This window comes from Tachypleus tridentatus, chromosome 1, assembly GCF_004210375.1.
Source record: "Tachypleus tridentatus isolate NWPU-2018 chromosome 1, ASM421037v1, whole genome shotgun sequence".
Lineage (NCBI taxonomy): Eukaryota > Metazoa > Arthropoda > Merostomata > Xiphosura > Limulidae > Tachypleus > Tachypleus tridentatus.
This window is the reverse complement of record NC_134825.1, coordinates 56,911,547-57,199,904: the sequence shown is the minus strand read 5'-3', so window position 1 is coordinate 57,199,904 and position 288,358 is coordinate 56,911,547. Positions and strand designations below refer to the sequence as shown.

At 33.4% G+C, this 288,358-nt stretch overlaps 3 protein-coding genes across 3 annotated transcripts; 2 read left to right on the top strand and 1 right to left on the bottom strand.

The window, feature by feature from the left end:
- The first annotated feature begins 15,942 nt into the window (after positions 1 to 15,942).
- LOC143249344 (thyrotropin-releasing hormone receptor-like) lies at positions 15,943 to 29,399 on the top strand. Its single transcript, XM_076499022.1, has 2 exons — positions 15,943 to 17,338; positions 25,351 to 29,399. The coding sequence occupies exons 1-2, from the start codon at positions 16,496 to 16,498 to the stop codon at positions 25,702 to 25,704; spliced, it is 1,197 nt and encodes a 398-aa protein (XP_076355137.1). The 5' UTR covers positions 15,943 to 16,495; the 3' UTR covers positions 25,705 to 29,399.
- A 62,440-nt stretch (positions 29,400 to 91,839) lies between these two features.
- LOC143249442 (thyrotropin-releasing hormone receptor-like) lies at positions 91,840 to 115,316 on the top strand. The gene is made up of 2 exons (XM_076499334.1): positions 91,840 to 93,039; positions 114,557 to 115,316. Exons 1-2 carry the CDS (start codon positions 92,185 to 92,187, stop codon positions 114,869 to 114,871), a joined length of 1,170 nt encoding a protein of 389 aa, XP_076355449.1. The 5' UTR covers positions 91,840 to 92,184; the 3' UTR covers positions 114,872 to 115,316.
- Positions 115,317 to 137,162: 21,846 nt separating this feature from the next.
- On the bottom strand, positions 137,163 to 243,104 carry LOC143249340 (uncharacterized). The gene is made up of 6 exons (XM_076499010.1): positions 242,987 to 243,104; positions 151,122 to 151,315; positions 150,219 to 150,339; positions 147,832 to 148,353; positions 140,430 to 140,561; positions 137,163 to 139,612 (listed from the first exon to the last, which is right to left on the bottom strand). Exons 1-6 carry the CDS (start codon positions 243,024 to 243,026, stop codon positions 138,573 to 138,575), a joined length of 2,049 nt encoding a protein of 682 aa, XP_076355125.1. The 5' UTR covers positions 243,027 to 243,104; the 3' UTR covers positions 137,163 to 138,572.
- Positions 243,105 to 288,358: the final 45,254 nt, after the last annotated feature.

Genomic DNA, 288,358 nt, shown 5'->3' with positions numbered 1-288,358 from the left:
CTATTCTGAAGTTATTCTTTTATTTAAAAATTCTTATGCTTATCAGACGACATCTTATTCTACTTTTCTCATATTTCACACCTTAACGAATTCATTAGATTATGTTAAGTTTAATTAATTATTTTATTATTTTCACCCATTCTCTTACACAGCCTTTTTGATATCATGTTTTTAATTAACGGCAGTTGTGCTTTATTTAAACATTTCACTAAATTAGTTTGGTTTGTTTTGAATTTCGCGCAAAGCTACTCGAGGGCTATCTGCGCTAGCCGTTCCTAATTTAGCAGCGTAAGACAAGATGGAAGGTAGCTAATCATCACTACCCACGGCCGACTCTTGGGCTACTCTTTTACCAACGAATTATATAAAAATATAATTAATAGTAACCAAAAGTCTTTAATAAAGTGATGAGGATGAAAGCTCATCAGTCAGTATGTACAAAGTGTGTAATTTGAACAAATTGAGAAATTAATAGTAATATGAAAATTATATTTGTTATTGTATTTTTAAAAAACAAAACGCACATTTTTTGCTACATTTCAGTCAGTCAAGTACCGACAATTATATTATTGGATTAAAGAATACACTGAAAATGTCTTTCTAAAGATGTTCGTGCATTCATTTAATATAATATTATATTCTCTTTTCGTATATTCCAGATTTCAAACCGAGTTCATTTTTAATAAAACAAGTGTCTAAATTGGCTATAAGAAGATAATTATAACAAAGATTTTATTGTGGTTTATACAAATAAACGGATCTTGTTCACATTTAGATGTAAATTCAATGCGTCAATGTCTTAAAATCCACACACGTGTAATAATTGAGACCAAGAAAAATATTTAATTCTCTAACATGGAAATGATGAAAAGAAATTTCGAAGGATCATCTGAAAAAAATTAATAAAACTATTTGTATAATAACATTCGGTTTCTGTGTGTTACGTAACTTCTTCTAAACCGTTGGTCGCACAGACTTCTAAATGGTACCTAACGGATCCTGCGATCCTGAGCCCTGGGATTTCTCAAAAACTATTTCTTCTAAATTGCTGGATTCGCCAATTTCTTTTTTTTTGTTTGTGGTTAAGCACAAAGCAACACAATGAACTATCTGTGCTCTGCCAACCATGGGTATTGAAACCCAATTTCTGGTGTTATAAGTCTGCAGACATGTACTACTTGGGGTCATCAACTTCTGAGTGGTACCAAACGAGTGATTTTACTCAGAGGTTTGCACAAAGATAAAAGTTTTAACCAAATCCCTTAGGGAACCTAGGTATTTTGCAAAAACAATTTTCGAGGATTACCCGAAAGCGGACTCCAAATTTGGAATTGATTTACATTAGATTACCTAAATAAGTAGGCCTACTAATTACCGTTTGCTACTTGGTTAAAGAAATTGAATACACATTATAGCACCATTGATAGTTAAGCTGAAAAGTTACAAATTAGTAGTTCAAACATTGAATTTATATTATGATAGCCGTGTAGATGTGGGCCTGTTGTACATAGGTTTGCTAATATTAGTGTAAAGTCTCTACACATTACATTGATGAACAGCTTTATATTGGTAAAACCTTTTCGTATAGCTATTAGAAAATGCTTTAGTCATAATGTTCAGTGGATAGGCTAATATTAAACGTTACAATCTCTGTGTACTAGTATTTGTTATCAATCTTACTATATATCTTTCAAACTATCGTCTCAAGATAAGAACAGAGAGAGAGGAAAACATTCACCTCACATCATTAAACTTCAACTTAAACTTCTTTACTATAAAATTTCAAATAATCAACTATGTAAGTTGTAAAGAAGTTTCAGTTAAAGTTTAATGATGTGAGAGGGCGGGATAAGAAATCACCTCACGTCATTAAACTTTAACTGAAACTTGTTTACTATAAAATTCCAAATAATCAACTATCTAAGTTGTGAAGGAGAATTATCCTCTTGAAAGAAACCTATGTCTGCAGCCAATGCATAGTTGATGGTATTTAGGATGTATTCTTTTCACGGTCTTGAAGACAAAGTAACGCTTCAACTTAACAAATAAACCACTCGTTTTTGTATATTCCCTTTTATATATATCACTGAAGACTGGCAGGGAAGAAAAGTTTGTCGGATAAGAACAGTTCCTATCCGTTCCGCTCGAGGTAACATTTCATTTGTTCTTTTTTTTCAGGCTTTTTGTTGGAAGAAGGAAAAGGAAAATACACGTAAAATTACCACACGTAACAGGAAATACTGTAAATACTTACTAAAGAGAAGCGTTAGCACACTTTCTCTTCCTTTGTAGGAGAATTTTGATACCACGTGGATCCATACAACAAAGTTTAATGGTGTTCCAAAAAAATAAAAAAACAACTGATATTAGTACATAAATTTACTATGACACACTAACTATTGTAAACTCTTTAAGCATAAATTGAAAGTGCTAAATTCAAATTCTAAATGAAATACAGAGGAAGAGGCTTAGTCAAGTCTAATCAAGTGTAACTTTTCATTTAACCTAAATCAAAGAACTCATAAAAAGCACTCAAATTTTGAAGTTATAAACTTGTTTTTTCTGTTATTCTAAACATTCCTAGTCAAAACTTTCCTGTAAAAAAATATAAACCACACAAACTAAGTTATTACATATCATCTGGTCTCTTATTTAACATCAACGATGATTAAAATGAGCATATAGAAAAACTGCTGAATTTTTGCATATAATCATAACACATTACATTGTACTTTCTAAAGTACAAAAAAGCTGTTGAAACATTTTCAATTTCTACATAGCAAAATCGTTTCATAAACTGTGTTAAAAATAAATCTTTTTAATATCAAATATTAGTTAAAGAATAAAAAGTGCATAGTGGTTTATAAATATAAATATTTGAATGCATTTTTTAGATTATTAAGTTTTATTAATTCTTTTATCTTGATAACTATATGATGCTTCGAAAACGTGCTAAACAGACAAAATTATAATACTTGGCAAGTCAAGAATTATTTTGTGTTTTAACTACCATTCAAAATGCTAATAAAAATCTCAGATTCATTGGTTTCATTCTATTACTAGACATAAAACGTGAATTGTTTGGGCTAGTTTAATGCTTATAAGAAAGTTATCAGTGAATTATTCACTCTAATCCTAAGTATTGATGTTTAATCTTAACCCTGCTGCGTTGTTTCAGAACAAATTATTTTTCTATACAAATAGCTTTCAGCCTTTTAATAAAAATACTTTGTCTTGAAAAGAATAGTTCAATATCAATTAGGACCCGGCATGGCCAGGTGGTTAAGGCACTCCACTTGTAATCCGAGGTTCGAATCCCCGTCGCTTTAAACATGATCTCTCTTTCAACCGTGGGGGCATTATAACGTGACGGGGTCAATCCCACTACTCGCTGGTTAAAAAGTAGCCCAAGAACTGGCGATGGGTGGTGATGATTAGCTACCTTCCCTCTAGTCTTACACTGCTAAAATAGGGACGGCTAGTGCAGATAACCCTCGTGTAACTTTGCGTGAAATTCAAAACAAACCGTTACGTGACCGATTTGTTTAGTTACGGTTTTGTTTTGCCGGTTTGGCGAAAGTGACATTTAACAGAAAAATCAGGGGCCAGATTAAATATCTTCGTGGGCAGAATCCGGGTTCTTTGGCAGCCAGTGAGCTGTCTCTGCCTTAGATAGTGATATTCTTTCGTAATATGACACAAATAATGTAAACGTATTTTTTTTTTTTTTTATCATATCACATTTATGGATTAGGTACGTTACATAATTCTATAGATCGTTTTATATCGCACACTGACTCTTGTCTTACACTGCTGCTCTTATGTGAAATAAATAAGCTAATTCATTTTAAGAGGTTATATTTGTAGCCAGTTCTGGCTACTTACAGTTAAGTTAAATTTTGCGACATAAGTTTCCTCTTATATCAACTGTCGACTTGAAATAGTTTTAACAGATGTTCAATCTTTCGAAATTGACAATTTATAAAATATATTTGTAAAACAATTGTATGCTAATGTAATATTAATACTTGATAAAACGTATAGGTGTTTTAATAAATTAGACTTTAACTTCTAAATAAACTCCTTTTTAGATTATATAAAATCTATGTTTTTCAGATTTACTAATTAAACACACAGAAAAAGTTCAAATTACAGAATTCTGCAAATTTAAACTTCATTAAAGTTGTCTTGGTTTTAATAAGGAATTTTCCCATAATTCAGCTATACATATTTAGAAAACAACGTTCATTTTTACTATCACGTAATCGGGAAGAAAAAATACACTCTAACTTAGATCAATTTATTATTTCGTTTACAACAATGAACATTTTTATTATTATGTTTGAGTTCTAGAAAGACCAATAAGACGCATGTTGCGATTGGTCTAGAGAAATCTATAGTTAGTGGTTGTCAACGTTTTAATAAAAAATGATTCACTTATATTAAAGTACATATGTCGTTTTGTAAAAAATCTGTACGTGAGGGAGAAAAATGGATATTGTTTTCGGATTTAACATACAGGAATTACTGTAGAACATGTGAACATTTTAAGACGATAAAACCCTCGTGAGACTGTGTTGTTTACTTCAGTTTGTTTACGTGAAACATTTTAAGTTTCTGCAAATTCAAAATCCAGATTACGGACATAATTAAAATAATTTCAATATGAAATGCAGACGCAATTTTTTCTTCTAATTGTTGGGTTATTTTGTTCTGTTCACAGTAATTACTAAGATATACATTTAAAATGTATATATTTTATAACTTATAAGCTATAACGGATTGAATCTATCGTGGTTCAGTTATAAATTCCATAACTAAAATTAAAAAAAAATCAGAGTTTGTTCGGTTTTTATCGCAAAGCTACTCAATAAGCTATCTAGTCTCTCGCCACTGTGGGTATCGAAACTTACTTTATTTTTAGCGTCATAAGTCTTCGGAAAAATTGATAAGCCATCTGGTGGTAGCTTTTATCTTTTCAGGGAAGAAGAGTTTCACATGCTGTGATTGTAGCTTCTAATAAAATTTACTGTAGGTTTATCAAAACGTCGAGCTTCTCTGTAGATTACAGTTTACACTAATTCCAATTATGGAATTTGATGAGCACGATAACTTGGGTAAATATTAGTTACTAATGAAATAGATTGTTTAAAGCACAAATTATACAATAGAAAAACGAAAATTTAATGCAAGAACCATGATTAAAGTAATAAGCCCAAGGTATAGAAGTTTACGTTACTAATGAATGTACACCTCGAAGGTCTTAGTAATTTATAACAGTTTAGTTGGTATTACAAATAATCCGAATGTGTTTGGTAATTGGAGAATGGTAATTAGCTCTGGCTATTAGACGGCGAAACTCTTGCTATTGTGAGCAATGTCTATCATTTGTGTGTTTGTATAGTAGTTTCTTCCTCCGGCTCATAATTTACATATTTTTTATTATTGGTTAATAAAGTCAAACTCTTGGATAATTAGAGTCCTTAATTATCCTTGTTTAATGAAGAAACATTATAATTAACTTTATACGTTTGTATGTAATGAAGTTATTAATATATACTGATTCATTAAACTTTTTTATAGTATATAAAGTTTCGTGTTTCCTTACAGTGAAAAATTATTAGTGAATTTCTACAAAATATCTTTTTCTATTTTAATAACGTATTTCAACAAAGTAGAGTTGTTGTTATTCATTATTTAACCCTACTCTCCGAGAAGTTAATCATGCCTCACTAACCATTTGCTATTGTAGTATACAAACTCGCATATGTTCTTTGGCATTAGAAATATTGTTTTTCCTAACTTCAAAATAACGCATTATCGCAGATCTTAGGTATTTGTAAACTTACTTTATAATTGTAAGGAAACTAAAATTACTGATGCAAGTAAATTTTGTTACTCTTACTCTTAGAAGAAATTGTTTTTATACCTAGTTTGTAAAATTGCTTATCAAATATCACTGACCTATAAAAGAAATTTAACATTCTATGAAATCATATATTATAAGTTCAAAACCGTGTTTGTTTTTAGAAATTCACTGCTGCTCTCGTGTATCGCCTTGTTAAATGAAGAATGATGAAGTAAATACCATTACCTACTTATAAAAAGTATATGATACGAAATAGTACTAATCTGTTTGTTTGTTTGTCTTTGAATTTCGTGCAAAGCTACACGAGAGCTATCTGTGCTAGCCGTCCCTAATTTAGCAGTGTAAGACTAGAGGGAAGGTAGCTAGTCATCACCACCCACTACCAACCCTAGGGTTACTCTTTATTAACAAATAGTGGGATTGACCGTCACATTACTACGCTCTCACGGCTGAAAGGGCGAACATATTTGGTATGACGAGGATTCAAACTCGCGACCCTCAAATTACGAGTCGATTATTATTATTATTATTATTTATATTTAAAGATACAACTGATAGAAGAATTACGAGAATTGACTGTTTGTAGTCGTTCAAAGTTGGTACTTTTTTATCCACTGTGTTCAAAACCTTACTTATACCAGTACTTTACATGATGTTACCTGAAAACTAATCAAAGCAAAGTACGGAATAGATTAAGAAATATCATATATCAAAGTCAAAATAGACATCACTGAACGAAATGGAAGCTCTTATGAGTGGAATTTAAAAATTGGTTGCGTTTCTTTTGTTACTCAGTGGATCATATAATATGCGTTGTGCATGTTACAGTGTTATGTGTAAAACATACTCAAGTAATAAAGCTACATGAAACTGTGTGAACCATGTTATTTTTTTTCTCTAATTGTTAATTTTAAGAATAAGTGAATGTGGCTGACGCTGTTGCCACAAGTACTCACCTTTACGCCTATGTGAAATCTTTGATATATGGTCACAGAATATAACTTGGTGTTTGGAGCTTAGAAGAGCTAAACAATTTGTTATTCTTATACGAGAAAACGGACTGCTTTTGACCAAGATGTCATATAAAAAGAGCACAGCTTCTTTGAGTCAAATTCTGTTTACTTGTAAACATTTAGCTCTCCAAAAAATAATAAAAAACAACCAAAAACAGAGAGGTTCATCAGAAAAGTAACTTCGCCAGACGTAACAGAGAAAAACCCTGAATGTAATGTTATATAGCTTTCAATTGTAGGTGTTTTTAACATGAAAAAACATGTTAGAAACGTTCTGTTTATTATTTATTCAGCAGGTAAAGCGAGTTTACAGTGATTTGGTCCCCCACTAGGAAAGCAGGAAGTCTTCGAATTTATGCTTTTAAAATCAGGGGTTCGATTATCTTCGGTGGACACAGCAGATAGCTTGACGTGGCGTTACTAAATAAATACACATACATACAATGATTTGAACACGCTAACAAAGTAATGTAATGATTGTAGGGATAAGATATAGTATTTTTATTATTTATGCCTTTAGTTGTTTATAACCATAGTCACCAACTTATGTTATTTACTCTTTTATTATAAGGGCTATCATTATAAAATATCATTATGTGTAATAAAAAGAATGATATTTTGTTGAAACTGAAAGGTTTTTCTTAACGAAACCAGTGTGTTCATGCAATCCTGATTTCAGACAGCTTGAGTTCGATATTAACATACATGTACTTCTCTTTAGTTTGAAACGTTACCAGAAATTTGAACTTAATATTTTTAGCTGTTCTTGGGTTTATTTTCTATTGGCTCACATGCATGTTCAGCAGTAAATATTAGGGCTATAAACGTTAAAAACCGAGTTTTGATACTCCTCGTGTGAAGAGCATAGCCATTGTGTAGCTCTGTGCTTAACAACAAATAAACGTAACTCTCAAGGTAGGAAATCGTCTATGGTCGAAGTGAACTTCTCAATTTATAGTTTTGAATACACCAATCTTTATACTAATAATTGGAAGAACCGTTGAGCTAGAATTAGAACTACTGATGCGCTGAGGTTCGGGTGATGCACTCGTCACGAGCTTCGAGTTTATTTTTTTCAGAGGAATCGGCAAGCATTTTATTAAAACGTGGACATGTTTAGTTTTACTATAACATTTTGCTCGACATAGCCGGGTGGTTAAGGCACTCGAATCGTAAAATGAGGGTCGCTGGTTTGAATCCCCGCCACACCAAACATGCTCGCCCTTCCAGCCGTGGGGGCGTTATAATGTTATGGTCTGTCCCACTATTCGTTGGTAAAAGAGTAATCCAATAGTTGGTGGTAATGACTAGCTGCCTTCCCTCTAATCTTACTCTGCTAAATTAGAGACGGCTAACGCAGATAGCCCTAGTGTAGTTTTGCACGAAATTCAAAACTAACCAAACTATATTTTATTTGATTTCGTTCTTTCCTTATATGTAAGTAAACTAAAGATGGCGCTGTGACAATCTGTTAGTTAAACGATTTTAACTTATTTCATTACTTTTATTTTTACTTTCTTTTTTTACACACAGTTCACTGACGTGATATATTTACTTTTTTACTTTTAATAGTTTCAGGTGTTAAGAATTAAATTATCTTTTTCCTTAATTTTCGTCTCACTTACTGTTACAAATACGTTTATTCTCGATTTTTTCATATATTACTATTTTCTTAAACCGTTTCAAGTACAGACTTTTGCGTATATGGTTTGTTCAAACATTCCACAGGTGGTTGAGATACTACAGGACCTTATGATTTTTTTACGGTTGGCCTAAATGTGATTTATTTTATTATTAAAGCAGTACTCACTCATCTATCTTCACACAAATATACATTCTTAGAAAGATACATAATTTAATTTGTTCAAGAAATATGTGCTACGAATTTGTTTTGATCTTATTCCGCCCCCTACATGAAGAAACCAGCATCTCATGAGCCTTATCGTGTTTAACAAGCAATGTTTACACTGTGTGTTTGTATTAACTTAAAATTTTCACAAGCGAAATATCATCTATACCAGAACATGTATATTGCGTGCTTTCTTAGGATTAGATATTAAGTCTCGTCCTTGCTATGAATGAAACATTTATTGTATGCAAGGTTGCGCCAATAAATGTATTTCACTTAGAAGATTATTAAAAGGACTATGAGCTACGTGTTTAAACGTGTGTATTGAAAATATCTAATCCCATCACATTAGTAAGTTTCATCCATTAATTACCACTTTGAGAAATCCAAGTAACATAACAGGAAAACAGGAACATTAACGAAGTATGCGTAGCAATATTAATATACCTGCAGAATAAGGCACTACCATTCGAGAAAATACATTAGACTGAAATTGACATCTAATCTGAACAATTAAATACAAACTCGATGCTTCACGATAGCTAATAATTCAGGAGGTTTCACTAAGAATATTCATTGACCAATCATTATTATTCATGTCACCAAGAAATGTTCATTTATTTTAGCTGTTATGCCAAATTCAACCATCTGAATATTTGTTATTACTGTATCTAAAACGTCAGACATATTGTTACGAACAGTTACGTGAGACAGTAATTATTGTTACTGAAATCAAAAGATTTGAAATTAAAACAGTAGAAAGGAATTATTACCCAAGGTGGACGGAAGTTAATTTTTTATCTCTCTGTGTGTGTTTTTGTGTTTGTCAGCAAGATTTGTCAAAAACGGCTAAGTTTGTTTGGGCGAAAGTTAGTATATATTTTAACTATAACCAAACTTAAAATCGACGAGATTTTGGAGGGTCAAGGATAAAAATTAAAATCATATTAAATTCACAATAAATCTCTGTTTACTAACATGAGGACTGATTTTTCACATTACTTATGCTCTATAATTCAGTCAAACATATTCATATTTTGACAAGGCCCGGCATGGCTACGTGGGTTAAGGCGTTAGACTGGTAATCCGAGGGTCGCGAATTCGAATTCCTCTCACATCAAACATGCTCGCTTTTTCAGCCGTGGGGGCGTTATAATGTTACCGTTAATCCCACTATTCGTTGGTAAAAGAGTAACCCAAGAGTTGGCGATGGGGGGTCATGACTAGCTGCCTTCCCTCTAGTCTTACACTGCAAAATTAGGAACGGCTGTGCGCGAAATTAAAAAACAAACAAACAAACATATTTTGATGAAACTTGGCGTACCTATCTGATACATTATTCCTCATTGTCCTGTTAAAAATGGTCCGTGTTCATTGATAACGATAGATATATTCGTATTTTTATGGAGCCGAAGCACATCAACGCTGCATGGCCAAGGTGTGCGCTCTATTGAGTGCCTTTCTTGTTTCTACTGTTTTAATTGTTTTTAGCACCTACACCTATGTTGAGTTAAAATACTGTCATTAGATTAATTAGAAATAAAAAAGTCACTACACTGAGCATCAGATACAAGAAACATTATTTAGTACGTTATATCTTAGGTTTGTCATTATAGAGAAAGAAGAAGATGTAACGATAATAACATTTTTCGTTCAGTGATATGATTTCTTAAAAGTTACGTTACTGGTAATGTAACATGAGTGAAATCATAGTGTAAAAATCATAATTATGTAGATGTGTTAAAAAATGAAAAAAGAGCAATATTTTATTTACAAAAACTTACCTTAAAGATAAACAGTCATGGTAAGTCATCCTAATTTTCACAAAAAATACATTTTATGTAGTTCTAGCTACATTTGTCCAAGGCATTATTTGGGATTTCTTTCGGGTATATAAGTCGGTCATTGTCATGGTTTAGTAAACTAAGCTACCAAATAATTCTAACTGTTAATTAGCTTTTGGTTTTCATAACTGGTAATTAGTAACTAGATTTAATCTTACATTTCGGCTGCTAATTTGATGCTATTTTCAGGAAGGATCTGAAAAATATTGTATTCTGTGACAGTGGTGTTCGAGATTCGAGCCTAGAACTCGGTAGAAAGACTGGCGTTTATTCATTTAGCAGAACTTGAGTCAACCACTCGAATGCTTTCAAGAGAGATATTGAAGTTTTGTCGACTTTTTGTAATAAATTCATTAAGTGTGCTCTTAATTAGGTAAATGTGAAAGGCTTATTTTATCTTCATTTCTTTTGTATGTTTGATCGTATTTTACTGTATAGTGATTTTGGTCTTAAAGATAGATGGGTGAATGAAGTTAAAACGATGTAACGAAGTCTTGTATGTTTATTATACTTCTGAATTCTAACTTTTGTTAGTCGTTTTGTTTCTCCAGTATATTGGAGTCAACATTCACACAGGATAATTTGGAAGGTTTTCTATGATTTTCTGGTGGTTTTGGTGAATAATAATGGAAGATTGTAGTGTTGCTACTCGCCAGTGTTCTGAGTTTATGCTGATTACATATATTTTATATGCATTCAAAAAGATATGTCGTACGTGGGAATATAGTAGTATTCTTAGCAATTCTTTTGCTTCTGAAGTGTTCAGGATATATCAAGGAGGTTTATAGTGATGCTCTGTTCTTCACACTATTGTCTTCTGTACCATAAATCTCGTTCTTACTGAGGCTTGGGAAGTTAAAATGGGTTGATTTTCAATCAGGGTATTTACGAAACTTATCAGTCAGATTTATTATATATCTTATGATATAATACTTCATAGTTATATATTTATTATATTTAAAAATATTATTTATTCAAATTTCAACATGTTATCCAAAACTTTTAAAACTATTACTAATAAAAGGCACACACAAAAAGAAACAAGACACTTTGTTAGTATGTTCTTATTCTTGTTGAGCATTCGTACTCAAAACAAAAAGTACAAATGCATTTCATAAACAATTTTAAAGCAGCGTACATACAGAGGATGCGCCTGATTGATTTCTTTTGTTTGCCGGTAATGGCATCTTTTAGACTGTAGTGTTCGAGTTGAACAGAAACGAGAAGAATCCCATTGATAGTGTAGGCTAATTCACACTAGACGGCTTTCGCAACGGTTCATTGATTTATGTGGGGTCGTAAAGTTGTGGTTTATTTTTAGCATCATTTCATCAATGTCGCCTAGTTACATCATTCTTTACAAGGATATTCTATCGAATAACTGGTAGAAACAGTAATTGCGTTTAGTTGGCCGGAAGGCAGTGTTTAATGACTGAAGATGGTTGACATTTCCGATAACGGTACAGTTTTGCAAGAGCTTAATGGATAATTAGAGAATGTAAAAATGCTCTTAGAAATAGCAATCAATACGGGAACTAGGTGTTGACAAATAATATGAATTACATGATTAAAATATAATCTCAAAAGTTTCTTTCATGAAAAGTACAAAACCTGCTGTAGATTAATGAAAATAAAAAAAAAACCAAATCAGAAATAAATCAAAATAAATTGAAACTTCCTCAAACTTACAGGTAAGATCAAAACCAGAATGTTATGATATTATCATGAAATAAAATTAAATTTAAATGAAACAAAAATAAAAACAAATAGATCACATCATTAAAAGAAAAATACTATTATCAATTCATAATTAAAATGAAATAATCTATTGCAGAAAAAAAAAAACTATTTTTCAGCAACATGGTTTCATCTGAGACTAATAAATTTTGAAAGAGTGAAATAGAATTAAACTACTTTATACAGGATGTCAGAGTTCTTCACTTTCGAGTAAATTTTCATAGAACAACACATTTGAGATGGGTAAACTTAAAAATTTGGTTTGAGATTACTAAGGCAGCAGAAATTCTAATCAGGTCTAAGTTATATTTTAATAACAATATTTGAATGCATTCCATACTTTATGACTTTTAGTTTTTCGAACTTTTAAATAGTAAAATAGTTTGTAAAATAGAAAGCATGTCCGTAAAAATGTCAATTTATAGGCAGAAGTATGTTCGTTTTATATATACATTTTTTAGTTTCTGCATATATAAGTGTGTGCGTGCATGTTAAATTACCATAGATTGTATTGCAAGAACAGAGCAGGAATAAAATGTGTCTTGTCAAATTGTGTTCTAAAGTAAGTGAATCAGTCTGTGTGGGATTTGACGAAAGAGAAACAATTATTTAAAACTCTGGTTACGACTGTGATATTCAACAGTGTAATGAATAGTTATTTGTATTTGGCTTGTTTCAATATATTTTTGAAAGGAGTGGATTGTGTGCTGTTTGTTTATTGCAAATATTTATCGTCTACATGTCATAGACACCGACTGAGATAATTTCGGCCTATCCATACATAAACTATCTGACCATTTTGTGAGAAATAAACGTGATTAATCACAAAACTATATATGTTTGCCTCTTTTCATAACATACAAAACCTTGCTACTTATACATGATTAAACGCTATGTAAATGAAACCATTCAATGAGGAAAACACGTTTTAAATTTGTACAGAGTTTTTAACAAGTGTAAAATACTTTTCTTATGTCCAATCAACTAGTTACGTGAAATTTGAGGAACATATATTTATCCAGCTTGTAGACATGACCATGAAACTGCTAAATTGTTTTCACTTGGTGCTGTTTGTGTGTTACTTAGAGTTAGTTTTTAATCAGGGAGAAGTAATCTTTCAAGACAGTAGGACTTTAAATCAGCTTCAATGTAGAAACATTTTTTCCCTACAAATCTGAGAAGACACTTCCCCAAAATATATTTCACTAATGGTTGTGTTACTATGAGAGATATACAGCTATTAATTTTTAAGAGGCGATCTCTCCTTCAACCAGAGGTATCTCAGTGGCAGGAATCAGATATAAATATCTAAGATTTACCCGATTTTAATGAAATGTATAAAGGTTGTTGTAGTATATAGTGAGGTATGACGATTGCAATTTCCAGTTTCCATATTGGACAAAAAAGACCATGTTATGACTGGTTACGTCATTACTGGAAATCGCATAACTAATAACGGTACTTATTGTTGTTTAACCGACGAGTCTGATATGCGACCTTCCTACTTTATCTGTCCTGCAGACCAGAGTTTGATAAATCTTCAGCAGAAAATTCCAAGTCTTGCTGACCGTTACTGTAGCTTTGCTACTCTTCGGTAGGTCATATTCAATCACCCTTATTCGCTCGATTTCTTGCATGTCCAAAGTTTCAAAATGCTCGACTTGCAGCTTATGCTGCTGTTATAAATAAGATTATGATGGACTTTTTGATATCCCTTGTTGAAGCAAATTAATTTATAATGCAGTTTCATGGAGCACAAAAAATACATATAGTTTTGATAAGTGCAGTAGTGTTGATAGTGTAGTAGCCTTCCGCTAGATCAGAAAATCAAGAATAAGGTTTCCAACCTCAACCAGACGATGTAGAAAAGGTCGCTTAACTTGATTTGTGAATCGAAAAAGAAATAATTAGCTCGTGCGTGTAAGACTGTCATTAGTAAGGTTGTGTGACCGCTCTAAAACTCTATATCTCTTTGACTACTCGGTTGAATACGTAATCGTCATATGGATTGTATCTTTAGATATTGCAAATTCCGAAATTTCTAACATTGTTCGCAACGCCTAAAATAAACAATTATCAGAAGTTCCCATTCTCAACACTGCCTTCTTTCTGGTTGATGACAGAGATATTTTAAGTTATAATATGACTGGTGTTTATATACATAGTTAGAAAATATTAAAAAAAGAGAGTTATTTTCATTTAATAAAACTGTAGCCACGTATTATTGTTACTAACAACAACAACAACCCACACAAACAATAAGATGTTAGCTATCAGATATTTTACTGTATTAGTAAGTATCTCAGGGGTTTACTGGAAGTATGCTCTTATAAGTATGAATAACTTGCTTTTATCATTTTATCTGTTAAAATGAAAAACAACGCTCAACTGAAAAGGTTAATATATATATATATATATTAATGAAAGATACCTGTACCTTGAGAGTTTAAAATAAGATAAAAAATGATATAATCATTTTGAAATTTATTATTGCATTTTCTGTAAATCATCAAAATGTTATATAATAAAAGGATGCACTTGTTTAGGTCTTTAAAAATTAAACAAGTAATGCTACAGAGCATAAAAAATTATATAATATAACTAAGGTCTCAGTGAAAACATAAAGTATTGCGTAATTTATTTGCCTGATAATTAAAAGAAGTACTTTGTTGGTATAATCGAAAAACTTTCTTGTTTCTAGATAAACAACTTATAATATCAATGGTTACAACGTTGCAATACAAGGTTAATTTGGTGAAACACTCTAACCATTCATATTACATTTTGTTTATTATATAATTGATATTACATGTAATTGCATTTAATGTGGCTGAAGTTTTTATTTCTTAATATTTTCAAATTTAAATTAGGTTTGAAGTTAAGTACAAAGCTTCACAAGGGGCTATTAGGATGTTGCCCACCATGGGTATCTAAACACGGTTTCTAGGGTTTTAAGTCAACCCTAAACATAACGCTGTACAAGTGGAGGCAATATTTTCAAATAACTGATTTAGACGGTTCTTCGGTGAGATCTTACTTAAACATTAGTCTTTAATATTAAACTTACTTAAACATTAGTCTTTAATATTAAACTTACTTAAACATTAGTCTTTAATATTAAACTTACTTAAACATTAGTCTTTAATATTAAACCGAGATAATTTTTCTGTTATATTAAATCTTGTGGTTTATTAACCACTATTAAAAGTGGTTAAGAGAGTCTGCGTTTTGAATTGAGTTATACATAGAATGGGAAATAAGTAAAACCAGTGTAATGGAAAAGAAAAAGATCTATGACTTTTTATTTTATTATTTAGTTAATTTGTGAAAACTTTGCAAAAATCACGAAAATTAAGATAGCAAAAAAAAAAAACAACATATCTTTTTTGCAATTATTCTGAATATCATAATGTTATGAAACGCCGGGTATTTATTCTGAACTTGAAACCTCGACTTTTATAAACGCTTTTCTGATTAATAAGTATTGTAGAGAAAACTTTTGTATTTTAGAATATAAGTTACTCGTAATACAATAATACATTAGGTTTAACGATCTATTGTTAGAAATATTGAGCCTTTTATACCACACATTTATTCACAAACTCATTTCTTGTTACAGAAATTTAAGTTCTTGAAGACCAACTTCAGTGTAGAAGAGCAAGAGACTTGCGACTGGTCTATCATATGAGAAAGAACCACTTACACGAATGTTCAAATGAACAGATGGTTTACGTCAGAGAGCTTTTATCCAATCAGTCTCACGAATATATGCGTTTCCGTGGTAACATGTACGTTAATGCGGATCAGACACTGAAAAGAAGTTGACTGTTTAGCCAACTATTCAGTGTTAACTTCACGCGAGAAGGGACTTGATATTAAGAATAATTCCTTTACATTCTATAACCCTGTAAATGATATATAACTTACTATTTTTCAGGATATCAGAACTATTAACTGAAAACACCATTTTAAATAGCTCAGATAAAGTTTATCATATAACAGATCAAGGTGATGAGATAAACCATCTTTAGCAAAACTTATCGGAACTTGTAAGAGTAATCCAAACATGAAACATCTTCGTTGAAAATACCCCTTTCAATAACATTCAAGATCACTCGTTTTTATATTTATGTAACTTATACCTCATTTTTTCCCTTTCGTGTAGCTTATCAAAAATATAAAAATGGCTTCAACATTTTCTCCAACAGTTTTTGAAAATGTTGCGTGTCAAACGACCAACAATACAAATAGTGTAAATAGCACTGTTCCAGATTGTAATTTAACAATAGATCCTTTGAACATGACCATAATGCTTCCAGAACCCTCATATTATCCAGTTTACTACCGAATTATTGGAACCACATTTCAAGGATTAATCTTTCTGATCGGCGTGCTTGGTAACATTATGGTGGTAATAGTTGTAACAAAAACACGAAGCATGCTTACCCCTACTAACTGTTACCTCGTCAGTTTGTCCTTAGCTGATCTAATGGTCCTCATGGCTTCTGTACCCAACGAGGTCTTATCTTACTACTTACTAGGAGACGAGTGGATCTGGGGTCGAGCTGGATGTATTATCTTTATATTTCTTCAGTATCTAGGGATCAATGCTTCATCCCTATCCATCACAGCTTTCACAGTGGAACGGTACATTGCCATATGTCATCCCATGAAGGCCCAGCTGGTTTGTACTGTTAACAGAGCCAAGAAGATCATTATCGGGGTTTGGTTGTTTGCTTGTCTCTACTGTTCCCCTTGGCTTTTCCTCACAAAGACTGTACCCATCTACTACAAAGGATACGAGAACATGGAGACCTGCACCTTTGCTTTATCTAGAGAACATTACCTGGGTTACTTCTTCGCTGATCTGGTGCTCTTCTACATTTTCCCTTTGCTATTGTCTTGTGTACTGTACGGGCTAATAGCAAGAATCCTTTTCACCAGTGAAATTCCCAGAAACGTAGCCAAAGGAAGCAGTCTTCCAAAAGATTCCAGAAAGAATAGCAATACGAGTGCCAGAGTTCAGGTAAATAATAAATTTATACACGATGGTATAGATAAAATATACTCGAGTAAAACCTCATTTATTATTAATTGCACAATGATTATGCATAGTCCAAGGAAAAAGTCTGTTATAGTTCCAATGGTATTGTGTAAGAGAAATCGTTGTTCTTCTACAAACAATTGACATGGCATGGTTAGTTGTTTATTATAAATCCGAAAAAGAAGAATAGAAATACATTCAGTAATTTCTAGAATATATATTTGTTGGACCATCATTACCTCATTTATGATTGCCAATTGGTTAAACGTACCAGTCCTAACATTTTTAAGCTTTTATGCCCAGTTTGAGTTTGTGTAACTTGAGGAGAAAAGGTTGACAATTAGATATAAGCTTTCTATGTCTTTTCTTTACATTAAACGAAGATGCAAGTTGTTAAATAAATAAGTTTTCACGTCTATTTGCATGAGGTAGTTTGTATGAGGTTGTAAAACACGATAAAATGATCACATCAACATATAATCAGATCTTATTTAATAATATATATATATCAATTTTCTAAGCCAATTCTACTAATAAAAATGTCCATTAGGGATGGGTTTACATGCACAGGTTTCGATCTACGGAGAGGACACAGCAGATATCTCAGTAAAACAAATGACCTATCGCTTCAAATGCAAGTTTAATTCATCAAAATACGTTTCAGCTTTGTAGTCATTTTTATACATCGGTATGTGTATGCGTGTTTTGTTATCATTAAATGTTAACAAGTAATAATAGATTTCGTGGATTTCAAATCATTAAAATGATTTACTGGATTGGTTTGGTTTGTTTTGAATTTCGCGCAAAGCTATTCAAGGGCTATTGGGTTACTCTTTTACAAAGAACAGTGGGACTGACCGTCACATTATAATGCCCCCACGGCTGAGAGGGCGAGCATGTTTGGTGACTTGGATTCGAATCCGCGACCCTCAGATTACGAGTCGATTGCCTTAACCACCTGGTCATGCCGGGTCTACTTACTGAAATGTGAAACGTTCTGGATAATTAACCTTATTTACATAAGATGTTTCATATACCAGTCCAGTTATTACTTGTTAAAGGTCTCCTTAGTATGTCACCTTTTTGTTATAATCGCAAATCAAACCGAAATAAACGAAATTTACTGTTAATTTTGATATGTTAATTTAGCGATAATTGCCACTCGTTCTCAGAAGCCGAATTCTGTCTCATGTTTAATTTTTTTTAGTTTTTAATTGTTGTCATAAATATAAGTAAATTTTAATACCAGATGAGATCCTTTCATACACATTTTCAAATTTCGAAGATTCAAATTTATTTTCTTAAGTGAATTCAGTCATCCATCTTGTTGTTTCTTACTGGCTTAACTGAAAAAAAATCTGTAAAGTTATAGTGCTAAAAATCAGATATCTACAGCCTTGGTGAGCATAGCATAAATAATCTTTTGTGTAGCTTTGTGCTTAACAACAAAGAAGGCCCAAAATGGCCAGGTGGTTAAGGCACTGAACTTGTAGTCCGAAGGTCGCGGGTTCGAATCACCATCAAACATGCCCTTTTAGCCGTGAGGTGTTATAATGTAACAGTCAATCCCACTATTTGTTGATAAAAGAGTATCCCAAGAGTTGGCAGGGGGTGGTGATGACTAGCTGCCTTCCCTCTAGTCTTACACTTCCTAAAAAAGAGACGGCTAGCGTGGATAGCCCTCGTGTTATTTTGCGCGAAATTCAAAAACAAATAAAATAATAATGCTAATTACCATGTTTAGAATAGGTGGTTGGGACGACGGTATAAAACAAAATATTTATTATCAATACCAGTATGTCTTCCATTGTGTTTGACAGTGTTTTAATGCTTATTTATCGTGGAATTGTTTCATACATTTTTTGTGTTAATAACTGGAAAGTTATTAAGTAAAGCTTTCAGTCCAAATCGAGCAGTTTTTGATACTTCGTTATATAATTAATGTGAAGTAAACTTGAACATTTTATTCATTATATATATTTACTATATTTTATTGTGCCTATTAAACGAGTAACTCTTGTTTTTACTGAACATTTGAAGTCCTTTAAACTAAGGACAAAAGCACTTCTGCATCAAACCCACTTAGAAATGGGTTTATGACTTTATCAAACCTCATAGTACTTTTAGCTCTATTTTGTTATACTTCTAATTGTTATATCAGTTTCTACGGCTATCAGTTTGATAGTATTTCATATAAACGTGTCATATACGAATTTTAAGCACACAGCAGAATATTGTAGTAAACAACTTTGGCTTGTACTTTTGTTTGTTTTTTAATTTCGTGCAAAGTTACACAAGGGCTATCTGCGCTAGCCGTCCCTAATTTAGCAGTGTAAGACTAGAGGGAAGGTAGCTAGTCATCACCACCCACCGCCAACTCTTAGGCTACTCTTTAACCAACGAATAGTGGGATTGACCGCCACATTATAACGCCACTATGGCTGAAAGGACGAGCATGTTTGGTGTGACGAGGATTCAAACCCGCGACCCATAGATTACGAGTCGAGTGCCTTAACCACATGATCGGCTTGTATATTTTATGAATTTCGTGTAAACTTTTTTCAGGTGATAGACTAGAGACAATTAGTCAACCTAAATTACTGCTGAAATTTAGGCTACTCTTCTCAGCCTAAATAACTGGATTTGACCGGTGTTATTTTAATGTACCAAGAACTCCAAAGTGGTAGTCGTATCTCTCTCGCTCGTTCTCTATCTCTCTCTCATTGTTTTTGTAATAACAGGATGCAAACTGCGGAATCTCAGATCTACTTTGTCATGTACGGGCTATTTTACTAAGAAACAGTAAATGTCGTGTTACTAATAAATATTAAATGTGCCGAGTGTGTTCTATAGTATAGCGTGCTTGGATTGCTAATCACAAGGGTTCTTGTTTGTGATTCGTTGCTGCAACAATGTGCTTCCCACATTTTGGATATGAGCGTGCTATAACAGTGGTGTATTAAATCTCATTGCTTGGTCACTGAGGAGCAGCTAAGAGTTGGAATCGGTGCTGTCGAGTAACTGACTTCCTGAGGAGCAGCTTAGAGTTGAAATCGGTGCTGTCGAGTAACTGACTTCCTGAGGAGCAGCTTAGAGTTGGAATCGGTGCTGTCGAATAACTGACTTCCTGAGGAGCAGCTTAGAGTTGGAATCGGTGCTGTCGAGTAACTGACTTCCTTCTAGTTTCAAAATTAGATACGGTTTGTAAAGATAATCCTTTCTGTAACTTTGTGAAACTAACATGAAACAAACAACTAATTTTTAACACATTAATAAGGTCAAATGTTTGCTATAAGTACTTATACATTGCATGATCAAATTTATCGGAACATTAAACACTTAATCACAATTTCTGTGCTTGGTATAGTTATGTAGGGTTTAGGTTAAATATATAAAGAAAAGTCTACGATACACACGGTAGTGGTACTCACAAGCTTATTGAAAAAAAAGGAGGGTAATTACATAATAACCACAAATTACCATAATGTCCTACCATACAAACTGAGTTAGTCACTGTTCTATGAAGAAACGTCATGGAAATATTAATTTTAGGGATCGTTCGTATATTTCCTGTGCGTTTTACATAATACACTGTTTCAATCAACCTCTCATTATATATGAAAAAGGACTAAAATGTATTTTACATAATAAGGACACAATGAAAACCCGTGTAGTTTTTTTTTTTTAATTTTGCGCAAAGCTACTCGACGGGCTATCTGCGCTAGCTATCCTTAATTTAGCAGTGTAAGACTAGAGGGAAGGCAGATAGTCATCACCACCCACCGCCAACTCTTGGGTTACTCTTTTATCAACGAATAGTGGGATTGACTGTCACATTATAACGCCCCCACGGCTGAAAGGGTGAGAATGTTTGGTGCGACCGGGATTCGAACCCGCAACCCAGATTACGAGTCGAACACCTTAACACACATGGCCATGCCGGGCCGCCCCGTGTAGTTATTTTCTTGCACACTGTATCACCTGATGTTAGAATAAGTGGCTGCCAGTCATTTATCTTCTTTAATAGTGACGTCGCTGAATCATGAATCAGAATCAACCACACAAAATATATGATTATCACGAGAATAATGCTTCTCATACCTTATTACAATAAAGCCGATAATAATATAAACCACATAGTTATGTGCTGGTTCAATATATTTTACACTGAAATAGTGAATAATGATATACCTGCACTAACGAAGAGACTTTTCATCAAGGGTCGCTTATTAGGTTGGAACATGAAAAGCCTTAGTTGAAACTCTGCTTAAATCATTTATTTATGAGACACCAAGTCTTGCATTATACAACGCATAAGCTGGCAAAGCAGGATTCTCTTTATACGTTATAGATCCAGCTATGATAATAAAGAAGGAAGAAGTAAAATTATTGCTATTTATATAGTGAAGCCATATCAAACACTCACAAACACATATGTATAAACAGCTCATGTTTCGCTAATCTTAAAATATTCACTATGATAATCGTGTGAAGATAATACAGAACGATGATTTCAACGTTAATAGAAGCTTATCTTTATACACGTATAAATAATTTGGTATGCAAATTTAACATAATCATCTAAGTAGAGAAGGACATTCAGAAAGCGCTAACTTGATTTTATCAAGATGAACTGTTTTTATAATTTTTTTCTATTTATTTTCAGAATCACTTATTCTCCATCTCTTTGTTTGTATTTTCGATTAATTAGAAATTATCATTCCTTCTATATGTGTTCAGTGTTCATAGCTCAGTAACTAATTAAACTTGTTTTAAGTCACTAAAGAATTTACAATGTTTTCATTGGTTAAATCAGAAAAAATTCTTAAACCTATTTGAAAATAAGTCACTATTAAACTATTGAAGCTCTCTAATTTATTTCGGTATTCTAGATTTTAAATTCCTACGAGAAATAAAGCAACAACCTATTGTAGGTACAGACATCCGAATCCCTGGTTTAGGTTCGATGGTAAGTATTGCACGTGTAATATTTTCCCATTTAAGCTCCAAAGAGTGGCTACTTAATGATGTCATATAGTGCAACGATTTTGTGTAAACATAAAGCATGTTAAGTAATTTTTGAACTAAACATGACATTTCACACGAACACAAATACTTCTATACCATCAGTACAACTATAAACATTCAAATTTATTAATTACGTGTGTACGAGTATAATTGTACCGGAAAACAAGTAGCAGGTCCCTTTTTTGTCAGTTAGAGTGCTTAGACTCTCTAGCTGGTTACTAGCTAGATTTTAATAGCTTCTATTAGGTTGGAACATGAAAAGCCTTAGTTGAAACTCTGCTTAAACCATTTATTTATGAGACACCAAGTCTTGCATTATACAACGCATAAGCTGGCAAAGCAGGGTTCTCTTTATACGTTATAGATCCAGCTATGATCTATTATAGATCATAATAATGACGTCGCTGAATCATGAATCAGAATCAACCACACAAAATATATGATCATCACAAGAATAATGCTTCTCATACCTTATTGCTGGATAATAAGGTATTTTATTACTTACAAGTATTCTTGTAAAAGTTAGCACAAAGCCAACCTTTGAATTAAACAAGAGGGAGTTATAAATAACCGCTGAACTCTAAATACTTCTAATTATGATTAGAGTAAATTAATCTATGAAACATTGAGTGTGATTAAGTATATAATTCCAAAGGGTTGGACCTTCTGAGTCAAAAACTGTAATTTGATCTCAAATTGGTCACGAGATGATGAAGCTATAACCTAAAAATTTGTACTTGAAAAACTAAACAAACTAAGAGCCTTTAGTGAGGCGCTATGTCATGGTTGAGAAAGGTAAGTTAGTATAATAGTCGTGAAATAATATATTATTTGTTATGACAGTACATAAAAACAACTACATGCTATAAAAATATGTATTTTAATTAAATAAAATATTTTTCTGAGAGTTTGTTTGTTTACCTGCGATTTAGCAGGTAAAGAGATCCTCTTTACCTCTCTTAAGAAAGGTAAGTTAGTATAATAGTCGTGAAATAATATATTATTTGTTATGACAGTACATAAGTACAACTGCCTTCCCAATTAATCACGGAAAGTGATATTATAGATTACTGTCTATATCTTATCCAATAATTATAACCTACAATAATTATTGTCCCAAATAATGGGAAGCTAATTAATAATTTTAATTACATTAAAATATTTGTAACCTACAAAGTTATATGTATATACTTATATAAAAGTATAAGCCATATAAATAAGCTTTATTTATACCAAATAAATCAGCTAGGATTGTTTGTTGTCTTGTTTCAGATTGCCTGAAACGGCACGGCATGGCCAGGTGGGTTAAGGCGTTCGACTCGTAATCCGAGGGTCGCGGGTTCGAATCCCGGTCACACCAAACATGCTCGCTATTTCAGTCGTGGGGGCGTTCTTATGTGACGGTCAATCCCACTATTTGTTGGTAAAAGAGTACCCCAAGAGTTGACGGTGGGTGATGATGACTAGCTGCCTTCCCTCTAGTCTTACACTGCTAAATTGGGAACGGCTAGCGCAGATAGCCCTTGAGTAGCTTTGCACAAAATTCAAAATCAAACAAATTGCCTGAAACAAAGTCACGCCATCCTTAATTTTTGTTTTGTATATATCTAAGCGTTTGTTTGTTTATTGATAAGCACATATTATACAACGAGTTATTTGTGATCTGTCCACTAGAAGTATCGAATCATAGTTTTGAGAGTTATAAGCCTTCAGACTTACTGCTGAGCCACAGGGAGACTTTGTTTAAAAAGAAAAACCACTGCTAATGGCGTCATAACACTTAGCTTAATCCATTCGTTCTGTTTTAAAATAAACTTGTATAATTAGCTATCATACTGTGCCCAACATAGGGATCATTCCTTGGATTTTAGAGTTATAAGGTTTCAAGCATATTGTAACACTTAAGCATATTTTTAGTCCTAGAAAAATATCATTGTTTTAGAAAACACTAGTATAAAGTTGGGCATCACGGTGCCATGGTTGTGTGGTTGATTGATTTAATCTATGCTCATCGATTTGACTTTGTCAATTCAAACCAAATGTTGTTGTTTTAGGCGCTATTGGTTATTACTGTTTCAATGCAAAAGCAAATAAATAATACGGTTTAGAATAATATAATTTTGAAAACATTACACACTTGTAAGCATATCGTTACTTTAATTTAGCAAATCCTCTTTAGTTTGTTCATGTTTTTGATAATCTTATCCTTAAAAGCCCAACGATCATAAAGGTAATAATTTTAATAATAATAATTTCTTTATTAAGTCTTCCCATTTCAAACATATAGTGTTTTGAATTACTGAACTTTAGAGGATTCTTTGTTCTATTCACTAGAGGAGCTGTAGCCAATCTTTAAATTAAACAAGAGGGAATTATAAATAACCGCTGCACTCTAAATACTTCTAATTATAATTAGAGTAAATTAATCTATGAAACATTGAGTGTGATTAAGTATATAATTCCAAAGGGTTGGACCTTCTGAGTCAAAAACTGTAATTTGATCTCAAATTGGTCACGAGATGATGAAGCTATAACCTAAAAATTTGTACTTGAAAAACTAAACAAACTAAGAGTCTTTAGTGAGCCGCTATGTCATGGTTAAGAAAGGTAAGTTAGTATAATAGTCGTGAAATAATATATTATTTGTTATGACAGTACATAAGTACAACTACATGCTATAAAAATATGTATTTTAATTAAATAAAATATTTTTTGAGAGTTTGTTTGTTTGTGGTTAAGCACAAAGCTACACAATGAGCTATCTGTGTTGTGTCCTTTACGAGTATCGAAACGCTGTTTTAGCAATATAAGCCTTCAGACTTGCCACTGTGCTATAGAGAGGGAAGGTTTTCTGAAAGTGAAATAATCTTTTAATCATTTGTGTGAGAAATAAGATATATTACTTTAAAACGTTATATCATGTATATTTTGTCAGTGAATGCTTATTTAACTATGTTCTACTTTAGGTAGTAAAAATGCTAGCTGTTGTTGTAGCTGTCTTCGCGACTCTGTGGTTACCTTATCGAACCCTCGTTGTCTACAATTCTTTTGCTAAAGAACGCTACATGGAACCCTGGTTCTTGATGTTCTGTAAGACGATGATTTTCATCAACAGCGCTATCAACCCGATTCTCTACAATGCCATGTCTGTCAAGTTTCGCCGAGCCTTCAAGAGGACCTTATCCTGTCGTCAGAAGCAGCACTGTCGTCGTGGGCCGTACTGTAGTGATGTAGAGACGACCCAATACCTCCCAAGTACCTTAAACACAGCAACAACAAGAGCAACATCTTGCAGGATAGAAAAACTACAACAGATTTAAGCCAGGGTTTACTATTCGAAAATATACATTTCTAGTAATATTATATCTACCCATCAATACCAACCATTACCTAATCACAACAGTAAGAAGAAACCCATTTTCCACTATAGCAAACTAAAATAAATTGAAAAAAAAAAACTTCTAATAAAACCATTATAATCAAATCTAACTAACAGTATTAAAAAATAAGAACAACGTTTAGCATGATACAAAACTACGGAGTGTAAGCCAAGATTAGCTGAAACAGAAGTGATATTCATAGTACGATTATCACTACATGGTATATCTAACCTACAACCTCAACAAGGACAGCGTTTATCATGGTACAAAACTGCAAAGTCTAAACTAAGTTTATGAGTATGAAAAGTGACATTGATAGTAGGATTATCATTACACAGTGTATCTAACCTACAATATCAACAAGGGCAGAGTTTATTGTGGTACCAAACCGTTCAAAACTAGGTTTAGTTGTTTCAAAATTTCTAGTAACTCAATTATTTATTCATTTCTCTCCAGCAGGATTTGATCTAGTAACTGACTGAACTACAAACGTGTGCTTTATCAGTTAAGCTTTAGTTATACCACTCATAAGGACTTTTTTAACTACTTAAACTACCACGTGATTTTTCTTTCACAAATAAAACCCATCTTTGGGTTTCAAATCAGGGTCGTAGAATAGTTCCACATTTGGTGTAAGTGTTTGTATGGTATGCCTAGTTAACGGCATCAACAAGGACAACGTTTAAATATGATACAAACTACAGAGTTTAAACTAAGATTAGCTGTATCAAAAAATATATTTATAGTAGAATTCTCACTAGGTGAGAGCATCAGAAACAGCTCTCAGCAGTATAAAAAGTAATAGAGTTTCAACAAAAACATTACAATAGTTGTAAATTTGTTTTCTGGTTAATTACCTGAAGAGAAATGAAAGCATTTTGCTAAAGGATAAAAAACAACAACATTAAAGTATAATAAATTCAAACCAAAGTTATATAGAACAAAATAGCTTTAAAATAGATTTTTTAAATTACGTAGTTCGTCAAAACAAGCTACAAGAAATCCAAATCAATGACACATTTTTGATGAAAACCACTGATCATAATCACCAAAGCACCAATGAAACATGTTTGTAAAAACTCTGCATGACCTGCAATGGTACAATAGAGAGACATTTCTACTAGCGATTACGTCATCCAATGGAAATATCATAGCAAACTAAACGGAAAGTGTTTGTTTTGAATTTCGCGCAAATCTACTCAAGGGCTATCTGCGCTAGCCGTCCCTAAGTTAGGGGTGTAACACTAGAGAGAAGGCAGCTAGTTGTCATTACCCACCGCAAACTCTTGGGGTACTATTTTACCAACAAATAGTAAGATTGAATATCACATTTTAACGCCTCTACGGCTGAAAGGTCAAGCATGTTTGGTGCGACGAAGATTCGAACCTGCGACCTTCAGATTACGAGTCGAACGCCTAAACCCTCCTGGCCATGTCGGGCCCAACGGAAAGTGCAGCTAGCGAAATGACAAAGCTATTTCAGTGTGTGTGTATATATATATATATAACACTTGAGAAACATTGGACATTAAGAATTATAATAATTTGAATCTTAAATAAAGAGAGACTACGTAAAATACTAGTACACCAACAGCATATCAATATTCTATATGTCCAGTGTAGAAATATAAGACTGGTGCAGTTATCTACTGAATATTTACATCAAGGTAAATCAAACACCAATACAGAGTCTGTGTTATCATGTTATTGGCCATCCAGAAGACGACAGGAAATTTGGAGAATGTGTGTGTTTTCTTATAACAAAGCCACATCGGGCTATCTGCTGAGCCCACGAAAGGAAATCGAACCCCTGATTTTGGCGTTGTAACTCCGTAGACTTACTGCTTTACTAGCGGGGGGCGTTTCGAGAATGACAAAACCGAAAAAGACTGCTCCAAGATACATGAAGAGTTAAATATAAATTTGAGAAATAGACCTCGTGTCTAATAAACATTTTGGATACACACATAAGATTGGAAGGTACGATACGGATCAGATAAAAGAAGATTTCGGCACAACACTAATATAGTTACCTCCGCTACTTCAAATTGGACGGAAGTTATGTTTTCATCGTTGTTTGTGTTTGTCAAAATGCTTTCTCAAGAAAGGCAGAATGGACTTGGACGAAAGCTAGTAAACATTTGGACTATTGCTCAACTTAAAATTGATTAGTTTTAAGAGGGTCAAGGTCAAAGCAAGGTTACAAAATTCCAAAATCCCTCTCTGTTAACACGGAGACCGATATTTTACACGATTTTTGTTCTATACCTCAATAAAGAACAACTGGATTTTAATAAAACGTGGTGGGCATATTTAGAATATTATTTCACATTGTCTTGGTAGAAATTGTCTATGTGCTTTTATAACAATATGGACACATTTTCGTATTTTTAAAGTCAAATATGATGAACATCACGGAGGTATGTGCTCTTGTTAGTAAAAGAGAAGGAATTGTAATCATAGTGTATGTATGTTCTACTTGAATTTTGGAAGTAAATATGTTTAGAATCTCGTGATTATGTGACAAATATTTACCTGTTAAAAATTGCTTTCTGTGTTTTTCAAACTAAGAACCTGTTGATCTGTCTTTAATCGAATGTATTGATAACCGTGGATAAGTATATAAAATTTATAATGCGTTTTATCTCCATTTGTAAGTGTTAATAAAATGACTAGTTTGTTCCGTGCACGTGCAAAACGTGTTATCAGAATTATCAGAAACCGTCACATCCTAATCCATATGTTGATTTTCAAGGAAATTATTATTGTTCCATCACTACCATAACATTTGTTATAGTTTTTACACGTGAGTTCAAATAAATTCAGCAATTACTGGGAAGCAAAATTACGCAGACATATAGCGAAAAGAGATACTTTCAGAAGTATGACTTAACTAATCGTAAAAGTGTCTTAAAACACATATATGTATTAACTACATACGTCAGGCTAAGCAACATAAAGTCTGTTGTTTGTTTTTCAAATGTCGAATTTATTCTAAAATTTATTTATGAAACTTATTCTGAAATAAGATCTATATAATAATTGTTTCTGCAATGTAACGTGAGAATAATACTGTATTTTAGGTTGCACTGAAGAAAAACTTTATTGTAAACCTAACACGGATAACCCTGTAAAAACATACGTTTAAGTGTTATCCACAAATCAATAATTCTCGCCCTAAAATGTCCATTAGACTTCGGTAAAATGGTCCATCACATAAACGAAAGAGTTCCACGACTACGAGCATTTAGACTCGGGAGATTTTTACAAAGAACTAACAGACAGCATGTCTATAATTAATTACAAGTTATGGATGATTAGTAAAACCTGGATATACGATATTGCATTTTTATGCCTAAAATGTATTCTTACGTCTTCACTCTAAGAGTGAATGGCAAGGTATTACAAAAATTCGATACACTTTCTTCAAGTTAGGTGTATCACAATAATAATAACTGGACCCAGTAGTTTAATTTTAACTAGCTCATAAGAAGGCGCTTATTAAGAATAGAAAGCAGATTAGCAGCTATTTCGCTAATGAACATTCCTCGTAGAAAGTGATGCCATTCGATATTTTTGCTTAGTAATATTAGTTGATTATTAAAAAAATATGCATTGTTATTGCCTAATAAAAATGTGGTTATTTTTCAAAAATATAATTAGCTAATACTGAGATAATTTAAGTAAGAATTTAAATATATTCCGTATAAACAATATATCTTACATTGAGTAATACTTCACACAAAGCTTGAAGACTGATGCGACAATGACACTTGATACGATTTAGGTTTCTACCGAAAATAAAGACAAATTTCGGTGAGATTTTAGAAACAGCTGTAAGAAAGTGAATTTTTATTTTTGATAAAATGCTCTCTGAAAACTGTCCTTCCATATTAACGGTCACGAGCCTGCCTGACCGAGTAATTTATCATCAAAACATGGCAAATGTTGCTATACATAAGAATGGCACCAGGACTATTGTAACCAACCTCTTAGAGCAACCAGATTCTCTTAATGTTAATACACGTTGTGCTGACTTCACACAACATCACAATAAATAGAAAAATTAGTTATTATATAAATTATGTAGTGTGTAAGTACTATTAGAGATAGAAAACATCATTTTTCCTTTCTAATCTAAAAGGTAAAATTATACATCCGAATTAAGCCTATATAGTCTTGCTGATTTTATTAGAATCATGGGATTTAAAGGGATTTTGTGTTTGCGGGTATAAGAAGGAGGGGTAAAACTAATAGTAGATATCCAACCCTTATAGGTTGCAGTTTATTTTTCGCCCCTTGTTTTATCATAAAACCTCGTAACTTTCTTCAGTAATTGAAAAATTTATAATTAACCTTGATTTTTAACATATAACTTTCAAATATCCAATAAGTTATACAATATTTTCTTATACAGAAAATGAACAAAAGTACATATAGTTATTTGGTTTTTTCGAATTTAAAGGAAGATCACTTGAGATTTGAGTCCTCTACTCTTCTGTAGCGAATCAATGTATTTACTTGTGTATGATTATAAAAAAAAATCAATACTAAATTTAGTTAATGCACAGAGTGTACTACAAGTGTCTTGTAGCATGTAACATAATTGTAACAAGCGGTTTTCTGCAAATTTCCTTAAAATATTTAGGGAGATTACTGATTGTTAGAAACAGTTTGATTCAGTAAGTAAGGACCAGAGCATACATCAAGTTAGTGCTTATTATAGCCTACAGGGACAAGTCATGATGTATTTTGAATCTATGTAAATGATATTTAGTGTGCTGATAAAAGAAAAATAAATAAACAAAAACAATTGAAGTCGTCGATTGTGTGACATTTTGTACTTTGTAAACTATGTTGTCATCCATTATCAGGATAAATTAATGTTACATGTTGTAAAAGCAGTCTATTATAGAACATATTTCGTTCATTGTTGACTGTAGTTTCAAATAGTGTAATGAATTTACTAAATAACTATTGTTTCTTTTGAAATTATTTTATAATATTTGGTATACAATCCACTAGACGGCTCTTTAAAACATACGATATATTAGTTTTCAAGATGATTATATGCAACATAAAAAACAAGTTTTTTTTTATTATGTAGGCAGTAGACGATTTCACGATCTTTCCTCAGATCTAGTGTCAAAATGATGAAGCTACAACTTTGTTAATAAAAAACTTTTATCTAATTGTCTGAGAAGTTTGTTTAACGTTTTCTTCCACATTTAAAATACTATCGTGTGATTCAGTTGCCTAAACGCCTAAAATCATTTCACAGGAGAAAGATAAAAAGATTTATTAAAAATTTTCAAATAAAATTACCATTTGTTATGATTAATTTTGTATAACGTAGTTGTGATATAAAGTTTATGGGATTCGGATTTTCTGTGCATAAGCTGTTTCTTACTTGACGCAAAATAACAGATTGAAATGAGATTTGGATTATGTATTTAAATAAAATCTAAACAATTAAATACAAATCTGTTCTCAGATTGTGATGTTTTTGCGATATGTTTCCTTACACTATAACTATTTATATTGGTATAACAGTTTAAAGTGAAACGTAATATCATGGCATTGCATTATGCACACAATTATACGTGTGGTGGTATTACAAGTAGCCCTAAAACATCAAACACAAATCCCCAATTTAAAGTGAAGTATAATTCATAAATACAGTAACATACAAGAATGACCCCAAATACTGCTCACTTAATTATTTCTAAAAACTCTGTAAGAACCCGCCATAGAATATTTCTTGTTTGAAATGCTAGATATTCTTGTTGTGATAATTGTTGAATTCGTTGAAAGTGAAACACGTTTAGCGCTATGTGAACATGTTCGTAGAGCTTGTAAAAAGAATCTGTGACAATATAATATCTAAAATCTTTGTGAAGAAAACTAAATGAGTATCATAGAAAATGCATAAACAAATATATATGAACAAAAAAAAAACATTTTTTATCCCTTTTTTAAATTCTGACCATCAAAAAAGGATAAAAAATGTTTGAACTTTACTTGTTTTTTATGAAGCATGCTGTACTAGATATAGGATATTCAATGACACACGAAACAAGATATGTAATTTTATTTTAAACTTGATATATATTTGAATTTTGAATCAATGATTCGTATCGAATACGTACTTCGCGCTAAAGCCTATACACACTACATGGCCAAAAGCATATGGACACCCCTTTTAATTAGTGGATTCAGCTATTTAAACCACACCCATTGCTAACAAGTGCATAAAATCAAGCATACAGCTATGTAATCTCCATAGACAAACATTGGCAGAAGAATGGGTGGTACTGAAGAGCTCGATGACTTTCAATGTGGCACTGTCATAGGATGCCACCTTTCCAACAAGTCAGTTCGTTAAATTTCTGCCCTGCTAGAGCTGTTCCACTCAATTTTAAGTGCTGCTATTGTGAAATAGAAACATTTAAAAGCAACAACATCTCAGCCACGAAGCGCTAGGCCAAACAAACTCACAAAACGGGACTGCCAAGTGCTGAGACGCGTAAAAGTTATCTGTCCACAGTTGCAACACTCACTACTGAGTTCCAAACTGTCTATGGAAGCAACGTCAACACAAAAAATGTTTTCGGGAGTTTCATGAAATGGGTTTCCATGGTTGAGCAGCCGCACACAAGCCTGAGACAACCACGTGCAATGCCAAGGGTCGGCTGGAGTGGTGTAAAGCATATCACCATTGGACTATGGAGCAGTGGAAACGCGTTCTCTGGAGTGAGGAATTACGCGTCACTATCTGGCAGTCTGACAGACGAATCTGGGTTTGGTGGATACTAGGAGAGCGCTACCTGCCTGCGTAGTGCCAATTGTAACGTTTTGTGGAAGAGGAATAATGGTATTGGGTTGTTTTACATGGTATTGACAAGGACGTTTAGTTTCAGTGAAGGGAAATCTTAATGCTACAGCATACAATGACATTCTAGAAGATTGTGTGCTTTGAACCTTGTGGCAACAGTTGGGGAAAGGCCCTTTTTTGTTTCAGCATTACAATGCTACCGTGCACAAAATGAGGTCCATAAAGAGATGGTTTGCCGATATAGGTGTGGAAGAACTTGACTGGCCTGCACAGACCTCTGACCTCAACCCCATCGAACACCTTTGGGATGAATTGGAACGACAACTGCAAGCCAGGCCCTCTCGCCCGACATCAGTGTTCGACATCACTTATGTTCTTGTGGCTGAACAGGAGTGAATCCCTGCAGCCATGTTACAAAATCTACTAAAAAGCCTTCCCAGAAGAGTGGAAGCTGTTATAGCAGTAAAGGGGGACCAACTCCATATTAATGCCCACGGTTTTGGAATGAGATGTTCAACAAGCACATATGGGTGTGATGGTCGGGTGCCCACATACTTTTGGCCAAGTAGAGTATCAAAAAATCTAACGAAAACATGGCGAACAGATAACTTATCATGAATATCCCCAACTAAATGTACGTTTTCTTCTAATCTTTGTATATTTAGATATACTTCACCCTCAAAATATTTTGCAACATTATTAAAAAATAAAATGTTCTCCCTGTGATTATAGAACATGTTTGTGTTAAAATTACTGAAAAATGTTAATTTTATATGTGAGATACGAATGTGTATTACAATATTATATTTGGTGAAAACGTACAGCAACTTTATAATAAAATCGCCCCCAGTGACTCAGCGGTATGTCTGCGGACTTACAACGCTAGAAACCGGGTTTCGATACCCGTGGTGAAAAGAGCACAGATACCCCATTGTGTTGCTTTGTGCTTAATTCAAAACAACAACAACAACAAACAACATATGATAAAAACCAACAAACAAAGAAATAAACTTAGACATTTAACTCTCTCCAGGTTACACTTCACACCATATGTGCTAATAGTGACATGGTAATTCTGCAGTTACCGTGTTTATAGATTAACACATTACAACATAGAATGTTTTTATAATAATACGTACGAATGGGCTATTTACGTGGCATTTAGTTATCTTCAGTAAAGATTTGAAAAAAAATATTTTAAAATTAAACTAATTAACAGCAATGAACTTCATTATAATAACCGACTAAAATAGTAGCCGAGTTTTGAATCGACTGGATATTTCTACATGTTGGAGATGAAGTCTGCTCTTATCACAGTTCCGGTTATTACACCACTTTTATAATTTGATATTCCTATATGCAATAGACACTCCTGTTGTGACCCTGAATTTAGTCTTTATACCACTTCTGTAACATGATATAATTAAATGTTATAAATAAAACCTGTACTCATCCTAGCTTCAGTATATATACCACTTTATAACTTTGTATTCCTACATGTCATGAATCAAACCTGCTTTCATCACAGTTCTCGTCTTTATAACACTTTTAATACTTGATATTCCTATTTAATGCTAGTAAAGACTGTTAGCACCTATATATATCTCATTTATGTTTTGCTTTTATTTGTAGTTTGTTTTAGTGCTTTTTTCGTTTGTTTAATTGATTATGAACAATCATCGGTATGATACATAAAAATATACAGTCATGTGAAAAAGTTAGGACACCCTTTGAAAGCTTGTGTATTTTTGTAACATTTTTGGATATGTAGATATTTAATATCAATTTTAACAATACTGAGACATTATAGGAATATAACTAAACAATTAAAACTGAAGAAAAGACTAAGATCTTCTGTAAATGTAATTCTACACAAATGCATATTCTACCTGAGGAAAAAGTTAGGACACCCCCAAATTTATTCCCACTTAAAATGGCTCATTTCACACACAGGTGTATCACATCAGATGTACATGATTAGAAGATCGTTATTCAGCATTTTGGATGAGACTTGCCTTATTTAAACCTCAGACATTTAGTTTGGTGTGCTCCTGACTGTTGAAGTGAGAGTGAGTACCATGGCGAAAGCAAAAGAGCTGTCTGAGGCCTACAGAAAGAAAATTGTAGCAGCTTATGAGTCTGGTAAGGGATTTAAAAGATCCCAAAGATTTTGAAATCAGCCATTCCACTGTCCGGAAAATAGTCAACAAGTGGAGGGCTTTCAAACAAATGCCAAAAAGCCCAGGTCTGGTAGTCCAAGCAAGTTTACCTCGAGAACAGACCACAAGATGCTAAAAGAGGTCTCCAAATACCCTAACATGTCATCACGGGACCCACAGCATGCTCTGGCTGCTGTTGATGTGAAAGTGCATGCCTCTACAATCAGAAAGAGACTGCACAAGTTTGACTTTCAAGGGAAGTGTGCGAGGAGGAAACCTTTGCTTTCTAAGAGAAACATCAAGGCCAGACTGAAGTTTGCCAGAGAGAATCTAGACAAAGACCAGGACTTCTGGAATAATGTTCTTTGGACAGATGAGTTCAAAATTGAATTATTTGAACACCAGAACAGAGAACATGTTTGGCGTAAACCAAATACAGCATTCCAGGAAAAGAACCTCATACCAACTGTGAAGCATGGAGGTGGAAGTGTCATGGTTTGGGGTTGCTTTGCTGCAGCAAAACTTGGACAGCTCACAATTATAGAATCTACCATGAATTCTACTGCGTATCAGAGGGTGTTTGAGGATCATGTGAGACCATCTGTACGAAAATTAAAGCTGAAGCGAAACCAGACCCTGCAACACGACAATGACCTCAAAGATACCAGTAAATCCATCAAGGACTGGCTGAAAACTAAGAAATAGCCGAATCAAAGCCCAGATCTTAATCCCATTGAGATGCTGTGGGGTGACTTGAAACGGGCTGTACTTGCAAGAAACCCCTTAAACATCTCACAGCTGAAAGAATTCTGCATTGAGGAGTGGGACAAACTTTCTTCAGACCGATGTCAGAGACTGGTAGATAGCTGCAAGAAGTGTCTCACTGCAGTTATTTCAGCCAAAGGGGGTAACACTAGCTATTAGGGGGTAGGGTGTCCAAACTTGTTTCCTCAGTTAGAATTTGCATTTTTGTATAATTACATTTACAGAAGATCTTAGTCTTTTCTTCAGTTTTAATTGTTTAGTTATATTCCTATAACGTCTCAGTATTGTTAAAATTGAGATTAAATACCTATATATCCAAAAATGTTACAAATATACACAGGCTTTTATAACATGGTCTGTGTTTCGTACTAACCTTACAAAATTATTTCTTAGAACATTCTATGAAATTACTACAGGCTTTCTAGGATTTGAGTAGATATTTTATAGAGCAGTTGGGCACTTTCGTATATGTATCTATATATGAATTATTTTATAAAACGGTTATAGAAAGTCAACTTTATAGAAATTATAAAAATGTGTTTAGAAAACATACGTAATTTTGCAGAATATTAAATAGTTTATAACGTTGTTGATTGATTGTTTGTAATTAACCACAAAGCTACACAATGGGCTATCTGTGCTTTGCTCGCCATGGGTATCAAAACCCTGTTTTGAGCGGTTTTGACCAGGAAGTTACACGTTGTTATAAGAAATATGCATAACATTTATTGTATAAGAGGTCTATTTCACCTAATATATATTTTACATTTTTTCTCTCTCTCTCTCTCTATATATATATATATATATATTCGTATACACTAAAATCAAGCCATATACACAGGATTTTCACTTTTCTGCATAAAAAGATATATACAAAATGTCCTGTCATAGTTCAAAGTGTTTTGGTAAATATAACAAAAGACTTTGTATATATCTTTCGCAAATTCAGTCCAGAAAAACTGAAAAATATATATTAAGAAAATTAAAACGTATATAAATAATTATAATACGTCTATAAAATACATATAATTTAAAATCACTGAAGCATACAAATGAAGAAGTTATATTTAAAGCAAATGTATACTGGGTGACAGTACAGTAATCCAATCATGCGTTCAACTGAAAAATCGTTTTCACCATTTAGACAGAACGAAGCGCTCTCCTGCGTTTTAATACTTTTTCAGTTGGCTCAACTTAAAATGTTAAAAGTCATCCCATTAATCAAAGACAAGTTGTCGAATCTTACTTTCCATAAAACTTTTCTTTCTATTTTCCTTTTTGTTACATCTTTAAATTTTTAAGACCTACGAGTTTTATAAAATTTGGCGAAGTTGTAAGAACTTTCAATATGTTTTTTACGAAACTTATATCACGTTTACAGTCAAATACTGGCTTATTGAGAAATATTATTCTGAACAGTTTTTTAATGTTCGTGAGCTATTAAATGTTCACAACTATTTATCCAGGCCCGGCATGGCCAAGTGTGTTAAGGCGTGCGACTCGTAATCTGAAGGTCGCGGGTTCGCATCCCCTTCGCGCCAAACATGCTCGCTCTTTCAGCCATGGGGGCGTTATAAAGTGAAGGTCAATCCCACTATTCGTTAGTAAAAGAATAGCCCAAGAGTTGGCGGTGGGTGGTGATGACTAGCTGCCTTTCCTTTAGTCTTACACTGCTAAATTAGGGATGGCTAGCACAGATAGCCCTCGCGTAGCTTTATGCGAAATTCAAAAAACAAACAAACTATTTATCCGTTTTACCTCTATTCTTAGTGAGTAAATATTACTTGTGGTGAAACTATATTATTAGCAAAAACTTATTTAACACCGATCTTTTCACAAATTTCAGGAATTTTGGAAAAATTTGTATGTGTAATGGGTGTGTATGTATGTAACGACAGCTCGTGTTTCAAACATATGCAATTAAAATTGTTTGTGAAGATACATGTTTGTCTTCAACAAATAAAAATGTTACCATTGGTGCTTAGTTAATAAGAAATGATTGAAACACAATAAATAATTTATACATTAATATTCTCTGAGACTAATTACTGGGAAGTAAACACAAAACATTTAAACCTGTTCACTGTAAATATATATACTATTATAATTAGAAGACACTGAGCTTTGTAACATCATTGTTAATGGTATTTTCACTTTATGTGATATCCAACAATATTTTACTGTGTTATCTTAACAATTATACATTTTTGTACATATTAAAACAATCGTGAGCTTAGCTCAGCGTGTTTGTTCTGTTACTCGTATGAGTTAATACAGCTGAGAATGAACGCCATTCAGAACCATAGGCACTGAAGAAACTAAAACTTTCACTAAAAACTTGTATATTAACTACTGGAATGTTTACTCTGATGTCATTCTTACCAGCTAATTGACATACCTGACAACTCTTTCACATATCCCTGTATCTCCAAACATACCCAGCCAGTAGTAGGTTTTAGCGATCCTCCCTCTTATCTAAGCTAGGTCTAAATTTTAAGCCTACATTGCATCATGTCCTAATTCTAACATTCTCTGTCTACGTTTCTTTGCGAGTATCATTTGATCCTTACGATCTGTTGCATCATTCCAGTTACATTTACATCTCAATACTCTGTCCCGTAAGTGATAATGATTTTGTCTTTAGTTACTTCCGGTTCCTTTACCACAGTTTTACTGTACCATTTATCTATACTCTCATCTTCTGCTTGCCTTTTAGTTGTTTGTTTATCAATCCAGTTTTTTTTTAAATTCTAACAGCAGTTAAAGTATTTTGCCATTATTTGTATAATTTACTTGACGACTTATTTCTTCAATAAATCCTCTAGACTTTTCCCAAACCTCATTTGTTATCTGGCTACGTTTCATTTCGAAATATGTCTTAGGAAGTCCTAAGTCGTTACCGTAATAATCTTTGCGAACCTCTCTCACAGTTCCACTATCTTCACTTAGCTCACGGGGAAAAAGCTCCCTAGTGGCGCAGCGGTATATCTGCGGACTCACAGCGCTAGAAACCGGATCTCGATACCCATGGTGGGCAGAGCACAGATAGCCCATTGTGTAATATTGTGCTTAATTCCAATCTAGGTTAGAAAAATAATTTATTGTGACTATCGCTTCAATTTAAAATTCAAGTAATTTTTTTTCAACTGCTGCTAAATTTTATATCCGTGTGACTGTGCTAATAATTAACATGAAACTGTTTGCTTAGTGATCATGCAAATAGTTAACCTCAATATACACTGCTGGCCAAAATCTTACGGTCAATGAACGTAAAAAAAAATATGAATTTTGCGTTGTTGGACTTAACCACTTATTTGAGTAGAGCTTCGAGAGATGAAAATAAGAAAGAGGAAAATAAAAATAAAAACTTTTTTACCATTTAATAGGAAAAATGTGAACACTATGAAATTAGCCTAAATACTAGATGCTCAAAAGTGTAAGACCATACCAAAAAAGAATTCCCAAACAGGGTAGGAAATGTCCAACAAGAGGTTTCAGTAGTGAGTTGCACGGCCGTCATTGCGAATAACTCCAAACATTCGCTTTGGCATGGTCGATATCAGCGTTTGCAGAAGGCTGGCTGGAATGTTATTCGAAGTGGTGAAGATGGCTTCACGAAGATCATGTACTGTTTGGAATTGACGTCTATTTCTATAGACGTCCCTTGCCATCCACCTTCAGACATTTTCAATGGGGTTAAGTTCGGGCGAACACGCTGAATGGTCCAAAAGGATCACGTTATTCGCCATGAAAAAGTCCTTTGTCCTGCTGGCATTGTGGATTGCAGCGTTGTCGTGCTGAAAGATCCAGTCATTTCGACACAAACGAGGGCCTTCAGTCAATAAGGATGCTCTCTCCAACATGCCAACGTAGCCAGCTGTTGTTTGACGCCATTGTATAACCTCGTTCCATGGAAGGAGAAAACACCTCAGATCATGATGGAACCTTTTCCACTGTGTTGTGCAGAAAATTTGTCCGGTGGGATATCCTTATCATGCCAGTAACGTTGGAAACCATCTGGACCATCCAAGTTAAATTTTTTTCTCATCAGAGAACGAAACTTTCGTCCACTTTTCTACGTCCATATTTGGTGCTTCTCAGCAAAGTTTAACTGAGCTGTTTCGTGGTGTGGAAGGAGGCGTGGCCTTTGAAGACGTTTACGGTTTTTAAAGCCTTTCTTTCTCAGTTGCCGTCTTATTTTTCTTGAGCTGCATTCTGAATCTATAAGAGCCTTAATTTGGTTCGACGATCGGCTGGTGTCTTGCCGGACAACACGTCGAATCCTTCTGCTCAACGCCGGCGAAATTTTTTTGGGCCGACCACTTGAAATTCTCGTTCCGTATTCCTCAGGGTCTTTCAAGAAATTTGCAACAGCAGTTTTACTACGTCCAATCTCACTAGCGATGGCACGTTGAGAGAGACCTTGCTTTTGCAGCTCGACATTTCTGCCACTTTCAAACTCTGTCAACTTTTTAGTCTTTGTCATTTTTTATCCAATGTAATGCAGGAGATGTCAGTGGGCGATGTTGACAACACTAATGCTTGAACACAAATGACTAAATTTCGTTACGTGTTTACCGATTAACGCTTCGTTTCAGTATGGCCTTAAAATTTTGACCAGCTGGTATTTAAGCTAATTTCATAGTGTTTACATTTTCCCTGTTAAATATTTAAAAGGTTTTTTATTTTATTTTCCCTTTTCTTATTTTCATCTTTCAAAGCTCAACTCAAATAAGTGGTTGAGTCTAACAACGCAAAATGCATATTTTTCTTCGTGTTTATTGGCCTTAAGATTTTGGCCAACAGTGTATATACACCTTGTGGTCACGCTAATAGCTAACATTGATATTATCACACTATAATCATGCTAATAACTAGCTTTAATTTGCTTTTTTCAGTATCAGACCCAACATGGCCAGGTGGTTAAACCACTCGTCTCGTAATTTGAGAGTCTCGAGTTCAAATACCCGTCACACCAAACATGCTCGATCTTAAACTGTGTGGGCGTTATATGTGACGGTCAATCCCACTATTCGTTGGTAAAAGAGTAGCCCAATAGTTGGGTGGTGATAACTAGTTGCCTTCTCTCTATTTTTGCACTGGTAAATTAGGGACGGCTAGCGCAGATAGCCTTCGTATAGCTTTGCACGAAATTCAAAAGAAACCAAATCCATATTAACCTGTCTTAACGGCCACCTTGTGAAGAGAATAGTTTAATATTTCTCTTACTATTTTACAGTTCATTAAAAACACCTCCTGCTTATTTTTCGTTATGCAGCAGGATCTTTAAGATGCAAATACGAAGCATAAAGTGACGTCAGCTAATTAGCTGACCGGTCTACTTTTGGCTAACGCTTGCCAATCAGCACGTGTGCCCATGTGTGTTAAAGGCACGAAAACAGTAATAATACACATGTATAATAATAAATGGATTTTTGAAGAATTAACATAAAGTAGTAAAAAAATAAAAAACTTCCTTCAAGTTTTGAGAGGCAAAATTTGTTGTTTTCAAGGAACGGTGTAAAACTGTTCTCAGCATCTTGTACTTTGAAACTCAGACTCAAATCTGTCCAATACGTGTGAAGTTTTAATAAGAGCAGTAAAGCGCAAAAATCGCTTAAAAAACTACTTCCAGTAGTTTTAAACTCAAATCGAATTTCATTGTTAGGCATATTTCTCTATTTTAAAATATTTCTATTGATTCTCTTACGTTGCAAATATGAAATACCTTGAGTTCTGCAATGGTTGATAAAAATTATTCTTGTGGTTTGTTGGGTAAACACGTAACGATAAAACCAATTTTTGACATTCTTCTGACAAAAGTAGCATTCATGTATTTTTATACGCTAAGCCAAAGATATTGATTTGGTTGACCAACACAAGTACGATTACAAGAACAAGCAAGAAATTGAATAAATATCCTCTTTGTAGCGGCCTCCTATCTTATCTTTCTGCTTATTAAATGTTTTCGAATGTTTATCCACTGGTTTATAGTCAGGTTTAATTTCATTATGTTTTAAAACAACATTTAGTTTCATTGATATTAAGCGGTAATCAGGTATTGTTAGACATGGATAATCTCATAATCTATCTGCAATTATTTGGTTTACTTTTTCACAATACTTCTTAATTTTGTAAAATATTTTATTAAATTCAGTTTAAATTCTTTGGAAACAGCAACATCTTCGAGAAGGTTCAATTCATTATAGTGCTGGTGAATTATTATATTTTAGGAATTTTCACAAAATATTTCCACTTCTTTAAATATCTTCTCTTAGTGGTTCAGAAGTAAGTCTAAGAACTCGCACCTCTAAGAACCAGGTTTCGATACTCATGGTGGGTACAGTATAGACCATTATGCAGCTTTGGGCTTACTTAACAACAAATATTTCTTAAATATTGAAACCCAGTTTTTAGCGTTATAGGTGTGCAAACACATCGTTTTGCCACTGTATGACAAATATGGATAGAATAAGTAACAATTGGCTGTAGTAGGGGTTTTCAAAGAGGTATAATAAGAAAATATATGTTCGTATTTAATTATTAATTCACCAATGGCAAGTTTCTTTTAATCGTTATATAATAATTAACGAATGACAAATGTTCAAAAATACATGTGCAAACGTCGTACACACACTGTAATATGTCCCGAGTAACGCAGCAATTTGTCTGTGGACTCACACCGCTAAAAGCCAGGTTTCGATACCCGTGGTTTGCAGAGCACAGAGAGCCCATTTTGTAGTTTTTTGTTTAATTCTAAAACAAACAAATAAACACTGTAATGTTGCAAGCACACAAGTAAAAAAACATTAAAATTTTCATAGTAGCTCTAAGGCGTAGAGTTAACATGCTCATCCATTTTATGTATGACAACAGGTGTGAAACAATCTCAAATAAAACGAAACTAGATTAATAGTATTTCACAAAGTGAGAAGACAGGTTTTCAGACACGTGTGTATTTTTTCCTTCTTACTTCAAAATAATCTTCCCCGTCAGTATTAATAGGTTTGTTAGACTACTATAATTTTTATATGCCTGTCCAAAACGAATACTATTTTTTCTTTCATTGTATGTCAGTTGAAAATATTTTAAGCAATATTTGATTGTAGGTTCAGAAAGAGAAAAAGGATTTCAAACGCTTTTGATGTCATTTAATCAATAATGTGTGTTCCATTATTATTAATTACTTCCTGCCAACGATTCACAAGCTTCTGACTGCCACTTCTATAAAATTCTTGTTGTTTGGAGGAAAAGAATATAGAGAGGGTAGTTTTTACATCTTCATGTATTACAAGCTAACTTCCATCAAGTTAGTTCTGGAAACTTCGGAACGATGATAATCAGATGGAACAAGGTCTAGAGAATAAGGAAGATGTGAAGCTTTACCCAGTCTAGCTCTTCAATCTTTGCAGATGTGATCCTTGCTATATGGGGCCGTGCATTATCCTGGTGTAACATAAAACCTTTACAATTGATCAAAGCGGGCCTCTTTTCTTTCAGTGCAACATTCAAGCACTATAACTGTTGACAATAGAAGTCTGATGTAATCGTTACATTGAGTGACAGCAACTCAAAGTGGATCACACCAAAAATATACCACCAAACACTTAACAAGACTTTCCTAGGGTAGAGGTTCATTTTTGGTTTTGCTTTAGCCAGTTTACCTGCATTGAGCCATTGTCTGCAGCGCCTAACATTTTTTATAAAATATCCATTTCTCATCTCCAGTTACAAACCTGTTTAAAGAAGGTGACTTGTGTTCCAACAGTGCAGAAAAGTGCAAATGTCCACTCTTGCTCTATGGTTGGCTTCTATCAAATCATGAGAGACTCATTTTCCAAGTTTTAACATATTTCCAAGCTGTTGAAGATGACGATGAACTGTTGAAAGGGTTGAATTAAGCTTCTGTGCTAGTTTTTAACTGTTGTAGCACAATCTTCATCAACTGCAGCCAGCAGCAAGTCATCATTAAACTCAACAGGATGACCCAAACATGGCGCAACACTTAGGCTGTAGTCACGTCTGAACTTCTAAAACCACCTTCGACATTTTGTTTTATTGAGAGACTCCACAACATAAACAACTTGAATGTTTCGTGTAGTTTCTGCTGCACTATTTATTGCCATTTTAAAACCCATAAAGCATTATATGCCTAATGTGCTCCTCATACACATCCATTTCCATAAAAATTGATTTGATTAATAATCGGAAAAATTGGAGTTAGGTTAGTTCTTTTTATTTGTCTGATCGTTTTTACACACGTCCTACTACATATTTAAGTCATTAAAGCCTTTCACAAAGCCTTTGTGTATTAAATTTTCGGACATTACTTATGGGATGACCTAACAGAATAAGTATTTTACAAACTCAAACTACATTAGCACGCTGGAGAGATTTCTAAAATAAGAAAATAGTAGTTACCATGTTAATACTCTTGTTGTTGGACACTTTAAACAATTGTATTCAAATTACTCTTTTTCTTATCATTTTACAGCAGTATACAAATCGTAAATATTATACAACATCATTATTCGATTTAACCTCCCTCTACTAAATTAAAGGCAAGTCTGAAAACTCACAAGGCAAAAAGAAAGTGGTTCTACCCTGTTAAATTAGGGATGGTTAGCGCAAATATTCCTTGTGTAGCTCAAAGGCTATCTGTACTAGCCGTCCATAATTAAGCAGTGTAAAACTAGAGAGAAGGTAACTAGTCATCACCACCCACCGCCAACTCTTGGGCTACTCTTTTATCAACGAATAGTGAGATTGATCGTTACTTTATAAGGCCTTCACGGCTGAAAGAGCGAGCATGTTTGGGGTAATGGGGATTCGAAACCGCGACCCTCAGATTACGAGTCGAGTGCCTTAACCATCTGGCCATGCCAGGACAACTGCTTTATTAAGAAACATGGCTGCATTACGTAAGTCGATATTTTGTGCAAGTATATTACCAATACTCCACCGACACTGGTGTATATATATATTTCCATGATATTGGTTAGTACAATAATTTCCAGTTGTCAATATTCTGATCACTTTGCTTATTTAAAATTACATTTAGGTATTCCTGGACATCACTAGCAATGTCTTTGTTCATTTTCGATTAATTGTCAAGATAAAGGAGTTATTTAAAAAAAAAACAACCAAGCTTTTATTTTTTATGTTAACTAGCAACTACCACAATCATTATACATTTGTTTTCAAAAAACAAGTTTTTATGACTCCGCAACAATGTTTTGCAGTCAGTAACTTTAACTAGAGCTACTTGAGAGCTGTCGGCGCTAGCCGTCCCTAATTTAGCAGTTTAAGACTAGAGGGAAGGCAACTTGTCATTACCACCCATCGCCAACTGTTAGGCTACTCTTTTACCAATGCATAGTGGGATTGACAGTCACATTATAACCTCACTCACGGCTGGGAGGGCGAGCATGTTTGGTGCGACAAGAATTCGAATCCGCGACCCTCGGATTACGAGTCGAACGCCTTAACACGCTTGGCCATGTCGGACCCTTTTCTAGAAATTGTAAATTCATTTGCCGTTTCTCCTTTCAAGTGCATGTGAGAGTCTGTTGCTGCATCATTCAACCATTTTCCAGATTTTAGGTAATCGAAGTTAAATTTGAAGATTTCACATCTCAAAGTAAGTTTTGTTTTTACATACGCTTCTAAAATACTTTCTGAACAAGGTCGAATTCTTGAAGAAATAGAAGATAAAGAGTCGGAAAATATCGTTTATGTTTTTAGATCGTGTTTTAAAGATGACACTGGTTTAGTATATAAGACTAGGAGGAGTTTTACAGACGAGACAGATTTCACACGAATTCGGTTAAAGTTTTCTTCTATACTTCAGTGATTTTTATTTCAGTTTATATTCTCGCTTAAACACACAGAATGAAATTTCATTTCTATTTACAAATAATATTTATATTTACCATTCTGAAAAAGTTTTTAACTTGAATAAAAATTATAGAAACTGGACCACAATAATTGCGTCTTTTTTTCACAACTTTCGAAATACATTTCAGGTAACGTATGAATAAAAATTGTGCAAATAACCTTACCTTGTAACTGAATTACCCAATTATAGTCAATAACAATTTTTGACTGTCGTTTCGTGATATTCCCATATCATTTCATCTAAAGGTATTCATGATTCACATGTCAATATGGTACAGAGTCCTATTTCTGTAATACTTTTTGTAAAAAGAAAAATTAATTCGTCAGTAGGAAAAACAAATGATAATGGAACTTTGTTAATGTTTCTAATCGTGTCAGTCTTATTGGCTAATCTTAATATGCACCCGAATTAAATATCTGAAAGCTTTTAAACTCAAAAGCTGCTTTGATTTCCATTTGATGGCTTATACAGAGAAGGTTCCATCCGCTATTAGGTTTGTTTTATCTAAGTTGGTTTGATGAGTTCTGGAATTAAGCGTAGTGTGTCATCAATAATAGATATCAAGACATAACAATGTTAGAATGTTATTATAAACTATTCTTTACCCAAAACTTTAAGGTATAAAAACAAATTACAGTGTTTAAAAATGCAATGAACCCAATACGAATGTCTGTTGTAATTGATTATAACTGCGTTTCACCAATAAATCGAGTTCACACCATAATATTTGTAATTGTGTTCATTATTATGTGTTTCTATTTCCGTTATCTAGAATTAGAGGCAAGAATGGTAAATACGAACACGGTATTATACCTTTATTTTGTGCATAGGGATATCTCTCAGGATGACCTATATGGACTACCTAGAGTAGCGCCATCTTTGAGGGATATTTAAAGAAAGCAACTAAATAAAGTAGTTTGTTCTATTTCTAAATAACACATAAGTGGCGGTGAAAATTAGGTACGTTGAGACCAATATATTGTAACTTTTACATATAAAACATTTACGTTGTCTGAAAAACTGTATATAACGTTAAAAAATACAGAAAAAAGTTACCGACGGATGTTAAAGTAAACACAATTTAGAAGCGAACATTAACCTAGGACCAACCAAAAACACCACTTTGTGCTCACATGAATATACTTGGAATGTGTTTGTTAAGTAATATAATTATATGATAAGTATGCACACAATTTACAAGTTGTTTACAATAATTAAAATATCTTCTGAAAATATGTTGTTTGTTAGACGTACAACACAAGTTGCAATGCATTATAATATTTCACTTACAGACTCTGTACAGTTTCATATAAAACAAGTTTAAAATAATAATTCAAGTTATATTGGTTTAGATTGAGCTTGGTTGCTACCATAGATGGCAGCACTTACAAAAGAATTTACAACCAATGTGATAAAACATTTTTAAACAATCGAAACTGTAATACAATTTACGAACAATTAAAATTATCCTGATATTATTATTACAATTGTTTTTAAATGTAGAATAGTAATATGTACATTTCACGAAATTTGTTTTAACATTACTCAGCTCATTTGGTTACTTGTTTCGAACTTTCAGTCAACAGTACCCACTGCCTTGTCTGACCGAATGAAAAAAATTGACCTTCACCCTTATAACCAACCCACGGCACGAAAGTTTGAGGCGCTATTTTTTTCAGCAACGGTACTGTCACATCCATAGTCACGTACGCTAAACACGGGGCCATGTTCAACCTGTGCCCGGCATGGCCAAGTGTGTTAAGGCGTGCGACTCGTAATCTGAGGGTCGCGGGTTCGCATCTCCGTCGCGCCAAAACATGCTCGTCCTTTCAGCCGTGGGAGCGTTATAATGTGACGTTCAATCCCACTATTCGTTGGTAAAAGAGTTGCCCAAGAGTTGACGGTGGGTGTTGATTACTACCTACCTTTCCTCTAATCTTACCCTGCTAAATTAGAGACGGCTAACGCAGATAGCCCTCGAGTAGCTTTGTGCGAAATTCAAAAACAAACAAACCATGTTCAACCTCTACTGTTTAAATAAAATCAAAATGTAATAAGGGTTGAAAGTTACTATATGGTGTTTATTCATTTTCATATTTTTGCCAAAGAGTACATTTATTTACCACTATTTTTATTTTGTCCCAACTCTACCATACAATACTAGCAAGGTCAACAGTCGCAACAGTATCCTCAACCAACTTTATTCAATAAGATCCTCACAATACAGTAAATTCATGAGACAATGGATTCAAGGTAGGAGAAAGGGACATAAACATATGCTGTAGAGGGATAGAAACTTAACACAGTATGAACTTCACGCTTGTTTGTGAGAAAACTGTTTTGGAGCTTACTAATTTGTGACCCTACAAGATTTCGCACAGCTAGTTTCTGCTTAGATACATTTATTGACAATGACATAAATGTTGCACATTTTAGAAAATAATACATGTTATTCAAAACAGCACATGCAACTCGATACGTGTATGAACTAGAAAGTTATTAATAATCACCCTTTTAATAATTACACAAGCAAACAATACCTCTAAGTTCAGAACTCTCTATTACACACATTGAAAGATTCCTTTTTCATTTTTGAACCCTTAACATAAAACAAAAACACCAAGATATGTTTATTTGGTCTTTGGGATTGTACTAAATACTTTTGAATAAAGTTTTATTTGATTGATGGAATATCAACAAGCTGTATGTAAAATACATGTTTCTGTAATATTTGACCTTTCCCCACCCTGAAATAAAGACAAAAGAGAAACATGGAGAGGGGACATAAACGGAAATCATATCCTGGCCTAAATATGTAGAATAAATGACTAACACAAAATTGTAAAATTTTGTAATTGTTGAAAAGTAGACAAACGAAACATGTGTGATTGTTGGTATTTATACTAAAACCGGTTCAGTTAAACTGTTTTGATAATGTCATATCATTAGTGAAAATTGTTTTCTGCGATCTTAAATTAAAATATGTTAAGTGTTTTTAGGTAATTGCTTGTTTTTTGAATTTCGAGCAAAGTTACAAGAGCGCTATCTGTACCAGCCATATTTAATTTAGCAGCGTAAGACTAGAGGGAAGGCGTCTAGTCATCACCACCCACCGCCAACTCTTGGGCTAAACTTTTTTTTCAACGAACGAATAGTGGGATTTACCGTCACATTATAACGGCTGGATGGGTGAGCATGTTTGGTTTGACGGGCATTCGAACCCGTGACCCTCAGATTACGACTTGAGCGATTTAACCACCTGGTCATGCCGGGCATTTAAGATAATACGGAACAAAGAACAATTTTAACTCGGTTGTAAATAAAAGTCGAATGTATGTTATTGCCATTCTCTTAATGTGTGAACATGTTTGAAAATAATTTTAATATTTGACCTGTAAATTTTTTATAATTTGTAATGCAAATTTTCTTTTTAACTTCTGAACTGAGTGTTGTTCAGTCCTTTTTTGGCGAGCTGTTGTTTTAAAGTTTGTGTCCAGTTACTGATTGAGGTGTTTAATATTGTAAAGAAAATTGATGGTGTTCAGGCATCATCGTTTATTTCTTTTTATACCAAAAAGCGAGAACAGTAGAAATAGCGGACAAAAATATAAATTTAGGTAATTTAAAAGTCATCGTCAACTGAGACAGTATTATATTTTTAACAGGATGGTTGACCTCTGAAATGGGTTGTCTCCGGATACTGTAAGAACAATAGATTTAAGTGAGTTTAAGTAAAAAGAGAGGTGATAACTATGTGAGCGATAAGGGCTAACTTTAAGATAAAAAAGTTTTTTATTTAGTTTACGGGATGGGTGAGCCGAGATAGATCAGTTGGTCCCTTGTCGTCCCTAAACATAAAATTATGTTATACTGATCTTTTCGTTAAAAGAAATTAGATCAAAACCAAACTGAGCTATTTACTCTATTAACCATGGGAAATCGGACCGCGGATACTAGATACAAAATGCAAAAATAATATTTAGAGCTATTCAAGGAGTTACTGGCAGATGGACACCAAAGTAGTTGTTTGATATTAAACATAAAGCTACAGAAAGGACGATCTGTGCTCTGCCATCATTGGTATCGAAACCTAGTTTACAGCAGTATAAGTCTGCAGATTTATACATTGATGGATATTGTGACATTGGTGGACGTTGAAAGTAGTTGATGTGGTTATTCAAAGATTAGTAAACTATGTAAACCTTATATATAAATCTAAATCAAAACACACAACTCAATTTCAACTATAAGTAAAAATTAAAATTAACATATATATATATATATATATACAGTGTTGTAAATAATTATAGAAACATACAGATGTATAGATACAGAAAGCAGAAGGAACGAGTAATAAAACTAAATGCTCAATTTATTATTAGAACAATAAATTATTGAAAACAATACAAGAGAAAATGAACAAGCTATATAACGCACTGGTGTTTTGACGTTGTTTTAAACATAGAGGACTTTGAAAGCTAAAAATCAGGTTTCGAAATCTGTCATGAGTATTGCTTATATTGTGTAGATTTTGTGTTTTAAATAACAAACAATTAAATATAAAAGTGTCCATTATTTTTATGTTACCATACGTTTATCAATGTATGATCATAAAATATTGTTCTAAATGTTTTTTAATGCTAAGTACTAACGACGATCGTATATAACTCAGTGATTATCATGGTTAGTAGCATATATAATCATTCACTTCCAATTATTGTTTTTATTATATCTTAATGCTGATCACTAATTAGATTTTATGTTATGTTTTGAACACTCACCTGTTATGTAACAGGTTTACTGTTGTACATTTATTTCAGTACCTACGCTTGTTTCCGTTTAGTTTCATTTTTTGCATGTGACGTATACGAGTATTCTTGACTGTGTATTGCGCAAGTCTCGCCTGCTCTCGAAATTTGTAGAAGTTTCTTGTGCCTGAGAATAAACATTGTACTAAGTGTGTATGTAATACTACTGATTGACAGTTTTGTTGTAAGCTAACTTAATAAATGTTCTAGAGACTCGTGTGATTGATGTATAAAAACAGACGCGTATAGAGACAATAGATTGTTATTATTGGACAGCTACAGTTAGCGTGCTATAGGCCTAGGAAACTATAATTGTGATTAACGCCTATTAATCGGGAAAGTACAGAATTTGACCAGGAACGTTCATAGATTTTGAACATTACAAACCGTTCAACTTCAGTGAATTACTTCGAACGTAATTGTTTCTACGAGGACATTAAATATTTTTCTCGGTTAGAAGCGAATATTTAAAGGTGTGAAGCCAAACCAAACTAACTAGCACAAAAAAGGTGTGACAATACTGACTCGGAATTAATTTGCTCGTCGTGGACCTGGATCGTCGGTAAAATATTCAGTTCTAAAACGGATATTTCATTTAAGTTTATATATAAACCGTCATTTTTAATAACTATTGGTCATAATCGTTATTGTAAATTGTATTGTTTTTTTACATTTATATATTAAAATATATTTGTGTTAAAAAAGGAAATTGTGTGTATGAATAATGTTGGCATATAACATAAATTTAACAATAACATTTAAAGAACCACCAAGTTCTAATTAAAATTCCGATTATTTGAAATAGTATTAAGTAACGTGCATAACATAGTAAATCGGCGAGTCATCCGAAATAAATTATAATACGTAACAGCTCTCATGATTCAGGTATATCATTTAGAAGGACTTCTCCTGTGTTGGTATTGTTTGGGATTTAAATGTTCTTGATAACTGTCTCCTACATTATCGTCCAGACTAGGTTAACGTAACTAATGTTTGTTTCAGAAGTTACAAACAATAATTCAATTAATTAAAATTTCACATGTTTGGATTAAGAGAAGCAAAAAGTAGTATTTAACCAACGAACTTTCTTTGTTTTCATAATTTCGATAGAAATCAGTAAAGTAAAGGAAAAACTTAATTTAAAATATAAGTCGAGTCTGTTTGTGTTTTTCTTATGGCAAAATTATATCGAGCTATCTGCTAAACACACCAGGGGAATCAAACTCCTGATGTTAGCGTTGTAAATCCGTAAACTTATCGCTGTACTAACGAGAAGGAGGCACCTAAGTCAAAATGAATAAAAAGGAAGTCTGAAACATAATAATATTTTTTTAAAATATATGTTATATTTACCATATAACTTTCACGTTATCTATATAATTAAAATAATAACATGTACGTGCGTGAGAAGCTTTTTAAACTTCATTCAACTACGTGAAAATGAAATTAAGATTAAGAAAGACGGAAGATGTCAACACTTGTGTGAGGCAGGAGTGGGTGTAAATAACACAATTCATTACAAAAGGGAAGGTATTTGGGGAATGAGTGAGTCGTCCCTCAGAACCCGATAGCAGACGGCAAATTTCTTGTGTTTAGGATTCTTGTGTGAATTTCTTCATTCATTTATTTATATACACTTCTAATACCGATACCATTACCCTATTGAGTTTTAACACTTGTAACCGATACCCAACTTTTGAAAGCATCGCTAAATCTGATGACTCACATAAGCTAACTAGGTCGGTTAATCATTTTTGAACACACTATTCAGTTGAAGGTCTTTTATACTAAAGGTGTTTGGTGGGTATCACTTGTAGTGGACTAGGTTTAACTCACAGCCATAGAAATACTCTGCGCATCATCAGACTCTTTCAGAACGCTTCGAACTTAATCTCTTGTGTGAAGAGTTAGGCAGACCACTTAACTCTTAATTACTTTCAATACACAAGTTTACACAGCTCACTTAACTGATTTAATCACTTTCAATATACAAGTTTAGGCAGGTCACCTAACTGTTTTAATTACTTTCAATACACAAGTTTAGGCAGGTCACTTAACTGTCTTAATTACTTTCAATACACAAGTTTAGGCATATCATTTAACTGTCTTAATTACTTTTAATACACAGGTTTAGACATGTCACTTTACTGTCTTAATTACTTTCAATACAAAGCATTATATTTACATTTCATAAACCATATGCACTGAAATATAAAACATCGCAACAGAGAAAATGTTTCTTACATGATGTATGAGTTTTCTTTTTTGAGAAGATTTGCGGTAAAATTGACTTAGATTTAACCTAGTAGTGATTGAGGCTCTTCTAACGGACATCAAATTCATTCAGAACTCTAGATACCTAACCTCTTAAGTGAATGATCCGGGCAGGTACTTAGCTGTTTTAAATGCTTTAAATACATAGCACCGCCTTTATATTTTGTGAACTTTGTTTATTCAAATACAAAATATAACTCCGCCACAGATGATCCGAAATCCGGTTGAGAAGGAAGGAAAGTTATCGTCAGGGCTTACAACCCAGTCTTAAAACTTTGTAAAAGGAATATAAAGAAAAATCACGTAGCATGTCATAGAGCTTGTGCGTCCCCTTTAGACGACGTTTATTTCTACATCATAACAGGGTTGAAAAGTTGGCAAGAAGTATCATTAGACCAGTGAAAGTTAATAAATTTAAGAGAAGGGAAACTAAGGATTATAACATGTAGCGTCGATATGATGGCTGTGAGAACCAGAGAACCAGTAGAGCTAGCAAAAAGAAGAGTAAAGGCTGCCTGTATTCAAGATAATAAATATAAAGAACAAAAGAGATATGTGCGTGCTCCAAGCTGCTCTGCTTCTGAGGATTAAAAATGGAGGATCAGAGTTGTAATTGTGTTAGATTAATTATAGGAATTTCGGATAGAGATATGTAATTGTGAGAGCAGCGCTGAATGCACATTTAAAGGTAAAAGTGGACGGATTTGAAAGGATACAAGAGTGATTAAAACAAAATGTAAATTTACTATATTCTAGTCTAAAGGAGAGACCAAAACAAAGTGTTAGAAGTAAAAGTGATATTAGTAGAGACACATCAACATAGAATACTAATAATATCAGTAGAGGCTGTGACACATCAACTTAGAATACTAATAATGAAGATAGAGAATAAAAGAAACTAGAAGGAAAAAACAAAGAAAAGCACAGAAAGGCAGTAAAATGAAAGATGCAGGAGGTCCAAAAGGCTGTTAGAAATGTAAAGAGCTACTGGAAAAAGCTGAAGGACTGCCTGCCTGAAGAGGCAGAAAATATTTACGATAAAGTAATAGGGCGAAGGCCTGAATGAAAGAAAGCACTGTGGTGAAGAGAAGACGTACAGGAAACATCTTAGGAAACGAAAGAAGCCTTCAAAGAATAGCAAATAAAGAGGGTCGACTATTAAAAAAATGTCGTACAAAAATAGAAATAAAATTGTAGACCTAGAGAACGGTAATAGCGACAAAGAATGATGCAACTAAAATTTAGTGTGATAAGGTGGAGACACATAAAGAGATTAGAAGATATACAGAATATCTAAGCAAAGAGAAGTGGTAAGGAGAGATATTGCATTGATAAAAAAAAATTAGGAACATAGGAGGGACCTTCTTCATGAACGAATAGGCAGTAAAATATAAATGGAAACTGTATTAAGAAACTACTTAACACCAAAAATGAGGTAGGAAAATTGGAGATAACATCACCTTTTGCAAGCCCATTATTGGACATCAGTAGAGTGAAAGTTAAGGAATCAATCAGAAAAATGAAGAGAGGTAAGGCTGGAGTGTATTAAATACTGTCATTGAGATGGCCAAGGCATTGATGATGAAGTTGAGTAGATATGAACCCTGTTAAAGAAGAGCTGAAGGGAAAAGCTGGTATCTGTATAATGAAGATAAAGCCCATAGACACCCATCTAAAACCAGAAAGAAGGTGCTCTTGAATGTGAAAGCTATAAAGAAGAAAGTGATGAAGCATCTTTGAAAGTGGAAGGAAAGGAACTGAAAACAGAGAAAAAGGGATGTCATAGACTTCAAAATGAAGATTAGAATTCAGCCTTGGAGAGGAACAATATACGCAATCTTTATTCCGCAACAGCTGCATGAGGAGTAACTTGAGGAAAACAACAAGTTACACCATGTATTTGTCAGTTTAGAGGAATCATATTATATGTGTCAATAAAATTAGATTGATGCTTGTGTAAGAGAGGAATGGAGTACCCGAAAAGCTCATTCGACTAGCAAGAGCCACTCACGAAGGAGCAACGACTATTATGAAGACAGCATATGGAAAAGTTGACAGGCCTGAAGTAAAGTTTGAACTGCACTAAGAGTTAACCGTTAGCTCAATGATCTTCGTCATTATCATCGAAGTCTTGAATAATGAATGCCAAAAATGACCCCTGTAGAAACGTTCATTCCCCGACGACAATTTTCTGACAGCTGAAGGAGTTACAAACACAGAAAGAAAAATATTGAAAGTATGTGTAAAAGAAAAAGATAAAGTTGTAGTGAGCAGAAGGAATAGGAAGAAGATGACAGATGTGAGCAGGAAGATGAATTAGCAGTTGGGGGACTTTAGGTACTTGAGAATCACAATCCAAAGTGAAGGACAGAGGAAGCAAGCTGTGACAGGTAAATACCAGGAATATTGGAAAAAATGGAAGGAAGTAGCCACAGTCATATGCAACAAAAGTTTACCAAGAGCACTAAAAATGAAAGATATAGAGACAGTGGTTAGACAGGTACTCCTTCACTGGACCTTGAAGTTGGAAAAGAAGGCTTATTGGTAAAGAGGGAACTGAAAATGCTGATATAGCTTTTGATAGTGTGGCTAAAAGAGAAGAGGACGAAGGTTGCAGGAGTCTCTGGAATCGAAGGACAAGTAAGAGAAGTGAGTCTAAGATGATTCGGTCACGTGATGAGAATAGATGAAGAACAAGTAATAAGGAGAGCATTAGAGCTGCCTCTGGCAGCAAGAGAAGACAAGGAAGGCCGATAAAGTGTTAGATAGATAGGATTCAAGAAGACATAAACAAGAAGATGGTTAGAGGAGGGCAACAGATGTGAAGATGACTCCTTCTAATGGGAAAAACCAAAAAAAATTTAAATATGAAATAACACAGTCAAAAATAAGTTGTACGCGTAACACTAATTTTCCCTAGTAATTCATTGAGGTAGAATGAAATGTGTTACCGATGCTTAAAATACATTGAATATCGTTACAATCACTTTCTAAGCTAAAATAATTAGAAGATTTCTCCACATTAGCGCTTTCTGGGAAAAATTTAGGGTTTATAGATAATTAAGCTATTAATTTTAAGCATGTTAATTTTATAAATAACTTTATCATTAATATTATTTATTTGCCATTAATAAGAGTCATTTATTTGCTTAATATTATTCGTAAATCTGCTCAAAACTAAACTCAGTGACTTGAATGCCTTAACGACAAAGAGAAATGGAAAAATATTGTAATAAATATATTTATGTTATGTAAAGGAAACAAAAACATCCCCGAGTCTTCTATGATCCCGACAGATACCTGAACGAAATCAAAAGTTAATTTTTATATTATAATATATTGATGATTTTATGTACTAAGAAACATTTAAGAATTCATTTGTTTGCTTATTGCAGGTGTAGCACTCGATTTTTAGCGTTATAAGTCTTCATGCTACGAAAAAGTTAGTGGGGAGAGAGGGTGGTAATTATGATACATATTAGTGCCTAAAACATTAGGAAAAAAAACAACTAATTACAAATACCAAGAATCATTAAACCTCCTTTTTCTCTACAAATTTTGATGTAAATCATTAATTAACCAGTTTCCAAAAACCAGAGAAAGTATTGTTTGTTTTCGAATTTCGCGCAAAGCTACACAAGGGATATCTGAGCTAGCCGAACATAACTTAACAGTGTAATATTAGAAGAAAGCCAGCTAGTCATCACCAAGCACCGTCAACTCTTGGGCTACTATTTTACCAATGAATAGTGGGATTGACCGTATCATTATAGTGCTTCCACGGCTGAAAGGGTGAGCATATTTTATGTAACAAGAACTCAAATCTGCGACGCTCAGATTACGGGTTGAGCGCCCTAACCACCTGACCATGCCAGGCCCTAATAATTGTTATCGTACTGAATTAAAACAAAATAACCTTTTACTAAAACCATTTACAAATAAAATATGATAATTTATTTAGAAATATTAGAGAAAACTAATGGCTCAATAGCAAATCTTTGATATTTTAACGTTAAAACCCTAATTTCGATTATCTCAGTGAGTAAAGCACCTATAGCTTTTTGTGTGGCTTTTTGCTTATTAATAAACAAATATAAAATATGGTAAAACATTTCAAGTGATCTAAGCCTCTGGAAGGAAAAATTATAATAAAAATAATGTTTTTCAAAATTCAACATGTCATTTTTTGTATTTTCATTAACATTGCATACCAATGCATTTTTAAAATTGAAGATGAAAGAATAAAACTGAGTTTTTTTATATGAATACTCACTTCTTTTAAAAGCATAGAGACAGATTACATTAATCACTCTGACATTAAAATGAACGAGATTTGGAAGTTACAATAGAATTATGAGGGGTAGAAAATGCGTACCAGTCAATCAAAAAACTCGAACATTTTCTGAAATCAGTGAATGTGTAGATGTATATCTGCCTTCAAGTGTTCCAGGAGTTATTAACTGTTTCGTATTTTGATTTCAGTCACGTTTGCTATTCTAAACTTCTAGTATAAGATAAGTTTGGTTTAGAAACGGTAATATAGTATCAACAGGTGTAAGAATTTTCTGAAATATATTTATAATAAAACAATTAAATAGCACATAGAATTTCCTTGTTTTCACATCAATAGCTGATCTGTTAGTGTTACTACTAGTTAGGCAATATCTCTTCGGTGGCCAGTACGCCATTTATAGGTACTAATTAGTATTGTAATTTATTTTGAGATTATAGTTACATTATCTTTATCTCGTTCTACCACTACTACTGATAATATTATAATTTACCGTCTTTCTGTTTCTTATTTATTTAGTATTCTGGAACTAATAACCACAAGTACTAGTAATTTGATTTAGAATGTTTCAAAACGCTTTATTTTAAAGTTTATGACAAACAGATGATTAGTTCAGTGACGTAGTCGATAGTTTCTTTTGAATTTAACGAATCGACAGTGATTTTGGTTTTAATAAGAATAGATAATTATAAAATCGTTTAAATGCGATGTTTTTGGCTGTTATTAAGCAAATGCTATGGAACGGGTTATCTTAGATAAAAAGTCTTTAACTCATTTACTTCTTTATTTACATGATAATTTATTTATCTACCTCTTACATAATACTTTTGTCCCACTGTCAGGAGTAAAAAAATATTGATTATTTTCGTTTATAACAACCCTTTTCATTACACATTACTGAAATAAGCCAACCTTTCAATCGGAGCCCAGTTGATCGTTCTGTTTACCACAAAAATGCTATATTTGTCATTTTGGCCTCAGGTTCCGGGCTCATCACAATATCTGAGGCTGTGGGCACATAGCTCATGCTATTTCCCGTACAAAATTGTATTTGTACCTTGAGTATGAAGTTTTCAGTTTTAACCATATAGCTGTGCATGAGGAACAGATTCGCAGAGGGAGAGATGTGTGTGTGTGTTTTCTTATAGCAAAGTCTTATTAGGCTATCTACTGAATCCACAGAGGGTAAACAAACCCCGAGAGAAACGTTTGTACTCATATGAATACATAGATTTATATTAGTCTGTTGATTAGAAATTTTCTCCGAAAGTGGGAGGGGGGGAGGAATCAGCGATAAGTTGATGAACTAGTAATGTTAAAATTTGGTATTCAGATTTTCACTGTAAACTTATTACAAATAGGTTTGGTTTGTTTCGAATTAAGCAAAAAGCTACGATATGGGCTATCTATACTCTGCCCACCACGGGTATCAAAACTCGGTTTTTAGCGGTGTATGTTCGCAGACATACTGCTGTGTCACTGGGGGGGGGGCTATTACAAATAGCCCATTCCGTAGCTTTGTATTAAGAAAACGACAATAACTAGAAATCGAACCTTTTCAATAGGTGTGTGTGTGTTTTTCTCATAGCAAAGCCACATCGAGCCCCTGATTTTAGCGTTGTAAATCCGCTTTTAACAGGTAATAAATGATTTTTTCTTCAAAATTGTGTTTAGTTTAAGAGTTGTGTGTTTGGAGTTTAAAACTAAAATTAATCTAAAGTTTTGCTTACAGGCAAGAAGAGTTATGAGTAACTTTACGAAAGGTTTCTAGAAATAAATGGCTTTCACAAATGTAAAAATAATTCAAAATATCCAAATTTACAAGAGGAACTGATTTTGCCAAATCAATCTTGCTATCAGAACCTACTTTCTACTAGACCTATCCGGATCTGAGATCGAAAACTACTTTTGTGTTTATAATCTAAAGGAAAAACGCTATAATTACTTTTAAGCCAGCATTCGTTTTATTGTGAATTTATATTTGATGCATTTATTCAAGCGCATTATTCCCTTCCAGACCCATCAAATGCAATAGCCTCAGTTAGGGATGAGGACGGTTCGGCATGGCCAGGTGGTTAAGACACTCGACTAGTAATTTGAAGGTCGCGGGTTCGAATCTCCCTCACATCAAACATGCTTGCCCTTTTAGCCGTGGGTGCGTTGTAATGTAACAGCCCATCCAACTATTCGTTAGTAAAAGAGTAGCCAAAGAGTTGGCGGTGGGTAATGATGACTAGCTCCCTTCCATCTAGTCTCATACTGCTAAATTAGGGAAGAGTAGTCCAGATAGCCCTTGTGTAGTTTTGCGCGAAATTCAAAAACAAAGAAACAGGGATGGGCAAATACCGGAGATCCAAAATCGAATACAAATATTTCATATTTTTACGAATACAAATATAGAAAATATCTTTGTTATTCGAAAACGATTACATAGAGATATACTCGTGATTGCTTTGCCAGATAATTTTCAAGAATGACAAAACAGCAAACGATAAGATTGAAATATTTTTGTAGAATTGTATGTTTTCTTTTTAGTAAAGCCACATCGGGCTATCCGCTGAGTCCACTTTGGGAAATCGAACCACTGTAAACCCGTAGACTTTCATGACGTTCATGAAGCACTGAAGTCAATTTAGTAGCCATCTAAAATTCTCTCAAGTGACTTGACAGACTTGATAACCATCGAATAAAATAAGTTTTAAGGTAGTTGGAGAGTACTAACCTGATTTAACCCTTTCGCTACAAATATCCTTTATGCGCACTTATTAAACTTCATTTTGTTCATATTATATCAATTAGTACAGCACAAAATTGTAGCTAATTATTCATATTTTAATAGTGTGTACGTTTTAATTTTTTTAGTTTTATAAAGCAATGTTTCAAATAATCCTGAATATCCCCTAGTATAAGAAATGTAAAATTATTCATATTTTAATAGTGTGTACGTTTTAATTTTTTTAGTTTTATAAAGCAATGTTTCAAATAATCCTGAATATCCCCTAGTATAAGAAATGTAAAATTATTCATATTTTAATAGTGTGTACGTTTTAATTTTTTTAGTTTTATAAAGCAATGTTTCAAATAATCCTGAATATTCCTTAGTATAAGAAATGTAACTTTTTTCTCTAGGTATTCCTTCTTCTCTAACTTACTTACCACCTCTTCAAAAAGTATGAAATGTAGTTTAAATTAATCATTATAATGCTGTCATCACTTCGGCAAAGCATACTTTTCATAGTCTTCAATTTTGTGAGGTTACAAAGCAAACAAATAGAAAAGCAGACCTCTCTCTAGACATATCAACCTTTCACACTCTTTATTTCAGGATTTCTCAATACGTATTTTTAAAGTTCAATACTATAGTATTTGAAATCAATAGGAATTCAATGATTTCATGTATTAAATGACTTACTGTATTACTTTATTTTACGAAATAAAAAGTGTTAATATCCCTTTCGATACAAGCTTCGATTTATTTCGAAGCTTGTAATAAAAAGACGTTAACGAGGTACGGATGTAACAATGGCTGTCCAAAAATTTGATGAGTACAGAAGTTAGCATTTACTCTTACAAAACACAAAATATTGAATAAGTCATTTAATGAATACGAACATTATGCCACTGAATTGGAATATGATTACAAATAACGTGCTGTTAAATTCGAATATGGATAATTTTATTTTTCCATCCCAAAGTATTGCCATGCATGTTCATATACGAATATACCACGTCTGACCTCAATAACTTTTACGTTGTTATCTTTCAAAATTCATAGAAATGCGGTTCCGCATGTTTCTCCTTTTTTCCTAAAAAATAAGCATTATGTATTGGAGTTCACAGTTGATTAACAAACGTTTGGTGAAACTTAGACACACATTTTAATTAGGATGAATCTTTTTTTGTGTACGCTGATTTAATGGCACAAAATAAATATATTGAGTTTACTTTTAGACTTGTATAAAACTATATTTATTTCTTTGACTTGAAAATTCTTTAGTAAAACCATTTATATAATTTCCAACTACAAAGTAAACATAACGTTAAAACATCTAAAAATCTGAAGCAAGATTGGTAGAATATATTCAAAGTGTAACAGTCTGTTTCAAACCAGAATCTGTCATAGATATGCTTTATTTTCCTTTGCTCGCCTTCACTGTAGATTGCGTATTGTTTAAAATCTTTATTTTTACAGATTGAGATGCCTAATCAATTAATATAGTACATACTAATATTTTAACAACAAAATATCACTGACATAGAACTATGCTATTGTTCAAAAAAAAGAAATGAAATACGTGTTATTCTAAAGTTGGTATTATTTGAAATATTTAAGCAGTTAAAAATATTTAAGTCTGTAAATATTTCAGCAAAGCATTACAAGTGTCATCAGATTCAAATATTGTAACAGTTTACCAGTAGCAACTAAATAGTTTACGTAGCTCTAACAGTAACAACGAGTAAATATGTTGCGTAGTACAAAAAACAATATCGAATCAATATCTCTGATAGATGTAGTAGGTCATACTATTTTGTAGATCCGTAACTTTATAGAATTAGAAATTGCGAAAGGTCTCTTGGCGTGCACCTCTGAGTGAAGCAATATATCCAAACGTCACACGACTCACAGATATATAATAACAGCATAAGTACTGCAGGCTCACACATGAAAGGTAGCATTAAGTACATATACAACGAGCTAAGGTTTGTTCATATTAGCTCAATTTTTATTCATTAAACTCTAAACATTGGAGTATATCGTTTTGTCACTCACAGCGTAGATTTCCCTCAGCGTGAACTGCTTACGTTTCAAAATTTGTAGATGACATTTCTATACTTAGAGTTTCTTAAAAATTCACTCTCTTGCTCCAAACAATTATAATATATTATAACACAGTTAATTGATAATTGTTTATATATTTTGTTTTAACTCAGAAAACACAAGCTCACAACTTCAGTCCAATCTGAGGTACAGCCTGTACAATTATAAGTTGAACTGGAGATCACATGTAATTAATATGTATGCAAAAAAAGGTTGAAGGCTTATAGCACTAAAAATCAGGTTTTAATACCCGCATTGGGTAGGTCACAGGTTGTGTAGTTTCGCGCTTAACGACAAACAAATAAACTGTGTTATCTGCCTTCGATGTCTTTTCATGTGACAGTGGATTAATTTAATTCTAACATTGGTACACTTAATGAAGTATTCATTGAACGAAGATTTCAGTAAACATTCATTTCTTTAAAATGCGTTTTTATATACAGCTTTGAGGCTCTTTAGTCAAACCAATTTTTCTTCTCAGCTCTACAGCTAATCTATCGCAAGCAGAGATATTTGCTTATATCTAGCTCATAAGCGTTTCCTCAAGTTTACAATTACGTACTGTATAACTATCAATAATAAACATCTGGGTTTCATATTAAGAATAATTTAATATAGAATACCGACTACTGATAAATGTATTTTTCCATGTGATAAACATTTGTCATAGTTAAAACTTCACTCTCTGAAAGCCCTTTGGAAAGGTAAGCTCTTTACTATGATTCTAGTAGGTTTTTCAATAAATTAAAAATCTCAGCATTTTACGTGTAAAGACAGTGAAGTCCAGAAGTAGCTACACAGTGGATTAATTGCAGCTAGTGTACAATTATATTGTTACTATTGGTCACCCCTGCAGTTTAAACTTATTATATCAAAGTACTTAAACTCTGTACGATATTTTAAACATTAGAAATAATACACAAGAAAGTATTTCTTTATCTGTGAACACTTTGCAGGTGGCTGGAAGAAGAACAAAACTTGAAACACCCGCGCAAAACATGAACATTCGTCAAGAGAACCGGAACTGTGCACGAGTCAACTGAACACTATGTACCAATAAAGCGGGATAATTTATACTAATCAAGTATCATAAAAACTCAAGTTATAAGATGTTTTTGTTATATATCATTTAAAGTTAATTAGAATTATACTGCACTGCTAATTTAAATTATCTTTTATTTGATCATGTTTAAATTTCTCTGCATGTAGGTCACACATACTAAAAGCTTTAGACAGGGAATGGATAAACATAAATACGTATTAGAAATAAAGTAAATAAGCATGTTTACTGATCTAAAAGGCTTGGTATGAACTGGCAGTTAGGAGCTCGACTTGTAATCTGTGGTTCATGGATTTGTATCCCCATCATCAAACATGCTTTCACTTTCAGCGGGGGGGGGGTATTGTGTTATGGTCAATCCCAATGTTCATTGGCGGTGGATGTTGTTGATTACTTGCATTCCTTCTAGTCTATAACTGGTAAATTAAAGATAGCTAACGTAAACAGTCCTCGCGTAGCTTTTCGCGAAATTCAAAACAAATAAACAAACAGAATTATGGCTGCGTGATAGATAAGTACAGCTTATTGAAAGTTTTCTATTTTCGTTGCATGCCTATTTAGCGTTCTACAGAAAAACTTCGTAAAAAAAAACTTATTATTACTAATATGAAATCTATGTTGAATAAATTTGCTTTCTCTTTATTTTATTCATTTGTACCATTCTTGAAATGTTATTAATTTTTATCAACTTATTCCTAACTACATAGTCGTTTTTAATATAGTTTTTAACTCTTTAATTAATAATTCTTTACTTTACCTTTTGGTAACGGTACAAGGCAAATTGCAATTATTATTTTTAACTTTAATTATATTTTATTAAGTCAAGTTTCAATTATTGTAATTTAGTTTTTGTTGACTTAATTGTAAAAATAATAATTTGGTTTAAATTGAGTTTAATGTTTATAGTTACAATTATTTTCTGTGCTATAGCCTGAGAGTTTCCATACTTACCCTTCCAATAAAACAGATTATTATAGTAATCACGAGTCCTTCTCTTTTTTATTTTTACCGTTATAAAAGTCTCTATGACCTTAACAACTTTCTTTCTTTCTATACAAGAATAAATGTTAGTATGTCTATGAAATAAAGCTGATTTATTGCATCTAACAGCTGAATTTTATTGGTTAACGTACCTTAAACAAAGTTCCTTAAATCACAGTTGTTTGTTTCTTTGTTGTTTTTTTAAACTTCGCGCAAAGCTATACGAGAGTTGCCTTCCTTCTAGTCTTAGACTGTTAAATTAGTTACGGCGAGCGCAGAGAGCCCAAGTGCAACTCTGCGCGAAATTCAAAAACAAACTGAAAAACTTAAAGATTCTAGATAAATCTGAAGAATATTCTTAGAAGTCCTTTTATACTTTCTGTTTGTAGATTAACCTTATTAACTCGCCTGAAACAACACTTTGTAGATAAAACAAAATTGTAATAGTTTAATAACCTTTTCAACCAGTTTGAAACAACAACTTATAGATTAAAAAATAGTCTAGTAACCTCCCAGAACTTAAAAAACACATTAATCTGTCCTATTCAATAAACATACATGATAATTGGGCCCGAGTTGGGGTTTCAAATCCAAGTCACACCAAACATGCTCGCCTTTTCAGCCGTGGGGGGGTTACAATATTGTGATCAATCCCACTCTTCGTTGGTAAAAGAGTAGCCCAAGAGTTGACGGTGAGTAATGATTACTAGCTGCCTTCCCTTTAGTCTTACACTGCTAAATTAGGGACGGCTAGCGCAGATAGCCCTCGTGTAGCTTTGCGCGTAATTCAAAACAAACCAAACCAAACGTGATAATTGAGTTGTTATGTTTCTATGTACAATCTGAATAATATTTTCCTTTTCAAATCCTGTATCATTAATATCTGTTGCTCTGTGAAAGTAATGAAAATATTAAAACAAACAAAGTTATGTGATTCCTTCCATTTGATATTAATTTAAATTTGATCAAAGTTCTTGCTTCGACGAGTATAGTGTTTATTTACAAACCAGTATATTACACATTGGTTGTTAAGTACAAAAAGCTATGCAATGAGCTGTCTGTGCTGTGTCCACGCAAATACTGAACCTTAAATTTAGCGTTGTAAATCTTCAGACCTACCGCTAAGCAACTGTGGGGCTTAATCAGTGGAGCAGGCCAAAACTAGTTATGTAACACCTTTTTAATATTGTTTCTCTCAGTTGGATAAAATCTCATTATAACAATTAGTTAATATTTATAACTAGAGAGTACATCTAGTTATGATAAAACCCACAAACAATTTTCGTCATTATTCTTCTGATATTTAGATCTATTGTTTCTATATGTTTAACATTATTGAGGAAAGGGTTGACTAACCGCACATATTTGTAATATTTTTACATGTTAATGTAATGAAATGTAGCTGTAGGTAACAGTAGTGGTCCTAATGATGATTTGTTCAAGTTCTATATGGAAGTAAAGTTTATTATTATGGTGTTAAAGCTACAACACATAATTACAGTCCAAGTCGCCATGACTGTTTATGTTAACAATAGATCGGTAATGTCGCTTGCATTAAAAAATGCTTCGTTGTAAGGCTGTCATGTCTAAAGTACACCACTTTGTTTTCTTTGGAGTTTACATACACCATCTACAGTGTATGAGAACAGCAGTTCTTTAGCGCTCATTTCAACAGTCAGATTGCACAAAAATCCGTAGGCGCTGCGTCCGGCGTCTTGTCCGGCATGAGCTCTCGTTTTGTTCTGTTACTACTTGAGGTACTGGACGGCAGAAATATCTCATGTAAACATGACTTGTATTGTTTTCTCCAGAGGGAACTCCTTCTTGTTTATGTTGTCTGGGACAAACTGATAGTCTTTGTGGCTTCTCAACTGTTATTCACCACGACTAACATTCGACTTGTTATAGGTCTCTCTGCATGGTCTTAGTACCACATGTTGTTCCATATTCCTTTATTTTTCAATGCCATTAAGTACCAGAAATATTTCCGATTTGAACATATCTTTAGGGTTTGGGTGTATAAGGTTTCTGCATCGAAAAGAAATGTTACATACTCTTCCCTGGGAGCTGATTTTTTTAATGTGCGACTCACACATCCTAACCATTTGACCATGAAGAGACAGAGTGTTAGTCATGTGAATACCCTCGTACTTGTTGCACATTAGCTACATCTCTATATCTTTCTCCTTTAAACATTCATATCTTAAGAAATAAACGCCATTATTATTGAAACACCATAGAAATTTCAACAATGGAAAATTGCAGGTCGACAATAACATATAACCATGATCATCAGCCTTAGCAACATAATCATTATTTTTTAACTACAACTTACAAAATTAAATACATAAAATGCTTCTTTATGGTTGCACAGATTTAATAATAATAAATTATTACGCATATTTTACGAACGAAATTGTAAGCGTTGTTAAAACGCTAAAAAAGCAAACCATACGAGAGCAATAAATATTTGAGATAATTAAAACGCCAGTCTTAAACTAATAAATAAAAATGATTTGCTAAAGATCGAAAATAAACGTTAGTTTATGTAAAGTTATTTAACAATGAAAGTAAAATAAAGAAGAAACGATAAAAAAAATTATACTCTGGTTGTTATTACGGTAAACTAACACAGTCATTTTTATTGTTGTTTTTATGTATGTTTCTATTAAACTAATTTATATACGTACGACCTTGTTAACTGTTTCACGCTTCTCAAGAAAACCGTGTAAAAACAGGTAAAACAAAAGAAATATAGAAAGTGAAATCAATAACAATGTTATCTATACCGATAACGCAAATAATACTTCTGAACTAATTTCTTTGCTCACAAACCTGTATTGTTAATAACGACTTAAAGGGTATAGTAGTTCGTAATGGATAGGTTATTTTCTAAGACTTAAAGAAATTATTAATAGGGATTTGATGCCATGTTGAACTAGTCAGAGCATTCGATAAATTGGTTATTTTTTGTTTACAGTGGTTCAAACATTTAGTGGTTTACGATACAATGTTCATTAAACATTAACTAATGCGATAGCGAATACCCGTTTTATTTGAATAACTTGAGAAACTAGGGCATATACTTGGAATATATATCAAATGAATAAACTTAAACAGAGAAAGTTTCAGGAAAGTAGTTATCAAATTAAAGTGACAGCATTTGCAAGTGCTATATGATGGCGTTTCGAGAATAAAGTTTCTAAGATATACATTAGAACGAAATTCAACAACTAAAATCAAATCAGCGATTGGTTAAATAACATAGTTACAATTGTTTACGACCAAACTCAAAATATTTTCGACGAATTTCCCACGAGAAATTCTACTGCAAAGTTTCTCATAGTGTCAAGTTTCAACTGTTTGCTCTTTTAAACCAACTCTGGATTAAAAAGATAACTGCCTAGTGTGATATTCTGTCTCCAAAGGCACATCCAATCAAATGACTGATCCAAGCCAGTTACTCGTTCCTGAAATCTGACAGAGCCAGTGCTTACAGCAAAGACGTTGACGTGTATTGGACCGAATTTCCAATGTAGGCCAATCTTCCGTAGATTGTGACTAAACTAGATGTCTACCTTATTGCACGTCTTTTTTTTTTTTTCCAAGTTAAGAAAACAGGCCTCCTGTAGGTAAAACCTTGTTCTGCCAAACCACTTAAAAATTTATATATGAGAGTCATCTTTAATGTGTTTTTTCTTTAATTTTACATTACGACTAAGAGACAATTTTGGGCTAAAACTGTGCACAGATAAACTATTTTATAATATATATTAAAACTGAAGATAAACTATTTTATATTATATATTAAAACTGAAGATAAGCTATTTTATGTTATATTAAGACTGAAGATAAACTATTTTATGTTATATTAAGACTGAAGATAAACTGTTTTATGTTATATTAAGACTAAAGATAAACTGTTTTATGTTATATTAAGACTAAAGATAAACTGTTTTATGTTATATTAAGACTAAAGATAAACTGTTTTATGTTATATTAAGACTGAAGATAAACTGTTTTATGTTATATTAAGACTAAAGATAAGCTGTTTTATGTTATATTAAGACTGAAGATAAACTGTTTTATGTTATATTAAGACTGAAGATAAACTGTTTTATGTTATATTAAGACTGAAGATAAACTGTTTTATGTTATATTAAGACTGAAGATAAACTATTTTGTTATATTAAGACTGAAGATAAACTGTTTTATGTTATATTAAGACTGAAGATAAACTGTTTTATGTTATATTAAAACTGAAGATAAACTGTTTTATGTTATATTAAGACTGAAGATAAACTGTTTTATGTTATATTAAGACTGAAGATAAACTGTTTTATGTTATATTAAGACTGAAGATAAACTATTTTTATGTGAAGTGTATACAGTTTTTGTGACTAAAACCTACCAGTTGTTGCTGATATTTAAGCAATTTTTTAATAAACACTTTTTACTATAGTAATTGTCCCCACTGATACAGCGGTAAGTCTTCAGATTTACAACGCTAAAATCAAAGGTGCAATTCTCCTCGATGGACTCAGCAGATAGCATGATGTGGCTTTGCTATTACACACACACACACTAGTAATTTATTATTAATAAGTCTCTTTCCCCGTTTGGCTCTCCTTGTTTTTAAATAGTGTCTTGACATCAAAGTTTCCTAAAAATCTTACTATTTTTCGAAATTAAAAGTAATTTCAGTTCCGCTGCCAACCTTGCATCAGTTTATGTAATACATATAAAGGCTTTTTGTTTTTATTTATAAATTACTACAATAAAGCTATTAATAGAAGCTTGAAGAAAAGGATCTCAATCTTCTGGTAGAAGATTCGTACGTTGTATGAGACACAGCAGATAAAGAAATGTGGCATTACTATAAAAACACAATAAACAGATTCTATTAAATGTAACTATTTCATAAAATATTTTATATATTAACAAATGAAAAGAAAGGATGTATTTTCTTGTGACGTTCGTGTTAGAAATTTAGTGTTTGTATATATATATATATATATATGCGTGTGTGTGTTAAAATAATAAAACATTCATTGTAGTATAAATGAATGAAAGCTACAATAAATTTTAACTTATATCTTTATCAATTTTGCCATATTAGATTTTTGCTCTTTGCCAAACAGATTTTTAGACATTAAAAAGAAAATCTTGATAGAATGTAAAAGCCGTGAATCTGGATAATTTTTTTCGCTACAAATTAGTATTGTAGTACATTTTGGGATATCTAGTAAAATAAAGGAATATTTTTATTAGAGACAGGACTCTGAAATGTTTTTCTCGTGTAGATTGTGAGATAGTTCTTCGACGTTATTCCAGTAATATTGATAAACACATACTTGTCCAGAATAAAAATAATATTCTAACTGTTGTCATCTTGTTTATTGGTTTTCGCACAGCTTTCTTTAGTTAGTTGTAGATTCAGAAATGCGAAGCGAGAAAAAGATATGTATGTAAACCTTTCGTCATTTTTCATGTTGCAAGTTATGACCGATGATGTTCTATATGACACTGGTTTACATTAGCCCATTTCTCTGATAAATTGCTTTTATAGTACAAATTATTTAATGATAGCCACTTCTACTGATAGAATTGATGTCTTAGTTATTTCTATAAGACTTTGATAAAAGAGAAAAATAACAAGTATCTTTCAATACTATAACGGTATTTTATTAGATTATCTGGAAAGCAAGCAAAATTTTCTTTTGTTACGGAATATACAAATATTCTTCTTTTTTTTCAAAGCCAACTCTTCTTAACAGAAGTCAACATCCTGAAGCATATTCAGACTTTTCACATAATGATAAAATGTAGTTCCGGTTCTTTCTCTATGTAATGTTTTGAAAGTTACACTCAAAGTAATATTATAAGTCGATCACAAAAATTTCAACCAAATCCTTGTATTTGAAACTATCTATTTCATATCAGCTAGAAATTGAACAACCTTCTTTATAATAAGTAACCTTAAAATATGTCCTTTCACATAAAGCTTGTATTTTCTTAGGAACAAGGCAATATACAATTATTTAAAATTAATTAAAACACTTTCTATTAATTATACTTGTCAAAATGCATTAGCATTAGGCCCAAAATATTTTTAACACTACATTCTTTATTTAGTCTCTTGGACTTTCTTCGAGGATAAGAGGAGTATATGTAACGCTATAACCTCACAACGTCTGCTCTCGTCACGTTCCGTCAACCAGAGTCCGTCAGATTAGTTAGAATGCAATAATCACATTAGTGACGAAACACTATTTATACAAGTAATTTGTTACAACAACAGTTGTTATGACCATTTAATAAAATCCACAACGTAAATAAATTAATATGTAGTATTATATACGAACCGTACTCTACATTAAAATATTTTTCTTGCACTTACAAGCTTTGATTTCTCTCACAGGCACCCAATGAGGGTCGAAAGCTTGGAAATATGTTACGCATTGTAATTTATCACGGAGAATTCTCCGATTTATTACATACGTTACGTATTACGATTTAAAATAATTGGAACTTAGAATTTGAATTTAGAAGTTAAATCAATGTCAATATGTATCAAATTTATTATTTGCCAACAAGATTAATACATACAACAATACAAATTACAATAATGTTTATTACAAATAGTTATTTAAAAATAATGCTGAATCTTCTATCTGGTTGGGAACTGAATCTTTTATTGACTGTTCATGGAGAGCGGATTAATTCTATGTTGATACATAGTTACACTTCTCTTGAAGGGAATGAAGCTAGCTTTTTCATACGTGATATTTTCTCGACGAATATATCTAATATCATCGTAGAAATACTAACGACCAAAGTTAAGTCTTTGAAGTTAAACGGTTGGTAATGTCAAAATCTATAAAATTCTTTGTCAAATATATCTAGTTTTCCGATTAATAAGTGTTTATCACAATTATGACTTTCTAGGTTTGTGATGTACTGTCTGTAGCAAACCAACAATATTAACCTGCATTCCTGCGTGTTACGATAGTTATCTTTTATACTCATCAGGCGATATTCTCGAAAATTCAGTTGGCCCAACAATACTGGTATTTACGTACATATATACATTATTAATTCTTACGCTGGAGAAGCTTCTACAAATTTAGATAACAAGCGGGATTATAATTAATAATATAAAATACATATGTTTCTAAATATATTTAACTGAAAGAAACATGCATGATGGTAGAAAAATACGTAATTTTAAGAAGTCTTGATAGAAATGAAATAAAATCCCTATAACGCAGAGAACAATGCATGCCTAATTCTATAAATTAAATTATATACGTCGCGAGACTTAAAACGCAATCACAAAAATTGTTGTTCCAAATAATAACTTATATAAATAGTTTTCTGCTATTCGTTTGTACGCAATTAAGCACAAAGCTACATAATGGTTTTATCTGTGCTCTGCCCACTCCGGGTATTAAAACTCGGTGTTTTGGGTGTGTAGGCGGGAGGCATAATTTTCGATCCAACTACTACTGCGTTTATTGTATCATAGCCGGCCTGAAGAGTTCTGTATTGAGCTAAATGCGTCGTCCACAATGGATATAGCTGGTGTAGTATTTTTGGTGTGCTACTAAACATTCTTTTTCTTCATGAAGAACCATTAAACAAAGAATCCAATATTTAAAGACATTATTGGCCTAACACTAATATCTTATGATGTCAAATATAATTTATTATAATCATGCTTTGCCAGCCTAGAAAAGACGTTTACATAATAATACCTGTTGTGAAAACTGTTCATATTTTACTGTATCGTTTGTAGAAACCATATGTTTCATATCAACACTGATTAAAGTACATATATTATACTATTCTTGTAATTCATCACAAAAAACAAGTGTAAGCTTTTCTTTTGTGGAAATATAATAGACAGTGCAAGCACATCAAGAGCTCTTAGTAAGATAAAAAATTGACTGTTTAAATATAAAAGATTATGAGAGGAAAAAACTATTGTACATCCGCTTATTCCAACTCATATTAAATGTAAAACTTTTTTGTTTCATGACCAGTTCCAACAGAAATAACACTACATAATATTGTAATATTTGATGAAACATATGTTAATATTACTATTTGAATTTACGCACCAGATACAAGATATAGCTGTTCAATATGACATTTTGAAAACGTTTCGTGTAAAATACACCAAATATCATCAGATATAGTGGAACTGAGGAGTAAAATAGTAGCTTCCTGTGACATTCGTACGGGTTGTCCTAGGGCAGAGATAAAGCAGGAAATGAGCAACAAACATGACAAGAAAATCAAAGGGAAAAAAACTTATAGAAATAAAGTTGCATGGACAAGCACGTGCAGAAGTAATATTGATGATCAAAGAAACATTTGAAGTACGTGGAAATGAAAAAAATGAAGTATAGAAATGGAGTTGTGGCGGCAATCAGATATAAAATAACATAAAAAAAGACTTGAGTAGGTTAATCGTGTAGATAAGTGTGTAGAACGTTTAAACATAGGAGAAAAGTTGAGTGGCCAATCAAGAATAAAATGGGAAATTTAAAACACAAATCCTGAAAGTGTATTGGTCAAAGGAACAAGTGTAAAAAGTATACTGAAATGAGAAGAAAGCATATAGATAAAAAAGAGTCGAAGGAGGGAAAGGGCATACATATATATTTGTTTTTATCTGAATGTTTTGTTTATCTGTATGTAAGTACAGTCGGAAAATTTTACATGTTGCTTGGTTTACACAAAGTAAAACGTCTAGATCCATGGTTGTAGAAAGATGAAGGATTGCTCATTCTTACAGTAATCTGTTTTTTTCAGTGCTATAGTGTTCTTGTTAAAGGGACATACCGCTAAGTCCACAATAATCAAAAACAAGTTTTTGTGTTTTATTAGCTTTTAATTATAGTATGCAATCACGTTAAAATTAAAGAAAAACATCTTTTATTGGTTATGTTTAAGATGGCCTTCTTTTAATACAATATTACAATCTTTTAAGCTTAAAAACATGACTGAATAGAGAAATATATCACTGATATCTGACATCACATTCGGTTAGTTTGAAGGTCTTAAGATCACTCATTTTCTTATTAGAATTTACCATAACACGACAAACTGTCCACAAGTAGTGACTGAAAAAATCCAACCAACCTGTACAATCTTCATAAACTTAGATAATTTTCTTTCGAAAACATATGATCTGAACTTCAGACTTAAATACTTTAGTGTGTCCCAAAGAAAACACTATTTCAAGCATGGAAATTTCATTTTACATAACACGTGATAAAATCTATCTTTACTCCTATGGCTGAGCATCTGACGCGAATGACAACAAATGTTTAATGAATATAAACATACATTTTTGTGCAATAAACAATACATTTTATTCTATTTTTCCTATTAGTTGATTTAAAATATTTGCAATCAAACCGGATATTTTTTACTAAGAAATAAATATTAATGGTTAAAATATCAAAAAGCAGAAAACGTAACAGGAAAACACTTACATTATATACCATATATTTCCAGTTGCTAATTTACTGTTTTAATTTTTCCGTTCATACGCTGTAATTTACGTAGTGCTTAAACATATTGTCTAAAACGTTAAAGAAATAATAATATCATTGTTTAAGATCGTTCTAAAATCTTGCGCTTCAACAGCTACCAAGATATGTGACTAAACATGTTTTCTTTCCTTATCGTAAAATGTTTAATTTATTTTTAAGGAAACTTTGACAGAGAAAACAGTGATAAAACTAACTTGAATCAAGTTGTTTATTCTGCTGTACAAAATTCAGTATACTGGGATAAATCATTTTTAAATTTATCCAGGTCATGGTGTTTTTTAAATATTGGTTGGAAAGCTAAATTTTCTCATCATTAATCATATCCACACGTCCTGCTTTGACCTTTATAAGAAGTGGATGGTATTCTTCCGTGCAACGAATTCAAGACTGGCCAGGTGTGACTTTATGGTTAGTGTACCGGACTGTTAATCTGAGGGTTTTAGTTCGAGTCCTGTTTCCGTCGCAAAATGTGCTCCGTACGTAGGAACCGCGAATAATCACATCACGTTGCTGAAATAACATGTTCTGCATTTTGAGGCTGTGGATAAGTTATAAACAAAATGATCAAGTCGTACTGTTCGATTAGAGTACACTAAGAATTAACGGTGAGTGTTGTTGACCAACTGCTAGTCTATGAGTTCAAAATTAACAACAGTTAGGGAAGCAAATAACCATTAAGAAAATTCCAAAAAGATTAGTTAGTAAGAAAACCAACACACTTAGTAAGTAAAGCAAAAGAACTTTTTATTCCGAAACACTTGAAAATCTGAGTGACTTTTGATCTCAGTCTTACCTATTTCTAAGTGAGGTATTGTATAGTATATTACTAATTGTAGTTTGATCTAATGAGCTGTACATGATTTTTAGTTATAGCTCTTGGAAACAAACAAACGGTGCTAACCGCTGTTTAAAGTTTTAAGAAAAATTACGAAAAACTGCGTCCCTAGTTTCAATACTTCTCTCATTTGGTGATATTTGTTCCCTTGTACAAACAAATAGAAAGTTCTCAACGCCGACTTAATGTCATCTAAAGAAGCAAGTTTTGTAGTAGTTGTCATAACAAAGGAGAGCGAGTCTGACATATTTTAAAAAGAGATTTATCAAACTCGTATAAATTCATCTTGTTAAAAAACAAAAAAACTTGTGTTGAATTTTTTTTTTAAATGCTTTCACTTTGTGAAAGAGATGGTGGCAAGAACTCTTCAGTCAGTATAATTAGGAGTGATTGTTAAAGTACTGTTTTAGTTGCTCAAGCACGAAAATTAAATTAGCTTCCAAGAAGCCACTTTAATGGTACTTAATGGAAGTCCAAAAGTTAAAGAAATGATGTATAACCTATAACGATAAAAATCAAGTAATAAGTTATATATATATATATATATATAAGTTAAAAAGTCTTATTAAATATTAATTCATTTTATTTTTAAGTATTTTGTGAGCCCCTTACTTGAATGGGAATATTACACTTTCTTTACGTGTTGGGATATAGTTTACCAGTGTACAATTGTGGAATATTATTCCAAAAGTCCATACAGATTTCGTAATATTCGTATCTTGATTTGAGCAAAACGGACTTGGTAGTAAGTTTTACATAGTCATTTTAGCGTCAAGACACCATTTCACTGCATTTTTTGTATGCTTACGACAAGTCTTGCTGAAACACAAATCGTGTCCGTCTTCCTAAGGAAATGGCATAATGAATCAGGCATACTGTGTGCCATTATTTTTGTGTATACAGTGGAAATTGTTAGCTGACAAGAATCCTCGAACATGTACTCCTTCATTGTTGATCTAGTACAATACCGTTCTTCTTTCTACCATATGTTGTACATTTGAGTATAACATCATTCTTCTCTCTACCACATGTTGTAAATTTGAGTATAACATCGTTCTTCTCTCTACCACATGTTGTAAATTTGAGTATAACATCGTTCTTCTCTCTACCACATGTTGTAAATTTGAGTATAACATCGTTCTTCTCTCTACTACATGTTGTAAATTTGAGTATAACATCGTTCTTTTCTCTACCACATGTTGTAAATTTGAGTATAACATCGTTCTTCTCTCTACTACATGTTGTAAATTTGAGTATAACATCGTTCTTTTCTCTACCACATGTTGTAAATTTGAGTATAACATCGTTCTTTTCTCTACCACATGTTGTAAATTTGAGTATAACATCGTTCTTCTCTCTACCACATGTTGTAAATTTGAGTATAACATCGTTCTTCTCTCTACTACCGATCAAACTTTTGTTGATCTTTGCTAAACATTTCAAAACTTGATTAATCTCTAAAGCTCATTTGTCTGGTATTTTTGTTCCATAATCTGTGGTCTGATGCTGTTAAAAACATACTTTTAGGACACATTAGAGTTTTATTAATACTTTTCTTTAACAACTGAAGTAAAACAGAAGAGCAAAACGAAAGAGACTAAACATGCTTTAATCAAACTAAACACCATTTGCTTTAACACACTTTTGCCAACGTGTAATGATGCTGTTTATGTTTCTGCTGTAAGAATAAGAGTTTCTATGGTCAGTAAACTCCCTGAAAGCTTCTTCTGCAACTGCCCGATTTCTAAAGAGTTTCTTGTTCAAAACTTTGCCAAAGTGCTTCAAAAAATGAAAATATGTAGAGAGAATAAGATGAATGAGGCAGAACCTCGATTTCCAATTTGTTCGAATTTTGGAGCGTCATCCTTGATAGGTCTTATAACGTCAATTTTGTCGATCTTCAATCAGCTCATGCGGAATCCACTTATCCACCTTCTTCGTCTTCCCAATTGCACTCAGGTGGTTGGAAATGCTTGATTTGCTTCTGCCTAGTTTTTCTGCAAGCTCACGCACTGCTGTGCGAGGGTCTGTCTCAAATACTTCCTTTAATGTATTTTCATCTGAGAATGACTTCCTTCCACGTTCTTCGTGGTCTTTAAGACTTTAGTCTCCACGTCAAAACCTGTACGTTCAGTAATAGATCCATGGCCTGGTTGATGTTCCGTGTAGTTTTGGTAGCTTTTCGTCCAAGTTTGAGGTCGTAGAGGAAAATCAAACGAAACTCCTCCTTGTCCATGTTGCCTTGGGGGTTATGAAACTTACTCTGAGTGGAGTTAAAACAGCAAACAAATACGACATCTTGTAAGTGACAAACGTTGGATTAAACCAACCAACGATAAGTTACTCAATAATCTAAATGTCATCGTGAGAATACCGACATTTATTTCTAAACAACCTATTACAATAAACCTATGAACAAAAAAACAAATACATTCCATCTTGTATAAGATACTATACAGAAAATTAACTATACTTTACTAAAACGTTCCTTGTTATTCATGATGTCGAGAAACCTACTTCAAGTAAAAATGTATTCTAAAGACGGCTGGTATGGCTATTAAAACTTTCATTAATATAAAGTACACTACAATATTTCGACTTTCTCAGGTCGTCTTCAGGTTAACAAAGATTATTGAACCATATTCTGAATTTAAAGTAACACAAAATACGGAAATAGAAATTACATGGATTTATCTTCGTATTGTTTTTATTTTTTCTGTTGTTAGATATTATTTCAAATGTATCGCACTTTAAACATTTTAGGCCAATTACATTTATGAAGATATATGAACATTAAATAAGAATTCTACTCACGTAATCTAGTTGATACTGCTGTATGGTGCGTATTAATTAAAGTGAATAATTTAATTATCTTCTGTAATATATAGATATGATATATATGTTTGTAGCAATGGTCAAATGTCTACGTCAACACCCAGTTTTCACTAAAATTTACCAGCGAAAACTATTATTTTGGTTTTGCATGCATTATCTGTTCTCAATATTATAATATTAGACACTCGAAGTTCGTTGTGATCAGAGCTAATTGCATAATCAATACTTAATAGATCCTCATTGAGCGTTAATCATACGATCACGCCTATCTGGTATAGATGCTATCAGATTGTGAGATAATTAGTGGATTTTTTATTCTGTTTTCCTTTTATTGTATATCAGAGTTGACAGAGATTAATTGTATTATTTTCTGTTTGCTTGTAACTAAGCACAAAAACTACATAATGGGCTATCTGTGCTCTACCCACTATTGGTATAGAAACTCGATTTCTAGCCTTGTAAATCCACATACATGCCACTGAGCATAAATCTTCAAATTACTCAGTAAATCGTCACTTAGTTTCTCATGTTACAGCTTTCATATCACCAGCACCTTCAAATACCTCAAATTCGATAGCGTAGCATGTTTTGCACAACTATTTACCTGATATACAAGCTAGAACCAACTAAACTTAGGGTATAGGGTATTGTATGACAAACAAGAATGTTGTGATACTAGTTTTTCCTCATAAAAATCATTAGAAATAACATGTCCCGCTTCAGTAACAGGTAAGCATCCCTATAACGTTGCATATCTTACCTTCATGTTGCAGCAGGTAAACATCAAAATAAGTTGAATATCTACCATAATTTTACAGCAGCTAAACGTCCTATTACCTACGCACATCTAACATTAAGTTTTACTAGTTTTCTTATTCAATCTTGATTTAACTTGTACTCACATATCTGCACAACGACTCTTCTACGTTTTCTAAACAGACAAATTGCTAAGCAATACGTAATATTTCACTCAGTTTTGGACAGTTTTGAATTGATCCGTTCAATACCTTGTTCATATATCTACTTAGCTCACAATGTATAAACAAAAACCTAATTTTAAAGTAGTGGTGGTTTATAGTTTTTCAAATAACTGCAAATCTATCTTGTAATGATACGGAATGACATCAACAGCCGTAGATAATTTATTAAATTCCATTAAAACTTTCTGACTGCGTTACATACATTAACCAATAAATTTTTGCCCACACATATGGGCCTATCTAGGTGGTTAAGGCACTCGACTCTTGATCCGAGAGTCGCGGGTTCGAATCCCCGTTACATCAAACATGCTCGCCCTTTCAACCGTGGGGGCGATATAGTGTGACAGTCAATCCCACTATTCGTTGATAAAAGAGTAGCCCAACAGTTGGCGGTGGGTGGTGATGATTAGCTGCCTTCCCTCTAGTTTTACACTGCAAAATTAAGGACGGCTAGCGCCGTTAGCCCTTTTGTAGTTTTGCGCGACATTCAAACCGGTACATATATAATATTTACACAGCGCTACAACTTCAAGTATTGATTCTTTCAATTGTAGTTCACATACAAGGAGAGAAACAAGAATCGGATATATTACTTTCTCTGAAGATGGTTTTAATTTTTATTTGTTCAGGAAACCAATTTATATTTCGTTAACGTTTTTACTACAATAATATTTCTGTGATGCCGTATAATATCACCATCTTGAAAGAAGTAAAAGATATCTAGGAATTAGGCCCGGCATGGCAAGGTGGGTTGAGGCGTTCGACTCGTAATCTGAGGGTCGCGGGTTCGAATCTCAGTCGCACCAAACATGCTCGCTCTTTCAGTCTTGTGGGCGTTATAATGTGACGGTTAATCCCACTATTCGTCGGTAATGAAGTAGCCCAAGAGTTGGCGGTGAGTGGTGATGACTAGCTGCCTTCTCTCTAGACTTACACTGCTAAACTAGGGACGGCTAGCGCAGATAACCCTCGAGTAGCTTTGCGCGAAATTAAAAAAAACAAACAAAATAACTTAAATGTCAAACTCAGAAATGTAATAAAGTGATTAAACCTAACAGAACACTTGATAAAGTGATTGAACCGAACAAAACACTTGATAAAATGATTAAACCGAATAGAACATATAATAAAGTGATTAAACCGAACAGAGCACTTAATAAAGTGATTAAACCGAACAGAACACTTAATAAAGTGATTAAGTCGAACAGAACACATAAAGTACCTTAATTTGTATGAAACATATTTTTTCTATAAATAAACATTTTATTTAATAACTTAAATCATTCTCTCTATATATATATATGTATTTATATGTATAAACACATAAATGTCCCTAATTTTGAGTTAAAAGAGTAAAAACAAGACAGCTAGTAAAGAGCACTATGAACCAATGACAAACCGATTCGACCAACTTATATCGATGTTATAAATTTATATAATTTCTGTTCGGTTTAATGTGTGCTAAAGACGACACATAAACGTCAAAATTTCTCCATCGTTTTCCTTTCGTCTAACATAATCTATGATTGAGTATCTTATGTGAATGGCGAAAACTGTTTAATGATTGAAAAACTTGCACTTTACAGCCAGTTAACACCAGATTTTATGTATGCTTTTCTGTTATTTGATTTAATGTTTTCGCAAGTGAAATAGGATATATTACTTTGGAACAGATACCCATGGTTCAAGAGTCACAAAGTAGGAAAACTAATAACCCAAAAGTAATTGCATCGTTTGCTGTATTTTATTCATTTCTAATTTATTGTTATATTCATTTCGTTCATATGCTATATCTTCTATACTTCTTAAACACGCTGTCTGAAAGATTAAAAATTAATAACAGTATCATTATTTGAAATCGTTTTAAAATCTTACGTTTCAGCAAATACACTGTCGATATGTGTGACTAAAGATGTCTTCTTGTATTATCGCAAAATATTTAACTTTTTCTTCTTAAGGAAACTTTGATAGAGAAAATAGTAAGTACAACAAATTGTACCTGTAGATATATCCTGACTTGTCATCTAAATTTATTCTGCACTGACCTTGAAAAGACGTGGATGGTGTTCAGACAGGCTACAGATCCATTTCTAAAATATTTGTAATGCTCACCTGATTAAGGACACTTTTTACAATTAACCAACTAGCATGACTGGTGGTCAGAATTTTAATTCCTCAACAGCTTGAAGTTCGGGAAAGATTTAGTGGTGTGCCCGGATTTGAACCGTGGAACTTTTAATACAAAGCCTATTATGCTAACTACTAGGCCTTTTCCAATTCCTAAAGAAGTGATAATGAAATGGTGAGAAAGTTTGTTGTTGTTTTGAATTAAGCACAAAGCTACACAATGGGCTATCTGTGATGATCCCACCCAGGAGAATCGAACCCCTGATTTTAGCGTTGTAAATCCGTAGACGGATCGCTATACTAGCGGTGAGACGGTGAGAAAGGAATCAGTGTGATTTTAACGTTATATGGAGAAAAGGTAATTCATGTGTCAAAACTATAAGGTACAAGACTAAAAATTAAAGATATATTTAGGTAAAGAAAATAGACGAGTTACGGCTACAAGCCTCAGAAGTTTTCTGAAGGATGCTGATTCCATTAATAATATCAAAGAATTAAGAAGGACATAAACTAAATGACAGTATTGAAAACATGACAGCACATCAAGAGAGATATTTGATAAATAAAATATTTTAGTTATATGTAATGGACGTGAAAGGTAAAAACAACAACAACACGAAATTGGAATTGTCAAGCTCAACGGTACCTCACACGCATGCAAGATAAATATCAGAGACTCATAGTGCTTCAGTACAGCCGTGTAACTAACCTGAACTAATCAGAGAAAGAAGAGCCTACCAGAAGCACTTACAACCACCAATACTTTATTCGTTCTTTGGGAGAGCAAGAGAAAGCGAAATTGATTGATGCTCTTATAACGCACCAACAGCTAAAAGTGCAGAACGCTTTCAGTGTTATCATATCTCAAGTTTTCAACTATCTGATCCACATTTCAAGCTAAATTTGCAACTGATTTAAATTACATCATATCAGAAAATTGGTGGCCATGCACCAATTCTTCACAACAAGCTGACTGAAACTTTACGTTTTCATATTAGTGTGACAGTTACTGTTTTCGTTAGTACTAGCTATTTTACATAAAAAAGTATTACGTGAAATAAGTTTTCTTTGAATATTTATTTAATAGTTTTGTAAACACCGTCTTTATCACTAGTACTCGCAAGAACACAGAGAAAAAAGACGTATTAGATTAATTAAAGAAAGTAGTTTAGGTGTTACTTAAAATTTAAACTGGTGATGCATTTGTTTAATTATTGTTAATAAGAATGATTCTCCCATGATAAAGCCCATTGCACCGCAGGTAATGGGCTTAATAATGATATATTATTGACTCTTTGACTGTGCAACTGTCGCAAAGATAACCCTATTGTTGGGGGTTTTGACACATCTCTTTCTGAGGAATGATATTTATATAGTAAAACAGCAAAGTTAGGCTAAGCCCAGGACATATCGATTTCAATGAAAACTATTTATAACACTGAATAATATTAAAAAGAAAAAAACATTTTAACACTCGTATGACGTTGTAAAAACCAATTGACCAATTGATTTCAATACAGACCACCATCACTATTAACAAAGTGCATTGGAATCCCAGCAACTTTTCACAAGATAGAAATGGTTGTTATTTTAAAACTATTTTGCACACGCAAGTCAGTGAATCATTTAAAAACAACCGATAAAAAGGTGTGGTATATAGCATGTATCAAAAATACATTTTGGCTTTGTTTGGCGTTATGTTACTGCCTACAGCTGATCGCTTTTAGAAAGAATATATAACATCACTTTCCAAGGCGAGATATTTACAGATTCAGATAATACACATGTGTTCATATGGGGTATTATAATTTCTACAATGGATAATTTCTTGCACTAAGCTTTCCAAAAATAAAGGAATATGGATCAACTTATGGCACCAGAAGCATCCAGCAAAGACTCGCAAAAATCCATTGGAAGAAACTTGTAAAAGATGAGAGTGCACGAAAACAAGGATAAACGACAAAGTGCGTCTGCATGACCCAGGCAGCAGTATGTAACATAATGAAGAACAAATTTACTTACATATACGAGACATCAGTTCCAACATTACATGTCTCAAGCAGCTGAAGAATGAAAAGGGTGTTCACGTAATTCTATATGAAGTCATAGGTCATATTTTCAGACGCAGCCTTATAACCTAGTGTGTGATCGGTCAAACTGTTGAAACGATCGACGGGAGTCTAGTTCTTGTACACTAGATTGATTATGGAAAGTAAGTAGGGAAAAAGTAGACGGCAAATCTTAACAGTTTTCCTCAGATCCTCCACCAAACCTCTACATCGACTTCTAAAAGTTCAAAGCAAAATTGCAGGCAAAACGTCCATTTAGTAACATTTGGAGTCTTGATAAATGTGCTCAAATTAAGTTGTGATTCAACTTTTTTATCATGACAACAGACAATTGATTTCAAAATACGACTGGACATTTGTAAACCCTTGGCTGATGAAACCATGAGATGATACAGTCAAAGATAAATTTAAAATGCTATTTATACGCCTCTAATCTTAAATACTTTATGGAAAAATGAATAAAATATAAAATAAAAACTTTCTGTGCAGAGTGATATCTATCGATATTATTAAGCCACCTGTGAAGGATTATTTAAACAATTTCTTATTAAACAAATAAGATTGGTATCACACTCATCATTCCAAGTAATAAGATTGTCATCCAAAATAATTTATCAAGCTTCTGAAACTATCATGATAATTAAATATGAGTACCTAAACTAAAATAAACCCACTACGACCGTAGTAATATGCGTAGTGGTTTTATGAGTTTCCATGACCCTTCCTATCAGTTGATAAATAGAGCTTGTAAAAAAATAAAATCAATCAATCATTCAAAATTATACATAATCATTTCATGATTCTCTCTTTATTAAACCTATCGTGTTTTTATTTGACATTTTGTCGACAAGAAAAATAATTTTAAGGGATGAAAATGAAAGTTTGTTTTGAATTTCGCGCAAAGCTACATGAGTTCTATCTGCGCTAACCGTCTCTAATTTAGTAGTATAATAGTAGAGGGAAAGCAGCTAGTCATCACCACCCACCGCCAACGCTCTGCCTACTCTTTTACCAACAAATAGAGGGATTGACAGTAACATTGTAACGTGACACAGTAGAAAGGGTGAGCATATTTGGGGTGACGGGTATTCGAACCTGCGACCCTCCGATTAAGAGTCGTGTGTCCTAACTACATGGCCTGAAAATAAGCCTTGTTTCCTGGCTATATAGTTTAGTAAATGGGCAGATAGCCCTCATGTAGCTTTGCGAGAAATTCAAAACCAAACCATGTTTAGTAAATTATTTTTTTTTATTGAGGGGCTATGTTTGAAGAAAGGTTTTTTTTTAATTTTATAAATTTCCTTTGATACATCTGGTTTTAATATAATAACTAAGATTCTACTCAAGGATTCAGCGATTTATTAGAATCTCTTGGGGCAAGTAAGTCTTAATAAAGTTATAAGCAACTTTTTAATCACAGATATCCCGCGGTGAGACAGCGGAAGATCTAGCGAAAGAACACTGGAATCCCATTACTAGTGTTGCACATAGCACATAGACCAGTATGGATTTGCTCTAAAATATACAAACAAACCTAATGTGACATTTTGTGTTTCTATGTTTTCATAAAGTTTCATGGCGTTTTAGGTGATTTAGGTTTTAACGTGAATATATGCTAAATCTTTTTAATAAAAATAAGTTCAGCTAATGACGGTCAGAAAACTCAAGATGCAGTTAATTATTTTTTTAAAATATTTTCCGTAAAATTTATGACCTTATATTTCTTTAAAAGTGATATATCTTACTTAAATGTTCGATTCATATCCTCATAATAATTCAAATGTATTGTAAAGCGTGTTATCCTTTTCAGATTCCTGAATAAGCAAATTATTATAACTTCAAAGGCTATTTAATTTCTTAGAGAAATATTATTCTTAAACGCAATATTTGTTTGTTTAAAAATTCGCGCCAAACTACACCAGGACTAGCTACCCCAGCTGCCCCAAATTTAGCAGTTAAAGATTAGAAAAAAGGTATCTACTTGTCACCACTCACCGCCATTTCTTCGGTTACCTTTTCACTTACAAACAGTGAAATTAACAATGATATTATAACGCTTCTACGGCTGATGGGAGAGCATGATTGATGGTGATTTGAATCCACAACCTTCAAGTTGCAAGTCAAGCGCCCTAACCACCTGACTATGCTGAGTCTCATTAGTAGCTATATAAATATTTTCGTACCTGTTGCACATCAAATACAGCTCCATGCTTTTCTCCTTTAGACATTTAGACATAGCGTATTGCAACAACACAAACACATTATTTTTATGGACATATATTAAGTTCAATCTCTTTTTCTAATGACCTTAATTTGCTTCAGAAAGTTTTCATTAATTAAATTACGAACATTAAAAATTCCTAATTCATGATTCACTCTTTTGAGATATTTCTGTACCCATTAAACTCTTCTCCCATTCTGTCGTAGAACAGTTTCTTTGACGATTCTTTGGTAACTTGATTTTGTTGTTTACTTTGTTGACCAATAAATTATAGTTGTCTTTAAGACCATATAGTCTTTGTATTTCTAGTTTCATGTCTCAAAAGAGTGGTAAACATGTTTTCTCTTCCTATTATTGCCGTAAAGACTAATCAATTCGTATTTAATCAGCTTGTCACACCAAACATGCTCGCCCTTTCAGCCTCTTAGCCACTATTCGTTGGTAAAAGAGTAGCCCAAGAGTTGGTGGTGGGTGATGATAACTAGCTATCTTCCCTCTAGTCTTACACTGCTAAATTATGGACGGCTAGCGCAGATAGCCCTCGTGTAGCTTTGCACGAAATTCAAACCAGTCTTAGTTGATTTAAGTATATTGTTTTACTTTCGTATTCCTTTTCTTATGCCAATTTTTAGCTGCTTTTCATGCATTTTGTTTTATTTATCAATACATTTGCTCTTGTCTCTGTATCGTCCCTTTTACTAATGTAAAATATATATCACATCAAAGTATATTTCCGTAGATTTCTTTCTCTGATGTTCTACTTTAACCTGAATAGCTTCAATTACAGTTTTTAAAGTTTTTATTCAGATCCTATAGTTATAGAGACTGTATTGACAGACTTGTAACTGGTCTTAATTAGCACTCATTTTTCTTTGTGCGCGATCTGACATTGTTAGACACAATACGAGTTCTGTTCAAAAAATACGCGGACTGACGTCATAAAACAAAATGTACTTTATTTAGAAGTTACAGGTCTGGGACCCCTTCAAAGTACTCACCTCCCCAACGCACAAACTTATCCCAACGGTGTTTCCACTTGTTGAAACAGTCCTGGTACGCTTCTTTTGTAATGTCCTCCAGCTCCTTCGTCGCATTTGCCTTAATCTCGGAAATCGTCTCAAATCTTCTTACTTTCAAGGGTGTTTTGAGTTTGGGGAACAAGAAAATATCTCAAGGAGCAAGGTCAGGTGAGTATGGGGGACAGGGAAGAACAGTGATCGAGTGTTTGGCCAAAAACTCACGAGTTCTGAGGGCTGAATTTCGCAGCAACGCGGTGCATCTTCAATTTTTCGGTCAAAATCTCGAAACAAGATTCAACTTATAACCCACACTCTTCAGCAAGCTCCCTGACAGTCAGACGTCGATTTGCCCGCACCAGGGTGTTGATTTTGTCGACGTGTGGGTCGTCAGTTGACGTGGAAGGATGTCCAGGACGCTCATCATCTTCAATGGACTGTCGACCATCCTTAAAACGTTCATGCCATTTTAAACATGCTGTACGCTTCATAGCAACACCACCGTAAACCGTGTTAAGCATAGCAAAAGTTTCAGTCGCAGATTTTCCAAGTTTAACACAAAATTTCACAGCAAGTCGTTGCTCCTTCAGGTCATTAATTCTGAAATCCACCAAACGAAAAAAATAGCACTTCACTCAAAACCGCGTAGCTAGTACACAAATGAAGATATCTACAATCGGGAAATGGCGTCGTAATTTAGCTGCTCTGTGTGAACCTAGCGACACCAAGCGGATTCCCCTGGAACCAACTAGAGCCGCGCAATTCAAACAGTCCGCGTATTTTTTGAACAGCCCTCGTATACAATCTTTTTCATCATGATGAAAAAAGTAAAAATGTTGCTATTTTTATTATCCTCTCTCATGCTAATTAAAGCTTTATTCAACAGTAGCTTAAAGGGGTTACTTACTCTAAGCCAAAGAATGTGTTTCTCATTGAAATGTTATTATGTTCATACATCAGACAAATAATTTAAACAGGTTGGTAAGTTTTAAGTGAAACAATGAGCTGTAAAGAGAGAGCTTATTCAATGTGAAAGAAGTACTTGAAGTGCTTGTAGAAACGGATACGTAAAATAAAGCAAGTACATAATGGGACCAAACATCCCATCGTATATTGATCATAAATTTAGCCAGAACGCAAAATATTTTTCTATGCTTTGTATTCAGTGAAACGGAAAAATGCACAACTACGAAATAATATATAGCATTATATATTATTAAATAAAATGTCATTTAAATGTTTAACCCCTTTTTATATTAAGTGTTCATATATAAATATCAAAAATAAATAAATGTAACATATTAAGATTTGAATTTTTCCTAATCATTTATTCAGTAATATTGTTATTTCATGTTGTTTTGATAATTTTAGGTGAGTTTTATACACTTAACAGAAGGACTATTTATAAAACTGGAACTGATTTAATTGTTAAAATCAAAATAAAATAATTGAGATTAAATATCCAAATGTTCGCTCTGCACTGTTTCTTATAAATACACGTGTATAGTGGATGACTATACTTTTTCCAATGTGAAAACAAAGGGAAAAATATTTTTTACTCTTATGTTAATATGAAACTCGAATATTTATTAAATACTAACCCTAAACTATGCTTCATTTGTATTAAATCTAAATTATTTTGTCATCATACTGGATGATGTCATTTTCGGCCCTGCATAACCAGGTAGGTTAAGGCACTCGATTCGTAATCCGAGGGTCGCAGATTCGTATCCCCGTCATACCAAACATGCTCGCCCTTTCAGCTATAGGGGCGTTATAATGTAACGGTCAATCCCACTATTCGTTGGTAAAAGAGTAGCCCAAGAGTTGGCGGAGGGTGGTGATGACTGGCCTCCTTCCTTCTAGTTTTACACTGCTAAATTAGGAACGGCTAGCACAGGTAGCCCTCGTGTGGTTTTGCGCGAAATTAAAAGAAAACAAAAAAAACGCTATAATGTTGAATTGTAGACATTTTATAATTAATTTATATAAATCATAAACACTTCAAAATTTGTTTTACAATGACAAAAGTTTCTATATATATATATTCAAGTTAATCTTTTCTGTCAAACTGATGTAGCAATATGTTGAAATTTTATATAGTGACAACCCTGTTTTTATGCCAAAATTAGCCCCTGCTTAGTGGTCAATTTCTCTCCTATTATAAGTTTAAAATTAGAAATGATAATGTCTCAATCTTGGAGTGTCTGACCTGTGTGTTTACCTTATATTCAGGATAAGATTTCGTTCAAGCTGGAAATATCACTGAGAATTCCAGATTTCTAATCGTTTGAAATATATTTCAAAAATTAATGTAGAAAATAATCGTTTTAGGGAGTATAAGAATTTCAAATCCATTTTTGACTTTAATCTAACAAATCTATATATGTTCCCTTGCAAAAGTATTCACCCATGTAAAGTTTCCACGTGTTATTGCCATCTGAGCTTGCAATAATAAAACTTTCAAATTTTATATTTAGAATCTACCCAATCTACTCCAAGCTGTGAAAAACTTAAAAGGGTTGGTATTATGCAAGTAAATTAGATTTTCAAAGAAAATTAGATTATTCTAAATGCATAAGTATTCAACCCATTTGCTACAGCAATACTAATTCAGTTCAGGTGCAAAATATTAAATTGAAGGGTCACAAAATTAGTGTAGTGGTCTCTATCTCTGTGTGATCAAAATGGTTTAACTTGACTTCAGAGTAGATTCATCTGTTCAAGCCACAAATCACATAGTGATACGACAAACTAACCATGAAAACCAAGGCGCTTCGCAAACAAGTCAGGCATAAAATTATAGAGAAGGAATATGTAACAAGAAAACTTCAAAGTCGTTGATTATCCCTTTAAGTATGGTGAAGTCTGTCATTAAGAAAAGAAGTGTGTTTTATATCAAGCATTCTCTACCCAGATCAGGCCGTCCTTCAAAAGTAACCAGACAGGAGAGCAGGAAACTAGTTAGGGATGCTACTCTGAAGCCAATACTGACTTTTAAGTGTGTCTCAAGACGGCTTATATGGGTATTAAAACTTTTATTAAAATAAAATAATGTTTTGACCTTCTTAGCTCATCTTCAGGCTAATGTACCAGCCGTCTTTAGATACATTTTTACTTCAAGTGTGTTTTTCGTCATCATGAGGAACTATTAAAGATTTGCAAAGTTTCATGTCTGAGATGAGAGCCAGTTTTCATATATCGACAGTATTCTAGTTCCTACACAAAGCTGGTCTGTATGGATGAATGGCAAGAAAAAAGCCATTATCGAAAAGGATCATATTAAATCTCCTATAGAGTTTACGATAATCATGTAAACGATATTACAGATATGTGGCAGAAAGTTTTGTGGTCAGACAAGATAGAAACTGAGAATTTTTGTCTAAATTCAAAGCGTCACGTCTGGCGCAAGCGCACCACAGCACATCACCCAGTGAACACCATCCTATCATGTTATGGAGGTTACTTCTCATCAACAGGGATTGCAAAGCTTGTTAGGATTGAAGAAAAGGTGGAGGGTGAAAAGTACAGGTCAATCCTAGAGAGAAAACCTGTTTGAATCCGCCAAGAATCTAAAACTGGATCGAAAATTCACGTCTCTTCAGGACAGTGACCCGAAGTACAAGGTCAAAGCTACACTGAAGTGGTTTCAAAAGAAAAAGGTGACTGTCCTGGAGTGACCTAGTCAAACTCCTGTATTGAATCCAATTGACAATGTATGACGGGACAAAAAGATTGCAGTTCATCAACGATCCCTAACGAACCTGTCAGAACTGGAGCAATTTTGTCTAAAAGAATGAGTAAAAATTACAACATTTCATTGTAAAAAGTTGGTAGAGACCTATCCAAAAAGACTCACAGCATTGATTGCTATCGTAGGTGCTTCCATAAAATAGTCACTTAATACACTGAATACTTGTGCAATCAGTAAATTTTAATTTTTATATATTTTTTTACGGGTTTTGCTGATATTCAACCTTCTTACATAACGGTGGTAAGTTTGATCATTAGAGTTTTGAACAAAAACAAGTTAATTAAATATGTTTACATTACTTGTACTTCATCAGAATGTGACATTATTATTAAGCGATAGATATTTTTGCTAGACCCTGTAAGTATAATAATATTGTCTGCTGTATCTCCATGTAACTACTTTGCAGGGGATGAATAGATATTCACTAAAATTTGATATAGAGGTTCATTAGGACCATACTGAATTACATAAAAAATTTCAGTTTTGTATTTAGCAGTTGCTGTGGGCTTTTTTGCGTTTTTTATAACTATATGACCTCTTTTGATGAATCTTCACCAAAAGGCTGGTATGAAGGCTTGTTCGGTACACGGCAAGATATTCAGTTTTTCATTTTACGGTTTTGGGTTTTTAAGGACTTTTTTACCTTTATTTCGCCTCCTCTTGGTGGGGCTTTACCAAATTCGGCACGAAGATAGGTTGGACCCGTGCAAATACACATGCAAAGTTGAGATTTCATATTTTGTGTTTTGCAGTTTCTATAGGCGTTTTTGTGTTTTATTACAATTAGGGTTCGGTTTTTGAATTTCACACAAAGCTACACGAGGGCCATCTGCGCTATTCGTCCCTAATTTGGACTAGAAGGAAGGCAGCTGGTCATCACCACCCACCACCAACTCTTGGACTATTCTTTTACCAATGGATAGTCATTGACAGTCATATTATAACGCCCCCACGGCTGAAAGAGAGAACATGTTTGGTGTGACGGAGATTCCAATCTACGACACTCAGATTACGAGTCGAGCGCTCTAAGTTAGTTAAAGACTTATTTTCTCTGAATAGTCTCATTTATAAGGCATTTTTGTTAAATAATACAAAAAATATTATTACAGTTCACTTAGATGTGTTAACGAATCAATACATTCTGTTTCGCGGATAACAGATTTTAATAAAAATAAATGTATCTTCATAAATGAGCTTTATTAAAGCAATGTATTGAAAATTTGTTCATATTGGAGTTTTCTTCTGATCGCAACCTTCAATCAAATTCTGAGTAGTTAAATATTAGTTAAAGGTTGCGATCAGAAGAACACTGCGATATGAACGAATTTTCAAATGTATCAGAAAAAAGGCTTTATTTCCAATACTCTTCTAATAGGTGTCCCTTGAAAATGACACTAAAAATCACAGCATTCCTTAATCTATTAAAGATTCAAAATTTTTCAGTTATTGGTTTGAACAAGACCAGACTCAATTGCATGAGACACCTACATGTCGGTTCTCGCCTATGGTAGAATCGTGATATCGTATTAACAGTCATTGATAAAGCTCTATGAAATAAGCGAAGTGTTTCAATTCGGGCTAAATATGCAAATTTTTATATAATTATTTTATAATTCTTATAACATTTGACTATTTATGCCCAATTTTAATGAACATTCATTTTACTATGTTCATATGATCAGTTTTCATGATGTTTGTATTTTTTAGCATTTAGATTTTCGGCTTTGTGCTTGTAAATACGATTACTAAAACCAAATGATTTAATGATTGCGCATAACGAGCACAGATATCTTTTATTACCCTTATTTATACAAGAAAGAGTTAGACGTGAGAAATGTAAATAAATACGGCATGAATACGACTAAATAACCAATTATCTAGAAACAAGATAAAAAGAGCAGCGAGATGTCGCCGAATATGAAAATATCTGCTTTATTTAGGGCTATAGACATTTGTTTTGTTTTTTATGGAGATTCTAACAAGTGTTTGTTTTGGTTTTTGGAATTTCGCACAAAGCTACTCGAGGCTATCTGTGCTAGCCGTCCCTAATTTAGCAGTGTAAGACTAGAGGGAAGGCAGCTAGTCATCACCACCCACTCTTAGGTTACTCTTTTACCAACGAAAAGTGGGATTGACCGTCACATTATAACGCCCCCACGGCTGGGAGGGCGAGCATGTTTGGCGCGACTCGGGCGCGAACCCGCGACCCTCAGATTACGAAGCGCACGCCTTAACGCGCTAGGCCATGCCACGCCCTCTAACAAGTGAACTAAGGTTGTAAAGGGAGAAACAAAGACGAAACGACAGCAACGTTACTAAATAGAGGAAAATATTTATAAAAAATCACTACAACAAATAAAGCTATGTAACTATAGAAATAAATAAGGTGCGTGTTTAGATTTATTTAGTGTAGTAAAAATATGTGCGCTGAGAAAACAAGAAGGTTCTGAAATTAAGGATGAAATGATAAATTATAGAATATAAGAGGATAAGAACGGAACGAAAATTTTTGCAATAAAGAGTTAACAAGAGGAACATAGGGAGGTTTATATTATCCAGAATCAAGATGAAGTACGTTTTTAAGTAACGTAAACAAAAGCGAGAAAATGGGAGTGCTTGAGAAGATAATGTTAAAAAGAGATTGTTTTCATAAAGTCAGCAGCAGACACAACCTTTAACATCGAAAATTGTTGTCATGGAAACCAAGCTCTGCGCAGATAGAAGAATACTACAAAGTTGTATCGTCAGCAAACACCAATCAGCTATCAGCCTCGGAACTGTGCAGTTAGCAGTGTGAGCCTCCCAGAGGAGAAATATTCTTTCTCAAGGGAGCTTGAGAGTCGAAGACGCGAGAAAATACGTGAGGAGCTGACACCACAAGGGAACAGGTACAAAGGGATATGTGTCAATAATTAATTTAAACGTTTCCATAAACCTGTCTATTTTGTTACAGTTATTAATTTAAAAGGTCCTCTTTTATTATATCCCTTTAAAAAGGTTCTTCATCCCAAATGTACACAATTTAAGTTTTGTACGGAATATTTTACTTAACACGATCAATTTCTAGGACATACTTCAGTAACATTTGTGGATATATTTATACAACACACATACTAAAGCCATCAGCATGACAACGCATGCAACACTTTTGTCATCATGCTACGGAGAGAGCGATTATTCCATGCTCAGTCTATCACTGTCGAGAAATATATCGAACTGCAGCACTTTTTTGGATACCTCAATTACAAAGGTAAACAAAATCGCATACCAAGACCCAACATACTATTCAACAAATTACCGTATTGTTGGGACTATTTTCCAAGGTGCGATATTTCTTGTAGGCGTGCTTGGTAACATTATGGTGGTAATAGTTGTAACAAAAACACGAAGCATGATCACCCCTACAAATTGTTACCTCGTCAGTTTGTCCTTAGCTGATCTAATGGTTCTCATGGCTTCTGTACCTAACGAGGTCTTATCTTACTACTTACTGGGAGACGAGTGGATCTGGGGTCGAGCTGGATGTATTATCTTTATATTTCTTCAGTATCTAGGAATCAATGCTTCATCCCTGTCCATCACAGCTTTTACAGTAGAAAGGTACATTGCCATATGTCATCCCATGAAGGCCCAGCTGGTTTGTACTGTTAACAGAGCCAAGAAGATCATTATCGGGGTTTGGTTGTTTGCTTGTCTCTACTGTTCCCCTTGGCTATTCCTCACTAAGACAGTTCCTTTATACTACAGAGGACACGAGAACATGGAGACCTGCACCTTTGCTTTATCTAGAGAACATTACCTGGGTTACTTCTTCGCTGATCTAGTGCTCTTCTACATTTTCCCTTTGTTATTGTCTTGTGTACTGTACGGGCTAATAGCAAGAATCCTTTTCACCAACAGTTTGGGTGAAGACTATGGGAAACGAAACGGAGTGAAAACCTCAGATTGGAAGAAGACTAATAATAACAGTGCTCGAGTACAGGTGAGAAAAACCAGACTTTCTTATTGTCATAAGTCAACTTCAGGCACAAAGTAAACATATGTGTGTGTGTTGAGAGCAATTAAATATTTTTAGTTTGTTTATAATGATAAAACTTTTCGAAAAATATCGTTCTGTCTATAGATGAAACCATTCGATTTATATAAATGACCAAGATAAAAGCACAAAAAATAAGTTTTCGGAAGAATAATACAAAATCATATATTTTTATTCTCTTCTTTTAAAGCTAAATTTTTAGTGGGATTGGCAGTGTAGCCAGTTGTTAATGTCCTTCCACACTGTTTCACGTCATTAGCTGAGTGACGGTCTTTAGCCGTAAAATATCTCACCAGATAAAGTTGTAAGGTCACGGGTTAATGTAGGAAGTGGGTACAATTCAAGAACCTACTCTACATATCGGCTTGATGTTGGCTGTTAGTAGAAATTTCATCTGAGTTTATGTATTACTGCAATAGCGGAAGTCATTTATGTTCATTGCGTTCCTCCATAGAGAGTTCTAGTGCACTCCTGGAAATATATAAGACGCTTGTGTGCCCTCTTCCCACATATTGTGTATGTTGAGTTATAGAAACTTAAATAAAGTGTTTGTTTGGTGTAAGAGCGTGGCACCATCTATGAAAGCAGTTAATTTACGCTAGTGTCAAAGATAATAAATGCTCTTTAGCAGTAATAAGGGAAGAATGGAGAAACTTTGAAATATCCTTCAACGTGTCTTTTTCTCCAACCTATCATTCCACAAACTTTGGTTGAGATTGGCCGAGCGATCTAGGAGTAGTTAGATAACAGACAAAAACACGTTATTGGGTTTTATACAGAAAGATTAATACTTTTATATTATTGGAATATTCATAGTGAAATTTTCGTTTCATCGTAATCTAAGTGATATGCTAGACATTCCTCGCAGAATTATTTAACTCTTGCAATTGTGAAATAAATGATATCTGAAGGACATTTGAATTGGTTGTGATATGATAAAACTGTTATTCAATTTCATATTTATTTACTTACACCTTATGTACGTCGATATTTCGATTAAACTTCATCCACTGTTTTCTACTTTCGAAAAGGGCTTTTTTCTTGACAGAGAAACATTTTATGTTTTTAAAATTCAAAACTCTCGATCTATTGTTCATTGAAGAAAATGACAAACACAGAATTGCTCTAAAAAATGGGTTACTCATAAGTTACACAACGTCCTTACAAGAATTAGTTAGTTAGTTATCACCATTAGATTCCATCTAGAAACATAGGGCCGCAATCGCTTGCGGATTCTTCAACAAGTATTTAAGTGAGTAGGTTGTTAGCCCACTGCACCGAGCCGTCCCTAATTTAGTAGTGTAAGACTAAAGGGAAGGCAGCTAGTCATCACAACCCACCGCCAACTCTTGGGCTACTCTTTTACCAACGAATAGTGGGATTGACCGTCACATTATAACGCCCCCCACGACTGGGAGGGCGAGTATGTTTAGCGCGACGCGGGCGCGAACCCGCGACCCTCAGATTACGAGTCGCACGCCTTACGCGCTTGGTCATGCGAGGCCCCCTTACAAGAATCTTAACAGTTAAATCAAAACAAAAATAAAATGTGTAATTTCGATATTCGAATAGGGCTTGGCATGGCCTAGCGCGTTAAGGCGTGCGCTTCGTAATCTGAGGGTCGCGGGTTCGCGCCCGAGTCGCGCCAAACATGCTCGCCCTCCCAGCCGTGGGGGCGTTATAATGTGACGGTCAATCCCACTTTTCGTTGATAAAAAGAGTAGCCCAAGAGTTGGCGGTCGGTGGTGATGACTAGCTGCCTTCCCTCTAGTCTTACACTGCTAAATTAGGGACGGCTAGCACAGATAGCCCTCGAGTAGCTTTGTGCGAAATTCCAAAACAAACAAACGATATTCGAAAAGAAGTTAAACATTCTTGGTTAAAACTAGTTCTTTAAGTTTATTAGGCTTTTGTAGTATTCTGACAACAACAGACTCACCATTTCATGTTGGTATGAGATCTAAAACAATATAGTTTGTGTATCTTTTACAGTTCTAAATATATGAAATATATATTCATCCTGTTACGAGCTCAGTGAAGAAAACAAAGAACCTAAGAAATATTTTCTACAATATACTGAAATTTTGGGAGTATTACTAAATTATTTGTTCATATTTTTCAAGTTAAGCTGCACAAAGGCGTATCTGATCATAGTTGTCACTAATTTTGAGCTTATAGACTAAAATTACCTGATAGCCAATTCACCAACCACCCCATATTGGGCTACTCTTGTCTCACTAAATGATGAATTGAACGACAACTCTTACAGCAAATCCACGGCTTCACGCACCTTTTTACATTAACGGGATCCAAACATTAAATTTTCGGATACATAATCTGAGTACCCGAATTGTTAGTCCATACCCAGTCACAATATTATCAAAGTTTGCGTTTTTCAAAGTGATTAAATATATCATTTTTTAACCTTATTCTAAATTCATTTCTCTTTGAAAAAATATTCGTGTTACAACAGTGAAAAATAGCGACATTAGACAAAAGGAATATTTAACATAAAAGCGAAAATATGTGCTTTCATTCTGGTGGAATGTTCACCTCAATAATTTGAAGGAATGTGTGACTATCAAAAACTATAGTTTCATCGAATAGTTAAACTCACTCATGTTAATACTTAACACTCAGTTATAGCGTTGACAGCTAGATCGATGAAAAGGAAAACATAAATTTACGTAACAAATCATATTCGAAATTAAGGTTAAATCGAAAGCGAATAAATTAAAGAAAGCATTAGCTAACACAAAAGCGTATCTAATCATAGCTGTCTATAATGTTGAAATAATAGATTAAAGAGAAGGCAGTTAGACAACAGCACACACCACCAATTCTTGGGCTATACTGGTCTGAATGGATGATGATTTGATATAAATATTTAAGCAACATCATCTAAAGGTCTCATTCAGTGTTGCTTGAATTATAATACCACTAATAAACCAATTTACACAGGGTTGACTAAGTTATATTTAAACGACTTAAAAGCCTCACTACATTTTTACTCTTCGTGTCGTCACATCCTGTCAAGCATTATCTGTGCATTTTGACCGTACCTCTGCAACGTAGTTTCTATTACAAAGGCTCCTTTGTAACATTAATATACCTAAAGCGTACCACTCCTCCCTGATAGCTTTTCGTAATTCACTTACTCTACGAGAACGACTGTGTCTCATCGTCCATCTCAACAGATAATCTAACCACAGAAATCTATAGGCCTATGTCTTTGTATGGAATAACATGGATACCCTTTTCATTCTCCGGTTGCTTGCATTATGCGAAGGCGGAAAAATAGGCATAATATAAAACGAACATTGGCGAAATCTTACCCTGGCCTCGTTTTAACGCAGATATTATTCTTGAATACGCTACGCACTGTTTCCTGGGTCAAGTTGATGGCTTTTGCCACTAAGCTTAGTGTTCATGGATTTTCACATGTTATAAAATCCCATATTTTGTTTTACACAGCTAGGGTATGGTTTTGTGGCAGGTCTTATTCTGGAAGGTTCTTGTACCCCAAGTTCATCCACATTCGATTGTTTTTCATCGCCGTCAAGTACGAAGAATATCCCCGTCTTAGAAATTCTTCCAAGATTTATACACGTCTTTATGATTTGAATGTAGAAATATAGTTTAATAAAGATCTGTTACACACCAATTCAAAGAAATATCAGTTTTCGGTGGCATAACGTCACCTATGTAATGCCAAAAAATATCCAACTATAGTTACATTTCACTGTGACTTCACACGTATTCTGCTCATATACGTGGAACATTGTTTGTTTGTTTTTGAAATTCATACAAAGCTAATCGAGGGCTATCTGTGCTAGCCGTCCCTAATTTAGCAGTGTAAGACTAATGGGAAGGCAGCTAGTCATCACCACCCACTACCAACCCTTGGGCTACTCTTTTACCAATGAATAGTAGGATTGACTGACCATTATAACACCCCCACAGTTGAAAGGACGAGCATGTTTGGTGCGACGGGGATTCGAACCCGCGACCCTCGCATTACAAATCGAACTTCTTAACCCACCTGGCTATGCCAGGCCAACACATAGTCAATTAATGTTTTGTACACTATAGAATATGTGTCTTTAAGGGAGTCAAACTCTGTATTATGTATGAAGTGAAAGAGATAAAAAACAACAATAAACATAATATTAAATTTTATTATACACATTTGTAGAATAATTACCTTAAAAGGCAAGAACGTTTGTTCAAAACAATGTTTTAGACGAATTTGTTTTAGATAAAAAAACTTGCTTTTTTACTGGTAAAATTCAATACCAGTCTAGTGGGGGTTGTTTTTTTGTCTAGGCATCCCACTGTTATGCATTATATGTAGCAAATTTAGTCACACAAAAACTATATATGCTCCCTATATTTTCAAACAAATCTCCATGACAATCTTCAACTTCAGCTCAACATTTTACATCTCGAGCTACAGTAAATCATAATGAACCGTATAAACTAGCTACTAGCTGTGTTTATTACACTGGGGAACACTCATTTTGTTGCATTTAAAAAAAGACCTTTCTATAGTCAATTTGAGTGTGTTGATTTCAAATCTGAAGTCGGTTTTTGTCTGCAAGCTACAGATTTTATGCAATTTGACACTTTTATTTGAAAGACCTAAATCCCGCACTAAATCATTCAGTTCAGCCTGGGGAAGAGGCTTGGGGACGGGGAAAGGTTTAGTGTCTGAAGAACAGTTCTCCGATTGTGTACACTTTTCTGACAATTCACTGTCACAACTGTCTTGTTCGCTTGTATCATGTCCAATGTCTTTATCGTCCAATGAAGGCAAACCTTTGAAAACTGGAACAGAAACTTCTTCAGAGTGCGGAGCAGGCCAAATAGCTGAGGGAATGTTCGGATACGTAGTCTTATGTCGGTTTTTCTTCCCAACACCCGTTGTGTTTACCATGCAGAAATAACAGTCAGTTACATGGTTGGTGGGTTCGCGCCAAATCATTGGAACACCAAAAAGCAGACCATTGCGTTTTCCTTTGGTCCAGTCTCGAAGCATTTCCTCACAATTGTGGCACACAACATGAGGAGCCCATTGCTTGTCTTGATCACCAAGATCAACTTCAAAATATGCCTTGTAGGCACGCTTGACGAACGAGGATATGTTACGTATCTGACGATTGAGTGTGTAGCATCCACATATGTAGCAGAAGGCATCAGGCTTGTTTCTGCAATGATATCTATTTTTGGAAGCCATGTTTGATCTGAAACAAAAGAAGAATGATCAAAATATTAGAAGCTATCTATATATATGGACGTGAAAATGCTTATACATGGTTTACGCAAGTTCACATTTGTACAATTTCATTAACCTCAAATTGCATACAAACTAGAGCTTGTAGAGAAAAACTAATTTCAGATTTGAAATCAACGCCTAAAACTCCTTCAGAATCAGTTAAAATATCCAATGCAACTCAAAGTTACTGAAAAAGTGTTCCCCAGTGTTATCATTACAATGTAAAATGTTAGCCACCATGTCAATTAATCCTTTGCCCATAGTTGAGAATAAAAAAAAACAACCCAGCAAACTACATATCCCTGTTTTGACTTCGCCAAATGTAATTCTAGATAAAATCATGGACCCAAAACAGGGCTTTGTAGTTTGAGTAATATCTACAGTGTCTCCAGCCTTGTTTGCTTACTTGTTTACGATCACTATTTGTAGGTTTTTCATTAATTAGAAACATGTGTTAACCAACCACACGTTGTTCGATTTTCTTTTGTTTTATTAAACGAACATCTCATTTAATACAAACATTTGAAAAGGTAATTATCAACTGTCCAGCGAACTGGCTCGTATTTGAAGAAAGCTTGAAATAAACTTTAATCATGCAATCTCTTAATATCAGAGGTACTGTAGAATAAGTTCTAAGTTTACAAAGAGAAAGCAGTGCTTTAATGCTAAGGGAAAATAGAAAAAAGACATCTCTACTTGGAGCTTTCCCTCGACATTAACTGTAAGACTGAATAATGAAAAAATGTCCTTTACAAGGCAAATTAGTACACAATGTTAGTTGGATCATGTTACTAATATCTTCAGCAAAATATGGTTACTGCATAAATTGCTGGACCAAGTTGCCATAAAACGTATACATTTCTGTCAGTAAATAAATTTTCATTTTATTTCTTCATGTATCATATTAACTATAACCACTTACATATTTTATCGGTTCATAAAAATCGAATATTACTCAATATGAAATAAGTATCTTCAAAAAAGTAAGCCTTTCGAATAGAAATACGTCTACCTTATAAAGTTCCTACGTTTATCTGCTATTTGGTATTTGATTTTTTTAGATATTTCGTAAAAGCGTTTGGTATACGTATTCCATGTTATGAGAAAATGTCACTTTAGGAGAGTTTTAATGGTAGATCGTGTTGTTATTTTTGTTAAAGTTATGAGAAAACAGCTTTTATAACGTCTTATTAAAGGTTTTTACCAAAAGGTACAAAATTTTCGACGAATAGTAAAGTAGCAAGCAGACAAGTGCGATGTGCAATTCATCATGTTAAGTCAATTTCTAATCTAGGTTGATGGAAGTGTGTGTGTTGTCGTGTTAAGATTACCATAACGTCATAGTAACATTTAAGGCATCCTGCTGTATTAGACAGAAAAATGGGTTATTTCAATAAAATACACAAGTCAGTTTCGTGTTTTAAAAAAACTTTTTAAATACTATTTGATGGTGCACGATTTACTGACAATCAAGTTCAATTTAGAACGCAGAAATACCGTTATTAGAATTGTGTTCTGAAAGATCTAAATGAAGGTATGTGTTAAATGTAAGCTTATTAGCTCGTTTTTATTTAATTGAGGTAATCTTAGTAGCAGTCAAGCTACATTTGATCCACGAAAATTACAGTGTTTGTATGTAAACAAGAGATAATGATACATTTTATGAATTTTTAAGAGACGTTAATTTTGCGGATTGTTTTTAATATCGTCCAAACAAATCTTTTCAAATTATCATACGTTGCACAAAATGGTATGTAAAACACAACATTAAATGATGTGTTCTTACATCACGTGTTTGATAGCTGAACCTATTTAATGTTAAGACGAGTATTTATTATAGCTTTAATACAGCTAAGATGTATGATATTTTTAAACCACCTGGAAAGATAATACTTTAAAAATAAGATAATATTTATGTTGATTCTCAACTACACAACTTCTCCATCACTTCATTCTTCTTGCACATGAAGGTAAAAGCCTTCACTACAAAGAAGTGATACAACGGTAAGTCTACGGATTTACAACGCTAGAATCATTGGTTCGATTCCCCTCGGTGGACTCAGCAGATAGCCCGATGTGGCTTTACTATACGACAACACATACATACCGTAGGAGATGACCCATTTTTTAACAGATGAAACTGTGTGAGAGTACAAACATACCAAATTAATTTCTCTAAACTATTATTAGAACTTGCTTCACACGGCTGTTATACCCGCCACAAACAATAAAATCATTTAAATAAGCACTGTATCAAATCTACGAGCTTAAATCTGTCTTCTTCACTTACAGTAGAAAAAAAGTGTAGCTTTTATCTGTAAAGTGCTGATAACAACAGAGTACGTGTGATTAACTGCAGTTGTTGTTTCTGTAGTTACAGAACAGAACAAAATGAACTCAACGTTATGTTCAAACATTGCACTATTGTATAAACTACATTGTCAAGTGTTCTGCTGATCAAACGACGAAATACTTTTGTAATAGATTTACAGTAAAATTATATCCTGAAGAGTGACCTTAGAAGTCACGACACAGGTTGAAGAAATCAATAAAGGAGAGAAAAATAAAATAGTCGATGTTCCAGTGTTTATACATTAGTAAAAATAATTACATTTTAATTTAGTTCAATAGCAAAATAAGGAAAAATCATAAGAAAGGACTGCGTTAGAAACGGCATATCCAAATCTCTGACTAATTATATGATTTGTTATTTTTACTCAACAACAAGCCGAAACAAAAACAATTTATTTAATAATGTAGCCGGTTGTTTGATAATTGTTCTTATTGAATTAGAAATAAAACTAAATTTAATTGGAGATTTTTGTAATTTGAAAATAGCATAAAGAAACAGTAAATTCACAAAAAATTTTGTTTAGAATAAAGTTAATTATAGGCGTTAACGAAATTATTAATTACTATATCTTCAACAAGTTTAAATGTTTGTGTACTATTGATTACTTCTATCACAATCAATGCACAAAACGTTTTACAAATGATACCAATGTTACAGTTAGACTGATCAATGAGAACTATAACATATTTTTCTTGCAATTTTGGAATCTTATTTTTCAACAGAAGAAATGATAAACCTATATGGTATATAGGATAATTTTATATAGAATAATTTTATTTTTATTTTTCAATACATATAGCTTCCATTCCAGAAACTATCTATGCAGATAAGCTGTAATATAGTTAAGTCTTAAAATATATTCATCAGTGTTATTTTCAAGATATTTTAGAATATTATTCTTAATGCATTTTGTGGCGATCCTGTATTTATATTTCTTTTGAATATTTAACGTAATATTTTATATTTTATAATATCTAAATTACCAGTAGCAATATGTTTATGAAAAGTATCAATAAATAAACTATTTTTACGCTCACAAGGTAAGTTACTGATTTCATCTACATTTAAATTAGTTAAAAAATTATAATTATATAATAATGGACCAGTTAAAACTTCGTATTTATAACTGACGGTAAACCTTACGTTTTTACAAGAAAACATATTATTTTTATAGGTTGATGAGTAATTTTAGAAATATACAAATCATTAAATACATCACGTCTAAAATTAATTACCAAATATGAAGCCTTAAATTGCAGTTTCTCTTTTTCAAAACTTGGTAAATGATTGCTTTTAATCGATGTTTTATAATATCTACAAGTAAGTGTTTTGCATGATCATTTCGAAATTCACTTTTTTTAGCACATTAATTAATTATTTTATTCTGGGAAGATTAAGTTCATAAATCTTTATTAAAATAGTTTACATATATATTAATACTAGTATAAAATCTATTATCCAAATAATTACAAAATTCTGAAAAATTAACCAATTTTAATTTATTTTTTCCTTTATCTCGACTTTTCCTATTTTTAATAAAAAGTTATTTATAAAGTAAAAATAGCAATACAATAATTATTACTCAAATTCAAAGCAGTAGAACTATTAAAATCATGGTTTAATCCATAAGGATATAATGTTCTGAGGTTCGAAATGTAGAAGTTTTCTCGTTGAAGTCTATTGGTGTCTTCATTAATTATTTATAATACAGTTATCTTAATAGAGGTAAAAGGGTAAATCCTGAAATGTTTTAATTATACAGAATTCATTAATTTGTTTTTAACTTGAGATCAGTGTAAATTTATGTAAATTTATACGTACATGCAATGGGTTTGAAGTTTGACCCACATATTCCACATTACTGTTTTTGGTTCGGCTTGTTTTTTGAGTTAAAATAACAAATTATACGAGAGAGGAAAAGAGATCTAGAAAGCTTTAAATTTCAGCGTATAAACATTAAATATATAAAAATAATAAAAGTTAACTACTTAGAGTAAAATGATATGTTTTGTGTAATTGTATCTCAAGTAGCATAAGAATAACATTACTTGTGGATCCTGTTAAAGATTATTAACATGAAAATAACCAGTTCTGGTATACATTAGTAAATCCTTTTTACCAAGCTAAATGTAGAACCTATTATAGTTTTAGTACATTAAGTTCAAATAACTTGTGACGTATCTGTGAATCCTGTTGAACAATAGTAACATCAGAACACAGTATGTAACATATATCTATTGATTCAGTTAAACTTTAGATATTTTAAAGACAGAGTTCCTTACGTATCACGTGTATATTTTATTCAGTCCGGAAACCATCAGAGCTGTGGTGTGAGTAACGTGCTTTTTTTACTATAACATGATATAATTTGGTAACAATAGAGTAGCAGTGTACACAAAATGGATACGAGTCCTAATATATTCATAAGTGATGCTCATCGATTAGCTATGAGATAATAGTGCACGTGGAACTTCAAAGCAGTTTTAATGCAGTGCATTAAAGAAAATACATGATTATTATCTATTGTTCTATTGATATAGCTAGTTTGTTGATTTAATTACACCATTTCATGAGGTAAGAACAAAGTTAATTTTACTGTATAAACATTTAGACACATAGCATATTACTGTATACAGTTCATCTTTTAACGAGACACTTGAAAATAAAGGCAAAAGAAACGACACATATAACACTCTAGGTATTGTTAAAACTGCAAACCTAACGTGTTGCAGTGCGCTACTGCAAAAACTATATTATTCTATACCATTGAATAACAACTTCAGATGCTTAAGTTAAGAAATCAACCATTGCTGTTCAGCAGGTAATAAAATGTCGCCTTGTGCTGTTGAGAATTTGTATGTTTTCAAGATATGTTTCTAAATTTTATTTTATAGACTAGCTCTGATACTGCTGTAAGGCTTCTAGGTAGCTTAGCGATAAGGCTGAGGAATTATTAAGTCAGAGATCGATATCCCTGGTGGACCAAGCACAGATAATCCATTATGTAGCTTAAAGAAATAAACTATTTTAAATGTTAAATATGAAAAAAAAAAGATATAAATAAGTTGGCGGCAGTTTAGATTGGTGAAAAAGAAGAAATAATAGAATCCGTAACTAAAGCCTAGTTGCACTAGTTAATATGACGTCGAATGTTTTTCCAAAAACGTTATTATTTGTCACAATTATTATCACAAGTTCAATTCCCAAGTGCACAAAATATTTTGTCATTTCGTCTCTTGTGTCATTGAAAAACTTCTCTCAAATACTTTGAAATTATAATAATTTAATGTGAAGATTTCCAAGAAGTGTACTTCATATTTAAAATCAAGGGTGGCTGACAATGGACAATAACAATACACAAAACATGTTTGCCATTTTTTATTACAAAATAAAACTTGGGATATATTCTAGGATGAATTATCAAGTTATTCTAAGTGCCTCAAGTTCATCATTGGAGAGTTAAACCTAATGTGGTGACAACTCTATAAGTTATTTTAATTAAAAGCAATTCTAATATTTCAATTCAGTTTTTCTCATTAAGTTTATCATAGAGATAAATATACAACTCTCTAAAATAATGATAAAAATAACAATATTTTCTGCAATGTCCTATTTAACAGAAATTTCATATACATGATTGTACATTTTTGACCCCACTTACCTAAAAAAATAATAATTGTTGACTCTGGTAAAAAAAGTGAAAGTGGCTGAAAAGCAAAATAAAAATAAAATAATTCTAAAATAAGAGGCCTCTTTAACTCTACAACTACTTCATTATAAATGTGTTAGCATGGAATTAAAATTTAGGCTTATCTGTTTTAACTGTACAAAATATTTAATTCAATTTATTTTACAATATGCAATACGAAATGAGTTAACAGGATGAACTTGCTAGTCATTTCTAAAATGAAAACAGGAAAATAAACGATCAAACTAAAAGGGTAAGACTCTCTACTGTATCTTGTTTTCCAGACCTTGCAGGGTAAAAAAAAAAAAAAAAGAGTCCAAAATGTTCTGACCTTATGTGCTTCCTTGGTAGTACAAGTGTAAGAGCAGAAATTGTTTCTTTTCGTTTCTATCTTATTTATTAGTAAGTGTATTTGTTAAAAATTTGCCTTCGTTTTTAATTCTGTATCATCAAACGAATATTTAATAACAACATAACATTTTTATGTATTTTACAATTCTTTGTTGTATGTCGTTATAGCTGTATGTTACACATTATTTTGTGTAGCTATCATGACTTCGTTGTCCAGATTTAAGGTTATGACTCTGTTACCTTAGGTCCGGCATGACCAGGTGGTTAAGGCACTCGACTCGTAATCTGAGGGTCGTGGGTTCGACTCCCGTCGCAACAAACATGCTCGCATTTTCAGCCGACGTTATAATGTTTCGGTCAATCTCACTATTCGTTGGTAAAAGAGTACTCCAGGAATTGGCGGTGGGCAGTGATGACTAGTTGCCTTCCCTCTAGTCTTACACTGCTAAATTAGGTAAGGTTAGCGCAGATAGCCTTCGAGTAGCTTTGCGCTAAATCAAAACAAAAGAAACCAAACTGTTATCTTACGTCGAATCCTAGTTAATAGTTTTACTGGTATACAAAACTTAGGAAATTAAGTATGCCCAAAATGACCAATAGTAAAAGGATCAACGTTATGATATTCAAATAAAGAAAACTAAGCCTTTCTGTATCGTAATATTTAAATATATCTTTTACATACAATTTTGGAACTTTTTGCACAGATTTCTGCTTTAGTTAAAATTTTATGGGAAATATAAAAACAAGATATTCTCAATATAAATTCAGTTGAGCTTTTATAACAGGATTTATCCTGCCCAGGACATCTTTATTCTTTCTTCTCTGAATTTTAGTTAGATAATTTAATGAGAAGGTCTCTGGAGTTGTGTAACATATTGGTCGCATATGGAGTCAGAGACTCTGATTTCTTTTGTTGTGTTAACTAAGTTTAACTGAAGACAAGACATTCTGAAAGTCCTGCAGGAGAATAGGATAGAATATAATGTTTGTCAGAGTAAGCTTCTGCTTAGATTTTGGTCTCATCTTTGTTTAATGAAGTTAGTTGTTGTCTGTTTCAGCGAGCTAATAAACAAATGCCAACTTGGAAACTAGAGAACCTTTTTATGATTATCTACGTCCAATAAAATTTGTATCGTATTTTGTTAAATAGAATGTTCTTTCATTTGGGTCTGATTTATTCTCAACTATGCATTACAATTTTTCCAATAAGATTACATTTATGGTTGTTAATAAAAGAAACGTGCTTTTGTTTATGCGTTTGCTTTGATATACCAGTATAATGATATTTGCTGGAGGTAAACCTTTTAACGGCTTCAAGAAAGAATCTCCTGATATTACTGTAGTCGACCACGATACTTAAAACTAACACTTTTATCTGGTAACGCCCCTTTCTCCCCAGCGGTACATCTGAAGGCTGATAACGCTAAAAACCGGATTTCGATACCTTTAGTGGGCATAACAAACTAACTCATTGTATAGCTTTGTTCGTAACAGCAGACAAAAAAAATGAACCCAAACCTCATAACGTTTAATGAACTACTAACGTAAAAGAAATCCTTGTTTTTCAGACACATGAAATTTGATTTACGCTGACATCTAAGTCTATTGTAAATAATGAACGTTTAGTTACTTTTAGTGCATGCTAGTAAGATGAAATAACCGATATAACACTCACAACTGTGAGATAGCGAGCCATAATATGAAAACAATGATGAAAAATAGCTACCACCTTTCTTGAAGGTGTTAGATATTAAAGTACTTACTGGTGACCTGTACATTCTTTTTTCGTACTTATGATGCAACATAGAGCATTATTGTTTTGTTTACACTATCTTTAATTTAGGTTCTATAGACTGAACATGTATAAAAACATAGATGTATAATTCTATCAAAGTATCATTTTATGTACTTATGTTGATATATCAAAAGGATCAAACGTCTATCTACTTACAAATTTATGTCTATTATTTCACATTCTTTATATACCTAGACGTTACAACTATGAATGTCTTGTCTCAAATCTTTAAGAATGTTTCATAATTTATTTGTTATTAACTTGAATTTTGTTTCTGTTATAATACACACTTAATCACTAAAATAAAACGCAAGGTGGTTCAAAACCTCATTCAATAAATACACTTAGTAAACAAAAATTTAAGATTTTTTCGTGAAATAAAATTTCTGTATACTATACTGTTTAGGCTTATTATCCTTGAAAAAACATGTAAAAATTATAGAAAAAAAAAAGAAGAGCACAAATAATGCTCAGTGTGAAGAGCTATAACTGTGTTTATTAGTTTAGGCACGATAAAGCCCGCTCGCTCATGTTCGTTTGAGATTGCGGGTTTAGCTTTACTGCCTGTAATCAATCCAAGCTGCTGTTACACACTGGTCGTATGGTAGTTTATCATCTTTAATTTTGTTTTTCGCTATCAGGAAGTTGCACAAGCTACTTAGAGGTAAAATAAAACATACAGTTTTCTCACCTTCAAATTATGCTTTACAGTTAACAAGTTTTATGAATTTATCTTGTCCAAATTAACGCACACACACACACACAGACACACATATATAGGAAGGAAGGTGACAGTCTGAAAAGAGAAGCTTTTCTAGTAGTTTTGTCACTTCTGAGAACGTTTTTCAGTGTTAAAGACTGTTTACTGTGACTACTTTATTACAACATCTGCAAAACCCATAAAAGTAAAAATAAAAACATCCGTCTCGTTTGTCAGAGGTTTATGTTTATTTTTGAACTGTTAATTTCTTCTACATCTCTAGTTTACTGTGCACTTTTGTTAACACATTCAGAACGTATTTATACAGCTCATGCCATTATATCAGGCGTTAAAAGTTTAAACTTTAAAAGTTGTTTTGGTTTCAATAAAGTAACTTTCATAACTTAGCTACCCAGATTTCGAAAATAATATTCATTTTTTTCGATCACGTAAGGTTTATTGTTGTTTTTTTACAAACCATTTATATCAAGTTATTATTTCATTTACCAAGATGAATATTTTTGGTTGCAAAGCAAACAAAATAAAGAAAAGGGAAAAACACTGATGTCAAACAAGTATGCATTCTCATTCATCCTGAATTTGTGTGTGTGTAAAATATACGTCTCAAAACTACTTGTTATGGTCATTATTTTATATATTGCGTTGTGATGTTTTGTGAAATTTCTGTACGTGACAGAGCAAAATGGATATCATTTTCGGATTCAGCATACTTGAATTCCTGAGAACATGTGAACATTTCAGGCCAACACAACCTTCGCAGGTCTGTGTTATTTTACTCAGTATTTATAGATAATAAATTTTTGATGTTTGATATTCTTCACTTTCATGTATAGACTGAATACTCTAACCAGTAACCCTAAGAGATAAATGAGGCGGTCATTCGTAATTTAGAACTGCTGAAAGAACAACTCGTCTGCAGCACTCTCTATTTATGTAAATATTTTTTACTATTCTTAGTGTGTGTGTTTTCTTATGGCAAAGCCACATCGGCTATCTGATGAGTCCACCGAGGGGAATCGAACCCCTGATTTCAGTGTTGTAAATTCGTAGATTCACTACTGTACTAGCTGGGGACTAATACTTTTTGTCAAAGAGCAAAACGGTCACAACTATAATGTCCCACAGATGAAAGTGCAAAAGTCATATCTTAGGTCAAACTTTGGACTTTAGGATCACCAGTTCGCTACGCTAACCACAACATATGTACGGCCCCATAGCAAAAAATAAATAAACAAACATTTATTGCAGATGTATTTCTTTGATTGATTCAGCTAAGTTTTCAAGTTGTTGACGTACAGGTTTAAAATAGCAATATTTCGATTTCACAAGACTTCAGTTCCTCGGAATATTCGTTTGTTTTCATTAAGTAATCACCCATTACTTGGTCCTCCGCTGGGACAGCGGCTAGTCTTCGGATTTACAACGATAAAAACAGGGATTCGATTCCGTTCGCTGGATATAACAGATAGTCCGATATGGCTTTGCTAAAAGAAAAGATATAGACGCAAGACTCTGAAATGCCATGATAGATAGAAAAAAATACAGTTTGATAATCCACGTAAATTAGAAACTTGTCGCTGTCCACGCTGACCAGCACAAAAGCCGTTTAAATCTCCTTTGTACTACTGTTTTCTTCGGCCATCATAAAATGATGCTGCTAGCTACGACATTCTCGCTGATTAAGGGTTAATGTTATGATAATAACGTTTTGTTTCTAAAACAATGCAGATGTTTTATCATTCAGGTTAGTTCCACTTCCACTTCTATAAGAAATAAGAAAAATGATGGATATGGTCCCTTTAAATTATTGTAAAACGAATGTTCATTAATCAATAAATAGGTCACTCTCGATATCGCGTGGTCAACAGAGATTTATGATCAGTGATGTCGAGAAACCCACTTGTTGAGAAATTTATATGCAAAAACGGCTCGTTTGGGTTGAGAAAATATTTTACATAGAAGAGCGAACAACGTTTCGACCTTCTTCGGTCATCGTCAGATTCACAAAGAAAGAGGTAACTGACCGGAAGCTGACCACATGTTTGAAAAGTGTCGGAATGTAGAGGGCGGTATTAGATGTTTGAATATATAATTTTATTTATTTTATTATATTAATATAGGAATAAAGGCGTTCCTTTATATTGGTTTATTTTGGGTTTAAGTTGTTGTATAAATAAGGCTTCTTTAATTTTGCGTTTGTTTATGTTTGTTTCTTTATTTAGTATTTGAGTGTTTTCTATGGTTATGTTGTGTTTATTTGACTTGCAGTGTTCGAAAACGTGTGAAGGTGACTTTTTATGTTCTTTGAATCTGGTCCGACAATTAAACACTGACGAGATACATCTACTTAATAAAGGAGTCGTGGCAGTTATCACATTGTATTTTATAAATAATGTTGGAAGTGGTGTTTGTCAGTGTAGTTTCTACAGAGTATAGACCTCAGTTTTGTGCCTGGTTTTGAATAAATTTGGTATTAACTGGAATGTCATTTTATTTTTCAAAGAATTTTCTCACTAGTTTTTTCACAAAACAAATGTTGGTTATTTGTTTGCTGATGTCAGGCTATATATAATGGTGAATACATCAAAAATGGTTCCTATCATGATTTTTTAAACCAATACATTCGTGAGATATATTTACTTTAGTTGGTTGATTTTGCTTTCTGTCTAGGTTGTGCGTATAATATTTTTAATCTACGGTTTGTGGAGGAAATATGTATTCAGATGTTGATGAAGTATTGTTTTATTTTGTCTAATTCAATCAACTTAATTTTATCTGGTGAGCATAGTTTGATGGCTGTGTTTATTTGGTTTCATTAGTATGTTGAGTTTTCACCACGATAAAGTTTTTCAACAACCAAAACTTTCATGTGCTGAGTCCCAAGGAATGTATAGTCCGGTATGGGTGATTTTGACGGTGGATTTCTGTTTTCTACAGAATTGTGTGTCGGTTCTTGTAATTTTGAGGTTAAGAAATGATATTTGATTGCTTTCATGAAACAAAACAAAACAGAAATCTCAACATACTCAGCAGAAACAAAACAAAAACTCAACATACTACCAAATAAACACAGTCATAAAACTATGCTCACCAGATAAAATTAACGATGAATTAGACAAAATAAAACAATACTTCATCAACATCAATACGTTTCCTCCACAAACCGTAGAAAACATTATACGCACACACCTAGACAGAAAGCAAAATCAACCAACTAAAGTAAATACAGCTCACGAATCAAAAAACCACGAAACCATATACTGCTGTATACCATATATTCCTGACATCAGCAAACAAATAACCAACATTTGGCAAAAACTAATAACAAAATATGACATTCCAGTTAATACCAAATTTATTCAAAAACCAGGCACAAAACTGAGGTCTATACAATGTAAAAACTACACTGACAAACACCACACCAACATTATTTATAAAATACAATGTGATAACTGCCACGACTTCTATATTGAGAAACAAGTAGAAAATGGAAACCAGATTCAAAGAACATAAAAAGTCACCTTCACACGTTTTCGAACACTGCAAGTCAAATAAACACAACATAACCATAGAAAACACTCAAATACTAAATAAAGAAACAAACATAAACAAACGCAAAATTAAAGAAGCCTTACTTATACAACAACTTAAACCCAAAATAAACCAATATAAAGGAACGTCTTTATACCTATATTAATATAATAAAATAAATAAAATTATATATTCAAACATCTAATACCGCCCTGTACATTCCGACACTTTTCAAACATGTGGTCAGCTTCCGGTCAGTTACCTCTTTCTTTGTGAACCTGACGATGACCGAAAAAGGTCGAAACGTTGTTCGCACTGCTATGTAGAATATTTCTTCAACCCAAACGAGCCGTTTTAGCATAGAGATTTATGACGTCTTTGATAAATACCTATGACGTAACTTTCTGATACACAGTAAAGACCAATTGTTAACAACCTTGTTACTGGCACACACTGTGCATTGTTTCCTCGCGAACTTACACGTTAACATGAACGTTCGTGTAAAAACTATACCTATAAATACAACACCAGGATGAAAACAATAGATAATAATAGATGTGTTTCAAACAAAACTGTGTATAACATATTTGTGGAACGTATGGATGACAAGAAGTTTTATGTGTACTGTGTACAAGAAGTGTCTTTCTTAGCAGTCTTCATTACTGGAGAATCCCTGGAAATTTCGATCATTATGTTGGGATCATTCTGTGTCAAATAAGTAATTATTTGATTGTGTTCCAAACACAGCTTCACGTTACACATTATATTCACGTTATACTTACTGTATAGCTAACTGGTCGTTTTCATGTTTTTCTGTGTGTGTTTCTATCTTCATTATTTTGTTGCTTTTACAGATTAAGCATAAGGACAACACATGTAATTTACCACACTAAAATTATAAAAGATTAGGTATAACGCTCACGTATCTATTATAATTTCTCTAGTTATTACAGATTATGTATAACACACACAGAAGTATATCATAGCTTCTTTAGAGTTATTACAGGTTAGTTATAACATCCACAGATCTACTATAACCTCTCTAATTATCACAGGTTGGGTATAAGACCCGTAAAGGATCCATAACTGTCTAAAGTTATTACAGGTTAGGTGCGAGACCAACCAGTATAAAATATAAACTGTTTGAGTATATAAATATATATATTTAGAAAGAGAGAGAGAAAAAAATTATACACCAAAAATATTGCTTGTGTATTTTAAATGAATATTGTTATTTATTTTTTCAGGACTTTGGAACAATAATTCTGCAACAGCACCAGGGAAAGTAACGCTTTAAGATATATTTTTACTTACTTATGTCAAAATAACTTTTGGAAGTTACAAACTGAACAGTTAACAATACCAACAACTCTTGATATACGACGTAGATATTAATTTAAACACTGAACAAAAATTGTCTAAAAATAAAGTAATATCTGAGGTAAGAAACGTATATTATTACATAGTGTTTTATGTATCTCCGGCATATTTATAACTATTTGGTGGACCAGGCGTGGACTAGTGGTTCAGCAAAGTTGACTGTCAAATTTAACTATTCGAATAGCCCAAGAGCTGCCAGCTGGTAATGTTATTTAGTTGCCTTCCATTTAGTCTGTAACTTCAAAATTAGAAACGCCTATCACAGATAATCTTTGTGTAGCTTTACGCAAAAATTCCGAAAGATTTTTTACAATGATTGGTACCATAATTTTCACGCACACAAGTACCTGTTCTAAAACCAAATCTAACTTACTGTAAAAGCTGTAAATTGTAATAAAATATACGTAATCGGTAAGTTAACTCAAAATGCAGATAGCTAAAGTTGTTTTTTATGTTTAATGGATTCTAAAGTCACTATGTAGAAAGTTATTTTGTGGAAAATCAGTACAGGATTAACTGGGTCTAAACGTTTCCATCAGTAACGTTAATTTTATGGTAAGTTAGAGTTGCTTCTTAGGTAACAAAACTTCAATACTCGTACTATAATTCCAAATAACTTTAACATTCTAGATTTTTTTTCTTGAAGCGGTGTTTTTACTGTTTTGTTTAACACGAGAGAAACCTGGTTTCTGGTAACCTACAAGTTTCTACTAAAGAATAAAGTATTTTCAATAATAGTGTTAAAGTTTATATTTCATGGTAAACTCGCTTTCATGTAAAAATATTTAAAGAAAAAATATTACGATGTTTACTTATAATATAGAAGAAAATAAAAATATAAAAATAAATGATTATCACTACAAGTTTCTAGTATTTGTTTTTCAAGGTACAATAAAAACATAAAATTATAGCAAGTTGGTAAGATGCAATAATATAATGCTTAGTATTATGTTTATTGTTATACATAAATATTGAGGAATATTTTAAGTGGTTTAATATTGTTGGTGTTCTTTAAAGTAGGCACTTTAATTTAACAATATAGCTTGCAAGCGCATTATTACAGGATTATTTTTTAACAGAACTAATCCGTGCTTATATCAATGTGCTTCGATCTCTATATTAAAATATATCTACCTATTATTCCTCGCTTATAGATAATATTTAACACACATAAGTAGCATATGGTTAATAAGAGGTGAAAACTAAATTTATTTTGAATAATTCAACAAATTCAAGTTGCTGCTGTTTTATGAATTCGAAGCACAAAAACATATGCTATCTTTGAACAACTGACCAAATATATGTTTGAAATATACGACAACCTTATTGTAATTAATTATTCTTTAGCCGGGCATGGCTTAGTGGCTGTAATTCCCGAACTCTATTGTCGCAAAAACACGCTCCGTATTTTCAGGTCATGGAGATAGTGTAAGAGTGAGGGTTAAATCTCTCACTATTTGGTGATAAGAATAGCCCAAAACCTGGTGGTGGATATTGTCAACTATAGCTGCCTTTCCTCTAGGCCAATAAATTTACAGCAAATACAAAGATTGCTCAGAAATATATTATGTTGAAGATTTGTTTTGTTTTGAATTTCGTGCAAAGCTTCACGAAAGTTATTTGCGCTAGCCGTACCTAATTTAGCAGTGTTAGATAAGATGGAAAACAGGTTGTTATCACCACCCATCACCAACTCTTGAGCTATTGTTTTACCAACGCATTGTGGGATTGACCATTTCATTATAACGCTCCCACGGCTGAAAGAACGAACATGTGACCCTCGGATTACGACTCCAGTGCCTTAACCATCTGGCCATGCCGGGCCTTGTGTAGAAGATTTGTTTGTTTGTTTGTTTTGGAATTTCGCACAAAGCTACTCGAGGGCTATCTGTGCTAGCCGTCCCTAATTTAGCAGTGTAAGACTAGAGGGAAGGCAGCTAGTCATCACCACCCACCGCCAACTCTTGGGCTACTCTTTTACCAACGAATAGTGGGATTGACCGTCACATTATAACGCCCCCACGGCTGGGAAGGCGAACATGTTTAGCGCGACGCGGGCGCGAACCCGCGACCCTCGGATTACGAGTCGCACGCCTTACGCGCTAGGCCATGCCGGGCCTTGTATAGAAGAAGGACAATTGACAAAAACCCGATATTCCTTACTTATTAAATTATACTTCGATCACTTCTTTACCCGATTTTCGTTATTTTAGGCAAATTACAGTTAAATTCCTCAATATAAAGTCTGTCAGTAACATAAACATACTAAATAAATGACACTATGAGATCAGTAAGCTTGTAGATGGGCTACTTCCAAATACTTCATTTTAAAATTATTTAATTTTTTAAACCTTTTTTTTTCATGCTAGGTGGTCAAGATGTTATCTGTAGTTGTAGCTGTATTTGCTACTCTGTGGATGCCCTATCGAGTACTTCTGGTTTACAATTCACTGGCTAAAGAACGCTACATGGAGCTCTGGTTCTTGATGTTCTGTAAGACGATGATTTTCATCAACAGCGCTATTAACCCGATTCTCTATAATGCCATGTCTGTCAAGTTTCGACGTGCTTTCAAAAGAGCGCTGTGTTGTGGAAGAACGAGACAAGAACTGGGGTTAGGCCCGTTTCGAAGTGTAGCCATTACGACACGCGAAAACGTCGCTCAGAAGACCACTGAAGTTTAAGGTTCAATCTTTCCTTTTAAATATATAAATTTTATTTGATATACGTGTATATGTATTTATTTTCGATATATTATCGGACTGTTACCTTAAACTGTTTCATTAGAATATTATATTCTTAATCATAATATATCCTAAATGTAGGTTTCACAGAATTGTGGTAAATTGACGTTGAAACAAAAACGACTGTTATTTGTGCATGTTTCTGTGTTCTGCTGTTTCAGAATTAATAAAATATAGTTCCTCGAATCACCTATGTAATTGACATTATTCACTTTTCATAATATATTTATTGCTTACATAACTGAACTATTCCAAAATTATGAACATAAAGTTGATTGTCATATATTGTCGTTACTTGTTGTAGTTAATTATTTGGTTTTTAGATGGCGTTTTATGTTACGGAAATTTAAGGATTCAGTTCGGATATTCTTTGTAAACCAAATATTATCCAATGTTCATTAGAAGTTATCAGTGTTAAGAATAAAACAGTCAAAATAAGGAAATAATTCTGGTGTTATTACCTTCAAGAACAGACAAAAAGTACTATTATTACATTTATTGCTACTAACGGTATGATCTGAAATTTACAATTGTTACATCGTCCAAATGTCATGTAGAGTTTTTGTTTTTTTTGCTTTAAAAAAATTGTTGAAATGTGCCACTCCTAGGATTCAAGACACAAACAAATATCAGATTTGAGTTGTCTTAAAAATAAGATTAATTAGTAATAGCCATTTTAATGATTTCGGCGTTTGTTCACGTTAAACGCAAGCAACTGATAACAAGATGTACAGAACATTCAACTAATTTCTAGTGCAATAGTCAAAATAATGAGCGAGCCATAGAAAAAAATCCAATCTCCTAATTACTGTGTTGTCGAGATAAATTATAAAGTTGTGGTTATCCGAGAGTCAGGGACCGTTTGAACCGTGAATCTTAACTTCTTTTATCCTTTCCAGCTTGAAACTTCATGACACCGGATAATATAGAGAACTATTCAAAACTATGGCTCAGAGTCGGTTTTTAAAGTGATTATATACTTTAATGAAAATTAAAACAACACCCAAACTTTACGTAATTATTTATAGTTATTTTCATGACATTTTAATTCTGTGTATGTGTATAAATATTTCTTGGTTAGTTCTATTTTCATCATCACTTAGATCCTTAAGTTATATATCTATATCTACTTTCAGTGTATTACCCGCTAAAACAGCGCTTACTTTACGTACTTACAACGTTAGCATGTAAGACTAGGTTCCCCACATTGGATATTGCAGATAACCGAATGTGGGTTTGCTCTAAAAAACAACAAACAATTTTAGTATAATTTTATGATCTAATATCAGTGCAATATGGTCTTTAACGTAAATAAATAACTTCAAATATAAGAAAAGCCAAAACTTCCCGTAGCCTACAACCATCAGCATCAAATTAGTTAATTTAAGTTTACCTCGCGTCTTTTTATTTGGTTTTTGTATTTCAAGTTAAAGGGAAAATACTAAATGTTGATGGAAACTATAACGTATTTTGATGTCAGAAATGCTAATGATTGACTTGAGCTGTTTTACAAACTCTTAAAATTTATATGACGGTAGTAAAGAATATAAGATTGAATTAATAACAAAATACGAAAATATAAAAACTGAGAAAAATACTATTTTATTGGTAAACTAGAGAGTGACTACAAATGTTTCTGTATGACCTTAAATGTTATTTGAAACTTCAAGTCAGAGGAAAAAGAAAGTAAAAGTAGATACACATAATAGAGGAAAATGTGGTATTAAAATACTCCACAACGAAATAGTCACCTTCAACATCGTCATACAGTGATTTACATGTTGACGTGAGTCTGTACATAAACTCACTGGTGGCTGACCGATGTCAATGTAAATGATGAAACTATTTTTAACAGCTTTAATCTAAGGTGAACACTTTTATTTTTTTTATGATTATAGATAAGATATTTCAAGAAATTTCATTTGATGTATTTCAAACAAATCCGAATTATAGAAAGTCAAATATATCCTAAGTTTACTGATTGTTTATAACATGCAATTGATTTACGACGAGGAAATTTAAAATTTATGTATGTGGCCTAATAGTTAGCAATGTTGATCATATATCATTCCACTAAAAAAAAAGTCAGTTCAAACTAGAGACGCTATGCTGAGAGTTTTCGTATAGTTTTGCGAATGATTCTGCAACAAATAGTAAATTAGCTTCAAACCATCCAACATCTGTGTTTACAGAATATTATGACTCCATTCTGAGATAACTTCTAAAGTAAAGTAGAAATTTGTGTGTGTGTGTGTGTAGTGATTTAATAATAATATTAAAACCCATTTTGAACCTCACCACGTTGTTACAGTTCGTGTCGTCACATCTGGTCGGTCGCACTCAATCTTATAGACGGACTTGTATCCTTATATTGTTTTTCTTGCAAAATGCTGTTGTAATCATGTTATGTCTATACCATACTTTTTCCCTGACTACTTTTCATCAGCCATCTAGTGTACGAGAATGACGATTTTCCAGCACTCATTCTAACAGTCTGATCACACAATTTGTTTTGTTGATTTTAGCTTACAGCTACTATATGATTAAGTGTACTAGCAGCATTTAATTTTCAACAGATATATTAAAGTTGAAGCAGGAAGTCAGCATCGTCCTCTATCAAATAATGGACTACTCTTTACAAATGAATAATGAAATTGACCGTCGCAATATAATGCCTCCACAGCTGGAATGGTGAGCATGGTTTGTGTCAAGTTTCCATCTCGCAACTCGGCCGCCAAAACTAGCATGTCCGAGTAAGAAGTGGTCTGTAAGTGTTAAGTTCGACAATTTCACTGGTATGTGTTTCTATGGAATACTCTTTCCATTCTACAGTTTCTTCAGATGTGTGATGATTCTACAAATACATAGTGGAAGAAACATGACTTTTCAGATCCTTCTTTCCTAAATCGAGTACTGTTGTATGATACACGTAGACTGCTTTTACCACTGACATTCTTGTTTGTTGATTTCCACATTTTGCTTGCCATTGTTGGGGGTACGACTTGTTGCAGACTTCTATTTTGGACGGTTCTGTTGTCTGAAATCGACCCATATACCTTCTATTTTCCAATGCTGTTAAGGCAATACACATCCCTGTACTTCGAAATTCTGAATTTCCAGTTTCGACATATTTTTATGGTCTAACTGTGTCAGAAAGTTACTTACCCTCCACAACAGGGATCATTGACAACACATTAACTTTGACATACTAAAAATGCTGAAATGTAGTTCTTATAAATGCGGTTAAAGTACATCTTTATATTGGCTGTAACTGTTTCATGACTGGCTGAATTTCATATTTGTAGTGCTAGTATAACGTAAATGACAAGCGTTAATGTATTTCTATATCAAGGGGTTAGGCCACAACAGGTTCAATTGCTTTAAATATTTCATTGTTAATTAATACGTACTCAATTAAGTATTCACGTATATGGTATAAATTGTAAATTATCATTTACAGACTATATAAACAACTCAAATTACCTTCGATCATTTGATATACAGTTGTCTGTCCTGCGTATAAAAGCAAACCGCGCAGACTGGATGTATGGGAAGGGGATATGTGGCCTCCCATTCTCGATATAAGCATTCGTATGGCAATAATTATGTTAAACAACCTAATACTAAAGAACAATATATTTCGAAAGATGTTTTTACACTCCTATAGGACAGGCAAACGTTTAAAAACAGCACTTAGGACAACAACGCTCTGAAATTATTTTTCACGACAATCAAGCCCAAGTTTATCATCAGGAAAGTTAAAACTAGTTACAGAAGAACACTCAAAGTTTCCAGTCTATGAAGCTAGACTCATATCCTAGTTAGAAAAACAAGATAATAAACATGTATTCGGACTTGATAAACGATTGCGGACCTAAGGCTTACAATTTTAATGCCACACTCAAAATCATCGGCTGCTTTCCTGAGAAAGACGGAGCTTAGCTCGTAATTCACAGGCCGAGGGCTCAAATCCCATCAAAGAACATGCTCGCCCTTCCAGACATGAGGGTGTTATAATGTTCGGTCAGTAACATTTTTCGTTGTTAAATGAAAGTCCAAGAGATGGTGTTGACTAGATACCTTCCATCTCGTCCATGACTCCTAAAATAGAGTCGCTGGTGCACAAAGCCTTCGAGTAACTTTGCACGAAGTTCAGCAAAATAAACATTAATTTGCTTTGAAGTAAACGATAAACTAAAACAGACGCAGAAATATTTTCCTATTTATTTCTAAAAGAATAAATCTGACGATGTAAAAGTGACATTATCAAATCTAGTAAAGAAGAAATGAGATAAAACAGCTCTACCTGATATGCGTGACAGTCGAATCTGTCATTTGGTAACGCACTGCTTTTATTGAATCCGTCACCCTGCGTACTAAATGGATCATTCAGTCATTGAGCTGCTGACTCTTCTTCTGTGAGTTTTAACTCTTTCGTTTATTTTGAATTGTTCATGATCTATAAAACAATCTGAATATATTTTCCGCACATTTATCAAATATATTTTCTTTAGTACGATATCCCTTCATCGAACAGTTTCAACAAGGGTTAAGGAAATGATAGTAGCATGTATATTGTGCAATGCAATTAGAACGGTGAAAATATTTTGCTGAAACGCACGAATGTTGTTTGGTTACATTTTGTTTGTTTAAGAATTTTCGTGTGACGCCAACTTTATTATCCGACTGAATAATGAGAGTTGACTGTTACTCCTACAGTACATTCAGGACCCCAAATTGTGGAGCGAATTTTCACAGCACCGAAATACGAACCGTGCATTTTCAGGTTAAAAGTCCCAGCATGCTAACAAATTAGTACCTACGTCCATGTCACCATGTCTACTAGGCCTTAAGTCTTATTTCGCTTATATTCTAGAACTTTCAGAACGGTAATATCAGAGTAGTGTTTATGTGTTCTATAACATTCTATAAGATACACACAAAAATATATTTTATAAAAATTTATGTAAACAGCAAATATAAATTATATAAAAACGTATGTTGATATAAAATTAATCCAGCAAAATGTTATGGACCCTGGAGGGTCAGGTACGGTTTGATCTCTTCCTCCTTCCTTCACTTTCATGGTCATGCAGTATTAGTAAGTATGGCTACTACTTCAGGATCAGAGTGGTCTGAGTTTACTTCGACCCTTTTCAGGGCAATGTCCATGTACTATTTTCGTACTTTTGTCGATATGAATCTGCCCTATCAGTGGGAAGTCTAGTTTGATGGTGGCCTTTCCCTCCTCCCTTTTCAATATTATTTTATTTAGTTTTGTTTCTTTTAATTTATTTTTGTGTTTAAAATATATGTTAATCGGAGGAGAGATGTTTTAAACTATCTTCATCATGTATGCGGTGCCTATCTATTTTGCATAATAATTCATTTTTCATCCAGTTTTTATCGAAATACGTTATTGTACTATGTAGGAGTCTATCTACTATCGTTGGTATGTTTGAATATTTGTGTATGAAGTTAGATGATGTGGTTCTGTGAACTTTATATGCAGTTGTGAGTAGTGTATTTTGTATTGTTTGCAGCTTGGTTCTGATTATTTTGTCACTTACATTAATCCAAGTTGGAGCTGCATAGTCGATTACTGATCTAATATATGTTTTGTAAATTTTTAGTATATTGTTCTGTTGATGCTCCACTGTTCTTGCCAGTTAGACTCCTAACATAGTTAGGTCTTCACCAGACTTTGCTTTTAATTTCATTTAGATGTTTAATCCATGTTAGTTTTGAGTCATAGATAGGTTAAACCGAGAAATTTTGCCGATGTGACAGTCTGAAGTAATGTTCCATTCATATGTATTTCAGGCTGTCCTTTTTCGTGCTTTGCCATTTTAATAAACACGACTAGTTGTGCTTTTTCTGTGTTTATTTTTATTATATATTTTTGACAGTATTCACTTATTCTATTTACTTGTGGTTGTATGTTTATGGCTGCTACTGCTGGTGTTGGGACACTTTAAAAGACTGCCACATTATCAGTGAACTATGAAGAAAATCGATGATTACGATCCTTCAGTGGCATATTGTTTATATACATGATGAAGAATATAGGGCAAATCACCCATCCCTGAGGAGGAGCTCAGGCGGATCGCTGGTTGGCATCGCTTATGGTTAGAACTAATGATTAATTATGTGCGTGATTTGGTTTTTGAATTTCGCGCAAAGCTACACAAAGTCTGCCTGCGCTAGCCATCCCTAATTTAGCAATATAAGACAAGAGGGAAGGCAGCTAGTCATCACCACCTATCGCCAACTACTCTTTTGCCAACCAGTAGTGGAGTTGAGAGTAACATTATAACGAACACACAACTGAAAAGGCTAACATGTTTGGTGTGACATGGATTTGAACCCACAATCCTCATATTATGAGTCAAGCGCCCTGAAAAGCTAGTTATGCCGGTCATTATGTGTGTGTGTGTGTGTGTTAACATTCATCATCACAATTTGGCTAACTCGATAACCATAATTTTAGGTATGGCAGCTGGAAACTGTCCAACGGCGTGTATGACTCTTTATTTATTTTATCAAAACAGAGAATAAAAAAAGCCTCTGAACTCGTTCAAATTACACTTTTTATTGAATGTTGGCTTATATAATCCATGACTAACTGGTTTGAATACTGTAATGTGATACTATTGAAGTCATTTGAGATTGAACAATAAAATAAAGAAGGAAAAAGACCATTCAGACACCCTAAGCTAAGGTAAAATAAAGAACACATGAAATATATATATATAAATACAAATGAAAATATTTAATATGTATCAACATACCATCATGTTTTGTTGATAGTCTCGAGTAGGGTTAAGTCCTAAATATGGTTTAAGTGAACTCGATTAGTGATTTTAAAATAATAGACTGACACTTGTTATACCACCTTCGTTCAAGACAATATAAATAAAAAGGGCTATATGATCGTTAGCTTATTTCTTTAATTTTCATGTAGTTGATACATTATATTTATTTGGATATCCATACAATAATGCATTCTATCATTCGACTTCAAAAATAGTAACGCAATAATGTTGGGAATGTTGTGCAAAATCTACTAGTTTGATCATTTTTATTACAATTTATACGACGATAGTAACCACAAAACTAAACGTAAATGGTGTCATATAGTTTTAATAGTCTTGGCAGTTAATAATTAAATTATTTGTAAACAGTTGGATTAAATTGTCTTAAAATGTGATCTCTTTTAAGTGTCAGCAGCAGTTTCCTTCTCTTAACGTTTACACTGGAAAGTACTGTTTTCTATTTAAAATTATTAGATATTAAAATTATTGATGAATCCAAGCTTTCTATTCTAAAGATATATGAAGACTATATCTGTCTTTTTACTGGTTTTCTCGGTATTTAAAAAAAATTAAAATAGCTCTTTGTTTTTGCAGTATCCATTTATCAAAGTTTTTTTCATATTTTGAAAACTCTGAATTTTGATATTACATTACCACTACTGCCTATCTACAATTATTTTTTCGCTCTTTTTAATATTGCTGATTGTCCGTCTTGCTGATGAATATACTGATGGTTGATGATGCAACACGAAATAAACAAAACTATTCCTTGCTGAGACCAAGAGTTGGTTTACTTTGAGAATGCGTTTATGTGTCTTTCATTGCTAAAATTTAGAAAAAAAGATAACTTTTGTTTCTCTCAGGTAAAAGGGCGCACAAGCACCAAACCAGATCTACGTATATAACTCAAGGAGGCTAGATGTTAAAGACAGAAACATGAAGAGATAGCTAAATGTATCATGAAAATGGTGTAACACACGCTCACGAAGTTTGTTGAGTGAAACAGGACTGAATACGATGAATGCATTTCTTAGCGTCCCTCTCTAGTACAACGGCAAGTCTACCGATTTACAATGCTAAAATCAGGGTTTCGATTCCCTTCGGTGCACTCAGCAGATAGCTCTATATGTCTTTGCTATAAGAAAACACACACATTTCTTAGCTCTTACTGTCTGTCATATTGTAGAACCGTAACACTTATGTGGCTGCTTCTCTCATATATACTCGACTTAATCCACAAAAGATTATATTGATTATCCACTGAGCAATCTCAAGGAGTGAAAACACAGAACTAAACAAAATGGTGTTTATTCGTTTGGTTTACGTTTATATCAAAACTAGTAAGGTCATCTGCCGCTATTCTCAATTCTGAACTGTCGACCACAGTTAAGACAACTGATCGCTACAGTCAATCATTAATTGTTCTTTACCAACGATAATGGAATTTATCAAAACATTAAAATAACTCCACAGCTGAAAGGGCTAGATATTTGACATCGGGTTTCGATCACGCGTTTCGCGCATCAGGAAATGAGCGCCCTAACTGCCAGGTTATGCTGGAAACAAGGAGGCGAGGAACAGGAAAACGAGATAAGGAGGAAATTTTGGTTCATTCGATTAGATTTAGCTTTGGTGTTACGTTCTGTAGTTTGGACACCTAAGATACGTTCTAAAGAAGACTGCACAATGGACTGGCAGTAAAACTGTTTCAAAATTTAAGTCTAACATACCAATGTCCCCAGTAGCACGACGGTATGTCTGCGAACTTACAACGTTAGAAATAGGATTTTGATACCTGTGGTGGACAAACATTGTGTAGTTTTGTGAGTAAACTACAAATAAATAAATAAAACTAAACAAACAGGTCAGAGAACCGTTTAGACATTATAGCTAGGAGATAGAATCGCAGACACCAGAAACTTCAAAAGGAATTAATTTTTTGGTCATAAAACTGATATTAAAGAAACATAAGGTGATTTGAATTGAACATTATCTTAGTACGAAAGGTAACATACTTAGGTAAAGCTAACATGTATTATTATATTCATAATTAATGATGTCAAAAACACACGTAACTTCAAGAAATCTTGATCCAAAATGATAAAAACGTTATAACACTAGAACTTTCTTCTTCATCAAATATTGTATTATTGTTATATATATATTTATACATCTAAACTAAACAATAAATAGTCTAGAGTGACCGCAATTACTGCTGTTAATTGTTAACGTTTTTATCGTTTTGGTATTTTGCATAATAATTGTATTTTCTCTTTATTTTTCAGTGTTATGTCGTTGACATACACATAGATGGCGCTAGCATAACAAATAGACTTGCACATATTCCACAAAATAACGTTTTGTAAAGTATTTCAGTTTCATTCAAATTATTTCATATTAAACTCACTCCAAAATTAAAATAATAATTATTTTTACATGTATAACACAAAATTTTCTACGTTGACAGATTTCATGTATTTATAAACACGTTTATTTACTTGATCTCTAATGTTTTATTATACACGCGCCAAAAGCACAAGCATATTTGTTGAATTATGACGTTTAGTCTTTTATTTAAGAAAATAAGAAATAAGGCATCTTTTAGAATTTTTTGTTTTTGTGCAAAGTCGTATATTTTCTTTAATGTTTAAATTTTGAACAGTTGTAAAGATTTGTCGGATTATATACGTTAGCCGTCCCTAATTTAGCATTGTAAGATTAGAGGAAAGACAGATAGTCATCACCACCCACCTCCAACTCTTGAGTTACTCTTTTACCAACAAATAGCGAGATTAATACACAAAATTGGATCCAATACTATGTTAATATATTATAGAACAGCAAATACTCGTTTTGAAAACGCAATGCAATTTGTACAGTAGGGTCTCTACAGAAGGAGTCATATCCAATGAAGTAATAGTAGTAGGGTTTGCGAAGCAAGACCAAAGTTGCTCGAAAATGAAATAATATCTCTTCAACTCTCTGTAGGAGTTATATGGAGCACAAGGAGGACCAACCAAACACTGAACGTTTAATATGAATTTATACGATGCTACAGACACTATTAATAATAACACTGCACAACAAAATTTTTGCTTCTTGAACACTGTTGGGTGTTCCTTATAGATTTTTGGCTGCTGATCACGAAATTCACATCCAAATTTGGCCATCACGTACCGTTTCATCAAAATTTTCAGTTTTCTTATGTTCACTAGAACATTGCTACAATTGAAAAACGATATCAGGGCAACTGGAATCTGTCAATACTTGCTCACTACTGTTGGACACTGCAACGTGATGCACCGGACATTGAATACAAATGAAAATCAGAAGCAAAACACTTTTAATTATGTTGAACATAATAGCGTATTAGAAACATAAACGCAATTAAATACGTTATTGCCTTTAAACAGTTTCTACATGATGAACCAAAATCTAAACTATATTTGTGCATACCCACCAGGTACCTGTTACAATCATAAAAAACTTTTCAGGAAGCAAAACTTTGCAAAAAATTGTTGTGCAGTGTAATTTGATGTTATATTTTCTATCATATATAGATATGTTTTAGTAAGGCTTTGTTAGGATTGGTGGAATGCTGAATTATACATCTTTCTACAGGTGTTTGATAAAACTATTTACTGTTCTAATAAATTGTTCATGATGTCTACAGAATATGCCTCATAATACAAATTAGAACGTAAATGTTTAATATAATATTTGTTTTTTAGTTTGATAACGCTAAGTGTGCGTGTATTCAATCTCAATGACAATGATCTTATTTCTGATAAAACATGCGAACATGATGGCCAAAGCTACATATACATACATAATTTAACACCTCTGACTCTCCATATATTACCAATCAGTTAGCACAACTTAGCTCACTTGTAAAGGGTACGGGTGTACATTAGCAGTACTGACAAGTATTTTGTGTATTTCTTGGTACGAAGCTACAAAATAAGCTATCAACGATCTGTCCATCGCAGAGAATCTAATTCAAAATTTTAGACCTGTTAATCCGTAATCTTAACCACCAATCTATCCAGCGAGGGAAGTAACGATAACTCGAATTATCTTGCTTAAAACCCATGAGTGCATCTCGGTCAATTACTCGCCTGAATTAGATGTATTTATTTTAATGCTAACTCAAGATATTTTTTAGCCACTGACTCAGTGGTAATTAAAACCGCATTGAGCCCATGGGCGACAATAAACCTGTTTCATAAAAACAAACTGACACTTTCTACAACAACAAAAATGCTGTTTAAAATCAACATAAATGTGGAATTGTGTGAATATAATTATACGAAAGCGGTCTCGAAAACAGGAAAATAGCAAATTTTGAAACCTGCAGGCCAAGGGGCAGTCTTTCAAGTGGAACATGTCAAGAAACGTTGTACATTATTACAGCAAAACACATGAAACGTGCACATAATGAATGCAATCTTATCTTTCAAATTGCATTGAGGCATAGTTTTGCACACCAAATTTAAATATTTATTCGCTTCATGTAAACTATTGTGAAAATGTACGGCGTTTCTTGTAATGTATCGTTTCATTATTTGTGTAAAAAAAGTTCTGTACGTTATTGCTAAAAGAAGAAAGGTAGCGGTTCTCTGCTTATAATATATTTTTAGCCGCGGCATAGTGGCTCACAAAACAGTCTGCATTTGTTTTTAGTCACGACAGAGCGGATCATAGAATAGCATTATTTTTTATGTATACCCTTTTGACTCACAGTTCCACCACTTCTTGGAGTTTGAGATTTAATTACAGTTTTGGAGTAAAGAGGTCAAATCCTTTCAAATGATATATTTGATCACGTCCAAAGTTTCATAGAATAATTTACTCCAATCCTGTCTAAAAAAAATTTCAATTTGAGGGTTGGTTGGTAGAGATCCTGATGAGTAATAAAATTTAATCAGGTATACGCGCGACACATACTCGGTGTTACTGAAGTACAAAAATATAGCTAATAAACAGGTTCTTTCATCTACAAACACACGCGTAGCACTAAAATCGACGAAATTCTCCAATGATTTACTTTAGATTAATTGAGATATTATCTTGGTAACCAGTATGTTAAAAAAGAAACAGGAAAATTTAGAGACACCTATTAGTTTTCCACAAGTTGCGTAACAACTACTTTGACCTACTTACGAATTAAGTTACTTCAAACTTAACCTTGAGTCAAAAGCAGTCAGACACGATTTAGTCATGAGTATTGCTTAAGTCAACCCTGAGTTACCAATTTGTTATGCATGAATTATCTACGAATTTTCTATTAGTTAAGAAGAAGCTACATATATAAGAAAATAAAAATTTATAAACTAGCTTATAAATAGCATCCGTTTCCATGTGGCTACACTAAATGCAACAAACTATTGAAATTTACAAGCGTAATTGTTTCCCGCTGGTACAGCGGTAAGTCTACGGCATTATAACGCTAAAATCAGGGGTTCAGTTCCCCTCGGTGGACTCAACAGATAGCCTGATGTGGCTCTTCCTCGAAGAAAACACACACAAGCGTAATTATTGATACTCTTTTCCCCAGATTTCGCAAGTTAGTAAATTGTGTCACGTTCTGGTAGCGCTTTCTACAAACTTTTATCAAATGGTTTACTACAAACTACAGATAGTGTTTAAGCTTATGCATCAGATATTGTGCATAATTAAGCATTACGACTCTTTCATATATGGACTTTCCATATTTTCAGCGCATAATAATCTTTCCTCTCAGATATATCTAATTCACGAGGCTTTTTTCATGTGTTTTCATACCGTGATGTCACTATGGTAGCCATCGCTTATATCTCCTTGTTCATACTCACCGAATCCCTTTGCCGAGAATGTTGGTAAACCACATCAGATTTTCCAGGGTATCTGCATACAATTTGTAGTGTATACCTTTAGTGTGTTTTTATTTCTTGTATCTCAAACGTTTTTTTTATATTATCCAATGTTTCTCGCTAGTTTTATCCCCTTTGATAAAATAGTATAAATACCATTAAGAATTGAAACATATTGTAACAAACTGCTAAGCATTTCAGTGTAGTGGTAACCTGATTGATCTGCCTGTCTTGCTGTTGGGTTGGTCTTACCAAGGCTGAAAAATGCTAAAAATATTTATAAAGCAATGATTGAAATTTAGTGAAATTATTTATTTTATAATAAACACTGAGTAAGCAACGTGAGTTGTGACCATTCTGAATAATTCAATTCAATACATTATTTAAGTTTCTAAATAAACCTCTGTTATTATCAGTTAATCGTAGTTCAAAGTGTGCTGTGTTTTCTATTCTAATAAACAAACTTTAAAGATGCATTGTAATAAACTATATGTTTTGTCTTTTACCATTCTCTATACTCGGTATTATACGACAGCTTCAAGACTGTGTTTGTTTCCAAAGTATTATACAAATAATTTGGTTAATAATGAAACGGGCGAAATACCTGTGATCTAAATCATTACAGTTAAAGCCTATATAGTCAGTGAATTAAACCATAAAGTAGTTATTCATTTTAACTGAAATTAATTATTATTTAGTGAATTTTAGATATAGGACTGAAAATTCTCAAACCAAAAGTTTTATCACTTTTTTTTTACTAGACTATTTAAAAACAGTACTTTGCCAGATAAGGTGTTTTACACCTTTGCAACATGAAAAGAGTACGATCATTTTTCATATGAAAATAGTAAGAAAATAATTTATAAACCTATAAGATAGAGAACTCAAACAATGTCTCTGTGAAACAACTTTTTCCGATATCTAAAAATAATATATTAAAAAGGTATTTTGTACAGTTGTTTGTTTGATTGTAACTGAGAAAAAGACTGCGTAGTGGGCGACTATCGTCTGTCCACCACGGGTATCGATGCCCCGTTTCTTGAGCTACAAGTCCGCCGACTTACTATTGTGCCACTTGGGAATGTCTTCTAAATGATGTAGCGAAGAACGACTAATATTTTTTAATTTATGAAGTATTAGACCAAAATATTAAAATATAATTACTTTAATACTGACAATAAAACCGTCTCAGTGTGATTGTTGGCTATTGGTAGTAACTTACGGGAAAAATAATAACATGAACCAAACTGTACAGTAAACGTTGACGAATTTAGACCTACTGTATATTATTACTGACTCCGCGCAAACTTACATTTGGATGCGCAAACAATAGCCTGCGTTTCTGAAGAAAGAAGTAGTGATAAGCTATAATTTTTTTGTTTCAATTTTTTTAATGGTGAAGGTCATAATAGAAGTCGAGTAAATAATAGGGTAATTCTATCGACACAGCAGTATTTAATTGTGATAAAGCAGTATTCGAAATTATTGCGTTATAAAGTACACAAGTTTTAGTGCCTTCATAAAAAAAAAGTGACATAAACCAGCCGAACGAAAGTAACTAACTAGACAATGATAATAAAAGAAATAACTATCACACGAAAATGATAAAATAAGAGGTTGTCACAGTTTTAAATACAGTACTAAGGTCACGTTTTTTCTCTGCTAAAAGCATAACAGGAAATGTTAATATATATCACGTTCCTTATCACTGTTTTAGATAGCTTGTGGCAATATTACACGTTTCAATTTACATTCTAAAGAAGGAAAAAAATAAAAGTTGTATGGTGCTAAAGTATACGAGTATTCACAATAAACGATAAAATTTTACAAAAAATATAACATTTATAATAATTACTGGTATTTTGTTCACCGTTCGTTCTTTTTTTTGTGAGTGGTAACAAGTTCAAGGTCGTCTTTTTGCACCAAACTGGTGTCAAGCAAAATATTAGTATAATATCAAACGTTATGCTCAGTGTGTGCAATTCTGGGCTAAACCAGCTTCTGGGACATCATTTCCGTAGTATAGTATTTGTTTGTTTGTTTTTTAATTTCGCACAAAGCTACTCGAGGGCTATCTGTGCTAGCCGTCCCTAATTTAGTAGTGTAAGACTAGAGGGAAGGCAACTAATCATCACCACCCATCGCCAACTCTTTTACCAAAGAATAGTGGGATTGATTGTAACATTACAACGTCCCCACGGCTGAAGGGAAAACATGTTTGGTGTGACAGGGATTCGAACCCGAGAGCCTCGGATTACGAGTCGAGCGCCTTAACTGCCGGGCCTAGTAAGATAATTAGGTCTTCTGGATATTCTTAAATTTAAAAAATTATCTATTTTTTTTCGGATAATTGCCGAATTGTGTCATTTTTATTGCTTACATAATAATTTTCTCAAAAAAGATGGAAGTCGGATAAAACTTTGCCGATAGAATTCACACACGCACATAAAATAGTATTTTTGCTGACAAATGAGATACTGAGGGGTGGCATCTCTTTCGATACGTTCCTGGCTGTTTCCATAATCCCTTTTCAAAGATGTGTTGAAGACAAATCTGACATCGAAAATAATGCATTAGTCAAGGTTTGTTTGGAATTAAGCACAAAGTTACACAATGGGCTATCTGTGATCTGCCCATCACGGATATAGAAACCCGGTTTCTAGCGGTCTAACTCCGTAAACATATCGCTGTGCCATGGGAGAGTGGCACCAGTTAACCCAGTTAATCTCAGTAAAGTACGATTTATCACTACAGACGTGGTTCCAAAAAGAAGTAATTTATTTGAGGGTAATCATGTAATGTTGTGATATTTTTTGTAAGGCTGCTGAGAAGCTTCTGAATAAAAAAATATCGTTCAAAATGATACTGTGATTTCCTACTTTGGTAAAATATTTGAACAATACTCTGTATTCTGTAAATACGAGGGCTGTTCAAAAAATACGCGGACTGTTTGAATTGCGCTGCTCCAGTTGGTTCCAGGGGAATCTGCTTGGTGTCGCTAGGTTCGCACAGATCAGCTGATTACGACGCCATTTCCCGATTGCAAATATCTTCATTTATGTATTAGCTACGCGGTTTTAAGTGAAGTGCGATTTTTTCGTTTGGCGGATTTCAGAATGAATGACCTGAAGGAGCAACGATTTGCTGTAAAATTTTGTGTTAAACTTGGAAAATCTGCGACTGAAACTTTTGCTATGCTTAACACGGCTTATGGTGATGTTGCTATGAAGCGTACGGCATGTTTCAAGTGGCATGAACGTTTTAAGGATGGTCGACAGTCCATTGAAGATGATGAGCGTCCTGGACGTCCTTCCACGTAAACTGACGACCCACACGTCGACAAAATCAACACCCTGGTGCGGGCAAATCGACGTCTGACTGTCAGGGAGCTTGCTGAAGAGTGTGGGATATTAGTTGGATCTTGTTACGAGATTTTGACCGAAAAATTGAAGATGCACCGCGTTGCTGCGAAATTTGTGCCTCAGAACTCGTGAGTTTTTGGCCAAACACTGGATCACTGTTCTTCCCCACCCCCCTACTCACCTGACCTTGCTCCTTGAGATATTTTCTTGTTCCCCAAACTAAAAAGACCCTTGAAAGGAAGAAGATTTGAGACGATTCCCGAGATTAAGGCAAATGAGACGAAGGAGCTGGAGGACATTACAAAAGAAGCGTACCAGGACTGTTTCAACAAGTGGAAACACCGTTGGGATAAATGTGTGCGTTGGGGAGGAGAGTACTTTGAAAGGGTCCCAGACCTGTAACTTCTAAATAAAGTACATTTTGTTTTATGACGTCAGTCCGCGTATTTTTTGAACAGCCCTCGTAAGCTAATGGACTGAGCAAAATATTTTATGAAATATAATAAAATACCACTTTGATTATGTAAGTATTGACATCATATGCAATAATTATATATTAAGTTTATTATACATGTGGTTGCTTTTTCTTAACCAGTTGCATGCTCACCGTTACAAGCTTGCATCCTTACCTTTATCGATAACTCAAATGCATTTTGCAAAATAAATAATGTAATTTATATTTTGATTTGTGTTGAATATAAGGTTAACTATGTGGAGTTTTGGTTTAAAGTAGAAAGCTGCGGAGGGGCTATCTGTGCTCTGCCCACTACGGTATCGGAACACGGTTTCCAGCTGTGCGAGACATACCGCTAGGTCACTGAAGGCAATAACAAACGGATGTATAGAATAAATATTTTAATGCAAAATAAAAAAAAACAAATATAAAAAATCTTACAGTGAAATCTGATGAAAATAATAACATCTTCATTTCCAAATATAATGTTATATTTGTCACGCACAGAACTTTCTAATCATTAGATAATGTTTTCCTATGTTATCCAGTGGTATTTCATTTATTACTCAAAACTGTTTCTATAGCTAAATTTGCTGACATATTGATATTCGAATAAATTACGCTGTTGCTGCTCCTATCAATTAAATATTGTTTTTATTCTATCAAGTGCGTCATATTTTAAGAAAAAAACATTTGTTGTTTTACTGTCCCAGTGCCTCTGTCCCAGTGAGTGACAAGAAATATTTAAAATCGTATTTGTATAAAATTAAAGTTAAAGGAAATAACTATATAAATAATTATAAAAATAACTGAAAAACGTTTTCATTATTAACAAATAAGTTACTCAAAACAACTCTGTTAGTAATCAGTTGCTAATTGTTTGCATATTCTTTTTATAAAATGCATGTGAATGAATATATATTTTATGTTCATTTTCATGTTTTAAAATAACTAACACTAATCTTTATACCTACGTATTGGCATGAGTTATATCATTACAACAAGCCACCTTTGTTTGGTACTACAATGTGCTGTTTTGGCATCGTGATAATCTTTTCATTCAATTTTCTAGTAAATGTTTAATCCCTAGTTTTTCTGTATTTTACAATAAGGACAGTTGTAGTGTCTAAAAAGTGAATAATTTTAAAAGTATTAAACAAATTATACTTTAAAGAATAATCTGAACAGTGTATATTAATATTATATCTTCTCCCATATTAATTTTCAACAGTTCAGAATAGCAAAAAGAGACGAAACTTTTAGGAATATAAAACTGAAATATTTATTTAAAATATTATTTTTTACTTTAAAGATGAATAACTTTTTCACAATATTTTTCATCAACGTTTTCTTGAAAGTAATATCACTTCATAATAAAGATGGTCGTGACGAAACGCGAGTGAAAATACAGTACCGAGTTTCCTTACAACCAGGTAAAATACTTTAAAATCAAACATTAATATAATTTATGTAAAAACAATCAAAACAAAAACATATAATAATGTACCATTAAAATATAACTTCAAATGGACAAATTAAAAACTGTTTTATTATGATGACGTTATACTTATAACAGGAAACAGGAACACATGAATCTTGATATGATTATCTCTCCTTTGTAAAGAGGGAACAACATTATAATAAACCGTCTAATTCGTCCGTTTAAAGCTGTATTTTAAATAAGTATCTTTACAAAATATAAAAAAATATTTTAACATACAGTTAATAAACTTTATTAAGAAAGATTTGCGACCATTTTGAATTCTTTAAAGTCTATACGGTTATACTGAGTTTTGAAATAATACGAACACGTTTCGCATAGCGGCGAACACAATACATATATTAATATTAATCTTAGAAATAAAACGAAAACGATAGTCTCACAAGGCGATAAATTGTGTGTAGAAAAAATACATTTAAACATTTTACACTAAGAAAAAACCTTAGTTGAGATTAAAAATGTATGTTAATGAGAAACTGAATATGGAAGAAAAGATATATATATTAATTATTTAATTAAAATATATTAAATCAAACCATATCTTTGTTAATGCAATGTTAACGTTCGAAAACAGAATTATTAAATATTTAATTTCTTTTATAACATCCACTTAATTATATTGAAATATGTTAACTTGACAAATGCGATAATTTAAAATAGTATACGTAATTAAAATGTATTGATTTTACTTGTTAAGATTTATAAACGTTAAATTTTGTTGTTTGGAATACGATGTGGTGTTCTGGTGTTGCAAGAGTGCTTCCATTTGTCTTATTTCCCTTTTCACACTAACACTGTATTATTAGTTCCCTTAAATTCACCACTCACTAGTCATTTATAACCCGCTATTCTCACTTCATGTTAATTTCATCTTCATTGTTATTTTATATAATACTATATTCGGTTTTCACTTGTTTCTACAGTACCATATATTTATTAATCTGTAGGATCATCTTACCTTTATCTTGTACATTTCTATTTTATTCTGCGACCCTCACGATCACAGCGTTAAGACTAAGCTAATGAAACGTCTCGCTCGATTATGTTAAGGGATACTTGATATCTTTGGTTTAATTGAAATTTGTCATACGTAACATGACCATTCACTTCATCTGTTATACTGAAAATAAATCCTTCTACATGATAAAGACTAAATTCTAAATCATTATATACGAATTTAACATACGTAAATAGAAGTCGATTGTAATTCTTACTTTAATTAACGAGAAAATTATTTCACAGAATCTCTATCTACTAATATTTTGAGCTACTTCGATAGTAATATTTAAGTGATCCAATGCCAGCATTGAAAGAAGGTCCAAAAATCTGATGCTGTAAGACGTAGGATGTTAGACAGTCTCAGCAGTAAGTGTGGAGTCTTTTCACCCTAAGAATCGGGTTTTGAAACCTGTGGCGGGGCCATTTTTATCACACAAAAATATTTTTGTATAAAGCTACTTTTCAATTGGTTTGGCAACAAACATTTAAGGCTCATCTTCATTACGTTACTATCATATTAAAAAAGACGTTTTTTGTTATTGTTTGTTTAATTTTAGTTTTTGTAATAATCAACAGCTTTAGAAATGCTTTTCGAAGTACGCAAACGTAACGTATAAATTGCAGATTTTTAAAATAAGCTTCAAAATGTGTTTTTTTTAATAACGGTACCCCAACGATAAGTCTGAAGGGTGTGTGTGTGTGTGTGTGTTTTCTTATAGCAAAGCCACATCGGGCTAGCTGCTGAGCCCACCGAAGGGAAACCAACCCCTTAGCGTTGTAAATCCGTAGACTTGTCGCTGTAATAGCGGGAGGCAAGTCTGAAGGCTTAGCACCATAATCAGTTTTCCACTGCCGCAACGGGTACGGCACAACCATCTTATTGCTTAGCTTTGTTGCTAAATAATAAGCAAATCAAAATTTGCTGGAAAAAATTAATATCAATCACAAATTAAATTGTCCCATGATGCAGACATACACTGAAATAACAAACCCACTAACAAAGCCCACAAGGTCTTTTAATACATAAATCAGTTAATGAAACAGAACGTCCATAAAACACAAAAACATGAGGTCGATCCAAATGAATCCATTCTACTGTTATGGAAAATATAATATTAGAAAGCCAGGATATTAAAATTCACCAGCAATAAGGGTAATTTTGTGTTACATATATAGTTTTGTATTTACATATATAAGTTATGATTTACAGTTTATTTCCTCTTTCAGTCGGTTGAATATCGTATTTCTTCTCTCACTATATTTCATAAGCCAATATGTATAAACTCATCTACTAACTTTCACTTACTGTTTTATTTTGTACAGTCACTTATGAATAAATAAAATGATCCAAACTGTTTAGTGAATATTACTAGAAGAAAAAAAAAAAAATTACATACGAGGGCTGTTCAAAAAATACGCGGACTGTTTAAATTGCGCGGCTCCAGTTGGTTCCAGGGGAATCCGCTTGGTGTCGCTAGGTTCTCACACATCAGCTGATTACGACGCCATTTCCCGATTGCAGATATCTTCATTTGTGTATTAGCTACGCGGTTTTAAGTGAAGTGCGATTTTTTCGTTTAGCGGATTTCAGAATGAATGACCTGAAGGAGCAACGATTTGCTGTGAAATTTTGTGTTAAACTTGGAAAATCTGCGACTGCAACTTTTGCTATGCTTAACACGGCTTACGGTGACGTTGCTATAAAGCGTACGGCATGTTTCAAGTGGCATGAATGTTTTAAGGATGGTCGACAGTCCATTGAAGATGATGAGCGTCCTGGACATCCTTCCACGTCAACTGACGACCCACACGTCGACAAAATCAACACCTTGTTGCGGGCAAATCGACGTCTGACTGTCAGGGAGCTTGCTGAAGAGTGTGGGATATCAGTTGGATTTTGTTACGAGATTTTGACCGAAAAATTGAAGATGCACCGCGTTGCTGCGAAATTTGTGCCTCAGAACTCGTGAGTTTTTGGTCAAACACTCGATCACTGTTCTTCCCCACCGCCCCTACTCACCTGACCTTGCTCCTTGCGATTTTTTCTTGTTCCCCAAACTCAAAAGACCCTTGAAAGGAAGAAGATTTGAGACGATTCCCAAGATTAAGGCAAATGCGACGAAGGAGCTGGAGGACATTACAAAAGAAGCGTACCAGGACTGTTTCAACAAGTGGAAACACCGTTGGGATAAGTGTGTGCGTTGGGGAGGAGAGTACTTTGAAGGGGTCCCAGACCTGTAACTTCTAAATAAAGTACATTTTGTTTTATGACGTCAGTCCGTGTATTTTTTGAACAGCCCTCGTATGTGCAAAACAAAAGGCGCATTATCGTTTGTATTATAACTGATATCATGTGCTTGATATTATCTGGCCTGGCATGGCCAGATGGGTTAAGGCGTTCCACTTCTAATCCGAGCGTCGCTGGTTCGCATCCCTGTCACACCTAACATGCTCGCCCTTTCAGCCGTGAGGGCGATATAATGTGACGATCAATCTCACTATTCGTTGGTAAAAGAGTAGCCCAAGAGTTGGCGGTGGGTGGTGATGAGTAGTTGCCTTCCCTCTATTCTTACACTGCTAAATTTGGGACGGATAGCGCAGATAGTTCTGATGTAGCTTTGCGTGAAATTCAAAAAACAAACAAACAATTAATATTATCTGCGTAAATATTCCCTTCGAAAAACGCAACATTTCTTTGTATGGTGATGAATGTATCCGAAAAAAGAGCGATTTTTGTTTGATTTTCTTATTTCAGAATATCTAAAAATGTAATAATAAACAGGAGTAAATATTGTCAATGTTCAGTAATGTTTTCACTTTAACGTAGGTCAAGATGTCCGGGGTTCTAGTCTACAGTGAACAAAATGCAGAAAGACCGTTATATAGCTTTACATTAACGTAGCTCTTACCTTCTCACTTTTTGCTGAAAGAGGGGAACTATTTGTTTGTTTATTGCTAAATGCAAAACTATACAATGGTTTATCTGTGCTCTGTCCATTGCAAATATAGAAACCTAAATTTTAACTTTGTAAGAAGGAGTACAGGAACTGTATGTTCTTAGTTTTTAACATTGTAAGAAGGGGTACAGGAACCGTATATTCTTAGTTTTTAACATTGTAAGAAGGGGTACAGGAATTGTATGTTCTTAGTTTTTAACATTGTAAGAAGGGGTACAGGAACTGTATGTTCTTAGTTTTAACATTGTAAGAAGGGGTACAGGAACTGTATATTCTTAGTAAGAGGGGAGTACAGGAATTGTATGTTCTTAGTTTTTAACATTGTAAGAAGGGGTACAGGAACTGTATGTTCTTAGTTTTAACATTGTAAAAAGGGGTACAAGAACTGTATGTTCTTAGTTTTTAAAGATATTTTTTTAACTTCTCCTGTACATCTACAACGCAGCTTAAGTTAGCAGAATAGAACAAATTAGCACATGGTAAAATTCACCCTAACAGTCTATATCAGATATTCTAGTACGTGTTATTTTCTAATACTTAATGTAAGATTTTATATGGATGTTACATTTTTGGGGAAATTGTTTAATAGATTTTACTCACCAGTAAGAATAATAATTTGTCGTTTCTCATGTCGTTATTTAGAATTTTAATTTTCATTTTATCTCATTTAAGGGTTAGTGGTTTTTTTTTAGAAACAAAATTTCTTCGAATAAGTTTGATTTATTTTTTTATAGTTATTAATGTAGATGTTTAAAATCTGCCCTGTAGAAGATAACATTTTAAAGCTACAGCTGAGATGAAATTATTTATTCAGTAGACTAATAATTCACCTTTGACAGCCACTCCAATGTCACTGTTGAATATCTGCGGACTTACAATACTAGAAACCGTGTTTCGATACTCGTGGTGGGCAGGAGCATAGATGGCCCATTGCGTAGCTTGCTACTTAGCATCAAATAGGCAAACACTCTTAAAAAATCTTAAAGATGCCTAATTAGATAGTGAGTGATGCTGTTATCAATGTATAGAAATGTTGTCCAAATTTAAAATCGATTGCAAAATCTCAAAATTATTAATTATTTTAAATTTCAACCATGTAAAGACTTTTATATTTGGTACAGAAATATAACTTCTATTTCTAAATTTTTGAAACATTTCATAGACTTGTTATAAAATCTGGTTGTGCAAAAATAAAAAATTACTTAATTCAATGATGTTAGTTATTTACAATCTGCTAGTGAAGACAAGACACTCTGTGAATGGTCGTCTTAAATGTTAATGGAAGGATGAGAGATAACTGATCATATACAAAATACAAAACCAAGGAGGATAGGTGGATGTTTAAATGTTTGAGACGTAATGAAACGATACTCATTTCATCAAGGATAAACATTCAATATCAAAATAACTAAATACTTGTATAATATATATATAACAAATACGTACTTACTACTTTATTTTTGTAGTTCATATTGGTGTATAGAGAACATTTTAATACTGAAAATAAACGACCTTATAATATCAAATTGTTATTTTTATTCAAAAAACACTCAACGTTTCGCTTTATCCTGTCAATTTTGGTTTATGTTTTAGTGGAAAGTTGAGTGCTGATTAAATAAAGACAAAAATGTGTTCTTATAAGATCTTTTATTTCTGGTATTAGAATATGTTATTGTTTATAACTATATATAACAATGCAACTTATATTGTACTTTGTAATTTCATAATCAGCGCTCGTCTTACGCTTATGTTATAAAAATGTTTTTCCACAGAAAGTCCAGCATTTTTAGTCATACATTTCATGAGTGACGCAAGCCTATTTTCTCCTAGTGGCTGACGTTTGAACCAAGAGTTGCTGTATATTGCTTTTGAATGATTTGGAACAAGGTAAAATGGACTATCAGCCTTCTTCATACATTCTGGCCTGTGGCTGGCATAGAGACGATAAATATGGATGGGATCTCTATCAGGACAGCTTAAATTGGCATAGATACGAAAATTTCCCAGCACACCCTCCTTAGGCTTTTTAGTTTCCTGGTCGATGTACTCCAGACATTCCAAGCCATTTGGAAGCTGGCAAAGTAGTATGTCTCCCCACCGGAGTTCATAATGCCTCTTGGCTGACCTGATCCCGAAAAAAATGGAATTGTAAAACCAGAGGGTATTAATGATGGATTCTTTTGAGCTGGCTCCAAGTTGTCTTGAGAGGAACAGTTTTTCAATCTCTGAATCTGTGAGAGGCACATGTTTTGTTGATAAGCATCCTTTCCCTTGAGACTTTAGATGAAGCTGCCTTACTCGAAGTGACTCACGTGTCTTGGTGAAATGGTCTCCTGTGGGACCAAAAATGGCATCTGGATACCCTTGTTTCCTGAGATAACGATCAACGCTGCTCAGAAGGCCCCTTAACGAATCTGGCTCATAATCGTCTCCGTTTCGTTTCTTGACATTAACGATAAAACTAGACAAAGCAGAATCCAACTCTTCTGGGGGTATTTTCTCAAGAGGTCTTAGTTCTCCAATTTTTGAAAGAAAGGCACTCACTAATTGCAGGTCTGTTCTCGTCTTCCTAATCGTGTTTTGGTTTTCTGTCTTTACAAATGTCTCATGACACGAATTTGAAGAATTTGACTGCTGGTCATTATATTCAATATCTAAATGTCTCTCAGAATCTTCTGAAGAATTATCTTTATACTCAGGACTCAATTTCAATTCTATTTCTTCATATTCAGATGGAGGAACTGTTGTAGGAGCAAACCAAAAAAAAAAAAAAAGACAATAAAAGTAGTAATCAGATAATAACACACGTAGACTCGATCGAAGAATGTTTGTCTCTAGTTGTGTGAGCACATTAATGTTTTATTCATTAATCATATAGAAAGCTGTTGTTAGTAACAAGGAACCTTTACTGCTTTGTATCTATTCCAGTTATCAGTTGCTTCTATAAGGACTTCAAAATGATTAGGCATTACATGAAATCATACAGAGAAAATACCAGAAAACAACGTAATCGCAAGTAGCACCAAATTAAACCCAACAATTTGAAAATAAAAGGTCTAAGCAAGGGACAAGACACCAAACACAAGCTAATAAGCAAGTGGTTAAAATAAAGAGAAAACAGAATACAGTTAAACTACCAAGAGACTGGAAAATAAACGTTTTTAATACCGTCACGAATTCTATTTCTTAATTTACGTTTCAAATAGTTTTGGTAATAATGTTGTAAGTTGATTTTACTTGCTTTAAATATAATTTAAAATTATTCTACAATTATATATTTATTCAAATTGTAACGTATTTTTATTCTTAAGATAGCATTAAGATTATCGCCACCAGTGAATTTAAACGAGAGGATTTTAATTGCATTTTTTTTCAAAGTCAAGTTCTTAGTGAAAAAGTAAAATTCTGTTTTGTCTTCTTTGTATTATAGCTCTCAAAATGCATAACATAAGGTTACTTGTAGCATCTCACATGTCACGGTGGTTAAAACAGCGACATATTTCACTTTAGTTTTCCGCAATCTCCATAAATGAAAAGACAAACAAAAATATCACGTACCTTCTCCGGATGAACAATCCGACTTAACGTCTTGTGGGCTGTTGCTTCTTCGATTAAAACAACAGTACTGTCTGTGAGCCTGGAGTGTAGTGCTACTATTGAATGTGATTCCACATGCTTCACACAGGAAACCTTGTCGGGTAGTAAGTCAAATATATGTTATTTAGGCTAATAGGAGATTTGATGAATACCTTAATTATAAGTAAAACAGTAGGAAATTATCAGCTGAAACATTTTTAGGCAGCAGAAAAAGTGCCAGTCAACATGGAGTGAACTATTTAAAATTTCTATTTCGAATACAGTCTATACTCAAAACTTCGAAAGTGATATTTATGAGACAAAGTATATGTGTAAATAGGAACAGGCATTTACAAACTTCGACATAAATACGAGTACAGGAGAGAGAGATAGAAAGAAAGAAAAGTAAAGTGAAACGGATAATTTAAGTTTTTGTTTCCAATATTGTACTTCCGAACAGGCATGACTATCAATAAATCACATGCTAATTTAGGGATTTTCCTTTATGTCTGTTCCATCTGTGTCTCTTAAACCACCAATCGTCCAAATGGAACAGACATAAGGGAAAATTCCTAAATTAGCATATGGTTTATCTATAGTCACGCTTTTGGTTGCATATTTATTTCTTATTTGTTATGTTAGTAAGCCATCAAAGCATCGGTGAAAATTTAACTCAGAGGTAAACAATTATTTGTTAAACTGTAACACTTAAAAAGTGAAGCTTTCAAAGTCGACTCTTCCAAACAGAAACATGAATGACAATGACGAAATTATTAATTTTCTGTCACTCAGCACATAACCGAATTAGTGGTTAACTTTAATATTTTCCCACAATTTTCTGATCACACACCTGTTACAATTTATTCTTTTTCTACAATATGAAATAACTATTTTTTTCAGTCATAATTAAACACAAGGAAAGCAAGGGTATGAAATACACGTTTCTCGTTATTTCAGTCACATTCTATTCATAAAGCTTTCCTCTACTACTGGTATTATTTTACATCAATAGCTTAAAATCTAAATTACACTTTTATTACCATAATATTATGATAAATTGAAAATAAACACACACTTATATGTATATAAATACATATGTCTGCGATTATGTCCTGTTACTTCTGTTAAAAATTTGTTTCTGTGGGGTTTTGATTACCGGCATTAAAAGTGTGGAAATTCAAAGAGTCATCTGCTTCAATGGCATTTTAGGTCATATAATGATGCTTGTTCTTTAATTAATATATGTAAAATTTATCTTCGTTTCTTAACCATTTTTAAGACTAAATAAACGTGAAATATGTTATTTTAATATTCCCGCACAACAAAGTAAAAACAATATCCCTTCTTCTAAAGAGACATATTTCAATGTTCATTTCAATAGGCACTCATTTCCGTTCTTTTTTACATTGATCTGATATATACTGTTTTAAAATGAATTTCTGTCATTGTTAGACATCCTAGTATAGTAACAACTATAACCACCTTCTGTCGCAATGACAAATGTGTAGATTCAAGTATTTTATAGATATCGGAAGAGGAATACAGTGGCAAACTTCACTCTTAAACCTTTTCTCAAGTCCCCCGATTGGGCAGAAACTATGTAACTATGTTTTGTAGGGGAGACTGTTTGTTTGCTTTCGGAATTAAGCACAAAGTTGCATAATGGGCTATTTGTGCTCTATCCACCACTGATATCAAAACCCGGTTTCTAAAGGTGTGGGCCCGTAGACATTCCGCTGTGCCACCTGGGGACCAAGATAAGGAAATGACGTAACCATACACTTTGAAATGATTTTGTACTATATGAGTAAAGAGGATCATTTTAGTGTTATATTGGTAGAGTGTATGCTAGGTGAATTTCATTATATATAGAGAGAAAGCAGCAATGTACAGTTACTATTTGGGCATTACATATATTTTTAAAGTAATGAAAAAAACACTTCATGTTACGAATATATTTCCCCTACTATATTTCCTGCAGCAACTTGTACTGTTAAAGCAAACACGAGTGAGATCTCATGTCTCGAGTGTTTATTTTCATCACAAAAATAAAACACAAAAAAATGTAAAAGTGATTCATTTCATACCACACATTTACAGTCATGCACGTTGGGCTCTAAGCACCCCTGAAAATCCTTTTTCCATTGTTGGAATGGACAGTGTTCAGACTGGCTACTAACAGTTTTTTTTATACGAGTTATAATGACCTTGACGTATTACCCTGAATATAACCAAATCCTGATTTCTTTTAAAAGGTTTAACTGGAGCACAACCTGTTGTATTATTACTTATCCACGTGCACGCGCGCATGTGCATCTTTTTTTATAGACCATGTTAGCGAAAAACCACATGGAAAAGAAATGTGACCAAAATATCTCCAAAAAGAAAGAACCTAGAAACCTATAATTTTACATTCATACTAAGTGGACCTTGATGGTGTATGCGTGTGAACATAATTGTATACGGAAAACTACATAGAAAAGAAATGTGCATTATATACACGTGGGTGTATTCGTAATGAGGGAAGCAAGCAAACAAAAGCATAAAAGAGAAGTGATTCTTTATATCACAAACAGAAATTACAGATACACATGTGCGTGTGTATCTGTGTACGTATGACTGCCATAACTTCAAAAGGAAATGGACTAAAAACCTTAAAGTTTGTACCTGGGCATTATTACATTACATTATTACTTATCTGTTTTCACGTACCTGATTTATAAATCATACAACTACATGCACTTGTAATGTCAAATAAAATTTAGGTACTCAAAATGTAAAGTTAATTTTCCTTAACTTTAAAAATACGACACATTCAAATTGACAAATTTTTGGAACTCAAAAGTAGCAATCAAATTTCAATGGTCTCAGTGGTCACAATATCCTTCTATGTCCATTTAAGATATATATTTTTCACAGTTGTTTTTTCGACTGTAGTTTAAATACGTCCTGAAAACTACGTTTGTACTAACATTATCAATATTCCTTAAGTAATAATCAAGCTAGAATATGTATTGTTCAATGCCAGTATTTGCATAATATGAGATTAGTTTTCAAAGAAACTGTGTGTGTGTTTTCCTATAGCAAAGCCATATTGGGCTATCTGCTAACAAACTCTAATATCCACTTTTTGATAATTTCTTTTAATGGCATTTGCAAATTTGTAATGTTTTAAATATTGTACAGCGTGTATTCAAGAGCGTTACGCCAATATTATCTCACATACAAACTCTGCTGTGTAAAGTTATTAATAACTTATAAAATTTCATTAAAAGTTATAAATTATATTTCAGAAGAGAATACAGCATTCAAAATATGACAGAAAACAAAACGTATAATATTTGTTGATTTTTGAATTTCGCTCAAAGCTACACGAAGGCTATCTGAGCTAGTTCTTAATTTATCAGCGTAAGACTAAAGGGAAAGCAGCTAGTAATCACCACCCATCGCCAACTGTTTAGCTACTCTTTTACCATCGAATAGTGGAATTGACTCAAATTATAGCGCTCCCACAGCTGAAAGGGCGAGCATGTTTGGTGCAACGTATATTCGAACCCGCGACCCTCAGATTACGAGTCGAGCGACATAACCATCCGGCTTACAATATTTAAAAATTATGACAGAACATAGCTGTCTCCAGTTGACTGTCTAGATGGAAGGTAGTAAGAAAATAACACCCACTACTAACACTTGGCCTGTTCTTACCTGCTCGAAAAGCTTTATTTGAACGTCTCTCTTATAACGGATATACGGCTCCAAAGTGAATTCCTCATTTCACAATCCTTATAGACTAACCACTACGCCACACCCGGATCATATTAATAATCACGAAGTCTTATCTCTATATGGCAGAAGTCTTAGTAACTGAGTATCAATGAAACTGTAAGGAATGTAAATTCGTTACATTTTTACAGCGCTGGGAATATGAATAACTTAGAGTGAGGAATAAAAATTATATTCGAAACTTATAATACAGTACGAGTTTTAAGAATTATTTGTTCCACTTCGTTCTTTAAGGGCTCGGCATGGCCAGTTGGGTAAGGCACTCGATTGTAATCTGAGGGTCACGGGTTCGAATCCAGGTCGCACCAAACATGCTCGCCCTTTCAGTCGTGGGGTTATTATAATGTGACGGTCAATCCCACTATTCATTGTTTCAAGAGTTGGCAGGTGGTGGGTGGTGATGACTAGCTGCCTTCCCTCTAGTCTTACACTGCTAAATTAGGGACGGCTAGCGCAGATAGCCTTCATGTAGCTTTGCACAAAATTAAAAAACAATCATATTGTTCTTTAAGAGAGCTCTCGTTACAATCATAAGGTGATTTACAGTGATTTATAATTATTTCTATTGTTACCGAAGACGTTTTAACTCACTTAGAATTGCGTGACACCCCTGCTACTGTATGCTAAATTTCTTTGTTTACACCCCTGCCACAACATTCTAGTGTCTCCCGACAAACAGTTTGAAAACTACTGCTTTACATAGTCCCTGTTATGTTTATTATTTATTGTTGTTCAAAGGGATTTTTAGGGCCTAAGAAATACGTATACAAGTAATCACTGCTTAAAGCTACCAGATTTCAAAGCTGTATTTTTTTTAACCCATTGAGTAAAGTTTTGTTAGCTGTGATTGCTTATTTCCTCAAATAACGTGTTTTTCAGGTTTTTCCTACGTCTGAAGGTTGTAACACCTGTTGCTAACCACAACTAAAGTGATTTTATCATAATACTCTATAGTAAACTATCATTACCCACGTAAAACGTATTCGAAACAATTTCATGTTTTTTTTTTTATCGTTTATGTCTAATAAACCGATTTTTTTTTGTTTAAACCAGGACATCACTTTTGGTTAATTTTAGTTAACAATCTGAAAAGGTATGTTAAAGGATTTTTTTTTCATTCCTAATTATTCGAAACTTTAGAAAATATCATCTGATTCTGCGTTTCTCTAAACTTGTCACGAAATCCTGAAAAGTGGAGTAAGATAATTTTTTCAGGGTTTTCAACTATAAAGCGTGACAATATCACGTTATAATATTTTAAAATGGCTAACTTAGGTAATTATCTGAACGATATGGTTAATGAATCTGATGGTTAATTATTGCAGAACTCACCTGTAATTCACTAACCCAATATGAGCAATTTATTCAATCCTAAAATAATTTATCTTGGTCACGTTACTCTTTTATAAGATTTACTGAAATTTATTTGCAAATTTGAAACAAAGAAAAAATACAAAAAGTGTAAAAATAAAATTCAAGAAAAAGATTCATTAATTTATCAGTGTAATACTAGAGAGAAGGCAGCTATTCATCACCATCAGTGTAATACTAGAGAGAAGGCAACTATTCATCACCATCAGTGTAATACTAGAGAGAAGGCAACTATTCATCACCACCCACTGCAAACTCCTGGGCTTCTCTTTTACCAAGCAATAGTGGGATTGACAGTCACATTATAACGCCCCCTAGCTATGAGGGCAAGTATGTTTGGTGTGATGGGGATTCGAACCGAGACCCTCGGATTACAATCGAGTGCCTTACCCATCTAGCTATGCCGGCCCTTTTTTAAAAGGAAGTTCTACATCAACTTTGTAAAGTAAGGATAGAATGCCTATATGTATATAAAAATGGAATATTTTGTAAATGCATAATTCCTCTATTTTAGCCCCCATCGTCATATATCTAGCAATTGTATAAGTGTGAATGGCAAAACACTTATTTTATGTATGTAAACACGGTTTCTTCCAAACAACACTACTTCTGTATAAGCTGTATCAGTATGGAGTAGCAGGTTACCATAGATGGGAGATGTGATATTTTGGATGAAGTGTTTAATCCTTATTTATTTGTTCCATAGCAAATATTCTGTCACCTGTCTCTAATAACTTATGGATTGAAGAGAAAGGTTCATCAGGTAAGGTTAATCAACAATTCCAAACTAAATGAAAAAGAAACTCTAACGTTTTCCAGGGAAGCAGAAGGACTTGTTTAGCTGTGTTTTTAAAATATTAAAAGGTCCGAAACAGTACCCCAACTCACTCTAGAGAATAACCTGCATTTACACGAAGAATTCTTTATTTGTGAAAGCAAGCAAACTCTCTAATTTCTCAATAAACGGTAATGAGATGAAGTCAGACTTATATCGTGGTACGATTAGTAAGATAATAATTTTGGAGCTTCCAGCATGAAACGGATGGCCGAAGAAAACGAAATTGTAGCAAGCTCATTGGATAACAAGCACACAACTGTCAAGTCTTCCTAGTCAACTCTATCTGGCTTCTATGCCTTTGGTTTACTAAAATGTGATCTTGGTAACCAATGTTTTCTTATAGGATAAATGCATAGAAAAAGTTTTTCAAATTCGTGGCATAAGAAGGATTTTGATACGACAGAAATTGAGGTGCCAATCAAAATCAGACTTAGCACAATCAATGATGAATGAAATAATTTCTAGGGTAGCACTGAAACTGCAACATCGTTTTTATAACGTGTAATTACCATCATAGTTTAAAATCTGATCAGATTTAGTGACATATTTGTATATTTTGGAAATATTGGTTATCAAAATTTATTATATGATGATATGATGCATCTTTTATTGGTTAGTTAAAGTGAGTGAAGCTATTTTTTGTGTTTGTAAACAAGTTTGCTTTGAGATATTAATACACTGTTTATGAGTGATTCGACAATTACTATAAAAATAATAATATCAGTTAATAGTACAGATTGATTTAATGTTATTGAAGTTTGGTTCAGTGAGTCCAATATTGATGGTTTTGGCTCAAAAAAATGTTATAAGGCTGTTTCTTGATATGCAATTGAAATCGAAAAATAACATAAAATATACATGACTTTAGATGAGATAACCACAAATAACATCTTTAAAATTAAGAACAACGTGCAATTGCAGTGAATGTTTTTGCTTTAACACATTCTTTCAAAGTGTCATACATGATTTTACTTAAGTCTCACGAATTCATATTTACACTTACATTAAAAATAAATTCCAGTTTCAATATAGAGATAAATATTAATATAACTAAAACTATTTATAGCTCCATATCAACTACAAATGAGGTGACATCACGCATTTCTCTCTTGTGATTGTATTGTTGATGAATTTTCCTAAAGTCATCATCAAGTTATATTAGATACACAGGATAAAAATAAAACCGTGAAATATTTTTATGAGGTAAAATCGTCTATATTACCTGTTGATTATAAGAAGTATTTACTTTCTCATCTTAGAAAGTAAATATTACCCGTAAGTCATTAATACCATCAAAAAACTGTTATTTCAACTAAGATCGTGAAATGATACTTATGAATTAGATATGGTAGTATTTATGAAAGATCACGTAACAGTTCTCAGATTACTTACCTATCGATAACGAGGTAGGGTTGTTAAAGGAGAACTTGGACACTGGAGTGATGTTATTGAGCATTAAAGATAACTTTGACAATTTAATATCTCCGTCCAACTGATTTTTGTCACCTGAACTATTTTTAATATTTGAGTTTCTCTCTTTTGACAAGCCGTTTATTTGACCACCACTGGAAGGTATAACGTTAGATAACCACTGGTTTTCCTTCTTCATATAATTAGCTTTGCCATTAACTTTAAAGGTAAAGGATTTACCGCACTCTAGCGGGTTTATGGAGAAATTTTTACATTCATCTGTCACAGTTTTATTCGCATCATTCTCGTCCAGGTTCGTCTCGTCTTGAATGAATCGAGGAAAGAAACAATTACATCCGTTTCTAATGTGACAACATTCCATTGGGTGCATGCGGTCTTGATGAGTGGAAACTGAATAGGTCCAATGAGGCATGATTTGGTACCAGGCACATAATTCAACATCTTTTTTTGTGCCACAATGTACAAAACACCATATTTCATTACCTAAAATAGTAACAAAATAAAATGGAAAATATTATTTGCATATCGACGAAAGGTAAAATGAATTGTGTACCACGTGATAGGCTTTTAATAAAACTTAATATATTATTCAACAAACCTCGGAATATTATCTGCAAACCAAACCTTGAAACATTCTACAAACTGCTGTGTAACTTATTACGTAGAGTTTTAAACAATCATTTGTACCACATAATCATATCTGATAATCAGATAAACACAATTTAACAAGGCGATCAGTTAACAGTGAAATTATATTTGCGTAATTAGACAAAACTGAGATCATATCTCTCTGGTCAGATACCTCTGTTACGTGAAGCCAATAAGTTGACAGTGCCGAAAAACAAGGAATACGTTTCTCACGTCCAGAGTATAATTGGTTTATCTCTTTCTAAAGTAATTGGGTTTTATACAAATAAAATCACCTACTGGCTACAGTATTGTATGTTAAGCATAATAAATTGTGACCTGATTTCAATGAAAATGATTCACTCATGTAAAAATGCAAAGGACGTTTTGTGAAAAATCTATACGCATTGGAAAAAAACTGGATATTATTTTCGGATTCAGCATACAGAAATTACTGTAGAACACGTATATACTTTAACACAATGAAACTACCACAGGTCTGTGTTATCATAAAAGTATGACAATGGCAACTACTGACTATAGATTTATCTAAAACAATCGTGACTTGAGAGTTTTATCGGTTCCTCTAGAACCAAAACATAATAATAAAAAAATGTTAATTGTGGTAAAAGAGATATTAATGTGAAATCTGCGTGGCTGTCTTATGGAAAGTCCGTTAATAAAATAACTTTCATGAAAGTTGATTGTTTGTTTGGAATTTCGCGCAAAGCTACACGAGGACTATCTGCGCTAGCCGTCCGTAATTGAGCAGTGTAAGACTAGAGGGAAGGCAGCTAGTCATCATCACTCACCGCCAACTCTTGAGCTACTCTTTTACCAACGCATAGTGCACGATTGATCGTCACATTATAATACCCAACGGCTGAAAGGCCGAGCATATTTGGTGCGAGTGGGATTTGGACCCGCGACCCTCGGATTAAGAGTCGAACGCCTTACCACACTGGGCCATGTCGGGCCCTTTCTTTAATAAGAATATTTTTGAAGTACTAATAATAGGCTATAATTTTTTTTTTTTAAGTTGTCAGTGATTATATAAGTAAGGAAACGGCGTTTCTTGATTCAAAGAGCAGAGTATTTATAGCGTCTCATTAGTTTTATCATTCTTACCAACACATCTACAAAAATAACTAAGTGTTTATACACGTGTAAAATACGTCAGTAGATATTAAACTTTAAATTGTAATATGAACAGGAGAAGTATCATCATATCGTATCAAAGTTGTATTTCGGGCATTTGTAACTGCTTTACATACATAGCTATAAATATTTTATAAATTAGTTTAAATGGTTCAAGAAAAGATACAATATGAACTAAGTAGAATGTTGTAGGTGAAGAGAAGAGTAGCATTTATGCAAAGTAATCAGGTCATAGTAGCTTAGAAAGTATTGTAAATGCACAGCCACACATGGGGTAGCTATCTGTGGTGAAACCCAATGTTTAGGGTTTAAAGCCCTGGGACATACGACTGAACCATCAAGGACCATAATTACATACAGATACATTAGTTTTCTTGCTTTGCATATGCATAATACTTTATATTACACAAAGATATATGTCTTCATTCCATAACTTCTATTGTAAATTACGACCAAAGTAAGAAAACATGTTTATCATTGCGTTTTCATTAAAAATCTCGTCATCCTAAACAAGTTGGACAACTTTTAGGGTGAGCAGTGTTTTAAATAACTATCTGACTCACCTTCAACAAAAACTGTAAGATTTGCTTCTTGGGGCGTGGTCGCAGGTTTAACTAGCCTAAGCCAGCTTCCAGTTTCATCTTTTAAATCGAGGTAGACTTTTTCTCCGTCGCTGTCTCTGGTCTTCATGTTAGAACGTAAAATATAAAAATAAAAATGCTTGTAAAAACATGTCAGTTACCAAAATTAATAATGATTAAAGTACATTTCATTAATAATAATTTTTGAAAATATCTTCATGACTCAATTACAATAATGTTCAATGGCCAACGTTTCCTCAAATGTGGTACAAAGCTTTAATATTCAAATTAAAGACAACATTCACCTACTCCTAGATGTTTTATAGTACCACTAATTTTAACACGAAAGGCAAAACATTCCCCTAAGACTTTATCCTAGACTATTAATTGTGTTAATAAGCAACTGAAACTGTCACTTCATAATGACCAATCCTCTTAATATGCTAATATACTATCAACATGCAGCATCACCTCCTGTTTAATGTTTTAAATACCCGAAGCAGCTGTCGCTTTTTTAAAAAAAAAAAGTTAAATATTTACTGGTATCAAAATTACACAAGGAAAATAATTTGTCTTTTCCAATGGATTCTAAAAAATTGAATCAGTTTGTGTGGACTTTTGGCAAGAAAAGATAATTATTTAGAGTTTTAGATACAACTGTGATATTCTATGATGTCAATAATTTTTACATACCTTTGAATTGTTTTAAATACATCATTTTAAATCGAGTAGATTGCCTGCTGTTCGAATTTATCGCCAAAAAATCACAGACACCTACTGTAAAGAATTCCAACTCCCACATATACCTGAATATCTTGACAATAGTATTAGATAGTACGAAAGGCAATATCTTAACTAATTAAACAACGAACAAGAATAAGTCACCTCTACTATTGTAGTCATAGGTGATAAGTTATTTCCTCGGTAAACTTGACCCTTAAAGGGACCGAAAAGGACGTCTTCAGTTAAAGAGATTTTCGTAAAAACATTGTAAGCAGCGCTAGCATTACTGGATTCTTTTATGGTAAGCACTTCTGAAGACAAGTGGAACAATTCGTCAATTTCTTCATTTGCTTTACCTGCAAAATTGAACGTACATTTTCTGAATACAGTTTCAAAATTTAAACTAATCATTTGAATATTGTGTAAAATATGATGTAATCACTTTTGGGAGAAACGAAAACATAGAAAACAATTTTATAGCAATGAATATTAAATCCCGTTTAAGTGTCCAAAACACAATTTAACTACAGACGGCTGGTATGGGTATTACAACTTTAATTAAAATAAAGTACGAAACAACGTTTAGACCTTTTTAGGTCATTTTCAGGTTAACAAAGAGAGTTTGCAACTGACCGTTGCCGGATACTTGTCTTAGGGACGAGAGTATAAACGGATATGGGATTGTACGAGTGTGCGTTATATTCAGATGTTAGGATATTAATCAGTATAGGGGTAAAGGTGTTCCTTCATATTGGTTTAATTTTGACTTGAGTTGTTACATAAGTAGGACTTCTTTGATTTTGCGTTTGTTTTTATTTGTTTCCCTACTTAGTATCTAGGAGTTTTTTATGGTTATGTTGTGTTTATTTCATGTGCAGTGTTCAAAAATGTGTGAAAGTGTTTTTTGTGTTCTTTTAAGCTGGTTTTCATTTCTGTGCTTGTTTCTCCAGTACAAAAGTCGTGGCAGTTGTTGCATTGTATTTTATAAATAATGTTGGTGTTGTGTTTGCCAGTGTAGTTTCTACATAGTTTGGACTTTTGTACCTGGTTTTTTGAATAAATTTGGTGTCTGTTGGAATGTTGGGTTTTGTTACAAGTTTTCCCAAACATTGGTTATTTTTTCGCTGATGTTGGGAATGTATGGTATGCAAAAGTGTAAGGTTTTGTAGTTTGTTGTTTCTTGAAATATATTATTGTTTGTTTGTTGTTGATTCTGTTGCTGATCTAGGTGTATGCATATAATTTTTTCAACAGTTTTGGAGGAAATTTGTTGATGATAATGCAGTGTTGTTTTATTTTGTTGATTTTATCGGTTGAGCATAGTTTTATGGCTGTGTTTATTTGGCTTCTTAATGCGTTGAGCTTTTGTTTTGTTTCACGTGCTGAGCCCCAAGGAATGTACAGTCCAGTATAAATTATTTTTCTGTGGGCTTATGTTTTGAATTATATATCGGTTCTCGTGGTTTTGAGGTTGAAAAACACAGTCAACAATAAACAAACAGTAATAAATTCCAAGCAACAACAAACTACAGAACTTTATACTGCTGGATGCCATATATTTTTGATATCAGCGAAAAAATAATTAACATTTGAATAAACAAAACATACAACAAAACACGTAGTTATGTGTTTTATTTCAATGAAGGTTTTAATACCCATATCAGCCATCTTGAGAATAAACATTTTATTCAAGTGGGTTTCTCTTCATTACGAACAATTTAACCAGAAGTAATTTTTGACATTTAAATATTTAATGATGAACCATGTGATGCCTAACATAAATTTTAGTATAATAAACTAAACAAGAGTATTTTATACTTTAATGGATATATCTGTTTATTTTCTAATGAATACCTACATGCTTTTTCACACCAATATCTTAGATACTCATTTGTTGTATTCAGTAGACAGTTCTGTGCAACGTAAGATCTGACAAGTTAAATAATAAAAAGATTTAATAAAACAAAATTCCCTCACTTTTAAATTTTCTGCATGTACAGCTGTGTTGCATCAATAGCCTTTTTCTTTGTTTGCAAGATCTAGATCACAAGGAATCACTCTGAACTTTAGAAAGGGTGTAGTTGGATTAAGATAATATACCTAACCACAAAATCAAATAGCGAAGTGTAATTGGATTTAGATAATATCCCTAATTACACGATATAGTAGTTCCAGAACAACTTATTATTGCAATATATCTATTGAGATGTTAATGTGTATTCCTTATGGTTGATATTTTATCTCTACTTTTAAGTAATATCGATATACGAAGGCACATCCTTTTCAAATCTTAATGACACATTTTCATTACATGAAAATCGCTCATGATTATTTTAAAAGTTAAACTTTCAAAAAAATAGAGAGTATTTATACAAGCAGTTTATTTTTTACTAGAGCTAGAAAATATTATAGCTTACAGATAACAAACTTTGTGAAAGAAAAATTTCAGAATGTTTCCAATCGCTAACTTATTGACCTTCTAAAACAAATAATGCTTTTTTCATGAATCCCCAACAGCAAAATAATTTGTATTTAAAGATTGTGACGTTTGATTTTAGATTAAGTTGTGGAGGTTTATAAATTAAGCTCTTACACGCATAAATAATAACATTAATAATAACAATTCTAATTTGCATAGAAGGTGACAACAAATTGCTAAGTTTGGGTTTCTATCTAAAGTAAACTAAACTACCAGTGCTGGATGTTCCAAGACTTTTTCTTGGTTGTAAACAGAGACTTGTTAAAAGTTAGTCCTTCTGAGCTGACGAAAATTAAAAAAATTGAAATGAAGTATGAAGACCAAAAATGTAAAACTAAAACACGCACATGTTAAATAAATATATTTTTTAAGTTCTGTAACAAAGTCAAAGCAAGAAGTTGTGATGTTACATAAAGTAAGAACATCAGAGCTTTAAAAATGTACAATAATGTATTAAAAATGGCAACAAGTTTGTTAGACAATCTTACATGTTTAGAAAGTACCGACTCCACACTACCAGAAACTGTTAGCATTGTTGTTTTTATTTTAATTCAAAGCAACACAATACGCTATCGCAAGGAATCGAACTCTGGATTTTTGCAATGCAAGTTTTTAAATTTATTGCTGACCTACGGAGAGGGGACTTTAAATAAAAGCTACACACCTCCATTCAAATGTTCATATATAGATGTAATAGCATAAATTACCGTACAAATATTGACAACTCATGGCGCCACCAATACTACAAAATCTATTTCCTAAAAATAATTTATTTAATATTTGAACCAAAGTAATTATTCAGTGTAACACGTGGACCACAGTCCTCATTCAGTATGATTTTTTTTTTTTAAATTTGTAATGACTTTATTTCTTTCATCCTTATGTTCAATCTGGTTAACAAGTTTAACATTTACACTATCAATAAAAGCAGCCAAGTTTGCTACATATTCAGTTTGTTTTCGAATTAGTTCCTCTATAGCAGATTTTGTTCTTTTAATTTAATTTTAAATTCGTACATATCTGTCTAGTATAAACTGAATCACAGCTACACGAAAGTTTATGTAAACTAAAATAATATTCTTGTTTTGCTGAATTATTTAATCTACTGATAAAGGAACTCTACGTATTTCTTAAACACTTTTCATTTTTGTGTAAAACTTGTGTCAAATGGTAGTTTTCTCAGTTACAAATCCATATCCTGAAAAGTGACGTAAAGTTTACACTTAATATTCCTATCTGAAGGGTGTTTTATCAAACAAAGACGACGTTCTCTGCCAAACAAATTATGACGAAGATTTCATATTTCCAAAATTTCTTGTGTCGCAGTTTTTAGAAATATATGAATGAAATTTAGTTGTTTTTACCTATCTAGAAGCAAAATAAAAATAATAATTATATTTTAAAACGAAAATATAAATTACACGTAACAAGAAGTCTTAAAAGTGCAAATGAAATTATCATATTGAAAAATTGCGTTTATTGAGCGAATGCACTGCACAACAATTTTTTTGAAAATGATTTGCTTCCTGAAAAGTTTTGCTGATTGTGACAGGTACCTGGTGGGTATGCACAAATATAGTTTTGGTTTTGCTTCATCACGTAGCAACTCTGAGAAATAGACAGTTAACTGTTTACCGACAATAACGTATTTAATTGAGTTTATGTTTCTAATACGCTATTAAGTTCAACATAACTAAAAGTGTTTTACTCCTGATTTTCGTTTGTATTCAATGTCCAGTGCATCTCGTTGCTGTGCCCAACAAGTGTCAGCAAGCATTGAAGGATTCCAGTTGCCCTGATATCGTTTTTCCATTGTAGCAAAACTGAAGATTTCGATGAAACGGTACGTGATGAGCAAATTTGGATGTGATTTTCGTGATCAGCAGCCAAATATCTATAAGGAACACTCAACAGTGTTCAAGAAGCAAAAACTTTGTTCTACAGTGATATTAAAGATGGTTCACTGTGCTGTGGCACTGTGGCCATCACGTCCTTATTTATATCCCTAATTATTCTCGCCAACAGTCTGTGTTGCCAACCAAAAACGTCACGAATCAAGCAATATAAATTTTATACTTCTGTCACGAACATGAATAATACTCTACTAAACAGAGAAATATTTTATTTTTAGCGACATAAAATGTGCTTCAGTTTATGACTTGACTTACACTCTGTTTAAAAGCTAATTATGAAACATATATACAGTGTTTTGGAATATCCTTTACTCAGAGACAAATTTTACATTTATGTTGGAATTTCAGTAACAAGCAGTATCGATGCTACTAATTTATTCTTGTGTATTGTCTAGAGAACAAAGCTATTTAAAATATTGAAAATAAATGATAAGCTGACTATGACACTGGACACAAATATAGGAATACCGTGTCAATAAAACATATTCATAAGCATATAATATCCAACACGATTCGAAGTGTAGACTAATTCCTACGACTTGCTGTTATGAGGAGTTAATGGTGATGGGCACTATTCCCTGAAACCAGAAACTGAAAAGTGGTGAATCAAATGATAAATTTAGTTTCACATTAATTTTCTATCATTATTTAGCGCCCCTTCCCGTGACACAGCGGAACGTCTGCGGGGCGTACAACACTAAAAATCGGGTTTTCGATACCCGTGGTGGGCAGACCACAGATAGCCCACTGTGTAGCTCCTTACCTAATTACAAACAAAGCATTATGAATCAATTATTTCCAGGATGTGTAGTAGTCAAAGCTGCAAGCTTACGTAAAATAATAACCAGTTTCATTTGGTGTTTCTGGGTGGACTTTAACTTGTTAGTCTATTTGTCTTATCCAGATATTACCTGTGTAAACACGACGTGTTCATATTCAATTTAAAAATAATATAGATTCATGTTACAAGATGTATTAAAATTATTTACCCCTACCAGGTGCATTAATTGTCAAGAATTACGTATTCCAAGCTACCATAACCTAATAATCCATTTCAAATTTACGAATGCATAGTACTCACAGTAGTTGGCTGTCACGCTCACAATCACAGAGCAGCTGAACATTCCAGCACTATATCAACACGCTGACTATAACTGACACATTACCTAACTACCTTGACAGACAAAACAAAGTTTTAGATATCCACTAAAGCTAAGAATGAGCTTAGCTTAAATTAAAACACAACTGAGTATGTTATTTCAAATAAAGTTCGATGCATTACATCTTTGAAAATATATTTCAAATACGCGATACATCTTTAGCTTCATTAATTTCTTCATACATCTGTTATGTTTCTGTGTGTTTATTATATTATAAAACTTATGAATAATTTTTCAGATTGTCAAAACATCTCTTCTCCAGTGTTAGAAATTTTCCGAGTGGATGAAGAGTGAGACTGATCTAGATGATTCCTTTCAACGATAAAATCAAAATCAGATATAACATTATTTTATATCCAATAGCAATTGGAACTCAATAAAGACTTTTATTATTCATATAAAGTAATCAAAACTGTATCAATTTCATCTTGTTATAATTTTTATTTAAAAATTCAATAATAAAAAACTAATATGAAGAAACGCTTATTCACAATAACAAAGAATTAAACAATGAATAAAGAATAAGTAAACTGATCTTTATTCAGAATCAGTGTTAAAGTTCATTTATTAGAATGATCAACTTCTAAATCGTTTGTATTCAAAGTGGTTGCTGGAGCTAGAAAGGTTCTCTTCACACGTCGTAGGAACAGTAGAACAATGACAGAAAGAATACTTTACTTAGAGAAGGGGCTCAAATGCGGCTTATACACATTGTACGGAAAAAGATTCAACTCCACTGTGTAGCCATTATTTTTATACGTATGCATTAAATAAATGATGAGAAACTGTAGATTACAGTACAAGTTAGTAACATTAGTAATTTCGTGTTATTGAAAGTATCATGTGATATTAAAATCGTTACAACCAAATGCGGGTTTTATTAATTCTCTGCTTAACCCTTATCATTCCAGACCATATGTACAGAGGGTTGAACATGTTACGTTAAAACAGCAAGTTACTTTACGACCACATCCGATATAAAATTGCGGCGGACCGAGGTGTATCAGTACTATATTTTGACATTGTGTGGCATTACCTAAGTAGTGTGATGACACGGTTTGGTTTTTTGGTTTGGTTTTTGGAATTTCGCACAAAGCTACTCGAGGGCTATCTGTGCTAGCCGTCCCTAATTTAGTAGTGTAAGACTAGAGGGAAGGCAACTAGTCATCACCACCCACCGCCAACTCTTGGGCTACTCTTATGTTTGGCTGTTAAATAAAGTATTTCAAGACGTGAAAACACCGAATTTAACGTCAAAATTCTTTTAATATAACGTATTCAACACTGTACATTGTCTGAAGATACAATGGTTTAATATTGCACATTATGTATGCATATTAATTAATTAAGAACAGGAAGACTATCTTATATGATATTTTAATATTTTCACAGGATTTATATTAATCTTAAGATATTTAAAGAATAATTTAATTGTATATATATATATGTTTGTAAGAGAGAGAGAAAAATGATGTTTCATAATTATGTAAATTTGTCTGTTTTTTTAACTTTAATTTTATAAACTGTGAAACAAGATACTGATTCAATAGAAAGGTTATTATTATTTTTGTGCTCAAATTATCTCTATAAGTGGCGTGTTATGAAAGCACTTTATTCAGCATATTTGTTACTCTTGTTTGATTAAATAGTGTGATTTGACCTCTCAACTAGAACTTTGTCCTCAATTAATGAAAAAAAAAAAACCTTCTCATAGCGCCCTTGCATTCCTTCACAAAACTAGTTTTTCCAGTAATTGGCTACAAACCATGAACCTCTGATTCATGACTAGACTACATTAACATTAGGTAACAAACAAATCTTGTTGGTTTGAATTTCGCGTAAAGCTACACGAGGGCTATTTGCGTCCATAATTTAGCAGTGTAAGACTAGAGGGAAGGCAGCTAGTCATCACCACCCACCGTTGACTCTGTGGCGATTCTTTTATCAACGAATAGTGGGATTAATCGCCACAATATAACGCTCGCAAGGATGAAAGGGCCAGCGTTTTTGGTGCGACGGGGATTCGAACCCGCGCACGTCGAATTATCTTAACCACCTGGCCACAACGGGCCCGATAAGTAAAAATTATTTAAAGAAATATCAGGGAATGCTGAAATATACTCGAATGAGCTAATTAAAGTAAAAATATTAGTTTACTGTTACTAATAGATCATACTTTAAAAAATATTTATTAAGGTGATTACATAATAAAAAAAATTAAAAGTGTGTACAAAACTCGAGTATTACTTGAAATTTTTGGAAATAGCGAATATATGTCTCTTTTTATTTCAACGTGAAGAACTTGAAGATGTTTTTAGGTGGAAAGTGCAGTAGAAGAACGTATTAAGGCAATGTTTCAACCTTAACGACACAGAATAGGTGAAGTAGTTCAAAATAAATTTCAAGTCCATCACATATGTAAAAGAAACGTAATTAACAACACTGTAGCACCACAGAATGTCTGCTGACTTACATTACTAGAAACCGGATTTCGATACCCGTGAAGGGCAAAGAAAAGATAGCCCATTGTGTAGTTTGTGCTTAACCTCAAACAAACAAACAATCTTGAGATCAGTCAAATATAGTTGAGCGCCCTAACCACCTGGCCATGTAGGGCCACGTACTTGTATTAACCTCCGTAGACACTGTACCTAAAAATTCAAAATATTCGTAGACAATGAATTTTAATATTTTAAAAAGTGTAATAAATTATTATCTTAAAAATGCCACATTGAAGAACATTGTTATTAATTATCTTAATCATCTAAACACATTATTTCGTGTGATTTTGACTCCTTCATCTTGTATAAATTTATTGTTCTGCAGTTACATGTTTTTCATTCACGTAAGGGCCCGGCATGGCCAAGCGTGTTAAGGCGTGCGACTCGTAATCTGAGGGTCGCGGGTTCGCATCCCCGTCGCGCCAAACATGCTCGCCCTTTCAGCCGTGGCGACGTTATAATGTTACGGTCAATCCCACTACTCGTTGGTAAAAGAGTAGCCCAAGAGATGGCGGTGGGTGGTGATAACTAGCTGCTTACCCTCTAGTCTTACACTGTTAAATAAGGGACGGCTAGCGCAAATAGCCCTCGAGTAGCTTTGCGCGAAATTCAAAATAAACACACAAACAATCATTCACGTAACAACCATCCACGTTAGGGCTCTCGTTTCGCAAGTCACAGGAATGAAACACGTTGCAGAATAAGGGTCGGCCTTGTCGGAGTAGGCGTTACAATTTAATCACACCACTCGTTTTAATGAATAACCCAAATGTTTATTAGCCGTCTGTCTTATTGCTCCTGTATGTAGATTTGAGGATATGGTTCACAACCAGAACAAGCTCACCATAAGCCACGCTCTCTTCACACAAATGTTCTTTTAATGAGATCCTTATTGCCTCTAGAAACAAATACAGTTAAGTTTTCACGTGACAAAATTGTTTTCCTTGCTTTCATAATGTTTGCTAAAACGTGACAGTAACGTTTATTAAATCTTTAATAATTATTACTTCATATCAGTAAATTATAACAGTGGTTAGTAGATTATTTTAATGGCAATCTGTTTGATTTTTATAACAAGTTAATGAAATATTGCACATGTTACAGTAGGCTCTAAATAAGCTTCAAATTAGTAACTAATCATAAACATCTACTAGATACCCTTTCACGGCTCTACCGGATTTAATTATAAAAGATGCCATTTACTATCTTATTCCTATTACGACGGGCCAGGCATGGCCAGGTAGTTAAAGCACTCAACTCATAGTCGCGGGTTCGAATCCTCGTCGCACCAAACATGCTCGCCCTTTCAGCCGTAGGAGCGTTATAATGTGACGGTCAATTCCACTATTCGTTGGTAAAGGAGTAGCCCAAGAGTTGGCGGTGGGTGGTGATAACTAGCTGCTACCCTTTAGTCTTACACTGCTAAATAAGGGACGGCTAGCGCAGATAGCCCTCATGTAGCTTTGCGCGAAATTCAAAATACACCAAACCAAAACCTATTACGATAATTAGGTTAGGTAATTAATAATACGTTAACCATGTCGTGACATATCACGATCAAAGGTTAATGGATTACAATTAATTTCAGTTTGTCATTTTCGAAATTGACGTAATTCCAAAAGTAAAAATCTGTAACATTTTTCTTCTTTTAAACTTCATTATATTCTGAATGAATATATAAATGTGTATGTTTTCTTATAGCAATACCACATCGGGCTATCTGCTGAGACCACCGAGGGATATCGAACCCCCTGATTGTAGCGTTGTAAAGTCGTGGACTTACCGCTATACCAGCGGGGTACGAATACGCAAACTACTAGTTACGTTATAATTATAATTAAATGATCAAATTTTTGTTGTTGTTGTGAATTTCTAAATTTGAATAATACGCGCCATGGTATATAAAATAGCTCGTAATATGGTCTGAAACGTACTTGCCTTTTAATATGCTGAAAGCAGTTAACTAGCTAACGAAGATAAACTTCACCGTCTTCAATTATAAACATAATATGATGGAATTACTACAAGAGCAGAACATCTAGTTGAATAAGAACGTATGGAATAAATTCAAGTAGGTGGAAACATTCGGAACCATCTAAATGTTCGTCTAGAATGTAGAAGCAACAAAAAATTTACGATTATTCTTTTGAATTGATGATGAGACAAATATATAATATTATCGTCTGTGAATGATCATTTGCGCTGAATGACGAAAAAGCTTCGAATACTGAGTGCAATTCCGCTTATTAAGTAACAGATACCCAGCTTCAACCAGACAGTTTACATAAAAGTACAGCATTAAACAGGCAGTGTGGAGTATATAATACAGTAATTATAGTGAATAACTGTACATGGTAATAATCTGTAAAGGTAGAATTATGGTTGTTGTTTTCTTATTGAAATGTCATAATGTTTTACAATACATACTTATCTCCTTGATAAATGCTAAACAGTAGAATGAAACAGTTCATAGAAAGATACAATATAGAAAGCAATGAAAAAAACTAACAAAAATATCCCTTAACAGGTCAGTCATCCGAGTGTATCTTTAACTCTTAGCGATCAGATAATAAACCTGTCATGAATGGGAAAAAAAAACTGACAGCGTTCTTAAATTTTGCTGCCGCTTACTGTTGATTGTTGTCACAATCCATAGATTAGTTGATTAGGAGAAAAGACCAATAAAAATAACTAAGTCAATTTAGAAATGTATCAAATCAGTCAAATAAAAACTAAAGAATTAATAATTGATGAAATTCGTAAGATAAACACGTAAATGTCTAGTCTGTTTTGGGTCCTGTTTCTTAAGACGTACTTCGAGTATTGACAAAAAATATTAAGTTGGTAACATTTTAAAATTGTTTGGGACTAGAATTTGCCTGTAAGTAATGAAATTTTAAATAAATGTTACAGAAACACCGCTGTGCCTTTAAGCCTTAAATTGCTGTAAATTCTAAGCGTTTAGCTGTAATGTGCATGTGTGTATTGTATACGAAATGGAACATTCAGAATTTTAAAATAATAGACCAACAACAATTCTAATGATTGTAACCTATCATCTACTATCTTTAACTAGATTGGTCAACTCGATAGATTAGTCAATTTTAATCCTTTAGTCTTCAAAATTAGGAATAACAGAAATATAATTTGGCAGATAACGGTATCAATAAGGATAGAAGATGAAATGATATGTTCTAGGGAAACAATTAAATATACAGTGAAATAAAACATTAATATTAAAATATTAACGCCTAATGTATGTATTAAAACAACGGTAAACGAAGAAAATGTTACATGGCTAACTGAACGACAGATGTTACGCAATAATTAATAATGAAGGCTTCAGTTTTTATTATTAGCGACTTACAGTTTTCTCAAGTATGAAAATACAATAAATTTATTTCCGCAGGATCCCCGAAGGCGTATTGTTTCAAGAATAGCTAAAATCAATGTTAAGAGTCACAAATATTTTAGGTCCTACTTTTAAAGACTATAAGTTTTGCTGTATTGTAGCCTACAGAGTGCATACTTCTTCTCGTGATTCAAGATATGCACACGTTTTACTTACGTCATGACAGTACAAATTGCAACATTAAACGTCCCTGACAGACAACGCACTACAGTGTAATGATGCGAGTGGGAAATTAAAAGACTATTAGTGAATTTTGTAGTTTAACAACAATATGAATCTCAATTATTATTTGTTTGTTTTTGAACTTCGCAAAAAGCTACTCGAGAGCTATCTGTGCTAGCCGTCCCTAATTTAGCAGTGTAAGACTAGAGGGAAGGCAGCTAGTCATCACCACCAACCGCCAACTCTTGGGCTACTCTTTTACCAATGAATAGTGGGATCTCAATTATTTTTCAACATGTTCAGTATGCCATCAATAAGGTAGTTTAAAAGTAATTATTTACTATAAATTCTCGACTTTTAGGGTTTTTTTTATTTTAACGGTCTTTACACATAACATGAAAGATAACTCGGTAAAATTTCGATAAATAATTCTTGCAAGATTATGAGTATTTATCCTTTAATACAAGGAAAAATTAGTAGAATAAAACAATTTTAAAACGTACTACTGTTGTTTGTTATTAAGCACAAAACTACATAAATGGTTATCTGTGCTCTGCCCACCAAGGGTGTCGAAACCTGGTTTCTAAACGTACTAAAATTTAGAGTTCTATTGACATCACTGTGTATCAAACATTTCAACAAGCGACCAGATCACTACATAAAATATACAGATTACTACCCTCCTTCTACAAGAAACAAGTTGCTTTAATTTTATCTTATAATGTTGTGATTTGACATAGTGTGTTGAATAATAATATTGGTTGTACCACTAGTATAAGATTTTATAAGAAACTTAAATTATTTCAGACTCTGTAACCAATGAAGTTGTTTATTCATGAGGCGTTTGGTGTAGAAATAATTTAGGAAAATATATCTTTAAAAGTCGGTAATTTAGGGTTAAGAAATTAACGATTCATTCAGTTCATTCCCTCTTGGATTCGGTTTTTACGAGACATGGTTCACAAGAACAGGCTTAAGTGTCTTGGTGCACTGTCCTTATTTAAAAAAAATTATCACACATTCCAATAAAGCTTACACACTGACACAATATAGTAACGCTATTAATGCAGAAGATTGTAGTGTCAATTTTTTATAGGGCCGGTTTGTGTTTGGTTTGTTTTGAATTTCGCGCAAAGCTATACGAGGGCTATCTGCGCTAGTCGTCCCTAATTTATCAGTGTAAGACTCGAAGGAAGGCAGCTAGTCATCACCACCCACCGCCAACACTTAGGCTGTTCTTTTACCAACGAATAGTTACATTATAACGCTCCTACGGTTGAAAGGGCGAGCATGTTTGGTGTGACAGGGATTCGAATCCGAGATCCTCGGATCATGAGTCGACTGCCTTAATCACCAGGCTATACCGGACCTATAGGGACGGCTTCTTTACAGTTGTTATCTGTGATTTGTTGGCGATAAATTTCAACAATAAACAGATAGCACACAATACACTTGTTTTGAAATAATCTAAAACAAGTCAAACGTAGGTACAAAAATCATTTACACTATGGATTATCACAGTTTAATCTAGAGCTTTAAATAATTCACATTATTTTCAAAAGTTCCACGCAGGCTGGTTCAGTTACTTTAGAAACTAAATAAAAAGACGAATTATTCTCTTCTGTCTCTTACGGTACTATAATAAACTGTGAAACTTTCATTTTAGAAATCGCCCGTTACGGCTAACCGACAATGACACAATATAATTTCACTTTTGCTTTCACTAACTTACTTACCTTATCTGCACGTATTTATAACACGGAATAGAAATATTTAGCTTTTTATTAATAACAATATTAAACATAATGAGAAAGAACTTCAGATAATATGACGTCAGCAATATTACAAAACCCCAGTACATTTAAACAACACGAACGTTGTACGACTCGTACACAGTTACCTAACGAAACTTGACATGATTATCGCTTTTAAAATAATAAACTTTTAACACTCTTATTATGAAAAGTAAAAAATTATTAAACAATAAATCATTAAATAAATAAAATAATAAATCTTAAACTAAACAGTCTTGCACATCCGACATTTAATTTTGGGGAAGTTGAATATTCTAGAAAGTATGGTAACTTCAACTCGTAGATTAACCTTGAAACAATAAAATAAACATTTAACACTACGTTCCTTTTTTATCATTATGTTAATTTTCATTCGTACATAATATATTTCTTGAAACTCTGGTACGTATTTAAACAGCTATATCTAAGTATACAACACTGAATAGAAAACAAAACGACTGTATCACTAACAAATCAACTCCTGTGAGTGACTCATTAATGAATCAACGACTTTTTCTAATCTCGCATGACTCCGGCTCGGCATGGCCAAGCGTGTTAAGGCGTGCGACTCGTAATCTGAGGATCGCGGATTCGCATCCCCGTCACGCCAAACATGCTCGCCCTTTAAGCCTTGGGGGCATTATAATGTACTGTCAATCCCATTATTCGTTGGTAAAAGAATAGCCCAAGAGTTGGCGATGGGTGATGATGACTAGCTGCCTTCCCTCTAGTCTTACACTGCTAAATTAGGGACGGCTAGCACAGATATCCCTCGAGTAGCTTTGTGCGAAATTCAAAAAACAAACACAAACGCATGACTCCAGTTTATGTTGTTCAATTCGCTTCCTAAACTTTCAAGACAATACTGTCATGTGTTCATGATGGAACGCAAAACACATCTTCTATACAAACAATGATACAAGCGTTTAAGATAAAACTGAAGATAGCCTACAACAGTATGTTATACAATTGTGACAAGCTAATACTTATTGTTCGTCAGAGTACGAAAAAATGGCTTCTTAATTTGAGCAATAAAAGACAATCAAGCACCTATTTTCATTTCTTCCTGATGACAATAAACATAACTTAGATGTAATTCTTAAGCAACTTCCTGTCTATTTTGCAATGTCATGTTATAATAAAAGTAGATTTATTATAACTTCTAATTTCAAAATCTTCTTACAAAAAAACCTTAGCCTTTCGAATGTCAAAAGACGTTAACCAGTTTCTTGTGCGTATCGGAAAGACACTTGGAGAACTTTGAACGACAAAAAACAAAAAAATCTCTGCTCGTCATAGCTTCTTGAGATTATAAATAAAGCTGGCACTTTTTAAGTCGTCAAACTGTATTTTAATTACAACCACGATGGCTAGCTTGTCTTTAAACATCACGGAATCAGCAACTTCATAAGTCAGACAAGTAGAGACAGCTAGATATCCGGTTCGCCTTGGACTTAAAGGTCAATTACATAACAACAAATAGTAACTTGTCATCATATCACAACTACAGATAACGTAAACCATTATAAATATCCAATTAAAACCATTATATATCAACGGTTTTTTCATCTGAATGAAATAAAGAATAGTAATTACAATTACCAGTCAAAGTAAGACACGTAAAACTTTATTCATCCTAGATTTTACTGTTTAATTTTGAAATTCTTGTAAACTGTGCATTATTTTTAAGCATGTTAAAGTAAAAGAAAATTGCAATATTTTAACCATACTGATAAAACTGAAAATAATTTTCACAGTGAAAATTAAATGGCTTAACATCAACGTTTATAGTTTCTTTGTTTCTTTCAGAATTTTTCAAGAAAAGCAAAACATAGGGTTATCTCAGTGTAATTCACGGTAATTTTGAACTGATAAAGAAGAGGGAGGACATTTGTGATGACGAGAAACCCACTTGAAGTAGAAATGTATCTCAGGAGTCTGGTATTGGTATTAACACTTTTGCTAATAAAGCAGAGAACAACGTTTCAACCATTTTAGGGCATCTTCAGGTTAACAAAGACACACGTTGCCGACGTTGCCGGACACACGTCTTAGGAAAGAGAGTGTAAACGAGTTCGGGATTGTAGAGGGCGCTGCAGTTAGATGTATAGTGTGTGTGTGTTTTCTTATAGCAAAGCCACATCGGAATAGGTGGTGAATCCGCCGAGGGGAATCGAGCCCCTGATATTAGCATTGCAAATCCGTACACTTATTGCTGTACTAGTAGGAGACTAGATATATAGTGGTGGTTGTAAGTACAGGTATGTTGACGATACAATTGCTGGATTCACATCTACAGAACACACACTTTGTTTTTTCAACCACGTTAACTCTATATATCCCAACATTAAGTTTACCTCTGAACAGGCAAAAACTAACCAAGTAGCATTTATCGACCTCGCGACCTCCAATTACTAGTCGAGTGCCTTAACCACCTGGCCATGCCGAGCCAGTCCATTACGTAGATTTGTACTCAATTCCAAACAGTCAATCAGTTCTTTGGCTGACATCTTAAGTAGCTTGTTTTTACAGTATAAGTTTCTAGAAATTTATATGTAATATAATATGCTGTAGAACTTTACAGTAATGAGCGTGTAGCCCCATATTGCATGTAAAATAAAAAAAGAAGATATATTACGTTTGAATGGCGTATCTCTATCATTGTAGTAAACTGAGATAGTTGTACATCAACCGTCTTAGGTTGACGATTATACATATAAACTTTATGCACTGAACAAAGCAGGTTTACTAAAATTTATCCATATGATAAACAGTTTTTATGGTGTAATAGTCAAAATTCTGTTAATTCAACATTTTCGACTACTCAGTGAGTAATATAGTTATAGTCCGTGAGACTAAAACAGTATGTAAAAATGTTTAAAAACTGACTGATGTAAACTGAGAAAAACTATAGTTCATTTATGGAAGGTAAAGCTCTTAAAAAGTAAATATCAGTAGCACATGGAATTTTATTACAAATTTTTCCGTTTAGCACTGATTATGTATTTGTATTTTATCTTCATAGTCAAGTAACTAAGGCTCTCTGCCACTAGCCACAGTTTTGAACTATAGACCAGAGGGAAGGTGTGTCAGTCAGCAACACCGTCCCACCCACCATCCAATCTTAAAAATAACGTCCACTCTTATAATACACGTATTACACGGGGAATATTTTAATGGTGTCGTACACACAGGATATCAGCTTTTAAATATTATTAGAATTTTTATCCCATTTATAAGAATAAATGTTATTGTTATGTAAATGTTAATCGTTTACGTTTTACAAATAAATACAGTGGCATCTCAGTTCTTCAACAATTCGGCTTTCGAACATATTGTTTGAGAAAAAAATGTCTCGGTTGTCGAACATAAACTCGGTTCCCGAACCAAGCTGTCGTGGCCCGAACCCCCGAAATAACCCGACTGATGACCCGAACGACCTTTCGATCATTTTCGGCCCACGTCAAGCTAGCTTGCCCAAAACATTTTACCCGCACCTGTCGCTCAGTCCACACCCCGCTAAAATCTGCTGTGAACGTTCTCGTTTTTCTTTTTTTTGTTTTTTTTTTTTAAATATTCTGATTAAATAAGCCATCATGGGGTCAAAGAAGGATAATGAAAGCAGCAAACCAAAAAGAAAAGTTGTTAAAGCCACAGTTGAGGTGAAAAAAGATTTCATAGCGATGTTGCAAAAGGAGTGACAGTGCTCACGAAACAAATATCACAAACAATAGAAGAGGAAGAAAAACTGTTGTTGATTTGGATAAACGAAAAACAGTCAGCTGGTGGTAGCATTTCTGAGACCATCATTTGTGAGAAAGCAAAGCAGTTGCATGCTGACCTTCTGAAAAACACCCCTGGAACGAGTGATGATACAAGTGATGCCTTTAAGGCTAGTAGGAAGTGGTTTGAAAAATTTAGGAAGAGAAATGTCATACATAGTGTGGTGAGACATGGGAAGGGTGCCAGTTCTAACAAAGACGCTGCTGATAAATGTGTTAGGGAATTTAAGGATTATGTAGAAGCTGAGGGTTTTATTCCCCAACAACTGTTCAACTGTGATGAGACAGGCTTCTTTTGGAAGAAAATGCCTAAGAGGACCTTCATCACCAAGGAGGAGAAGTCACTGCTAGGACACAAGCCAATGTAGGACAAACTAACTCTATTGTTATGTAGTAATGCAAGTGGGGACTTAAAACTTAAACCTTTGTTTGTGTACCATTCTGAGAACCCGAGGGTTTTTAAGAAAAATAATGTCCTGAAAAGTAAACTAAATGTCATGTGGAAGGCTAATAGTAAAGCATGGGTAACCAAGCAATTTTTTTATGGAGTGGGTCCATGAAGTGTTTGTCCCAAGTGTAAAGAAATACCTCACGGAAAAAAACAGTTGCCACTCTAGGCCCTTCTTGTGATGGACAATGCACCTGCTCACCCACCAGACTTGGAGAATGGGTTGGTGGAGGAGTACAGTTTCATTACGGTTAAGCTCTTGCCCCCTATCACGACTCCTCTCATTCAGCCATGGACCTGCAGGTCATATCGAACTTTAAGGAACTCTACAGCAAAGCACTGCTTCAAAGGTGGTTTGAAGTGACCTCTGACACACAGTTAACCTTCAGAGAGTTCTGGAAAAATCACTTTAATATCCTCCATTGCTTGAGGATCATAGAGAAAGTCTGGAGGGAAGTGCCTTTGAGGACCATGAACTCAGCCTGGAAGAAATTGTGGCCAGACTCAGTAGCAGATAGATACTTTGAAGGTTTTGAGTCTGAGCTTGTTGTCGAGGATATTGTCTCACTAGGCAAGTGTATGGGCTTGAATGTGAGTGGTAATGATGTGGAGGAGATGGTGGAAGACCACAATATGAGCTCACCACGGAAGAACACCAAGACCTTCAAAAGGAGCAGCAACAGAAGGCAACTGAGGAAGTGTCTTCAGATGAGGAGGAGGAAGGGAGGATGCTCCTAGTTCACTAATCAAGTAAATGTGTGGAAAATGGGGAGAGTTACAAAGTTTTATGAACAAATTTCACCCTGACAAAGCTGTAGCAAACCGTAGCATAAAGCTTTTCAATGACAATGCCATGTCTTACTTCAGAAACATTTTAAAATGCAGGCAGAAACAAACCTCATAAGACAAGTTTTTAGTGAGAAATAGGTCCAGTGAGCCTCAAGCAGGTTGTAGCGGTGCAAAGAGACAGAAAAGAGAAAGAACCCCAGAAGGAGAGTTACCTGACGTTCTTATGGAAGGTGACTCCCCTTTCAAACAATAATAACCCTCCTATTCTCCACGTTCCTCACCACCTTTCACCTACGCCATTAGCTCTCCTCAGCACAGGTAAAGTGCAGTTAAATTTTCATTTATTGTTTTTTATTGTGTTTATAGTTTTTGTGGTTGACTTTATGCATGCAAGTATTATTATATAGGTATAAATAAGCAATATTTTTTTACTTAAAATGCATCATAATGCGTAATTTTGGAGGTCTGTAACGGATTAATTTAATTTACAGTATTTCTTATGGGAAAAACTGATTCGGTTTTCGAACAAATCGGTTCTCGAGCAGCCTTCTGGAACGGATTAAGTTCGAGAACCGAAGTACCACTGTACTTAACTGAAAAAATAATGAATGACCGTCTTCAAATTAATTATTGATGATATTAATATTTCTTACAATATTGAAGAAACAGTACAATAATGTGGACTACTTTAAATTAATAACAAGTAACTATTTGGTTTTTAAGGTCTGTCCACGCACATCTTCACTTGAGAGAGAAAAAAAAAGAACTATTCTTTATTTTTCTTGCACTTTTGCAACGTTATTGCTTGCAACATCACCGAGGGCTATTATTTCACAAGCATATTGGTATTATAACTATTATTGAAAAAGTATATTGGTATTATTGCAATTACCGAAAATTATACTGGTATTATTACCATTACTGAATAATTATACTGGTTTTATTACTATCACTGACGAAGTATATTGGTATTATTTTACTATTATTCACCAAGTATATTGGTATTATCATTTCTATTATTGAACAAATAGTATATTGGTATTATTACTATCATTGAACAATTATATTGATATTATTACAATTATGTACATGTTATTCAGAGATTATCATACACACACCAATATTGTGCGCTGTATATTGATTGTTTGTTTAGTAAATTTTGCTAGTCGTTTTTAATATTGAAATGTTGGACTAGATCCAAGAGATATAGTCAATACTACCCATCGTCAGCACTTGAATGGTTCTCACTATAACATCCCTCCGTTGAGATGGTGAGCATATTCAGTGAGGGTTTCGAACCTGCAAGCCACAGATTAGATTACAGTGTAATGTCATAACCACTAAGCTATATAGATTGTAATAAACCCCTCATAACACTTGCTATTAACTGATGTACTTCATTTAGTAAAACACGTTTTCAGAGCGCATGCCACAAATTGTATTTCAAAGAGAGAAAATATTTTTGAAGGCGTAGCTTCAACTGTGTAATTAGCTGGTAGGCAAGTTGCGGGTATTCTTTAGAAAAATAACTTGTAGTGGACAGTCTTGAAGTCAAGTATAGCAGACCAGTAGTTCTCTTAAAATATATCACCAGCTCTGATTAGTTTTGAAAAGTATGACTTCATACAGATGCTGCTTAAGGTTTAAAGACCATTATTTATATAGGTGCAGTTTGCATCAAAATGGTTGTGGAAAGCTTCTCCTTCTAAGCTCCTCAATTGTATCTCTACATTTATAACTAAAGTTAAATAATCTATTTCTACGTTGCAATTATATAAGTTGCATTTTTTGTAATAAAATTCTGGCTTTTTAAAATTGTAGAGTAAAAACTTTAATAGGTAATAATAGCGCAACTTTATTATCTAATCAGAAATAACAAAATAGAGCTGTTTTTATTATTTGATAACACCAAATATATATCTGGTTGTGTATGTAGGTATACGGACAATGTCTCACCATATTTTGGAAAGAAAGGACAATGTTTCACCTAAGCACTTTTTATACTGTCTACCTTTTTGTGTATTTTTTATTATTATTTTTAGGACATCTTGAAACTTACTTGATAGCGATTTTAGGCTTATTTTTTCAAAGTGAAAATTTAATTTTGTCAGGAAATTACTTCAAAAGAGTGTTTTTTCCAAGTGAAAATAGAATCTAATTACATAGGTAATTTAGTAATTATAGCTTGTATTTTTCCAGATGAGAAATTACACAATATTGCAAACTCTTCGGTACTCCGTTACATAAAATTCGTGTAACATTAAAAAGAAATGGCTCTACTCCAATAAAACAATTGTCAAACACATTTTTCAGTCGAACACAAAATACTAAATTTTTCAGAAAAAAAATTGGAAAATGCAAAACACATACGAAAGAACAATTTTGTCTGAACACAAAACAAAACATATAACGATTCAATTCATGCAAAGAAAATCTTTGATCAATTGCCAGCAATTGAAACATCGATCAAAAAGAACGTTTTTAATATTTGTAAAAAATAGATGGATTTTAGTGGATGACTTCATTTGATTACAGCATTCATGTCTTATAGTTATAACTGTTCTCAAAATATGCATCTTATGGTTTATAAAAGTAATGCCAAATTTTTTGCAAAACTCCCTACTTATGAATTAGAATGCAACATCAAAAGTTAGTTTGTTTTAAAGCGAGAGTCAGCAACCATGGAGGTGAGACATTGTCTGATGGGGCATCGTCATAAATCCATGTATGTAGAATTAAAATTCAATTTTCATCCACCATTAAAGCACAATTAATATTTCTTTCACCAAAAACTGGTTTATTGGTTTAATTTTCTGACTACACGTTCCATTTGAAACATTACCCTTTCGTTTCTGTGTCTATCATTGTGCTCTATTGTAAAACGTGATAAGGGAGAATGTCTGGTGGAATGTTAAAACGTTTATTTATCATGGTAACATAAACATTTTCCAGGAAATTTAAGATTCTAGAAACTACAAATACACATTTATCAAATCAGCCGCTTCCATGCATTTCAGACACAAGAAAGGGATTTCAACCATAGCAATAAACACTTTCTAATAATAAATTTGACAGCGTTCCAGCACGAGGCGAATTTTATTAAAAGAACAGTGTTCGTAAAAGCATCATTCATATCCGATGTATCTGACAAGTAATTTAGTATTATACGTGTTTTTTAGAACGCGAAGAGAGAATTTTCTACCAGTTCTTACTTCAGTACATCGGTATATGAATGATTCGTGGCTTAGAAAGATTTCCGAATATTCTAAAAAAACGCTTCCCACAATTTTACCTCATGGAAATAAAAGCAGTTGTCTAAATTTATAGTATGAACAAATAATCCAAGTACAAAAAATGATACTCGCTGGCTCTAAACATTTATTTGCAATCATGCATCTAAACTAAATCCATTATTTCATTCCCATTGTAATCACGATTATTCAGGCTAGTAAGTTTGTTTGATTTTAATTTTGTGCAAAGCTATCAGAGGGATATCTGCGCTAGCCGTCCCTAAGTTAGCAATGTAAGACAGCTAGTCATCACCGCCACCTCATGGGCTACTCTCTTATAAACGAATAGTGGAATTGACCGTCATCGACTATTATGAATCCTTCTTTAGCCTAAACTCTGCAGAATTTAACACCAACAACATGTTAAATCTTCCTTCACACCACAATTCTCCGGTAACATTCTGAATAGTCATTCAATTAATAGAAAAATCAACACCATTGAACTAAAAATTAACATCGAAAACTTAAACACTTCCCCTGGACATGATTAAATACCTAATATTATTCTAAAAAAAAGGCTCTAATCTCCTATCACAACATCTCACAAACATCATGATTTTCTCACTAACAACAGGTTATTATCCCGACACTTGGAACAAAGCTATTACCACCACTATTCCCAAGGAACAAACAAACAGAACTAATCCTGACAACTTCCGTCTCATCACCTTTTAAGTTGTCTTGGCAAACTGATGGAGAACATAATATCAAATAGTATCAAATAATATCAAATCGCCTCCTCCATTTTTGCGAATCAAATAACATCCTCCTTGAATCTCAAAACGCTTCCAGAGAAAACAAACAAACAATAGATCACCTCACACGACTCATAGAATCAGTTTACAAAGCAGTCAATAACAATCAGGTAACCATGTGCGTATTTTTAAATGTTAACAAGCATTTGACAGTGTCTGGCATAACGCCATCAAGTTTTAATTAAACAACTTGAAAGTAAGTCACCATATTATCAAAAGGATATCAACCTTCCTTACAGACAGAACAACTCACATAAAAGTCAACAAACCCTATCAAAATTTTTCAAAATCACTACAGGAGTGCCCCAAGTATCCGTCCTATCGTCCCTTCTTTACACTATTTACGTTAGTGACATACCATTCCGAAGTCTAACTTACCTTTACAATTCACAATACGCTGACGACATTGCTCTCTGGAGCATGTCTAAAAACCCGCTAATGGCAGTGTTTCGCGTTCAGAAATCACAACATACTGTCGTGAGCTGGAGCAACACGTGGAGAGTGGTTTTAAGCCCGACAAAAACAAAAGCAATCACTTTTTACAGGAAATTAAAGAGGCGCAGAAAAACGCGAGTAAAAGTGAACATCTCACTCGGCAACTCGCCTATTAACATGAGAAAGCACATTAAATTCCTCGGCATCACATTTCACATCAGATTAACATGGAAAAACACATGCCAACAACCCGCATTTATCCATCCAAAAACGTATTTCACATTAGTTGACCATAGCTAGCAAGCACTCTAGTTGCTCACCTGAAAGCATCATTAAAATATACAAGGCTGACATCCGTACAATAATAGAATATAGATGTCAGGTCATATCCAATATGTCTAACAATACATTACAGAAGATCCAAATACAACAAAATAAAATACTAAGAGCAGCGAACCGATTACAAACATACAAACCTGTCAACTATGGACACAAAATCATTAATCTACCCATCCTAAGGAACAGGCTAGCTGAAATAGCGTACAAATACTATTCAAAAGCAAAACTTAGAAACGAACGAACTGCATCACAATATAAATTAGCCAGCTTTTCTACAAGATACACCTCACCATACAGCATATTTCAACAGTCACAAATCACTCAATAAAACACACAACATAAATAAGGTATATATGTATATATGTTTATGTTTATATATGTTACTTCCTTTTCAGCTATGGGCACAGGACAGGTAGAATATTCGGCGCCTGTCCTGTGAAAGTGGGTTTTCTCGGGGGGCTCCCATTCCCCCCACCCCCAACAAATTCTGAGGCACTTGGATTTATAGATCCCAGCCACTCCGTAGCCTTGATCATGGGACGTTCCACATATTATCGCAGGGTTGGTCCGCGGTCTGCGGATTTGTCCACTTCCTTGTTGCCCGCCAAAATAAGCCAAATTAAAATATATGAAAACCCCCACGTACAGATAAATAATCTTCCATGAGCGGGGACGAAGAGAAACTACAACGTTTCTGAACATCTTTGTTGGGGAGAGAATTCCTCAGACTTCTCCCTCTCTAAACTAAACCCCTGTCAAGATTTCGTTCGTTCGATCGACCGTCACATTATAACGCTCCTACGGCTGAAAGGGCGAGCATGATTTGTGCGACGGCGATTTGAACCCGCGACTCTTAGATTACGAATCAAGCGCCCTAACCACCTGACCCTGTCGGGTCGATTCACGTCACAGCAAGTAAAAAACTTCATTAAATTATTCTACAAAGACATTTTCTGCAATTACTTGAAACTGTCCTTAATGTTTGAATGTATAAATAAGGTAACCGACTGTAAAATAAATAATCGTTAAATTTGTGACTTTATCAATACTGAATGATAATAATATAAACACCTTTCTTAGCTACTACAGTTTGGTCATGTAATATGAGCTTCTATATTTTGTATTACAATTCACACAACCTAAATTGACAACAAAATGAGTATTAGATCCAGTGGGAAAATTGGGGACCATAAAACTCGTTTTGGATTTATGAGGGAAAAAGGTATGTGAACTAATTAACAAAATCAATCTAAACTCAATATATATTAGATACTTTCAATTCGAAACTGAATGAAGAAAGTTCCGCAAACTAACAGTATAACGTTAAAACATTTTAACCATAAAATAGTGATGAATATTAATAAGAATAAAACAGAAAGATTTATTTATTATTGAGCATGTAGCTACACAACGGGCTATATCTATTGTGCTCACCTCGAGTAACGAAGCCCGGTTTTTGGCATTTTAAACCTTCAAATTTACTGCTGAGACACTAAGTGGACAAAACTAAAAAATTAGGTTTATAAACTACAATGAGAAAGGGGATACCCTTTTTTAGTTACCTAGCCATTCAGAAAAACAGGTGGAATGTTTAAGTCTTGTTTAAATTATTAGAGTAAAAATTATTTCAGTTTGCCATAACTGATACCACAGGTAATGTGTGTGTTTGTGTATTTCTTATAGCAAAGCCACATCGGGCTATCTCCTGTAACCCCCACCGAGAGGAATTGAACCACTGATTTTAGCGTTGTAAGTCCGTAGACTTATCGCTGTACTATCGTGAGATACCACAGGTGACGAAAAAGGCATTTGTCTATTGGAATACAAATGTCATTAACCACAGGATCTCTGGAAAGTCTTCGAAACCTTAACTATTAGCTGTAAGTACAATTTTCGGAAGCGCATACTCTCATCCTAAGTGATTATAAGGAGGTGCACTGCTCATAGAGTAAATCACTCAGAGACACCTCGAGGAGGAGAGAGCCCCATGTTAGGTTAACAGACAGTTATGGAAGATACCATGGCGAAAGTAGTTCGTATAAGACTTGTCAAGTACTGAATTGCTTTAAAACTTATTATTACAAAGCATAATAACCATTAAGTTTAACTGGCAGTTGAGTTGGAAGTTAACATTAAATTTAAAGATATGATAGCCTAGATCCGCTAATCGAAAGTGGTTGCATTTATTTGAAATTCTTCAGAAGCGTAGTGTGTTGAGTGTGAAAAAAACAAAACAAAAACGATAACAATAATATTAATAAAAGTAATTTCATAAAATAATTAACATTATCATTGATATGTGTACATATATATATTTCAAAATTATTGATTCTATGATTTTTTTAATTAATCATTTAATTAAAATATGAAGATACTGTAAGAGAAAAGTGTCTACGAGGAAAACAACAACAACAATGAAGTACTTACTTGAGGTTCCGGAAACACTTGATATTTCAACCAGTACGAGCCACTACCGACTGAAGAGCAATTCTAAGCTCAAGAATCGGTAACTTTTCAACACTGGCATCCAGTGGTAGTAGTGTACATTATCGACAAATACTAAGTACTGGGTCTTAAAATTACGTTCGAAAACACTCCCTAGCCACGTAGTTAAGGCACTCGACTAATAATCTGAGGTCGTGAGTTCGAATCCTTATCAAACAGGCCCACATTTTCAGCTGTGTATATATTTCAAAATAATTTTGGTAAAAAGAGTATACCAAGAGTTGGTAGTGGGTGGTGATGTTTTCCCTTCAGCTTTACACAACTAAATTACGGACGGCTAGGACAGATATCCCTCATGTAGCTTTGCGCGAAATTAAAAAAAATAACAGAAATGTTCGAAAATGGTAAACTAAAATGACGACAATAATATAAATATTTAACTGGTTGCGATATATGCTTTCCTTGTTAAAATTGCTCACACAAATCTTAAAGGAAATACTGTTCATAAAAGAGAAGTAGTTAGTAAGACTAACACTGCTATTCTGTATATGAAATCTTTCAATAAAAAAAATAGGACTGGATTAGAAAAAATTATAAAACATTGAATCGTATAAATTAAATTCTAATTTCTGTAAATTTTATTTAACGGTATTTATTTTATTCTCTCAAAAATACGATTTGATTGGAGGTATTTAGTTATATTTTTTTGTTTCAGTCGTAGGTAGTTTGAAGTTTCAATAATGCATAACATGTAAATCATTTTTTGAGTATAATATTGGATTTGTTTGTTTTAGGCAAAGCCACATTAAACTATTTGCTGTGTCCTCCACATGCTGTCGAACTACAGATTTTAGCGTTGTATGTTCATAATAGTACCTCTTGAGAACCATACAATTAGGTGATAATTTTTCTGAATTGTTATGTTTTTGTTTTTATACTCTTTCGCTTCACTTTTCATTTATATTAAGCATCTTGTAGGAAAACGAGAGTCTAATACACTGCTGGTCAAAATCTTAAGACCAATGAACATAAAGAAAAAAATATGCATTTTGCATTCTTAGACTCAACCACTTAATTTTGTAGAGCTTTGAAACATGAAAATAAAAAATGGGAAAAAATTTTTTAGCATTTAATGAACAATATGAAATTAGCTTAAATACTAGCTGGTCAAAAGTTTAAGACCCTACTGAAACGAAGCGTTAATCGGTAAACACGTAACGAAATTTAGACATTTGTGATAAGCATTAGCGTTGTGAACATCTCCCACTGACATCTCCTGTGTTACATTGGGTAAAAACATGGCAAAGGCTAAACAGTTGACAGAGTTTGAAAGTGGCAGAATTGTCGAGTTGCAAAAGCAAGGTCTCTTTCAACGTGCCATCGTTGATGAGATTGGGCGCAGTAAAACTGCTGTTGCAAATTTTTTAAAAGACTCTGAGGGATATGGAACGAGAATTTCAAGTGGTCGGCCCAAGAAAATTTCGCGGCCGTTGAGCAGGAGGATTCGCTGGGTTGTCTGGCAAGACACCAGCCGATCGTCGAACCAGATTAAGGCACTTACGGACGTAGAATGCAGCTCAAAAACAATAAGACGGCATCTACGAGAGAAAGGCTTTAAAAACCGTAAACGTCCTCAAAGGCCACGCCTCTTTCCACACCATGAAACAGCTCAGCTAAACTTTGCTGAGGAGCACCAAACATGGAACGTAGAAAAGTGGACGAAGGTTTTGTTCTCTGATGAGAAAAAATTTAACCTGGATGGTCCAGATGGCTTCCAACGTTACTGGCACGATAAAGATATCCCACCGGAAACATTTTCTACACGACACAGTGGAAGAGGTTCCATCATGATGTGGAGTGCTTTCTCCTTTTATAGAACAATGGAGCTTCAGGTTATACAGGGGTGTCAAACAGCAGCTGGCTACATTGGCATGTTGGAGAGATCATCCTTATTGACTGAAGGCCCTCGCTTATGTGGAAACGACTGGATCTTTCAGCAGGTCAAAGCTGCAATCCAAAATGTTTGCAGGACAAAGGACTTTTTTATGGCGAATAACGTGATTCTTTTCGACCATCCAGCGTGTTTGCCCGAACTAAACCCCATTGAAAATGTTTGGGGGTGGATGGCAAGGGAAGTCTATAGAAGTGAACGTCAATTCCAAACAGTGCATGATCTTCGTGAAGCTATCTCAACCATTTGGAATATCATTCCAGCCAGCCTTTTGCTTATATTGGCCATGCCAGAGCGAATGTTTGAAGTTATTCGCAATGACGGCCGTGTAATTCATTACTCAGACAGCATGTTGGGCATTTCCTACTTTGTTTAGGACTTCTTTTTAGTATGGTGTTAAACTTTTGACCAGCTAGTATTTAAGCTAATTTCATAGTGTTCACATTTTCCCTATTAAATGCTAAAAAGTGTTTATTTATTTATTTTTCCTTTTCTTATTTTCATCTTTTGAAGCTCTACTCAAATAAGTGGTTGTGTCTAACAACGCAAAATGCATATTTTGTCTTTATGCTCATTTGCTTTAAGATTTTGGCCAGCAGTGTATCTTATTAATGCTTGAATAATTCGGTTTAGCTTACAGTAATGCTCTTGATATTAACAAAAGGCAAAAACTCTTTGGTAAAATAATACACAATTAATAACGAAGCCTATTAAAAGCTATTAGTTTTTGCTTCATAATATACATTTAACAGTGAAATGAAGGTGATAATTCACTACTGTGTAATATATAATTAACAAGGAAGTCCATTAAAGACGATAATTCACTACTAGATAATACATAATAATAGTGAAGACCAAACTATGTACAACCCAAACTATATGCTCATTTCAAGTTTCCATGGGTTTGTCATGCACGGAAACCTCATAAATTTGGGAGGATAAGACACAAACTGTTATTGCATAAATGATACCTCACGATGTACGTGAATAACGAAGTTTATCTTAAGGTTATTAGGGCATTAAACTCTGTCTGAACTCTCATTTAAAAGCGTTGGAGTTATATTACTATTGTATGATTTCCTGATTTGGAATGCACAATTCAAGCACGCACACGTTTAGCTTGTGCTGTTAAAAATCAAGAATGGCAACGCTATTAAATTGAAGTCAAAATTTAATGGAAGACAGAGATGCTATTCTGAATTCTAAGTAGGTAGTTCTCGTGTTAATAACAAAAAATTGAATGAGTTAATAGAGAAAAAAATCAATATGGGATTGACAATAAATAGGGAATATATATTCCAGTTTTAAATTACGCTGTATTTTTGAATTGATATTCGAGTTTCGTGTAAATAAACAGGATCTGAAACATGTTCCCACTCCCTTGAAGAGTAGGCCTAAAGTTAATGTCCGTAGTTAGAGTAAAAAGTTACCTGAGGTCCAAACACCGATAAGCATGGATCATTCCACAGTGTTTCAGTTCTTATTGTCCACTTGAGCAGCAGAATAAATACAACAGGGCGCAATGTAAAATTTGAATAGTAATTTTATTTTACTATTAAATTAAATAGTAATAAAATTTAATTCGAAATTTTACCTACAGTCTGGATCTCGTTGACCTCATAGCGAGCTACAGCAATGACTAAGTTCTTTAACGACAATGTGTAGCATCTGTTTTGAATTGAAAGAGTCTATCAGATATTCCGATTATTAATCAAGTCACTAATTCGGTGTTGCGTTTTTCCAAATTCTAAAAACTGGACTGAAATATTTAACTGACATTTCTTGTCATGAAAATGTTATTTTAGGCATCACAAAAACACTGATTTTTTTTTAAATGCTTCTAGTTTCAAACACAAAGGAAGGAAAAACAAACTACAGCGTGGAAAATGGATTACAACTCACTAAAGAGCTTTCTTCAGAAGCAGAACCCACACAGCGTTCGGGATATACTGTCTACTAGTTCTAGCCTCCATTCGGAAGTCCATTACGTAACAAAGATCTTTCAATATCCCACATCTTGAACTACATAAAGCAGAATAAATAAGACAGATTACAGCAACCAGATCATAAGGGGTGACTGGTAAAATTTATCTATCATTCCATCCTTACTAATTATCACGTATTTATGAATAGCATTATTTGTCAGTTGTTTTTTTTTACTTTCGCGTAAAGCTATACGAGGGCTATCTGCGCTAGTATTCCCTTATTTAGCAGTATAACATTAGAGGGAAAGCAGCTAGTTATCGGCCAACTCTTCGGCTACTATTTTACAGACGAGTAGTGGGATTGACTTTACACTATAACTCCCCCACGACTGATGTGACGGAGATTCGAATCTGTGACCCTCATATTACGAGTCTAGCGCTATAACCACCTGGCCATTCCGGTTCTATAATATTTGAAAATCATGATAAGACATAGCTGTTTCCAGTTGAAGTTGACTTTCTAGACGGAAGGTAGTAAGAAAGTAACATCCACTTCTAACACTTGGTCTATTCTTACCTGCTCGAAGAGTTCCATTTGAACGTCACCCTTGTAACGGAACTACGGCTCCAAAGTGAAAAACAAAAAGTTCACAATCCTTATAGACTAGCCACTATGCCACGCCCGGCTCATATTAATAATCACGAAGTAGGTACTGCAATTTTTTGCTTTTTTTAAACATAATTACACAAATATATTTTTATATTTTTAAGCTGCCTGATGTTTGTTTATTTTGAAGTTCGCGCAAAGCTTCACGAGGGCTATCTGCTCAGGTCGTCTTTAATTCAGTAATGTAAGACTAGATAGAGGGCATGTAGTCGTCACCACCCAACGCCAACTCTTTGGATACTCTTTTACCAACGAACGCTTGGATTGACCACATGTATAACGCCTCGGCGGCTGAAAGGCGAGCATGTTTGGTAGGACATTGATTGGACTCCGTGATCCTCAGATTGCGACACAAGCGTCTAAATCACCTGGCAATGCCTGGCCACGTACGTCAGAAGACACCCCCAGTACGAAAAGGAAACAATACTGAAACATCAACCATCGTACCTAGTCATAAATCAAGATGTTGTTGAAGTGTACACTTAGTTGCATAGACAAACATACATATTCACGAGTATTAACCAAAAAGGTTTTTCCAGATACTAACGTTAATTTGACATATGGTTCGATCAAGTTAGGTGTGACGTAATAAAAGTATCCTGTAATTATTTTATCATTATAGCAGTTTTTTATGAAGTTTATAGTATTATTATTATTTTGAATTTGAACAATATTTTGTAACCCTAACTATGGAGTTTAGAAAATAATATTTGTTCGTTTGTTTTGTTGTTGAGCGCAAAGCTACACAATGTGCTATCTGTGCTGTGTCCATCATGGATATCTAAACCGGTAATTTAGCGTTTTAAGCCTTCAAACATGCCCCTGAACTATTTGAAAATAGTTGAAATTTATTTGAAAATAAATCAAATAATTCATTAACATTTAACTCTTTTATTATTGTAACAATGTCTCATTGTTCTATGTGAAACTTGTCTTATATTTTTTAAACTTAAGTTAATATTTAAAATTGAATGTTTATAAAACAAACAAGGTAATTTAGTCATATAACATATTTTGAAAGTTTTAGTAATTCATAAATTTTGATACTTTTCCCCCAAATAAAAGAGAATAAGGAATATTAGTGTTCAGTAGTGGAAGTCTAGAAATTTATGTTTGTTTGTTTTTGGAATTTCGCACAAAGCTACTCGAGGGCTATCTGTGCTAGCCGTCCCTAATTTAGCAGTGTAAGACTAGAGGGAAGGCAGCTAGTCATCACCACCCACCCCCAACTCTTGGGCTACTCTTTTACTAACGAATAGTAGGATTGACCGTCACGTTATAACGCCCCCACGGCTGAAAAGTGGACCATGTTTGGCGCGAAGGGGATGCGAACCCGCAACCCTCAGATTACGAGTCGCATGTCTTAACACGCTTGGCCATGCCCGGCCACCTAGAAATTTATGAAGTAAATTCTGTACATTTATAAAAAAAAATGTTTATGTTAACAAAATCATTGCTTACTAACATCTCTTAATCCAGTAAATAAGACTGTAATCACACTTTGTTTGTAACATGGTAGTAACATAAATCACCATCGCATCTTTAGTTAAGTAAAAACACATGAATTTACGTCGTTTTTTAAGAAAAATCCTTTAAAATATAATAATTATATAGCACTCATATAGATACTAACAATCATTTCGTAAATATTAGATATAAATGTATAAAATAAGTGTAGAAACTACAAAATATTTAATATTTTTACATTTGCTGAAAACTTGATCGAGTCACTCCTTTTCCCTAAGAAGGAGAGAGGGGAAGATAATTAGAAAAATGTACAGAGATAGAAGGATAGGAGGTCATAACAATGAAAAGAAACTCCAGCGGTTCCGAACCAAGAATGTTCGCGCTCAGAAACAAGATAGAAAGAAAAAAGCGACGTTCTGTCTGAACATGTAGCATGCTCCCCTAAAAATAATCTCATAATTATGCTTATAAATCGTTGATTGCCAACTTGGTTTGGTTTGAATTTCATGTAACACTACTCGAGGGCTATCTGTGCTAGCCGTCCTTAATTTAGCAGTGTAAAACTAGAGGGAAGGCAGCTAGTCATCGCTATCCACCACCAACTCTTGGGCTACTCTTTTACCAACGAATAGTGGGATTGACCGTAACTTTATAACGCCCCCACGGCTAAAAAGGCGAGCATTTTTGGTGCGACGGGGATTCAAACCCGCGGATTACATGTGGAGTGCCTTAACCACCTGGCCATGCTGGGCCGTTTACCAACTTACTATTAACTACTGAACATAAGATAAATGGTAACGAGTGGTTTTTTCTGACAGTTTGTGGTATTACTTTATGAAATGTTTATGTTTACATTATGGAATAAGATGAGATTTCGCTTTAATTTAAAAATATTTTTAGAATTTTGTAAAATATCAGCTGCTAATATACAATAAAAATAAAAGTAGATTATGTACTTGCTTTGTATTTATTGGTTTTTGACAAGCTTATGATTTTATTAATGTGAAAATAATTTGTATGTTTGTAGTTAAGTACAAAGCTACATATTGGGAGATTGCAATATGCCTATCAAGGGTATCTAAACCTAAATTTTAGCGTTAAGAGCCTCAAGTCATACCACTGAGCCACTGGGAGCATATAAATAGTGTAGAACAAAAATGAAAAAGATTTGAAGTAAAAGGAAAAATAATAAAAATAAAACTATTTATCAAATCTTTATATCAGTAGTTTCAAATGATGAACTCTTAACTGATAGATGAAATTGGATTATTTTCCCTTTCTTATTTCGCTGTGTTAAACTATTTACAAAAGTAGATATTTAGAGGACTTGTAATGTTTAAAAACGGTTTTGATACATTTTGTGGGCATAGCACAAGTACCTGTTGTGTAGCTTTTTATGTTTAAGCACAAGTAAATAGAATAAATTAGACAAATTTTAAGTGAAATTATGTAACAAACGTTAATGTAAATATATATGTAAAAACGGCTGGTATGGATTCAGAAATGTTTTTTTATGTAGAGGAGCGATCAACGTTTCGACCTTCTTCAGTCATTGTAGGCAAGCCCTCTACATTCCTACACTCAATTACACAACCTCCTTCAAACATGTGGTCAGCTGTCGGTCAGCTACCTTTTTTTTCTTTGTGAACCTGACGATGACCGAAGAAGGTCGAAACGTTGTTCGCTCCGCTACATAAAAAAAATTTTCTCAACTCATACCAGCTGTTTTTACGTATTATATATTTTTCTCTACAAGTGGGTTTTCTGGTCATCATGGATTGTTAATGTAAATGCTGTATCAACTTTTGGTGATTTTAAATATTTTTTCTTTGTGTAGTAAAATCAAAATTTGCGTACGTTAAGTAATTTGAAACGTAGTATATATAAACTTATTTACTATTAGTCTAATTAAAACCGGTCGTACTCAGAAAACGTGAGCACTTGAAGAAAAGAATGTTTTTGTTAATAATAATATAAAGTTTAAAGTAAAATATTGTTTTATTTGTAACAGTTTTGGGAAAATACACTATATATAGATATATATATATAAATGTTAAAACGAATGATAATGAAATTAAATCTAAATAAAATAAAATAACATTAAATATCTAAATTAAACATTATGTTAAGATAAACATAAAAGTGTTGTGTTATTATTATACAAAAACTTGATTAGTAACTCACTTAAATAAAACTTTATTGTAATTACAATCCACTTCCTTAATTATATTTATACTCCCATATAAAAATATACGCTTATAAATATGTATCGCCCAGATCACTGCTACATTTCGTGTCCCAGATGTCCTGATGAGCTTTGCTATTAGAGTAAAAGCCTCCTTAGTACCGGATATAGGAGGTGCATTGTGATTGGCATGCTGTAATATATTCTTCCCTTCTTTTCTTTCACGCATGAGTACTTAGAGTTAACTAACATAGGTACATATAATTATAAAGGAATTTCCTATTATATTCTACTTACATTAGAAACTTTGTCAATTTTGACTAAGACAAAACAGTGTTTTAAATTAAAGAAATTGATCCAAAGGAAAGAAATACAAAATCCTAGGCAGAATATAATCCTTGTAGAAATTGAATTACTCAAGATGGCTGCCGCAAGGTATAAGTGGCCTCATTTTGGCTTGTACACTAGCTGTGGTGGTGATTTTGCTATTTACAACTAAGCTTTTTGTTTCGAATGACGCATTTTGCATTTCTCCAAATTATAGAGGCGTTTCTGTTTTCAAACATCTAAGATGGTTAAGATGTCGTAAATGCATAAATGGCCATAGTTTGCCTCCTATATCAGCTGTCATAATTATTCTGTTTTCTATGAGTAGATTTTGGAAGTCAATGAATAAATTTTTCTCTTTCCTTAAGTGATAAATCTGTTACTAATCTAGGATCCCAGATTATGATTTTTACCAGTGTAAAAGTTACTACGGCTAATATGAAACACATCTTCAAGTAATAACATTCGAAAATGCTACATATTGCTGTTTTTCAAGTCAACAACAACAATATGAATACCATTTCAGAAAATCGTTGATTAGTGCAATGTTGAGGTAAAATTGTGGCTGACAGTTTCATCAGGTATGAAGTTTCAAGTATGTTTCGCATATACAAGATTATCCGGGAAAGTGAGCTTTGTTCTGACGACTCACATGTTTGATGAAGATAGTAATTTGACAAATACATTCCTTCGTAATTCAAAATTAATCGCTCTTTGAAATTACTAGGCTAGGTTCCTTCTCGAACTTCAAAGTGAAACCGTTGATTTGAACTTCACTTCTTCATTTTAAAGAACATTATTAGAGAGGAGCATTTGTGATGGATCTTGTCGATCAGACAAAAGCAGCTCAAAAGTTAGTATTGGGTGCCCACTTCTAGTCGTCTCTTATTTAGTCTGTGAATTCAATATTAAGGACTATTAACATAAGCAGCTCTTGAGCAGCTTTGCATAAATATCAAGCAAACCTTTCACATGTCTTTTTTATATTTACTTTTAAGTCCGGCTTTTTGATATATTCGTATAAAAATGTTTATTTTATGACCTCAGGCTCGTGGAAAAAATGTGAATAATTAGTTAATTACTTACCGTCCCAATTACTTCAGAGTTTTATAACATCACAAGGTTTGAATTGAGGAAAACCTTAATAACTTTGTTTTCTTTCAGGTGTTGGCGAAAAAGGTCAACATGAAACATTTTAAAAACAGATTATCGTTGTAACAATTATTACAAGAAAAAAAACAAACAGGCACGACGTTATTGCTAATGGATTTCTGCAGACTTCGGCAAGTGGTTACTTGTAAATCCAGTTTCAACTGATAAAAATACAGTTGCGTTAACAGAATAAAATATAATTTGGAAGCGGTGTGTTCAATCATCTTGTTAGGAGCGAGGTACGTTGTAAATAATACAAAGGCACCAATAATTTTGAGTACACTAGTGTGTCTTAAATATTTTTATTCCAAAATATAACAATGGACAATAGGACCATTCCAAGCAATTTTATTTTTATATTAATTTTCGTAAAAAATAAACCGTTACATAATTCCTTCAACAACTAAAAAAGTATCATATAGTTTAAAAATATAGCTTTATAATTTCAGTAATTTATTATGTATTTATCTATTTCATTTCGAAATATTTTGTTTCTAGCCTTTCGTTCCCATAGAAAGAAGAAGAACACTGTATATCGAACAAAAGCATACGCCTGTGTATTTCGTAAAATTGCAAAATTTACATTAAATAATATGTTCGCTGAGAGATTTGCTAGAATGAGCTTCGATCTGTCCAGAGCAACCGACAAATGTGGAAAATGCAAAATCATATTCAAAGATTTAATCACGTACCTAGATTTAGTTAGATATAATTTATGAAGTACACAAAAAATGCAATATTTGATGAACGACTAAAACTTAATGTTAATAGTAATATGATATTTATATTGAAACAAGGAGTAATAAGCAAATACTGAAACAGCATAATTTACATTTTCTATCATTATGAATTTCAAAACACCAGATACTGTAGTGTTTGTTTTTTTCATAATTACACAAATATCTCTTTATATTATTAAGTTGCATAATGTTTATTTGTTTGTTTTGAAGTTCGCGCAAAGTTTCACGAGGGCTATCTGCACTGGCCGTCCCTAAGTTAGCAGTGTAATACTAGAGAGTAGGCAACTAGTCATCACCACTCACCGCCAACTCTTGGGGTACTCTTTTATTAACGAATACTTAGATTGACCACCTTTATAACTTCCCGACGGCTGAAAGACGAGCATGTTTGGTGGAACAGAGATTGGACTCTGTGATCCTCAAATTGCCGGGCCATAAGTTAGTTGAAGGTTGCTCTTTTAGTATTCCCAGAATAGTTCTTTATTCCATTTTTAACTACTTAAAGTATTGTTAACGACACGAGACAAAATGATTTGCATAGCTTTTTGTCATTACTCGAACCAAGTTGCTGTTTTAAATTACGTTTTTAGGAAGTTGAAAATATTATATATTTTAGTTACTGTTTACGGTGATAAGTGTAAAAATAAACTAATTATATAATGCAGCTGGTTGGTTTATAGAAAAATATGTTTCAAATCAATTCATTTTATGCAACATTATTATTACATTTAATTATTGTTTATTTGTTTGTTTTGAGTTTTGCGCAAAGCTACACGAGGGCTGTCTGTGCCAGTTGTCCCTAATATAGAAGTGTAAGACTAGAGCGAAGGCAGCTAGTCATCACCCCCCACTTTTGTTTTCAACACATAAACTAAAGTAATATAATTGATTTTGAAAACAGACATAAAAATTTCCATATTCAGTGAAAATTGACATTTCTCAGACCATTTGAAAATAAATATTTCAAATTTCTTATTTCTACATTCTTTAACTTTAGTATGGAGCTAAATAAAGCCTTCTGTTATTAGATGTGAGCGCTTATAGAATGTCATGTGAGTACACTGTTTAGTGCCGATACATAAAGCGCATAAAAATCAGAAAGTATACAAGATTATTATTTCTTATCGCGATTAATGCACTCAAGAGATTACTAACTTATAATATCAAAATTTTTTTGTTGTTGCTTTAGATGTATTATAGTATTTTGCTCTAGCTACTATTTACCATACATTTGTACGAAGTCTTGCAACAACTCATTCGTCTTTAATTCCTGACAAACCTATATAGCCCCCACTCATCTTCTTAAGCATATGTATTTCACACAACAGAAATTTTTAAAGTTGGCAAGAAAAAATGCATACAAAGTTTATTTCTCTGATAACGTCCACAAAAGATGAATTTTAATGGATCTCCAGCAACATTACCAATGTTACATTACTAACGTAGATCTTAGGATATTTTGCTTATTATTAACTGTTAAAAATAAATGTACTCACTATAAGTATAAATTTCGATATTGAATGGAAGGCTTTAAATATGTTGGATTATGGTATTCTATAATTATGCTACTTTAATAAGATACATAATTATATGAAACTTTAATACAGTTATTAAGACGTTTGAAGATTATCCCAAATTAGAAAGTATAAAGTAAGCTTCACTCATGTCAGGCATACTTTTCCACTCAACACTGTGATATTGTTTCTTTTTTCTATAATTTAAAACTAAATATATTTGAATTACAGAAGGAAAAAATTCTACTAAGACAATCATAAAATGAAAGTGTAACAATAATTAAAAATAAAAATTTAACTAAATTATGAGATGGTGTTAAGAAAAGAGAAATTTATATTATTTTAAATTATGATTCAATAATTAATTATCCATATAATACTGATTTTTTTCTTAATCCAAATATGGCTAATGTAATGCAGATTAATATACGTAAGTCTAAATGAGAATTTTTATTTTTTTATTATTTATCTATACTTAATTCTTCAGAAAATAATATCATACTACTTATAGAAATCTGGAGCAAAATGAAGAATTATACTTATATAATATAAAGAGATATAAAAATACTCTAAAGGTAGAGATTATAATAAATATGGAAATAAATACACAAAGATAAACTGTTGAATTTAATATAGCTGAGGTAATAAAAGTACAATACAGGTATGAAAAGACCAAATGCATTATTATAACAGTTCATAGACCTCATCAATATAATATATAAAATTACACTAAACAGCTAAAAAATAAGTAAAAATAAGATGAAAAATGTGTACATTGTACGAGACAAATATTAAATCTGAAGATAATTATGTAAATTGATATAAAAACATATAAGTTGCTTTTGGCTTTGTATTCAAACTGCTAATGGAGAACAATCAAATACATGCTTCGACCATATTTATGTTAGAACTTTTGAAATAGATTATACAAAGAACAGTCTTCGAAACTGCAGTTTTAAAATTTCATTTAATGAATAAAACTATGTGTAAAATTAAGTATAATAATGAAGAATTATTATAAACACCAAATAAATACCAAAATAGCTACGAGTGAAACGTTTAATTAAGATAAAAATTCAACACATTTTTTGAGAAAAGAACAAAGAATATATGAAGAAAATCATAAGTAATGAAGCAGCAGGTAACAATTGAACTTCTGCTAAAAGAGGCCGTGTCAATGAAGGAGAGGGAGGTAGTTGTTGAGTGAGAAGTCAAAGGCAGCCACCCAATAGAAGTATCATTTGAGTCTGGGAGGTCAAGTAAGACAACATGCCTTAGTTCTAAAGTGTGTCACTAGATGTGGATAGTTCCACATTTTGCTGCTAAGGTGAGTGATGATGTCATTTTTGCGAAGTGGTAAAATATGGAAGGTCGTCAAATTGTGCGGACAGATGTTTTGTCATGTGATTCATAAATGAACCATTAGAAGTGTGTGAGGGTGTACCGGATTGACGCTGATCCTCACTGGACATGATTGTCAAGTTCTTTCACGATATGCCAACTAAAAACTAGTTAAATGTCTCTAATTATTAATGACATGATATTAGTTATACATGATCATTAAGGTCAACGTTTTGTTTATAATTTAACTTCATTATTCATTAATTCTATAATAAACAAAGATTACGTTTGATTACGTAATGTTAATTTTTATATTTCTTGAGTTTCTTACAGTTACATGTTTTCTACAGTGTAATTGACGGTTTACACATATACTTGTTTATCTTACAATCTGCGTACTTCTTAAAATGACTTTTTTATTCCTATTAAGATAAAACATTTATGCCATATATGTATATTGTATAAATCACATGAACTAACTGTAATGGTACAGTTTTACTTCACAATTTACATATGAAAATTGATACACTAGCTTATCTTACAAGATACAGTTGTGAAAAGGACTGTTTTCCAAAGAACTCAAACTCTATATATGGATTCTAGGAATTATCATATTAACTAAAGAAAACACATTATTTCTAAACGAAAGTGATTTCTGTAGACAGTACAGAAATACTGTTTGAAAATGTATTTTTCAACCAGTCATTTCTCACAAGCCCTGTTTTTGTTGTAACTACTATTGCATTTTTGATTTTACTCTGTATTATTATTAAACTCAATAAGAAACCTTTTATTCTAACTACAGATTTCCGAAATGTAACGTTTTTTGTAAAATAAAAATAAGTACGTATCTCTTACCATTTGATGTTAAGTTAAATTACGATATCCTAAATGTACGGCTTTCCACAGATCACTTTCAGTGGTAAATGTAATGCTTTTTTGAAACAGTTTCTTCTTAGTCTATAAATCGTATTAATTATAGAACTTTTACAATATTTACCCTTTGTCAAAACAACAACAATAAAAACCTTACTGGACGTAATTAATTATATGTATTATATAAAATAATTTACAAATAAAAACAAAAAACTAGCTCAATAATATCTGAATATCTCTACTTTAAAAGTTGCAGGAATTGCATTTTCAAAGTAATTATCTTATTTTGATCATTAAACATCAAAGTCTTATTCAACACAACTATATGTTTTATTGTGGGACGGTTTCTGACATTTTGTTTTTCTATTGTATTTACAGTTTTTTGCGCGTTATTGAACACTTGTTTGTTTCAGGTGACGGATAAGTTATATATATTTATATATATACGCAGTTTATCCCGAAACTTGAAATACTACAAAACTTCAAAATAATAAACATTTATAACGTTTTTATTGTCCAATTTAAATAATGAAAACCTATTAGTGGATCCATATGAATAATCAATTGTGAAGAACATAATTATTGTTACTTGATTGAGTGGTGGAAAACGTGACTTACATGTTTATAGTGATCTATAATCTCCATAAATTAAAATAACAATGAACAAATAACCCAGAATGTGCAGTTAGTAATAGCTGCAATTACCTTATCAATTGTGTATTGTTTTATTTCTTTAAAAAGTTGTATCTGCTCACGGTGTACACTTGGTATGTTAATATTGCATATGTTTTTAGTTTACGACTTGCAATGGTTATGTAGTAACATTATAGGCCATGTGCTTTGTATTTGAGCATCTTAGCTGTTTGAAAATGTTTTGTTTATTAGTTATTCACGTATAATGTTGCACTTTGCAACACCACCTAATAAATAGCATTTCTCTTCTAGCACTTTTTGGTGTTTATGGTTCTTTATACAAGTCTATTGATTTTATTGCATGACAAAACAAGATATTTATCAAATATTCTTGGTATAGATTTAATAAGGTTCTGTAATGTTTGTTTTATGATAGACTTTGCCATCAAATTTGTTAACGTCATTGTAAGCAAAGATGTCAAAAATATCAAGCTAAAAGTCATAGTGATGTTTTTTTTCATGTTTAATATGTTTGTGATAAAGAATAGACTAATCGGATACTGTATTATTTCACCACTAATGTGCTTCTTTCTTATTCCATGAAAGCCTAAGGTTAGAAAATGGTTGTTGTACTTTATCATTCAAGCCTTTATACTTTTTTGAATATTGTTTATAATACTTTAGCCTTAGAAAGACCATCCACTTCCCTTTTTTCTCACATGACTTGGTTTAATAATGACACGTTTTTTATGTAAGCTAAACAATTATTTATTTGAAATTTCACAGCGTTATTAATATTTAGAAAATTTTGATTAATCTCGATAGATTTTGATTACATAATTGTAGGAACTATAACTGCAGACTACTCTTCAGAAACAGAGCATAAAAAACAATTGCGTGTACAAGTGATATAAAGGAAAAGGAGCGTTCAAATATTCTATTTATATTTTAGGTCATGAAAATGTTGTTGAGGAAAATCGACGATAAAATGAAGAATGGGTCCTGACGTTAACGATTACTTCAAGAAAACCCACTATTTGTTGTTGTCTTTCTAGGATATTATCTGAAGCATGATAGGCGTAAAGAATTTTCTTGCCTAACAGCTGTTCTCCGATAGGCCAGTGGTAAGATCCCGGGCTTTGAGATTTGATTGGTAGAGAGAGCGTAAATAATCTACTGTGTAACTTTTCGCTGAAAAAAACAACAAAACAAACTAATAATCAGAAACGTTCCTTTTTTTCAGGTTTGAGCAAGTAATGAATGATAAGGCAGAGATATATATCACAAGCTGATTATGTTAATCCATTTCTTTGTGACGTGAAGGAAACCTAAGTGTATAGGTTTAATATGTTTTTATTCAGTCTAAACTTGAAGTAGATAATTTTTCACATAACAGTCTTAGTACTTGTACTGTAATGATGATGACGATTGATTCATGTTTTATATGAAACTGAGCAATAAAACGTTAAGTATTTTTTTTTACACTTACATCACGCGATGATTTTACTATTAATTTACATTTCGTAACGAAATGGGTTGGTCCATAAATATAATACTCGCTCTTTCAGGGGATTATTTGTAAGTTTATCTTCTATACACTGGTACAGATGTGCCAAGTACAGCTCTGCCAAGAACAAGAAATAAAAGGAATTGTTACTCAGTAAACAAAACAATTTTTTTTCTTTTACTTGCTTTTGCCTATGACTATGAAACTTCACAGAATGGTTCAGCAGTAAATAGACTTTGCGCTTGTATTAGATCACGTAGGGTTGATTGACGCTAAATATTTCCAAAGTATATTTGAAAAGATTTAGATTCATAAATGTTTCAGATACAAACGAACATATGTCATGGATATTAAGCAACTAAAGTGAATATTTATATTATCAGAGAGTTGCGACTATTGTACATCATTTTGAACAAAGTTGACATATAAATAAAATCCTTGAAGTAGTAATATACATTTATTCATCCAGGGCTTGTTATAACATAGTAACTAGGGCACTGGACTCGCATTGCAGTCGCAGGTTTCAATATCGTTCCCAAACATGCTTGACCTTACAGCCGTATAAGCTATGTGATGGTCAGTACAGCTTTTTATTGGTAAAGAGTAACCCAAAAACTAGCAGTTGGTGATGTAGTTCTGGTTACTATGTTAAGAGTGTACAACTGGTGTAGTAACATAATAACTATGGCCCCAGTTTATCAGAATAAAAGTGCAGTATAATTGTTTCCGAATACTTTTAAGACGTGGCCCTAAGTAATCAGTATAACACGGCATGATCATATTGTCAATGTGACCGGTTATACATAACTGTGGTACACAGGATTATATCATTGGTTTTTTTTTTGTTTGGTAGTAATATTTAATTCATTGTTACGAGTATGTACACTATTTTTCACACAACACGAGATTAAAATAACTGCTGAACTGATCTAGTTTCAAGTTACCTTCGTTTCTTTATCATTCTGAAAATTGAGTAACACCTGCTACCATCCATGGAGAACAATGTTACCTGCCCTAGTTGTACAGGTAACATTTAGAGGTTACGAACCCGCTAATGTGGAATAAGAATAACCAGGTACCTGGTATCGCAGGTATCTGTGTGTGTGTACGTGTAGAAAATTAATACTTAAATAGTCAAACAAAATAAAAGCAAAATGAAGGACTGTTTTAAAAACAGCAAATCCAAACCCGTGATAAATGACATTGTAATGAAAAACAAACATATAAGCCCAAATAGAAAACAAAATTAAAAACTACATATATTTAAAAAATCCCCAGGGTATGGGCTATAATATGGGATATAAAATGTTCTCTGGGTTTTCGAGGTGACTACGGAAATAGAATCCACAATAGGATGGGGAAATACCGTTGGTCAGTGTTAACCTTCGTTCGTTAATCTCGCATGAAGAAATTCATTACAAATTTTTAAAAAAATCTGAATAATTGTGAAGTTATAATACTTATAACAGAAGAGTATGACATATTACTATTAAAAATGGTAAGCCATATATTAAAAAAGCAAAATATTTTATTTTTTCAAATATTTAGGTTGATATTCTTATCAATTATTTTAATTCTTATATATAAATAATGTGTCTCTACATCTGAAATTTGTAATTATATGGGATAAATAGGGTTGCTAAAAATATTTATCTCATATTTATGTTTTCCGAATTAAATCATCTATATATCTGTTACCAAAAACAAAAATGTCCAAGTTTATGCACTTTCCAATAAACCTACTCTCATAAAAATAATGAGATTTGCAAAAGAAACAGAATAATTACCTCCCACTGGATCGTCTATTAGTAGTTAAAATACATGGATATTGTAAAAACAACAATACAATTTTTATAAATGCAGAAACTTAATATATCTTTAAATATATTTGGAGCTAATATTCTTTTTTCAAGTAATATTAAGGGATAGTAGAATTGTTTTATTAATTAATTCATAACGGAAATTGCATATTTCGATGGAATTGTGGTATGCGGTATGGTAAAATTAAATGTTTGAATTATATGTAAAAAACGGCTGGTATGGGTAGAGGAGCGAACAACGTTTCGACTTTCTTCGGTCATCGTCAGGTTCACAAAGAAAGAAAGAAGTAACTGACCACATGTTTGAAGGCGGTTATGTAAAAGAGTGTAGGAATGTGTGCTTAGATGCTGGATTATATTTATTAATATAAATATAAAGGTGTTCATTTGTATTGGTTTATTTTTGACTTAAGTTGTTGTAGAAGCAAGGCTTTTTTTTAATTTTGCGTTTAATTATGTTTGTTTCTTCATTTAATTTTTTTTTTGATTTCGTGCAAAGCTAATCGAGGACTATCTGCGCTAGCCGTCCCTAATTTAATAATGTAAGACTAGTGTGAAGGCAGCTAATCATCACCACCCACCTCCACCTTTTGGGCCACTCTTTTACCAACGAATACTAGGATTGACCGTCACATTATAACGCCTCCACGGCTGAAAGGGCAAGCATGTTTGGTGCGACGAGATTTGAACCCGCGACCCTCAGATTACGAGTCTAACGCCTTAACCCACCTAGCCATGCCGGGCCACTTTATTTAATATTTGGGTATTTGATATGGTTGTGATACTTCCACAGAGAACAAAAACAACCGAAAACAACCAACAAGAAGAAGACAACTTCGACAATTCTATTGACATCCAACAGTCAAACTTCCCAGAAAAAATTAAAAGTTTATATTTTCCAGAAACAACTAAAAACAACATCTAAAACGATTTTTTCAAAGATTTTCTCACGAAACCATCAACATAATTTCACAAAACAAAACTAAAAAAACAGCCTTACAAAAAGAGATATTAATCCCATTAAAAACCTAAAACAAGATAAAAACATCAAAATTCCAAAGGCAGATAAAGGAAACGCTATAGTCATAATGAACACGAATGAATACATCCAAAAAATGAAGAACATCCTATCAGACACAAGCAAATTTAAACCAATACGCACAAATCTGACAAAGACACACGAAACGCAACTAAACAAAATACTACTAAAAATGAAAAAAGCCCAAACAATTTCACAAATACTTTATTCCTACCTACGTAAGACCGACTCACGCACACCACAAATATACGGCATCCCCAAACCTTATAAACCAGATTGTCCACTACGAACAATAATGTCCACAAATGAATCGTTTAATTACAATCTTGGTAAATACATAGCATGGACATTCTCCAAATATGTAACATCAGCCAGCTAATTCATCAAATACTTTTAATTTCAAATTTAACCTTAATCAACTTAATCATAAAGCCTTAATGGTCAGTTTCGATGCTATATCCCTCTTTACAGAAGTCCCAACCACTAAAGCCGACAGAATAGCCTTAGAACTTTATATCCAAGACCCTAACCCATCAACAGATGCTCCCAACAACCCTTATAGAATTTGTCACGATGAAGACAAACTTCATGTTCAACAACCACAGCTGTATACAAACAAATGGCCTAAGCATGGGCAATCCAGTATCACCAATATAGCCAATATTTTTATGACACAAGTTGAAACACAAGTAATTAACGCAGCATTACATCCACCACTATACTGGTACAGATATGTAGATGACACGGTTGCGGGATTCAAATCTACAGAACACATACTTAATTTTTTCAATCACATTAACTCTATACATCCCAACATTAACTTCACATGTGAACAGGAAGAAAGCAATCAAATATCATTTCTTAACCTCAAAATTACAAGAACCGACACACAATTCAAAACAGAAATCCACTGAAAAATCACCCATACTGGACTATACATTCCTTGGGACTCAGCACATGAAACAAAACAAAAACTCAACATACTAAGAAACCAAATAAACACAGCCATAAAACTATGCTCACCAGATAAAATTAACGATGAATTAGACAAAATAAAACAATACTTCATCAACATCAATAAGTTTCCTCCACAAACCGTAGAAAACATTATACGCACACATCTAGACAGAAAGAAAAATCAACCAACAAAAGTAAATATATCTCACAAATCAAAAAATCACGAAACCATATACTGCTGTATACCATATATTCCTGACATCAGCAAACAAATAACCAACATTTGGCAAAAAACTAGTAACAAAATATGACATTCCAGTTAATACCAAATTTATTCAAAAACCAGGCACAAAACTAAGGTCTATACAATGTAAAAACTACACTGACAAACACAACACCAACATTATTTATAAAATACAATGTGATAACTGCCACGACTTCTATATTGGAGAAACAAGTAGGAAAATGGAAACCAGATTCAAAGAACATAAAAAAGTAACCTTCACACGTTTTCTAACACTGCAAATCAAATAAACACAGCATAACCATAGAAAACACCCAAATACTAAATAACGAGACAAACATAAACAAACGCAAAATTAAAGAAGCCTTACTTATACAACAATTTCGCGCAAAGCTACTCGAGTATTTCACTGCTAAACTGGGGACTTCTTCGGTTGAAATGGCAAGCTTGGTTGGTGCGACGGGAATTCAAACCCACAGATTACGACTCGAACGCTTTAATCAACCTGGCCATGCGGGCCTTTATTTAGCTACAAGTAAATCTAAATTTAACTACAGATTTATGTAATTTAAGAATAGCATACAAGAAAATAAATCTACAAAAGAATTTGGTATGGAATAATATTTTTATAAAGTTTGATGAAATTATTAGTTAACATACCTTTGGATTGGTTAATAAGTTTAGATATTTGTGTACTGTTGATTTCATTTATCGTAATTAATGCATAACTCGTTTTACAAACAAAAATTACAGTTAGCTTTATCACTTAGAGCTGTAAAATATTTTTTCTTTTAATTTTTTTATTTTTTTAATTGATGAAACGGTAAAGCTGTGTTTTTTAAATTTTATTCTGGATAATTTAAATTCATTTTTTATGTACCTAAAACTTCCATTCGAAAAAAAACATTTATGTGGATAAAACGAAATGTAGTTACTTTGCAAAATGTACTCAACGATATTGTTTTCAATAGATTTTAGGATATTTTGCTTATTACATTTTGTGATAATTCCACATTTAGATTTTTTTAAGTATTTAACAGAACAGTTTATCTTTTATAATTTCATGTTATAAGTGAGAATACATTTATAAAAAGTACAAATAAATATACTTTCTTCACATTTATCAGGCAAATTATATTCTTCATCTACATTTAAGTTAGTTGGAAAACTCTTATAATTGTATAATAGTGTACCGATTGAAATTTCGTACTTATAACGATGGGTTTATGTTTGTACAGGGAAAATATCATTTTTTATAAACTGACGAATAACTTTATAAAGCTGCAACTCGTTAAATATTTTAATTTAAATTTAAATATCAAATATGAAGTCCTAATTTGAGGTTTCTGTTTTCGAAACTTGATAAATCATTAACTTTTAATCGATATTTTACAATGTCTAAAAGTAAGTTTTTTGCATGATAATTTCGAAAATCCTGTTTTAAGGAAATTGATCAATGCAATTATATTAGAAATATTAAGTTGATAAATCGTTTTTAAAATAATTTATGTATATTGAGCTTACAATAAAAATAATGCATAAATTACAACAAAATGTTTAAAAAATCAAACCATTAAATTTATATTTACCTTAACCCTTATTTCCTTACTTGTATGAGAAAAATTATCCATAAAAATTAAAGATTATGTAATTATTACTCAAATTTAAAACCGTATAATTATTAAACTCTTGGATGACATGAAGACATAACGAGCCCAGCATGGCCAGGTGGTTAAGGCACTCGACTCCTAATCCGAGGATCGGGGTTCAAATCCCCGTCACACCAAACATGCTCGCATTTTTAGCCATGGAAGCATTATAATGTGAGGGTCAATCCTGCTATTCGTTGGTAAAAGAGTAGCCCAAGAATTGGCGGTGGGTGGTGATAACTAGCTGCCTTCCTTCTAGTCTTACACAGCTAAATTAGGGACGGCTAGCACAGATAGCTTTCGTGTAGCTTTGCATGAAATACAAACAAGCAAGGATATAATGTTTTCAATTTCAAAATACAAGTTTTTTGTTGAATTTTATTAATTTCTTCTTTAACAATTTCTAACATAGTTATTTTCGCAGATGTGAAAGGATGAATTCTGAGATGCTTTAATTCTATGGAATTCATTAAATTGTTTTTAACATGAGATCTATGCAAGTTTATACGTATATGTAATAGATTTGAAGTTTAACCCTCATATTCCGCCCTCCAGTGGTATAGTCGCATGTCTGCGAACTAATGCCGCTAGAAACCGGGTTTCGATACCCATAATGGGCTTAGCACAGATAGCCCTTTGTGTAGTTTTCTGCTTAATTTCAAACAAACAAAATTTTCATATTATATTCAGCATAAATTAATATATAAATTACTATTTATTTTGCAGAATGGATTTGTGTTAATAATAGGCTGTTTAGAGCAGGACATGTGAGACCTCGTTTGCTATTTCATCTTATAACATTAGCAGCAAGATAATTACAATAATTGGCTCGCTTGTCTAAATTAGAGTTTACATAATTTGTTTATTAGTTAAGGTAATGACACTTAACTGCATAATGATAAAAGAATGTATTGGAAAAGTGAGACATAATCAGCAGTAAATTACATTCATTTAAATATTTGTATAGAAACTTAATATGTAAAAGGTAAATTCTTCTAATTTATGCAGCGTCTTTAACTTATTTTTTGTTGTTGTTGTTGGACTTGTTTTTTTCATTTAAATGTATCTATGTATATATATATATATATATATCGTCACACAACGTCTGAAAATGTTAATCAGGGGCTAGATTATTAGTATATCACCAACTATTCAGTAGTTGCATTACATTTTCGAAAAGAGCAACTAGCGACTACAATAGAAATCAGCAAAGAAGCTCAATAACTCGAGCGACTTCAGAAAGTAGACCTTCCTTCATAAAGGAAAAGTGGTTAATGAGAGAAACTCTGTGGAAATACAACAGAACAGTTGTTCAGAAGACATCTAAGTAAGATAAACCAAATAATTCTCACCCACTTAGCCAGAAACCCTTTGAGCCAGATGGTTCGGAACAAAACAGTTTAAGAGCCACAGGTTTACGCAAATCAAGCTCCCTTCTTAATTCTTAGTTCACGTATTCGAATCACAGTATTACTATAGACGACAACAGGTGTGTTGTGGAAACATAATGTTAGAGTTAGTTAAAAGCTCATTTAGTTTGTATATTATTAAATATAGTAAAAACAAAAAAAAAAAAAACACAAGGGAATTATAAGCACCCTGTTACAAAGGCCTAGTTATCAGTACAACAGTGCACAATCAATATATACGCAGTTATCAACTCCGCGTGAGCCTGGCACTCGATTCCCAATTTGCGGGTCATGGAATTAAATTCTCTCACCGAACATTCTCGCCCTATAAGGACTTAGGCATTTTAATGTGACAGTCAATCTCACTATTCGTTGGTAAAGTGTGTGTGTGTTTTTCTTATAGCAAATTTGTTGGTAAAGAGTAGCTCAAGAGCTGGCAATAAGTGGTATTGATTAGCTGTCTTTTCTCAGTCTATTGCTTCTAAATTAGGTCAGTTAACGCAGATAACCCTCGAGTAGATTTGCGAGAAATTCAACAAAAACAAAACAAACATTAAAACTCGGCGCTCTAGAATAATCGTATAGTTTTCACGCTACAGTTTAACAAATTATCTTGGACTAAATGAAAGACTTTTATTTTGTGTTAACAACATAAATTCTAGGGATGGGGAGAATTTAAAGTTTTGTATTTCTACAATCATAAGTTGGCAAACAGCAGTTTGTAAACATATGCTATAAATCGTTGTTTGCAACTTATTATTACATTAGCAGAATTCGCTTTTTTACTCAAGTTCCTATGATATTGTTCTCCGAAATTCAAATCCAAATGTATGCATTGTGAATTTAATTAGTTAAGACTGAATTATATTTTGACATATATGGCTTGTAATTGGTCGTGCATTTGATATGCACGATTTTTATATTTAAAATTAGAATACGTATTTACATCCAACATTATTTTAATAAGTTGATTGCATAATTTCATATAGGTCCAGGTGTTTTACAACCTATACGTGTGAATCACGTTTGTATCGTTCTGCAACAAATTGTTCATAAACTGTTCTTCACAATATACAATCGGTATATACAACTTCAGTGTCTAACAGTTCGAGTGTCAGAAACATTTTTGAAAGTAATATTTGATATAATCTCTCTCTGTGCTTGATGTTTCTTTAAATTTTAGGAGACGGACGTTCAAAAGTGAATTTTGTACATGCTCTTTATACACGTTAGCTTTTCAACAAACAGAACTTTAAAAGTGGTTAAAGTCCGTTTTTAGTATTTTCTGCCTAGTTCAGAAAAACAGACATTGCAATAATAATCTAGAAATATTTACATATATGCGAATTGACTTATCACAAACAAAGTTCTCTCGATGTGAATAAAATATAAGTGTATTAGTTTTTGGTTACTAATTTGCTTATATGTGAAGAATACGCAAAGAAAAAAATTAAAAAATTCGACAATAGCTCAGTAGCGCGAAATTTCCCTCACATTATGTTTCATCATACACACACATAAAACAAGAACAAGAGGTCACACATGTTAATCGTTTTCTCACAAATTATCTATTAAGTCTAAACGTCAAAGTTTGAGATACGTTCAAGCTGACTAGCTTTTCTCTTAGCACTCCTTACAAACTGACAGAATCAACCAAACCATACAAAGTGATAAATAACAGTATAAAGTAGAAGCTTTAATAGGAATTTAACCCTGCCTTACGTTGTCGTCGAACACATTCATCATCAGCTTGGGTGTATAAATATGTAATCGATCATAACAAACTAGTGTGTGCCATGTATTACAAGCTTTTCATTATTTTTAAAAGTAGTATGAATGGGTGAGAATATTAAGGAAAAAATAGAAAGAATTATTTGTTTTCGAAACGTTTTGATATTTTTCTTATCATTTTTTTTCCTGTGCTCGAACTTCAATAGTAACTAATTACATGAAGTAACTTACTCATTTGTAAGTAATTCTTCACTCAGCAGGAGAATATGTTTTCTTTTGAAGTGCTCTGGAAAGGCAACAATGTATTATAAAATATAAATGTTTGCACAACTTACTGTGGACCTAAAGGATGAATTACCACAGTTATTTACATTTTTTGTAATCTCTCAGTATCTTGCCAATATTGTTCCTCACATAGTAGATGAGCAAGGAAAGGTGGCTCTCATGCCATTGAATGAAATCATACTTGTAGCTATAATTCAAGACTATGTTACAAAATAATTATTAATAACTTGTCTTATTGTTCACCATCATAACGGGTGGTTTATTCAGGAGCTTTGCAACAAGGTTTTGACACTAAAATGTGCCTGTGTTTTCTTCTCAACTATGAGATAAAAAACTATATTGAAAATGTTTGATTAATAAGTCAAGCGTATTTGACTCAGCTTAGAGTAAAAAGAAAACGTCTTTACAGAGATAGAATATTCCCAGTTGGTAAAAATGTGGGACGTTGTGGGCTAGCCCATCTATATCTGCTCCTCTTTTTTTCTTTTTTTTTAAGAATGTGAGGCCAGCAAAACTGAGGCTAAACTGGATAAACGGTGTACCCCCAACGCAATTTAGGTCTTACTTCCGTAACTACTACAAAAACCAGGACACATTACAGAATTATCACAACATGACTATATATGTCCGCATGGTACATGTCTGTTTTGTAGCTACGTTGTTTTTTTTTTTTTTTTTTGCTTCCATCGTCTAAAATAAAGTTAATTATTTTTCATCTAAAGTGTAAATGTGTTGTGTAGAATTCACTCTTTTCTTCCTTGTTATGTAATCTTTGTTTTTTTTATAATATATGTATACTATATTTACACTATAAGTTTGTATACTCAAAACATAATGGAATATTATAGATATTACTATGCTTCACTATCTACCATATGCATAACTAGACAACATATGTTTGCAGAGTTATCAGTATATTGCTAAGGTAAGAGTAGTCTAAAAATGAGATGAAGTATTATTTCTAGATGTTACGTCGCATAAATAATTAACGGTATTCTCTTAAAAGTGTCACACTTGCAACAATTATACATCATACGTACTGCAGTTATTCAGATTCATTGTCTACTACTACTTCCAATAATATCTATAAAAATTTAATACGCGTGTGAGTGATATATAAAGATTTAAAGATGCACTCTTCACAACTACAACCACATGACTGCGAGGTCTTTGAACAAAGCATTTAAAAAGCAGTTTTATTCTTATATAATGTGCAAGAACGCTGAATCTTTTGTTGTTTCATTTTTCATTTTATTATTTTAATTGCCCAACACTGAACACTTGTTTCGGGTTTCTTTCTTGTGGTATTTGAATTGTTTTAAGTAAGATGTGTTATATAATACAAAGAAATCTTAAAGGAGTGGAAACGTATGTGCTAGCATTTCTCCACTTGGTGATGTCATTTTTTATCTGTCGTAGTCAGTGTGTAATACGTCATTTAGAAATATTAACAGAGTGGAAACGTTCGTGTTCATTGTCGTTTCATTTCTTTATATATTTTTTGCTACTCGTAATATTCAGTGTATCATGACTATACATTATGTTGTATGAAACTGCCCTGCACAATAAATTGTACTAACATTTCAACGAAAATAAACAAATAGTTATTCGAGTGCATAAAAAGAAATAAAACAAAAGGTACAAAACCTTATTGTGAAATGTATTTCCTAAGCCTAAGACATATTACCGCTTATATAAAAACACCTACTACATTACCGTTTTCTTTTATTTCTAGACCTTCGTTGTCTCAAAGTTGTCAATTTAACTATATTTTCTACAAAACAAATCACAAAATAACTTACGCATGAAATACATTTTATTTTCATTCTTAATTATTGTTGCTGTACTCTGTAAGTTAAAGTTGACCTACTTTTTACTTGACTTTCTATCAAAAGACGGCCCGGCATGGCCAAGCGTGTTAAGGCGTTCGACTCGTAATCCTAGGGTCACGGGTTCGAATCGCGGTTGCACCAAACATGCTCGCCCTTTCAGCCGTGGGGGCGTTATAATGTGACGGTCGACCCCACTATTCGTTGGTAAAAGAAGAGCCCAAGAGTTGGCGGTGGGTGGTGATTACTATCTGCCTTCCCTCTCGTCTTACAGTGCTAAATTAGGGACAGCTACTGCAGATAGCCCTCGAGTAGCTTTGCGCGAAATTAAAAAAAAAACAAATCTATCAAGAAATATTTTCAATGTATTTGCACCGAGTCTTCAAATATAGATACATTTGTTATTTATAGGACTTTGAATGAATTTCAAAATTTCATACACATTTATCTTTCCGTTGCAAAATAATTTTAGTAAGTATTTCTTAAAACATATTGTACTAATAGTTTAAATTAATTCACTAACTTTTTCCTCTGAGGCATTCGTCAGTTTTGTTCTCCTAAAGTTATGTTGTTCAATTTAAAAGTTCCAGCAGTAACTGACTTACAATAGGCATTTGACTTAGTTCAAGCTGCTTACAATCAAAACTTCTGTAATCCTTGATTATTTATCCTTACTAGCTCGCCCAACGATATTGAACTGTTCCTTAGTTACCACTTAGACATAGATAAGTGTTAATGTACTATATCAATGGACACTTCTTTATGTCTAAAGAGGTATTGAACAGTCGATCCGATGTAACTGCTTCCATACTTGGAGCACTGGTATTGGTGGGTTATAGAAGATCACATTCTATTCTTTTGTCAGATATTCTTTAAAAACCTCTTTCAAACTTACCCACGAAAATGAATTTGTTTTACAAATATTTATATATCGTCCACTTCTTGCTGGATAAATTGTGAATTGATAACTTATAGGACCTGGAGATTAACATTTCAATCAAACGTTCATTAAATTTTATGAAAAAAAAAATCTATCCAAATACTAGCCAGATTCCGCTTAACACATCATACTTGTAATATTGTATCTAGTGTTTTGTTTGATTGATTTAAAGCAAAGTCAAATTGAGCTATCTGCTGTGTCTACCTTGAGAAAACGAACTCCGGGTTTTAGTGTTCTATTTCTATAGATTAACAACTGTTTTATCGGTGGCAATATTGTATCTAAAACATGAAGATGTGATTTTATTAGTTTTTGCATCATTGTTATAAATTTTCGAAAACATTAGTCTTGGTAATATGATAGCCTTATCTATAATTATACAATTTAAATACGTAGTTGTATCAACTTGCTATCTGTGCTGTATCCACCGGAAGGATCAGTTCAGTTCGGTTGGTCATCGGTTTTTTGTCTGAACTTTAGGGAGATCAGATGCAGTTCTGCCCTCTTCCCAAGGCTCTCTACGGGTGTCTGTTAATGTTCACAACATTTCGATTCTGTAAATGTTAATGCATTTACATGAGGGTCACAGTTTGCGTTCTTTAGAATACTTCAACCGACTCGTTTTATAGGTATTTGTCCATGTATGATACACTGTTAGCAATTGTACGTTAACACTTCACTTAAGGTCTTGTACATTAGCTAAAAATTCCTTGTTAATCACGCACTTTTCACTAGATTACTTTACTTCAACATACACTCAAAATATTTTCTTCTAATGACACATTGTAAATTTTATCTGTAAGTAGTTTATTTATTATGTTAATATAGCTATTTATTGGGGGAGAGGTACTATTCCTTCAGGTGTCTACTTAATTCGCTTAATAATTTTGTTTTCTACATTTGTTATGAAAATACTTCATTGCCGTACGATAGTCTGTCAAATATGTCGTATAATGTTGTTGCTGTGCTTCTTGATACGCAGAATACTATAGTTAATATTTCATTTGGTGTGGTTTGTTGTTTATTTTAAACTTTGTTTTGTGAAATACTGTAACAGTAAATACGTATTCCAGTACGGATCTGATGTATGTTATGTAAATTAATTTTGTTTTCTGATGTACCATTGTTTTTCCAGATATAATTCTAACGTAATTTACACGTTTCCATACTCTGTTCGTTACACAATTTATATGTTGAGACCAGTTTAATTTGAATCGTATGTTATTACTAATAATTTTGCTGATGTAGCATTCTGGAGATGAGTTCTTGAGAAATATAGTATTGGTGGGTATTTCGACATTTTGGTTGAATTTGTGAAGAGTAGTGGTTGTTTTCTGTTAGTACACGTATTTTAATTATGTATTTCTGACAGTATTAATGCATTCTATTGATTGTGATTGTAAGTTGGACAACCAGCGTATAATACCATGCGATACTTCTGTTTCAGACATGTGGAATCTTATACTGATATGCTATGCAGTGTCGAGTACTTTCTGAACATCGAGGAAGCAGGCGACAGTGTAATATTTTTTGTTAAAACTATCAATAACTGATTTGGTAATCTTACCAGGTGGTTTACAGTTTGCCTGAATTTTCGAAAAACATTTTAAATTTCTGGTAATTTATATGAAATTTCCAAATATGTGGATATTCTATATTTTGCTTATATTCAGTAGTATCGCTGAGTTAATCAAAAGTATTCTCAGCTATCTTGTTTGAGTTTTACTATTTCGTTTCGTATTTTGTTACGCAGAGTGTTTATTTGGGTTTTGATTAACGGGTTTCGTGTAGCTATGCATACCATGCGTAAGTGTCTTCGAAGGTAAATTAGTTGCGTATGCGGTTTCCATGGTCCTCTAAAATTGTTTTATTTGTGTTAAGGTATTGATTTGCTTGCTTCGTATATGAGGCACTGAGTTATTGTTTGGCAGTATGCGTCTATTAGAGACGGTTTCTGTACTTCTATGAGCATATTTTTCAATAATATTTATCAAAAATATTTGCATATTCAGTCCAATTTGCCTTTTCATAACTGTATTTCGGTTGGGTCACTTTAAATTTTTTTTATGGGAGGAGAGATCGAAGACATTCCATACAAGTAAATGGTTACTATCTACATCGTATCACACATTAAACGATTGGTACTGCTAACACTGAGACCTGAAACGTCGTTGTTTCTATGATAAATGTTCTTCAACATGTTTAAATCCAGTACTTTAGCAGGTAAACAGCAAACACCATTAATAATTGAGGAAGTATTTTGGTTTATTTAAACATCCAATATCGTACGTTCGTTTAGGGAGTTTATATTTATTTCCTGTAGAGATGAAACTGAGTGATACAACATATAGCTATTTCTTTATTCGGATCCTAGTAATTAAACGATCTTTTCCGATAGTAGTAAATTATTGAAAGTTTAGTATAACGTTTTTTGTATAATATAGTTAGTTATAATGTCAGCCTTTGGGTGATTATTGATGTCTTCGATCCCGTGTCTCTTGAAAGCAATCGCACCTTGGACATTGATATACAATGCTGTGAATTATTGTAGGCATTGTTCCTTGATTTTTGAAAAGATATATAATATTAGTGGTGAAACATGCTTCCTGATTGCACAAATGATACGTTAGACACTCTTGTGTTTGTGTTGGGTTTGTGTATTCAGCTATAAAGTCCACTATTATGTTTTTATTGTATCTGTTATAATGCTTTATTTTAGCGATATATAAGCTTTCAAATTTACTGCTGAACCATTTTTACGTATATACAGAGAAAAACCCCTCCTAATCTTAAATGTAAAAGTATAAAAAGGATGCATAAGCAAAATATGATTTATAATAATATTTTTAAGAACAAAGTAATTATTATTGTAAAAATATACCATATATTAACGTAATATATGGAAAGACCCTTGTTCAGCAAATTTATTTTTGTTGCATATATATTGAATAGAATTAAATGGTCTAAACAAAAAAGTAAAGTAATCCAGACGAGTATAACAGTTGAGATACAGAAGCACTTCATATACGCGATATACATATTAAGTCACTATACCGTTGCAGTAAGTGTCCAATATCAAGGAAAACGTATCTCATCCTAAGCAAGTTAACTGATGAAAACCAAAGTTTGCACACTAATTTAGTAGTTAAAAATCATATTAAACTTTTCTATATATTGAAAAATAAAAATATTTTGTAGAATAATCCCTGTGTTGCGACATAGTGGCCATTGTATATAGTTAAGTTTGAACAAAACTCGCACTACAACAAAGTTTTTACAAACAAAAGGATAGTTATTAAAATTTTCAGCATTTTGAGTGGCATCCCAAAATAAACAAAATATACAGTAATAAGATGTCCAGGTGCAATGTGTAATCTATTGACAATTGATTTGAATGAAGCCCACATTAATTATTCAGTAAAATACGGTCCGGTAGCTTGGAAAACCTGTTCCTGCATCGTACAGTCACTGCATGCGACTAGCAATAGTTTATTCGCACATGTGATTGACCTTCTTCAGACCACGTCCGTGAATGTATAACGTCGATCATTTAGTTTTCTGATATAAACTTCTTATTTCATTGTGAACATAATGTTTGTTCACATAAACAGTTGTATAAATATCAACTGGAATGGATTAACATTAATCCTACTTTCACATAAATAAATCCTTTTCAAATAAGATGAACACTATAGCCATCTACCAATTTTCTCAGTAGCAGAGAGCCATCAATCAGTCCCCAGTGGCACAGCGGTATGTCTGCGGACTTACAACTTAAAAACCCAGGTTTCGATACCTGTAGTGGGAAAAGCACATATAGATAGCCCTTTGTGTAGCTTTATGCTTAATTACAAACAACAACAGTCATAGATTATATAAGGAGTTTAGTGGTCATCATTAAATTGTTTGCAAAAGTAAATGCGTTTATTTTGAAGTTTGTCTAACATGAGAATCGTTGCATAATTATGTAATAATGTTGTATTTGTGCATCTAGAAACTCTGTATGCTTTAGAAGATATTGTAACTTGTTTACATGTGATTTGGTTACATTTAACCATGCTTGGCAGGTAAACTCTGCCATTGGGCGTATGTAGGTTTTATACATCTTTATTATGTTTTCTGTCGTTGTGCCCCTATTGTTAGTAGTCAGCCGTCGTGTGTAATTCACTCTTTGCCGGATATTTATTTGTAATTTCGTTTATGTGTTTAGTCTAATTTAATTTAGAGCTGTAGTTTAAACCCAGGAATTTGACTGATGTGGCTACTTGGAGAAAAGTTCCGTAGAGATATAATTCTAGCGACTGTTTGCGCTTCGTTTTTAATTTTGTGAATAGTATGGTTTGTGTTTTAAGGATATTTATCTTGATTCACCATTTGTTATAGTAGTTTTCAATTCCATTTAATCGTGACAGTAGATTTATCGCTGCTATAGTTAGAGTGTAGTACCAAATTCAGACTGCAAAAATCTTGACCACAGCCTAATGTGAAGTAGGCTGCTTTGAACAAAAGTGACTCGACCCCTTTTTATTTATCAAGTTTCTAGATTCGACTTCTACACCTCCTTATTTTTCCCTGTTTTACAACTTTTTTTTTTAAAAGAATGGAAGTCCTGAAAATTTTTGCAGAGACTATGCTAATTTTTAACCAGTTTGTTTGTGTTTTCCACGTTTTTAAGAGAAAAAAATAAAGTAGTACAGTCTTCTTAAAATAGGTTACAAAACATTTATGGTAAAACGTTTAAAATTCATAACAAGAGCTTCAAAAGCAAAGGTTATTATGGACTGATGGCTTAGTTGTTTGTTTGTTTTGAATTTCGTGCAAAGCTACACGAGGGCTATCTGCGCTAGCCGTGCATAATTTTACAGTGTACGACTAGAGGGAAGGCAGCTAGTCATTACCACCCATCGCCAAATCTTAGGCTACTCTTTTCACCAACGAATGGTGTTATTAACCATAACATTATAACGCTCTCACGGCTGAAAGGGCAAGCATGTTTGGTGTGATGGGGATTTGAACCCGCGACCTTCGGATTACGAGTCGAGTGCCTTATCCACCTGGCCATGCTAGGCCCACTAATAATAATGCTACAAATATATTGCTAAAACCAAGGTACACAATAGGTTCATTAAACATTACCAGAGTACCTAGCGTTATTCGAATGAAAATAGCTTTAAATAACCTGAGTTGTTTTCATTAAATCAACCCTATTAATCGTGATTGTTTCCATACAAAACATCAAAAGCAAAACCAGTACATTGTTTCTGTTTATCACGTACTATACATGATATTTCATGTTTCCAAAAACAATATTTCCTATTTTTTGTTGTTCTCGATTGTGTTGTGTGGTCGAGTCACGTTTACAACGTATTCTAACTGTACTGTGGTTTCCATTTACTGAAGAATTGATTTATTCTCTTTTCGTTGAACCACAACATGAATGAAAATTATCCGATACCAAACATGTTTTAAAGTCATCGTGTAGCAAAAGATTTGGCTGAAACAAGTGTATTTAGTTGAGTGAATTAAATGTTCTAAACAGAAAAGTAAAGTAATCCAGACGAGTATAACAGTTGAGATACAGAAGCACTTCATATACGCGATATACATATTAAGTCACTATACCGTTGCAGTAAGTGTCCAATATCAAGGAAAACGTATCTCATCCTAAGCTAGTTAACTGATGAAAACCGAAGTTTGCACACCAATTTAGTAGTTAAAAATCATATTAAACTTTTCTATATATTGAAAAATAAAAATATTTTGTAGAATAATCCCTGTGTTGCGACATAGTGGCCATTGTATATAGTTAAGTTTGAACAAAACTCGCACTACAACAAAGTTTTTACAAACAAAAGGATAGTTATTAAAATTTTCAGCATTTTGAGTTGCATCCCAAAATAAACAAAATATACAGTAATAAGATGTCCAGGTGCAATGTGTAATTTATTGACAATTGATTTGAATGAAGCTCACATTAATTATTCAGTAAAATACGGTCCGGTAGCTTGGAAAACCTGTTCCTGCATCGTACAGTCACTGCATGCGAGTAACAATAGTTTATTCGCACATGTGATTGACCTTTTTCAGACCACGTCCGTGAATGTATAACGTCGATCATTTAGTTTTCTGATATAAACTTCTTATTTCATTGTGAACATAATGTTTGTTCACATAAACAGTTGTATAAATATCAACTGGAATGGATTAACATTAATCCTACTTTCACATAAATAAATCCTTTTCAAATAAGATGAACACTATAGCCATCTACCAATTTTCTCAGTAGCAGAGAGCCATAAATCAGTCCCCAGTGGCACAGCGGTATGTCTGCGGACTTACAACTTAAAAAACCCAGGTTTCGATACCTGTAGTGGGGGAGTTGGACCTGAGCTAGTCACCGAGCAAGTTAGACGTGCCAATATGCTATTCAGAACGAAACGTTCATCCTCGCCAGTCAGGCCGTTAGTGCCGCCTGTAATCGTCGACAGCTTACCGCCGAACCTCACGCCGTACCAAGTCGCCACGTTGATCGCCCAAGCCAAGCCTGGGGCAATCATCGAACCGTCCAGGACCCGTATTTTACGCCGGGGAGGAATTCTCATCCAACCAGCCACTACTGCAGACCAAACCTATCTGTGCCAGCCATGGAACACTGAATTTAAAGTAAGTTGTTCCCCTACTAAAAGTCCAGTCAATCTTTATTCTGTATTCCTCAGGGGGCGTCGACCCATCAATTCAACCAGAAGAAATTAGACAAACCATAGAACCCCAAATACAAGCCAAGGTATACGCAGTTCATCGAATTTATTCTAAGAACAGTCATCATCCCACACATTTCATGAAGATAGTGACAACATCGAAGTACAGTGCCGACTGTATTTTACGAGATGGCTGTTATTATCATATATTTCATTTTAGAGCCGAACGCCCACATCGACGACCACTCAAGAATGGTTCAAACCAAACAACCAGATATCGCAAACAACCAACGGAAATCTTCCAACAGGAAAATACCATAATACAGCCGAGTCCAGACCGTATTAGAAGAAACATGAAGACGGATTCAGACAACACGATTCAGAAGACGACAACACCCATTGTTAGCAACACACCAAGTTCCAGTAGTTCAAGAAAGAAAAAGGACAGTTCCTGCCAGACTTCAATCCTAGTTCCACAGAATTCAACAACCAGCCAGACTCAAACCATTACAAAGATAACCATCGACGCGACAGCACAAACTGAAAAACAATCTACCTCCACGCAGAAAACTCAAACCAAAATCTCGAGAAGAAACAAAGCATCACAGACCAGCGAAGAACAACTCACCGAAGAACAGCCAGTAGTTCCACCACCAAAACCACGTTTCTCACTTGCACCAATGGGCTTCAAGTGTGGAAGCAAGTTCATGATGAAGTTACCACCAACATAGTTCATCAGTTTTTTTGTTTTTTTCTTTTTTTTCCCCAGCTACTTCCGGGCACGGTCTGGGTAGATTATTCGGCGCCCAGGCCGTGAAAGTGGGTTTTCTCGGGGTACTCCCGTTTCCCCCCACAGCAAAATCTCTGGCATCGGACCTGTAGGTCCCAGCCTCATTCTGAAAAGGGCCGTTTACCCAGTTAAAGGTATCTAATCAACAACAGTAAATTTCAAAAATCAATTCGCCAGCCGCCAGTGTACTCCGTCCTCGAGCCAAAGTCTGGCTCACTTCACTTTCGCTGTTTTCGTCCAGTTCTCCCGTCCTTCCTCTCACTCACAAATACACCACTCCATTTTTTGAAATGTTAAAAATAAAGTAAAAATCCCACGGATATTTTAAAACATATCTCATGTAAGGGGACGAAGAGGAACTACAAAGTTCCTGAACACCCAAGTTGGGGAGAGAACTCTGATTTCTCTCTCTCTAAACTGAACCCCCTGCCACGTTAGTTTAGTTTAGTTTAGCCTGTAGTGGGAAAAGCACATATAGATAGCCCTTTGTGTAGCTTTATGCTTAATTACAAACAACAACAGTCATAGATTATATAAGGAGTTTAGTGGTCATCATTAAATTGTTTGCAAAAGTAAATGCGTTTATTTTGAAATTTGTCTAACATGAGAATCGTTGCATAATTATGTAATAATGTTGTATTTGTGCATCTAGAAACTCTGTATGCTTTAGAAGATATTGTAACTTGTTTACATGTGATTTGGTTACATTTAACCATGCTTGGCAGGTAAACTCTGCCATTGAGCGTATGTAGGTTTTATACATCTTTATTATGTTTTCTATCGTTGTGCCCCTATTATTAGTAGTCAGCTGTCGTGTGTAATTCACTCTTTGCCGGAATTTATTTGTAATTTCGTTTATGTGTTTAGTCTAATTTAATTTAGAGCTGTAGTTTAAACCCAGGAATTTGACTGATGTGGCTACTTAGAGAAAAGTTCCGTAGAGATATAATTCTAGCGACTGTTTGCGCTTCGTTTTTAATTTTGTGAATAGTATGGTTTGTGTTTTAAGGATATTTATCTTGATTCACCATTTGTTACAGTAGTTTTTAATTCCATTTAATCGTGACAGTAGATTTATCGCTGCTAGTGTTAGAGTGTAGTACGAAATTCAGACTGCAAAAATCTTGACCACAGCCTAATGTGAAGTAGGCTGCTTTGAACAAGAAGTGACTCGACCCCTTTGCCATTTTTTTATTTATCAAGTTTCTAGATTCGACTTCTACACCTCCTTATTTTTCCCTGTTTTACAACTTTTTTTTTAAAGAATGGAAGTCCTGAAAATTTTTGCAGAGACTATGCTAATTTTTAACCAGTTTGTTTGTGTTTTCCACGTTTTTGAGAGAAAAAAATAAAGTAGTACAGTCTTCTTAAAATAGGTTACAAAACATTTATGGTAAAACGTTTAAAATTCATAACAAGAGCTTCAAAAGCAAAGGTTATTATGGACTGATGGCTTAGTTGTTTGTTTGTTTTGAATTTCGTGCAAAGCTACACGAGGGCTATCTGCGCTAGCCGTCTCTAATTTAGAGGTGTAAGACTAGAGGGAAGGCAGCTAGTCATCACTTTCCACCATCAACTCTTAGGGTACTCTATAACCAACGAATGGTGGGATTGTCCGTCACATTATAACACCACCATGGCTGAAGGGATAAGCATATTTGGTGTGAAGGGGATTCGAACTCGCGACCCTCGGATTACGAGTCGAGTGCTTTAACTACCTGGCCATGCCGGGCCAGGGTTTACTTTTACTTGAAAACTTTCACCGGATTTGACCAGCTTTTTACCGAAGGCAGAGTTGGGTATGTAATTTTGCCTTTCGAAAAATTTGTTAAATTGCATGTCTATTTAATTAACAGCATTTTATATACAATGCTTTTAGTGAATAGTTAAACATGTTAATTACCTGAAATCACTCTTTTTACGTTTAGTAAATTTCTTTGATTTTATCGAATACTCATTCATTCCTAAAGCATTACACCGTTATCCTAAATTTCCACAACAAAAGTTCGCAAGTTATCGAAATGAACTTCAAGTATTTCACTACTAATGTTGTATCTAGATGCTGTGTTACATTACTTAGAAATGTAAATGAAGCACTATATAATGATTTGTTTAAGTATTTAAGAAATATTTTGTTCCAGATTCACACATGGTTTACACCTGTTTCGGTAATCATACGATTATATCCTGAAATGTTGAAGATGAAACCTTTAATGAATATATATATGCATATTGTTTTCTTAGTAATTATTATGCGTCTATAAAGTATATATACGTATTTCGAAAATATTATAAAACTAATTTCTTTCTATTTATATATATGTGTGTGTGTATATATATATATATATATTTCTCTATCTGTGGGTCTGTTTTACATGCACAGTCAAATCTTTAAAAGTTACGAATTCGAGGTACAGATACCACTTTATGCAGGAGGTAAGTTGGGTACGTAGCTATGGCCTCAGAGGCCATTATAAGGCCACAAATTAACATAATGCTTTGGGAAAACATGGGACCTATTGGTCAGTCCTGGCTGTTCCATCCTGCAAACTACATTGAAATAATTAAAAGAAAAAATTAAACCATATACTAATCAAGCTTTTTCTTAAACTCGTTTAAGTGTACTGCTTTTACATCAAAGCCACATTGAGCAATCTGCTGAGTCCACCGAGGGGAATCGAACCCCTGATTTTAACGAAGTAAGTCTATAGACTTACCGCTATACTAGCAACCCTGAAAGCAGCCCGTTCTAAAGGTCAACTGCATATTAAAAACTAAAACTATCCTAGCTGAAGATGACTCCTACTATGCCAAAATTTATATATGTGTGTTTCCTGAACTACTATTATCACTATTAAACTAGAAAAAAAGATGATGTATCAAAACTATCAATTTCCTTTACAATCTTAAACGCCTCAATCAGATACCCTTAACCCTTCTTTTTTTGAAGAGAAAATAATTTAAGAGATTTCATCATTTCCTCTCATGACAACCCCTCAATCCGAGGCACCATTCTAGTAACCCTTCTCAATGCCCTTTCCAATCATTCAATGCCTTCTTTCTTAAGGTAAGGAATGCAATACTGAAAACAGTATTCTGAATATGGCCTAGTCAGTGAGTTGTACAATAAAATTATAACCTCTTTAGATTTGTATTCATTGTTTCCTTAGGTACAACCTAAAATCCTATTTGCTCTACCACTATCAACGACACACTGCTTGGATGGTTTTAGAGACTGACTGACTATTATACCCAAATCCCTTTCCTTCATGATACTGTTGAGGATACCACCACTTAAATTATACTTATAATTCTAATTCTGATAACCCACATGTATTATCTTGCATTTATTGTAATTAAACTCCATCTGCCATTTATTTGTCCAATTCACTATATTATTTAAATCATTTGTAAATCAGAAGCACCCTCTTCACAGCTAACAATACCAAAGACTTTAATATCATTTGCAAATTTATGTTATTTATTGACTGTTCTCTCTTCTGTGCCATTGTTGTAAATTAAAAAGAGCAAAGGTTTTAGGACTGAGTAGTAAGGTACCTCATTTGTGGTATTAATTCATTTTGACTGCACTCTATTTGTAACGACCCTCTGCTTTCTTTCAGCCATTTCTCTATTCAATTTGTCAACTTATCTTCCACACCTACAGAGATAATTTTTTTACAATCCTTTCATGTAATACCTTATCCAATGCTTTCTGAAAATGCAGATACACCAAATATACAACCTTACCTTCATCTACATGTGCAGTAACCTATTCACAAAAATTCAAAAAATTTAAAAGGCAAAATTTTCTTTTAATCAAACAATATTGACTTTACAATAAAATTCTAAACTTTGTTAAATGACTTTGCAAAGCATTTTTAACAGATTTTTCCTAAATTTCTGCCACACCTGATACAAGACTAATAGGTCTATAATTACTGGGACAATTTTTACCACCTCCCTTGAAAAGAGGAATTACATTAGCTGACTTCCCATCTTCTGGTACCTGCCACGACTGACAAAAAATGGTAGTAAGTAGCTCACATATCCGATCTTTAAACTCCTTCAAAATCCTTGTGGAAATATTATCTGACCCAAGGGTCCTTCTTAGACTTTCTGTTTTTTTTAACTAATTAAAAATTAATTCAGTTATTTCATTTGATCTTGTTTCCATTTATCAACTGTTCAAGGTTTGGAATCTTTGTTAGTAAAAAGCGAGAAAAACAAATTTTAAAATCCCAGCCGTCTGGTAATAATCAGGTATTAGTCTTCTTTCATCATCCCTCAAGGGTCTTATCCTGATTATGACGTTTTGTTTGCCTTTAGTATATTTAAATTTTCAGCTAGCTTTTTCTCATACATCCTTTGTGATGTCCTAATTTCCTATTTCATTAAATTTCTTTATACCTGTAATTTAAATTTCTTAAATTTATTTATTACGTTCTTTGTGAGCTAACTTGGTTTTTGTACTTGTAGCTATACTCTTTTTTCAATAAGGAATACATTTATCTTTAATATAAAAATATTCCGCACCTGATCAGTGTCTCCAAATAATTCATCTGCTCAATTCACAACAGAAAATTCTTGTCGCATCTCTTAAAAATTTGCTTTTTTGAAAGTTGTAACCAAAATATCATTATTCCTTATTTCCATATGCTGCAAAGTATCGAACCTAATGAAGCAATGATCACTTTCACTCGGATATTTCCAAATTTTTATCCTCTCGATCATTTCTATTTTGGAAGCTAACAACAAATCTAAAATATCAATGTTTCTAGTAGGTTCTTTTTAGCACTTTTTAGCAAATAGAACGACCAACTGGTCTCAAATAGAAAAGGCCAGATTTGTTTTGTAATATTTGATCAAGACGGTTGTCATTTACATTTCTTCTCTGTGCGAGGACTTTTCCTAATAATTCTAATCAGGATCCGTTATGTGTTAAAAAGATTTTTAAATTTCGTAAAGCCTTCATTTGTGCTCCTTTTCCTCCATCTGTCTTTCTTCCACACATACATATCTACTCTTTGACTTTCTTTAATTAACTGAAAAAGGCTGACGCGTTTTATCTAATATACGCGCACATTCACTCAACTAAATACACTTGTTTCAGCCAAATCTTTTGCTACACGATGACTTTAAAAAATGTTTGGTATCGGAAAATTTTCATTCATGTTGTGGTTCAACGAAAAGAGAATAAATCAATTCTTCAGTAAATGGAAACCACAGTACAGTTAAAATACGTTGTAAACGTGACTCGACCACACAACACAATCGAGAACAACAAAAGATAGGAAATATTGTTTTTGGAAACATGAAATATCATGTATAGTACGTGATAAACAGAAACAATGTACTGGTTTTGCTTTTGATGTTTTGTATGGAAACAATCACGATTAATAGGGTTGATTTAATGAAAACAACTCAGGTTATTTAAAGCTATTTTCATTCGAATAACGCCAGGTACTCTGGTAATGTTTAATGAACCTATTGTGTACCTTGGTTTTAGCAATATATTTGTAGCATTATTATTAGTGGGCCTAGCATGGCCAGGTGGATAAGGCACTCGACTCGTAATCCGAAGGTCGCGGGTTCAAATCCCCATCACACCAAACATGCTTGCCCTTTCAGCCGTGAGAGCGTTATAATGTTATGGTTAATAACACCATTCGTTGGTGAAAAGAGTAGCCTAAGATTTGGCGATGGGTGGTAATGACTAGCTGCCTTCCCTCTAGTCGTACACTGTAAAATTATGCACGGCTAGCGCAGATAGCCCTCGTGTAGCTTTGCACGAAATTCAAAACAAACCAAACCATTATTAGTAAATAAAGTGTATCGTTGAAGTATTCTAGAATGTTAATACGCGCTTAGAATATCTGACGCTTTTGTAAGCATTGTTGAAGTGGAAACTATAGAGACTCACTTATTTCTCGCTGTTTTGTTTTTCAGAAATATGACTGTTGATCGAGTTTTGGATGCATTGCCATGCAGCATGTCAAGAAAACTCCCCAGATGTTAATGAAGAACCAGTATGCCTTAGAAAAATGTGTGTCGTATACCAATGTCTTAAAAATTAAAGAAACGTTTTATCAACAATTTAATAGTTCAGCAGTGAGATAACTTTATGGATGTTGTTAAAACAACTTAATTAAATAATCTATTTTAAAACTCATTGGGTTAAAAATGTTTCCTATTGATACTTACATGTTGTGGTGACAAGGAAAACATATGTTAATGAATTTTTGAAGTACAATGGATATTTGAAGAACAATGGATTTTTGAGAACAATGAAGGAGTTGAAATTTACTAAAGAAGTTGATGAATATAAATTAACTTTTTTGAGATTTTTTTAACAACTATTGTAAAGTAAAAATACTTTTTGCTCTCCGCATGCCGTAAATCATAACTTTAATATTTCTTTAAACTGTAAATTTAGTGTTTTTGTTAGTTTCGGCAACTGCTGTTAACATCACTAAGAATTAATTGGTTCATATATTTTTTCATTAAATGTTTCATTATGCTTATGAAGGTTATTTGTTGCGGTTGAAGATATAAACAGCGCAAAGTGTATTAAAATAAATTAGGCTTTTTCGTTTCATTAATGTCACACAGTCATTTATCTAAGCTCTGGATCTCCATCATGGGGTACCAGATCTTGGATTTTAGTGTTGTACTACGTAATATTACCTCTGAACCACTGGGGAACAAATTATAGTTAATATAAGAAACTCGAATAAACAAAATTTGTTTTAAAAATCAATCGCTATGAGACGAACCAATTTTAGTTTTTATGACATAAATATGAATGAAAAAACGCTTTATTGTTGTTTGGCGTCTTATGGTGCAAAGCAACTAGGCTATCTGCGCGAAACAACCTGTAAAAAGTAAAATAACAGTAAAAGGAAATTAAGTTAAGACAAAAACAGTAGCCCAACGTTCGATAAGAACTTAACTGAAATTATAAAGGTTAATGGTTTTTAAAACTAAAAACATTTGACACCGTCGTCAATGACACTGTCCACCGTCAAGGTGTCTAAAATAGTGCCGTCGCTTACGTTCTTAACGATGGCCCGAAAGCAAAATGTGGACTATTGTGACTTGAGTGTCACGCAGACTAAACATTGGTGCATCAGTCTCAGGTAAAAGAAAACGGTGGGTTGAAAACCTGTGACCAGTGTGTAGCTTAGTTAGGACAACGTACTCCTTCCGATCCTTACGGAAACAAAACAGCCAAAGTCCAGCAGAAGGTTTTTACCTGGAAAAGCTTATTATCACGTTGATCAGTTCAAGTCAACTGCCGAACTTTGAATGCAAGGCTACAGTCCATGTATGAAACAGGCACAGCAGTCATAACACCAGAGCAGACGGACTTAGTTAGCCCCGATGTCAGCGAGCTCGTTCTCGCGAATATCGACTCGGCCTGATATCCAGAAGAACTGGATAGAAATGGATGATAAAGAGAATCGAGGTAGTCGGTTTTGAATATTAACAAGAACAGGGTGAAACTAACGTAAAGCAATTCCAAGGCCAGTAGAGAGCTAAGCAAATCGGTATAAATAGTACAGTTCGTGTACTGCATAGCTTCTATGTAATCCAGGGCAAGAAAAATGGCGTACAACTCGGCAGTGTACACAGAAACTCTAGATGGCGTCCTGTGAGCAACCACCAAACCACAACAAACCTTGGCAGAACCATTCGTATAAATGAGAATGGAAAGATGGTTCAAGATATGTTCGGCAAATAGAAGACTACTTCCAATCGGGAGTATCCGCATTCTTCAAATGACTCAAAGATCACATTTGGGAATGGTAATAAGCCAAGGACGAAACGTTGTTCACTCCTCTACGTAAAAAAAAAAAAAAATTATCAACCCAAACGAGCCGTTTTTACAAATATTTTTCCCTACAAGTGGGTTTTCTCGACATCACTGATTTCTACCAATCTGTTACCACCTAGAGAAATCAGGTTTAAATACCTCAAGTTGTCTTGAAATGTTTTCTTGCATTTAAATAATAAAGGAAATGGATTTTCAATTCGTTAACCGTCAAACTGTTAAAGATGGGGAAACAATTCACTAAATCCTTTTATTCTGAAGCTTATCTTAATTTCATATTGTAATATCTCAAAACTATTACAACTGATGTATTTTTGCACGATAAGACATTGAAGTATCTTCAAAATTGTTTTGCTTAGATTGTTAGATATTTTATTTTAAAATTAGATCTTTAAAATTGAGAGACAAATATGACTGCTCTGACATGTTTTAACTGAAATTGTTAAATATCAAGCAGCAAGGAGAATTTGCTGTCATTTCTTTAAAGGCCAATAAATTCATGTTACTGGTAAGGCTTATAAATCATTGTTTCTAAAGTAAATTAAAAATAAGGATAAGATTACCTCAGATCTAGCTGTAGCATGACATAATAATATTACCTCAGATCTAGCTGTAGCATGACATAATAATATTACCTCAGATCTTGCTGTAGCATGACATAATAATATTACCTTAGATCTTGCTGTAGCATAATCTGATCTTTAGGATTTCTTTCATTCCAGATTCTGTAGACAAGACAAGTGTTTCAGTTTGTCACTTTTAGAAGCAACTGTACATTTATATAACCTCAAGAATTAAAGAAAATTTTAATTCTTGAAGCAGCATATTTAAGTAAGAATAACGAATTAAAAAAAGATAAAAAATGTAACCGCAATATGAAATTTTCATAGCCTGTATTATTAGCACATTATTTCTTTAAATGCTTCAAAAGCAAAGTATTTTTGGGGTTGTTTTTCAAACACCCACCGTTTTCGTATCAGCATTGAAGAATATAACTAAAGCTGCCAAAAAAGAAAGTTAAATTACATGATTATGTTAAAAGAATTATTTTTTCCACATTTTATTGCTGCATAATGCTCTCCAGTAGCACAATGATACATTGTGGACTTAGAACACTAAAATTCAGATTTCGATACCCGAGATGGGCAGACCGTGATTAGTATGTTTAGTAATTAGTAACACTCATAAACTTATTATCTATTTCAATTTCAACATCAAACATCTATAGAAATGTGTTGAGTTTTTTTGTTGGCATTTTTGTAGTTGGGGACAAAGCTACACAATGAGTTGTCTGTGCTCTACCCACCACAAGTATCGAAACTCGATTGTTAGCATCATAAACCTTCAAATTTACCGTAGAGGTCTGACATTTGTTTAATAACTTTGTGTTTAATTAATGTTTAAATGCTATTGCCTCTCAAAAAAAGAGACGCAAAATAATAAAAGCATCTCACCCCAGTAGTACAGCGGTATGTCTGCGGACTTACACTATCAGTGTCCGCCGTTGGTACACCGGTAGAATCTACGGATTTAGATCGCTAAAATCAGGGGCTCGATTCTTCTCTGTAGACTCAGCAGATAGCCTGATGTGGCTTTGCTATAATAAAACACACACACATACATTTGCTAAAATTCGAGTTTCGATACCCGTGGTGAGCAGAGCACACATAGTCTATTGTGTAGCTTTGTGTTTAATTACAAAAAAACAATAATAAAAGTACCTCAGACCTTGTTATATTATAAATCTTCATTATTAAGACTTTTCTATGTAGATTTTAGACGCGAAACACGTATTTAACAAGAATTAAAAATATCGGTGTAAAACATTCTCAAAGATTATCATAAAAGGTGCCAAGATCTGAATCAAAATAGAACAACGACCATTTGTCCTCCTTCAAATATGTCATCATGAGATACATCGATTTATTAATTTTACTAGCTGGTTTCATAGTTGAAAACGTTATACTGAAACAATAATATATGTTTATATATTTATTTATTCAAAACCAGGTCTTTATAACAGTCTTGAAACTCTTAATAAAACAAAAAAGTAATTACAAACACAAATAGCAATAACTTCATCTAAAATTGAAATGAGATCTTCGATCCACTTTATTATTTTTAAAAGTGACAAATATAATTTTGTTAGCCACATAAAGTCTAGCGTGGCCTGATGATGGCAGGAGTGCTCAACTTGCAAGAGAAAGGTTGTGGTATCGAATCCTTTCACCGATCATGCTCCCCAATTCAGTCGAGGGTAACTGTTTCTGTTTCTTTTGAATTTCGCGCAAAGCTACTCGGGGGCTATCTGCGCTAGCCGTCCATAATTTAGCAGTGTAAAAGTAGAGGGAAGGCAGCTAGACATTACCACCCACCGCCCACTCTTGGGCTACTCTCTTACCAACGAATAGTGGGATTGACCGTCACATTATAATGCCCCCACGGCTGAAAGGGCGAGCATGTTTGGTGCGATCTGGTTTCAAACCCGCGACCCTCGAACGCCGAGGGTAATTACAATAATGCAGTGAATCTCACTATTCGTTGTTAAAAGTTGATTGGTTGGTTTTATGGCGCAAAACAACTAGGCTATGTGCGCCAAACATCCAGTAAAAAGTTAAAAGCAAAGTAAAATTATCAAAATTCATGAAAGGAAATTAAGGTAAAACAAAGTTTAAATTTTGAATTAAAAACATAAATAACACTAAATCCAATTTTTACATCTAGTCTACAGCAGTAAGAGAAAAAATACAGTAATACAAGTTTAAAAAACTTTCTGTAGCATAACTGTAATAATCATAACTCGCAAGAATGACTAACAGGTAATTTCAAAAATCACCATTAGTCACCTGAAGTTGGCCTTTTTTTCCCGTACTGATTTAGAGTTATTTCACGTTATGGCCGTTTTCAAATAGTAAAGTAATAAAAGCTTTAAAAGACGTGTAACAAAATTTAGTTATTATAACTCGCCAGGATGACTAACGAGTAGTTTAAACAGCAGCGTTAGTCCTGGTTTCGAGTTATTTGACCTTACCGTCATTTTCTAACTTCAAATTAAAAGAAGGTCTAATGTGTAAAGTAAAAACTTAAACAGCATTAAAAAGATTAATGGCTTTTAAAAACTAAAAACATTTATAAGGTGGACAGCGTCACCATCGCCAATGACACTGTCTAACGTTATGGATAAACCTTGGAACAAAACATGTTTAAATTGATGCCGTCGTTGAGAGTCGTAACGACATCAGGACAGTAAAATGTGGTTTATTAAGACCTGAGTGTTACACAGACAACACATCGGTGCATCAGACCCAGATAAAAGAAAACTACGAGTTAAAAAATTGTGACAAATGCGTAATCTTCCTTTTACCGATCCTTACGGAAGCAAGACGGCCAAAGTCCAATATAGGATTTTATTTGGAAAAGCTTGTTTTCATGTTGCTCACTTCAAGTCGACTGCCAGCTTGCACGGAGCCGGGCCTTGAGTATAGGACCATAGTCCATGTATGGAATAAGCACAGCACAGTGATAGTGCCAGAGCAGATAGATTTAGCTGCGGTGTCGGCGAGCTCGTTCCCGCGAATACCAATGTGGCCTGGTATCCAGAGAAACTGGACAGAAGTAGATGTTAAGGAGAAATGGGTCAGTCGGTTTTGAATATCGGCGAGAACAAGGTGAAAACTAACATGAAGTGATTCCAGGGCCAGTAAAGAACTAAGTGAGTCAATATAAATAGTGCAATTTGAGTACTGCTTAGCTTCTACGTGATCCAGGGCAAGAGAAATGGCGTATAATTCGGCAGTGAATGCAAAAACTGTAGAGGGGATTCTGTGAGCAACCACTTAATCACAACAAACCATAGCAGAGCCCACAGAGTCACCTGATTTTGAACCATTCGTATATATAGAAATGGAAGAATGGTTCGAAAGATGCTCAACAAATAACAGACGGCACTTCTAATCGGAAGTATCTGCTTTTCTCAAATGGCTTAAAGAAAGGTCACATTTGTGGGCTGTATAAAGCCATGATGGGATGCATGACCAGTAGATACAACAATGTTATTCAAGAACAGACCCAATTCATCCAACTGTGCCTGCATACAAAGGCTAAAAGGTGCAATGGCAGATCGTCTGTTCCAAAAATCATGGCTTACTGAGGAAGGAAAACGTAACCCCAGATGGGATGGTTTGGTAAGGAACGAAGTTTCGAAGCATATAGTAAAGACAGTTGCAAACGGTGGGGGTGTAGAGAAGGTTCCTGAGACTCTGTGTATAAGCTCTGAACTGGGGAAGTGCAGAAAGCCCCGGTGCAGAACTGAAGTCCCTGATGATGAATGGGGTCCAGTATCTTCAAGGCCGAGGACCTAACAGAACCGTAGATCAATGATCCATAATCCAGTTGTGATCAAATAAGAGCACGATATACCCTTAGCATAGAACATCGATCTGCTCTCCAAGTGGTGGAAGAGAGGACATGGAGGATGTTCAGTGGTCTTGTACATTTGACTCGTAGCTGTTTGATGTGTGGTATAAAGGTCAGCTTATGGTAAAAAATAAACCCCAAGAAGTTTGTATCAGAGACCACAGGCGGCACAGCTGCACCGATACGAAGTTCAGGATCAGAGTTAATACCCCGTTAATAGCAAAAGTGCATGCAAACGGTTTTTAGAGAGAGAGAGAGAGAAAGAGGTTAAAACCGTTTGCTCTGGTTCACTTCAGTAAACGACTGAGGGCAATCTGTATCTGCCGCCCAATATACCTCATGTTCAACGACTGACATAAGATGTGAAAATCGTCGACATAGAGCCCATTTGCAACAGTGAGAGGGAGTTGTTCAGTGGTGGCATTAATCTTTATAGTGAAGTGTGACACTCAAAACACAGACCTGAGGGACTCCAAGTTCCAGTAGAAAAGAACGGAAAGTGTTGAACCAACACGAACTTGGAATAGCTTGTCCATTGACAAATTTTAATTAAAATGGGTAAATGGATACATAACTCATATAAATGGAGGTCTCGCAAAATGCCATACCTCCATGTTGTATCATAAGCCTTCTCAATGTTAATGAATATTGATATAAGATGTTGTCATTTGAGAAAGTTTTCTGATTGACGTTTCAAGTCAAATCAGGTGGTCCATGATGGATCGCTGTCGTGAGAACCCACACTGGGTGGGCGAGAGGAGGATCTTTGATTCAAGGAACCAGACAAGACGAGCATTAACCATCCTCTCTAAGGTCTTACAGAAATAGCTGTTCAAAGCAACTGAACGGTAGTTTAAAGGAATCCTGGGATGCTTCCTGGGCTTAGAGAAAGGTTGGACTATAGCCCAGTGCCAGACATCTGAAAAAACATTCTCCTGCCAGATCCGGTTAAAAACAATCACAAGAATAGCAAGAGAAGCAGGAGATAGATGGCGCAGCATTTTGTATTGTTCATCATCAGATTCGAATGGTGTATTGTCAGACCGATGAAGGGCCAGTTTGAATTCCACCAGTGTAAAGGGACAATTGTAGTCACAGAGACAATCAGCTTGAAAGGAAAGAGATGATCGCTCTGCCCAAGTCTTGATGGCTAAGAAGGTGGAGGATGAAGCAGAAATGCTAGATACCTGGAAAAAGCTTTCACCTATAATATTGGCGATGCTCCGGGTATCAGCTACATCCTCCTGGCCATCAGAGAGCAAGATCGAGAAGGGACAGAATTATATTGCCTTCTGACCTTTCGAATCTTGTCCAATACGACTTTATAATTAGTGGTAGAAGATATGCTGGTTGTGAACATAATTCAAAACTCTTTCTGTCGTACCCGCCGAGCATGTGCACAGGCATGTTGGAAAGCGATGCGGTTGGAGAATGTAGGATGCCTAAGGAAAGTATCCCAGGCCCATTTTTGAGCCTTTCGTGCCATGTAGCAGGCAGGATTCCATCACGGACGAGGATATCGTGGAAAACGTGCCGAGGTTTTAGGAATACATTGAGCAGCTGCTTGTATAATAGAGTCAGTTACTGCTGACACACAGTCGTATATTGATGGCTTACAGACTATGGCAGGATCAAATTCTGTGAGAGCAGTAGAAAAGGGCCAGATTGCCCGATTCAACTTCCACCTGGGCACGCGGGTCGTGTGGCATTTACTGTCTGTCTTAATATTATAGGAAAATGATCACTAAGTCGTAGGTTATTATCAACCTTTCACGAAAAGTAGAAGAATTGTGAAGGGGAGCAAATTGAGAGATCAATAGCAGTAAAGGATTGACTAGATACATGAAAATAAGTATAAGAACCGCTATTGAAAAGAGAAAGGTTGTAATCAGAGAGCATACGCTCTATGTCGTGACCCCTCCCACCAATATCAGCACTTCTTCAGAAGGGATGATGTCTATTAAAGTTTCCCAGGATTAGAAAGGGAGACGGCAACTGTTTAATGAGAGCATCAAGGTCTCATTGATCATACGTCTCTCCAGGCGACAGGTACAGAAACACAAACAATGATGGCACGACCCTAAGAAACACGGATGGCTACGGCCTCTAAGGGTTTATCGAGTGGTAAGGTCAGGGTGGGGATATGCTGATAACCAAACAGTGCCACCCCTCCATGCACTCGTCCATCACACAGCCTGTCATTTCTGTACAAAGAGAACTGTCGAAAGGTGACTGTATCAGCAGGTTTCAGAAATGTTTCAGAAAGGAGAAACATACAGGATGGTGTGAAGCAGTCAGTGCTTCGATGTCATTCAGATTAGAACGTAAACCTCGACAGTTTAATTGAATCAAGTTGGCCATTTTAATTCATGTGTTGGCGAATTGGATGGAGAGCCCTTCCGTTTACGACCACGCCTTTTTTCTTCATTGTCTTTATTCGTGGGAGGCCAGTCAAGCTCCATGGATTCTGCCCTGGGCCGATTGGACAGGTCTTGGTCGTTGGAAGAGGACTTTAAACGAAAGAGGAGTTCACTGTCTTGAGATGTGGGTGTTTCCATCAATATGCCACCAGAGCGAAGCTTTCTGACTGACTTTGGAGAGCCAGCAAGTCCCTCTAGTCTCTTCTGAATGAGAAAGCGAAACATTTGCCTCAAAAGTTTGTCTTAAAAAAATGTAATATAAGAAAATGAAGTACAAGTGTTACAGATGTTGAAGATTGCTGCTCAGAATCTTCAAGACGTAGTAGTTTACCAATGGACTGTTTTTTACACTATTTTATTTAAGTTTTTATTTGGAGAATCCATAATAAAAAATAATTTTTCGGTGCCCACTAACTCCACCCACCATGGAGCCCTATAAGGAGATGCACTAAAATGCCAAACAAGGACGCTGCAGCAATACCAGGGTTTCGTGAGCACTATACCCAAACACCAGCATCAGATACAATGTCCACAACACTTGCTGAGAACATCCAACACTGGTACTTGGTTGATCCTAGTTCAAGTATACCAGCTGATTGACCCTAGGAGGCCATCTCAAGGCCGGCCGTCTACAGGAATTGAAGACCAAAGTAGTGTGTTAGGGTTAGACCCCTCAACCACGAGGAACCTCTCCTCCCCTTCATGGATCACCACGCATGCCAAACACGTGAATTGATGTTTAGATCCCAGAGAAGGTAAACTGAAAGAACAGAATCTTCCCTTGGAGGTCCCTTCACTACGTACAGGAATCCACACCGAGAGGTCGTTGTTAAAGATTAACCGAGCAGTTCTCGACGGGTTGTGTTGAATAGCTGCTTTCCCTCTAGTCTATCACTTCTGAATGAAGAACAGCTAGCGGATAGCTCTTATGTAGCTTTGCGCGAAATTAATCAAAACAAATTGATTTACGAGAAAATAAAAACGAAGAAAAACACGTTATATTCAGTTGATAGGAAAGATACTGGTTGAAATGATTTTGTTGTCGAAATCTCACCGTGATTCATAAAATAGATATTGTATTTAATTCACTGATTTAAAAATAACTACTATTAAACCAGTCTGAAGCATTAATTAACAAAAACAAGATCAACCGGTCCTAAAACATCCTTTCGACCACCCCGGGAATGGTATTGTATTATTTGAAGCACGTTTTGAAATAACCGTCAATTCCATTTGAAGGTAATCTCCGTACGTTTCTTTGTAAAAACATCAAGGTTCTTGTTTTCTGCGTGGGCAGGGAAGGTGTTAGCAGTATATAATAAATATTTATAACGACTCATGAACATCCAAACGTTGACCTTATTTACCTAACATTTCAACTGTTTTAACATAATTTTAGCAAAAGTATAAAATGTCGTTCTATCAGAGTTTGTTGTTCGATTATTTCTTGTCGTTTTATATTTTGCTGTTCATCTTTGATATTTTCAGCTCAAAGTTACACAAAGCGCTAACTGTACATTATCTTCCATAACTTTTAATTAAAGGATAAACTAAAGGGAAAGCAGCTAACCATCAGCTCTCTACCTCTTATTCTGACCAAATAGTGAGATTTGATAGTCATTCTTATAGCATACTTTCAGCTTTAAGTTTTGATCGCGTTTTTCTGGCAATAAAACGAAAACTCAAATGAGCTAATCACTATACGTTCAGTTCAGCCATCGATGAGTTAGTGGTAACTTTTCGGACTTACACTACTACAATCCGGGGTTTAATACCACACAATGAACAGAGCGCATCCAGTTTTGTTTATCTTATAAAAAAAGTAGAATATCCGTTATCCCCAAGTTATTGTGTTATGTGGTTTATTGTTACTTGTTTTTAATGGCTCACAATAAAAATTTTACTAAAGCTTTTCTTAATTATACGTTATTTTTGTATTTAGCAATAACGCTTGTTTTTTGCTATAACACTATTATTGGAATATCAGTTTGTTCTTATGTTGTAAAATGATGTGTAAATTTAGGTCATTCTAGCTTACAGTTTATGTTGATGATTTTGTGTTAACTCCCCTAACATATATTCTTAAATTGCATTTAGCTGACACAAGCGTGTCTTCAAACGGAAAACTCCTTTTGAAAATTATGAGTTTAAAAATAATCGAGTACTACCAATTACAGAAAATAAAAGATTACACGCTTTGACATCATTTCTTTATCATCATTTTTACCAGTTTCTAGATATTTATTAAAGTGAGGCTTACACATAACTCTACTATAAACAACTTTTTCTCTAAATGAAACATTTGTCTGCTTCAGGATTCATTTTGTTAAACAGCCCGTGAGATCTCAAGCCTTAAATAGTATCATTTTTAACATGAAAAAAACTGATATCATCGAAACAAATAGATCAGAAATGTTTACATCTTTTGATATATTTTATTTTAAAATAGATCAATGTTTTAAGTGATGCCTAAAAAACAAAATTTATTCATTTTTGTCAAGGATTCCTCCAAAACAGTTCTAAATCCACAAACAATAAAAGAAAAGAGGGAAATGTAATAAAAATGCTAGAACATATTTAATTGGTCTAAAAGCCGTGTCTTATTCCCATTCATGAAAACTGTAACATCACAACATCTATGTATAATATTATATGAACAACATACGACTTGTCTCAAGATAAAATGTATTTTTAAAGTTTCACCTACACTGTTATATTTTTACAAGAATGCACTACTGTACTGAAATCGCTTCTTACTGTGTGAAGCACGTTTGTGATGGTTATAACGCCTTACAAACAAAGCACCAAAAAATTAAAAACTTATCGGATTTTTCTAATTTTTCATTTACTCATAGTCCATTTGAAATTCATAATGTACTGTGAATGGACAGTTTAAAATAATAATAATTTGGAGGCAACCTTTTTTCTAGATAAGATGATTAGCATACCACTTGCCTTTTGCACCATAAACCTTTTCTCTGAATTATTATTCATAAGACAGTTTACTGCAAAATACACTAGTGTATTTAATATATATATATATATATATGTATTATGATAACAAAACAATGTGCAAAATCCAGCTTTGAAATTACTTCGTTCTTAGAAAATGGTTAAATTTAATTATTTTGAAAGTTCTTTTAAATTACTTTTTGTGAGCACAAACTGCCCTAAATATATCAATACGATGTTCTAAAGACATTAATATTTTGTGACTTTTATGAGTTTAGATAAACCAATCTTATGTTTATTTTGTATTTTTGGACATAGTAAATCTTATCATTTTCTTAACATAAATTATTAGCAGAAAAGGATGGGATAAGCGCTTGTCAACAGGATGTAGTGCTAAAGATGTGAATTAAACAAACACTGTGGGTTTTAAAATAATGAAACTACTGCACGTTTCATAGCTAGAAAATAGATACTGCTTCATCATGACAAAATGATAGACACTCATTCCTATGGATGAGGAGATTTTATTTTTCATTTGTTGAAAAATAGAGTTCTAAACCGTACAGTATCATTTCAAATATACCAATGAAACCCACTTATTCATTCACAATTTATGTGTGCGACTTTATTTATTCCCATTCTTCTACCAAAGTTCTGGAGTTTGCAAGACAATCACACGTTGTAAGAAAACTGAGCGTGGCTTTAGGATAATTTTTATTTCTATGGCACATGGAATGAGCGAAGTATAGGAGTAGTTTTTCATGGTCACCGAACTTAATTCAGACATCAAGTTTTATTTCCAGTCCTCTTCGGGATCCTGAAGCATTTGAAACTATGTTAATACCCCCACAGGCCAAACGTGCTCAGGTACGCCGGACTGTTTGTTTAGGGGTAAGAATACCACTTATGGTAGCTATAGAAGTAATTGAGAAGCTTGATCGACACAGTTGAACTTCTATGAATCATGAGAGGAGGGGCTTTAAATCCCGTAGCAGAGCATAGGGGTTTATACTAGTTACGTTTTGTTTATTTGATTTGAAATTCGCGTAAAGCTACTCGAGGACTATCTGTTCTAGCCGTTTTCAAGTTTAAAGTCTAGATTATACACAAAGTAGCAGGTCAAAACCACCCACCTCCAACTCTTTAGCTACACTGCACTAACGAATAATGGAATTGACTATTACATTATAACACCCTCACAGCAGGAAGAGTATGCATCTTCAGTAACTGGGTTCGATCCTAATTGTGAGTAGTGTTCTAACCTCTAAGCCATGTCAGTTACACATATTGTGTATAAACCATCACTGCAGCTACTGTAACACATGCGACTATTAAAAACGGTTTAGAGTTTTGTAGATTATATGCTTGCAAGGAATCACTTTGCTCCATAAACAAATAAAATTTATTTATTACTGAAAACTATAAATACGTGTATGCTAGGGAATACTATAATGTTTAGAGTTTTCTCAATAAACATTAAAGCTGATTTTATGTTTTTTTTCTAAAAACGAATAACTCGTGTAACCTTGCAACAAGATTGTACTTTTTTTTATCAACTTCAGCTGAAATGGTAATCGTTAACTTAAAGCTACTTTATCAGTTTGCAAACTACCCCTACTTTGTTTTTTTATCTCTTCCCGTATTTGTTTTCTTTACCTTTCAAGTAACTCTGTCTTACACTTTAAGGAATAATGGCTTCATCTACTAAAAACCGGTTACATACACGTTAAAGGAATTCAATTTTTGAAACAGTGAAGCTTCCTGTTTTTGATTTATTTTATTACTTTGGCGACTTTATGTTCAAAAAATGACAAAAAGAAGAGAAATAATGATTGAAAAAGCTATCTTAACTGATATACTGAAACACGATTTTACTATTAGTGACATGTCGTATGTCAAAAATAGAAAAACCGTATACGGTTTGCAAAAATGCCCCCAAGTCAATAATTCTATAGCATATTACGAGCAAAGGCGTAACTTTAATTTCAACTTAGGAAGGTAGCAATGGAGGACGAATGCACGATTGTGGTTTAAATATATATCCCTAGCTTTAGTTTCTGCTTGGCTGCAATATAAGTGGCAAACAGCTTAGATTATAAAGAAAAATATATATCATGTTTGTTGAACTAAGAGATAGGAATGTTCCCCTCAAAATTACTCCTACGGTTACAAGAAGAATTCACACACACACTAATTACTCTTAGCATAACAACCAACTAAAAGGAAAAACAATCAAAATTATCTAAATTATATCTCAATTCGAGTTTTTACGTTTGCTGTGTGTTCTTCTATACAGCTATTTCGTTCCCTCCTGATATTAAAAAACCTCACCTTTACCTAAATTGAGTATGAATTCGTATTACCAATGTTTGCTGTGTGTGTACCTCTTCTGTACAGTTTTCTCTCCTTTGACTGTTGAAACTTTCACCGACATGTAAGTTGAATATGAATTCTTTTTAAACCCCTTGAGGTCCGTTTCACGTTGGCCTGAGGAAAGGCAATATTATTTTCGTGTTAAAACCTATGATAGCAGCTAAACTTATTCATTTATTCCCCAGTGACACAGCGGTATGTCTGCGGGATCGCACCACTAGAAACCGGGTTTCGATACCTGTTAGATGCAGAACGTAGATAGCCTATTGTATAGCTTTGTGTTTAATGCTAAACGCTCACTCCCATAGCTTTGTGTGAGCTAAATACTCACTCCCATAGCTTTGTGTTTAATGCTAAATACTCACTCCCTTTCATTCATTTATGTAAAACGTCACAACTACACAGACAATTTAATGTGATCATCTTTCTTTCAGCAAGTTTAACATTTTGTACAGATGTAGTAACTTAAATATTCATGAAATCTACCATTCCATAAGTAATTTTAAATATATTCATGTGAATTTACGTTTAGGGTTTCTTCACATAGTTCCGATATTCTAGTTAACCGAATATCAAGAGTGGTAAATACATCTCTAATCCCATAACTCACATAAGGCTTACATATGCCAAAGCTAACACCTCGTATCATTTAGTCTCTGTATCTGATCTCTGTATGGAGCGAACTGTGTGTATTATAAAATAGTAAATCTAAATACTAAAGTACATTTAAAAATGAAATACACATTTAATGTGAAAATTAACTTGCTTGTATCAAAGGCTTCTGTTCGGTTTTTATATTCTACTGTTCTTTTAAATTTCGCTTTCTTATGTCAACCACACTGACTGGTCTCTCTGTTAGAACTCCATATTATTATGTTGAATAATAAATCGATATTGCTTGGTAAGGTTTTCTTTTTTTTTAAGTAGTATTTAAAACAGATGATGTAACGTTATATTCTGGTGTACCGGCGGCCCGGCATGGCCAGGTGGATTAAGGCGTTAGACTAGTAATCTAAACGTTCCGGGTTCGAATCTTCGTCGCATCAAACATGCTCGCCCTTTCAGCCGTGAGGGCGTTATAATGTGACGGTAAATCCCACTGTTCGTTGGTAAAAGAGTAGCTCAAGAGTTGGCGGTGGGTGGTGATGACTAGCTGCCTTCTCTCTAGTCTTACACTGCTAAACTAGGGACGGCTAGCGCAGATAGCCCTTGAATAGCTTTGTGCGAAATTCACAACAAACAAACAAACTGGTGTACCGACAATATCTTGAACTACATTCTAATGGATTTTCGTACTTTAATCATTGTAAAAAATTTCGCGATACATCAGAATTATCTTTGCCTTTGTGAATGTGTTTTAGAACTGCATTTATCATCTGCAGCAACCAATTAAAGTTGCCACAAAGCTGAAGGCAGGTCAGTAATTGTCCGAACGTTTATGTATAAATACGTTGCTTATTTTCTTGCTTGTGTTTTTTTATTCCTTACTTTACTGCCCCTGTTCAAAATAATTCTTTACACTGTATTTCTCAAGTCTACGTTTTTTGTAAATCAGTATCTGGCTGCCGAAAAACTTCAACTCTTTATATATGTATCATTCTAATCAGGGTGACTTTCATTTGGAAGAGAAACGAAGACACAATAATGTCATTTATGACTATTCTACATAATTCAGTGTAATAATTCAGTACGCAAAAATCCTAACAAGTTGTAAGAGCAAGCAAAGAATGTTATGTAAAATTATGTTATACATACTATATCTGCAATACCCGGTGTCAACGACGCCATTCAGTCGATACCAGGATTTATCAGTAAGTGAACTGTAATTATTTTAAATTTCGTTTAAGTCATTTAAAATTAGGAGGAAGATAAGGACTAAATTACAAAATGTTAATTTTAACAATATTTTTTATTTTCTTGAGTTAACTGTAGTGTTACTCAGAATGCTGGCAAATAAGCAAAGTTGTGTTAGTTTTCCCGGAGCAGGCCAGAGCAGGCCAAGCACCCACAGTGTAAAAAATAAAAGGGGAAAACTTCTTTAGTAAAAATATTTAGGTGCCTGAACTGTGAAAGTGCGGGGGTTTTCGGAGCACTCCCGTTTCTTCCTACAACAAAACTCTCCGGCTATAGATCTATGTAACCCTACCACCCAGAAGGGTCTTTTGTCCCACGGGGGCCGTTTGGTTTGTGAAACTGAATCTTCCTTATTCATGACTCTCTGGACTCCTCTTGAGGTATCTTCAAATCTATCAAGCTTAAACCCCACCATCATCAAGAGAAGGGTGAAGAGAAGCTAAAGTTATTGAGCACCCTCGGTAATCCCCCTGAGGTCTCACCTTGAAGGACCCCATGCTGAAATTCTTGTCACTTTACTGTTGCTGTTCACGTTTATGAACTTACAAGTGAAGACAAAGAATAATGTGCAATAAGCTAAGAATGACATTTCAGCTACACTAGTTTGTACTACATTCAATGTCAACAAGATCCTTTTGTCAAACCCAGAGTTCATCAGACCAACTTGGTGTGTGTGAGTGTTTTCTTATAGCAAAGCCACATCTGACTATCTACCAAATTCGCCGAGGGGAATCGAACCCTTGATTTTAGCATTGTAAATCTGTAGACTTACCGCTGTACCAGCTGGTTACCAGACAAGCTGGGACACAGAAAACATAGTAGTGATTAAAGCTGTATGTATGTTAATTAGATCATTTACAAGCTACTCATCTGCGATAATACAAAATTGCCAGATTAGACATAAAAATCTCCACCCTCAGAATTTATAGTTTGAGATTGGGGCAGTGGGCCGCGTAGTCATGTTAATGATACGATTATTTATACTAGTTTTTTTTTTATAAGAAACAAAAAATTCCCCATCTTCTTAACGTTAAATTTTGTTATTTTACGATTTCGTAGGTTCGCTAGGCTACAGAAAGGAGCCGTGCACAGAATAGGTTAGTTCAAAGATGGTTATAAGCATGACATGAATTAAAAACAAAACATTTACATTACTAACATCCTGCGAGGTTCGAATAAAGGCTATTTAACCCGAAAATACCTTTACCAAACTTCAAAAAGAGTAAAATATATGGTTATCGATGAGAGGCATGGCAATCCAAGTAATTTAGTAAACATCATGCATATGGCTTGTTTAGAATTTCGCGCGAACTTACTCGAGTTCTATCTGCATTAACCGTTCCGTATTTAGCATGATAAACTAGTCGAAAAACAGCTAGTCAACACCACTCACCGCAAACTTTGTGGCAGCTCTTGTACTAAAGATTACTGGGATTTACAGATGCATTATAACGTCCCAACGGCTAAAAGGATAAGCATGTTCGATGAATGCCATTCGAACCCGCGACCCGCAAATTGGGGGAGCTTCCTCACCATCGAGACATGCCAGGCCTCTTATGTTTGTGTGTTTGTTGTTAAACGCAAAGTTACACTATGGGCAACTTGCTCTCTGCTCTCTGTTGGTATAGTAACCTAATTTTGTATTATAAACCACCAGACTTGCTGCTCAGCCGTCGAGTGGGAGAGACCGGTAAAGTTATAAAAGTGTATGATTCACATTATTCTACTTTTCAACTTCACGTGCTTCAAAGAAGACTCTCTACCTTTTAGATTTAGACTAATTGCATTATTGTAATAAAATAGATGAACCTTAAAATCATTGTCATGGTTACGATTACACAAGATAAAGTATTCATTAACTACTTTACAAATGTGTTTTTGAATATTCTTTGCATATTTTTTACAGAAACAGAGGAAGAACTATGTAGCGGACTTACAGTACTTGAATCTGGGTTCGATATCCATGGTGGGCAGACCGTAGACAGCCCATAGTGGAGCTTTGTGCTTAATTACAAAGAAATAGTTAGCAGAATCTAGCCCAGCATGGGCAGGTGGCTAAGGCGCTCGACTCGTAATCTGAGGGTCGCGGGTTCGAATCCCTGTTACACCAAACATGCTCGCCCTTTCAGCCATGGGGGCTTCATAATGTAACTGACAATCCCACTATTCGTTGATAAAAGAGTAGCCCAAGAGTTGGTGATGGTGGTGATGAATAGCTGCCTTCTCTCCAGTCTTACACTACTAAATTAATGACGGCTAGCGCAGATAGCCCTGATGTGCCTTTGCGCGAAATCAAAGAAACAAATAGACAATTATTAGGATCTCTACCCTTTCTCAAATTGAGATTCCTTTAGGTAGGATAAGAGTAAATCAATCCATAAGATCATGGGCGTGGTCAAATACAGGCCAAACTGTAATTATATCTTAAATTAGTCAAGAGATGACGGAGTTATGAACTAAAAGTTTGTAGTTGAAAAAAACACTTAGCCATCCTAAGATACGCTATGCAGCGGCAAAAAATTAAGAGATGCCTGTATAATTTATGTAAAATATTGCTTTATTAATTTCAAAAGCTGTTAATTGAGGCTAATGTTAAATCTTTCTGTTTTCAATTTCGCTGTTAATTTAACTACACAATGTTGCTTCATTTGCGAGAAAAGATTATCTAACTATCCATTTTTTTAAATAATGTATATAATAGTAACATATTAAGAGAAATTAATTAGACATAAACTTGTTAATGTTCTACCCCAGACACGAAACTCACATATGTTGTCACATAAGCACAAAGCTAGATATGTTGTATTTGTGTTAATGTTTGTGTTTTTCTTTCAGCAAAGCCACATCAGGCTAGCTGCTGTGTCCACCAAGGAGAATTTAACCCGTGAGTTTAAAGTTGTAAATCCGTAGACTTACTGCTGTCTCAGCGGGGGACATCTATCTGAGATCTGCCAACCGTAAATATTAAATACCCACTTTTAGAGTTATAGGCTGTCAGACTTATCATTAAACCACCATGGATCAAAATTTGTATAATAGGTAAGAAATATCCCTGTTTATTGGCATGTGTTCTAAAGTAGTCAAACTCTGTTAAATCAGATATCTGTAATGCGACAATTTTAAAATGTTATCCTATTCAATTTTGTTGAACAAACTTCATGCAGTTTTTTCTATAAATCAGCATAAATATTTTAGGCGGACTTTATTATCAATCTTGTGTGCTTTAAGCAATAATTGTGATTATATAAAAAAGAAAAACATCCCCAGGAAATCCAATATTTCCGCCACGCAATTCCAAAGTGGCTCATTTTGACACAATAAAAAAGTAAAAACTGGTGAAAATACATAAAAATCAAATACTGTCTATATCAATGTACTGTACGTGCAAAAAAGTGTCATTGTACTTTGTGAAAATATGTTGACATACACATGAATAGTTCATTTCTTTGCTGAAAGCACTACAGTGACACAGCGGTATATTTGCGGATTCACAGGTAGAAACTGGGTTTCGATACCCGTGGTGGGCAAAGAACAGATAGCCCATTATGTAGCGTGTGCTTAATTCCAAACAATCACTTAGCTGAAAAGTTGAGTGACAAACAACAATCCCAAAATTGTTTATATCTCTGTTTAGGACCTACATCATTTTCATATGGTGGGACTTATAGAAAAGTATCTTTGTACAAAATTTCGTATAAACTGGTTAAAACATGGTCGAGTAATTAACTTAAAACTCCAAATGTATAGGTGTTTTGGGTTTTTGTGGGCTCTGACCGTCATAAAAAGACTTAACATGGAGAAATCTAACATTTTGGTTTCTTTGGAATTTCACGCAAAGCTACACAAGAGCTATCTGCGCCAGCCGTCCGTAATTCAACAGTGTAAGACTAGAGGGAAGGTAGTTAGTCATCACCACACACTTCCAACCCTTGGACTAATCTTTTACCAATAAATAGTGGGATTGACTGCCACATTATATCACCCCCACGGCTGAAAGGTTTAGTGTGACGGGGATTCGAACTCGCGACCCACACATTACGAGTCGAACCAAGCGGAACCCCCATTAGAGGATCTTGAATGTATGACGCTCTCGACTTATTGCCAAATCTACAGTACGTTCGCTTATACGTTATTGTTTTCTTCCAAAAACAAAATGTTAGTTATGCGAGTGTCATTCATTACACGTAAGACAAAAAAAAAAGAATCAGTCAATAAAACTTAAACGACATAGATGTGGGGACTTGACTAAGGTCCTCAAGTTTCAGATTTTCTTTTTCTCTGAAATGTAACTACTACCATGAAAGGATATCAGGTAAATCATATTGATTATATCCTGTCAGAAAGTAGGTTGTGTCTTTTGGGTTTTCAGATCTAATTCCTTCTGGCCAGAGTTGAACGACCTACCAGCTGGCTGTTTGTAAATTAAATACAACCAGCTATACTTTTCGGTACTATGATTAGTTATATTCGGCTATCTTAAAAACAAAGATTCGCAAATCATAAACTCTGTGGTAATTAAATTCAATGTTTCTCTCCACATTCCTCACACTATACATAAACGTTGGCTTCTAATTTCATGTTCCAGCAAGCCAGGAGGTGTCAAAACGTTCATTGATTTGAATCGATAATTTGATAAATATATGGTCAAACTGGACTGCTTTGATCCCAGTTTCGACGGTAGTTTTTCTTATAACAACAGTCCTTGTTTATGACATTAATATGGAAGTCTGTGAACTTTGGCTTGTAAGCCTTCGTTCATTTTTAGGTCTTCGTTTGTTATCTCGTTAATTGTACTAGAAGGCATTTCCAGTATCATTTCAAAATCTCTGGTTAAAGACTTCTCTTTTGTAATCACATCTCTATCTTTGCAGATAAGGTGTTTCTCCGATATGGATTATAATGTTGTTTCCGAGGTCACTCCTACCATACCTAAAGTAATTTCATACATAGCTAACATATTACTAACTTTTATCAAATAAACATTACTGGTTCTATCCATATCGGTATAGTGTACTGTCAGAAACTATTAAAAGGGGATTTCCAAAGACATATCACACTTCTTGATGTACACGAACTACGATTTCGGATCTAAACTTACTAATACAGCCTGGTGTTTCGATCCTTTATCAAAACGATATTATTTACTGTTTACAACTTTGAGACCTTCTCATCAAAGGTAAGTTAACTGTACAGAACAGAAATTAACAAATAAGGTATTTAAGTCAACAACAAACTGAATTAACCTCATGACTTAATAGAGAAGAAGCCACAAGCCCATATCGAATATAATGTACTGAATCATCATTTGAGTGCCTTAAATATTAATGATATTTATGGTATAAGATTCGTCAAATTAAGAAGTATAAGGTAGTTTCAGATATAGTAAGTTATAGTAAGTTAAAAATTCAAAATGACCTTCAAAAATATAAAGTCCTCAGTGGCTCAACAATAATTCAACAGATTTACACAAAAACTCGAGTTTCGATATCCCTGATGGGCAGAGCACAAATAGGCTACTGTACAGCTTTATACTTAACAAACAGTCAATTCAATAATCTTAAATACTATAAGTAATAACATTAATGAAGTCATTATATCATTGCTTACAAAATATTTGAGCCCTTCAATGACAGAGCGTTATGTCTGCAAAATCAAACCACTAGAAACCGGGTTTCGATACAAGTGGTAGGCAGAGCACAGATAGCCTATTGTGTATCTTTGTGCTTAGTTCCAAACAAACCAAACCAAGCACTTTGACGAGTAGCGATGAGTAGATACTGTGGCAAAAATCGTTTGGGACATTTATATTAAGAAATGAAGCGTGTAGAAATTCAAAATTAAATATATTTATATATATATATATATACAGTGAAATCAAATAATTACATCCAAACGAAGCTAAATGAATAAACATATATATATGTGTGTGTGTGTGTTTCGTTAAAGGTTTTAGATTAATACATGAGTTCAACGACACTTATACGCAAGTCAAAACAAAGCAAATTCTTTGCACAAAATAATTTTACTCTAGGGTTAATACAATGACCTTGGGTGGAAATATAAATTTAGCAATGTCACGGCAATTTAAAAATATTGGTTAGATAATATCACCACTACAAAATATACACGTACAAGTGCAATTACGTGTGTGTTTTGAAGGAAAATCATCTATCAAATAAACAGAATAGCAACTTCTAGTCTGAAATCGACACCACTAAGTATATTCCTTATATTTTATTGGAGGATTTCATATAACAAAGCCATGTTTACTAACAGAAAACATCACTTTATAAGAGTTGTTGAACTGCCTTGATAAAGTTGATAAAATACTTTATCTTTCCTTATATTATGGGAAGACTGAGAAGAAAGTTTAAAAGATCAAAATTTCGATCACTTTTAATTATCTAAGATTACTAGCAATAATAAACGGATCAATGCCGTTTCTTTCTTTGTGACCATAAAATAATATGCAACATGTACGGATAGGTGTTTAAGATATTCAGTGAGTTATTTCCAGGCATACAGCTTGTACCAGATACAAATAACACAACAAAGAGCTTTAATTGTACCCATTGAAATAATAAGCGTATAATAATTTAATCATCTTTAAGCATCTGACTTTGTATTATAATGGATGTTCTTTTTTAGTATTTGCTCAAATAATCAAGATATTTCAGGTTCATGAGAGTGGTATTAAAATAGAGCTTTGACCCCTTATTGAAAATGCTATGCATTCGCTAAATAGGTTTAATAATAGAGAGGTACCGTGAAAAGACATCAGCTGTCAGAAGTTTCGAAATTACGTTGATAACTGTTCTAAAATGTTAGGAAAGTATAAACATGTATGGTGTAATTGATGGTTGGAATGATCCAGTCGACAAACGTCCCTACCATTTGCCAGTTTTAGAAATGACATGCCGCCTTATTTGGTAAAACATGTAATTTACAAAAGACAATTTACCACTAATATCAACATTTCTCTCTGAAAATCGGGCATTTCAAGTATAGTTAAGATGTCAAAATCTTACCCACATGAAAAGAAAAAAAAAAGCACATGATGATTCTGTTTTATCTCTTAAATATAGGGTTTTAATGCAGCTGTGGGCTGCAAGAGCTCAGAAGCAAAGTTTCTGTAACATATTATAAATCTTCTACTAATAACAAAGTAACAACAGATTTCACCTAAAGGTTTGTTTGTTTGTTTTGAAATTTCGCACAAAGCTACTCGAGGGCTATCTGTACTAGCCGTCCCTAATTTAGCAGTGTAAGACTAGAGGGAAGGCAGCTAGTCATCACCACCCACCGCCAACTCTTGGGCTACTCTTTTACCAACGAAAAGTGGGATTGACCGTCACATTATAACGCCCCCACGGCTGGGAGGGCGAGCATGTTTTGGCGCGATTCGGGCGCGAACCCGCGACCCTCAGATTACGAAGAGCACGCCTTAACGCGCTAGGCCATTTCACCTAAAGGAAAATGCACTTTTTATCAGAATCCTGCTGTTGTATAGTATTGGACGTTTCAGAAAGTTAACTCTTAAATAACATGCCGCAGTTATTATTGTTTGCTATATTACAAGGCTCCAACAATATTTTTCATACTCAAGTCAAAGTCAATTTACCAGTCAGTTTATCTCAGTCTGCCAAACGGTATATATACCACCATAAAGACCACGGTATTTCGTTCTATCGTCATCTAAGTAAAAATAATATATTTAAAATCATAATATTTAATGTAATTATCTGACGAAACAATGTTTCTTAAATAATTGCGTATATTATTCGCCTCTGTTTATCACATTTGTTTTCAAATCGTAGAATCATTTCTTGCTCATTCTGAGTTGGGTAAACTACTAATTTCTTTTATAGAAACGAGGCTGAGTTTTGAAACTACAGCCTTGGCATGCTCAACATACATAATATTAGCTCAAACTAAATAATTATGTCATTCAAAAAAGCATTTAATATCACTTAGACATACACATATAATTTATTCTAAACCTAAGTTGCTTAATATTACTAGATTCAACAACAAGGTAAATGTTTATCATAACTTAACAAGATGAACCAAAACTTTGCCATTCAACAAGATTTTCGACTTCATTACTGGATTAAACTATGATATAACAACGTTGTTTTACCTTTGGTCAAAATATTACTGTGCACAAACATACTGAAAACAAGCAGCTTCATCAAGACATAACTTGTAAAAATCTCAAGTACTTTTCATAGTTCTTCGTCAATTTAATTTTTTTCCTCACATTTAGAAGTAATAAGGAACGTTCACGTTAGGTTTAAGTAAAAAAATAGAGTAATTTTGAAACTACTAGCACGTAATATAAAAATATCAAACTGGTATTGCACGTGATACCTGCACAATACGTCTTAAAATACACCTTTACATAATACGTAATTATTTGATTTTTTGCTTAATCGCTTATGAATAAAAATCTCTAGTATCATTTTGTAAAAGCAGCATATCATTTCAGATAAATATCTAACACAAATCGTTGATTAATACTATAAAAGCAATAAAGATCAGTTGTTAGGTAACTATTGTGCTTTGAAGGTATATTTTATTTATTTGTATTATCCAGTCATACAAGTTGTACCAGTGATATGCAAATATTTCACCAGAAGCTTCCTTTCGTATTAGTCAAAAGAGACTACGATATGTTACGTCTATTTAATGAACTTAAAATACTTAAAACTGTTTGTTATAACGACACACTTTATACCGAAAAGTAATTATAGAAGCTCTTTCTTACGCTTCTATATCTATCAAAAATAGTCGACTTACGCTTCAGATGTTTCGGATGAGCCTGCTTACGACGAGACATGGATATTCAGAGAGATAAGTCTTCTTGTCCAACATACAAAATACTTCTTGTTTCGACTGATTCTGCTCTCACCAGTATGCTGGCACCGCTCAGACATTATTTTAGCACATGCGCAGAATTATATTTTTAAACCCCACGTTCGCAAAAAAAAAAAAGGCGCATAACCCCATCGTGAGATTTTACTTATATTTTACAAAAACAATAAGATATGAATAGCCAATTAATATACACAGACCTGCGATTGTTTTATTGCCTGAAATGTTTACACGTTTCACATTCATTATTCTACGCTAAATCCGAAAATGAGATCCATTTTTTTCATCACGTACAGATTTTTCACAAAACGTCATATGTATTTACACATAAGTGAATAAGTTTTATTGAAATTGGGTCACATTTTGTTTTGCTGAAAATGTTGACAACCACTAGTTATAGGTTCCTCTAGGCCAATCACAACGTGAGAGCTTTATCGATCGTTCTAGAATCTAAACACAATAATGAAGAATGTTAATTGTAGTAAACGCAATGATAATTTAATTTAAGTAATTTAAGTGTTTTTTTACTTCCAGATTTGTAAAAAAAAATCCTTACGTGATAGAAAAAATTAATATTATTTTTTATTGTTTGTTTGTTTTTTGAATTTCGCGCAAAGCTACACAAGGGCTATCTGCGCTAGCCGTCCCTAATTTAGCAGTGTAAGACTAGAGGGAAGACAGCTAGTTATTACCACCCACTGCCAACTCTTGGACTACTCTTTTAACAACGAATAGTGGGATTGACCGTCACTATATAACGCTCCCACAACTGAAAGAGCAATCATGTTTGGTGAAACGAGGAATCTGGCAATTAAAAACCAAAGAATTTTAATGAATTTTATATTAATAGGTCTTTAAATTTATTTTAGTTTAGTTTTATGATGTGCAAAATATATTCATTAGAATGTAAGAACTAAGAAAAGGCTTAAACGTTGTATGTATTAAAATTGGATCCTGACAAGAGTATTTTAAAAATTAGTCGGAATAGTATGACTACGAACATACGTCAGAGACCAGTTGATAGTTAATGCATACATTTAATGTCTTTTAAAAGTGCAGTTAATTGCTTCTTTTCATGTATATTCTAAAGTAAAATCGTACTCTAATTGTGATACATTGTTTCATTATTTCAATTTTTTCTTAAATACGGCTATAACGTTATTTAAAACGGGTCTGTATTAACAATGACATTTTACCATTAACAATTCATTTAAAAATATTACAAATTAACCGTAAATTTAGCTGTAAATTAAACTGTAATCAACATTTTAGTTACCGTGACAAAAGAAACATTAGAGTACTTTAATTTATTTATAACAACAACTTTATATTAATTATTTGGTTGGATGGCTTCAAACGTGAAGAAATGTCTTAGTTTCGCAGTTTATTTTCGTCACGTTGTATAATATGTATACAATACTTAAGCCTTAATTAAACACATTCAAGATAATAATCAGCAGGAATTATAATTCCTGGTTATCATTAATTTTAAGTTTTGAAACAAGACAAAGCTGTGTCTTGATTCAGTATATATATCCACTACAAATAAAATATACTCTTCAAAAAAAGAAACGCAAAAGGCAAAATGTGAGACAAATTGTTAACACGTTTATTCCGGGTAGTTCTGTATGACATGTGTGAAACTTTGCACATTCACTGCTGAACATCCAAAGTCTGCAAAGGCGTTGTCCGCGCTCACTAGGTGAAGTTTAACGTCACTCAACGTCAATAACGAGTATGCCCCCCGTGAGCATTGATAACTGCTTGGCATGGAAGCGATGAGATGACGAATCACGTCCTGTGGAATGGCTGTCCACTTAGCCTGCAAAGCTGCTGCAAGCTGAGGTAGAGTCTGCGGTTGAGGTTGTCGCCGTCGCAGACGTCGGTCCAACTCGTCCCAAAGATGTTCGATGGGGTTTAAATCTGGTGATCTGGAGGGCCAGGGAAGAACGTTGATGTTGTGGTGTCTCAAGAAGACAGTAGTGAGTCGGGCTGTGTGAGGACGGGCGTTGTCATGTTGAAAAACGTCGTTGACGTTCACCATGATGGGTTGCACATGGGGCCTAAGAATCTCGTCAACGTATAGTTGAGCCGTAAGATTCCCTCGAATGTGCAAAAGGTATATTCTGGCATTGTAGGCAATGGCAGCCCACATCATGACGCTGCCATCACCAAATCTGTCAACATCCTGCACACAGTTTGCTGCAAAACGTTCACCTCGGTGATGGTAAACACGGATCCTTCCATCCTGCCTACGAAGCATAAAACGTGATTCATCGCTGAACCAAACATGCCTCCATCTTTGATGAGGCCATACCCGATGTGTCCGAGTCCACTGCAGCCGTGCTTGACGATGTTGCTGGGTGAGAATGACGCCTCTGACTGGACGTCGAGGTCGGATTCCTGCATCTCGTAGACGGTTGCGTACGGTCTGATCGGAAATCCTACGCAGCCCTGGTATGTTTGAGGCAGTAGACGTCGCAGTGGTGGTCCTATCCCGAAGGTGACGTAGCCGGATGTAACGATCTTTTGCGTGCGTGGTCACATGAGGTCTGCCAGATCGTGGACGGTCACGAGTTGATCCATGTTGTTGGTGACGATTCCATAGCCTTGTGATGGTGCTTGGGTGGACATTCACAGCTCTGGCAACATCTGATCGAGATTCGCCTGCTTCCAATCGACCAATGGCGTTGTTGCGTTGTGCTTCAGTCAGTCTTGGTGTAACTGTATTGCGTGTCGGTGGCTTAACACTGAGCTATGGAAACCGAGAACCCGTCACTTTGATAGGGATTTTACACATGTTGCACTTGCAGAACATGCAGATCTCTCAAACAAATTTATTGGACACGCATGCGTTTTGGCGAAAAATCCGATGTTTTCCTCCGTTTTCAAAGTGCACAACTTTTATTGTCATTTTGGTCTGACAATCAGTGCCTTAACACGTGTAACATCACATACTCTAAGCTTGTAACGTTATTACATATATTTCTCTTTAAAATAAAAAAATATCCCTTTTGCGTTTCTTCTTTTGAAGAGTATAAATACAAAACTGTTGGAACTTCACTCTTTACTTGTCATTATTTTAACATCAGAATGTAATGTAATATCAATAGTTCAAATTTTCTTATGAAAATACTGTTTGATAAATATATATATTTTTTTTATGCGTTTGTAATATATGGTAACCTAACAATATATAATTGAAATCAAATCAGTAGTGCTGAAAGCCATAATTACTTTCAATAGACTAAACCTTCATATCAGTAAAAGTACATTATCACCCACTTTCATTTCTCAAACTTGTTTCCAAACTGTAATTTATGTACAAAATAGTGTCCGTATTATCGTATTGTAATAAGCAATCTCAAACGTTTTAAGCGTTGACGTTTATTATTTTCGATAAAACATAAAATAACGTGTAGTGTAGTTAAAAAAATACTTTATTGGCATTCAGTGTAAGCAGGCACAACATCCATTGTCATGAAAGAGCGAACATGTAAATAGGGTACTCGAATCCAAAAGCAAATAGCTTGGTGATCGTACATACATTACCGATTATATTCAACTAATTTAAAATCTATGAGGTAGCAGAAAAATAACTTTATGAACACAGATTTCTAGAATTGTCTACTCATTGTTACAAAGGAAAATATTAAGATTTTCAACCTGAACGTTTCAACTTTTTGTGCACATAGGCTTAGCAGCCACGACAGAGATCCCTATGATTCAGATATAACCATTCCTTAGACTACAATGCATAAGAAGAGAAGCCCACCAGCAACTTCCACTGCTTCGAGTTTCACTTCTTCATTTGAAAACCGGGATCGGTTAACAATTTTATAATGCAACCAAAAACCTGTCTCTCGTGGCATTGCACCTCGAACTTTGGACAGTTCCATCGACATACAATCATTTGTTTAAGCCCTAAAGATGTGAAATTCATTTAATACGACCATTCAAAACGTAACTGATACTTACTTTTTATTCATATGAAACAATGTAAACGATAACAACCAGTTTAAATGTTCGCAGTTAAAAATTACCGTCAAAAGACAATAAAACTATATATTAATAAGCTAAATTAAAACCCAAGGTAATGGATAAACATGTAGATATGAACTATAAAGAAGTGTTTAACAAAGCGATTTGACGTTCTGTTGCATGCAAATATTTCCTAAGCGCAGGAAAACACAGTTGGAAAGAAAATAGTGACTTGTAAACCCCTCATCACTTTTTCCTTATTTTTTTTTTACGCTAACGTATTTTCCTGTTTTCAATACTTGATTTCAAATTATGAATCTAAGTATTATTATCACATAACCTGAGTGATATAACCTGTTCTAGGAATAATTTTTCTATCTATACAGCTTAGAAGACATAAAAATATTCAGTTAGTAAAACAAGTTCGTATTTTAAATTTAGAAGCAATACTGGATATTCTACATAATACGCCAAGATATATTAAATATGAACTTCAATCTAAATCACAACACATTTATTTACGCTTGACTGCCAGCACAGCCGGAGAAAATTCTTACATATTTAAACTAAACATGAAATACTTTTGATAAACTATCAGTTCCCATACATCAGTTTACGCAAGTAAGTGACAATGACCTGAGGATATTAGCGAGTATAGGTTGTTAATAAAAACTCCAGTTGAAAATTCTAATTTTAATAAAGCGTAACACAACGTATATTTATGTTTGATAAAATGATCAGAAGACAATTTTACTTCTTAATATGTTGAATCAAATCTCTCAAATATTTGTTGTTATTGGTGTCATAAAGTTTTCGTTTATTGTAAGATGTATATGATACCAAACGCTAAAAGTTTTAATTTAATTTAAATGAATCGTATTTATTCACCATACGCCTCAAAACCTATAAAATATTTCTACTTATTAAAAATATACTTCTATATGAAATAATTATTGGGTAATAAGACGGTTTGTTTGTTTTTGAATTTCGCACAAAGCTACTCGAGGGCCATCTGTGCTAGCCGACCCTAATTTAGCAGTGTAAGACTAGAGGGAAGGCAGCTAGTCATCACCATCCACCGTCAACTCTTGGGCTACTCTTTTACCAACGAATAGTTGGATTGACCGTCACATTATAACGCCCCCACAGCTGAAAGAGCGAGCATGTTTGGCGCGACGGGGATGCGAACCCGCGACCCTCAGATTACGAGTTACACGCCTTAACACGCTTGACCATGCCGGGAACGGTAATAAGACGGAGAAGAAACAGTATTTATGTGTAAGATAATGTACGGAAAAAAATTATGGTGTATGAAAAAATAAAACAGTGAAGCAGTGGTGATGTGTCAATTAATGATACTCAGAATAAAACTCAGTGCTACTCTCTGAAAAAGTTGTACATCGAAACCTGATTTGTCTTTAGGTTTAGCTTGAGCAACATTTGAAACCACAATGTAGGGAAGAGGAGTACAAAAAAGCCTGAATTATTGTGAATGTTATATGTATACTATATTTCAAAGAAAAAAAGGGAAGCCAACTGTTCCTCTTTGCTCTTCCCTTTAATTATGATTATAGGTCTTACGATCGACAGCTGGTGCAGGTTGCCCTTAAGATCTTCATGTTCAAGAATTTATCACAATTGTCACAAAAGAAATATCGAAAAAATGCTGAGTAATTAGCATCCTTTCATTTTTTAACAAGTCATTTTGTAACTGGTCATTCATTTAAGTCATACAGAGTGTTCGGAAAGTCACTGTGCACTTTTGTAATTGTATTTTAACAACATTCATTCAGTCTATTTCAAGTCAGCAACTGATAGCGGTGTTTAGAAACAAAATAAAAAGGATCCAAACCTGTATTGATGCCAACGGGGGTCACTTTCAACATTGTTTATAATTGTTATTCATATTTACCTCCTGTATTCTATATTGAAACATGTCTGTTAATAAATATATAACTGCACAGTGACTTTCCGAACACCCTGTAGAAGAAGGTTTGTGTTTTGTTGTGCAGTTTGTCTTGCTTCATTGAAAGGACCTTTTCTCATGTTTCTCATGTTGCTTTTACCCATTTGTTTTACCCAGACAGTAAGCTGTCTTTTTTAAGTGTTCTGTTTTCATTCTTATGGTCAGTGTGTTTAGTTTTCTACTTTCTTGTTTGCCAGTTGGCTGATAGTTGGCTTTATCTAAAACACAACATATTTCGAAACATTCTAAGTCATTACTTTTTAATAGTTGTGATGACGAAGAACCATCATTTGGAAAAATAAGACTATTAGAGCTTGAACCATGTCAACCTTCAACTTTCTGAATGTTTCAGTTCAGAGTTTTTTAATTTTTATTTGGTAACCATTTTATAATATGAAAATAAAAGCGGAAAGTTGTCAATCGTTAAGGAAAATACAAGATAATATTACAAATAACAATGATGAAAAGAATCACACGTGTGACACACGAAGCTATTCTTCTATTCACCTGAAGTATGCATCCCTTCCCAGGAGAATTCATTTGAAGTGTGCCAAACATTAGTCCCTTTTTAAAATGTGTTATGCTTACAGCAAAATGTATTCAATGTGATAATCTGTATCATATTTCATTATACAGATTTGCTTCTTATACTTCCAACCCCTGTCTTCCATTTCTGTTGCCACTAAGAAAATAACACCTCTAACTGAAGCTTCTTACACGGTGAAAGGGTTTAAAAAGTTATCAGACGTTATTGAAGTTAATGACGTGGCTTAACCATAAAAAAACAATTCTCAATGAGTAGTTCACTTCACCAGGTAAGAAACAGGCCAACAAATAGCGCCATAGAAACTAATAGTCCATCAGGGCTTTATGAAGCCTGTTACATTCACTTAGTTAAAATTATTGCCATAAAACTCTCTGAACAAAAGAAACAGAATGCTGGTTTCAGATCTGCCTACTTAGAACACCGGAAGTTTTATTTTCACTACTTAGGCCACTCTAATGGAAAGTGGATTGAGATAAGAGGTGAATGGATAATTTCATCTTATCTTATAATTGGAACCATTTCTCAACAGATGAAAGTAGTTGCTACTTACTTAGGCCTGATCAAAGGTAAAGTGAGGGAACAGTAAATATACATATACATATAAAAGAAAAAATATATTTTTCTCTCCCATAAATAATATGATGTGTGCTTATTGTGCCTATGAAATAATAAAAAGGACTGATTATAGATTTAGAGTGAACAAGAAAAAATAATTAATTTAGTTGAATTTCTAGCAGCTCTTTATTCATGCCTTATCTTATAATGAACATCTAGCGCCATTGCATTTGAAACTGCTGGTACAAAAGTAACTTCCATGGAAGACAAAAGACGCAAAGGTTTGGGTTGAATTTCACCGATATATTTCTGAAACTAGATAAATGCCTCAACAGAACAAACATGACATATTACCACTGATGATTAGGACTCATTGGTGCACATTTTTATGGTTTGCCTAGACCATCTGACACTTATTTAGCAAAATAATGGAGACGTTGTTAAGAGAAAGTTATTAACCTATCAGAAATAAAGACAGAATTATTAAAGAAAATGATGTGACTGAATGCTAAAGGAAAGTGTGTTCAGCGTCGAGACTGCATTTGGCTCTGGTACATGTTAGTAGAAAGTCAACTATTCAACATTGAATTGAATGGTCCCTATACTTTTCCTTAACGGCTCAGCATGTTCAACTATGAGTTAAGTGAGACCCAATCATGCAAACTTGCACTGAACATCAATGAACCTCGTGTAAATATTGTTAATAAATCAAAAGAGATTGGATAATCCTGCATCTACTTTTCTATGTTATAGTTGCTGATGAACATAGATGACTTGGACGTAATGAATATGAACTAGTAAATGTAAATTTACACATAAGAAAGAGATTTTAGCGGTGCAAGTCCGTAGACTTATCACTGTACCATCGGTGGACTATACTACCTGAAAATACCCATTATAAACAAACATTGTACAAAAGACAATGTTAGATAGTGTTCTCCGTCGTTATTTCTTTTCTTCTTAAATCCTAACAGACTCATTAGACACTAATTGATATCCTGATTCGTGTAAAGTAATTATTAATTCATTTAATTGCTTAAGTATTCATCACTTTAAGTTAAAAGCGAGAAACACACACAAAAGAGATATATGCTGTATTTAAAAACATATTATATCTTTTCTCGGGTAAAAATCCTAAAATAAAATATGCCATGTACGTCATTTTCGGACAGTTTCCAGTTATCATACAGAAATATTACATCAATTGAGCCAGCCAACTCTTGATCATGAATGATAACTCACACACACCGAAAAATCATCTGCATAGTAAGATGATAATAAATTATTACGCTATTTTACTCTGAAAGCGTTAGATAATATTGCAAGAACCAAAACGTGTGAGACCATTGCCATTTAACCTTATATGACCTTGATTCCATGACGCCTCAGGCGTAAATATTAAACAATGCATCATGCATTGACCCCGTGACGATGCATAATAAAAAGGTAATGACTTTTGCTTTAATAAAAAAGCAACATGTTTTTTAATGTTGATTATAAGCTAACAATAGCAAATGAACGTGACGATCTTCATTGATTTGACAATTTCTAAATGTCAGAGAGCTATGACACTACTTACAACTGATCTCAAGATGGAATCCTCCAATGATCAGGCCTTTTCTCCAATGATGACACTCTGTCTAATCATGATTCTACTCTCATTTGATATTAAAATATATAATTCTTATCGGTGTGGTCATCTTGGATTCGTTCTAGGGAGATAGTGCAGCCATATTGAACAGGAGGGCACATTGTTACGGGTATGATATCTTAGATGAGTCCTCTGGTAGTATTGTTCATAATGGGATACCCCCAACTCATTCATTGTGAATACAAGTTAGAGAAGATCCCTATATCAGTCAGATGATTTCGATTTAAAAGAATACCAATACATCAAGTCATTCTAATTATATATGGTCATGCATCTTTTCTTTTTTCATATTAGCTCAAAAAGAAAAACACACTGAGTAGATAATAATTGTCAAAGCACTAAGGAAAACAAGCTGAACACAGCTTTTGGCTTATTTCATCACTTTTGGGGATTCGGGCCTAAGGAATATCCAGAGATACGCACACACATGCGACCATTTTGTCTCTATTTAATTTTTGGTCAGTTAGTTGCTTTGATAGATATTTCATTTTCATCACAACAACTTGTATGATGATCTATTCTCCATCTTCATCCATTAGTTTTGTTTGATTGGTTGTTATGATGCATTTGTGAATTTTCTCACATCTAAACTGAAGATAGAATATTAATCTTTTCAGATTATCTTCATAAAGCACATACTTGAGCGACTTCCACGTGATTTAGAGCAAATATAACTGACTCACAATAAACTCAGAGCACGTGAAAGTGATACTTAAGTGACTCTAACTCATGATCGTTGTCACTTATCTATAATGTACTCTATATTGTAACTATATATATATATTACTTTATGAACATCTTACTATATAGATGATCCATCATACTGTGTCTACATGTGTGTGCCAACACCCGCATGTAGCTGGCTCTAATAATATAATCTTATTTGTATGATAATTGTAAATTGCTCGACGATGTAAATCAGCTTATTTCTTTATAGATTTTCGCCTTAAAAGGAAGAGAAAACCACCCACAAACAGAAAAAAAAATTACTTTTTTTATACTTGTGGCTTACGAATCTAAAAACGCAAAGACTTAACCAATCAATTTATCCACTTATTAATCTCAACAAGGCAGGGTACATTTTGTATGAGGTGATAAAGCAGGGTATGTTTTGTATAAGGTGATAAGAAATTTATTTTTTAAAAAAGATCATTACCTAGTATTGGCTTTAAACAACTCTTTCCTCTTTAACTGGTCTCCTCACCTCATTTATTAAGTAGTCATCTCCTGTACACATTTGTCTACTACCGTATTTAATGATATTACAATAATTGCAGATACTTAACCGTGTGACATACAAATCTCAAATAACAATATCATATAACTCACTAAACAATTAATAAAGTATATTATATCTAAATGTAATAAATATAATCATGATTTGAATATAAGAAATGTAGTACAGTTAAAGTACCATTATTCTATGTCTTGAAAATCACTGAAGGGCTAGAAAATGCATGTGGTGTTTAAATAGTTAAAAGTTAATAGTTAATAGTTAAAAATAGTTAATAATTTAATATTTTAATATTTAATAATTAATATTAATATTTTAATATTTATAATTAATATTAATATTTTAATAATATTAAATAATAATAATAATGTTAATAATATTTTAATAATAGTTAAAAATAGTTAATAATAATTAGTTAAAAATAGTTAATAATAATTAGTTAAAAATAGTTAATAGTTAAAAAGTTAATAGTTAATACTATTGTCTTACAACAAGATAACTAGGCCTGGCATGGCAGATTTTTAGAGCACTTGACTCATAATCTGAGGGTCGCGAGTTCGAATCCCCGTTTCACCAAACGTACTCCCTATTTCAGCCGTGGGGGCCCTATAATGTGATGGTGAATATCATTATTCTTTAGCAAAGGAGTAACCCTAGAGTTAGAGGTGAATGGTGATGACTAGTTGCCTTCCCCTGCTAAATTAGGGACGGCTAGCGCAGATGGCTCTCATGTAATCTTGCGCAAAATTAAAATAAACAAACAAACAAGATAATTCTATAATTTGTTATAACTAACAAAATGAATGTTCTATTGTTTACCCACATGAAAGCACAATCATAAGAAGTATTATTGTAAACATGTTATTGAAAGTTAAAATTAAACCAGATATAATTTTAAACATTTTTTTTCAAAGCAGACACACGACAACAGACCCCCCCCAGTAGTACAGCTGGACGTCCTCAAACTTATACTGTTAGAAATATCTATCGTTAGAAATTGAGTTTCAATACCCGCAGTGAGCAGAGAACAGATAACTCATTGTGTAACTTTTTGCTCAACAACAAACAATAACAACAGCAGGACAGTAACTAAATATCACAGATTATTAATTCATAACCATTTATTCCATTTATAATACGGCGTTGGTCCGTCTATGCAAAATGAACATCTCAGATCATGTTATTAACAATATGTAGCAAATTTCGGTAAATATCAGATATAATATTGCACTATTCCTTCTCCTCAGTCCCAGATGAGTAATCTATTGTGGTTTGTGAACTCTTGATCTCAGACAGCATTACAAGACATCCCAGGGTAATTTCATTGGGTTTAAGTTAGGGCTCTGAGTTGACTGCTATAAATTTTCATTGTTGTTGTCCTCGAACCAATTCCTAACAAAAATGTCAATATTATCACGCTAGTATACATGAGGGCTTCCATTTATCATAGCAATGCATCAAAGCTGTCAGCACAGAACTAATGCTTTCCACAATTTTTCCATTCACTATAATCAAAGAACTTAATACAATGCATGAAAACTGGCCTTCTTGACCACTTCTCATCATAGACACAACAAAGTCATATACGTAGAATTCAGATGGACAATGCCAAACCCAGACTTGTCCATCGTATGCAAAAAACGTTTATCACTAGTCATTCTCCTACATGATAAACTTACAGTGTTTAATAGAGCAATCTTAATGTTACAATGACCATTTTAGTTAACATTTTACATTTAAGCTTGTTATCCATGGCTTGTGAGCAGGATCTTTTCCATAAGGACTTTGATTGTGTAGCTCCTATTTGATTGTAGAAGTTCTGGCCTCAACTCCAATATTTTCTTTGATTTTCTGGAATTAACATATTCCGAACAGGAAATCTGTCAGTTTTAATTTTTTACTTCACATAATGAAAATACTTAACTAAACCGTGAAACTTACAACAAGCTTATTTAATAGTATCTAGTTTAAGCTTTAAAAATCATACGATTTAATTTATTATTTCTATATTGTTTTACGTTATGAAGTTGTCAAATCAATTATTTTGAGACATTTTTATGAGAAACAAAAAAACACTAAAAATGCTTCCATTTGTCCTAGATTTCCAAGGAATTCATTGGTCTGAATAGAGTTAATGAATGACATGCACCCCCAGTATAAGCGCCAAACTTCGAAATATTTTAATATTATAAAATATGATCTAAAACACCAAAATGTTTTTTTTTTATGATTGGACACTTTACACTACAACACAAACAGTAACTGACAGTCAGTGAAATGTTGAGTGCCCAGTTAAAGAAAACAACAATTTTGTGTAGTAAGGTCGTTTATTTCTAGTATTAAAATGTTTTTATACACCGATATGCACAATAAAAATTAAATAATGAGTAAACAATAATTAATTTTACTAACCTCGTTGAGTCCTCTAGGTTTGCTAATAAGAATCTTTGCATTGTAGAAGGAAGTTTATTGAGACTTTGCACTTACAAATGACAAGTGAAGCAGAAGTTGTGACACAGCTGGCATTTATAAAATATCACTGCCTGAACCTTTATGGAATATTGTTCAAAATGCTTTTATGGGGCAATGGTACGCATAATTTAAAATTATCAGAACTGCTGAAAAGGTTCACTAACTTTGACTTCAATATTCAAAGACGCTTTAATAATGATGATGTTATCGTCTATTCTCATGTCAAACGTCTAGGATTAGAGAACATTAAACTGGTAGTAAGATTAAGTTAAATGTCAGGTAAATGTTTTCGTTAAAAAGATTTACAATTACACAGTTTTATCCGTGCTAAGTTTAAACTTCAGTAACATACCTTGAATAATACCTCTTGAGATTCAACTAGATAGCAAAATATGCCTTTTATTAGATCGAATCTTCTTTCTGAACATGTATTTTTTTCAGCACTGGCTTCTTTGTACATGCAGCACAATTAAATATTGCGATTAATATCAACTGTTATATTAACGGTGGATTTCGGCTCAAAGCTGCAAATGGGCTATTTGCACTCTGTACACGGTTGGAAATCAAACCGCGGATTTTTGCATTGTAAGTTCGGAAACGTACCATTTACCCACTGAGGAACTAGTTTAGTGTAAGTGAATTAATACAGCTAAAATGAAGACCTAATACCTTATGTTTCAAAAAGTTATTACCGATTTCTAATAGTTAATTCCATAAGAGAAATGTACAATTATCAATCTCTCCCAAATTCATAATTGATTGTTCCTCATCAGCCGCTTTACTCAGTGCGTGTTTTTTTTTTCCTTTAGCAAAGTTACATCGGGCTATTTGGTGTGTCCACTAAAGGGAATCGAACGCCTGACGTTAGGCGTTGTAAATCCATAGACTTACCGCTGTATCAGCGGAGCGCTTACTCAGTCTAATAAATTTCTTGTTGGTGATAAGTATTTAACATTCCAATATATGTTGTTGTTTTTTTTAGATAAGTTCGATGAGATATTTTATAAACCCCAAGGAAAAGGTTGTTTTTTGGGCCCCTTGTATCATCAAATTTCTTTTCTCACCCCTGGTCACAGGATAGACCAACTACACCTTATACCATATCACTAACAATTATTTTCATATACCCGTCTATTTCTGAATAATTTGACTACTGGTGAACTTTTTAAATACCTGGTATATCTGTTTTACACGCATGCTGTGAAAAAGGTTATCTTGAAAAATAACTTGGAATTTGCAGACGTTTTATTAAATGACTGACTTTAAATGTACAGACTGATTTCACATTATATGTATATCAGACAAATTTTTTAAATATATCCATGGTTCTTACATAGCTTGTGTTATATGGTGCAAATGTATTTTAAACCTGTTAATTTTTAGGTAATGTTTTCAACATAATTAAATGGCAAGTTAATACTAATTTTTTATATGCATGTTGTGAGAGTTTTTATGAAAAAACTATTTTGAAATGATTTAGAAATAAAATTAATAACTTTGAGCAAGATTCATTTACTAAATAAGTGAAAAATTAAACTTTAAGTGACAGTAAATGTTGTACAACTGTTGGGAGTTAATTGTAAGAGTCCAGCTATATGCCGATAAAATTACAACTATTTAAAATTTACTTGTAATCTGAGGGTCGCGGGTTCGCATACCCGTCGCGCCAAACATGCTCGCCCTTTTAACCGTGGGGACGTTATAATGTAACGGTCAATCCCACTATTCGTTGGTAAAAGAGTAGCTTAAGAGTCGGCGGTGGGTGGTGATGACTAGCTGCCTTCCCTCTAGTCTTACACTGCTAAATTAGGGACGGCTAGTACAGATAGCTCTCGAGTAGCTTTGTGCGAAATCAAAAAAACACAAAAAACAGTTAAATGATCCATCAGACATGGCTGGTCAACTTCTTGATGCAAATCAAAGAAAAAATGTTTTAGTATATAGGCTGTAAATTAAAGAAACTTCTAGCAACCACCAAAGTAACGTATTTTGTTTGTTTTTATGTGTTATTTCAGTTCTTTAAAAATGGTATAAATTTTTTTCGTTTAGACAAGCAGATATGTAACATGAAAGCATTATTTTTCATGACGAGGAAATCACGTTTTAGAAAATAAAAGTTTCGTAAGAAACTGAATATGTGGTAGGGGTAGAAACTATATCTATTTGATAAAAGCTTAAGATGAAACCTTTATTTGTTTCAAACACAAAACTGAAAATGAGTTACCTCAGCTGTGCCCACGACAGGAATCGAGCAGAGACTCTTCGCATTATAAATCCACAAGCTAATAGCGAAGATAACAAATTAAAAAAAAAAGAATATGTGACAATAACAACGTTTGAGAAATTTGTGTTCTAGTGAAAAGACATAATGGATGTTTTAAATCCTGAGTAGTAGATTTCTAGATGGTTTTCTGTCTGAGAATAAGATAATTGTAGAGGAACCGTATAATATGACAATGCCCTATTAGTAGTGTAAGGCATACATTGCAAAAGGAACTGCCTTTGTTACCAAAATATCTTATTAAAAGTCCATCTTGTTTGATTACAATATTTGCATTTACAGGAAAGCAGTTAAAACTATCTGCTATTATCCTCAGATTTGAACTACTGATCGGCACCCACCACCATCCACGCTAGGGATAGCTTATCATTCTTATAACGTACCTGTAACTTAAAGTTCAAAGAGCATTCTCTGGTATTACATAGTTTCGAACCTTGCTCTTTAGACCCAAAATCAAAACTCTTCTACAGGACCAAATAAAACCCAACATGGCCCGCCATGGCCAAGTGTGTTAAGGCGTTCGACTCGTAATCCGAGGGTCGCGCGTTAGAATCCCCGTCGCACCAAATATGTTCGCCCTTTCAGCCGTGGGGGCTTTATAATGGTACGATCAATCCCACTATTTGTTGCTAAAAGAGTAGTTCAAGAGTTGGCAGTGGGTGGTAATGACTAGCTGCCTTCCAACTGCTAAATTAGGGACGGCTAGCGCAGATAGCCTTCGAGTAGCTTTGTGCGAAATTAAAAACAAAGAAAGAAACAAAACCCAACATACTATAACGTTTTCTTTTTAGCTTAATAATTGTGATAAAGGCAGGTTGTAAGATTAATACATTAGTAGATATAGTATTGCAAGGATGCAAGGAGAAAGAATAAAGTTTAGTCAACATTTGTAAAGTAGGATGGAAAACCAAGTTCTACGTTAATACTATACAATAAGTTTTATATAAGGTTTCATTAGAAAAAAATAAACCTAATCTTTTCATGAACCTTTTGGTTAACTGAATACACTTAAAAGAACTCATTCTGTTATATCACAAGAGGAATGCATCGTCAATAACAAATAAATAAAGGAAAAAGTATAGATAATATGATAGAAAATTACAGATAACCATGATATTTCTGTATCAATTTACAAATCACTGTAAAAGCAAGTAAACAGACAACGTTGGTTCATCTCAGCTTTTTAATATATTTCAACATCAAGCTAAGAACACTAAATAATTGTTAAACAACGACAAGAGAAATAAATTTTGTATTTTTCTAAATTACTGTCCTTGAATAATAAACTATTCATGTGCACAAAATAATGAAGTATGTGCCTTGTATGACTGGCATCTTGTATTGAGAATGCATACCAACAACATCCAAACCATTGGTTAAGATTTTACATTAATAGTGCAGTTGTGAAGACAAAAAGGCTGAACTATTGCTTGATATTATTGATTTTTTTATATTTACACATACAGATTATCTTTCTTTTTATGACACCATTTAAACTTCTCAGGTTTCTAGCTAGTTAGTTTAGTAAATGTTTCTTTCTCTGGACTTGTGGTTAACATTATATTTACTAAGGCTCATTGCACCTTATAAAAACAATTTTTCAGGACGCAGATTCCCTTGCAACTACCTCTATTATCGTTTCCTGCGCCATGTCTAAAGCTTTAATTATGCAAAAGACATATTGATAAGTTTAAGCAGACCGATGACACAACAGTCCTGACGAAACCGATGAACTTTATTTAGCAGTTATGTGATTTAATGAAATTCTTGTGAACACTAAGAGATGGTAAAGCATTATAAATCAATCCATTTTAAAGAATATTTGTCTCTCATTGTCAAGCTCAATCGATGAGTTCTGCTACTGAACAAAGGCCTCTTGGGCAGTAATTTATGGCAAACATAATATAAACCTCAAATGTTATTTTGACACACCTTTGATTTTGAATCCGAGTTAAACAAATTAAGAAGAACGTAGGAAAACAAGTTCAGTTTATGTGATTTTTATCATAAAATTTAGGCCTGTTAGTTTCTAATGTTTTGCCTGCTTTTACTGTTTAAACCCTGAAACTGTGAAAATCTCTTACGTATATACTAGTTTTAGGCTGCACTAAATAAAACATGTTTGTTTGATTGCTAGTTTTATAGGTAGTGGTAAAGCAGTTCAAGTCTTGACATACTATAAGGAAGGCTTGAAGCCCACACTTTGATGTTTAGCTTTTATTAATTATTGCTACTAATGCTTATTATGCATGAAAAACTACACAATTGTGTTATATAAAATTAAGTATCCAATCTTACATATTTAACTTAATTTCAGACTAATTCGTTTTCTTTCAGTACCATCTAGCATCTTATAATTATTTCTTTTCTCTGTGCCACATGGGGTCGTTGTTACTTATATCATAGCAGTTAAACATCTAAAATTATATGTAGATGGCCAACTATTTTTAATGCTCCGTCGACATCTCTTCGTACAATCTTGCAGAAGAAGGACATACATACACATATGTATTATTAAATGTTGCTGGAATACATTTATATCAAATATCAATACTTTTAAAAACTTAAATGTAACCGCATTTAATTATTTTTCGTTGTAATCAATAATAAAACAAATTACTTTAACAATGCCTCACAGATTTTATTGGCATTAAAGTTGCACATTTATATGTTCATAATAGAAAGAAGAAAATATAATGGTTACTTTACATTGATATATTATGAAGCAATTATGTTCGAAAGACACATTTACTCATAATTCAACTAAAGTGCACAAACTACAAGTTCAGTTACATAGTGAATTAAATCCTTTAAAATTATATCATAGATATTTTAGAGTTGTGTGTGTGTTTTTTATAGCAAAGCCACATCAGTCTATCTGGTGAGTCCACCGAGGGAAATCGAACCACTGATTTTAACGTAGTAAATCTGTTTACTTACCGCTCTACCAAATGGGTACATCTTATTTTGAATTACAAACATTACTAGTTACGTAAATTATCAGAAATGTAAGATGGAATGACAGAACATTCCAGAAACTTCTACCTTTTCTCATTGTTGAGCAACAATAATAAAGAAGGAAGTGTAATCGCTTTTTGTGTTATATCTTGGATCTAATATTTCAATAAATAAAAAATAATTCTTTACATTTATTTGTTGCTAATATGCTTTAAATCTCAACACCCCTTGCATTAATGCTAAACAGTAATGTAATGTAATTAGACAGAGAATTGATAGCCCTTTCTGTAGCTTTGTGGTAAATAACAAACAGATATTTACGCTTATTCGTGAAAAACAATATGACATTCAATTAACTGAATTATTTTTATGACTTCAAGAACTAAAACACGCGGTTTTGATTTGCAATGTTTCAAACTTGACTATGCCTTTACTAAAGTGTTGAGAAGGATCTATTCCAGAATAAAGCCCGACATGGCCAGGTGGTTAAGGCACTCGACTCGTAATCCGAGATTCGCGGGTTCGAATCCCCGTCACACCAAACATGCTCGCCCATTCAGCCGTGGGAGCGTTATAATGTGATAGTCAATCCCACTATTCGTTGGTAAAAGCGTAGCCCAAAAGTTCCCTCTTGTCTTACACTGCAAAATCAGGAACAGCTAGCGCAGATAGCCCTCGTGTAGCTTTGCGCGAAATTCAAAACAAACAACTTCAGAATAAAAATAGCACACTTATTATGCTAACATCTTAAATTTCCACAACTCCTATACCTCTAGGTAAGCTACTGGGTGTTTTGAATTTAAAAATTTGATAATTCCGGAATGACCTGGTTCGTTTGAAACGAGTTTTATTATCGACTACTTTAAACATAATATCATGTTACAAGCATAAACCTAATAAACTGGTTTTGTCTTAAATCATATGTTGACATAATCAATGATATAAGTAAATTGTAGCTTTGAAACGTTCATAGAGAGTATATACGCACTAATTTAATAAAGTAATGTTTGTTGAAGTTAAGGACAAAGCTACGTAATGTGTTCTCTGCTTACCACAGGTATCAAAATCCGATTTCTAACGTTGTAAGTTTAGACGGAGAAATTTTTGTACGGCAGCACTAGTTATATTATATCTATTATTACTGTATCGTGTAATATATACACACTCATATTTTGTTTGTTTTAGCCCAAAGCTACCCAATAAACACTTTACGCTGTGTTCACCACGGATAATCGAGCCCCGAATTTCAGCTTTGTAAGTCAGTAAACTTACGGCTGACTCACTGGGAGACTTCAGGTATATTTTGTTATTTCACTGCAAACATTATATTACCAAACTTCATATTTATTAAGAAATAGCATGGTTATTTACTAAATTGTTTATTAATGTTCGCTGCGTAAGCTTTCAATGTCTTTACAGTGGTGATCATCAGAGACGAAACCACATATATTAACCCGAAATGCAATTAAAATTAACAGAAGCACACGCACACATAACCACACTGTTGTTATATAAACATGCTATTAATAGTAGTCGTAAGGTAAAATTCTCATTTGCATTCCGTATCTATAAGTGGTAACAATAGACATAATATAGTATATTCCAAAGACATCAACCTTCTCTAACATCTAACATTTGTAAGAATATAGAACATGAACCGTACTTTAAGATGATTGATATTCTTAAGCATATCATAACTCTTTTAAATACATATAAAAAAGTAAATGTAGTAACAATAGAAGAGTTATTAATAGTCTTAATAAAATAAATAAGTTACACAAAAGAATTGAAAATCAGTTTATTGAGTTAGTAATATCAGTAACAAATAATATTCTGATATCCAGCCTTTTGTTTAGGTTTCTGTAAGACTTACTTTCCTACTGGGTTATATCTAGATTAATTATTTGTTTATTACAGTGACTATGGTCTCTGTGAAGAACGCTGAAAGCACGTGCACGTACGTTATTATTCAGATAAAACACTCTTATCCAACGATATTGTTATTTTATCCATATTTAAGTATTATCGAGATATGTTAACGTGTTTTCTATGGTAGATATAAGCGTTTGACGTCGTTATTATATGCATCTAAAATAAAATTATCTATAACAAAAGACTTATTCACTTAGTGGAAAATAAATTGTTATTTTTTACTACAATTTAGTACGTCTGCGTACAGTATATAAAAGAGAGAACTTCTCTGAACCTTCACTCCAAGCAGATACAAGTATATGCATACAGCACAACCTTCTCTGCTCAAACACCTTATTGACTTACTCAAACTGAGATTACTGTTAACTCCAGATAAACTCTGAATAGAAATTAAACAGAAAAGTCAAATGAATAGTAGCAGCTAGTCCATCTAATATCAAGTACTGTCAAAAGAATAAAACTTACATGTTATTTCCATTACGAAATGGAATAGCAAACACAGGTGTGAAAGATAAAACAAAATTATAATAGAGGCAATTTCAAGTTGAAAAGAAGTCCAGAACCTGACTATTCACTATAATATTAGTTGTTTATCGATCAATGATCTTTCTCGTCGCATGCTGAAAAGCTATGCTATATAGAGGTCATTATTATGAATTATACTGAATAAATTTAATAGCATGTTTATTTTCGTAAATGATATACACGTGAGTTTTACTAAAATCTATAGTGTATAAGATAGATAGATACACATGGAGATCGGAAAAAATAAGCAAACAAGGCATGAAATAGTGTATATATCAATTACTCAATCTGCAAACCCAACTTTGGCTCCATGCTGTTACCTAGAATTACATTTGATGTAGTCAAAATATTACAGTCATCTAATGTTCATTTATTATCGGCTGGTAATTCATGTTTCATCCTGTACTTATGTCTTTTAAAGAAATAAAATTGTTTATTACAAAGCAAACTTCAAGAGTTAGTGATAATATCGTTTACACAAGAATCATGATGCTTGTTTTAGTTTATGTAAAATAAAGAAGAAAGAAATCGAATTTTCAATACCACTATAATCTCCCAGTACATTCTTTGGTATTTTATAAAAGGTTTGGATGCAATATACCAAGCTGTATTTCTTCGAGACTTACAAGAAAATAATAATACTAATAATAAGTAGAACGTATACCTTTTGTGTATTTTTATAGAAGTACAGCTTTAACAGTCAATAGTGAATGATTTATGTGTTGTTTGAAGTGAGTTTTACTGTTTAAGGTGCTTTTTGCCTAAACATCTTATTAGGTTTTTGTGTAATTTGCGATCCCTATTATGAACCACTGTCGTAGCTCACAATAAGCATTGTCTCAAGTTACCCCTTTAATTGAAACTTTAAACTTGAAATTTTGTGCTTGATAACTATACAGCAGAGTGAGTAAAGAATAGAATAAGTACACACTTATTTTAAGTCTTCTGCTTTCTTGTTCTGTGTCCTAGTTTTAAAATATACGAAATAAATAGGTCAGTAGTGACGTAAATTTAAGTACAAAAACACTGAATGAATAAAGAAACAGTGTAAACAAATTCGCATTAAAGTAGAACAGCACAATAACCTTCATTGATAATTTTAGCCAAAATGAAAGATTCCTGTATCGCAGTAAAAAACCCTAAATAGTTTAAGCCAATATTAAACGTTATTATCACATAATAAAAACGAAATAATATGCAGTGTAAACAAATTCGCATTAAAGTAGGACAGCACATTAACCTTCATTGATAATTTTAGCCAAAATGAAAGATTCCTGTATCGCAGTAAAAAACCCTAAATAGTTTAAGCCAATATGAAACGTTATTATCACATAATAAAAACGAAATAATATGCAGTCTTTGATGTTTGAGTTACATAAATTAAATTAGTCTGAATTTAAGGTGGTATGTAATAGTTATCGTATAAAATTTCTCTTTTCTGAGGTTTTTGTAATACAGGTGTAAATCACAACATTGTTATTGATTTCAGAAGATGTCTTCCTATGTCATTAAATATATGGGATATCCCAGATTTGAACACATCATTATAGTTTCCGTGTAAGAATATTTTCGATGGAAAGGTCTGGTTTGTTACATACCTTTCTCAGTATTTTGTAGCAGCACATTGTTTATGATTCTTCAGACAATGTCAAAATGTAGTTCTGATACAATCCATTCCACTACAGCTTTTTTCTGTTAACTATGTTTGTCAAGTAACTTGATTTTCCTATTTAAAATTCAATGCATTCAATTCTTTATAGTTTCCTGCATTTTTCAAACATTTTATTTTGTTTCATTAATAATATATTTTGATAGTCTCATTTCTCTCAAATTAATTTCACTTAATGTAAACATTTCTGTTACGATTACACCAGAATATGGAATACTGAGTGACATAAACAGTCATGTAGCCAAATAAGGGGATATTTTACAAGACTGAAATAAGAAATACAATTTCTCTTTAGTTCTACATTTGCACACTGGACAAGAAATCCCGTAGTGTCACAAGATGTGGATATACCTATTTATCTAGCGCTATATCTTTTGCACGCTCTTGTTTATTTCTTTCATAAGGTTATTATGAATTCTATGGATTCATTATTCAACTTTAGGCAAACGTAGAGCACTAGAAAAGTTGTTTCTAGATGCTGACTTTCCAAAACATCTGAAAGAAATCTATCAGCAGGATTAACTTCTGACATTATTGAAACTCTAGTAAATGAGTCCGCCACTGCATATCTTAAAACGTAATGTTGTAAATATGAGCGTCCTCTTCCACTATTTGTAATCATACAGTAAGAGCCGTTCATCTGATGGAAAGATACCCGTATTCCAATAAACAGACAGTAAGTAATGTGATTTAAAGAAATGAGGAACTTTCATGTAGAGTCAATTTGTTACACAGAGAGTTTTCGAGTGTTCACACTCGTTATATTTTAAGTTTCGATCGTATATCTGTTGCCATATTTGTGGAAGTCCTTACAAGGGCTATATGTAGTGACAGTAACAGGTTCCAATCTTGGGTATTTTTCTGGTGGATTGTAAATTGTTTCTTCAATAAATGTAGCTATATATAGACTAAGTACTTTTTCTTCCATCATGTCAGGAAAGACCTACAAAGAAAAAACTACCAAAATTGTGGGACATGACCCTCATACGAGATTAAAAAAAAGAATAAAAGAAACCTTCTGCGTCGACATAACTGACGAGACATTTAGTCATTGAAACATGGACAGAAGATACTCATCTATAATCTGTTCTAGTAATAAAGAGTAATTCGTATCAAATCGAGATTTGGTAAAGATTGACATGCCGCCAGTAGCGTAAGCATTACCTTTGGCAGAAGACACAGATCCGAATCAATGGCAGTTTCTCAATACATCTTTCTTTACGCAAATCTCTGAGATGAACTGCAGCGTCAGACAGTAGATTATTAGAAGACGAAGCCAAGCTTATGAAGTCCGATGTGGCAGAGTAAACTACAGACCATGTGATTTTTTGACGTCTACACAAGACTTCTAATAAAACTACTCACTTGGTTACATGATTAAAATCCTAATAGTTTTATGTTTTCTATCTACAAATTACTAAAACCTACTTTATGTTTGTCAATTATAATTATTGCTTGATACACGTAGAAAAACACATACAAATGGCGTTTCTAAAAGTTATTCATTTGACTGTAAACGTTATGAAACATATCGTTCATGTTCGTGGCATGCGTGATGATTATTTACTATATTTAACTTATCATTAAATTTTCCATTATCTTACTTTTTCATTAATAAGGAAAATTTTTTACTTATTTTTCCGTGATCAACATTGCATTTATCTTTCACATGTGTCTGTGTAGCTGTACCACTGAATGAGTAATTGTGCTATAAAAAACATTACCTGTTGTCAAACTCGTTTCTCTATTCGCTGATTTCTGTTTCTTACTAATCCGTATTCGCTCTCATTACAGTCTCAACAACCTAGATTATGCGTGATCATGAAATTATTGGACAGATTTCAGAAGCAGGCTAACTAATAGGAATCACTCAAAACAGGGTCAAATATTCTAGTTGTGGTAAAGTTTAGATATTATTTCTCTGACCTTTTGTGCTCAATTTTGTGTATGACTTAAACTAGCTTAGAAGCAGTCAATGACATATCGTAAAAAAGACCAAGACATATCATATACGGCGAAGTTCATAAACATACATTTATTTCCTTAGTTATTCTTAAAATTACAAAGAAATGTGTTGTAAATGCATCATTAAAAACACGATTCTAGCACGATTAGTTAGCTTAGAAAATGATCCACACTTTGCGAAATACATATTTTACTGAGACCACAGAGAGTCTGAAAATAAAAGAAATAATTAAATAATTTACATTATTTTTGATAAAGATTTTAGTGAGAATAAAAACAGTCTGAAAAATAAGAAATGGATAAATAATTTACATTATAGTTAATAAAGATTTTAGTAAGACCACAAATAGTCTTGAAAGACAATAAATAGATATATTAGTGACATTATGTTTAATAAAGATTTTAGTGAGACCACAGAGAATCTGAAAAGATAAGAAACGAATACATAATTTATATCATGCTTAATATATATTTTAATTGAGTGGTATTATCCAAAATAAAATTGATTTTTTAAAAATAATTCACACTTTACAGCTAACCTATGACTAAAAAATGAGGCTCGGCATGGCCAGGCAGGTTAAAGCGTTCAACTCGTAATCTGAAAGTAGCAGGTTCGAATCCCCGTCGCACCAAACATGTTCGCCCCTTCAGCCGTGAGGGCGTTATGATGTAACGGTCAGTTCTACTATTCGTTGGTTAAAGAGTAGCTCAAGAGTTGGCGGTTGATGGTGTTGACTAGCTGCCTTCCCTATAGTCTTACACTACTAAATTAGGGACAGCTGACGCAGATAGCCTTCGTGTAGCTTTGCGCGAAATTAAAAAAAAAATAAGTTTAGAAACGTTTCACACTAAGAACGTTAGTGTAATACTGAAACATTCCACCACCACCAGCCCCTCCTTGGTGGACTCAGCAGATAGCCCGATGAGGCTATGCTTTCTGAAAACACAAATATACCAACCAGCAATCCCCCCCCCCAAAAAAAACGAAGTTACATGATGCTTTCAGTTTATTGAATAAAAATATTTTATTTGATCAGACACTGTAAAAATAAAAAATATGAGAACATTCGTAACTTAAATTACTCCAGGAGATTCCAAATCTCAGTAATAAATACTGGATTACTACATTAAAGTCATTCATAAACAGTTTTATTTTGATATGTTTGAAATTAAATTATGTGTTGAAAAAAAATGACCATCAAACTATCAATTGTGCATAACAGCAGAAGGACAGTATATTACACAGAAAAAAGATTGGTTTGGTTTGAATTTCGCGCAAAGCTACATGAAGGCTATCTGTCCTAACCATTCCTAATTTAGCAGTGTAAAACTAGAGGGAAGGCAGCTAGTCATCACTACCACCCGCCAATTCTTGGGCTACTCTTTTACCGACGAATAGTGGGATTGACCGCACACAATAACACCCCCATGGCTGAAAGGGCGAGCATATTTGGTGTGACGAAGATTCGAACCCGCGCCTCTCGGATTACAAGTCGAGTGCCTTAACCACCTGGCCTGCCACGCCCAGAAAAAATAACGCATGAAAGAAATCGTGTATGAATTTTATCGAACTGACGTAGATCTTGAGAAACAGCCTCCGGTGACGGTGTTTGTTTTAGTTGACGTAGCTCACTGAACTGCCTATTAACTCTTTAAATTCAAAGAGTGTCTGCAGTAATTGCACATTTCCTTTATGTAGTGGCATCTGTTCAAGAACCATGCATGACACTGATAATAATTTATTTTTTATCAGTTCTTAACTAAGTTTCCTTTAAAGAAAAAAATGAACTACGTTTTACGTGATTAAATTCTAAAAAGAAACCTCCCACAGCAGCGAAATTTATTTTTATATAAAAAAAAACATAATTAAAGTATACATTTCACGGAAAAAATCTGAAATGTTAAGATTAAATACTATAAAGAATACCTTATTGAAGTGACCATATAACTTTCTCTGTGTAGAGACGATGCAAGAATAGTTTGTTGTTTTTTTCACCCATTAGAAGTTATTTCAAAATTACAAGCGCGTCGTGGGAACTTCTAGCAATAACGATAGGTTTACTAAAGGATAACATCTTTAGGTTCAAAGTAATTGAAAGAAATGATTTTTTTTGTCTTTTTGTGCTGCCTCTATTTTCTTTAATGTGTCTTATTTGTTGATTGTCACGTAAATTCAACCTCTTAGTGTTTTATACAGTAGTTTCAAGATTAGTTTCGTGAGGTGTTCTTACAAGAAATAGATTTTTCTTTCGTTTTTTGGTTTTTTAATTCGAACAAAGATTCTCGGGGACAATCTGCGTTAGCCGTTTTTTTTTTACTTTAAATTAATGAGCTGGTTGGAAGGAAGCTACGCAACGCCACCCGCCATTATTTCTTGAGCTACTCTTTACGAACAGAAAGTGGAGTGACCGTCATATTATCGGACCCTCATGGCTGGAAAGGCAAACGTGTTTGGTGACGTTTTTCGAACATATAATCCTCAGATTGTGTGTCGAGTGTCCTAACCACCAGGCCATACCAGGCATTTCTTTGTAAACATCGAGATATACAGTTTGGAAACTAACGGGGAAATATTCCAGACCTCATCACTATTACAAAATGCGTTTTGGAAAATGTATTACCAGTGTAGGTTTCTTGTTTGGTGTCATTTACTTGAGGATTAATGAAATAAGGAAACCGACGAAAATTTATTTCATGTTAACTCATATTAGAACATTAACATATAAACTGTTACCTAGCATAAGTTCTTGTATTAAGTGTATTTATATATATATATATATATATATATATCACGGTAATGACAATACAACAGGTACAATAAACGGCGCATCATACAGAGAAACTCAGCCAATGACATTATTTACCTTAGTAAGCCTTAAAGCTACTTAATTAATATACATATATATTATTAAATATTTGCTGTTTCTTTACGCGTTATATGGTTTCACACAATGTCAGTATGATTGTAATTACTGAATTACTGTAACATATTTGTTACACTTCGAACAGAAGTTATTCAGTAAAATTGAAGAAGAATATTTATGATAAAGTTTTTAACTATATAAAATTAAAGGTGGCGAACAGACGTTTTGAGATTCGTATAATTCATGAAGTTTAGCATCATGTACATCATTCGAAACTACTACTCTAACTTTAAAATATCAAAATATTTGAAACACGAGAAGTTAAACAACCATGTAACATAGCCTAAAAATGATTTTAAAAAATAGTAATTTTATAAATTATTTCGCTTTCCGAACCAATCAGGTTTTGTTTTGAACTTAACCTGTACAGAGTTAACAAATTATAATGTTTAGTTCAATATAAAAGAAATTGAACATTATCGTAATTCGTTTTTGCTCTCACTTAAATCATTTTTTATTATTGATGGTTAGCAAATAAGTGAAGCATAGTTTAATAAACAAGCCTACTTGATGTGTTTCCATTAAAGGGTTTATTGATTTTGATACTATTTTTGTCCACTCTTTCTTACGAGGAATTATATTTTCCTGTTTAATTCTGTAATGCTAATGGAGCCACGATTGCCTAAAAGGATTCTATCTGCTTTTAACTGTCAGTCTTATATAATTTTCATTAAGTTTATTAGAAAACTTGTTCCTCAAATAAATGCTTAAAACTTACTTGAATTCAACAAACAACATCAGTAGAGGTAAATAGCGCCTGTAATTCGTACTTTTCCCAGATAAGTTAGAAATGACTCAGTAAATTTAAAAAACACTTATAATGAAGCTCCTAAACAATTATTACGAACAATAATGAATAGGTTTTCAAGTAAAGTTTGTTTTAATAGCTGTAGACTTACTATCTTTCAAGCATTTTTGCAACAAATTTAATAAAAGTGTCCTTGGAGATTTTACTCCAAATGTCTCTAACACACTCCTATGAAGTGTATTTGAAAGTAATGTTTGATTTGTCAAGTTTTTGATCTATCAAATCCCTAATATACTCAACTGGATTGTGCTTTCTTAGCTAAGTAATTTCTGCGTAGATGAAATGAGTTTTTGAGGTCATTATTTTCTAGGTAGTATAAACCTTTATCAATAATACGAAAACCTTTGGTACACCATTACTGATCAGTATCTGATAGAACTTGCACTGCATGGACAGGTGGTTAAGGCGCTCGGCTCGTAATCTGAGGGTCGCGGGTTTGAGTCTCCGCCCCATTAAACATGCTCGCTCTTTAGCCGTGTAAATGTTATAACGTGAATGTTACTCCATTATTCGTTAGTAAAAGAGTAGCCCAAGAGTTTACGGAGGGTTGTGATTATTAGCTTTTATCTTTCACTTAAATAAGGGATGGCTAGCGTAGATAGCTCTCGTGTAGCTATGTGCGAAATTCATGAAGCAAACAAACAAACAAAAAGTAAACACAATTCTTACGACAAACTGTTGATACAAGTATATGAGAATTGTAAATAATAATAAGTATTCTCACCCTAACTAATTCAATTGTCATATGGAACAGTGAAGTATTATCATAGTGCTGAAATTTACGTTCTGTAAGAATTAACCTCATAAAATTGAAAGAATGACAAAATATTCTCTTCTCTGCATTTCTCAGAGTATTGTATGAAAACACGTTCTTAAATCCACTGACAAGCAAGTAACTCAGATATAGAAAGTACATGAAAATAAATTACAGTAGTATTGTATTAGGTTTTGTGGGCTTACGTTGTGCCATTATAAGTTAAGTTATTATAATGTAAGCCACCTTTAAAGTTTTATTTTTGAGAATTTTCTTAAAACCCAAAATATTAATTTCAATGTTACAAATATACCGTAAACCGTACATTATCACAACACATACTAAAACTAACTGTTAAAAGCATATGATGCGCCACAGAAGTTCGAAATCCGACCATATCAAAGATTGTCACCCAAATCTAGGTTTCAGATGCAAACTAAGAATTTTGAATTAGCAGATCAATACACTCATGAAGGGTTTGTAAGTTTAAAAAGTACTCAAATGAAAGAGAGCATAAGGTTACACACAATAACTGTGCTGCACCTGTTCCCAAATAATATAATGGCAAAGTTCAGTTGAACTGAACATGTGTAGAAAGTGTCGCCAGAATGCACAAAGAAAGTTGTTGTTTCTAATTAAGCTTGTTTAGCGACATATCTCAAAATTGAACCTTGTTTTATTTTAATTAGTTTTTTTTCTTCTGTACTTGGAAGAACAGTTACCTTCTTTCAACTGTCCGCTTACAGTAAAGGATGATATAGATATTGAACGTTGTAAACTTAAAAACTCACATCTCGCTCACCTAATTTCTATTCCTATATCTATTGCTACTCTTTTGTTTATTATTTGAGACTGGCGAATGGAGGTTAAGACTGATAGACGAAGTACCACCATCGCAATATGGGTCCTACTTCCGCAGTCACCTCCAAAACCTCAGGTACATTTTATGATCCCACATTATAGGTAGTAATCTGGAATCTTTTCAATTGGCGCAGAATTTTTTGTTTCGCCTTGTTTTTTTCAAATTTTCACTAATATATATACATATATATAATATACAATATATGTTTGTTTGTTTGCTTTTGAATTTCGCACAAAGCTCCTCGAGGGCTGTCTGTGCTAGCCGTCCCTAATTTAATAGTGTAAGACTAGAGAGAAGGCAGCTAGGCATCATCCTCCACCGCCAACTCTTGGGCTACTCATTTACCAACGAATAGTGGGATTGACCGTCACATTATAACGCCCCCACGGCTGAACGGGCGAGCATGTTTGGCGCGACGGGGATGCAAACCCGCGACCCTCAGATTACGAGTCGCACACTTTTAAACGCTTGGCCTTGCCGAGACTATACAATATATATACATATCATATACACTGCTGGCCAAAATCTTAAGGCCAATGAACATAAAGAAAAAATATGAATTTTGCGTTCTTAGACTGAACCACTTATTTGAATAGAGCTTCGAAAGATGGAAATAAGAAAGGGGAAAATAAAAATAAAAACTTTTTTTTAGCATTTAATAGGGAAAATGTGAACATTATGAAATTAGCCTAAATACTAGCTGCTCAAAAGTTTAAGAACATACTAAAAAGAAGTCCTAAACAGGGTAGGAAATGCCCAACAAAAGGCCTCAGTAGTGAGTTGCACGGCCGTCATTGCGAATAACTTCAAACATTCGCTTTCGCACAGTCGATATAAGCGTTTGCAGAAGGCTGGCTGGAATGTTATTCCAAGTGGTGAAGATGGCTTCACGAAGATCATGCACTAATTGGAATTGACGTCCATTTCTATAGACTTCCCTTGCCATTCACCCCCAAATATTTTCAATGGGGTTCAGTTCGGGCGAACACGCTGGATAGTCCAAAAGAATCACGTTATTCGCCATGAAAAATTTGCAACAGTAGTTTTACCACGCCCAATCTCACCATCGATGGCACCTTGCTTTATCAGCTCGACAATTCTGCCACGTTCAAACTCTGTCAACTTTTTCCATGTTTTTACCCAATGTAACACAGGAGATGTAAGTGGGAGAAGTTGACAACGCTAATGCTTTAACAGAAATGACTAAAGTTCGTTACGTGTTTACCGATTAACAGCCATCTTGAGAATAAATACATGACGGTCAGTTCTATAACGCGCTCACAGCTGAAGGTTTGGAGCTTGTTCAGCGACATATCTCAAGATCGAACCTAGGGCCTTTATATCCTCAGTGCGACGTGCTAATCGCTATGAATAGGGTGATTTAATTTATTGTCACATGTTGCATATGAACTGTTATCAGAATCGTTTATTATTTTATATTAGCAAATTTTGAAACAATATCACAATTGCAAACATGTTTTGTTTGTATCTTGTAAGTATACATAATAACAATAAATAAAGGACAAGAACACGAGGTAAATATTATTGGGGAACACTTTCATATGAATGCACTCCAAAAACAAACAATTACTTGAGAAATGAAAATATAGGACAATCATGAATATAAGCCAAAGGCTTTCTATTCTTGGTTTAGATATAACGTGAAACCGTTCTTAATTTCAAAATATTAAGTTTGAAACACAATTGAAATTATATACGTGAATTCGAGTCTATGGCATATTTTTAACATAATATTTTTCATGACAAATAAAACCAATGAATGTTTTTGACAGAATAATATAAAAATTAGGCATAGGATTCAGCCATAAGAAGCCAGAATACAAGATGTTGAAGACGGTGTGGTGCCGTACAAATAGTTCTTTCTCTCTTTATTTATTTATTTTTGCTTTCATTCTTTATATAACTGATCACATTTAAATTAACCTAACCATGAAACAAAAGTCTTGTGGGCTTTTGTTTCAAAATAGCCTAATATACCGGTTTGGGATTGTCGGTCAGACTTCTATTTGAACTTGTTACATGTTTTCGTGCACGCTATGACAGACATGTCAACCAATTATAGTGGCCGTTGAAATGTCAAAAACCACATAAGAAACACGAACTTGAACTTTTAGTTCTTAGACTGAACATGAAAGAAAAATATTAAGATTCTGTCGCTTTGATATTAAAAACGGAAGTACAAGCAACACTTCCGTTAAACAGCTTCTGTAAATGTCTTGGTGAAGAAACCTTTTAAAACCAGTCGTTATCATAATTGACAGATCTAATTGTAAAAAGTATTAATATCTTTTAAAACTAAGATAAAATGTCATTATCGTATTGTTATGCTTGTATATATAAACTCGTTAAACACGCATTTGAATGTGTGCATGCAACTTCATAATGGATAAAAATATATAAAGTTTGCATATATGCACACAATAATTTATTTCACAACGCATTTAGATACCAAACAACATCATTTATAATGTTATTTTAAAATAACTATCACGCATTATATTGCATGTGAAATAACATGGAGGATTTGAGTTTCATAGTATTATAATATTTCTGATTTTGTACTATTTTAATGCATCAAAGCACTTGTTTCCTGTTTGTTTCTTTTCTTATAACTTTCCATGCTTTAACATTATTTCCAAAATCAAGCTACGATGTACCATTGAAAACGTTCCGCATATTTAGCTGTCCTCGCGATATAACTTTGACAATAAATATTTCTGTTCATTTAAGATTAGCCTCATAGACTGTGGTAGTTGTTAACCGTCTGTCCTCTTCCTAGCCAGTAACTCTTAAGTTAGAAATATCTAACCTACACTTACCCCATGTCTCGAAAAACATGCCTTTCTGTTTTCCACTTATTAAGCAACCTCCGTTCAAGTTTGATAAGAAACATATTTTAATGATTTAATTGAAGTTGTTTTACTTCCACTTTTATTATGATGTCTTTTTCTTAGTGCTTTTTAAACCGTTAAATATAATTTTATTTGAAAAGTGTACGAGAATTTCAGTTGACCAACTAAATAAAATAATTATGGACATTGGTTACAATTGCAGTTCTTCATACAGTTTTGTGTTAAATTTTGATATTTGTTGAATATTTTTTCACTAAAAGATTTTCAGGGAACAATTACTTTCAGCCTTATTTAATATATATTAAAGAAAAATAAATGACAATGAGATATCTAAATAAGAATGAAAAAATGTATCATAACCCCATTAACTTCAACATTTTTTAGATTATACAAATACCAGTCTATTTTATTTTGAAGTTTTATTAAGATACTAATTCATTCCGTGTCGCTTTGTTTGGTGGGACTAACCTAAGAGCCCGGGATGGCCAGGTGGTTAAGACACTCGAATTTTTTAAGACTGCTCAACGTGAAGTAAGATTTCGGGTTTTTATTATTTCTGCTCACTAGGCCTTGTTTCAGTTGCAATCAAATCGATGTTCTGGGCTGGCTAAAGTAGATTCTGGAGCTGTCTCGTGTATCTGCTAAATATGGCATGTAGTGTGGCATCGTGCAATATCACGCATATTATCCTTTCTCCAAGAATGCTGAATAAACAATATCAATTTGGCAAGGTATTCGTGATCCTTTTAACTACTGTCAATGGATCTAACCTAACCGATGGCCCGCCATGGGCAGGTGGTTAAGACGTTCGACTTGTAATCTGAGGGTAGCGAGTGCGAATCCCCGTCATACCAAATAAGCTCGCCCTTTCATCCGTGTGGGCGTTATAATGTCACGGTCAATCTATGCTAGTCATCCCTTGTTTAGTAGTGTAAAACAAAAGGGGATGCAGCTAGTCGTCACCACTTGGGCTACTCTTTTACCAAGGAATAGTAGGATTGACATTATTACATTATAACACCCCACAGCTTAGAGGGCGAGTATGTATGGTGTGATGAGGATTCGAACCCGCGACCCTCAGATTATGAGTCAAGTGCTTTAACCACCTGGCCATGCCGGCTCACGACGGAATTAATACTTCAATTTCACCACACGCTTATAAAAGTTTTGCTTTCAAACAGACCTTTTCATTGGTAAAAGAGTAGTCTAAGAATTGGAGGTTGGTGGTGATGACTAACTGCTTTCTCTCTAGTCTTACACTACTAAATTAAAGTCGGCTAGTGCAGATAACCCTCGTGTAGCTTTGCACGAAATTCAAAACAATATCTGTAGAGGTTATGTATGGTCTTTTAAAACAAACCTAAAGCATTTATCGTACGGTTTCCCCCTTGGGTAGCCGCTGTAGGTTTTCGGATTTACAACACTAAAATCAGGTGTTCGATTTCCTTTAGTGGACACAGCAGATAACCTGATGTGGTTTTGCTATAAAAGAAACACACATTTGTAATATGTGTTATTATTACTAATACTAATGTATTAGGTTGAGGAATAATTCGTGAGCGTTTTTAAATAATTTCATTCAAGCATTACATGCAAGACTATACAATACTTCAATGCATGAACACATTACACCCAAAACATTTATTATGATACTTTATTTCATGCAATACCTAGGTATATAGTATGCATTGTTTTAAACGAAATTGCAAGAAATTAAATGCGAAAAGCAGATGGTGTCGAAAATGCTCGATTTTGTCCACTTGACATTCCATTTAATGAGCTGAAAATGAAAGCAAAAATTAAAGACATATGAAAATCAAACACACCATCTATTAGAGCAAAAAATTATCTACCAAATGACATGAAATATTTTGCGAAAGCATTTCATTTATGAATATATATTTTTAACTTGAAAAAACGCTCACGAATTATTCCTCAACCCAATATATTGCGAAAACTCAGCCACATTAAATACTATATAAACTACGACTTTTGTCACCGTTGAACTCCCATAAAAACGATGTAAAAATTAATATTATGAAACCGACAAAACCAATAAAATAATTATTAAGATACAAACGAAATTCTCACACTGAGCCAGTGAATTCTCGTAGAGGCATAGCTAAATTTGTCGCTAAAATAAATTAAAAATTTGTACAACGATAAAATTACTTCAATTAATAAAAAATATTTAAATAAATATTCTAATTTTACAGTGTCTAAAAATTAAATAGAGTCAAATTTATTTAAAATATAAAACACGATTAAAAACATTTTTGGTGAAGGCGTAAAGTAGATTAAGGGCACTCATGAAAAAAAAATCCCTAGTATGTCTGCGAAATTACAGTGCCAGAACATTAGTTTCAGTTCAGTACTTTGACCAAACGAGTAATTTGACTATGCATAAAATGCTAATGTGCGTCGTAAAGTTTGTTTATTTGTTTTGAATTTCACGAAAACTACAAGAGGGTCACCTGCGGTAGCTGTCCTTAATTTAGTACTGTAAGACTAAAGGGAAGACAGTCATTACCACCCATCATCAACTCTTGACTTCTCTTTAACCAACAAATAGTAGAATTGACTATCACTTAAAACTTCCTACACGACTGAAAGGGCTACCATGTTTGGTGTGACGGAGATTCGAACCCGCAACAAAGTGTTGTAGAAACAGAATAGTTTAAATAATGAGTCTTATTCGTCTGAATAAATGTATGTTTTACGTGCTTGAAAACTGAAATATAAATAAATTAGTAAACTACACTTGAAAATTCGTGGGAACCAACAACTATAAAGAACTGAACTTCATCAAGGAAAGCATGTTTCTACCTGCACTTGTACCTCTTCCAGATATAAAAATCACTATTTGAGACAGGTTTGTAGTAATAATGAAAACTTTATCCACATCTCCAAAAAGTAGCCGCTGTTTTATTTTTTCAGAAACATGGAATATTCTGACAAGAGGACATTAACCGATCCAAATCTGCTCCATAAATATCATCCAACCAGCAGGAAAGTAAAACAGGAAAACAATTACTGTTTATTCTTATTAAAAATCTTATCTCTCCAAAAACTGCCAGTCTACTCAGAAATATTTATCACATTATATTTAATTATCCCAACCTTAAAGATATATTACCTAAAAATTCTTTGGTCTCTTACATAAAAAAAAAAATTAAAACTTGAAGATTATTGTAATTCTTACTTCACTGAGACAAATACATATCAATAGTTATGAAACTTCTTCTTGACATATTTGTTTACGTGTAGGTGCTTTTTGTAAGGGTTTTTATCTTTAACTCCTGTCAATGTGTGTTTTGTGTGTTTTTCTTATAGCAAAGCCACAAAGGGCTATCTGCTCAGCCCACCGAGGGGAATCGAACCCCTGATTTTAGCGTTGTAAATCCGGAGACATACCGCTGTACTAGCGGGGGGCAACTCCTATCAAAGAAAAGTAAAATCCTCAATTATAATAATTGTCCCTACACTTCTGCTTACTGTTATTTTTTTTTTTAGTTACAAACTAGAAAATAGGTCCAAAGAGCACTTGTGTGACATAAAAACAACATCGAGATAGAAAACTCGCAAATTAGATCGAAAATAACATTACCTGTGAAGGCTGGAAATGTTTCATCATGTGATGACGAGAAAACCCACTTGTAGAAAAAAAGATATATGTAAATACGGCTCGTTTGGGTTAAGAAATTTTTTTTATGTAGAGGAGCGAACAACGTTTCAATCTTCTTCGATCATCGTCAGGTTCACAAAGAGAGAAAGATGTAATGTATTTTTATTTAGCAATTAGAAACTTCCTTGCCTCTTTCTTTCTTTATGAACCAGACGATGACCGAAGAAAGTAGAAACGTTGTTCGCTCCTCTACATAAAAAAATTTCTCATCCCAAACCAACCGTTTATATATATATATTTTGTCTCATCATGTGACTTAGGGTATACATGTATTCATGAAACTCCTCAGAGCCTCCACCATATATTTCTTTGTTCTTATTTTCCTTTTTGTTTGAATTGTTATTATTGTAAAGCGTCTTTACTTCCTTCTCCTGATGACAATCGAAATATTTTCGTCCCATATCCTTATCTTTTTATTGGCTCTTTCCGAAAAAGGAAGTTACTAATTGCTAAATAAAAACGCATTATTTTATTTTCCTTTGTCTTCTGATAAAGCATCAGTGTTCATAGACGTCTGGGAAAAGGTGCACGTATATACGAATTTGAAAGGGAACAGCTTAGTATTTGACTTAAAGTAAAATACACTCGTGTTACAGTTGCAGGAACATTTAATCTAAACTAATTTTCTGATGAAATAAAAAAGTTGTGGGTAGAATGTTGTTTATTTTTACAGATATGTCACAATGGTATTCTTAAATGTCATTAAGCCTAAGCTTTGGTCACATAATTATTTTTCTGTTAATGCGCAGATAGCTCTCGTGTAGCTTTGCAAGAAAATAAAGAAAACAAACAAAACCTTTTTTTTTCGATCTAGATCTCATATATTTATCGTTTAAACTACTACTGTTCACAAATTAACTCATTAAATCTATACATAGTATAACTTATTCCATGTGTATTTAGTTATATATAGTAGAGTTTTAGTTTTTGCATCTTCAAAGTTAATGAAGATGTTATAAAATTTACAAGCTGAGAGAATATCATCCACTTTTAAAGGTTATCATCAATACAAGTAATATATTGAAGATAATTGCTTTACAGTGTTGAACATATTTTCATTGCAGCCTTATTTCTGTCGGCGAAAATAAAATAAAATTATGGAACGTGATCTTTGATGACAGCCTCGAGATCTCGTGCAAAGACTGTCCAGGTAATATTGCAGACAAACAATGAGATAATTAGAGTTCTCCATTGTACAGACTTATAAAAACTTATGCTCAATCTGAGCTAAACGTAAGATGATTTTCTTAAGTTGCGAGGATGTCATTATGTATAAGTCTGTTAGCTGATGCTGGATGAGACCTGTTGCCAATATCAGAGTTTGTGGGACTGGCAATATCACATTTTAATAAGTAACGTAACGTTAATATCCAAGACAGAGAGGCTTGTCTTGTCCTGTAACCAAACGAATTAACACTAATCAGAAACAGCTAACTCTGTCACAGTATGTAGAAATATAAATTGTTATATACTATAAAGATATCATAAGTCTCATATAATTCATTACTGACTTTTAAATTCAGTGACGTACAAAACTCTAGTTAAAGTGTGGTGAACAATAAACTTATACACAAAATATATGATTATTTAGAGTTTAAAGTATTTTTTCAAAATTAAGTATAATGTAAAAACATAATTACTGACATTGTATTATAATTGTCCTGTTTAACTTTGTTTCATAATTTTCTTCTTCCATATTAACCATCCTCTTCTTTTAATACAACTGTGAGACAGATAAAGTGTTCTAAATTCAAAGGAAAATGTTATCTGGTTAAAGAATACAAAAAGTCAAAAGGCTTTTTATAACTTGACATCTCATTTTATAACATGAGATAATTAAACTGATATTTTGGTTGTAATCCTAACATTGACTTGTATCCATTAATAACATGAGATAATTAAACTGATATTTTGGTTGTAATCCTAACATTTATTTGTATCCATTAATAACATGAGATAATTAAACTGATATTTTGGTTGTAATCCTAACATTGACTTGTATCCGTTAATAACATGAGATAATTAAACTGATATTTTGGTTATAATCCTAACATTGACTTGCATCCATTAATAACATGAGATAATTAAACTGGTATTTGGGTTGTAATCTTAGCATTGACTTGTATCCACTAATAACATGAGATAATTAAACTGATATTTTGGTTGTAATCTTAACATTGACTTGCATCCATTAATAACATAAGATAATTAAACTGATATTTTGGTTGTAATCTTAACATTGACTTGTATCCATTAATAACATGAGATAATTAAACTGATATTTTGGTTGTAATCTTAACATTGACTTGTATCCATTAATAACATAAGATAATTAAACTGATATTTTGGTTGTAATCTTCACATTGACTTGTATCCATTAATAACATGAGATAATTAAACTGATATTTTGGTTGTAATCCTAACATTGACTTGTATCCATTAATAACATGAGATAATTAAACTGATATTTTGGTTGTAATCCTAACATTAACTTGTATCCATTAATAACATGAGATAATTAAACTGATATTTTGGTTGTAATCCTAACATTGACTTGTATCCATTAATAACATGAGATAATTGAACTGATATTTTGGTTGTAATCCTGACATTGACTTGTATCCATTAATAACATGAGATAATTAAACTGACATTTTTATCGATTGTTTACTGCCGTTTATAAACCATATAAAATTTTGCATAATGAGTTGAGATGAATATAATTTGTAGGAAAACTAATCCAATAAAATTATAAACTATAAAATTTTGTTAAGTATCTAATGTTTGTTCATGAATTTGTTGCAAAACCTTTTCATGTAATTATGTTCTTTAGAGTTATGTCTTGTCCCCAAGTTGCACAACAGTGTGTCTGTGGACTTATAAAGTTAAAGACTGGGTTTCGATATCCGTAGTGGGCAGAGCACTGATAGCCAATTTTATGTAGATCAACTTGCAAAGATATGAATTGTGATATAATTAATAAATTGTTAAAATAAAATATCAAGCACAGAGAGTTTTATTATGTTAAATCAAAAAGTATTTGCATGTAATTAAATGTAGATATTTTTTGAGACAATGAGCTTATGATAATCTGTTTATAGAAATACTACGTAACATTATCTATATATGTGTACCACCTGACGACCTTTATATTTTCTAACAGTCAATGTTTATCAAGCTTGTTAGCGGTCTTGACTCAAACAGTCTTGAGATCTACTGAAGAAAATGTTTTAATTTTCAAGTGAAACTTGCAGAGAAAATATAAGGAAAAACAGTAAGTCATTCACATATTATGTTTAATTGTAGCAAAACAACCATCCTTTTTGTATGATAGAAGTGTATGAAGTAAGCTATTAGTTATAATAATTGTTTCATTCAAATAATGAATAATATGTAAGTTATTATAGTTGTTATACGAAAGTGAAACATCAACAATTCTACAGAACATTATCTGCCTTAAAAATTGTGCATAGCTAAAATTGTATATTTTTTCAAGAACAGATAAAGATGTAAGGAGTGAAAATGCATAATATTTAAATAAATGTTCCTCTTCAGGAAAATAATTGTAAAACGTATGCTCAAATATAGAGACTAAATTGTAATCAACGTGTTAAATCAAAATTGGTTGTATTTTTCATGACTTTTATCATAAGAAACATCAAATTTAAATATTTTGTCAAAAACAAAATTATGTTGATTGCATAAGGTCAAGCTAATGAAAGAGTAAGATTATCTTAAGGTTGCATGTTAAATAAGCGTCCTTTTGACAATACATAATTTACATATAAAAGGTCAAAAATGTAAAAGTATGCTCAAATATAAAAACCATTATCAGTTTGTTAAATGCATGGTAAATTACACAAACGAGATTGGTTGTGTTGTTCAATATTTATATAAACATCAGGTGTTTTTAAAACTTTGATTCAGTAAATTCAGTATATTAGTAACACTAACGTCCTAAAGAAACACAATTATGTGAAAAATAATATGAAACACGTTGATGCTTGCAAACTGTCCTACTGAAATACAGAAACACCTTTGTAAAATGTACACAGTTAAATGTAAGTTTAAGTCTGTATACAATCTCCAGTAATGTTGCCCAGCTTTGTAAAGCACATTTAATACAAATAAATGAAAATAAAAAACATAAGTTGAGACCAGTACGTAGCCCTGCGGGACTATCAGCCTTTGTAAGACGTATTTAATTATTTACTTGTAGTGTGAAGTCTTCAGACATGGTTATGAGTTAAACTAAATTATTAGATTTAAAATTTTGTTACTATAATCTCATGTGGATTTGCATTATATCAGTACATACTCTAGTTGCATTTCATGAAAACAACAAAGCGTTTTTTGGAGAAACTCCATTTTTATGACAACTTGTGTAATGGCGGCTTAGCAACTCGCCTTCTGGTTGCATGTCGTGGAACGATGATGTTTAATTTTCGACGAATATTTACTTGATAATGTGGGGTGCCTTCTCTAAAGTATTAATGTGGGAATTGTAAACCTTTACGTAGATCACATGGCCTTTTTAAGTTTAAAAAGTATAAATAAGACACGATTGTATTTTGCAACTTTTTCCTGAAGATGACGTTGCAACGTCGAAACACGAAGAATCAACATTTTAGTGATCATATTTAGTAGACTTAATTAAATGTGTTTTTAATTGTGTACCTTTTTGTTTTGTTTTTTTAATTTCGCGCAAAGCTACTTGAGGGCTATCTGCACTAGACGTCCCTAATTTAGCAGTGTAAGACTAGAGGGAAGGCAGCTACTCATCACCACCCACCGCCAACTCTTGGGCTACTCTTTTACCAACGAATTGTGAAATTGACTCTCACATTATAACACTCGAACGGCTGAAAGGGCGAGCATGTTTGGTGCCATCGGGATTCGAACCCGTGACCCTCGGATTACGAGTCGAACGCCTTAACACGCTTGGCCATGCCGGGCGCGTTGTGTACCTCTTTTAACCCTCTGTGTTACTCATTGTTTTAAAACAATGACGTCTTATTTACTGGTCATTCAACACATTTAGATCTAAATGCAATTATTAATCAGAACAAGCTATAAACCATTAACTTATCCATTAGAAAAGTAAATGTTTTGGTTTTTGGAATTTCGCACAAAGCTACTCGAGGGCTCTCTGTGCTAGCCGTCCCTAATTTTGCAGTGTAAGACTAGAGGGGAGGCAGCTAGTCATCACCACCCACCGCCAACTCTTGGGCTACTCTTTTACCAACGAATAGTGGGATTGACCGTCACTTATACGCCCCCACGGCTGGGAGGGCGAGCATGTTTAGCGCGACGCGGGCTTGCGACCCTCGGATTACGAGTCGCACGCCTTACGCGCTTGGCCATGCCAGGCCAGAAAAGTAAATAAAAACTTTATTATAGGGTAATTCAGAATTATGATCGTCTTACACTTGTAACCTTAATAAATCTTCAGGAATTTGAATAAGCTTTTCATATATATACATATGTATGTAAGATGATGTTATAGAACATGAACAATGGTGAAATGGGAAAGAATAGATGCAAATAGTATGCCACTGAATTACCTGTATGTAGTTTTACCTTGTTGTTGCGACTGTGCGACCAACAAGCAAAAATTCAGTCTTGTATGTATATAGTTACCTTTTAAGTATTAATAATACATACATGCATATTATATAACATAATATAATATACATACAAAATATACAACGGGCATTCTTGACAGCAGTGACCGACCTTCCAGGAACGAATTTTAGGCAAGTGCTGTCATCTGCTGACCAATTTATAAAGTTTGTTAAAAACGGAGTGAATGTAATAGACATGCTGTCAAATTGCTAGCGAAGAATTTGTTTGCAACAATTCTCTTTCTTTAATAAATTAGGCACATGAGTGTAATGAACTATTGATAAAACAAAGACTTGTGCACAATGTTCTAACGCAGTGATTCTCACATGGTGAATTTAATTGTGGGTGAGACAACTAAACTTATAGAGTTATCAACTATATATATATCTTTATATTATTATGACTAATAACTAAGTAGACAAAAGTTGAGAAACCCTGTATCTAGTATGTATCTTTAATGCGATTATATTATCTCATATATTTTCGCTCTTGATTGGTGTTCCCACTCTTAGCTCTTATCATATCAATTGAAATTTTACAATTGTTCACTTGACAGTAGACGAATACTTTAACTACAGTAATAATTAATTATTTTTAACAAGTTTGATCCATGAAAAAAGACAAATGACTGAAATGCAACCCTTTTTTAGTTTCATTGATTAATTAGTAGTAATACCATTTTACAATATTAAATATTTTCTGTTTAATCACAAGGAATAGAAAAATAATGTCAGATACTGTTCCATTTACAGCATTGAACTTATTTTTGTTATTGTTGGAGCATTGATAAAAAGAGTGATTTAATACTAGCTTGCCAGGTGGTTAGGGCACTCGACACGTCATCTGAGGGTCGTGGGTTCGAATCCCCGTCACACCAAACATATTCAGCGGTGGGAGCGTTATTATTTACGGTCAATCCCATTATTCGTTGGTAAATGAGTAGCCCAAGAGTTGGCGGTGGGTGGTGATGACTAGCTGCCTTTCCTTTAATCTGATACTGCTAAATTAGGGACAGCTTGCACAGATAGCCCTCGTGTAACTTTGCGCAAAAATTCAAAATAAACGCACCGGCATGACCAGGTGGGTTCAGGCGTTCGACTCGTAATCTGAGGGTCGCGAATTTAAATCTCCGTCACACCAGAAATGCTTGCCCTTTTAGTCGTGGGGTTATTTTAAGGTGGCAGTTAATCCCACTATTCGTTGGTAAAAGAGTAGCCCAAGAGTTGGCAGTGGGTGGTGATGACTAGCTGCTTTTCCTCTAGTCTTACACCTCTAAATTAAGGATGGCTAGTGCAGACAGCCCTTGAGTACCTTGCGCAAAATTCAAAAATCAAACAAACATTTATTTTGAATTATCTTCGCTATTTAAAAATAATGTCTCGTGTGGTATTTCAAGAATATTTTTTCTTTTTTAAGGTAGTTATAGCCGAATGTTCTATTTTAGTCTTGAGCAAGTTCCTGTGCAGTCATTATTATTATCCATTGTTATGGTTTATAATAGTATTTATACCACAGCGTGCCCGTATATCCATTGCTGACAAAGTGTTTCGTTCAGTATAATTGCTATAGTAGAAGTGAATTTTGTTGACTGACCATGATTAAATTAATTTATTTTGTCCCTTAAATTTTCAGCACTGTGCGAGAGGGTTAGAACAACATACAGCACTGCGCGAGAGGGTTAGAACAATATACAGCACTGTGCGAGAGGGTTAGGACAATAAAAATATATAGTAATTCTTTCTATTTTATGGAGCTAATTATTCCATACCATTACAGTATGTAAATTTCAAATCTATGCTAATGTTTCACTGATCTCTGTTGACTATTGAATAAGACAGGGTAGGAATACTTATCATTCTTTAGAATTCCTATATATTTGTTGCAATGTCATGTCACAAGGGGTCTGCTTAAATTAACATGCTTATCAAACTTAGGGTCTGAAATAACTGTCATAGTATCCCGTGCAATATGTTAATTGTTTAGGAAGAAGCAAGCAAAAAGTTAGCATACGCTAACGGTATATACTAGAAAAAATAAATATACTATCGTTCCACGAATAAACCCGGATAAAAAAACGAGCGTTTAACATTATATATTAAGTTCTGTTGTCATGCTACGGACTAAAAACGTAGAGAATTGTCAATAGAGCAGAGAAATTGCATAAAAGCCTTACACAATGCTGGTTGAACTTTCCAAAAAATGGCTACAGACTTGAAATGCTCCCCATACAATAGAAAGTACGCCTTAGATCGTAATACCAAGATAGGTAAATTTGAAAATAGGAAAGGAAGAGGCAGAAGACCTAAATTCAATGATACTGATGCTAATTATCCTCGTTTATGCAGCATTCGGGACAGAAGGAAGACTATCACTTATCTCAAGCATATGGTAAACGACCATGCACCAAATGACAGAAAAATATCCAGATCTACAGTATTAAGAAGACTCAACGAGAATGAAATATTTGGTTGTATAACACTTGAATACGCTTTACTTCGATCTCCAAATATTGTCAAGCAGATGAAATTTGCTAAAAAGTACAAAAACTGGACTGCTGATGGTTGGAAAAGAGTATTATGGTCGAGGTGTCTAAGTTTAAAATATTATTCAAAGTGTATGTTGTATGTCCAACAGAAGAAATGTAAAAGATACTTAATGCAAAACACCTACTGTGAAGCATGATATCGGCAGTTTGATGGTGTTATTTTTCTGCTGAGACAACAGGAGATATCTGCAAGATAAATGGAGCAATGGACAAATGTGAGTACCATGAGATATTGATCCGTCATAGTATATCCAATGGTTTGCATATTAGTGGTAAAGAATTCTACTACCAAGAAGATAATAACCCTAAAACGTATCTAATCTATACAGAAATTACTTAGTTAAGAAATAGCTGCTGGAGTAGTCATTCTAATGATAAAATGGCTCTCATAGTGTCCAGATGTCCACCTAATTGAGCAGATCTGGGATTTGGTAGATGAAAAACTTTTATGTTCTACTAAATATGAAGATTAATACAATTTTGATGTTTCACATGTGATTTGCCTTTCATTAGCCTTTCAAATAGCCTTGAATCTAATTTTTGACTTTGTCCTAACACTTTTGCACAGTACTGTAATTTATTATAATCATATAGCAAGAAAGGAGCATTCACAAAACAAAAATTATTATTCTATAAATATATCATATAATAATAATGTATAGCGTTCGGACCGTACTTGTTGTATCTTAGTCGACCAGATGAATTCTGATACTGAGCGAAACACAATGTGAACAATAGATATAACACGGTGGGGTTAACTGATATTATTTTGCATGCTTCTTCTCAAAAAAGAAAAAAACACACTAAAGAATCATCTAAAGAATGTAATGTTTAAAAATAGAGTATTTCTAATACTATTGATTTTATTTGTCTTGCTTTTGGCAAAACAAAAGTTTTTTTCTTTGTTGAAATTATTTTAACGTTGTTTTTTTTTTTTTAAATACGTGATGAAAATAATTCACAGACCAGTGTATGCAAAAGGTTTTACTTTATGCTACGTATTCAGATGATCAAAATATTTCGTTTGTTTGTTTTGAATTTCGCGCAAAGCTACTTGAGGGCTATATGCGCTAGCCATCCCTAATTTAGCAGTGTAAGACTAGAGGGAAACAGCTAGTCATCATCACCCACCGCCAACTCTTGGGCTACTCTTTTACCAACGAACAGTGGGATTGACCGTCACATTATAACGCCCCCAGTGCTGGAATGTTTGGTGCGACCAGGATTTGAACCTGCGACCCTCGAATTACGAGTCGAACGCCTTAACACCCTTGGCCATGCTGGGCCTCAAACATTTTTGTATTTATAGAAATTGTTGAGTGTTCTATATATAAGGCCCAACATGGCCAAGTGGGTTAAGACGTTGGACTCATAATCTGAGAGCCGCGGGTTGGAATCCCCATCACATGAAACATGCTCGCCCTTTCATACGTAAGGGCGTTATAAGTCACGGTCAATTCCACTATTCGCTGGTAAAAGAGTAGC

Excerpts from the sequence above, each read along its gene's own strand:
- LOC143249340 (XM_076499010.1), bottom strand. The coding sequence starts at position 243,026 with ATGTCTCGTCGTAAGCAGGCTCATCCGAAACATCTGAAGC. Across the intron at positions 150,340-151,121 it reads CTATGACTACAATAGTAGAG|ACCAGAGACAGCGACGGAGA; the intron begins GTGACTTATTCT and ends TCTAACATGAAG. Across the intron at positions 148,354-150,218 it reads TCTTACAGTTTTTGTTGAAG|GTAATGAAATATGGTGTTTT; the intron begins GTGAGTCAGATA and ends TTACTATTTTAG.
- LOC143249442 (XM_076499334.1), top strand. The coding sequence starts at position 92,185 with ATGACAACGCATGCAACACTTTTGTCATCATGCTACGGAGAGAGCGAT. Across the intron at positions 93,040-114,556 it reads ATAACAGTGCTCGAGTACAG|GTGGTCAAGATGTTATCTGT; the intron begins GTGAGAAAAACC and ends TTTTCATGCTAG.
- LOC143249344 (XM_076499022.1), top strand. The coding sequence starts at position 16,496 with ATGGCTTCAACATTTTCTCCAACAGTTTTTGAAAATGTTGCGTGTCAA. Across the intron at positions 17,339-25,350 it reads ATACGAGTGCCAGAGTTCAG|GTAGTAAAAATGCTAGCTGT; the intron begins GTAAATAATAAA and ends GTTCTACTTTAG.